The 243,793-nt window shown below is 40.3% G+C and overlaps 12 protein-coding genes and 1 long non-coding RNA gene across 16 annotated transcripts; 7 read left to right on the top strand and 6 right to left on the bottom strand.

Moving 5' to 3' along the window:
• Positions 1-2,551: 2,551 nt before the first annotated feature.
• On the bottom strand, positions 2,552-15,720 carry rhcgb (Rh family, C glycoprotein b). Its single transcript, XM_067589363.1, has 11 exons — positions 14,983-15,720; positions 12,539-12,731; positions 11,795-11,945; positions 10,908-11,055; positions 10,601-10,767; positions 10,157-10,294; positions 9,377-9,513; positions 9,060-9,184; positions 7,529-7,602; positions 4,618-4,685; positions 2,552-3,919 (listed from the first exon to the last, which is right to left on the bottom strand). The coding sequence occupies exons 1-11, from the start codon at positions 15,203-15,205 to the stop codon at positions 3,886-3,888; spliced, it is 1,458 nt and encodes a 485-aa protein (XP_067445464.1). The 5' UTR covers positions 15,206-15,720; the 3' UTR covers positions 2,552-3,885.
• A 2,676-nt stretch (positions 15,721-18,396) lies between these two features.
• Positions 18,397-20,376, bottom strand: gdpgp1 (GDP-D-glucose phosphorylase 1). The gene is made up of 2 exons (XM_067589362.1): positions 20,170-20,376; positions 18,397-19,726 (listed from the first exon to the last, which is right to left on the bottom strand). Coding segments are annotated over exons 1-2 (1,116 nt in total). The 5' UTR covers positions 20,171-20,376; the 3' UTR covers positions 18,397-18,611.
• A 628-nt stretch (positions 20,377-21,004) lies between these two features.
• On the top strand, positions 21,005-29,727 carry LOC137182834 (titin-like). The gene is made up of 4 exons (XM_067589357.1): positions 21,005-21,188; positions 21,679-21,793; positions 22,145-28,411; positions 28,627-29,727. The coding sequence occupies exons 1-4, from the start codon at positions 21,168-21,170 to the stop codon at positions 28,659-28,661; spliced, it is 6,438 nt and encodes a 2,145-aa protein (XP_067445458.1). The 5' UTR covers positions 21,005-21,167; the 3' UTR covers positions 28,662-29,727.
• Positions 29,728-30,210: 483 nt separating this feature from the next.
• LOC137182837 (calcium and integrin-binding protein 1-like) lies at positions 30,211-32,106 on the top strand. Its single transcript, XM_067589360.1, has 7 exons — positions 30,211-30,369; positions 30,789-30,823; positions 30,944-31,046; positions 31,182-31,335; positions 31,419-31,537; positions 31,698-31,786; positions 31,891-32,106. Exons 1-7 carry the CDS (start codon positions 30,319-30,321, stop codon positions 31,910-31,912), a joined length of 573 nt encoding a protein of 190 aa, XP_067445461.1. The 5' UTR covers positions 30,211-30,318; the 3' UTR covers positions 31,913-32,106.
• On the bottom strand, positions 31,888-34,917 carry LOC137182836 (RCC1 domain-containing protein 1-like). The gene is made up of 8 exons (XM_067589359.1): positions 34,632-34,917; positions 34,272-34,481; positions 34,017-34,182; positions 33,793-33,914; positions 33,616-33,717; positions 32,694-32,849; positions 32,567-32,596; positions 31,888-32,434 (listed from the first exon to the last, which is right to left on the bottom strand). The coding sequence occupies exons 1-8, from the start codon at positions 34,822-34,824 to the stop codon at positions 32,280-32,282; spliced, it is 1,134 nt and encodes a 377-aa protein (XP_067445460.1). The 5' UTR covers positions 34,825-34,917; the 3' UTR covers positions 31,888-32,279.
• Positions 34,918-34,998: 81 nt separating this feature from the next.
• On the bottom strand, positions 34,999-42,280 carry unc45a (unc-45 myosin chaperone A). Its single transcript, XM_067589358.1, has 19 exons — positions 42,102-42,280; positions 41,798-41,990; positions 40,905-41,080; positions 40,669-40,758; positions 40,376-40,543; positions 39,927-40,095; positions 39,612-39,782; positions 39,299-39,470; positions 38,848-39,148; positions 38,649-38,743; positions 38,350-38,491; positions 37,991-38,131; positions 37,722-37,849; positions 37,569-37,635; positions 37,356-37,469; positions 37,146-37,261; positions 36,275-36,392; positions 36,031-36,186; positions 34,999-35,910 (listed from the first exon to the last, which is right to left on the bottom strand). The coding sequence occupies exons 1-19, from the start codon at positions 42,123-42,125 to the stop codon at positions 35,623-35,625; spliced, it is 2,829 nt and encodes a 942-aa protein (XP_067445459.1). The 5' UTR covers positions 42,126-42,280; the 3' UTR covers positions 34,999-35,622.
• A 5,995-nt stretch (positions 42,281-48,275) lies between these two features.
• On the top strand, positions 48,276-69,710 carry man2a2 (mannosidase, alpha, class 2A, member 2). 2 transcript variants are annotated; one of them, XM_067589352.1, is made up of 24 exons: positions 48,276-48,380; positions 49,451-49,503; positions 49,585-50,540; positions 51,037-51,294; positions 51,456-51,600; positions 52,739-52,910; positions 53,148-53,275; positions 53,586-53,759; positions 55,004-55,190; positions 55,979-56,156; positions 56,496-56,698; positions 57,908-58,090; positions 58,310-58,424; positions 58,557-58,627; positions 58,742-58,907; positions 60,009-60,245; positions 60,506-60,628; positions 60,893-61,007; positions 62,020-62,153; positions 62,297-62,438; positions 62,789-62,922; positions 64,092-64,286; positions 64,390-64,503; positions 64,645-69,710. In XM_067589352.1, exons 3-24 carry the CDS (start codon positions 50,409-50,411, stop codon positions 64,795-64,797), a joined length of 3,459 nt encoding a protein of 1,152 aa, XP_067445453.1. In that variant the 5' UTR covers positions 48,276-48,380; positions 49,451-49,503; positions 49,585-50,408; the 3' UTR covers positions 64,798-69,710. The 2 variants fall into 2 exon arrangements, with proteins under 2 accessions (XP_067445453.1, XP_067445452.1); XM_067589351.1 differs by lacking the exon at positions 49,451-49,503.
• Positions 69,711-70,298: 588 nt separating this feature from the next.
• On the bottom strand, positions 70,299-151,761 carry furinb (furin (paired basic amino acid cleaving enzyme) b). 2 transcript variants are annotated; one of them, XM_067589355.1, is made up of 16 exons: positions 151,297-151,761; positions 145,045-145,324; positions 112,272-112,370; positions 102,589-102,684; positions 100,615-100,743; positions 100,347-100,423; positions 85,836-85,924; positions 81,960-82,132; positions 78,007-78,219; positions 76,147-76,247; positions 74,337-74,440; positions 73,613-73,730; positions 73,232-73,411; positions 72,868-72,995; positions 72,078-72,206; positions 70,299-71,113 (listed from the first exon to the last, which is right to left on the bottom strand). In XM_067589355.1, exons 2-16 carry the CDS (start codon positions 145,219-145,221, stop codon positions 70,407-70,409), a joined length of 2,520 nt encoding a protein of 839 aa, XP_067445456.1. In that variant the 5' UTR covers positions 145,222-145,324; positions 151,297-151,761; the 3' UTR covers positions 70,299-70,406. The 2 variants fall into 2 exon arrangements, with proteins under 2 accessions (XP_067445456.1, XP_067445457.1); XM_067589356.1 differs by lacking the exon at positions 151,297-151,761 and adding an exon at positions 150,971-151,273.
• On the top strand, positions 102,721-110,447 carry LOC137182833 (uncharacterized). The gene is made up of 3 exons (XR_010928381.1): positions 102,721-107,811; positions 108,659-108,742; positions 108,843-110,447. It is a non-coding gene; the product is annotated as an uncharacterized lncRNA (long non-coding RNA).
• Positions 151,762-152,285: 524 nt separating the features above from the next.
• On the top strand, positions 152,286-160,607 carry accs (1-aminocyclopropane-1-carboxylate synthase homolog (Arabidopsis)(non-functional)). Its single transcript, XM_067589354.1, has 16 exons — positions 152,286-152,721; positions 152,903-153,564; positions 153,665-154,410; positions 154,516-154,575; positions 154,708-154,778; positions 154,908-154,977; positions 155,984-156,050; positions 156,497-156,594; positions 156,810-156,887; positions 157,074-157,174; positions 157,646-157,735; positions 157,843-157,888; positions 158,026-158,167; positions 158,933-159,075; positions 159,187-159,340; positions 159,621-160,607. The coding sequence occupies exons 2-16, from the start codon at positions 152,925-152,927 to the stop codon at positions 160,037-160,039; spliced, it is 2,925 nt and encodes a 974-aa protein (XP_067445455.1). The 5' UTR covers positions 152,286-152,721; positions 152,903-152,924; the 3' UTR covers positions 160,040-160,607.
• A 327-nt stretch (positions 160,608-160,934) lies between these two features.
• On the top strand, positions 160,935-164,692 carry si:ch211-256a21.4 (uncharacterized). 2 transcript variants are annotated; one of them, XM_067589349.1, is made up of 4 exons: positions 160,936-161,436; positions 161,601-161,805; positions 162,932-163,123; positions 163,538-164,691. In XM_067589349.1, exons 2-4 carry the CDS (start codon positions 161,613-161,615, stop codon positions 163,849-163,851), a joined length of 699 nt encoding a protein of 232 aa, XP_067445450.1. In that variant the 5' UTR covers positions 160,936-161,436; positions 161,601-161,612; the 3' UTR covers positions 163,852-164,691. The 2 variants fall into 2 exon arrangements, with proteins under 2 accessions (XP_067445451.1, XP_067445450.1); XM_067589350.1 differs by having other exon boundaries at positions 160,935-161,805; positions 163,538-164,692.
• A 13,340-nt stretch (positions 164,693-178,032) lies between these two features.
• On the top strand, positions 178,033-182,804 carry rag1 (recombination activating 1). Its single transcript, XM_067591106.1, has 4 exons — positions 178,033-178,153; positions 178,184-178,331; positions 178,453-179,582; positions 180,434-182,804. Exons 1-4 carry the CDS (start codon positions 178,039-178,041, stop codon positions 182,179-182,181), a joined length of 3,141 nt encoding a protein of 1,046 aa, XP_067447207.1. The 5' UTR covers positions 178,033-178,038; the 3' UTR covers positions 182,182-182,804.
• Positions 182,805-184,649: 1,845 nt separating this feature from the next.
• rag2 (recombination activating gene 2) lies at positions 184,650-186,689 on the bottom strand. Its single transcript, XM_067591105.1, has one exon. It carries the CDS (start codon positions 186,687-186,689, stop codon positions 185,088-185,090), a length of 1,602 nt encoding a protein of 533 aa, XP_067447206.1. The 3' UTR covers positions 184,650-185,087.
• Between the last annotated feature and the right edge of the window lie 57,104 nt (positions 186,690-243,793).

Here is a 243,793-nt window from a genome sequence, read left to right as displayed (position 1 = left end):
GTACTTTTACTTAAGTAGGATTTTCAATGCAGGACTTTTACTTATAAGAGAGGTTTGTTTTTTTTACACTGTTGAACTGGTACTTTTTGGTAAAGGTTTGGAGTACTTCTTCCTCCACTATCAGCCAGGCTCACGGGTAAAGACCACAGTAGATTATTTCAGGGTGGTTGGACATCTAATTGAAGCAGAAGCAGCTCCCTCTACAGGTAATAAACGGTGCCTCCTTCATATTTCCAGAAACCTACTATATGCCCATACCCTCTGTTCACCCTGCCAACCAACATAACCTGCCATAGTACACACACTTCTCCACACACACACACACGGTCACAGATATAAGGCCCCCCAGACCTCCCGGGTGATCCGCAGTGGAGCGTGTAGCCACCTGTCAATCACCACATCTCGCCCGCCTTAAGAGAGACATTTCGTCTGGGACAACGGCAGCCCGTCCCTCCCCATACATTCTGCCTCCCCTAGCAACCATCGCTGGATGACTGAGAGGCTTTGTCCCCTCACAACGGGAGTCCACCATTGAACCCCAGAAGCCCGTAGCAACCAGAATTAGAGGGTGCCAGAAAGGGGTCTTTTCTGTGAAACGGGGGTGAAAGCTCTGTTCTTGTCCGTACGTCTGGGATTCATATCATGGGCCTGAATGGCATCCCCTCCTCCTTTTAAATGCTGGCGTAACGGAGCGTATGAAGGGGCTAGCGGAGAGCGGATAGGATCATGGTTAATCTGCTGTTCCTCTCCGCTGTGGTCCGATAGGGACACTTAAGCAGCCTCTGTGGACAGTTAGTGGCGTGGGGAGGCCTGAGGATACCTGGGGCGGGCAGAGCTGGGAGGTTCATCAGCAGGTTGCAAACAGAAGGGCGGAAAAAAGGTGGAGGGAGGGGAGGGGGGCAGGGTGGATGGTGGGAAATATGTGTAACAGTCCATATCTAGAAAAAGGTTTTGGAAGTCAGATGCACCTGCTGAGAAATAACCTTTAGGAGACACTGAAGCTGCACAAAACGTGAGCAGATTAGAGAGAAAAGAGTAAGGGCTTGAATAGTTTATGAACACTTTTATGGACTTGTGGATGCTTTAAATAGGGGCTTTTACTGCTCTCTTTATATGGGAGTGAACACGGATCCCTGAATACGTCTCTAGCTGCTGTAAATCCTCATAACTGTAAAGTGGATTCAGTGAACTTCTACTACAGACGCTTATCTGTATCTGTACAATGCAAGATGAAAACGATCAGATGAACAGGCACATCATCAGCAGCAGACACATGACGTTGTTTTCTCTGAATGGTGGTGAAAAATAAAAGAACAAAAAAGCCAAATAGCCACAACCAGGTGCTCCAACACGACCTCCCACGTTGTATTTAGGCCTTCTGGTACATTTTACAATGCCATGTGTAGAAGATTACAAACTAATCTCAACCTACAAACAACATCGCTGGCATGCAGAGAAATCATGCTTTTCCTGGCATGTTCTTTATCATTAATGAGCGTCTCCGTGGCCCCCCTGTATGGGAGTATGTTTTGTGCAGCCTCCATTCTGAGCCCTCGTCCTGCACCCTCTTTCCCACCCTCGCCTTCCCTCCAACCTGTCAATCAAAGATCATGATTGAGCCCGAATGGCAGGCAGTCAGTCATCAGCAATGAAAGTGAGGCCTCGCTCTCGCTCCGTGCCTCCCCCTTTTCATGCCCCCTTGCCTCCTCAAGTTTTCCATCTCACCTTCTCTGTGGCCTCTCGGTTCCCCCTCTTCCCCCCCTGCTATCCTTGTAGAGTTTGTGTTTTCCCCTGTGGAAGTCACATCTGTGGTCAGCTTCAGTCCGAAGGACTAAACTGCTAAATTTCTTCAGACATGGGTGTCATAATGCCACAAGGTCTAGCTTGCTCAACCTGAGAGGAGAAGACCTGGTATCATGTAAAAATACTTCTGATTTAGTTTTAACAGGCTTCTGCATTTGCCCTTTAAGTGGCTGATGAATAAACATGAGAAGAGTTGGTTCGGGAACTGGGGGAAGGATGAGAAGGGGCCCGGTGTGTGTGTATGTATTGGGGTGGGGGTGGTGGAGGGGTATTGAGGGCATTGGGGGAGCCTTTCTTCCCAGCAGGGCTGCATCTCGTTTAATTGGAGCACTTGTGGCACCATTACCTCCTTTACTCAAACACGTTACTGATGACAAAAGAAAACAGCACTAAGCCTGCCTTTGTTAGCAAGAGGACTGGACGTGGAGATGGATTCCTCGCTGCTACTCATGTGTGGGAATCATCCGTGCTCCCACCGTGAGCTGCTGCCTTCGACTAATGAAACGCAGCGGTCAGGTGGACAGTAGACAGAACACATGGAAATTATCATCAGAAAATGATGGACAGAAGACCTATTTATCAGGCACAGAAATAAACTGCACTGCGCAATGAGATTGGGTGTATTTATAGACAAACGGGGTATCATGTTCCGTCTACTGGAAGGTTGTTTGACTCAGAGTAAAAACTACAAAACAGCAGTGTATGAATGCGCAGGAATCCTCTTTATTAGTAAAGTGATTGACTCCAGCATATGTGTGCAGCTCTGTCAGTGACCTTGCTCTCTTCCTACCCTTTGACCTGAGGTCATGACAATGAGACTGGTTTGATTTTGGTCACCACAGTGTCCCTGGAGAGCAATAAGGGTGTGACCTTTACCCAGAGTCTGACCCCTCCGGAGAGAGGATGCTGAAGGACTCTTAACTGAAGGAAATATGATGCCTCTAGGCTATTTTTAAGATAAATCTAGTATTCTTGACACATTATTCTCTGAAAAATATTTTGTTTGAGAAAATACTAGATTTGTCACATCCAAATAAATTCAACACAGCATATATCATGCAATTACAGTACCATATATTTTTTTAAATTAATTTTCACAATTTTCTGTAGCATTAATACACTTTTCCCTCTTCAGAACAGTGACATACATATTCTACTGTGTACAGTGTCAGAATGTACAAATATATGTTTATTTTGACAAAATTATTCATTGTCAGATCGATAACATGAATAAAAACATCCTTTACAGGAGTATAACTTAGTTCAAAACAAATATCACAGCTCTTACTTTCAAAATTTACAATCAGTAACATGACTCTCATTACATCTCAGTGTAAAAGTTCTCCATGAAGACACACAAAATTATGTAAGTTCTGTTTTTAATGTATCTAATGGCAAAATAAAGAAAAGATGCAACTATGCATAATAATATAACAAAGAAAGCTGACAGCTTCAGCTCACCTAAAAGTCTATTTACTTCAGATTTCACCTGAGGTCTGTTGTGTCACACAAACATAAACACAATTTAAATCAGGAAAAACAAAGACATGAAAGCTCCAGCTGAAAATCCTTAAAGTGCTTTTCATCTCAAATGAAAACAAGCGGTTCTGAATTAAATATGTATATAGCAGTCTCAGTATTTCTATCGCTCATGTTATGACATTCACTCTTACTTTGAGTCCAGCACTGAGCAACAAAATCTTGTTTTCTGTGCGAAAAACTCTGTTTGGGTGAGACAATGTCACCAAATAAATTCACCTGTTTGTCAATGCAAGAATAAGGCATGATAATGTCACTTTATATGTCATTTAAAAAATATATTTAATTTAACTATTTGATTGAATTTGAGCTGATTTCAAATGTTAAATCTTGGAAAACAGAAATGATCTAATTTCAGTTTAAATTTAAATTCTAGGCTAAATAACCTTTTAACAGATATTTACTCACTGCATGGATAATTACTGGTTTTCATTGGTGTGGAATGATTGTATTAAATGAACATTTCTGTCCAGCAGGAGGATAAAAGGAACCAACAGGATGTTCAGGATGAAGACAGAGATCCTTCAGGATTGAGGCCTAGTGTCAGTTCTGCTCTATGTTGAAATTCGACTCCACCCTGTAAAAAAGTGTTTGAAAATGACACTTCATGAATATTTTAGAACAAACATATTTAAAATATTTTTTAAAAAGTGTTCCTAAATACACAGAGTCATGTCAAAGTTCTGATAAATTATGGGCAGCATTAAAAAAACCTTTTCATTCACTGAGATTTGGCTTGTGGATGTCTGTGCTTTCATTCACTAAAATATAAAATCCCATGGACTCCACCATTCAGTTTTTTTTGATAGTATCATTTTCATCTCCACAGTAAACATGACTTGAACAACTCCAAGGTCACCTTGAAGAGCAGCACATGCGGAGCAGTTCTGGGGAAAACCCATATCAACAAACAGCACAGGTGAGCTCCACTTGGAAGCACAGAGCACCGGGTCTGCGTCAGCGTTTCATAATCTAGCCCACACTGAGCGACAGGGTTAGCGCCTCTGTGGCAGTGGTGCCATGCTGTCTACAGCCACATCTTCACTGAGTATTCATACCATATTCAACACTGTGAATAGATATTCCCAACAAAGGGTAGGAATTACAGTGAGCCATATGGAGCCACCGCAACTTGGGACTTGCTGCCACCAAGAGGATATTGAATGCAACACATCTCACAACAACAAAGACACTACCTGCATTGCTTGTCGGTATGAGAAAAGCATATCTCCATGACCGGAGCGCTGTCGCCAGATAAACTAAACAGACACTTACACATCTTTGTTCTGCATGTGGTTGTTGTACTGCAGGATTGGTGGGATTTGTTCCTCATCCTCAGGTACCTGTGGACAATCAGAGTTTAAACATAATGATTCAGGGGGAGAGCTACGGAAGCCGAGAACGGCTGTGCTTGCAATAATTTTCTTTAATGCTGTTATCTCAAAATCACAAATTAATTATTTCGTTATCTCAAGAAAAAAATTAGCTTTGTTATCTCAAGATAATGAGATAATCTACCTGTTATCACGAGAAATCAAAAGGTTGTTTCCTCTTATGACTTATAATGTCTATCAGAGATCAGTAGTGCTATGTCAGCATGCATAGATGCCGTCTTGACAATTGTAGCAACTCATTTAAGCTGTAAATGTCAGATCAAGGAGTACTCATTATTATTAACTGCACCTTTATTAATGACATCTGCATCACGACCAAATGGCAGGTTGATTAACTGCTGGTCCTAATATGATGGGATGTTTCATGTAGAAGAAGTACAAAACTATACCTTTCAAGCATTTTCATTTTATTAGACTCAGTGAGAAAAAGGAAAGTGGGGTGGAGAGAGGGAATAACATATGCCAAATTTGAACCCATGTCCTTAAGAGCCACCTGAAGGCTTCTTTTGCTTGATCTAAATAGTTGAGCTATCCATGTGAGGGAGACATGGACAGAAGACAGAAATGAACAAATGAGAATAAGCTCCACTTGTAATAAATCTTGTAATAATTCTCGTTATCTCGAGAAATTGGTCTTTTGTTTTCTCAAGATCACAAGTTAAATTAACTTGTTAATAATGGCATAAAAAAAAAATTGCAATAATTCTCGGCTTGTGTAGGAGAACAATTACCACACAATCAACCAGAAACAAAATATGTACTGCTATGCACACTTGCTTGTATCTGAAAAAGGGGAAATATAAACTGTTTCTTTGTAAATAGAAGGGGCAGAGTGATGGTAGGCCGTTAAGTAACACACGCAATGGATGGAAAAACAGCCTCAGGGCAAGAAACACAACACAGCAAAATGTTGTTGACCTAGGACAGCATGAAGCTAAAAGTATGCTGAGCATATAAATCGAAATCTGTTTTCAAATGTATATTCACATGGAATCAAAGGTGTGTTAGAAACTGCTAAAATGTCACTTAGTTTGAGTGGATACATTGTTATTATGCCTGGAGGGGATCGTGTGTCCCCGTGTGTATCTGTCCACAGCTAATCTCACATACTACTGGACCCATCAGTCTAATAATTTTAGTACTCATTTAGGACTGTATGCTCAAGGACCTCTCATGGTTTGGGTCATTCACAAGTTTTGAAAAACCTGTTCCTTGTGAGCAAACGGGTAGCTCCAGGTCCAAAAAGTGAAGCCAGTGCGGAAATGACTTAAACCTGCATTCTCTATAATGGCCACCAGGAGGCGACACCACTGTCTCCAAAACGAAGTCTGATTGTATGGAAGTCTAGAAAATGAGAAAATCGAGAAAATGACCCTACTTCTCACTTGATTTATTACCTCAGTAAGTATTTTCCTAGTGAGTTTAAGGTCTCGATCTCTAGTTTCAAGTCTTCTTCAAGACAGTATGATGTTCATTTTGTAAATTATGGTCCCATTTAGAGTAAAATAAATGATAAGCAGGGTATGCCTTAGGGTGTGGCTATGTTGTGAATGACCGTGATAAACAAGTCACTATCACAGCGACAACGTTGGTTAGGTAATGTAAACATGGTGTAACGCCAGATTCACAGAGTATAGGCTTAGTCGTAGCCGTCACAATTTCAGTGTGTTTTCAGTTCATGAAAGTTAATTGCAACATTTTTGTCACCTAAAAAGTCTTCTTCAACATTTGGTTGTACTAAAAGACTCTCTAAGGAGTCATGTCTAGCTTTTCCGGTAAGTACATTTTGTTTTAATGGTTTTAAGCCTGTTTTATGCTAGCGACAATTAGCATTAGCATTAGCATTATCACAGTTAACCATAAACTGTAAATGCACTGTGCTAACCAAGCTAGCAGCTAGCGTAAGGGTTAGCTCCACCTCCTTGTCCAAAAATGGTCACTTCTGGCTTCAAAAGTCCAAGATGGTGATGGTCAAAATGCCAAACTCAAGGCTTCAAAGCGAGTCCACAAACCAATGGGTGACGTCACAGTGGCTATGTCCATTATTTTTTTTACAGTCTATGACTATGAGCCTATTGTAAAGCTTAGACTTTAGTCTTTTCAGCAGTCCTCACCATTTTACAATATGTGTTATGACAAAGGCTTTTCTGGCAACCAGCTTGGCTAAAAATTAGGCTTACTTAGTCCATTGTACGCAGCATTTTGGCCTCTGTCATGGCTCAAACACTGACATCCATAGAAAAGTTACCCAATATGTTATGATCCATTAAAGTTAGGTACGATACAAGGTGAATAAATCCCCATTTTTGTTAGCTTCGCCACCATCATGACTGTATACACCTAGTGGTGATGTGCACTAATACTGAGTGCACTCTTCTAGTTTCATGTTACACTTTTGAGTATCTCCTGCAGTGCCTCACAGCTGGAGGTGGGCCTGATTGGCTCCTTGCATTAAAGAATTACTAGAATTCCTCCGGTCAGATCAAATTGGATCAGAGATATTAAAAAGCCTCCAATCAGCAGTCGATCAATCAGTATCTGTTCTGCCTAATAGTACGTGTTTACCAACTCCTTCAGGAAATACCTTTATAATTAAACTGCATTTGTTTAACATCATGAGAAATGGTACACTAAAAGCAAGCAAAACAATTAAAGCTGAAAAATATGGAATATTTAACATATCTGGTGTTCATTCTGTGCAACTTCAAAAGTTCTGCAGGAAGAAACACTAAATGAATGGTGACTTGATATTGATATTCCTGTTACAAATGAACAAAAGATTTGTCTCTCACCTCCCAGTAGACCTCATCATCAAAGCAGTTTTCATCAGAAGGATCCCCCCAAATAGGTAATCTTAAGATACAACCTGCAAAGAATACAAACAGATTGTTATCCCAGTACATACTAACACACCCATCTTATTCAAACACAGCAACGTCACAGCTATTTGCATACATGTATTGCGTAACACACTTTGGCGGCACATGGGAAAGAGAAATCCGTTTTGTCAAGTCTGCACTCTACAAAGTCATCGGCACACAAACAGTCACAGAGGAGGTGCTCAGGACTGTGCTTATCAAAATGGAAGGCATTCTTAATGCGAAACCATTGGGGTATGTGTTCTCCAACCTAGTTGACCCTGATCTAGTAACCCCAAACCACCTGCTGATGGGGCAGTGGGACAGGGCACTTCCTCAGGTGATTTGCCCCAAATCGGAGCAGCTAAGCAAGCACCACCGGAGATACAGCCAGATCCTTGCTGACCATTTCCGGTCACGGTCTGTGAGGGACTACCTACCAAATTTACAACCCTGTCAAAAGTGGCATTGTGCCACGGTACCTCTTATGGTTGGCCTAATGGTGATGATGATTGATCCACAGAGATGCTATCTCACTGTCTTAAATGCTGCCTTTCACATTTAAATTTTTTCGGTGTTTTTGTGTGATTGTGTGATAATGGCCGCCTTTGTAAATGTATAAGCCTTTGATATTAGGTTAAATTGAGTAATGTACTTAAACCTGCAGTGCGGAACTTTACATGTAAATGAACATCCGTTACATTCAAGCCATTGCCAAACAAGTTCACACAATGCTGATTAAGCCTATCGCAGCCAGATAAATCTCTCTGTATTTCACAGTATACCAGAGTTTTTAATCTGGTGTCAGGTTTAACATTCCCATGCTGGCCAGATGAATACATGAATGCAGACTTCCGCTGGCCAAGCTGGCTAAGTTCCGGTTAGCTCTCTGCTAACTTGAAGAGGGATAAAATAATTGAACTGACTTTCCAGATGTTACTAGTCTGATTGGTCAATCAAATTCTGATAGTGAAATGAGTCATTTTGTAGGGGTTGTGTGACACTCAAAACAATTTATCCACCATTTTACAGCCGCAACAGTAGCAATGGTGTAAACTATGGCGGCACCTATAACGTAAGAATGTGTCAGCAGTGTTTTTGTAATTACTCTCACAACCAGAAGGGTTGACAAAAGTCCTGCACTCCAGCCTTAACTTGTTCAATAATGAATACGTATAATTTTAACTTGGGTGAATCCAAGTGAGGCCTACTTGCTTATTGTAAATATATGCCCTAAACTCTGTGCTTTCAATTTCTGTGTACACAACAACAGGTTCACAAATCTAGTCTAATGAAGTTTCCTATGGGGGATAAGTGCCCTGTGCATTGCTGTGCCTTCAGCTTAAGTTAATAAAGTGCAGTGAACGAATACTGGGATCTTGTCAATAGCATTCTGACAATAGCACCGATGTCCAACCTAAGAATCAGCTATTACAGTCCAACAACTTTCCTAAGTTTCACTTACCAACAATGATGCCTCCACCTACACCAAAGCAGATAGCCACACAGATGCCCGCAGCCTGGTGACCACCCTGCCGTGTGGGTACCATGTCTTTGAAAGACCCCTCAAAGTCAAAGGTGTTAATCAGCCTTTAATACAAAAAAAGAGGTATGTTAAATATTGCTCTAACACATGATAAGGCCACAAGAAAACAAATATTACTACTCCCTTTCTCTCTTCTTTAAATGCTTGATAATCTTATATTCATTTAATTCAAAATGTCAAAGCTACCCCATGATCTCTGGCCACTTCTGCCTCTTTAGTAAGCAAGGAAAACTCACCCTTCGGCACCATAAACTGTCTCTGTTGCAGCTGCGGCAGTAATGGCTCCCACAATGCCACCTATGACTCCTGGCAAGGCATGGAGGTTGTGGATCCCGCATGTGTCCTGGATCTTCAGGTACTTCTCCATGAACGGCTGAGACAGACATGTCAGTTTTATAAGCTGTTCTTCCTTAAAAAAATCTTTCAAGCTTAGCATAGTTTAGCTGGCTTGAGTATTGCATTACAAGATACAGATGATCAACGGACAGAACAAAGCAATAAAACACCTTCCCAGCTTAAGAAGGTAACATTTTAACTCTAATTCATAAGAGAAAAATAGTAGGCTATATATTACCAAATTTTAAAAAATTAAAAATTTTGGGTAAGCACATTTTAGACAGCTAAGTTTTATATTTTCATTTATGTGTAGTATGCTTTTTTTGTAACTGACTGCCTTAGACACAAGAGCTGAATGCAAAAATTAATAAAGAAGCTTATTCATGAGTCAGACAAAGCCAGATTGAGCTGAATGCTTAAAATCAATGACATATTCCTACACTTTGTTATGCTACCCATTTATGTTGTATTTATTGATACATGGTGCCCCCTTATTTTTTATTTTTGTCCTTGTTATGTATTGTTTTTTCTTACTTTGTTTGTAGCTAATTCTGTTTGCCCCCCAAAAAAGTCTTGGGTTTCATTATGTTTTTGTATATACAGAAAAAGTTTTAAAAAAATGCAATTACTGAAGAAGAGAAGCTTATTCATAATAGATTACAATGAAACCAGAGAAATACCGTGATGTAGATATATCCCAGTGTGGAGATGACACCACAGCAGAATCCTACGATCAGAGACCCGTAGGGCATCAGCATGAACTCTGCCGCAGTTCCCACTGCAACACCTCCAGCAAGAGTGGAGTTCTGGATGTGAACCTAAGAGACATGAACAGGAAAATGTATTGTGCTAATCACAGAAGCAATCGTGTGTATCAGTTTAGTACACATTTACAAAATGAGGTGTTAAATATATCAGGTTAAACAGATAATGCACAAGTTTGAGTTAGTTCAGGTGGGGCGCAAATCATGCATATCATGTTTAACAATTCAAAAAGGGGATTTATTTCAGCATAACCTGTACTGTTATCTATACAAATACACACACCTCATTTTTGAACCAAGTCAAATATATGTAACAGTTTAACTTTACTGACACGCAAAACAATCACTGCTGGTCGTTACCATGTCTAGTTTTCCATGTTTCTGGAAGAGGCTTGAGATGGCCACAGTGGTGAGTACCGTGGAGGCCAAAGCCAGGTAGGTGTTAATGGCCGCTCTGTGCTGCCCGTCCCCATGGTCTGTGATGGCTGAGTTGAAACTCGGCCAGAACATCCACAGGAAGAGAGTGCCTATGCAGAAAGCAGAGTGGAGATAGATGTGAAAGGTCCACCAAAACAATGAGAAATATTGGAATTGGTTGTAAAAGTCAAAAAAATCAAAACAATTAAAAGCTTTTAGTGTGACTGTATGCAGTTATGTAGTAAATCACCAATCATTGCAAAGACATCCGAGTGGTAGACGGAGCCCTGCAGGCGACTGCTCTGGTCCAGGTTTGGTCGATAGAGCATCCACGAGATGGCAAGACCATAATAACCTCCAAATGTATGGATCACCATGGAGCCTCCAGCATCTCTGGCCTTCAGGAAGAAAAATGTCAGCATTAGTAGTGGAGGAAGCAGTCACACTAGTTATGGCTACTAGATTATTATGAGGTGTTTGCTAGGAGGTTGCTGGTAGTTGAATTATGATTATTCCTAGAGAAGAGTAATTATTTTCTGACTTGATCTTTAAAATCTAGGAATATGCCAGTTTTGATATGAATACTGAAAAACGTGAAAATTCAGAAGAAAAACAAATGCTATCTATATTTAGCACACACATGTCAATTCTCAAATGATTGTTTTTGTTTAAAGGGATTTTTTTTCGCTGTTAATCAGTTGAATAAACAGCTATTTTGTGTATTTGTCTCCACTTTTCTTTTCACTTTCCAATATAGGAAGCATATTCTGAGTTGATTCCTCCAAGAGCGAGAAAACTAGTTAGTCAGTGTCATAGTATGTGGTTGTTACTAAGTTGTTACTTAGAAGTTTCAACATAGCATAAATTATAAAACCTAAAAAAGCAACACAATACACCTCTGACTTTCATATATGTCACAGGATTATACTCTAATTTCAAGAATTTCAGGGCCACAAAACCATAAATACACAAAACACTGTAAGATGAACCTCATTCACTTCACAGTGGGTGTGTTTGATAAACTGTAATAACATCTTCAGCTACATCATGAGATCCTCTCTCCCGTTTTAATAATGCAGCTGAATATATATTCAGAAAATGACATCAAAACAAAAACTACTGATGGCTCCAACTTACATGTATGAGATCCAGGATAATAAATTCCTCCACAGCGAACAATGTGATCCCAAACAGAGTCAGGACCATCAGCTGGACTGGGCTGACTTTACCCAGCACTGCCCCGTAAGCAATCAAGCAGCCCGCCACGCAGAAATCAGCATTGATCAGGCTGAGGAGGAGGAGAAGTTAAATGAGGAAATATGTGATTGTTTGTGATTTGTATTGGACAAATATATGACAAGATTTAATCTGGGTAAGTGTGCACCTATTCAAATAATCCAAATCATCCAAATATGGCTGCAATTATATATTAGTTTGAGCACTGAACCAATGGTAAATTTAACCTCATATCCTACTCTCTCTTTCTAGTTCCCAGGTGCACACAGAAGTACACGTGTCATATCTGTTGACACACAGTGACTTGGTGGCACTTCAACAGTACCTTCGTTTCTCATTAGCCTGAGTTTCTGTTTACCTTCCAACCTCTGAATCCACAAACACTAAATCTAACGAGCCTGGAAATATGGGAAGTGGGAAGTGTCAGACTGGTTTCTCCACTTCCACGTTTTTTTCTATGGAAACCATACAGGTGGAAAAGTATTCCCATCAGACATGTTTCCCAGTAATTAAACAAAAAATCAGAGGTGAATCATATCAACTACTTTAGCTTCTCATACATGTGACCTTATTTACAATGTCACTGAGCCATGAGTTTCTGTTTCAGTTGTACACTGTGCTTTGAGAATACAACTGGGTGCTTACTTTTCAACTCCGATTTTGATCTTCCCATCAGTGTAGTCCAGGGAGTGGAACCAGCCCTGCATTAGCAGCGCCCATTGGAGGCCGAAGGCTGCGATGAGGAAGTTGAAACCCACACCCCCAAAGCTGTACCGCTTCAGAAAGGTCATCAGGAAGCCAAATCCAACAAAGATCATCACGTGGACATCCTGGAAACCTTGAGCAAAGATGATGAAGGGTGGTAGGTTTTGGGACAGTGAGTAAAAAAAAAAGGAAAAGATAATAAGGAGCAGCATCAAGAATGATTTATTCACTTCAAAGAAGGATTAAAGATGAACCCTTTCTGTCAAGAGTTTGCATGTAGTTCGTGTGGATTTCCTCCCACATTCTACAGACATGCAGGTCAGTCAGTAAATGTCTGTCTGTAGTAGTACTGTCCATCACAGGGCTACATACTTCATACTTCATACTGTAGGGTCAGCTCAAAGTAGAGGCAATGAATTAACAGCATAAAATTTTAACATAACATTTTAATGGGCTCAGTCTTTACTAGATGCAGTAAAATAATGCAGTCATTACTTGTTTTGTTTCTACTCTTTTCTCAATCATCTTCTACATATTGTATTTGGGAATTTTCCATGATCTGATTAGGTTGCGTGTTTATAATGACATTATATGGCTTACAAGAGCAGATGTAAGAGCCAAACCAATATACAGTATCCAAGGGTCAACATTATTGTTCATTCTTGACTCAGAAATCTTTTTGCCTGTCAATATAAAAGAAAAAAAAACAAAGTACATGATCAAGAAAATCATTATAATGTCATAATTATATGCAATGTCAGTTCAGTGTAACTTTAATATTGTTAACGAACAATCAGGGTTGTTAACAACAATAACCTTTGAAATTAAATAAAAGTACAGGAGTTATGAGTGAACTGATATACCAGTGGAGAAACTGTATATAGAAAGTTTCACAGACATGAGGGCAAAAGGGGAAATTACATGAACATGACTCAAGGACGTTACAGTGTGTATTTACTGTTACATGCCGATGAGATGTTTTGTTATGATGACACAGCGCAATGTCAAGGTGATTACACAGGTACAATATTCTGTGGCTTACAGGAACTAAAAATATCTCAGAAAAATATACATTATACACCCATACAGACATAGAGGTGTGTATATAATAATGCTAATAATAATATAATAATAATAGATATGCTTCCATGACAACTAAGCAACTTCACCTACGGAAATGGCCCCAAAATGTGGCTGAAAGCTTCCAAAACAACAAGTAAGTCGACTTTGTGTTGAGAATTATTTAGTCAAGCTGCTGGTTACAAGGTCAAGAGTTCACACTGAAGCTAAAATATAATACTAATTGCTAAAACAATAACCATAATAAACACAAACACAAAAGACAGAGAAGCAACAAAGAAATGGATCTTGTGGGGAATTAAAATTTACAACTATATTTTGGAGCAGGTGGGTCATTTTTAGGGTAATTGATATCTGTTGTAGCCATCAAACAACACTATTCTGATACCAGCATCAACCAGCCAGTATCATATACACCATAACTCTGTAACCGGCTCACACATCTCAAGGCACAATAGGTTCTCACTGCAGCGTGAAACATTATAGTTCGTATAAAAGAATTTTACCACAAACAGCCCATTGTATAAAACACTGTATCAGACCCAGACTGGACAAATGTTTCACAGCCTCACAAACAACAAAGACATCAGACATTTCCTCCAATCAACACCGACAGTGGGCGTTAAAGTAATGTCTTGTGACTTTAGGATGAGGTCTTATTGGTCTTGGACAACAAACAGTTTGAGAACATACATTTATCATCTGACATCCAACACCATACCTTAGATGGCTTCATGATAGCCTGACATTGACACCGTGGGTTGGTTGGGAAGTGTACAGTACAGTACAACCACACCCATACAAACACTCATACACACACAATTACATATATATATATATTTAAACAAAATAACCTATTTTTTATTGATACAAACAGTGTTGAATTGGTAGCTATAGTTAGACTGGAGGAAAAGCCGGAGGGGAATCAAACCTCTGGGGAAATATACACCTGTGGGTGTCTGATCCTTGTCAGCAATGTAGGAATAATCTGATAGGTCAACACAATCTGAGAACAATCATCAACTCAGTAACTCAAGTAGAAACAGATTTTACTCTGATAAAAACAAACAATTTACTGCCATATTTACATAGAATAATGAGGAAAACATACATAGAGATGCATAAAGATACATATATATATTTAAAGGACATAAGAGATATACTGTAAAAGCTGTAAAGATATAAAAGTGGCTGGATTGACAAATAAGATATAAGAATGATGACTAAGGTACAGTAATTTGACATTTTGAAAAAAATACATCTATGTTTTTTTTTAAAAAAAGGATCAAGATGAATTCACTTACTTGGATATCTGAAGTAGAAGTCGTTTTCAATGTCACTCGATATGTTTTTAGCTGCTCTGTGCTCTATCCAGTGTGGATCGGATTCCTCATTATAACGAATAAAAACCCCAAATAAGATGATCATGGCTGTTTGCCACACAATGCAAACTGCCGGAAGACTCAAACGAACATTAGTATTTTTTGGACGGTCACATAATTCCCTGAAGCTTTGAACACAGCCCATTATTTTTGCTTGGTTTTCTAATTTTTTTGTTCCTTTAAAAGAAATGTTTTTAGGTATAATAGTCGTCAAAGAGCCAAATTATTTAACTAAGCTGTCTGCTGCAAAAGTGAGAGACACTTTAAAGACCCTGAGCATCTTAAGCACAACTGAAGATGAGTAAAGATGGGCCTCTGCTCTAATATCAGGACACTCCCACCGTCACTCCCTCTACTATAGCAGTAGGAACGTAGCAGACTCTTTTCAGGTGGTGACACGTGCTCAGTTAGCAAGAAGCTCCAATTATTTGATTCTTGATGTTTAAGATTTTTTGTAACATAAAAATGGCACTGTGACATCAAATTCTGCTACTACAAAGTTTTGTGGTTAAGGACAGAAGGAACATGCTTCATTTCCTAGACTAAACTAGAAACTAGAGGGATTATGTACATTTGAATATTCTTGAAAACTCTTCCCTCGACATAGACTGTCTTTGCATGTCAGAGAAAGACAAACAGTCATTTCTGTACAGTGTAGTAGTACTACTAGTCACGGGGCGGGGTGGGGCGGGAGGGATGTTCTCGTCTCCTCTGTACAAGGGGCTGCTCCTGTGAAGCATTAACTGTAAATAATGTGTATCCCTGTTGGGCCCCACAAGGCGAAGCATGACAGGTTTGACTCAGTCAACCATCACTGCCGCAGGGCTCAAGGTTGATAGAAGGATCCGGTTTTTTTTAGTTAAGCTCAGCAAATAATAACAATTTTACTTGTACATTATTTTTGCCTTTTCTTGAGTTTAAGTATGACATTTGTGTATAATTAAGTATTGTATTGTGATCAAAACGGGAACAATTAAACTGGAGTCTGTGTTACGTGGGAGATCATCTTTAACTAAATGTTACATCCATGTAAATGATCTTCATATACATACTGTATACTGTCTGCTGTAAGTGTTCTCAGCAGTCTAATCCATCATGATGTTTCTGTCACTTTCTTAGTTTTCACTACGATTATGTAAATGTTCTCAGTTCAGTTTACACTAAGTAACATTGACAATGGAAAAAGGGTGAATATACACACACATAGACTGTAAACTGTAAATAGTTCAGACCAACCTGTCCTGTACTTGTATGTTGTTTCAGAAGGGTCAAATACACAGGACTTGAACAAATACATCAGCTCTTATATGTCACTTCTCTTCTATCCTCTGAATGAACTGTGATGACAAGCGAACACAAGTTCTGTAAACAAATAAAAGAAAAAGAAAAAGTAATGTGGATTTGATATTCCACAATTAAAAGCATTATAAATAGGGCCTGTTCTAATGTTGTCAACAATTCAAATCAAAACACATAGTTTTAATAATTTTACACACATATTATATATATGAGAATAAAGCAGCATGTTTGAGTGATGACTGTAGAGGTCACATTATTTACTTAACAGAGGCAGCATGAATCATATTTGTAGCCTTTAAACAATCTACACAGGGGCATCCTGGAAGCGACCAGACATCTGAGCCATGAGGGTGACTCTCTTTGGACATAAGAGCGCAGATAACCTCAATTTGACTCCATCAAGCCAGTTCATGTTTGTTTTTGTTTTTCCAAACTACAAACCTGTGTTCCAAGACACGTGACTTCCAACCACATTAATAGACATGTTTTAAAGTAAATTGCACAGACAAGTGTAACCTTTACCTAAAAATGAAACAAAGATGTCATTCTTGTGCATTTTTTTGTCACCAAGTACTACGAAGATTTTATGCCAAGTGTTTCAAAAAGTCAAATATCCTGGACAGGGCAATGTATCAAAGCTTAATGACATCAAACCATACAAATTTGTTTGTCAAGGCAACATGACAAAAAGAAAATGTTTTGTCTAATCAGAATCTCACTGGGAAAAATGAGCCTGTCAGCAGTTGAACATATAGATCACTGCACTGACTGTGAGCTCAACAATAAGGAACCTCATTAAAATGAGCGAGCAGGTATCTGTGCTTATTGCTTGGGTTAGCATCGCTACCTTGGTGATGTAATTCTGGCAGATGATGAGCTCTTCAGGGATGATATATTTCAAGATGATGTGTAACTTTAATCCCACTTAAACTAAGAACTGCTGTCTGGCTTTTGTATTTTCTGATTCAACAGAAACAGGAACTTAATCATCCCCAGGATATGTTTTAAATATTATTTTATTTTTACAAAGACATAGAATGAACACTGAATCGTTTTTTGTCTCTGATTCAACATCAAACTGTGTGTTTCATTTGTGCAATGTGTGTATATGTACAAGAACAGTAAAATAACGGACACTGCTTGATTAACGTTATTTATTAGACATGAATGCTTTATTTTTTTATTTTGTGTTTGAAGCAGTATGTGTGTATGACACAAGACACTTGAAATGACAAGTGTAAATGTTACACATCCAAACAAGAACTACCAATTAATTTCCATACTGAGCTTATAAGACAGTGATTGAGGTGGTGTGTTATGGTTCATTATGGCTACTGTAGCTCTGCCTAACTTCAACCTGAACAAAGCTCTAATCAGCCAGAATAATTGGAAACACTTGTGAACGAGAGGCCTTTAACAAATAAATAAAAATCACAATGATTTAAATGAATAGTGCATATTAATAAATATAAATGATTATCATTATAGGATTTATAGTGCAAACTTGTTACTGTCATACTAACACATAATATGTGATTTGATATATAAACTTTCAACAGCTTTCTGGAGAAAATAACTTGCGTTTTTTCTTTTTCAGCTCCAAGGAGTCTTAATCTTGCACGCACTGTTCTTGTGTTTCTGTTTTGTGTTTTTGAGTTTATACAACTTTAGGCAGGTCTGGTTCCTGTTCACTTCCATTAAATGAAAACCACCTCTTGCTGACTGTTTCCCTTTGCTACAAGAGAATATTATGATATCTACATAATAGGCCTTCATCATTGTGTACATTTCAACCAGCCTTAACAGGAAAAGCACACATGGCTGTGTTTCAGTGAAGCATCCCGGTAAGCAACACCAGTGAGTCAGCATGAACGATACCAGAGCCCTTTAGGTGGAACACAAAGTTGGAATACAGCCATTCACCATTAAATACACATATGTTTCACCTGCAGTGCTTTGACAAAACAAAATGTATACAGTAAAAAATGTCTATAATGGTGACAACTTACATCACAGGCACAACTGAGAACTGGAAAATAATTTTAGCTTTTTATTTAAGACCAGTTTAACTACAACACATCCATTGGAGCACATGCTAAATAATAAATATATTGACAATAAACCTACATATTTATAAGTGTCTCTTTTATTGGCAGTTATGAAATGTAGTTTGAGGTATTGGCGCAGAGAGGTATTTGTGTGCACATGCAATCCTACATTAAGGTACTCTCTAACATGGTTTTGTTCATATATTATAAATCCTTTAAATGACAAGTAAGTTGCTGTTCCAATCTGAGAAAATCTCCATCAGGCAGGAGATACCTCTGAATGATATCTACCACATCTTTCTCAGCAATGCACTCATAGTCCTTCTTGTTCTTAAATGGTAAATGTCCAGCTAGCTCACAAAGAGCAACATTGAAAGCAGACTCTTCTTTGGCACCGAAGCAGGATATTCTGGGCCATACAGCAATACGCACGCCTTTTCTTGAGTTGCGATCCTTTTCTCTCGGTACGCGATCACAGGGCGGACATCCTCTGGTCAAGAACAGGTTGTGAGCGATATTGCCATCCACAAGAAAGTCAGTGACTTGGCAGATGGCTCTGGCAACTTCCTCCACCCCGTCCGATTCTGTGTAAAACAAAAAACCTGTAGGAAAGTCCATGAGACGATAAAATCCCTTCTTAGGAAGAAGCGGCTTGACTGGCATAGATTCTAGCTTGAGCTCGTGGTCCAGGTAATATCCATGAAGGTGTAAATGATTGACAGATGCAAAAGCTCCAAGACTGTTGAACCCCACACGAAAGCCTGGGTCGGAGCTCAGGAGCACAGATTCGATGCCGACTTGGATGGCAAACCTCGTCAGGACCTGCGGAAAACAGCGCGTTGGATCTGGAACAAAGAGATAATGTCCAAACTCCAAAGGGCTGACATTAACCAGCACCACCATCCTACCGGACTGATGCAACTGCTTTCCATTTTCATGCGAAGTTGACCCTCCCACAGCATCCTTTAACATCTCAAATATGATTTCATCTGGATTGATTTTGTTAAAATTAAACTGCTTGGCGTTGAACTCCTGCTGAATGCTCAGTATCTCCTGAGGCTTTCTTCTCTCTATTCCTCTCTGTATATTCAGCTGGGCCACATAACCATGTGGGCCTGGCAGGATGCGTGTTTGTAAATCACCCAAATGGTAGCGGAAGAGTCCCCTCTTTAACCTTTCTGTCCAGCCAGCTTGGATAGTTGTGTCAAAACTTGTTGGAGGCGATGCCATCCCAGGACTGTTCCCAGTGGTCCGATGGACATCTGTGACAAAGTTCTGGTTGCTATATACAAACTGGAGCGCCATGGTTGGATCTGTCACTGAACAGTGAAACAGAGAGACATGACATTGACAACAGAGCTCATGCGAAACACAGAGACATGACATTGACAACAGAGCTCATCTCATGATACATCAGCCTGGTGTCACCCTGCTGACTCATCACATTTAGAGCCAGCAGACAGCAGCTTTTATGATTTGAAACATGACTTAAATTTAAAACATGACATAAATAATCGATTAACAAAGTGATTGCTGATTAAGTTTATGACATCGACTAATCACTTCAGCTGTAATGGGCAGAAAGTGGCAGAAACTAGTCACCTGCTCTACGTTACACAAAGCAAGCAGTCTGAAGATATTCATGGATGAACACACGTTTTCCTAAAAGATTTAATTGTGCTTATTCCATGAATTGTTTGCCCATCAAACAAGTAAGTTAAGCTATTCGTTTACTTGAATAAGCAGCGTGACAGTTACTTACTTTGTAATTTTGACACTGTATAACTGTGTCAAAGTCAGTGTCTTGAACCAAACCACGCAGTAAAACTCCCTCTAAGAAAAAATCTCCATTATCAGTTTCAGTCACACGTCTGTATTTAAATTCCTGCTGATTATTTTTTCTAGGCACCGGTTTGCTAGGCGAGCTAACTTCCTGGTTTACACGTGCTCTCCTTCGTCGGTGATTATCAGTGTATTTCCGGTTCAATATTTCAGAATAAAGGTTTATGTTAAAAATAGTAATTTATATAATCTTGAGTTACCACATTAAAGCAATGTAAACATTTAGATCAACACTGATGTGATTACATTTTTAACATGGTTTTATTAGAATTTTTGATTTGGTAAGTAAATACAGTAGTAGTATATATAGCAGACAACTGCTATTCCTCATAGATCAGCAAATGAAAACAGGAGACATACAAGGTTACAACATATTGACAAACAAGATAATGTTACATCCTGTACATATTGTTGTACATGTTAAGTATTTTGTAACCTTTTTCTCCCACTCTTATTATTTTAGTGGCATACTATTTGTTCAGGGAGGCTCTTGTTCACTTCACTATGTCTGCATATATAACCCACCTAACCCAACCCCCAACAAAAACACACACACACACACTCACAAAGGTATTTAAAAGATGTTTTTAGATATCTAAATAGCCATACGGTAATTCCCCTTTAACAGCAATGATATGTGTACAATATTTAACTGTTGAGCAACTTTCCAGTTTTTCAAAGCTGACCCATGTTGGCTCAACTAACTTTGAAAGAGGGAGCAGCTGGCCAATGATGCATCACGGTTATTTTAGTCACTGCATGCTTTTGGAGATAAAGCAGGCAGTGATTGGCAGAGCTGTGTATGTCTGGGGCTGTTTTGGGGCTCATAGCAGTAGCTGCATCTTGTATTAGCTGAATCTTAAATTTACATTTTGTCTCTCATACATACATAAATAAGGACAAGTAAGACAAGAAAGGATGGAAGCGAGCAACAATGAAGTAAGTACAGTTTTGTTTGAAATTTTAATACTTGACAGCCATAAAATGTTAAGTTCTTAAGTTACCGAAACTGTTCAAACATTTTTTGTCTAGTGAATTTTCATATGTGAAATGGTTTCACCACATGAGATTTTTAAGTTGAGTTTGATAATAATGGGGTTTTATCTGTTCGGTAGAACAGTTGGCAGTCTGGTCTGCCGTGTAATGTTATTTTTAACACCATCAAGAGTTTCTATTTCCAGTACACTACACTCTCTAGAATACATGTTAGCATGTTTAAAACACTAAAGTCAGTCTTAAAACAGAGGACATTTTGTCAAAATCCTTAATTTCTGATGACATATGTATAGCAAAAGTATTAATTTGGCAATTCCAAACAGCCACACTAAAACATCAGTCATAGAACAAAAGTGGAAAAATGATTGCCCTGATAAAGTGTTTGCTTAAGTTTGATTTCATTGACATTGGCAGTTTTGTTTCTGTTTTGTAGACAAGAAAGAAAGCAGAAGATAAGGCTGACACCCTAAATATAAATATGACACCGGACACTGATGCAGCGCTCACAGAAAAGGATTGCCAACCATCCTCCACTCTCATTGTCCAAGGTATGCCAAACATTCATCCTATCACCATGTAGTCTAAATGGCAAACATTAAAACTTGGCTTTAAATTGAAAATAATATTTATATTTGTAACATTTATAGTTGTAAAAATGAAAACTTAATGCAATATAACACAGTGTAAAGTAATATTAAAACTGATTTGTTTATAAAGTTTCCAGCAAATGAAAAGCAAAATACAATAATCTATCAATAATTTCACTCAACAGAATGTTGTGTTATCACAAAAGCATTAACAAACATGCATTTCACTTTTCATGTGAATCTCAGATAATCAGTCTGCACAGTGCTTTTATCCAATGTTACATTTATTTAATTTTTTTGTTTCTTTACCAGGTCAGCCTGCCAGTTCCAATGAGAACAGAGGGCACCGCCGTACAGACCAACCCGGTCCTGTCACAGATAAGGAAAAAGCTATTAAACCAAAACTCCAGATAACGTTTAGCACATTCACTGTCAAGAATGGTGAAGAGCTGAAAGTAGAGATCCCAGTGGTTGGGCACCCAGTGCCAAAGATTGAATGGAAAAAAGATGGCCAGGCAGTCAAAGAGACATCCAGGTTAGAGGTTTCAACTACGTCCTCATTAACATTTCTTCATATCAGACATGCTACCAGGGAGCACTCTGGTCAATACTCTATCACGGCAAGCAACAGTGCTGGAAAATATACAGGAGAAATCACTTTGGTTGTTCTTGAAAAGCCTGACCCACCAACAGGGCCTGTGAGGATTGATGAGGTCAGTTCTGACTATGTTACCATCTCCTGGGAGCCACCAGAATACACAGGAGGCTGCCAGCTAGACAACTACATTGTGGAGAAACGTGACACTGCAAGTACAGACTGGCAGACTGTGTCAGCAACAACAGTAAGAACCACAATCAAAGTCACCAGGCTGAAGACAGGTAGTGAATACCAATTCAGAGTGTTTGCAGAAAATAGGTATGGAAAGAGTACCTCAATCACATCTCCCATTGTAACTGCACAGTATCCTTTTAGTGTGCCCACGGCTCCTGGCACCCCCTTTGTGTCCACAGTGACTAAGTACAGCATGTTGGTTGAATGGGAACCTCCAGCCAAAGATGGAGGCAGCCCCATCATCGGCTATCATCTTGAACGCAAAGAGAAAAACAGTATTTTATGGACCAAGCTGAACAGACTCGTTGTATCTGAAGCCCGCTTCAAAACAACTGGACTGGAGGAAGGTATTGAGTATGAATTCAGGGTTTTTGCTGAGAATATTGCTGGACTCAGCCCATCTAGCAAGATATCTGAAGGCTATGTGGCAAGAGATCCCTGTGATCCACCTGGTAAACCTGAAGCTGTTGTCATCACTAGAGAGAATATTACACTTCAGTGGGCAAAACCCAGGTATGACGGTGGAAGCACCATTACAGGCTATGTTGTTGAAAAGAAAGAGCTCCCAGATGGCAGATGGATGAAGGCAAACTTCACAAACTTTATTGAAACTGAGTTCACAGTCACAGGTCTGACAGGAGGCCAGAGTTATGAGTTTAGAGTAACTGCCAAGAATGGTGCAGGTGTTTGGAGCACACCTTCAGAAAGTATAACTGTCATTGCTCAGGATGTCATTGAAGGACCATCAGCATTCATGGATCCTAAATTCAAGACTACTACTGTTGTTCAAGCTGGTGAGACATTCAATATTGATGCTGATTACTTTGGGAAGCCCCTCCCTGAAGTAAGGTGGCTGAAGGATGGTAGGGAAATCAACAAATCTACACCAAGAATGGATGTAAAGAACACGCTCACTCATACATCTCTGATTGTCAGGGAGTGTACACGTGTGGATGGAGGGCACTTTGTCTTGAGCCTCAGTAACATTGGTGGAACAACATCTATCTCAGTTAATGTGAAGGTCCTGGATAGACCTGGTCCACCAGATGGACCTCTGAAGGTGAAAGTTGTCAGTGCAGAGAAGTGTAATCTTCATTGGAACCCCCCTTTAAATGATGGTGGTGCCGGTATTTCCCACTACATCATTGAAAAAAGGGAGACCAGCCGTGTCACATGGACAGCGGTTGAACCTCATGTTGAAGCTGTCAGTTACAAAGTGACAAAACTGGTGCCTGGCAAAGAATATATATTCAGAATTGCTGCTGTGAATAAATTTGGTGTTGGTGAATTTCTGGAATCAGACCCCTTCATTGCACAAAACCCTTTTACAACACCTAGTGCACCTTCTACCCCTACAGCCAGTGCGGTGACTGGAGACTCCGTAGTGTTGACATGGGAGAGGCCTGAGACTGATGGGGGCTCAGAGATTGATGGCTACATCCTGGAGAAACGTGACAAAGAGGGTGTCAGGTGGACTAAGTGCAACAAGAGAAGACTAAATGACTTACGTTTCCGATGCACAGGGCTCACTGAGGGACATCACTATCAGTTCAGAGTACTGGCAGAGAATGCTGCTGGTGTTGGTGCACCCAGTGAGCCAAGTGAGTATATTAAAGTCTGTGAGGCTACTTACCCACCTGGTCCCCCTACCAACCCCAGAGTGACAGACCATTCCAGCAGTACTGTGTCTCTGGCCTGGTCAAGGCCCATTTATGATGGTGGAGCTGCTATCAGCGGATTTATAGTTGAGATGAAAGAAGCAGCAGAGGATGAGTGGATCACATGCACACCCAGCACAGGTGTAGAGGACACAAACTACACCGTGAAGAGACTAAGAGAAAATGCAGAGTACAATTTTCGTATATGTGCAATGAATGTTGCTGGAGTTGGAGAGCATGTGGATCTACCTGGGTCTGTAGTAGTGGCTGAGAAACTGGAGGCACCTGAGATTGAGTTGGAGACTGCTTTGAGAAAGATTGTCAATGTTCGAGCCTGTTCCACATTACGTCTCTTTGTCACCATCAGAGGAAGGCCAGAACCTGAGGTCAAATGGTCAAAGGAAGGCGGCATTCTCAGTGAGCGTGCTCAAATTGAGGTAACAAGCTCCCACACAGAGTTACTAATTGAGAATGTCAATAGAAACCACACAGGGAAGTATGTGTTGACTGCTAAAAACTGCAATGGCTCCAAATCGGCATTTATCAATGTCAGAATACTGGACTCTCCCAGTGCACCAACAAACCTAGAGGTGAAGGATGTAAAGAGAGACTCTGTGTCCATCTCCTGGGAGCCACCTCTCATTGATGGAGGATCAAAGATTTCTCACTATATCGTAGAAAAACGAGAAGAGGCAAGGAAGGCATTCTCAAGCGTCTGTAGCAACTGTGTGAGAAACTCATACAAGATTGACAATCTCCACGAAGGATGCTTTTATTATTTCCGTGTCCTGGCTGTGAATGAGTTTGGCACTGGACTGCCAGCAGAGACCAATGAGGCTGTAAAAGTGTCTGAGGCTCCTGTGCCTCCTGGGAAAATCACAGTGAGTGATGTTAGCTGCAGTAGTGCAAGACTCTCTTGGGAGAAGCCTGATCATGATGGAGGAAGTAAAATTACATGTTATATTGTAGAAATGCAGGCTAAGGGAGATGACACATGGACAATATGTTCAGAGGGTAGAGCATTGGATGTGACTATTAATGGACTGATAAAAGGAAAGGAGTATTTCTTTAGAGTGAGTGCTATGAATGAAAAGGGAAAGAGTGAATCAAAGTCCCTGTTGGCACCTGTTGTCGTAAAGGACATAAGTGCTGAGCCCATTATTAATTTGCTGTCCAATACATTCAGTGTGAAGGCAGGGAGTGATTTAAAGATAGATGTTCCATTCAAGGGTGTGCCAAAGCCAACAGTAGCCTGGAAAAAAGATGGCAACATCCTGAAAGAGACAAGCAGAGTAAATGTGCACACATCTGACACATCATCTCAGATCATTATCAGAGATGCATCAAGGATAGATGTTGGTGTGTATGAGGTGACCCTCACCAACTCGGTTGGAACCACATCCACTGAAATCTTTGTTAACGTTTTTGAAAGACCTGGACCACCAAGTGACCTCAGTGTGGTTGAGGTGAGTGCTGACTTTGTGTCTTTGTTATGGCAGCCCCCACTTTATACTGGAGGATGTCAAATCAGCAATTATGTTGTTGAGAAGAGAGATACAAGCAGTACAATATGGCAGACAGTGTCAGCTACAGTTGCCAGAACATCAATCAAAATTTCCCGTCTGACACAGGGCACAGAATATCAGTTCCGTATTGCTGCAGAGAATCGCTATGGCAAGAGTCACTTTGTTGAGTCTGAAGCAGTTGTTGCTCAGTATCCTTTCAAGCCACCTGGTCCACCAACCAAACTCCATGTTGTGAGTGCCTCAAAATCCATCATGGTGGTTGCATGGAGCAAGCCAGACAGTGATGGCGGAAGCCCTATCAGTGGTTACCATATTGAATGCAAAGATCATAGCAGTATTCTGTGGACAAAGTTAAACAGAAGTCCAGTGACCGAGAACCAATTCAAGATAACGACAGTTGAAGAGGGGCTGATTTATGAGTTCCGGGTTTGTGCCGAGAACATGGCTGGTGTTGGACAGTGCAGTAAAGCAACTGAGCCTGTAGCAGCAAGAGATCAGTGTGATCCCCCACGCAACCTCACAGTCACCAATGTAACTAACACCTCAGTTTCACTCTCATGGGACAAACCAGAATATGATGGTGGCGCTAAAATAACTGGTTACATCGTCGAGCGCAAAGAGCTCCCAGATAGTTGCTGGCTTAAGTGCAACTTCACCAACTTACTGGACACCTTCTTGGAAGTGACTGGCCTTGAAGAGGGTGCACAGTACAATTTTCGTGTTATTGCAAAGAATGCAGCTGATCTCTTCAGTGCATCCTCTGAAACCACTGGACCTGTTACAGTGCAGCATGATGTGGAGCCACCCAAAATTATCCTGGAAGACAAATTTAGACAGGTGGTGGTTGTCAAAGCAGGAGACCTCCTAAGAATAGATGCTGACATCTCTGGTCGACCGAACCCTACAGTGTTGTGGTCAAAAAATGGTAGAAGTATTGGCACCAAGGGAAGGGTTGAGATTACTGCAACAAAGACGCAAACCTCTCTAATCATCAAAGAAAGTGTTAGGAAAGATTCTGGACAGTATATTCTCACCCTACAGAGTACAGGTGGTATCACATCTAAGGCTATTACCTGCAAGGTACTGGACAGGCCTGGCCCACCTGCTGGACCTCTGGAAGTGTCTGGACTCTCAGCAGAGAAATGCACCCTGTCATGGGGACCCCCCCAAGAGACTGGTGGTGCTGAGATCATGCACTACATTGTTGAGAAGTGTGAAACCAGTCGGGTAGCCTGGACCCTTGTGTATGGTGACATGATGGCAACTACTTGCAAAATAACCAAGCTGCTCAAAGGAAATGAATACCTGTTTAGGGTGAGGGCAGTGAACAAATATGGGGAGGGAGAGACTTTGGAAAGTGAGCCCATCAAAGCCACGGATCCCTTTACTATCCCATCTGCTCCGATTGATGTCGAGGTCACAAGTGTAACCAGTGAAGTTATGACTATCTGCTGGAAGAGACCCGCCTCTGATGGCGGTAGCCGCATCAGCGGTTACATCATCGAGAAGAGGGAGAAGCATGGCGTTCGCTGGGTACGTGTCAATAAGAAGCCAGTCTATGACCTACGAGTCAAAGCCTCCGGCCTGCATGAAGGATGTGAGTATGAATTCAGAGTCTTTGCTGAGAATGCTGCTGGGCTGAGTGAACCAAGTATGCCATGCCAACTCACCTTGGCAGAGGATCCAAAGTTTTTGCCCTCCCCTCCTGCAAAGCCCACCATAATTGATTCATCCAGGTCCTCAATCACTCTGTCATGGAACAAGCCACTGTTTGACGGTGGAGCAACAGTCACTGGGTACAAAATTGAATTCAGAAAATCAACAGAAGAAGTCTGGGATGTTGGTGTGCACAACACCGATAAAACAGAGTTTACAGTAACTGGACTTACATCGGGTACAGAATATGTTTTTGTTGTGAGATCTATAAATAAGATTGGCATCAGTGAGCCCAGTCCTGAAACAGATCCTGAAGTGGCCATGGAGAGAGAGGAGGAGCCCAGGTTTGACGTTAGCGCCGAGATGAGGAAGACCCTTCCTGTTCAAGATGGCAGCTCCTTCACTCTGACTGTGCCTTTCACAGGCAAACCTGTTCCCAGTGTGACATGGGAAAAAGTAGATGTTGATCTGAGAATCAGAGGAATGATAAACACCACCAGCTCCGTCACTTCCATCACAGTGGAACGGGCAACACGTGATGACTCCGGCAAATACACAGTCAAGCTGCAAAATGCTGCTGGGAGTGCCTCTTTGACCCTGAGTGTGAGGGTTTTGGATTCACCTGGTCCTCCAACTCATATAGCAGTTAAAGATGTGACCAAGAACTCTGCCACTGTTACCTGGGACATCCCTGAGAACGAGGGAGGCGCCCCTGTTAAGAATTACCTTGTAGACATACGGGACATCAGCAGAAAAGGGTGGACGAGACTCACGGGAAAATGCCGCCGCCTGTCCTATAGGGTGTCTGACCTGGAGGAGGGAGGGATCTACTTCTTCAGAGTCACCGGTGAAAACGAGTATGGCATCGGTGTTCCAGCTGAGACAAAGGAGGGAACGAAAATGACAGGTACAATCTGAGAAGAACAACACACTCATAAGAGTTATTGTATTTAGTAGGAATCAAAAAAACCTTATTAGTGTGATGTGATTAGTGTCTAAATACAGTAGAATTTAAAAGATTTGAGAGAACAATTAGATATATTAAGCACTTAAACTTCTTTAATTGCACATTATTCTGCTTGCTGTATTAAGAGTAATTCTGTTTTTATCTTTTCATTTCAGATACAACAGACTGGGAGACAAATCCAGGAGCTTAGCTTGTCTCCTTCCCAGGGTTGAGTTAATCATTCCCTGATCATCATCCTCATCATCAAGATCCTCATCTATTTCTCATCTACATCCAGTTTTGTTGAGCAGTTAGCCAACTTATAAATATTTGTGATGAATTAATGCATTACTAATAGCTGCTGTTTTGTAATAAATGATTATGTTTCTTTTTAAATGTTTGTATACTAGTAAGCCTAATAAATGTCAGATTTTATTTATAGAGGAAAAATACCAGGATGCCGTGATTTTGTTTGTATCTGTTTCTAAATAGAAAAAACATGATTTTGTGTGTGGTAAAACTACAATAAAATCAAGATAATGAGAAAAATGTTAGTGCTTAACTTTGGATTTGTTATATAAAAGGACATACTGTTAACACTGGATGGCATACAGTCATCCCAAAGAAAAACAAGCAAGACAAGATTATACTGGTAATTAAAAAACAAACAAACAAACAAATTCTCCAGGGCAAGTAAAATGCCATGTTGAGCTAGTAAATCTGCAACTCACTGGCCCGATTGGGCAAGTGGTATGTTTTTTTTTTAAGTAATAAAATAAAAAATGTGTCAATCATTTTTTTGATCATCGTCATATTAGAAATTATGTTCTCTTTCTCTGCCACACAGCATAACCTCCTCCCCTTGCACATGTCAGAGAATATTGGCACAGCTGCTGGCCAATCAAGAATTGAGTAGGCTAGTAGTATTATGTGTGAAACAAACAGCCTACAGGATTATATGAGCACTGTCAAATAGAGGAATCAGTGGAGCATGTAATTTTTCACTGCCATAAACACTCTTGAGAACAAGAAACATTAAAAATGGAAATCAGGAAGCTCGGAGTGGAAGAAATGAGTCTAAAAATGTATTTGTTAAGGAGTCTATTCCATTATTTGAAAGAAATTGGGGTGATCACAAGAATTTAGTGTTCAGTGAAATATAGGGGATTGGTCATACAATTTTCAATATGCATGAATGTTTGTTGCTTTGTATCTATGACACTCTGTGTCCTTGTTCTGTTTCATTTACTTAAATAAAGATTAAACATGACAATTAACTTTAGTCTTTATTGTTATTTGATAACCCCTAATAAATAAAACAATTTGTATAGAGGCAAGTAAAAATTGACTTTGGGCAAGTAGATTTCTGACCCACTTGCCAGACCAGGCAAGTGAAAGAACACTATGAAAGATACATTTTACAAAATGAAACAATGTCACGACAAAGTTTTGCTTTTTGTTACGTTTTTGAATGCAATATTTACTTTTGATTGAACTTTTTTGTGGTTTACTGAGAGTAGCTTCCTGAACTTCCACACACATAAAGGGAAATTGCCCCTCAAAATTTCAAGAGTGGCACCAGGAGACAACTGGCAAAGGGAAGCCAAGTTTCACTGGTAAACTGTGTCAAAATAAAGATACAGGAGGATGAAAAGTTACAACTACACCAGTTAGCCCCAAGTGTCACCTGTTACTCAAAGGTAACAGCTGTTCGTAAGTACGTCACTATGGAAACCGTTACGTAGCTAACTACAGGAAAGGGAGTGCGCTAGTCAAAACACCGGAAGTAAGCGATGCCAACCAACTAGTTAGTTCAGGGGTAACTATTTACAACACCAAAAGTACATTTTCGAGTTGAAAATAACAAGATGGGAACAACAGCAAGTCAACTCGGGAAGGATTTGCTCTCAGAATACCAAGTAAGTGTCCAAAAGCTAAAACTACCAAAACAAATAAGACATCGTTTTGGACGCTCACCGTGTGGCTAAAGTTGAGAACAATTGTTTTTACGCCCCGTTTTAACCGAGGATAACGCTGTAGCTAAGTTAGCATAACGTTTTAAAGCAAAAGAGAACTACCAAAGCCTTGGTGTTTGAAGTACAGTATGATTTACTAGGTGCCTGTAGTCGTAATAAATCCTATAAAGTAAACATAACGTCGATGGCTGCTTTATCGAAGTGACAAGTTGTCATCAAGCTCAACAGGATAATCAAAGCTAATGTTGTTGCTAATGTCTGATAGTCAGAGTCAAAAAAAGTATTCCAGGGGTTAAAAAAAGTAGCTTTTGGGGTTACTATGTGACTGTCATCATTCAAATAATGCTTACTTTTACTTTAAGGAGCTGACATTCTTGACAAAACAAGAAATTCTCCTGTAAGTGACCAGCTGCATGCCACATGACATTCATATTACCAAGTTAAAAAAAAATTCAATTAATATAGCAGTGCTTCTTGCAACAATTGATGTTTAAATTGTGTCTTCTTGTTTTTTTAGTGCTCACAAGAGATTCACCGAACTGCTTACAAAAGATGAGAAAGACATTGGGACTAATACCAGAGTATCAATGGATAGGATTCTTACTCTGCCGGAGCTCAAGGTGAACAGTAAAACGGGAAAATGAGGCTGCTTAGTGGTTGTTTTAACTAGGATTGTCCTGTGCATTATGTGTTCTCAAGGAAGTGCTTCAAGTACTGATAAGCTGTACTGACCCTTGTACTTATTCCTGTCACAGTCCAATCCTTTCAGGGAAAGAATCTGCCATGTATTCTCAACATCTGAACACAAAGATGGAAGCCTCACATTTGAGGACTTTCTGGATCTTTTGAGTGCCTTCAGCGACTCTGCCACTCTGGAAATCAAATCCCACTATGCATTCCGTATATTTGGTAAATAAGTTAATAAAAACCGAGCTTTTACTAATACATTTGATGCAAATCAATCTGAGTATTAAGTATTTTGATATTTCCAGACTTTGACGATGATGGAACCCTTGACTTCGGTGATCTGGAGAAGCTGGTTAACTGCCTGACTGGTGACACAAATGACACAAGACTAACCCCCGACGAAATGAGACAGCTCATCAACAATGTGAGTTTGTGGCACTTCCCCTTTTTAAAGATGCAACAGCACTGTGGCCGCCAGAGACACATTGGCTGGCTAAAATTGTCCTCTGTGGTTGCAGCTTAGCACACAGTATGTTGTGATATGTCACTGGGCTTAATCGTTGTTTCTGCTGAATGTTGTTCAGATTCTTGAGGAGTCGGACATTGACAAGGACGGAACCGTTAACCTGTCTGAGTTTCAGCATGTTATTTCAAGGTCGCCAGATTTTGTCAGGTGAGTAGAAATCTGATTACTGTTCAAAAAAGTGTATTTTGCTTAACACAGTTTTATTAACTACATAATATATATATATAATATATATTTTCATTTCTCCACAGTTCTTTCAAGATTGTGCTGTGAAGACCTACTCTGGACTATGGAATTGATCGCCCATTAATTATTCTATTATGATGTGTGATTTTTTTTAGTTAGAACAGTTTTAGAGATTTGCCTTAAATTATATTTACCTGTGGATTTTACTGCCTTAACCCTTTTATGTGAAAGAAAAATTCTGATGTTTTTTAATTTCTATAAAGAAAGCTTCCAAAACTAAATTGTACCAAGATTCTTTCTTTTATACAGACATGAAAAGCTTTTATACATATATGTATGTGTGTATTCCAAAATACATTTAATTAAGAGTTCTGTATTTGTTATGACAACACACAGTTCCTGATATGATGTCCAAAGTCCATTGTTCATGTGTGTCAATGGGATTCCTTTATATTTAAGCATTGGCTACTTCCTCCTTGACCACAGCAGCAAAAGTGTTCCACGCCCCACATACTACATCGACCACACACATCTGCTGCTCCCTGAAGAACTCCACACGTTGGGGCTCATCTGAGCTCAAAATCTGGTGTCCAAGCTGGCCGTATTCACCTGAAAAGATAATCGAAAGATGGACAGGGAAGTCTTTTATTACTGGTACTGGGAATATGTTGCAAAGATCTAACATTTACAACACATTTACGATCTGTTAAAGTGTCAGGTTAGATTCAGATTTAGACTTACCCCAGCCCCAAGTGTAGAGGTCACCTGCGGCTAAAATTAGAGAATACGAGATGATAAAGATGACTGACATTAACTCACTGAGAAAACATGCATCAATACACACCCATAGTTGAGAGAGATATCTTACTTGTTACTGCAGCTGTGTGCCGGGAGCCGCAGCTGACTGTCTTGATTTCACATGGTGGAGTGATATCCACAAGAGCTGGGAATGCCTGGATGGATATGAACACTTCTTTGTCATCCTCTCCCTCCTGTGGATCTTCACGTGGAGATGTGCTGGCATCTTGGCAGAAAGCAACAGTTCAATTTAAGAAAAGTCAATGTTGCTAAACTTTCCACTTAAATCATAATTTTGAAGTGGTTACTGCTGGTAGCGTAAGAGTAGTATGTGTATTTCAATTAAACGGATGGGTTCATTAAAAACACAGTTTCATAATCTTTGTTTTGGCTGCTCATTTGCAGAGGGCAACATTAGACAGGCATCCTTTAATAGATGGTAGATGTCATTGAAAATGTTCATGTTGAGGTCTTGATTTACTGTAACTGTATCGTGCTTTAAAACAAAACGCGACTGAGTGCATTAAATTGGGGTTAACTACAGCTGAAAACTCAGCAAATCACTCCAAAGCTATTTGGATTTATAGACAGCAAAAGGAAAGATAGTTTCAGTTTTATGAGTTCAGGTTTTGAGATTTCTATCCCTGAGATTTCTGTTGCCACCTGAAAAATAACAGAAGCAAATTCTATTTCATTCAATTGTGCTTGCAGGATTGAAAAATGACATTTCGACAGCAACATCTTTTTTCCAGAAATAATAATATCCCTGTCACTCTGGATAGAGTAATCTGTTTGTGTTTCTGCTGCTACTGAATGTTAAAATTATGCAAGCACCACAAACGAAATGCAATTCATTAATTGTGTTTGTGTGGCAACAGAAATCTCAAGAGACAAAAATCTCAAAACTTGGCCAAATAAAACCAAAATCACTGTATCCACATGGCTAGATACCCCTGTTAGAAAACCCTCAAAAAAACCCAAAACAGACCTACCTGCTTGTTGCCCACTTTGCTGCTGTGCTTTCCTCAGAGCTTGTGATGGAAGTCCAAGCTGGCCGCTCTCATTCCAGCCCCACACATATAGGTCACCCCCATCTGTGAAGAAAAAGGTAATTTGAATTCATTCTTTCACCAGCTGTGAGCATACCCACATTTCTGTATGACACTTACCACTAATGCAGACAGAGTGCCAGCCTCCTGTGGCTACACAGCTCATGGGCATCCCCCATAGTGCCTCCACTGCCCTGGGCTCCTTCTCAGAGATGAGGCCTCCGTGCCCCAACTGACCGTGGCTGTCAGTTAAACACAAGAGCTCATTGAAGTTATATGTGTATTAAAATATATATACATGTATTATTTTTCAGATTATGTGTGAAGGTGTGTTCGGGCGCTACCTGCCCAGTCCCCAGGTGTACACAGCTCCAGTGGCACTGAGAAGGATGGCATGCTCTGCACCCAGTGCCAGACTCTTGGCTTTCAGGTGTGGTGATAGGGACTGGTAGAAGGGAGGTTTTGTGGCTATGTAGCCCCCAGGGACTAATGGGAGATTCAGATGCGTACCTGGAAAGCAGAGGGGAAAAAAGTACTTTTGAGCCTCTTTTCACAACATACTTCAAGTAGCTGTCAGAGAAGTTTATGATAGACATTACCAGAACACTCTGGCTGGGTTTTTATTTCCATGCTCCATGCTGGAGTCTTCTTTTTGGTATCCAGGTCCCAGGACTCAACTCTGTCAGGGAAAACCAGGGTCAAATATGATTCACTGATGAAAGCGTCCTTGCAGCCACGGCTCTCTGCCACAGATATGCATTCTTCAGAGGTGACAGCCCCGAAACCTGCCAGGCACACACAGCCGTCACCTAACAGAGAGCAGAATTAACACTGTTTAATGACAGCTGTGTACACAGTGTAATATTACAGACGCTTTCTATTTCTGGTACAGATTAAAACAGTGTCTAAACATGGGCTCACAGAGCTTTTAAAAGTTGATTCATCTCTGATAAACTTACCATCCAAATGCAAAGATGCTCTTCGACTCCAACTAGCTCTGATATCCTGTCTGCAGCCACTTCTGTCCACATGACTACTGAGCTCTGTTGGATTAATCACTTTAACTTCATTCACGGTGTCGCTACCTTCAACTAACTTCTCATGGACACATATCTGCCCAAATGCGTTGAAGCCAAACCCGAACCAACGCATTGGGAGCGCTTTGAAATCCGCTGGTTTCTCATCTCACGGATGCTGCGCTGTGCAACGCAGTTGTCCGCATAGTTTGAACGCTCGTGAACACAGTAGATCTGCGCATGCGCTGCTGTGTTGCTGCAATGGCTTTGACAGCAATGAAGTGACCTCGACATATATGTGACAATATAGTTCAGGTATGGAGAAGTTTTATTTACCTGCTCATGTGTACTGAACACACAATTATAAAAACAACCAACCATACAGTTAAGACAGTGGGAATGTAGTGGAGTGATAACTTAAAAGAAAAAAAACAATAAGCACACAAATATGTTAATGAAATGTGTGTTATGGGCAGAAATCATTATAAAATAATGAATAAAGTAGTGTGTAAAATGTAAAATAAGAGAAATGCATTTTTTTAATCAAATGTCAAGGAATAGGAATGTATAAAGTCACCTTATTGGACTTCAAGTGGAACAGACACTTTGCATGATGTGCATGAACATACAGTATAATGAAGACAAATAAAATCAGTGGAAAAGCAATGTGAGGCAGCAGCCAAAGATATTCAGTGACAAAACACTTGTGAAAGTATCTTCTGGTTTTCATATAACACATTTCCTCTATAAATTCTGTATTGCTTTCACAGTTTTTTGTTAAGGTGTAAGACACACGAGAATCTCCGGATCACCTTTTTCCCATCCAGACCAAAACTGACTTCCAGCTAAGGTGAAATGACTTCATTGACCCCTCATACTGCTTACAGCACTTAAACAATGCCATGGGGCATGTCTGCAAACTGCAGCAGTGTTTTCAGGGTTCAGTTCCCTCTGCCTTTTCTTTCCCTTCCCTGTTCCTGATGATGCCATACTCCACAGCCTTATCCAGGCAGTTCTGAGCTATCTTCGAGACCGGCTCCGGCGTGCTCGCTCCTCCCTTTGCCAGGACAGAAAGAATCTCCAGAGCTTCACTCTCCATGAGCTTGTCAGCGAGACTCTTCTCTGCCTGCATCATGTTGTGAATGATGACCACTCCGCGATGACGAAGGTCGGATATTTCACTGAGCAGCAGCGCCTGAAAGATCTCCAGCCACTGGGTTGTCTGAGAAAAAAGCACAATACAGAATCCTGTCAGCAAAAACAGAATTAAAAAAAAAAAAATAGTATTGTTGAGTTGGTGGAGGTGTGGTGGAGCAGGTGTCTGCTGCAGTGGTCTGCTTACTGTGTCAGGGATGCGAGCGCACAGCTCAGGCTGCTCAGCAGTCAGCATGGCCAGTGTTCCTGCAGCAGCTTTCCTCAGCCTTTCATCCTCCTCTCCGCTAAAGAGCACCAGCAGCTTCAGACGATCATTCCCAGTGGCCAGGTACAGCTTCTGCACCTGAAGACACACAAACACCCACTGCTGTTAGTTCAACTTTTCTACAAATTTGTGCCATTGAATTGATGACTAACACTGTATGTCTAACCTCTGTGCTCAGGACCAAATTACACATGCACTCTGTGGCAGATGCTCGGACCAGGTCATGCTCCTCAAACATGTAGCCTTCAATTTTTGGTACAGCCTTCTCCTTTATGATCTTTTGTCTGAGAAACAAAAACAACACACGTCAATACAAGCAGATTCTCTAAATGCTGATATTAAACTGTGTCAGAATAAGGCAAACATTATGGGAGGGCAAAACTTGAGACTTGAAAGGAAAAAACGTGCAAGTGAAACGTTTTGACCTGGTAAAAACTGAATAAAAAAAACAAAAAAAACCCAGCACCATACATGTGCTTGTATAATTGCACATGTTAAATATTAATTATACAGTACTGTGCAAAAGTTTTAGGCACTTTAGAGGTGTAGATCCCAAATTTATTCTGCAGCATGACAATGATCCCAAACATACAGCCAGAGTCATAAAGAACTAAAACTTTTGCACTGTAATATATATAAATTACATACATTGAAAACACTATGTAATGGTCATCATTCAGAAACCTGAAAGACTTTCATCTGGACTTGCAAGGTGATTGTGAATTCATGTAATTTCAATGGGTCTTGCTTTGAGCGACTTGAGACATGACTTGAACTTGCCCCAGAAGACAACAATATTTTCACAGGATTATCATTTTTAAAATAGGATCCAGTGTTTGTCAGTGAAAATGACACATAACTTTATAGCTATATATAATATATCTTTCTTTGAGAATATTAATTTAGAAAATGTAAAACATGAGAATAAAACTGAGGGTCTGGATTTGTAAACAAGTTCAAATATTTGTTTTTATGTTCACATTATAATTCGCTGTGTACATGTACTCTTTAGGAGAGACTTCCCCCTAGTGGCCAACCTGAGTCTATCACTGATGCCAGCCAGGTTGGTGAGGGCCATGAGAGCCTCGAAGTTCTGCAGCAGGGAGCATTCAAGACTTAGAAGACTGACAAGCGGGCGCACCACCTCATATATCTGATTAAAAAAAAAAAACATGAAAGAAAGTTAAACAAGAAAAGCTGTTTAGATATTTTTAACCAAAGTGATTGATTACTGCATGTCTTCTTACCCTTTCTCCTGGGAAGGCAATCTCAGGATTGGATGTGATAGTTATTTTGGCGAGGGCTTGTGCGGCTTTGATTTTCCCTACATCTGTGTTGTCGGATGCCAGTGGGATCAGAGCCTGTGGAGGAAAAACAGTAAACATAAAATCATGTAAGACTCCTAGGCAAGGCGTTCAGATCAATGTGCAGGCTAAATAAAGCATATCACAATGCTCTACCTTTCCTCCACCCTGTGCCACCACTGTGCCTCTGTCTTCCTGCCGTTCCACCAAAGCCAAAAATACCCTGCCGTGAGAGATGAATTAACAAATACTCTGAGTAAACCCACAGAAAGAACAGTGAGTTAAAAAGACTTCCAGTCATTTTCCTACCTGGCAATACACTCCCTACAAGCCTCAGTGAGGGCTGGACTTTCCTGTTTGACCATACACACCAACGCAGACACCACACCAGCCTCAAGGAGCTTCACCAGCCTCTTCTCCACGTAGGAAGGTGCATCCTGACACACAAAAGACAAAACACACTTTTTAAAAGAAAAAAATACATGTAACATATTTTCAGAACAAAAGAAAGAACAGGTGATGTTACAGTAGGTGATCTACAGTTCGATATTTAAGGAAAAGTAGCATTGGAAAGGTACCTTGGGGTGCTCCTCAGGCACATGTTGCTTTGCATACTTGGCCAGCTCTACCATCTGAGGGTCTGGCTTCTCCACTTCGTAGCTGTTGGTGCAGTTCACTAATGTGGAGCCCACAGCAAAGAGCACTGTCTTATCCTCAGACTGCAGGGAACAGAGAAAAACAAACAAGGATGTCGTTATCCCAGTCAGTACCAGTATGAAACATTTGTGTGAATTCTTATGGTTTTGTGAATTCTCATATTACATAAAAATAATTATCACCACTAAGACCCTTCTCTGAGAGAAATCATTATTTCAGTGTACTGTCCATGTGTCTCAAGTATTAAAACAAATCCCACAACTACACTGAGAAATCAAACCTTTGCTAGTTCAAACATGGCCTGGAGAGCGTTCTTGTCTTCCACAAAGTCCTCCTTCACATCAGCATCAAAGGTGAGATAGGCGAGGCCTTCCACAGACCACCGGCGGGACGTTGGAGGCAAAGACTCATTACACAGCCACCTAGCAGAGAAGGAGATACAGCTTGCGTCTTATTTCAGATCCAAGAAACCACTCATTATCTGTTGTGTTTTAATCAGGTTGTGCAACTGTGGGATCATTCACAACACCTTTCTCCTAATCTACACTCAATTTTAAGATTCAGCACAAACATACATACTTCCTGCACTGCTTGGCAAGCTTTAGTGTAGATCCTTCTGCAAACTGCTTCATGCTGAAATCTGTCCCTCCTGCTGACCCAAGCTTGCACAAACCCTGTGAAATCATCAGAAACCATAGTTAGTTTTATCTATATTTAGAGATGTTCTTTTCTCCAACTTTCTGAAAAAAAAATACAGTTGCTTCGCCGCAGTATTTACCACCAGAGCTCTCACGCGTATCCTGTCATTCTCACTCTTCTTGTAGAGGTCCTTTAGAAGTGCCACGCCGTTGGCTGTGATGAAGGAGGCTCTCTTGGCCTTGCCTGCAGCATGGATAAGAGCCTCCACTGCTACCTGCTGGTGAGTCACATCTTCAGAAGCGCACAGAGAGATCACTGCATCCATCATTCCTGACATCTCCAGAGTTCTGTTGCCCACATCGCTCGGTCCTTGGAGAAGCACTGATACTGTCTGGATGGCTCGCAGCTTGGCGTCAAGACCCTGTCGGCTAAAGTGTTGCCTGCACAGAAAATCATAACCAATAAGATTTTAAGTTTGTCATAAAATAAATAAGTTTTCTTTTTTGGTTTATGGAGTATAGTAATGTTTTTTTTTCCCATGTTAACTAACAGAGGCTACAAAATTGGCTGTATCTTAGTGGGCAACTCACTGAACATATTCTTCACATAGTTTGTTGAAGTTCTCCCTCTCTTTGTCGCTCTTAAGGTCATCGTAGAGTTTGCTGAGCAAGACAGAGCAGCTCATGTGAGAGTTGTCTGTAAGAGGTGGTCCTTGTGAGAGCTCAGGTACTGTGCCTGCCACCTCCAGGATCTTCTTCAGCCCTGCAGGAGGACACAGAGTTCATTGATCTGGGTAAACCCATGCCAGTTCAAACTGATGACTAAATGTCTGAAATGGGCTTGAAATGGTCGAAGCCACGTGCAAATTTCATTTTATGCATTATGTACAGATGTGTTACCTACCCTGGTCTATCACCCATAATGTGAGAGAGTTGTCTGGGTTTTTTAAAGACTTGCGGGGCACTTGTTTGACCAGGAGGTTGATGGCGTTATCTCTGCCAGGCCCTGATACATTAGCTGCTGGCATCATCTCCAAGAGGTGGCGCAACATTGAGCGTAGCTCCTTGGACGGTTCTGTGTTAAATCCATACAATCAATCAAAATACAGTCAATCAACACTGAAAGCACAGAACAGAAAGCTGATGCACACAGAAATTTGTTTGTTAGAGGTCAACTTTCCAAACCCCAAATATAAACATGATTAGATTCCAAACTCACCAGGAAGTATGGCTTCATCTTTCCCTCTGATCTCTCTTTTCATGCCCTCCGTCAGAGCCTCAAACATCACCTGCAGCAGGTGGCAGGCAGCCAGGGACACAGTGGAAGCCCCTGATCCCATTACTGCACACAGCTGCTCCATTCCCAGCTCATTCACTATAGCCATAGTCTGGGAATAAAACAATAAATGTCAGCAATAAAAAGCAGCAGAGCAATTCATAAATGTTATTACCGTTGTGGATATTTTCTCCTATAAGACATGGATGTATTTACATATTGACATCTGTTGGTGATGGTGCTAAATCAGAAATAAGAAACAAAAATTAAGGAACAAACGACAACTAAGAGGGGAATCCATATGTTCCAAAAAAGAAAACAGTTAATCCTTGTCAAAAAGGGGCTTTAAAGATGATGCGATGAATAAGTTTAAAGGAAATTGTAGCACTTACTCTAGACTGATGTCCTGTGCACAAGCCAACCAGGGTCCTCAGAGCAGAAAGGACAATCTCCTCCAGCTTTGACTGCAAAAGTTTGTGAATCAGCTTCACTCCATCGTTACGGAAGATCTGCTCAGCTCCTGCCTCTTCTCGAGATAACACCACCAGATTCTGAGCAGCCTGAAATTGATTGATGGACCACATTATTTTTTTTAGAGGTGCAATACCAAATGAAACATATTATAAAAAGCAGTGAATTACAGCAGTTTGTATGGTTATGTTCTTGTCTTATGAGCCATCCTTACCTTCTGTCGGTCCACGTCTTTGGCAGATGCATCTAAGAGGAGGGAGAACATTTGTTGCACACGGGCATCTGTGGAGTTTTGTTGCGCCGACTACTGGGTTTAAGAGAGAAGATTCTGATTAGTTTATGTTAAGTTATAGTTTATGATTACTTAAAGTTTTCTCAAGGTACAGTTTTAACGAGACAATCCTCAACGACCCTTCTTCCACTGAAACAATTAAAAAAGCATCACATCACCTTCTGCTGGATCTGTGCTCCCAGCTGTCTGAGCAGATCCTGAAAGGCTTTGTTTTTGGGCTCCATCTGGGCACACCTCTGAGCATCCAGAAAGGCCTGGTCAAGACGACCGAGTTTCTGAAAAGCCTGAGCCCTCCTGAACCTGGCTTTCACATCTCCCGGGTCAGTATCGAGAGCTGAAAGGTGAAACTGACATTCAGGGTAACTGTGTACATGCATAAAACTTAATCCAGTTACAGACACAGTTCATGCAACAATACAGTAATTGATTATTTTGCCCAGCATGTGAGCTATTCATCATAGAGCTGCAATGATTACTTGATTAAATCGTTAAGTCAATTTACAGAGAATTTATCACCAACAATTTTGATAACAGATTAATCATTTTGGGTCATTTTTAAAAAAAAACAAAAAACAAACCCTAAAATTATCTTGTTAAAGCTCCTTAAATGTGAATATTTTCTGGTTTAGACTGTTGGTCAGGATAAAACAAGACATTTGAGGCTGCACCTTGGGCTCTGGGAAACAGTAATAAACATTTTATTGACCAACAACAACAACTAATCGATAATAAAAAATAATTGTTAGTTGAAGACCTAATTCATTACCTCATGATAATCTATATGCTTACAATAGATAAACTACAATGTTGGTTGTATTTAAGTAGAGAGTGGTTCTCAATCTCAAGTAACCACCCCAAGGTCTGTTATTTTCATTGTATCTGATCTTATTTTTGGAAAGAGATGCTTGTTTTGAGCTTTTCGAATGTATTGTGATACAGTCCATATGACACAACTCAGCATTTAACAGTGAAAGTGTCTGAATGGATAGATTCAGCTCTGATTCAGTGTGCGGGTACTTCTCGTATCTAGCTGAGTTTGTAGTTATCCCACCTTTGGAGGAATCAGCCTCTGCCTTGCTGTAGTCCTCCAGTTTGAGGTAGCAGGCAGAGCGGTTGCGGTGCAGAACAGCCCTTTCTGTTTGGCTGTCACTTAGCTTCAGTGCTTTGGTGTAACAGCAAACAGCGCCCTGCATGTCTCCTGCCTTGAAAAGGGTGTTTCCCTCCTCCTTCAGGGCTGCAGGGTCCTAGGTTAAGGCGATAAGAGCAGAAGTATGCAACAAGTGCCAGGTATGACTGAAGTGTGGCTACTAAGCTAAAAAAAAAAGGGGCTGTGTATTCACATGCTGTTACCTTACCTTTTCTTTTTCACTCACACTCATCTTCAAGGTGCTATACACAAGTCGGCGTTAGTAAGTAGGGTGAATACGTCGTTTAATTGAACTCTCCTTGCTCAAAAACACTGCTAACTTCAGCCAAACATGTTAGTTATGCTATATCTCACTATGCTTCCGGGTGTCGGGAGCACGATGATGACGTTTTCGGCCTCAGCCCCGCCCCTCAGGCCACGCTGCATTACCATAAAAGGAAGAGAGAAGTCAGAGCATCTCTGCCTCTATCTCTGCTTTATTTGGTTACATTTTCATACTGTGGTGCTCTCCGCTGCTCTCAGACACAGAGGATTTAACAAGCTGCTTATGTAATAATAGAAGAGGAGTTCTGAAAGCCAGTAATTCAAGTTTAAATGCTCACCTCAGCAGTGTACATTTGTAAGCAAATGTTTGGCCACCCCTTGACAAATAACATATTTTGGTGTTTTTTTTAATTAAAAAGATGTAAAGACAGCCTCTCTTGGATATGGAAAAAAACACAATATTTTCAGCAAATAATAGTGCATAGTTACTTTTTATGTCATAAGCTGAACAAAAATAAAAACATCATTGTGGCATTTGCAAAAGTTTAGGCTTCCTACATAGTCAGTGCTTAGTAACACCCCCTCTGACAGATATCACAGCTTGCAAATGCTTTTTGTAGCCAGATAAAAGTCTTTCAGTTCTTGTATTTGGGATTTTCTCCATTCTTCCTTGCAGAAGGCTTCTAGTTCTGCAATATTCTTGGGCATGCACAGCTCTTTCAAGATCTACCCACAGATATTCAGTTATGTTTAAGTCAGGGGATTGCGAGGGCCATTCCAAAACCTTCAGCTTGCATCTCTTGAGGTAGTCCATGGTGGATTTTGAGATATGTATAGGATCCTCTTTTCAGCTCCAGCTTTTTTACAGACGGTGGGATGTTTGCCTCCAGAATTTGCTGCTATTTAGTGGAATCCATTCTTCCCTCCACCCGTGCAATGTTTCCTGTGCCTCTGGCTGCAATACAACCCCAAAGCATGATGAATCCACCCCCATGCTTAACAGTTGGCAAGATGTTCTTTTCATGAAATGCTGCTCCTTTTTTCTCCAAACATACCTTTGCTGATTGTGGCCAAAGAGTTCTATTTTAGCTTCATCAGTCCACAACACTTGTTTCCAAAAGGCATCAGGCCTCTGTAGATGTTCCGTTACATACTTCTGACATTTATGATGAGGATGCAGGTAAGGTTTTCTTCTACTGACTCTTCCATGAAGGTCTTGTTTGTGCAAACATCACTTAACAGTGGAACAGTGCACCACCACTCCAGAGTCTGCTAAATCTTCCTGCAGGCTTTTTGCAGTCAAATAGTGGTTTTGCTTTGCCTTTCTGACCAGCATACAAGCAGTTCTCTCTGAGAGTTTTTTTGATCTTCCAGATCTCATCTTGGCCTCCACAGTTGTCCTAAACTACCATCTCTTGATTACATCACACTATGGAAACTGCATGCTGACAATAGTTTGCCATCCTCTCATAGTCTTCCCCTGCATTGTGGGCATAAATAACTTTCATAGCTTTCAGAGTCTTACACAGCTGCTCAGAGGAATCCATGGTTCCTGAGTGTTTCCACAAGGTTTGAAGAGCCAGAGTATTTGTAAAGCTTTGAAATTGGCACCAGCTGACATTTCCTAATGACAATTGTTGACATGCCTCAGGCCTAACGGGCTGATTAAAGTCTGAGACCTTGTAGAGACTTCAGAACTTTCAGGGTGCCCAAACCTTTGCACATGCCACAATGATGTTTGTATTTTATTTTATTTTCAATTTATGACATAAAAAGTAACTATGCATTCATGTTTGCAGAAAATATTGTGTTGTTTCTATATCTAAGAGAGGCTGTGTTTACATCTTTTCAATTAAAAAATCACCAAAATCTATTAATTGTCAAGGGGTGGCCAAACTTTTATGAGCATAGGCATATCTGATGTATGTTTTTTTTTTTTATCAAGAGTTTAAGGAGCCAAAAAGAACACCAATTACAACCAGGGCAATTAACAAGATTTTAGAAACGGTGAAGTCAAGAACTCAAATTCCTCCACCTGCCCGAAGAAATGTTTGATGAGACTCTACCAGATTCTGAGCAGCCTGAAATTGATTGATGGACCACATTATTTATTTAGAGGTGCAATGCCAAATGAAATGTATTATAAAACAGTAGTGAATTACAGCATAGTTATGTTCCTGCCTTATGAGCCATCCTTACCTTCTGTCAGTCCAAGTCTTTTGCAGATGCATCTAAGAGGAGGGACAACATTTGTTGCACATGAGTATCTAGTTGTGCTGACTACTGGGTTTAAGAGAGAAGACCCTGATTAGTTTATGTTGAGTTATAATTTATGATTAGTTATGTTTTTTTCAAGGTTTGGTTTTAATGAGACAAACCTCAATAACCTTTCTTCCACTTAAACAATTAAAAGAGCATCACATCACCTTCTGCTGGATCTGTACAAAACCTGTACGTTCTTGTTTTATTCATTTAACTAGTTAGTTTTATTGTTCTGCAAAGCAAGGTTCTTATGTGCAGCAGTGTTTTCTGTGATAAAGGAGATATGTTGACATGTCACAGTAGGAAAGGCACAGGTCTAAATAATAATTTGAATGATGTCTGGATTCCATTTAGCTGTTTCAGTTTCAAGGTCCTGGTATTGTGCACACTAGCTCACTCTCACACTGCCATGGTTTCCTGAGACACTTGAATAGAGCAGAGAACTTAACTATTATTAACACCTCCGTTTTTCCCACTATAAGTCAAAAATATTTGCAGTGAAAAAGGCTTATTTCCTTGGGGAAACCTTGCATAGTGTCTAAACGCAGCTTTAAAAAAGACAATTCTCCACATTGCCAGGAATATAATTTAGAGGGAGAAATAACAGGCAATAAATACATAAATAAATAATTTCAGTAATTGTTTTGGCTCTACAGTCATGATTAAAAAGATGAACTAATATTAACTATCAGCTGTAAAAAGCTCACCATGTCTAAACTCCTCTTCAGGTAATTTCCTCTATGGTAGCTACATTCCTAATAACAACACTCTCACTGCAAAAAAAAAAAGGGCATTCAGTACAAATATACAACGCCAACATATATATAACAGTGAATGTCAGAATATTATGAGTCAATTGAACAAAACCAAAACAAGGATCCATGTTTAATGCAAACATGTGTATGTTAAACACTATGCAGTGAAGTAGCCATAGTAACTGTAGTAAGCTGTCAGTCAATATTTAAGTGGAGTAAAAACTACAGCATATTTTCTTCTGATATGCAGTAAAATATAAGATCTCACAAAATAGAGACACAATAAAGACCCTGAGCCTCGATACTGTACTTCCTTTTGTTAATTTATATGTGGTGGATTAATTTGAATATGAATGGTGACAGTTTCACTCAGTCCTGTCACTTTGGAGCAAAAGTAAAAATGGGTCATTGTATTTTGAGTCCAGGCATATTCGTTTGAAAATGGATTAAACTGTAAATATATACGCATATATACATGTAAGGTACTGTTCTGCCACTAGCATTACAATGTCTCCCTTTAGGTCAAAACCACACCATGAAGTTTCCTGGTTTGGTATTTCCTGGATCAGTCCCCTGGAGACTCTCATGTAGCAGGACAGCCCAGCACCATTGTTGTGTGTCCTCTGTTGCCTTAGAGACAAGGTGGTTCCCTTTGAGTTTTGTACTCAAGTACACCTGTGAAGACTCTCACATTACTATGGTAGCTTTGTGTCTTTGAAGAATATCCAGCATGGACAGTTGGTATATATATCTCCTAAGGGCCGGTCTGACCGCGAGACCTCATACATAACAGATCCACAGGAGATCCATGAGGCTCAGTGACAGCACCAGGGACCCATATGAGCCCCAGTCTGAAATCAAAAGCAGCTGTGTAAACATTTGTTCCTCATCACAACTTTGTTTTGTGAGAGTTTACGCTTTCAGAATAATTTATATTATTTATTTACATTTATAATATTTTTAAATCTGGAAAAAAACAGTCTCAGTTGTACACAGCATTTTGAATGATTTTGTAGATCCCTTTAAAAGCCTCTTGTGACTGGAGCAGAACCAAAACAATACCATCTGTTCCCGTCGTGTCCCACACAGTCTGCTAATTAATTATTGAAGTGTTGGCAAAGCTCCAGTTTCCATAAAAATATAAAGAGTTCCTGAATGATCCATCAAAAGAACACAACATGCAACTCACCTGCAAAGCACTGTTACATTTTCCATACTGGGCTTCTCAGGTGTCGTAAATGCGAAGTGGTTCTCACTTCTCTGCAGAAGTCAGGCTGCTATTTATGCTTTAATGATTTCAATGATACTGCTTGAGTCCATCTTTCTATAAGCGAGTGGCTTATACATGAGGTAGCCAATCCAGGGGTCGCAGTAGTCCCCATAGGGTAGCATTATAAAAGTTGCATCGTGACATAACTTAACATTCACATCAAGAAACACCCCCTCCTCCCATTTTCATGTTTCTGTCACATCAAGCACTTTGACAACTGGACATCTCAAGTATGCCATCCATGGGGGTCCATCTTTGGGTAGTAATACTGACAAATTACTTCATTTAAAATCAATTAACAGATCTTTTTCACGGAAGACATTTTCATATGTCACAGTAAGAAAAGCACAGATGTACAAAATAAAAATAATGATGGGTCAATTTCTTTTAGCTGCTTTGGTTGCAGGGACATGGTATTGTGTGTGCTGATTCGCTGCCACTCTGTCAAGGCTTACTGGGATACTTTCATAGAAAGGAACCATCATTCATGTTAGTAGTAACACCTGTGCTTTGACACTATGACAAGTCAAAATGACTGCTGTGAAAAACGGTCTCTACACTTTGTTGCTTTCCTTGCTTTCGTCTACTAACAATAAGCTAAATGTGGCTAGCACATATGTTCTTCTGTTTCCCAAGCTACAGTATCTCATTTTTGGACTTCTGTGTTTTGTATCAGAGCAGATGATCAAACCAGATGCAGCTTTGGCTCGGTTTAATGTAACTGGATATGACCTTCTATCACTGGTACAACCCTTATACTGATAGGATATGTGATTCTTCTTGCTCATAGACTAAACTAAAAATGTTTAAAGTCACATTGTCTAGCTGCAGTGACAGATTTAAAGGGTCAGTCAATTACAAAAAACAAAAACAAAACGAAACATATTTTCTTAACCACTAGTGATGTCTGGCCGAGCAGATACTTTCAGTTTTGTGAGCTGAGGTTTGGAGATATCCCTAGATAACCCCTTCAGCAGTGTGCCTTAAACAATGTACCCAGTTATTCAGGGCAGAATTATAAATGGTGCTTTGGGACTATTTCCTCAATAGACAGTAGATCCAGTTTAAATAGTCCTGTTTGTGTGGCATAAAAAATGGTCAAATGATTCTATAAAATTGTCAGTAAGCTACTGATAATGTCCCAATGGCGTTTATCTCTTTGTTGAATCATGTGGAATTTGACGTCATTTATAAACAAGAACAAGACAACACCACAACATCTCATTGCTTAAATGCAAAAAATACATTTTCCATAAAAACAAGCTGATGCATGTGTATTTATGTATGATGGCATACATATAGTAAGTTACTGCAAGAGGGATAAAATCCCAACATTTGCATTATTGTTAATCATTTTTCATTACAGTTGACACTATTCTGTCTCTAAACTGCTGAGTGGATCGTTCTAAATATTACAATAATTAACTAGCAATAACTATTACAGGTAAATAGGTAATGGTAAACATTAGTAGGTTACAGAGTGCTGTAAATGAGTTGAACACTGAGCTTTACAAAGCTTGTGTTGTGTGTACTCCTGGTACACCTTTTCTGTAACCAGAAGTGCTTATATCTGGGTATTAACGGTGTTATTAAATCATATTTTTCTCATAGGTAATGCTGTGTGTCATAGTTAAACACACGGCTGATTCAAGCCATCCTTTGGTTTAAGTCATTATATTCATACAATAATCATTCAAACATCTGTCATCTCATATTGCGTTTTAGTCTCTCATATACAGAAATTAAGATTTAGTGCATTTATTTTAAAATTTGCTGAAGCTGTGGACCAATCATGGACTGATGCGCAGCTCCTCTCTTCCCATAAGGCTTTGCAGCAGCTCGGTTGTAGCTGCTAGGCTAGCAGCTTCAGTTGGTAATCTGTCAGCCTGCAGCTGAAAGCGCACACACCGCCGGACTCTGCACTCTCCTTTGACAGGTAACGTCAGATTTGTTCCATTTTGTTCACAAAGACACAGCGTCCCAAGGTCGTACACGAATGCTAGCCGAGGTTTAGAGCAAAAGTGGAGGGTTAGCCAGGTAATATCCGCCACGTAACGTTATTAATGTTATCAAGCCAGCGTTTACACTGTCGCGTAACGTTAGACATAAATCTGCCTTGGTGCACACGCTTTTCACGGCTGCAGAGAGACAGATGTGCCTGCTGTTCACCTAGATTTAATCTTTATATTTAGTGACCCATGAAGCTAGCTCGAGAACCAGTCGAGTTGATGTGATAACCGGCACATAACGTTAGCTAACGTTAGCGCTAGCTTGTTTGGCTGCATATTCGTGATCGCTAGTAAAGGATAAAGTAATCGGGACGGTTAAAGTTTGACAGAGTACTACTTGGTTAAGGAGCTAGATGCGTTAACCAGCTTCAGTGTGTCAAGCTCAGTGACCAAATGCAGGTGTTTTAGTGCTCTGAAGTTTGAAGAAACGCAGTGTTGCCTGGCTAGCTGCCCAGCGACAGCTGACTAAAAGTCATCTAAGTTAAACCGAAAGAGGTGCAACCCCTCAGTCAATAAACTGGAAAATATTGTTCATAGAGATTTGATAATTTACATAAGAGGTTAGGAATATTGCAGAAATATCGTATTGATGTTAACGTCATAGCGTCATCATGTGAACGGTTGTATATTCACATTTGTCACGTTAACGCAGTGTTGTAGTCTTTAATAAGCTCAACCAGTGAACCCAACTAACAGAGCCTTTCATGTTGTGTATATATTGATCATCTGGCCCAGGTGGTCTAACAAATAATAATCGTCCCTTCTGCTGACATTGATACTGTTTTTCAGTATGAGCAAATGTAAATACCAGGTTATAATCCTAACTCCCTGTGGTAATGCTAAAATAGTCTCAGGCTGAGAAGTGAGCGGATTATAATCGTGTTGGATTTGCACACAGAGGGAAGCAGGGACATCCATTAGGGCTGAGAGGAAACACAGGCCACTCTGCTCAGCTTGATGATGTTTTTTTCCTTTCACTGTTGACTCTACTCATCAGATCAAGAAAGTATCTCTTCTTCTCCCACGCAGTCCCTATTACTTGTGCATCTTGTGAGTGACGCTCTCTCTCTTAAAATGCTAGGCTGAATACGTATTTTTGCATGCTCCATTAATCCTAAATGTCCCCAACAGCTGAAGAAGACCCTCTGATGTGATTTCAACTTGGCGCTTTTGATCAAGGACAGACCGTGCTGCCACAGTAGATATGCCGTCACAGTGCTCCTGAGAGAAGAATGACATTTGTCTCATTCTAATTCCTGGAGCTGCTTCGGGCAGAGTTGAGGCTTGATTAAAAAAGCTGCTGCTCTCAGCCAAGTTGGTCTTTTGTCAGCCCCTTTCTTTGCTCTGCCGCAACCTAGTCTGTAAACTGTTATGGCACCAGAGGCCAACTGAGCTAAAGGGGACGTCGTGGCTGTACTGGAGGATTAGACGCTGCTGTGGGAGTGGGGACTGGTCCATAAGAGCAGGCCCACAGTGACACACATCATGCTGCAGGGACACTAGGCTTCCTGTATGAGCCCTCTCTGTGTGGCGCTTGTTTTTTTTCTTTTCCTGCAATCTCATCGGTTTGGATGGTTGAGCACAAGGGCTACTTTGAAGGAGCCCACCGGTGGCTGTGGTTTGGCCAAAGCTGACAGACTGCCTGCCAGCTATTGCTGATTTAGTAGCCTTGTCCACTGCTACCACTGCTGCCCCCCTGTGCTGTGGTCTCCAGTATGGTGAGAGGAGGCTGTAGGCATCACAGATGTGGAACTGAACCATTGATACCGGCATAGCTGCTTACCTTCCATTATTTTATTTTTTTTTTGCTCTGTGAAGGATTGCCTCCCATTTTTCAAGGACTTTTTTGTGTGTGTTGGGAAAAAAAGAGACCACTGCCAAGGTCTTTCTTTTTTTTTTTTTTTTTTTTTTTTTTATAAATTTAAACTCCGGAAAGAAGATTGCTCCAGGGGAGGATGAAGCTGAGGAAACAGGTGACAGTGTGTGGAGGGGCCATATTCTGTGTGGCTGTATTCTCACTGTATCTGATGTTGGATCGAGTCCAACATGACCCTGCAAGGCGACAGAATGGCGGGAACTTTCCACGGGTAAGAATAATTGCTATAGTACTGCTATCTTGCATGAGAACCCATTTCTGCTGTCTGTTTTGTAGCACTTCTTTTTGCACGTTCTGTTATACACCAGGAGTTGCATGAAATCAGAGATGAACATAAACAATTTTTCTAAGGCCCAATAGCTGATTACATTAGCCTTAATAAATTGCATACTTTTTATTATTATTTTCTTATCCTGTAACATAAGACTAAATATTTATTCCTTTTTTTGAATATTTAAATTTGAATAGACATGCCTAATCATGTATTGTAGATATCTTTATGGTGACTGAAATATTTTAAATCTCATGCTGCTATTGTTACGTTGGCTAAAGCAGAATATTTTTTATGACAGATGTCTAATTTCTAGGCTTAAAACTAATGTTTGTTTACTATAATGATAGAACAATCTGGATTCGGTTGACAGATGTTTTATGATGCTATACAGCTGTGTGATTTATCATTTTTGTGTGTGTGTGTGTGTTTTTAGAGCCAAATCTCAGTCCTGCAAAACCGGATAGAGCAGCTGGAGCAGCTCCTGGAGGAGAACCACCAAATCATCAGCCACATAAAGGACTCTGTGATGGAGCTCACAGACACAGGAGCTGTGTCTCCCAGCGGCCACCTGCCCTTCAGGAGTGCCAATGGTTCCTGGGTCCTACCCTTCGATGGCCGCCCCACTTTCCTTGCTGTGAAGCCCCAGGACTGCCAATTTGCTGTGGGCAGCCACGGTCAAGCAGACGTTCAGGTGAGCTTGCTACACTAAAAGTTTGCCTCCACTTAGATGAAAAGCTAAGCGGCTAATTGGCCAGAACTTTTATGTTATCATTGCGACTTTGTAGATCTTACTCTATGCTTAGATTTGGGCTCTGTCACATGTGCAAATGACGAGTTTGTGTATCATTTTAGATGGTGGATGTGTACTCTCTGCTGAAGTTTGACAACCCTGATGGCGGCGTATGGAAACAGGGCTTTGATATAACTTATGACCCTGATGAGTGGGACAATGAACCGCTGCAAGTATTTGTGGTCCCCCACTCCCACAACGATCCAGGTGAGCAGTGAATAACAAACACCCACAGTGAACCTTTGTTGAATGTTGTGCACGTCTCAGTGCTAATTTAAAAGTCTATTTCATGGAACGGTTTTTCAAGACGCAGCAAAAAGCATGTCTGACCACTTTTTTCAGGAGGTTAAAAATAGTGTCCTGTCTGTATATATAAAGAGACAACCTAACTACTATGAAGCTTAACCTGAGTGGGAGTCTAGTGAAAAATTTAATTCATTCATTCTCATTATTATTAGCATAATGCTGACATGATTGACAGCTCAGCCACAAACAATGGAAATTAGAACGATATTGGCCTCTGAAAACTCTATTTATAGGTTGTATTGGCTGAGATTTTATTTTAGACTGACATTTCCATTAAACTTGTTTACCAGCCTGCCACATGCTTGCTAACTTGACAGTTTTGATATGTTGACAGGCTGCAGAGACCTGCAAATTTTGTCCATCAACAATGGGAAATAGACTTCATTTGGAGCTGCATTTGATTAAACTCTGCCGCAAAGTTTTCTTCAATAATTTGTTTATGCTGCATTCTGTGTCCAGGGTTTATAGCTTGTAGTAAAGTTTTGCAACCAGAAATCATATTGTCAGCTCACACCGAAGGCGCATGGAGGCTGGTTTACTAGAAATAGGCTTATTTCACTAAATGCAAAGAAGGGGAAAGGCTGGAATGAATAGTCAGGACTATTTCTAACTACTGATTCCCCGCTCACTAAACTACAGACATTTGAAAGGCAATTTATTAATAAGATATATTTTATCTACTAAATATGTTATCCCAGAATATGTGAGATAAATATTTGACATATTTTATAGGCTGTGGTACTCTATGCTGTGGTACGCTTGAAGTGTATAGAAAGTGTTTTTTTAGTCACTTTCTTTGAAACCACTCTTCTAAATAGCTTTCTGAGGGGAACAGCTCCACTTGAATAAAATATGAGTTTTATTTTTTGATCTGTTGCAGCACTTTTTCCACAGCGTCGAGTCTCTTACCTGGCCTGTCTTCTTGGCATCAACCGGGTGGATAAAAGGGGGCAGATAGAGGTGTATTGTTGTAGAGATAGTGGACAGTCTGTCTGCAATCTGCTGTACAAATTGCTTAGATTTATCTTCTTCTTGTTAGGTTGGATCAAGACCTTTGACAAGTACTTCACAGACCAGACACAACACATTTTAAACAACATGGTGGTGAAGCTGGCTGAGGATCCGCGCAGGAAGTTCATCTGGTCTGAGATTTCATTCTTCTCCAAGTGGTGGGAGACTGCAGACATACACAAGCAGGAGGCCATGCGCAAGTGAGTCACAGCTTAGTGAAGCGCACATTTAAAAAAAAAAACCCCACCTTAATCTGAGAATTAGTTGAGATTTCTGTGATGTCTCCTGGCCTGAAGTGTAGTACTTAACACAATGGATAGTACCCCCTGGCAGGTTGTGGATGCTCTAAAAATAGCTTGTTATCTGGTTAATGTGGCTCTCCCTCTTCAGGGCTGGATTATCCTCACCTTGCTTTCTTAATCCTCTCTGTTCAACAGACTGATCCTTGGAGGGCAGCTAGAGATTGTGACAGGAGGCTGGGTGATGACAGATGAAGCCAACGTTCACTATTTTGCTATGATAGACCAGCTCATTGAAGGACATCAGTGGCTAGAGAAAAATCTAGGTATGCAACTGATCAGAAAGTATTTTCTTACTCTGGCCTCTTCATTTACATTTAGACTTAATGATGCTTCAATGTTTCACAAGCTTTCTTCTCTCTGTGAAATTTTACCCGTAAGTCTAAAGGTAAATCTTTAATCTTTCTGAGCTCCCACATGCAGCAGGTGTAGCTTCGCGCTCAGTGGATGATAAAATACTTTGTGCTATTTTCAGTGCTTTCTGCTGAGGAGACTGATTTCCGAAAAGATGCGTTTCTTGCTTTTTTTTAATCTGAGCATAATCCTGAAAACTTGGCTTCCTCCTCGCTGTCGTAGGTATAACTCCTCGCAGTGGGTGGGCGGTAGACCCTTTTGGTCACAGTGCCACGATGCCCTATCTGCTGAAGAAGGCCAATCTGACCAGCATGCTCATCCAGAGGGTCCACTACTCCATCAAAAAGCACTTTGCTTCCACCCGCAGCCTGGAGTTTATGTGGAGGCAGGCCTGGGGTGAGTGGACCACAGCCAGCGATGTCATCTGATTCATGTGCTTATCTTTGTTAAGTTCATTTCTGAATGAGTCATGCCACTTGCCATGGCCTTTGAAAGTGAGGGGAAATTTTGGAAGGACAACCAGTGCGTAGTAGCTTCAGAAGAGCTATCTGCATCATCATTAGAGGTTCAAGCCTGAAGGGCTGAAACCCTACTGTTTATGTGCTGGGTAATTATTTTTCTTCAGAAGTGTTCGAGCAAATTCCTGCGAGTTGGTAAATAGTAGAGACATGAGATTTTGCCCATTGATTTGAAGTTGTGTGCAAGTGCTGCCTAAGAAATATGACCCCAATTGGCCAGATGATGACGCTATAACAATGAACTTCATGTTTTGGCTCATAACTTTTGAACGGTTAGTCTCACATCCATATAAGCCACACCCGTTTGTGCCTAGATGGATTTTCCACCATTTTTAACTTTTTGAAAAACACATTTTTGACATCTCCTTCTAAACCATGGGTCCGATTGCTACCAAAATTTCTGTGGATCATTATTGGACCAAGCTTATCAAAATTTGAATAAAGCTTGTTGATATCTTACTTAGGGTTCAAGATATTGAACAATGAACTTCAAAAGGGTGTGGCTCAGGGCATAAATAGACCGAAGTCAACAACTGTTTGGCCAATCATCACAAAACTTGCAGGATAACAATGTTGAACCACGTGTGTAAAACTATTTTGAAATTGCTCAATAGGGGATGCCATCAGTTCCAAACACGTGCATGTGCTTGGCCCAAATTTGGCCATAAATCAGTGACAGTTTTTCTAAAACATCACCAGACCTCGTGGATATTTTTAATTAAGCTGATGAAGCTTTCAACTTCTAACTGTCTGTGTTGGCTTGAACCCCAGAATCACTGCTTCCAGCTATATCTTCTTAATGAATTGCACGTCTGGCGAAGAATTACTGTCCATTTGTTCTTAATGGAAAAATCTTAAGATATTACACTGTTAAATATTATCAATTTGTCAAAGTCAGACCTCTTTGGTGATTCATTTTTACTATTTGCTGTTTCTACAAAGTGACTTCCTGTTTTATCCAGAATGACCTTTTGAACATTTCCAGTGTAGGTGTGAACTTCAATTGCTAACAAACTGATCGATCATCACAAATAGCACCCTTACTCAGAGCATGTATCTATTGCATTCTGGTCTTTAGAGGCTACTGTCAAGCTAATATTTTTATCTTTACTGCTTTGACAGATACCGGATCAAGCTCAGACATATTTTGCCACATGATGCCATTCTACAGCTACGATGTGCCTCACACCTGCGGGCCCGACCCAAAGATCTGCTGCCAATTTGACTTCAAGAGGTTACCAGGTGGTCGGATAAACTGCCCGTGGAAAGTGCCACCGAAAACTGTGGTGGAAGCTAATGTAGCAGAGAGGTGAGGCACGGAGGGGGTTAGGTATCCTTTTCTATGGGAAAGTGCAGGGTGGAAGGGGCAGCTGTGCATCTATCCAGTTGTCTTGGAGAACACATTTTTAGGATGTTCAGTAGAGCTAGAATAATAGATAAATCAGTGGAATGACATATTTTCCCAAATTTGCTAATTGCAGATGTATTTGTATTGTGTATATGTTGGCTGATTTAAATAACAGGAAATGTCAGTACAGAAATACCAAAGATATGTTTGAGATCTTATTAGAAACAGCATGTGCGTTGCATAGTTTGTCCACCAGAGAGCACTGACAAGTTTATTTTTTAACTGCAAAATGTCTCACTCAGTACATATCTCAGTCATAATTTATCAAAAAGATTTGTCAATGTTATTTGTTTGTGTAAGAAGAAGAAAAAAAAAAAGAATGAATATAATATATTGGTCACTGCTGTTGCAACTCTGTTATCTGTACTGGTCACTTGCAAATAAACTCAACTTGAACTTGTGCCAATAACAATAACCACAGAGAGCGCATGGAGGGAGGAAGACAGACATAGACTGCAGATAGTCTTGCAGTCACATCAACCAGATTTTAGGGGACTTTAAGAACTTTCCAGAGAACATCTCTCTGAGGCTAATGGAAAATACTTGCTGGACTATCATGATCCTTCTCTTTCCAAGTTTTATAGTAATTTCCTAGAAAACCTGCATATGGAAAGCAGGACAGTTTGGATGCCAAGAAATGTGTTCCCTCATTTTTCTTTTTTTTTCCTCTCCTCTTGTTTCTCAATCAGGGCACACCTCCTCCTGGACCAGTACCGTAAAAAGTCCAAACTCTACCGCAGCAAGGTGCTTCTTGTCCCCCTGGGGGACGACTTCCGCTACGACAAGGCCCTGGAGTGGGATCAGCAGTACATCAACTACCAGAAGCTCTTTGACTACATGAATTCTCACCCGGAGATGCATGTACAGGTGAGAGAATAATTTGTCAACTGTCACAAATAGTGTTACTAAATATATTTATATATTTTGCAGCCTTTTCATTGTTTTTGTGCTTCTGAGAGCAGTGCACCCAGTATCTCAGTGTACAACCTGTCTTGTCGTAATGAATCATGCAGTGGCGTTGCTGATAGAACAAAGAATCTGTCACAACTCAATGTTTGGTTCTGAAGATGCCATGTAAGATGAAAGCCGCATGCATAATAATGAGAGATTTTCTTTTCTTTTGTTCTGTTCAGCTGTATTTGAGTAAGGTCTTTTTTTTTTTTTTTCTCTTTTTTTTTTAACATCTGTCTCCGGCTGCTCCTCCAGGCTCAGTTCGGGACTCTCTCAGACTACTTCAATGCTGTATACAAAGCGCATGGAGTGGCCCAGGGATCCAGACCTGCAGACTTCCCAGTGCTGAGTGGAGATTTCTTTGCCTATGCAGACCGTGAAGACCACTACTGGACCGGCTATTTCACCTCGCGGCCCTTTTACAAGAGTCTGGATCGTGTGATTGAGTCGCACCTCAGGTAGGACAGACACAACACACACAACCTGGGGTGTGTTAATAGTGCTCCACTTTTAATAATACATATGGAGTTATACAACATCTTCACAACATCTACATCTTGTTTGCAATGCAAATTGTGGCTTACTAGGTTAAAGCAACAGCAACAGCCTGTACACAAATTAAAGGCAGACAGTCCAAATCCAAGCACGACTGGAACTTGGTATGACTCCAAAACTAATACACCAGACAACAACTACATCTAAGTTATTAATGTTTTCTGTTGCTGTTTAAAACATTGTTTACATCTGTATTTTTTTGTGAACGCAGCAGGCAGCAAAACAAGCCTGTATTTTCAATTATTAGTTGTTTTATGTCAGTTGTTTTTTTCTATGTAATATTCATGTGGTCAGAAAAGAAATACTGAATGGGCTTTTAATGCTCATCACTGTCTTTGTTGCATTTCTCCAGTATCTCCCTACTTTGGACTAAGGCTACAACTAACGATTATTTTCGTTATCGATTAATTTGTCGATTATTTTCTCAGTTAATTGATTAGTTCTTTATGGTGTGTTAAGTCAGAAAAAGATAAAAAAATGTTGATCGTTTCCTTAAGCCCAAGATGCAAACTAAAATGTCTTGTTTTGTCCCGTCCAACAGTCCACAACCCAAAGATATTCAGTTTACTGTCATGGAGGAAACAAGAAAATATTCACATTTGAGAAGCTGGAACCAGAGAATTAGGGTATTTTTTTTCTTAAAAAGTGACTCAAAATGATGAACTGATTATCAAAATAGTTAATTAATTCTCTGACAATCTACTTATCGATTAATCGACTAATTGTTTCAGCTCTGCTTTGAACAATAAAGCAAAACAAACAACCGAAACATAACATGCACATTGTTAACATTAACAGAAGGGTGTGTCCATGTATGCTTGTTGCATGAAAGCCCGGTTTGGATTTCAATGCATTTTGTTGGAACATGCAAAATAAGAAAAGCTTACGCTGGCTTGATTTACATTATATATAAACTTCAACTTCAGTCTCAACTTAAAAAGTGAAATAAAAACTTTCACAGGAACCATTGCAATTTTCTAAAATGACAGTTGAATACGAGACCCTGTTTGAAAAAAGTATAATAATGTGAACACTTTTAACCGACTCAATAAAGCCATCAAAATCTTACTGGAACAGCTTCTCATTGATAGCTGTTTGTCGTTGTGTTTCAGGGGGGCAGAGATCCTCTACAGCCTGGCGGTTGCCAACGCTCGACATGCAGGCATGGAAGGACGCTACCCGGTTTCAGATTATGCCCTGCTAGTCGATGCAAGGCGCTCTGTTGCCCTCTTCCAGCATCATGACGCCATCACCGGCACCGCGAAGGAGAATGTTGTTGTTGACTATGGCACCAAGTAAGAATCTGGGCTTTAGGAAGAAATGACAGTATAGATTGGATAGATTAAGTTCTAAAAAAAAAAAAAAGATATTAAATAGAAGAACTGTGCCTCCCCTTTGTTAATCCTCTGTCTTTGTGGCAATTTTATACTTGCTTGTTCAATACCTTGAAGCAAAAAAACAAGCTGTCTGCTGTGACTGCTGCTGAGCCATTGATTCTTCCTCCTTCTCCCTAGATTACTGCGTTCACTCATCGGTCTGAAGAGAGTAATCATCAATGCTGCTCATTTCCTGGTGATGAAGAACAAAGAGTTTTATCGCTTCTACCAGACAGAGCCTTTCCTGGAGACGGTAAGAGGAAACATGGGGTGGGCGGGAGGGGGTGACCCTCTGACACTGCATAATAAACTGTTTGGAAAAACATGCATATTTCTGACTTGTTATTATTCAGTGTGTCTCTGTGTTATATCTCCTCTCCTGTAGGACGACAGGCGAGCTACTCAAGACTCTCTGCCTCAGCGCACTTTAATCGAGCTGGACCCAGCAGGACCCAGGTATTATCTGCATCCCCTCGCATCTTTCATCCCCTCCCCCGCTTCCTCCCTTGGCTACTCCTCCACCATCCTTTGCCTTTGATTACTTTTTTTTTTTTTTCTCCTTGCTACCAGGTATCTGGTCTTGTTCAACCCCATTGAGCAGGAGCGGCTGTGTGTGGTTACTGTGTTGGTCAACACAGTCAGGGTGAGGGTGCTCACTGAGGATGGACAGACCCTCCCTGTGCAGCTGAGTGCTCAGTGGAGCTCTGCAAGTCAAATGAGCGCGGAAGTATTTGAGGTAAGAGATTACGTTTATTAGGCCTTGTTTTTTATTCTAGAGATCCCCCTCCAGACATGAAAACAGACTTCTAGTGTCAAACTCTGCACATACATCATTCTGCACAGAGAAACTCAAACATCCAAATGAAAGAACAAGAAGAAAAACACATTTTTGACTTAATATTCCACGTTTGGCACATCTTGATACAACATTATTATGCATAGAATCTGAGCTAAGTTGATTTGGACAAAAACGCTTACCAAATGAATGTATGTAATGGAGAAAAATAAAATAAAAAGTACTCCACATGGAACAGAATTTGCAATAAAAAGATTTCTGCACAGTTATGTGCCTGAAGTCTTCTCCACCTTCCTTTTTGATGTCTACCTGCAAGCCAGCACTAGAACAGACTCTTTGAGTAAAAAAATGCATCCCATTTGCTTCTCTGAGACTCTGTAGATTCATTTATTTCAGCCCAGATAAAGTTCGCTCCACCCACAGAAAGCAATGAATTTAAATCCAACTGAGAAATACAATCTCATTATTTCCGTCTCTCATCACATTTTAATTACAGCGCAATGTTGCTAATATGCAAATGCTTATAACTTTTAATGTGAATGCCCCGTGGCCAATATTTGATTTTCTGATTAAAGGGCCAGTGTGTAGGATTTAGTGGCATCTAGCGGTGAGGTTGCAGATTAACTAAATGAATACACCTCCTCTCACCCTCCCCTTCCAAGCATGTAGGAGAATCTACAGTGGCCACGAAATTCATGAAAAACGCTAAAGGCCCTCTCTAGAGCTGATATTTGGTTTGTCCATTCTGGGCTACTGTAGAAACATGGTGGAGCAAACATTGGCGGCCTCCATAGCCTCCACTCCCTATGTAGATTTAAAGGGCTCATTCTAAGGTGACGAACTTACAACAATTCTTATTTTCAGGTGATTTATACACTAATTAAAACATACTTATGAATATTATATTTCATTTCTGCCTAGTCTATTCTGCCAGATGCCACTAAATCTTACACACTGTCCCTTTAAAAAAACAAAAAACAATGACAATGAAGCCAGTGCTGTAAAAGTTCATTATTTTTTACTCTTCAATCCTCTGTCCAGGCAACATTCATGGTTCGTCTACCACCTCTGGGTCTAGCTGTGTTCCATCTTTACGACTCCCCTGACTCGCCCATGACGCTCCGCTCCGACACCCTCCTCAGGCTGTCTGGACGGACTGCCAGCGCCCGCGCCATGGACCCGCTTCCTGTCCGCTCTCAGCAGGCGGACTCTCAGACCTTCTACATCAGCAGCCAGTCTCTCACACTGGGCTTCTCCGGCACCACCGGTCTGCTGGAGGTTGGCGTTTTATCTGCTCTGACTTCTATTGATTTTGTATCTGCATTAGAGATCTGCTCATCTGTTTTTAACTTTGATCTTCAGGAGAAAAAAAAAGAACTTGATTTCCCAATAAACCCTGGCTGTTTGATCAAAGTGAACATGACATGTCTTGTTGCTACTCAAACATCCTTTCATCTCTTTTCTAATTCTTTTTTTTTTTTTTTTTTTTTCCCCTCCGCGATCGTCTTTCTTCCACTTTTTGGCTTTTTCATCTGCAGAGTATCAAGCGCAAGGATGATCCTCAGGAAGTGAAAGTTCAGATGCAGTTTATGGTTTACGGCACTCGTCCCTCAAAAGACAAAAGTGGGGCTTACCTCTTCCTACCTGACGGGAAAGCAAAGGTATTCACTCTAGTTGTTGAATCTCAAATGTTTACTTGCCTCTCATAAGCTTTTGATATATCTTCCCATGTGTATTGCCACATCGTATGATGCTAGGGAGCTGCGTGCCTCCTCATCTTGTCTTGAGATGAATCCTGAGTTAAAGACAACAGAACGCACTGGAGTGTCAGCGTGTCGTTGCCATATTGTATCTTGTTACTGCTGCTGCTCCCATTTTTAGCACTTCCTCTGCTCACAGTGCCATCTCTCTCTTCCTGCTTTCAGCCCTACAACCAGAAAGAGCCGCCTGTGGTGCGTGTTGTTGAGGGCCCTCTCTTTTCTGAGGTGGTGGCACACTACCAGCATTTTCAGCAGACCATTCGCATAAACAATGTGCCAGGTAATAACAGCGCAAAACTGCACAATGGAATCAGTTCCAAAAAGCTTTTTGTGTTTAGTTTAAGGCACCAGATGGTACAATACACCAAGGGCTCATGTGTTTGACAATATGACAATTTATAATTCATAATGAAATTTATGTACTTTTTATCCTGTCAGCTGAAAGTGTTAGATTTTGTACATTCAGCAGGCTCACACTATTTGTAAGCAATATTTGGTAACACTTTGTTTTACAGGTCGTTTAATTTTATGCAAATTTCTGAAAACAAAATTCTGAAACTTTTCTGTATAATTTCCAGGTATTTAACTGTTTTACAGAGAGGGTGGTGCAATTTGGTACAAATTATAAGGAAAAAAACTGTGCCAATTCATTATATTTGGGTTCATACATAGTTGTTAGTCTGCAAAAATTCTTAAATAATTGTTAAGAATCTAATTTATTATCTGACAGAAAATACTTAAAATAGTTTTCAGTGTAGTTTTGTGTAGTGTGTCAAACTACATATTAGCACATTAGCTTGTTTCTTAAATACTTAAAAACATTTCCCGTATACTACCAAATGACATAACCCTTTGAAAGAAATGTGCTAAGAATTAACAGTTATACAAGAGCAGCAGAAAAAAATCTAATATGCAAATATATAATTTGACACACAAGCACTGAGCACTGAAAACTAATTATTTTCTGTCAGTTAAAGAATTGTCAAGAGTCGATTTCTTGCAAATTAACAGCTATAAACCCAAACATTAAGAGTGGGTGCTTACAAATTAAACCAACTTTTTTCTTTTATTTTTTCTTATCATTTCTACTAAATTACACGAACGTCTCTGTAAAATGTTCTAACAATGAACCATTAAATTCCTGCAAATGACTTAGAAAAGTCAATTAGAAAAAATGAGTATAAAATTAAGGAACCTGTAAAACAAAGCAGTATATGTCCCAGTTCTGCAGATCACATCTTTCCATTCGCTTCCCTCCATGGATGACTTTTTGTATGGTTTTGTATTTTTAGGTGTGGATGGCTTGTCTGTGGACATCACCACCATGGTGGACATCAGAGATCAGACCAATAAGGAGCTGGCCATGCGACTGACCACTGATATCCAGAGTGGAGACGTCTTCTACACAGACCTCAACGGCTTCCAGGTCAGTCCCACTCTGGACAGCTTTGTGCGTGTGTGTGTGTGTGTGTGTGTATGTCTGATTATGTGCACGGTAAGAAGCTGCTAACCTCTTAACCTCAAGTTTGACATATTGTGTTGGTCTGTGTCTGATCCTTCATCTTGTAGATTCAGCCTCGTCACCACTACCTAAAGCTCCCCTTGCAGGCCAACTTCTATCCCATGCCCAGCCAGGCGTACATCCAGGACAGCAATCACCGCCTCACGCTGCACACAGCTCAGTCTCTGGGCGTCAGCAGCCTGGAGAGCGGTCTGTATCTTATTACGTTTTATTCAGTTTTCTATCATTTATCATCATTTTTTTTTTTTAATGAAAGTTATGTTTGAAATGGATGCTCTTTTTCTTTGTTTACTGTCTCTCTGCTTTTTATTGAGCAGTATTGAAGCACTTCTCTCTCTCCCTCGAGAGGTTTTCAGAGAGCAGATCAGTTCATACCCTCACATTTTTCTACTGGGCTAATCCTTTTATCATCGTTAGGTGCATAATGGAGGCATTTGTACATGACAAGTAGCTCAAAGTGTTTGTCTTCATTGACTGATGTCGGAAAGTTCAATACACGGGGGTTTGTATTAAAGTCCCTGCTCCTCCTTTTCCCTCAGGCCAACTCGAAGTGATTATGGACCGGCGACTGATGCAGGATGATAATCGTGGGCTGGGTCAGGGCCTGAAGGACAACAAGAAGACAGCCAACCGCTTCAGACTGCTGCTGGAGCGAAGATCCACGGGGAACAAGGTCAGTCAGATGAAAGCAAAGGCGGTTATTGAAGCGGTGCAGCTGCTCTTGAAATTCAGGCACACCACACCTGACTCTGAGGTGCCGAATGTGTTTCTATAAGCTCTGTGCAGTGTCGCTGCATTGAACAATGTTTCATCCTTCATTAACACCTGTCTTCATATCTTTCTTTTTTTTCAATACTCATTACCTCCCCATCTGTCTTTTTGGTTTCCTCTCCTCTAATTTTGTTCTCCTTCTCTTTTTCTTCCACTCGATTACCTTCAGCATGATGGCGTCTTTGCCAAACTCTCCTCCTTGTTTCATTCTTTCCTCTCCAAAATCTTGACTGACGGAGTTCAAAAGGTAACGTTGCCTTGGCAACAGTGAGGATGCTTGTTAGCCAGCATCATAGTCTGTACTGTAGCTCCAGTTCCTATGCTCTTATTTTATTTAAATTTTTTTTGCCTCCCTCCACCTTGTAGCTGTAGCCAAACTGGTCCATCTTTAGGACAGTAGTATCGAAAGTAACAAATGATATCATTTATCAAGTAAATGAATACACATGAGCAGAGGATGGGAAGGCATTGGTTGCAGTTTTATCATCCAGCTCTATTTGGTAAAACTGCTGATGGTACTGTGGATGAAGTTCTGGCCTGCTACGATCCTCCAGTCAACAAAACATTGCACATCATGTTTGAAACACTCTTGCTCTTCATTTAAAATTTGACTTCAACGCTGTAACAAACTCAATATGGTAAATGGGCTGCATTTTTATATAGCCCCTTTCTAGTCTTCCAGCCACTCAAAGTGCTTTATGCTACATGCCAACATTCACCCGTTGACACACATTCATATGCTGATGGCAGAGGCTGCCGCGCAAGGTGCCAACCTGCTCATCAGGAAATTCACACAATGATGGCATAGCCTTCGGGAGCAATTTGGGGTTCAGTATCTTGCCCAAGGACACTTTGACATGCGGGCTGGAGCAGCCGGGGATCAAACTGCCAATCTTCCAACTGGTGGATGACCTGCTCTACCTCCTGAGCCACAGCCGCCCGCCCCCTGCTCTATAAAAAGTCTGTGTGGACTAGAAATATACCTCATACTCTTACAATCTAGCAAAAAGACTAAATCTAGAGGTGTGACCTGAATGTCGTAATAGATGCACTGTCTCTTCCCTCCTCCAGATGATGGACAGTGCAACAACTAGCTTCCCGTCGATACTTAGTCACATGACCAATGCCGTCCTGAACCACGAGGTCTTGGCGCTGCCCGTCCTGCCAAAAAGGCGCGGCATCCCTCCTCTACAAACCTTCGCCCCCCTCAAGTCCATCCTTCCCTGCGACTTCCACCTGCTGAACCTGCGCAGCATCCAAAGCCAGGTAAAGATTCAGGAATCTAGCTGATTCTTGATTTTTGGAGTTACATATTCTGTTTTTACTTTTGGAACCGACTTGTCTTCTGTGTGTGTGTGCTTGTGAGCAGCAGGACCCCCACTCTCCGTCTGCACACACAGCCTTAATTCTTCACCGCCTCGGCTTGGACTGTGGTCTGGAGGCTCAGAACCTGGGCTTCAACTGCACTACCACACAAGGACAGGTGAGGGTAGAAACACACACACAAACATAAAACAAATGGACTCAGTGGTCAGATGTATTTTCCACCAAACTCCCAATCGTTTCTTCCTCATATCTTCATTCTCACTCGCTAACTAACACTTCTGTCCCTCTCTTGCTGCAGCTGAGTGTATCAGGACTCTTCAAGAACCTGGACCTACAGCTGCTCCAGCCCATTTCTCTGACTCTGATGCACCCCGGCACGCCCCTGGCCAACGACTCCTCCATCAACCTGGATCCCATGGAGATCTCCGCCTTCAAGCTCAAACTGCGCTAAGAGCCGTCCTGACTAAACAAAGGCAATAAAAACCCACCAGGACCAAGAACCAGACCTACGCCGGCCACAGACCGGCACAGAGGTGTACGGGAGAATCTCTCCGTTTTGTCAAGCGCACATGCAGAACCACACCACACTACACACAACAGCGTCAGAGAGGAAGGGTGCACTGTAACAGGACGGACTGCACAGCAGGGGGCAGGCGATAGCTGTTACCGTGAACATCTCCGACAGAGCAGCAAACCCGGGTGAACTCGCAGCTGTTCCAAAACAACAAAGACTGCCACAGTCTCGGGTGTCTGTTATTCTGCAATCGAAAAATTAAATCTCATTTAGTTCTGCTTTAAAAGAACTTTTTCTATCTTTGCTCCATCCTGGACTTGAACTACTGAATGTAAATATCCTGATGACGCGGGGAGGGGGGCGGGGGGGCGGCCTGGGACTCATGCCACATCAGAGTGCAATTTAAAAAGCTTTATTTGGTGTATGGGGTTTTTAATTTTTTTTTATGTACGCAGTGAAGAAGACACATCACAGCGATTTTTTTGTTTGTTTTGTTTTTGTACCTCTTAATGTAAAGTTGACTGCATTTCAATTTTTTTTTTTTTTCCTGACAGACTCGAATGCAGCGAAGAGAATGTGCGGTCTCTTCATCTCAACTCGCTAGGAGACCCGAGCTGCGGCTTTATAAGCTATCGTATGTCTGAGTCCAAGAGTCCCGCGTGGGTCACAACACGATAACAATGTGATCATTAATCATATCAGATGACTGTTTATCCTCTGTCCAGTGTTTTTTGCTTGTAGATAGTCTGAAGACTTTCTATCCTTCCCGTCTTTTTCTCCCCTCCTCCCGACCCCCCCCCCCCCCAAGAGCTTCCTATTCGCTGATGAGAAAACTGTGGAAGGTCTGCATTTCAAAGCCCTTGTCCATCATTCCTGTGCTTGAACTTCACTGCTGAGAGGGTGGTTTTGTGTACCATACTGTACGCAGTAGAAGGTTAGATGAAGACTATACCTCATATATACCATGTGGCAGATATATCGGTATGTGTGTGACTGTAAAGTATGTTGATGTGAATATGGGAGGGTTTTTTTTGTTTCGTTTTGGGTGTATCAAGGTTTCAGTGTACACTATCAGGGACCATTAATAGTACTGTTCGGTGTCATCGATCAGTCCGGGTGTTGGTGTCAGGCTGTGGGTCTTGTATCATTGCGAAAAATGGGACTTTCCATCAAAGATCAGAGGTAAAGGGTCATTTCACACAAATTGCAAAAATCTAGTGTTATGTGGACATGAAGGATGACATTAAGGATAATTATTAATATTGATCTACTGTTGAGTCCATAAATATTGAAAAATGTTAGAACCCACGATAATGTCTTCAAATTGTCTGTTTGCCATAAATTTAAAATTCAGAACCCAAAGAGATTTGATTTACAAAGAGATAGAAAAGTAGCACATGCTCACGAAAAATGATCAACCAACAAATCAAATGATTGATCATCAAAATCGTTTATAATTTTCTGTTGGCTGACTTAATTAGGGCTGCAACTAACAATTATTTTCATCATCGATTAATCTGTTGATTAATCATTTTTTCTATAAAATTAAAAAAAGAAATGTCAGACCAGTGGCTAATTCATTTTCTGTTGATTGACTTGATTGCATTTTTGCCACCATCACAACATAATGGAGGTGAATGGACTTTTGTTTGCAGTGTTCACAGCATTGAAATTTCTGCATCAAATTTAAGAACTCTTGACAACAGCTGGTCTTTGCAGCAAAGTGGATAAAACTGAATTTCATTGGAACTACTTTCTACTAAGAACTGGTTTTATGAACACTGTTTCTGGACAGAGATGTTGCTGTTTCAAACATCAGTTTTCAAAGCTGTGAGCACAACAAATGCATTTCCATTCACCTCAATCGCTGATGGAAATCTCTGAGATGGATTTCTAAAAACCTCGACACACAAAAAAAACCTCCAAACCGTCTGCACAGCTAGATGATTAAAGGAAAATTATATTTTTGTAATTTGGGTGAACTGACCCTTTTTAAAAACGAGCTGGCTCAAACTGTACACAGAGAAGACAGAAGAAAGAGTTCCTTCAAATGAGCTGCAGTTCTTTTTCCTCCACAGTGCTTCTCATCCCGAGGCACTCAGCCTTCTCTGGTGCATATCTGCTTTCACAGAGCTGTGGAGGATGTTGTCATCTGTGTCCGACACCGAGGCCGGACATCTCACAGTCCACCTGTGACACACTGTGTACTGCCCCCACTGTGCACTGCCCCCACTGTGTCCGTCACTTATCCGGTTATTATTCATTTTCCACAGGAGGTCTGCTGCCCTGTTGCTCTCCTCCTCTGGCCTAATGTCTGGTCTGCCATAGCTCAATACTTTCTGTTCTCTCTCTCTCTCTCTCTCTCTCTCTCTCTCACCTCCAGCTGTTCTCAAAGACCAGACTTCACTGCATCTTGAATTGCACTTTTCTCCAGTTGTCTTATTATAACCGTCATATCTTCTTTTTCCTGCTGTCTTGTTGTGTGTCTAAATGTCCCCCCCCCCCCCTTTTTTTTTTTTTTTTTTAAAAAAATGTGATTTGTTGTAGCGCTGTTTTTCATTTGTTCAGAGGTAATATATGAAGGCAAGCGAGGTCTCTTCTGTGTTTAATTCATGAAAGATGCAGAAGAAGAACCACAGAAGAGATGGGAGGTGAATAAAAATCAAGATACAAAAGTTTGTGTTTTAAAAAAGTTTCTCCAATCAACCAATTGAATCAGTCTTTTTTAGTGTATTTTCATGCCTTTCCACAGTCTCGCTCAGCACCAGTGGAGAGCTCGATGAATCATGTGTCTGTAGGGGGAAACATTGAGTCAGCGAGAGCAGTACAGTCCTTAGATGCTGTCAGTCTCTGATAAGTGCAAGTGATATCAGCCCTTTTAGACTGTCCAATGCTTCACTTGTCAGTGCTTGTTCTCCCACTCAGACGGCCTGTCGAGGAGACAACCTGACATTAAACTGAGCAGGGTGTTGGCGTAGGAGCTCACATTAGCAGTTTTTACTCACCCCGCTGTGAGGCTGAGGTGTTAACTGTGACAGTGCGGAGCAGGAGTTGAACATGGAAAGAAAACGGTTCATTGTTCATGCTACATTAAAAAAAAAAAAAAAAAAAAGATCTACAAAGAGAAAGACAGCAAGTGTGGAGGCAGGGACACTTTAGGCCTGCCAGTGATCACTGGAGAGAGGATGTTTAGTCACTTTTTGGGACCTTTTCTGGTATAAACACCGACTTTGTCAGGGCCAGTAGTCCTCATGAGGACCAAAGCCTGGTCTAATGAAGCAAAATGTCATTTCTGAGGTCCTGGTTAATGTTATTGGTAAGGTGTGAACTGAGGTTAGATTAAGGTTAGTGTTAGGCATGGATTGGTTAGGGTTTGGTCTAGGCTGTCTACAATGAATGGAAGTCAATGTAATGTCCTAACAAAGATAGTTGTGCACACTTGTGTGTGTGAGAGGGGAGTGATGCCTGTGGAGGCACCCTGGGGATACTCAGCCTCTGCATTTTACTCCTGACTCTGCTGCATTTTTCAAGCTTTCTATGCTCCCCTGGAAGCAGAACTGACAGTTGAGTTTATCCCTGAGCATCAGACTCCGTACATAAACACGGATAATGTGTGACCTGCTGGAATAATGAGAACGGAAACTCAAGTGTCCGATTGATCCAAATGTGAAATCGGCTAAAGGGGAACTGATTTGTTGGTGTTCTTTTAATTAATCTAGTATTTCTTGTTGCCGAAACCTACTTAGTAAGCAGTATTGTACAGTACATGACAGCTAATTAGATAAAACTGAAGGGCAGATAGAGAGAGACAATCACATGGTGGTGTCGTGGTATGTAGTGAAGGTATGAGCAGATAAAAGACTTTGAAACTCATCTGCTTTTTTCATCTCCACGAGAACACACAGGCATTACTTTCACACTTACAGTATTTATAATGCAAAGCACGAAGCATCCAAGGGGGCACTGAATTGTACAGCGACTTCTCCCGGCAGATCTAATTATGGCCCACTGAATGAATGTACCTTCACCCATGAACCCAGATACCTGACTCTGTAGATGGTGTTGGGTTGGAAAGCCGCTAATGAACAGAACTGCTACCGGCAGGCATATTGTTTTCCCGCACGCATACAAACCTTTTCCATTTATATTAATTTAAACTTTAAGCGGCCACCACATTGAAGCTTGAGAAAACTGTCTTCGAGGCTTTTTGGCAGCCGGATAGCAGCAAGAAGACAGAATGCTGGCACCCTGTTAAAGCTCAACGCCCCGGAGTGAAGTATACTTACAACAATGATATATGGCCATGAAGAAGTGATGAACCATCTGTGCTCTCGGGGTGTTTGTGTGTCAGAGGCTGAATTCAAGATGTGTGAAACCCTTTAGAAGTTTTAGAATCTGCCAGTAAAGACACAAACAGCCTATCTATGCAACAGCCAAAGTCATTTTTATTCCAGCATGAAACAGATCTCACACAATATTAACATCCATTGTCAATTAAATAAAAAAGGATATAAAACAAACATAGAAAAATGCAATACAAGATCTCTTCATTTTTTTTATTTTATTTTCTTAAATCATCCTGGCCTTTAGCTCCAAAGATTCAACTTGGGTTGTGAAAAGCCTACACTGCTAGAGATGGGAAATAAAGCGTGTATTTGTAATGTATGGCGCTCACAATAGAAGGGGAAAGAGCTTTACACCCTGATGGAGATGTTCTGGGAGAGAAGCCCCAAAATCAATATGCGCTCTGTGGGGAAAATGAAGAGAAAATGATCTTATTTCTTAGCAGCAGTAACGACGTTAGAAAAATGTTGTAAAGGTCAGCCAAGCAGCTTTGGGCTAAGTGTTTTTTTATTCATTCAAAAACAGCATTACTCCACTACAAGTCAGTAAGATTTTGTGATTGATACATCCTTTGTGTCTTATGCTGCAGTGGCAATTCCCACTGTGCTGCGTTTGAAGAAAGAACATCCTCCGTAGTTTTCTTATCAAACAGCCAGCAGGATGTTTTATTAGGCCATCCCAGTATGCTGCAGACAAAAGGTTTCTTACTATTAATGAAAAGCTTGTCAGCTTTACTCTGACTGTAATCTGCCAGGAATCTTATGAAATATTACAATGTTAAAATGCTGCAAATAGTCTGTTTTAGGAACAAATCAGATGTACAGTATATTTGGTCAAGTAATGTGCTCTACTTGTTTGACAGATTGGAGGAAAAATGATCAAACAGGTCATAAAATTAAAAGTGAAATAGTTGCATAACACCTTAAATTGGTGATAGTGTTGAATGCATGATAAATACATCTGGAAATATCAAACAAGATAAATTCACAAATGTAAATAAATATGTGACAGAACAAAACACTGAGTGTATTTAATGTAGTTGGATGGGGTGTTGATGGGACGGTAAGGCCTGTGTTTTGTTTTTTTTCCGGAACCTGCGTGATTCTTCTTCATGTGTCGGCTCCGTACAGTCAGGTCTAAAAATCTGACGAGACCCAGGATGTCGTGGTATCAGACACCACCGCAGCAGACGCAGGCTTCAGCTAGATCGAGCTCTGCGTCTTGATAAAAGCTGTCCTCTCGCAGTGACCGTCCACTTCCTCGCTGTCTGATTCAGACTCGTAGGCGATCATGTCCTCGTCCCCCCACACAGTGGGGATCCCCTTGTAGGAAATCCGTGCCTTCCTCTCCCGTCCTTGGCCGAAGCCAAAACCAAAGCCCACCCGCACCCCCCTCGTCTCTGAATACACAGAGGGCAGTTTGGTCCTCCAGCCCAGAGAGGTGCGACCTGAGCGCATCTGCAGCAAGAGGAAGACCCCGATGAAGGCGGCCAGGATAAAGGCACAGCAGAGCACGGCCACGACGGCAGGCAGCTGAGTGGACGGAGCTACGCTGATCCCTGGAGGTTCCTCATCTTCTCCGCTGTTGTCTGCTGCGGCTGGGATCTCCCCCTCTGGCTCAGCTCTGTCACCCTGGAGTCCCCCAGCTAGAGGGGATTTGCGCTGGACCTGGTTCTGGTGCAGGCAGGAGGTGAGGACCAGGTGGCTGTGAGGCGGGCAGGACAGGCAGTCTGTAGGTCCGGTGCCAGAGCAGGTGAGGCAGGCAGGGTTGCAGGGCAGGCAGGCTTGGACGGAGGACAAGTCCACCCAGTTCTCCAAGGAAAGGTTGAGGAGCTGCTGCCCTGAGGTGAAGCCAGGTGGACACAACTTGACACAACCCTGCAGGAAGAGGGAGAAGCCGGGGCTGCACTCTGGATGGGGAATGGGAGATGAAAACACGAGGGAGCTTAAGTCTCTTCCAATCCAACAAACATAATTAAAATCTACAGATACCCACATCCACACATAAAAATTATTTTATGGGTCCCATAATTTCCTAGGAAGTTTACAGGCAAAAATTACAGTGCATGTCGTTTAGGGCTCGATTTGTCCACAGATTATTTTCTCGATTAACTGACTAATTGTTTGATCTATAAAAGGTCTGCCTGCCTGTAATTTGCACACAGAAAGACAAACTTCGACATTTCTGCAGATTCATCTTACCTGCTCTGCACTGACTAAAAGATAATTACTTTGGTAAAAGAACGCTTTGTTACCAATTAGTGGAGATTGTCAGCAAATGAACACTGTCCGTTTTCCTAGAATGAATATATAATTTTAAATAATTATACTTATTACCAAATAACAAAGCCCTTTCCAGGAACCTTCTTGTTCCTTCACAGGAACTGAGGACCTGTAAACGAAAGCATTACTAATAATTCATGAAATGTAGATTTTGATTTTGTTTTCGAGGAGTCTGAAATAATCAAGAGGAAAGCATCTGAAAGCTCGGAAGCAGAATGCAACCTGCATCCTCATCTGCCTTTCAATGAGGGAGTCATCTTCCTCAACAGTTGTTGACAGTGCAGCAGCTCTTTGCACTGACGCAGTCTCAATCTCCCCTGCTGGTCCTCCAGACGTCCCACACTCTGATTCAAACTAATATGACATATGGTGATGTGTTTATTTATAGCGTATATAAACAGATGCACGAGTGGTTTGTAAATGGGCAATGTGAATTCACGACGTCCACCTCTCGCAAGTTGAAATAGCCGACACAGTCTGACCTAAAGCCTGCGTTGTAACAATGACTGAGCACCAATACAAATAAGCCCATTCAGCTTAAGTGGCTCCTGTTCAAAGTTTATGTGTCAGCGGAAGCTCAGATGATCTCACCGATACAGATCTGCTGGGCATCGAAGGTCTTGCAGCTGTTGTTGGACGGCCGGGGGAAGTCAGATGATGAGGGGTTGACAACGCTGGGTCCGGTACCCCACAGGATAAGGGTGAACTGACTCAACACACCTGACAGAGACAGAAGCAGACGGTGGGAGGGCGTGCATAAGATGTAGAATAGAATATCAGTTTAACACTTCTCAGAGAGGGAATTGGCAGGGAAACTTGAGAAGAAGGATATGTGGGTGGGAGGAAAGGAAACAAGTGATGTGAGTGGACCAAACACAACACTGGAAGAGGATCAACACCAGCGGAGTAAGAGACGCGTTCATATCTCATATCCCCGGCTGGTCAGAGTAAACAAAGCACAAAGGAAAGCTGCAGGACTTTACGAGTTGGCTCTTAGAGAATATGCTGCCTTTTGGCTTTTGGAAGAAAATGCAAACCATAGTTGGAGGAAAAAAAAAAAAAAAAACATTCTCAAGATGCTGAAGATTTGATAATCAAAAGGCTGCCAACAACTTTCTTGCAGAGGAATCTTTCTCTACCCAGCAGCTGTAATGTTTTAATCTGGTTTTGGTTCTGAGAGCCTCTCCCCCTCGGTACCAACAAAGGCAAGTGTTACAAAGGGAACAGGATGGAGAAGAGGGAATTGAGGAGAGGCTATTTAGAGAAGCATGAAAATGAAAAAGACTTGAGGAGCAGATGAGGGGACAGTGATCACTGGCATGAATGTGGGTCTGATGTGATGTGACCAGACCGAACAATGAATAAAGACGAGTACGGTTACCATAGTCACGTCCATTAGCTGCTACGTTTTCTATTTCCAGGGTCCATTCCCCTTGAGGATCCTCATCCCATGAGTGGGTGGTCATAAAGGCCCAGTCGTTGAATCCCTCCGAGGAAAAGTCATTTGGTCTGGATGAAAAGGGGAGAGACAGTGTTTTTGTATGATTTTTTTTTTTCTGCTTTAGAATGCAGAACATGTATTTCAGACAGAGAGCAGAGAGTATACTTGTGGGAGTATCCGCGCACAATTAAAACTGAGGCGCACACATGCATAGTGTGTGTTTGTTTCTCTGGCAAAGAGAAAGAGAGAAATATATATGAGGGGCTCGGTTGCTGGTGTGAATAGTCTTGCTGTTTTACTGTACCTGGGGAACAGCAGGGTGGAGCGTGTGCCCAGCGGACTGATGAGATGAACGGCCAATTTTCCTCTCTGGTTGTGGGAGAGAGTGAGACGAGCCTGAACGTGTTCCAGAGAGCTGACATACTCTGGTCGTCCCCAGCAGGCATCCACGCTCTTGCTGAACACTAGCTTGTTCCCGATGTCTCTGCAGGTTTGACAAGCGGAGAGGAGAGAGTGCTTAATGTTGTGTGGCTCAAGAGATGGACACAGACTACAGCGCTGTGCTACCAATCTACACAACCGTCCCAGCTCGGGCGAGAATATGACATCTATCAGACCGAGCCGGATGATAGAACAGCGAGCGCTTGTAAAACACACACGGAGAGCTCAAGATAACCCCTCTAACCTCGGTTCTGTGAGCATAGCGTGAACACACTGGTGCTGCGGCCTCACTGTGGTCCAATTCTGGGCTAAAGCCACCATAGCACCTGCATCCAGGAGCCCATAACCGTACGAATGACTCACTGTGGGGGGAAAAAAAGATGCAGGTATAAAGAGAGGATGGCAGGTTGGTGGGTGGTGAGGATGAGATAAAATCACAGAGAGACAATCCACTCTTTACAGGAATAACCATGGTGTTATATTTGTGCCTCAATCCTGAACATGCAGTCATATAGGTAATTTATTAAAAACAAAAAGGACTGCCCCTGTTTAAGTTTAGGTTAATAACTATAGCAGTATAGCAGGAGACAAATCAATCAGAAACGACCTACTCCATTTTTTTTTTTTGATTGGCTGAAATTCTGGCACTGTTTTGTCAGGTTAAATGAGATTGCAGGGAGAAATGTTAGGAGAGAGCAAATGAGAGGTTATGAAAGGGTCCTTTTGTGCATTTAATAGCGAAGAAGCAAATACATTTACTGAGTACAGAATATATTTTTCGCTTGCTGAAATTAAATTACTCTTTGCATGACAATATTTTGCTCTAAAAATATAAATCATGTGCTTGCTAAAAATTTTTTTTCTGTGCTCAAAATGTCCCGTCATTCGCTCAGGATTGAAGTGCAAATGTAACGCTGTGCAATACCATCTGTGCTTGATATGCGACTACTGATGGCAGTCGTCTCTACCTCTGCGTCCCACTCCATTAGTCTTCCAGTCTCCGGCGCTGAGGCGTCCCGGCTGTGATGTTCTCACCACCAAGTGCTGCATGTCCCTCCAGGTCAGGTTCATACTGCAGAGATACAAGGGAGGAGAACAAGTGGGACCATATTGACTTCCTGCCGCCGTACTGTAATAGCAGAAGGTGTTACTTCTTCTACATTATGAGAGCAGTTGGGTTTCGCTGACCTCGACTGTATGACAATAGAGCAGAGGAAATGTGAGGAGCTATGGGATATGGAAAAGGTCAGGAGTTTGTAGACACACCTGGAAATATGACACCGCTGAGCATTTACAGCCATACATGTATAAAATATTATACTGAGGCATAGAGGGAGTCCTGAGGGACATGTCAGTCAACCATAACAAAAGTATGGGTTCACATTATGGTTTTAATGCCGGTGTAAACTACCAGTATTAAAGGTACATCATAAGCTTTTGTGCTGAAAGGTCAGGGAACACAGTAAAACAGTGGATATAATACCGTGGAGGACTGTGTCTAGACCTTCCAGTAATGATGGTTTCTAATGAGGTCTGGGATTTTGGGATGATTCACCTTCCACAAAGTAGAAGCCTAATAAAAGTTTGTTGTTTTTTTTTTTTAAATATAGATTTATTAAGAGGCACGGTAGTTAAGCATTCGCAGAAGCCTTTTGAGTCACCAACTTCTGCGCAGGTTAAGATAATAAAACCATGAATCACACAGCTCGCCGAGAGCAACACCACAGCAGTCAGAAATAGAAACAGAATTGCACTGTAGCGCGTCACCTCCGCCGCTCTCCGCATCAGCATTCACATCTCGCGTCCTCTCATGTGTTATTAATGGACAAGATCCCCCATCCACTCAATGTCACCTCAGCGAAGAGCGAAGGGGGGGTGGGAGATAATAAAATAATAAAACACCAGAAAGCCATAGCACTCTGCCTATTAAATGATTCCATCTCTGTGAATTCCAGTGTGGTCCCAGTCAGATAAACTGGCTACCCTGTTATTACTGCTGCCTGTCGGGAGGGTGTGGAGGGAGGTGTGTGTGTGTGTGTAGGGGTGTAGTCACTGAGAAATACTGCCTCTAGTTTGGTGTTGAAAGAGAGAAAGAGAGAGTCTACATGGTGTAAAGCTTAGTCCTGTCTGTCGCTGCCCTTCCTCTCTTCATATCAGAGGTGACGGTGCTGAGATAAACGATGTATACCTGCACTGAAACTGGCCTGTGAGGTAATACTGGATATGATTTGACACCTGTCAGCTAATCGCTACCGCGGAAACGAGGAGAATTATGCAAAATAGGGGACTGCCGACAGATAAGAGGACTTAACATGCACGAGATATGACTAAAGATACGATCGTAATGGAACACATTAGAGCTACTGACAGAAACTTGGATTCTTTTACTTGGAGTCCTGAGTGAACGATAATAATGAGACATTCTCTAGTTTTAAATCTTCTCCACCGGCCCTACAGGTATTCAGATGTGTGTGTGTGGGCAGGATCTGCTGTTTTGTCTTGCTAATTAACTGATTATCAAAAGCTTAATTTGCTGAGGAAAGAATTTCTGGGCTGGGATTTAGGCCAACTCTGATTACCAGACGCAGGTGCGCAATTCCAGATACAAGTGCACGCACATACACACACACTCACTTCTCCTGCAAGCCTGCAGTGCTACATATCAAATTAAGTTTACAGTAAAATAAAAATTTTAAATTGTTTATGATGTTTTTTCTACTGTACTGACTACAAAATAGCTCTATGGTTACAGGAGGAGGCTGCGTCGATTGCACTCACTTGGCCTCCAGAGCCAGAGCGATGATCCCAGCAGCCAGTGGGGCCGAAGCGGACGTCCCCGTGTGAGAGTCTGTACACTTTTGCCTCAGGTCTGTGGTCACCTTGGAGACAGGATAAAAGAGAGGAAGTAGAGACAGTTAACATGACACATTGAGTTTCCCACTTCAGGATAAGTGAATGTCACAGCGAGAGAAGTTGAGTGTTAGACAGGGGAGGGCCTCGGACAATGGGAGCACTGCCTGCAACAGTTGGAGATGGGGGGGTGGGAGGGGAGGAGGAGGAGGAGGAGGAGGAGGAGGAGGAGGAGGAAAGACAGAATCAGCAGGTAGGTTCAGTCACAGGTCTGTGGATTTCTGCCAAAGGGTCACAAACGGGACAGCGAATGTCAGCCAAATCAGACCAGCCAGCTCTGGCGGTGGTAAGATGAAGTATGTTAGCACTCCAGGTATACCTCTGCTCTCGGTCTCTGCCGGTGCCAGAAAGCTAATGAGGCCTGTCTGGGTCACCATGGGGACACGTCAGGAATGACAAGAAGCCAGAGGGCAAGGAGAGCTGTGAAGGTTAAGGACATATTCTTGGTTTGCAACTGTGCCTGACAGATTGTAGAGCTAATGACCGTTATCTGTGGAAAGATGTCTTCGCGTCATAGGAGTAAACAAAGGGAGGGCACGAGCCAACTGTTAGATCACAAGTGGAAACAAGAATATCAAACACTAAAATTGTATTGTTTTCACCTATTATGTTTTTACTTTTGTAAACATATTTGACTAAGCAGCTAGTTAAAATATAGAGAAGCTCTGAACCATTTGAACATGTCAACAAAACACTTGAACACCATGTATCTACTAAAAACTGCATACTGACTTTTGCAATTTTAAGAAAATACAGAGGTTTGATTTTCAATTGTACTGTCATTATGATATTGTGTTGAGCACAATGCCTCAAGGGCCAATCAGTGAACAATGCATTTTTTTTTGCCACATTGTAATAATCTGTTTATTTTGTTCATCCTAGGTGTGAAAACCAGAGAAGGTGAATAACAACAAAGGGTGCAGAAAAGGCCGTCATGCTTAGTTACCAGTGCTGGAAACAAAATGTGTTTTTCTCTGGCTCTAGCTGCAAAAATCTATACTCTCAAGAGAGGACGGGAGACCAAATATGTCCACTGAATGAGCTACTTGTGAGTCTACATTGCATTTATTTGAAAGCCTGGTTTGCTTGGCATTTGAAAGTCTAAACACAAATCTACCGAACGCAAAAATACCAATTTTTGAAGGGAAGAAAATAGAATGGAAAGAATCCAGTGATACGACAAATGACAGTTTCTGACTGCTAAAGCAACAATACAAAGCGACTGCTGCGGTACATTTTAAATTGACTTCAATTTCACCCATTTGATGAGTTGTGTTTGCTTGCCTGCAGCGTGCCTCTGGTGTATTTTAGAGGGAATAGCAGATTTATGGTTGTTTCATGTTATTCTTTGTCCCTGAGGCGAATCTTTCTTCAGCTGACAAGCAGCTTGAAGGAAGCATGTGGCATTTCTCAGTGTTTGTCAGTTTTGCTCACTGTATGTTACACGTCGAGCACTCTGATTCTGACAGTTAGATGCATATTTTGGATTTTGAAAGAGGCAAGATTCATGTGTGTGTACACTTGAAAAGGGTTCATTTTGGATGTAGCGGCATCGACTTTCGGCTGACTGATTGCTGATGCAACGTATGAGATGTACAGTTATTTTTGCAATCTTGACATTTACAGTGTGTGTATTGTTTGAGGTATGAAAACAATCCTACACACAGTCTGAAGTATTCAAAGTATGTGAAAAAGAAAGAGAGTGTGTGTGTGTGTGTGTACACCCACTATCTGTTTCTCCCCCGGGTTTCCGGAGCTGAAGGTGGTAGCGAGGGTGGAGGAGCAGGGCTCGCTGTACCAGGGTACGTTGCCGGACTGCGTGGTGCTGCTGATGGACAGGGTGTAAATGCTGTTGGTGTAGCCATCACAGTTACAGCTGTCCTGCTCCCTGCCACCATTTCCTGAGGCCCACACGAAAATGGAGCCTAGTCCGCTGCGTCCCTGTAGTGAAAGGACACACATACGATGGCACACTTGTAATCCACAGACATTTACAGGATAGGTTAAGAGAGACAGACAGAGAAAGAGAGAGAGACTAATAAGAGCTGGTTGAAGTGTGAAAAACTGCTTTTGACAAAGATGTGCCTCTCACTGCTTAAATGCCTTGTCACTTTCATACTTTCCTTCAAAAAAATTGAACTGCTGCACAATTCTTATTAATACAGAAGACAGAAGAAATGTAATTATAAAATCTACTCAAGCATAAAACAATTTAAGAGCCTGATAAATGACAACGTGATATTTGGCAGTGAGATTGTATTGCTCCAATCTCCTAAAACACATACAGTATGTGACACATACATTTAATCCCATTGGGTTGGCACCGCCAATATGAGGCTAACAATTTTGGGGGCTGGTGGGAGGGGGTGGGGGGTGGGGGGGGGAGTTATGACTCAGATTAAAATTTGACTTAACATTTAAGTAAAGTAATAAACTGTGTCATTTGTTGGCTCAGGAGAATTTCTAAGATTAGATCATTCCTTTCGTTCCAAGGCACACAAACCCTTTTTCTTTATTGGCTGGTTTGCCCCAGAAATCGATGGACCGCCTTAAGCTTGTACGAACAGAACTCATAAGTTGTAGAAAATGTGTGCAAATTTTCTCAATTTGCCCTCCTTGCACTACTTATCTATGACCTTTACAATAGATTTTTGAGTTCCACTGTTTATTTTTAGGGCACTGTTTGGTCTGGCCACTTCCTATAATATTTACCTTCTTTCTCTCAATATGTAGCTGATATTACCCTGAGCTCTGCTGAACAGTTGCTGCTGACAGTCCCCGGAGTCCTGGCTAGAGATGGAGACAGAGGGCAGCAGGGCATCTGCTGTCAGGGCTCCACAGCTCTGGACTAGCCTCTAGGCAGAGAGCAACCTCACTGTCCTTTTGTTAAAGTTTTACTTTTAATTATGGCCCGAGCACAAAGTGCCAGCAATCTACTGTTTTTTTTAGAGACTGTTATTATTCTCCGATGTTCAACATCTCTGGATATTCATGAAATTCAGTGAGTTCACTGCTCTCATCATTCTGGACACAATACATATTTTTATATACTGACAGGAAATCAGCCATTTTGGATTTTGTGCGTCAATTCTCATTTTTACGAACACGTGTTTGAGGCCATGTTGTTTTTGTGCTAGTTTATTATTATTTTTCCTCAGAAATGTTTGAGCAAATTCCTGCCAGTTGGTAAATGGTAGAGACATGAGATTTTGCCCATTGATTGGAAGTTGTCTGCAAGTGCTGCCCAAGAGATATGACCCCAATCGGCCAGATGATGGCGCTGTAACAATGAACTTTACGTTTTGGCCTGTAACCTTTGAACCGTTAGTCTGACAAGCAAAATTCTCTATTTTTCTGGATTCTGTGGGTCCAGACAAATCTATCCATGTAAGCCACACCCATTTGTAGATTTAGACAGATTTTCTGCCATTTTGAATTTTTTTGTAAAATTTTTGACATCTCCTTCTAAACCGTAGATCTGACTGCTACCTAATTTTCTGTGGATCATTATTGGACCAAACTTATCAAAATTTGCATAAAGTTTGTTGACATCTTTTCTTTTTTTCAAGATATTGACCAATGATCTTAAAAAGGGCGTGGCTCAGCACATAAATAGACCAAAGTCAACACCTGTTTGGCCAATCATCACAAAAAGTGCAGGATATGTCCACATAAGTACCTGAAACATCACACCCTGAAAGTTTCATTCAAATCGACTACTAGAGGATGCTACAGATGCAAAAAAATGGGCGTGGCATCACACAAATCAGACTTATATATCAGAAATTGTTTGTCCAATCATTACAAAACTTGAAGGATATGTTTCATAACAATGTTGAACCACATGTGTAAAACTATTTTGAAATCTCTCAATAGGGGGCGTCACCAGTTTCAAACACATGCATGTGCCTGCTGCCAATTGACAGTTTTTCCAAACATCACCAGACTTGGTGGATATTTTTTAATGACGCTGTTGAAGCTTTCAACTTCTAACTGTCTGTGTTGGCTTGAACCCCGGAATCTCCGCTTGCGGCTATATTTTTCTATTTGTCTTTGGTCTGTTTTTCAGTGTTTTTCTCACAACTCAAAAGTCACTCAAAAGTTGATTAAAGAAAGCCAAATTTTCCATCAATGCGTGAAAGCAGAAACACAGACAGACACTGTGTCTTCAGAATAAAACTTTTTACTTGCTTCTTCTACCTACAGTTTGAGCCGAGTGGGTGGATAACATATTCATTTTTGGAGAACAAAACTAAGCAAAACAAGAAATACAGAACATATGGAGAAGAAAACAGATAAAAGAAAGTGGAGGGACCTCTCTTACATTCCACATACAGATAACAGCAATGAAACAGTTGATGGCAAGCAAGAAATTAATAAGGTGCGAGGAAACACATGTTTAACATTCCTTCCTTCCTCTCAGTCACCCACAGATACATACAACCACATGAAAAGCGGAAAAAAAAAACTTGCTGTTTTCAGTCAGTGTTTGATGAGGAGAGACTGAAGGAATGTCTTGCTACTTCTTTTGTTAAAGATTGTGATTGCCTGTCTTGTTCTGTTCTCTGCCGGGCCTGGCTGTTTTTTTTTTTAAAAACAACAACAACCCCAAAAAAACCTGTCACATCACCAGTTGTCAGGACTGTGACGCCAAATGTGAAGATATTGGAATCTTTGCTTCCTTATCACTGTTGTTGCAATGCTGTTTTCTCTGGCATGGTTAATCAGAGACATTATAAGCTCCTAAGAGTACAAAGGGACCTCAATTTGACCCAAACACAGACTTCAAGTGGGCTTGTTCAGAGCGCTATTAAAATGATTATCCAGTGAATTACCTTAATAGATTCCTACTTCTCCATCTCACAAATTTGCTTTCTTTAGAATCTAGGAAAAAAAAAAAGTGCCTCTACTGTAGTGTTTGTATGATGCTGTCTGAATTGTACTGTATCCAAACATGAGTCTTGCAGCTGTAATAAATACTCCTAAACCTTCCAGCCCAATTTATGACCTGACGCTGCCTTTGCTGCAGGTTACAGAGGCCAGATGATAACACTTCAGTGCCAGGGGTTATCTCGCTGCCAGGAGAACACACGCTGTACCAGAAAGGTCCTGTTGTGCTGCTGTCAGGCAATTTTCCTTCCCTAACACACCGTGATGTGTGGAGCATTTCACATTTAGGACGTGATATATGAATCACTCTTTTCCACCAGGAATTTGTAGTGTCATTCATTTATACGCCAATTACTGCGGCCTTTGAATCTAACTATTGTTCTACATCAGTGACTGCTGCTCTATTTCTACTTTCTTCCATCTTACATTTATCATTTCGCTGTGCTTTTGATGTAGCATGCTAACACGTGAGAAATGATGACATTAGCTTTAGATAATATGTCTTACTCTTTATTCTATCCGACACTTAAGGGCTAATCATAAGGCAGTTAACAAACTCAACTTGACTTCGTACATTTTGGACAGATATCCTCCATCAAAAATTGATACAGTATGATTGTATTTGTGGAAAACTTAATGTAATAATTGATATAACAGGAAGGCTTATATGTTACTGAACAACAAACATTCAAACATGAGGCTTATAGAACAGCTGTGAGTTTGACAGTGATGTTTTAAGAAACAGGGAAGATATTATTAGACTTAAAGTCCAAGCTGATGCTCTGACTGACCTTGGTGATTCCCTGGAGGAAAGCCTCCTTGGCCAGCTTGGCAGGGCCGTCCAGCGACTTGCCGTCGTCTTCTGGGCCCCAGCTGGCGCTATAAATGTGGATGTGCTGAGGGTTGAGGCTGAGAGAGTGGGCCTCCACCACGTCTGTCACCTCCCCATCCAACATACGAACTCCTGTAAAATGCAGTACAGATTAGGTTAAAGAACTAGAGATGTGAGAAGTGGTGGAGAGAATGACAGATGGTAAAGAGATAGCAAGCGTGTGAATTTTAGCTTCAGATAGGAGGAGAGACGTCAAAACCTGGGGGGGAGAAACACTCAGCACGAGATGACAAGTAGAAAAAACTTGTCATAAAAAGACAGAGAAATCAATCGGACCACAAATTCCCATTTTATCTTCTGCCACGAAAACAAAAAAACACAACAAAAACATGAGAAACAAAAGACTTCACAGGAAAAACCAAAGACTTCACAGAGTTTCATTTTTTAATGAGTAACCATACAAAGCTTCACCCACAGATACTGCTCCAACGGATACTACACTATTTCACCCTAACATAAACATAAAATCCAGCTGGTTCTTAAATTAAGCAACCCTGTCGCCTGACTCCAACAACCACACAGAACGGACAGTAGACAAATCTAACAGACTGCGGAAAAGAGGAAAGGCACACACACACACACACACACACACATAAACACACACGTACATATAAATGAGCTGAGAGTTTACAGAGCCTTCGACAGACTGCTGTGTCCACAGGGTAGCACCAAATGTCACCTTTCATCATACCTGAACGCAACCCTGTCTGTGCCTTTGAAGTGAGCAGCCTCAGATCAGTCCTCTGAACATTAATGGCTGTAGAGAGGCATGAAATGAACCACTCTCAAATAAGGTCCATTACTGGGAGAGGACCCCGGGACCTCGGAGGCAACACTATGACTGACGACGTCCACATTAAGACTTCAATAATCCATTCTAGATAACCCGCCTGGCCCTGCAGGCGCAAACACATGCCAGTAGGGATGTAGCCAAAGCAGTAATTACTCTGTTGGCGTGGGGATTCAGCGTAACACAAGTCTGAATACTGAGTAGCCTGAAAAAAAAAACTCGGCTAAATATACAACACAAAGCAGAACTCATGCAAAAAGCACTCGTACGGACAGATTCGTTCTTAAAATGCACGTACGACTGATTTAAAAACATTTATGGCATTCATCAGTTTTCTTGTACTTACAATTTTCTCTTAGGTACGAACGAAATTTAGTTTTCCAGACTCGTCGTGCATGTCATGAATAGATCATCTCTGCCTTTCTTCACTGGGGAGAAACTCTTGCTTGACTTACAATTTTAATGTCCTAATCTGAATTAATTTCGAATTTAAATATGATAACGAAATTAATAAAAAATTTAATACATGAGTGAAACAAACTTAATGCAAAATTCTGTTTACCATATTTTCATCATGATGGTTGCCAACTTTTATGATTTTTATGCTCATATTTTTGATGCAGCAACCTCTCTATTTCAGTTTCTAAGGATTTTCTCTCGCTCCAACAGCTTCCTCTGTGTCTCTCTGCAGGTCTCTGTCCAGTGTTATGTTGTGTTGCAGCTGACAGTGTAGCATCACCTGTAGACTACAATATTCTCTGATATCTCTGTGACTGTCACATCCCACCGCCTCCCCTCATGGAGAGCTTTTCTTTAGAAAGATGTTTTTTAGCCTCTAACTTAATGTCAAAGCATTCCCTCTTCATTTCTGTCACAGTGCAGAGCTGCTCTGATGTCAAGTTAGCTGGATTTATATTTGATAATTGTTTCGGGTCTCCTCCTGTCACTCCTAAATATCCTATGTGTTTATCTTCTGATTTCTAAAAGCAGGACTTGAAGCTGCGCAGATTTTTTTTTACTCTTTGGGAACTTTTTGTGAATGAAACCCACCCACAAACGGAGCGCAACATGCAGCCTTGTATAGCAATTTTAGGGGTGTGCACCTCCTCGTGAACAGGTGGCGTTCATCAGGCTGAAACAAGTGGTTTACAAGTTTGTTGACTCCCATGTAGGATTTCTTATTTTCCTCTTATTGCTTTTGTGCAAGAACAAATATAAGAGAAAAATAAGAAAACATTCATGCTTGAGGCCCATTGTTTGCTTGGTGATCATTATGTGCAGGCTGTTGTATTAAAGCAGTAATCATAATCACTGTTGTAACAATTCTCATCAACTTCCTGCGGCTCGACGATTCCTTATTAAGACGCTGCTGTGTGAGTTCCCTGCAGCTTCAGTAAGTCGGAGGTAGCAGGTAGAAATGCAACGATGTGTGTGTGTGTGTGTGTGTGTGGGTGAGTGTGCTTGCAGAGGGAGAGCAGGTACAGTAGGTGGAAGGAAACACAGAGGGAGCCAAGTAGGGTTAATTACAGGTTTCAAATACTAATCACTGATCATTGCTCGGTATGGATACACGCATTTAGGTGTCCTCATAAATATGGCTGCTTGTGCTCACACGTGTGTGCGCACGCACCATCGGTATTCGGGAGTGAATCACAGCTGTTTATAAACAATCCACTGACCCCATGACGTGAACAGATTCACAGAGGAGTAATTTATGAGAACAGGGCCAATGCGCTGCTCCGTCGGGAGATGAATGGTAATGAAGACAAAGAAGGAGAGTTACGAGTAACATCTGTGAATGGGACTGCTTCGGGCTCCACAGGCTCCGGTGAGTCTTGTTGGCTGGCATCATGTCATTGACAGATTGTTTGGTGACAAAAATTACTAAGAGCCTCCTTGGAATACTCTATCAAGTGCAAAAATGTTCAGGAGACCAAAATCTTTCAGACTTAATTCGTGATCACAGGTGTAAATTAAACAAACTTCTCTGAGTATCTTCTTTTTTAATGCATATCTGCACACGCTGACAGCTTTATTACTGTTTAAACAAGAGCCTGTCTTCAGAGTCTATTTTGACCGGCTTTTAAGGCAGGTAATTTACACGGTGGTTTGAAAAGAAGACAGTTTCCTTGGCATGAACATAACACTAAATTTAGCTTGTTGCCTCCTCACAAAGGACTCAACGAAAAACTTTAAAAACTGAACTTGCTTTTTATCTGATTGGTTAAAGAAAGACTAAAGTTTCAGGCAGAGTGCCAGATATATGTGAGGTGACTTATTATCTGCTCTGGTTTGAATAAAAAACATCAGATTCACCCTGTTACAAAGTTAAATCTGAAATCTACAGTATATGTTTCTATGCATTGTCACTGTCCCCAGTGATGAGACATAATCTCAGTATTGTCCGTGTCTTGGGGATGTTTTTCTACTCATCTAAAAGGCATTTAATACTTATTCGACTGTGTCGCTCTTTATGTCAGACAAGAGTAAAAGTGACACCTGGGTTTTAACAAGCGCACAGCAGGCTTAATGAAGTCATGATACACTTATTTCCAGAGGGAAACCTGGAGAAAATGATCAAAAGCTATTCTTCTCAGTGGCGATGTATCAAGGACAGTTCGCTGTGCGTCTACAGAAAAACCTGATCTTTTTCTACACGTGCATCTGAACAATAGGAAGTCAGTCAGTAAGTGAAAGGTGTTCAATGCTCAGTGGATCCAGAGAAAAGGAGCATATGGATATCAAGATTTAAATCTATTATTGGCTGTATAATGTGGAGACACAGCTACATTTGTGATTCTGATTCAGGTCCCATACTAAAGGGAGCCGAGCTGAAAGAAATTCACTTCTACGTTAATTAGTTTGAATGTGGATATTATTGTGCATATTATTTCTAATCAAAATAAGATTCAACTGATTTAAATAAAAATGATTGCTAATTAAATATTGCTCCTAATTAAAATCCCAGTAGTAGGCTTCGCTCACCTCCAATTTTAGCGTTATAGGCCACCCCAACACCACACACACCGTTGTTGGCTGCAGCTGCAACTTCTCCTGCACATCGGGTTCCGTGTCTGGGAAGAGTCAAAGGAAAAAAAAAAAAAAGAGTCAATGAAAAGGAGACTAATGAGAAAATTTACACATCAAACAGGAGCATTACAGTTACTCAACTAAATACTGATAGTAAAAACAAGCAGTTAACTTTTGCAACCCCCCTGAATGGAGCAAGGCTTTTAAACGATACTGTAGCTGAAGTGATGCTAAAAATACACCACAATCAAAAGAAGAGCACAAACCCAGTGGCCCTCTTGTAACAGTAGCAGACTCGAGTTGTAACAATGACTGCCAGAAGGTCTGATATGCCTTTCCCATTTCAGGGCTATTAATTTGAAAAGTGTTAGGATTCAATGCTTTGGCATAACAACACTGAGAACAACAACTTTCATGGTGAACAGGAGGTGCAATTAGAAGTATGCAGGACACACTCGACAGGGTTTCCTGTTCACACAGCACAGTAATCAAATTGAGGTATAAAACCTTCCCCACTCTATGTCTGTGCTCTATCAAGCTTTAATGGGTTTTAGAGGACGAGCGAACACTACTCGTGCAACAATCATACATCCAAAGAAAAAAGTGCGTGAAGCATTAGAGCGTGTAGAGCGAGAGAAATTGTCACTTGACTGGATGATAAAAATGTTTGGCTTTTGTATGTTTTCCAAGTCGAGTCCCATTCCCACATCATGTTTGAAGGCCCTGAAAACATATTTTCTCAGTCAGCTTCTTACTATGAGCAATGTCTTCCAACAATAACACACTGTTATCTGCCAAAGTTTGAACAGCTTTGGTTGTTTCACATGAGAGATTTTCCATATTTGTGTTTGTCTTATGCTGTAGTTGTAGGTACAGTGTAGTATAGTTATAGTATATAGTTTTAGTCTTACAGTTGTAAAGAAGTGAGCTTCTGTGAACCAATCAGAGTTTAGTAACATCTGTATGAAAATGTAATAACACTTTGGGGTTGTTTGCTTATATTGCCCAGCCACTGTAGTAAACTGTTAATAAAATAACTAAGGATGTCATTTTCCAAACTGAAACTGTGATTGTTGCTTAATTTGTCATAAATATTCAATATTAAAGAAATACTTTTAATAAATACTACTACCACTACTTTGAAATATTAAATATTTCAGGGGCTTCAAGTAAAGTTGAACAGCGTTTTTGCGACGTGTTTTCATACATTCCTATCAGTGTCGGGGTGTTCTACACAATATCACAGCATGTACAAGTTTTGATGCATCTGTGAGAATCAAGGACTACAGTGAATATACAGTACTTCCAGTACATTCTTTTGTTCAAACACAGCTACTTCAGAGAGCTCCTTCTTTCACTTCTACCCAATTTCTGAGAATGAAATATTAGAAATCTTTTCTCCTGCTGCACAGGCTACAGGGTTACAGGATACAGGTTCTTCCAATCAAACATATTTGAAATGAAACCTGGAGACAAATACAAAGACCTGTCTAAAACTAACTTTACCTTGACAGTCACTGGCCACAGGCCATCCAAATGAGATATGAGATTTTATCGATGTACATGAATTATTCAGAGTCCCTCATTAATACCTTCAGTCTTGAGTTTTAAAGAACAGACAGGTTCCCTATAGAGCCTTGTCTGAAATGAATACCACTCCAACTGTCAAAAACATGCTTTATCAACTACAGATCAAGTCTTGGAGGAAACAATGGGGCAGCCCCAGTAGCAAACTGGTTAAGACACATATCACATAACCACAAGGTCCACTGTTAGATTCCAACCTGAGACCTTCGTTGCACGTCACACCACTCTCTCTACTCATGTTTCCTGTCTCTCTATACTTTGGACAATCAAATAAAGACCAAAAAAACCCTTCAATCAAATATTGAAACAATGAAAAGTTTAAATTGATACCTTTACTGCTTTGCATCATTCCTGGCAAAGAATTAATCATTTGTGAAATGGATTTAATTTGTTTAATTGACTTCTGGGGTTGCAGTGGTGTGATCAGACTGCCAATGTGTGAAACAGAACGGGCATTTGGCATTTAGCACAGGTCATTAAGATTGTCTCCTGATTACAGTGCAGATATCTGATTAGGAGGTGCAGTTTCACACCAGCCTCTGAGACGTGCTGTGTGAATGTTATCAGAACGAAGCTAATTACATCCAGTATTGTTTCAGAAGAGCCAAAAATTCCTTCCTTTTTGATCTCCCGACCTCCCTGATGATGAGGCAGAGGACAAAGTCGTTTCACAGGGTCATAGCACGGCTACGCCTCCAGCTGGGATCCTGATTAGACTCTGTGTAGCTCTGTGATATATTACCCACCCGCTAATTCGCAGTTTTGTTCCCTCTAACATATTTTACAAGAGGATGACCGTAGTTTTATTCTTAATTCTCCTTCCTTTCTTTTTTTTTTATAAGTTCAGGGTTTCTAATGTCAAAAAAAGAGAGGAAAGTATGAAAAAGAAAAAAAAGACAATGTTACGGTTACATGTTGCTTCCTAACAAATCATTTACTACATGACCCTGCTGTCACCAACTATAAGCACTTAAGGGATTTTTAAACAAGCAATCATTTGGCCTGACAGGGCTTATTTTTCACTGACAGACATGCCCTTAGTCAAGGACCTCAGCACAACATATGGCGGGGTGTAATACATCACAAATGCAATTAAAATGTTATCATTGCTAGCAAGAGGTTAAACTACATTGTTTTACAGCTAACTAGCTCACTTCATATTGTATTAATTGCGGCAGTTGATGGTGACTTGACGGCTCCCTCGAGAACAATCTATGTACTCAGGGGTTAAATTGGGACTTGTTATGTGGGGAGTCCATTTTTTCAACAGACAGTTATGTAGCAGCAGCAGTTTTTTGTGAAAAATGCAGCTTCAAACATTGCCATGACCCAATTCGCATTAGAGAATTATTAAACCAATCAGTTTATTTATGCGATTAATAAAGAAACATTCAGCGTATGAAAAACCTTGAGGCACAGACCACAGTCACAGTTAATCAGATTCCAGATATGTTGTTGTCTGTATAGCAGGATGTCTGTCTGCATGTGAAGTGGTGAGCATACCTTCTGGTAAGTATCTATTGTTTAATCAAAGCACTAAATGACACAAACCTGCCCACTCATTACATTTTAGCTCATCACTGTGCGACTGACAACGTCTGACTGGCTGGCCATACAAACTCATCCACACAAATCAGTTATGTTATTATGTGCTGAAACACTGCAGAGTGGGTGCTGAATGGTGACTGTCAGTCATTTCAAACTAGAAAAATTGTAACTATAATACCAGTAGCTTTCCTAATGACTTGCATGTACGTGATACTTTGATCTCACGCAACATAAATATGAGTGAGTAGATGCTGCTGGCAGATACACAAACCTGGCTCAATTTAATTTACTCTGTTTTTATATTTTAATGTACCTGCCTAACATCAAACATAAAACTAATGTAGATCAGATCAGTATTTGAATGCATACAAGATACTAAGTGCTTCCTCTGTAATTTAATGCAGCAGTGGGTCACTGCTGCACCTCCTCACTGCACACCAGTCTCTGTTTTAAAGGAAAATTCCGGTTCATTTGAACCTGATGTATTTCCCATAAATGTGGCAGTTGTGACTCTATGTGTCCTGCTAACTTTGCTCTCTGCAGCTCTGTTATTGAGATTATGGAGATTCAGATTGAGATTCAGGCGAATGAGGCCTCGCGTATAATGATGATTATTGGGGCGACCTCCGTCAGCCTCCTACTGCTGTAGAAATAAACATGATTTTTACATGAATTGCTTCAAAAATTTGTGATTCTGAACGAAAGTAAACACAGGAACTAGCTGCCTGTAGCAGCATTATGGCAAACTGTATAGGGAACTATACCTGGGGCAGTTTGCAAGTCAGTTTGTTTATGTGTGAGGTTGTGGATAGCTCAGCGTCTGTTCCTGATAGAAAAGTAGTAATTTAGAAGATGAAATGAAATGGTTGATGTCGGGAAGTTTCCACATTGCAAGGATAAAATGACAAGATCCTCACTGAGCAGTTTTCATGGAATCCTGCTGGATGATAGAGACTTAAATACTGTAATTCCTCCTCACACAGTTACGTGTTGTAATCCCATTTTTCTTACTGTGTGGAGCTGAACGTTGGTCCAGATGGCCTTGTTCTTTTCTTTCGGTTGACGTTGTGGAGGTGAAACAATCTGCAGGATGGCAGTGTTGATGAACGTTGTAAATCCATTTGTAGTAGTTACACAGCTGTGATTACTCATCCGTGGACACTTGGCTGGCAGCAACAAGTCCGACTCTGCAGAAAAAGTTTTTCTCTTCACTCGTCAGAAGAGGGGATCAGTGACAGCAGGGACACCAGCAGTTTCTCTGAGGTAACTGTTTCTGTACGTTGTCTCTCCTGACTGTCCTGTTTCCTGTCTGCCTCCATTCTTCATTTTTCTTCCATTCTCTGTGTTCTCCAGCTCAAATAAATACGCTTGGCCATTCGAAGTGAAATGACTCACAATCATCCTCATAATAGTCCACAGGATAATCCGTCATTGCACTTAGTTTTTTTAGTTTCCTTACAGTCAGCCTTATACAGGTAAACTAACTGGCGTGCACGGATGAATATGTGGGTGGTTCAGTTAGCTGACAAACTGTCCCAGACATAGATCTCTGTGTAGTTAGCCATAATGCTGCTACAGGCGGCTAGTTCCTGTGTTTACTTCCATTCAGACTCAGAAACAGTCTTGAAGCGATTCACATAAAAATCATGTTTATTTACAAAACAGTAGGAGGCTGATAGAGGTTGCCCCGATAATTGTCATTACATGTGAGGCCTCATTTGCCTGAATCTCAATCTGAATTTCTGGAATCTCAATAACGGAGCTGCAGAGAACAAAGTTAGCAGGACACATAGAGTCACAACTGCCACATTTATGGGAAACACATCAGGTTCAAATAAACCAGAATTTTCCTTTAATAGGTAGGGACCCAGTGCAGTTCCAATTTATGAGCTATTTTTCTTAGAAATTACACTTAAAAATGACAAATACAACTTTAGGTTTGCACTTGTTTGTTTTACTTTGAAGTTTAGTTAGATTTTAAAGCAATTTATTTCACACTTTTGCAGTGTTGCTCATTTTCTCTTTGTGGTACACTTCTGAGTAAACACAGAGGAAACACTCATTTCAAATAGTAACACATTCTTTAAAGATCCTTTAATACTGAGGCCAGAGAGCCTGCAACCATCCGCACTGGGCAAAAATACACAGTCAGCTCCTTGTCCAGCCAGAAGGCTTGGCCCAAAATACTACATGCCAGCACTGTACAGACATTTGCAGTTGAAATGCACTGCAAATAGCAACTTATGTGTCAACTGTCAGTGACTTATGCTTAAAATTAAACAAAAAATAAAAAATCCTGGCATGTAGTTTTATGTTAAGAAATGAAGATGCTTTAAGTTGCATCTCTTTATTTCTGAGCAGTGCAACTGTGATTCGACTAGCCAATCAAAGCCCAGCTTTAAACTAACAGTGTGTTATTTACAAATTCAAATGAGTAATTAGTGCTTTGACATGAGGTCTCTAATGCGTTTATCTTCAAATATGTGCATGTATGGTTATTGTTCCATCCACAGCATTGTAAAAAGGTCTTTGGGCTCCACACAGCAAATATCCTGAAACCAAGGAGCTGTGGCCACAGATGTGATGCCAGGCAGGGGATTCAGCCTGGACGGGCAGAGTGAGCCTAGAGCCAGAGGCCTGGGTAGACATTTATAAAGAGGCCGTACACACCAAGATGCAGCTGTTTTGAATACTATCTGCATGTGCACATGCATGTGTGTGTTTTTGTGCAAATGAGTGACTGGCCTGGATTGAATTCAGCTGAAACAGCCACACAGCTTGATATATCCAGGGAGGCTCAGACGTGCCAGAGCAGACAAAAGAGTTTATGACAAAGCCACAATTTTATCTGTCAAATATCCATGAAATTAAATGATTTCCAAGACACTTAACTGAATGCCTCGATTCTATATCCATTTAAAATAGATTGGAAGAGGTGTCAGAGACACAACGGCTACTGAGGTCAGACACAAGTATAGATTGAGAAGATTGAAAAAGTTATTGTTTGAGTAAGAGTTGTGGGAAAATAACAAAAACCCATTAAATACTGATACTCATCTCAGAGAAAGACAATCACAGTAAATTAATCATTAGTATGTGAGCCAGGGGACGGCAAAAGCTACATACTTTGTTCAGAAGACAAACTGTAGAGAAAAGACCCAACAAAGCTTACGCAAATCTTAGATAAAAGTCTACTGAACTACAGTTTCTGTAGCCACAAAACCAATGTGACCTCCCTTATCTTATCAGAAGGAGCAATGGGAACAGAGTGAGGTAATGCTTTTATCTCTCTTCCTTGGGACAAGGCACCATTTTGGTCAAGTCATTGCCCCCATTTACTGGTGAATGCGGGCGTGTCATCTAACACAGTCAATCTGAGCATGATGACCATGAAGGGAATTAGATCTAAAGCTGGATTTTTAAACTGGAGTTCCACTGTAGATATTTACGGTGTAGGTTTTGGTCTGTGTTGGATTTCGCTTGTTGACAGCACCACTGCAACACTAGATGGATGTATCGTACGTGATCAGGCAGCATCAGGCTTTAATTATATTCCTCACAGTAATTGTGTTTACATTCTTTCATTTACTTTGTGACACGAGTGATGGTGGGAAAGTTCAACTACTGAATATGAGTCTGCTCCGAGCAGTAGCAGCTTTGCAGTGGAAATGGCTGTGTTAGACACAACTGAGCTTTTCAAATTTCTCATTTTGTCTTTACTCGCAACAGTCTACCAGCCTAGACAGAGGAGAAAACACAAGGGGAACCAAGGTGAACAATCCCAGTTCTTGTGGTCCCCACATGGCAGAGCCTCTCTACATGTATAACACCTTCAAGCAAAACAATAAATCCAGTTTAAAAGGGGACTTTAGTCATTTAGTATTGCTCTTCCATAAAGTTGAAAAGAAAAGCTAAAATCAAACAGAAGAGGCTGACATATCCTCACTTGTAGTCCCTATGGCTTAATCTCTAAAAACAGCATTTACATACTATGTAAATTTTCTGTGAGTCGGTGTTTACAGATGGTTGACGAGCCCAACCACACGCATACACTTGTTTGTGTTGTGTTATATAGAGCATGTGTGTTGAAATATGCATCACCAAGTGTGACTGATGTCTAACCCATGCTTGGCTTAACTGTAGGATCTGTCTGTTGACGTTGCTGTGTTGGTTTATATCTGTTTTTAGAGGGACTGAATAGGGCCTGTTCATTGGAGCTGCCCAAAAGGATTAGGCTATTTTCTGCTCAGCTCAGCTCAGCTGTGGCCTGAGGCAGTTTCTGTTCAAATGGTTACACTGGAGTGTGAAGTGGAGATCTTTTCATTGTGTGGCCAACCACGGAATTGCTGTCTCCATCTTTGTAAAGAAGATGATCAGATTTGTTTCAAATTAAAGGTTTTATTGTCTTGGGTTTGAGAAGACCACACATACAAATTAATTTTCATTTCTGTCTGCTCACAGTAGTCATATTCCAGCCTAATGCAGTATTACAGTGGGGAGGGAAACACTTGTCAGTCCATTATCAGGCATTTATACATAGAAACACTAACTGTCATGAGCATTCATACCTATGGACAATTTAGACTCTCTAATCCATCTGACTCTCATGCCCTAATGTGGGAGGACACTTATGCAGACATGGTAGAAAAAAGAAAACTCTAAAAAAAAAAAGATGTCGTTTTTCCTGTGAGACACAGTAAAAGCTATGTCCCTTTCTGAATAAAATGGTTTATTATTCTTGCCCATGCAGCACTATGGTAGGGGAGGAAATGAAGTATTTTAATGGTGCTATTGTGGTTAAAATGACCATTGCCCAATGATAAGATATCTGAAAAGGACATAAATAAAAGCAGCGCATGGTGGTTCAGTTATTAGATAGATTAAATCTGCAAAACAATAAAGCATGTTTAAATCATTTCAAATGACTTAAAAGCAACCAAAATAACACTGCAAAGCATGTCTTAACTGGACTATCTTCACACACTGACACGCCTGCTTTAACATCCCATTTATCACTATCTACTCAACTGAGCAGGGTAATATTGACTGACTCCAAGTGATCAGTAATACCTTGTAGAATGGGGTTTGGCATAGGATTGCCACCTTCAATCACCATGGGCTATGTCTGGTTAAAATGTTTAGAAAGCAGCAGCTTTTAACCACAATGTCCCTTCTACTGGCAAAAATAATAGTAGGAAAGCAGACAGAAAGCCAGAGGAATCGGGTTAAAGAGTGAGGTCCCTGCCAACATCACCTACCCAAGTCTGCCTGGCTGCCTAGAAAATAAACAAGCTGTCTCCAGCAGAATAAACAAGATGGGGAGAAGCAGCATTACATTATTCAGGCTTGACAAAGGGTGGCAGCTTTGTAAACAATAATTGATAAACTCAATGTAAACAGTGGAGGGAATTTATCTGCAGCATGTGATGGCCAGAATAAATAGAGAAAAGAGTTTTTGTGTGCAGGTTCCCTACTCTCTTTTTGTTTTCTTATTGTCCTCTCTCCATTCACACTGCCGACAATCCACCAAGAGTCTGAGAAAACTTTTGTGAAACTGTCAGGCACTGGGCTCAGAATGACAAATGAGGTCTCATAATAGAGCTTGCACAATTTTCTTTTTATTAAAGTACATTCACTAGAAAGCGGATTTTACTTCTTTATCTATTGGTATGGCATGTTGTTTAAGTAATTCTTCATGGCTTGAGAAACAATATCTCTATTCAGACACAGAAGTACTGCACTGAATAAAGTATATTTAAAAATGTCTTCTCCTTACACGACTGAGGAAAAACTACTTCTCTTATGTCAGAGACATACTTGACATAAGAGAATGCAGATGCTTGAGGAATGCCAATCCACACTATGATATGTTCTAAAATGTGTGAGCAGTAAAATCAACACAGCACAGGTGCGACCTGCTGTGTCAAACACTGTAACAGAGGCGCGAAAGCAGACAACACAAGAGGAAGCTGTCTTCTTTGATTTGTACTCTCCATCAGTCTGATTTGTCCTGTATCATCCCCTTGATGATTCAGGGTTCTTACATCCACACAGATTTAGGCATGCATGAATGCAGCGTATGTACAACGGGGCTGTGGATGTGCACAGCACAGACCAGGGGCCAGATGCATAAACGATGCATATGCACAAAAACCATGCATATGCCATTCCCTGCACACAAACTGGTATATTATAAATGCAGAATTTACAGTGAGAATGTGTTCACCTCAGGCATTCTTTAGAAAACCATGTGTACGTATGGTTTCCTAAGGGTGGTGTGATGAGGTGGAGATGAAATATAAGGGGAAAGATGGAAACTTTTAGTAAAACATTGTTTAGGTTGATAACCATCTGCAGTCATTGTGTGATTTTTATTTGTTTTTACACAGAGATTTGTAAAATGCGAATCAAAGGCACATTTATAAACGTAACATTGATGAGTCAACATTTTATTTTGCTCTTAATATTCTTTTTATTTTATCCTTAGATGTGTCACACCTTGTAAAGTCTGTATAGATATGAGTGCTCAACTAATCATTGATTACATTTCTGAGATATCACTGCCGACAATAGTTTACAGGTCCATGTGATGAATTAATGATATGATCCGTAAAAAGAGTTGAACATCATGTGTAATGGTTGCACGTAATGACAGCTGTTCTTGTGTTGGAGAACCTCGCCGGTGCAACACAATCGGTGAAATGGCAGTACTTCTTTCAACTCTGTTTCATTGACAGGTGTACAGACTGTTGGAGCAGGCAGCGAATTGATATGAACACAGCTGGTTCAGGGTGTGTCTTCATCCATTCATGGCTAATTGTGGGGGGTTAAAATGAGGCTTGTGCATGTGCACCCAGTTCCTCTATGACTGAGATTTAAAAAACATACGCATGGCTTTATAAATCTGACGAGAAGAATGCGTATGCATATTTCTGGCTTTGTGCGTACACAGTTTTAGTCATGAATCTACAGACTTTTATGCATCTGGCCCCAGGCATTTTCATTTGCATTCACATACATAAATAGGCTACTTTTCAGGCCTTAGAAGCCACTTCTCTGTGTCTAGCCAAGGACACAGTGCCTGCAGAAAGTCTTTAACCCCACTGCCATTTTCCATTTTTTTCTGATGTTGCAGTTAGAATTCAAATTAGATTTCTTTTTAGTCAGTAAAGTACACATAAGACACCTTGGTTACAAAATATGGGAAAGCCCCTGGAAAGGCAAATCCATGATTGGCTATTAATTATGTTATTTGTGATATAATGTGCATATAGTAAACACTTAAAAAGTATGAGAACATAGCCTTTGAAATAGCTTATGTAATTCTTTAGAAAGTTTCTCTCCCTTCCTTTGTTACTGGGTTGCAGTTGGGCGGGGCTAAGCAAGGGAATTTATTACGTAATAAATAGTCCTGAGAAATGGTTTGAGCAGCCAAATGAGCTGTTTCTGAGCTAAGTTTTCTAACTAGTTATGAATGTTTATTTTCTTTCAGATTTTTGTAGATGCTTAATAAGACACTCAATTTTGATATCATATATGCATTTTTATAATTTCAAGCCACGTTTCCAGAGGCTAATTACTACTTACTACTTATAACTACTAATCATGCTACTAATGTTTTTTAATGTCTTTGACAATTACACACAGAAACATTTAACCTCCAGTCTGTCCCCTGGCACATCTCTACTTTTACAATTAACTAAGAGGTAAAAACACAAATTAATGTCTATTCAACAGGACACCACTGATGATGGATGAAAATCTTTTCAAGACGATTGCACTGAATAAATCACTGTATTTTCAAAGTGTAAAGTAGCCTACTAAAAGTAACCTAATATTTTACCTCTTAATAATTGCAAAGTTTCTCGCTTTTATCTGCTTCAGAGGATGCCTGTGCGACCTTGACTAAGGTCATAAGAAATTAAAGTTAACTTAAGATGTGTCTTCTACAGTGACTGGTGCAGGTGCATTAACCATTTTTCCTATCCAGTCAATTTCTGCGGAAGAGGCGCTTTCATGGTCAGAGAAACAAAAAGCTATATGCTACCAAGGACAGAGCAATCTGGCAGGGTGAGAGAAGCATACAAACACTTGTCTTAGTCGTTCTCAATGCCAACATCCACACTAACTACCACACCTCTTCCTTCATCTTCTTAGCCTTGAGCTTAGCTGCTGATGGGTTAGTTTAGACTGAAGGACACATGTGGCTGTGTAGCATGCCAATCACTTTCTAATAAAGCTTGTCACTACATAATCTCACAGTGCAGGCATGCGGATCTTAATTAATGGACCCCTGTGAAAAGTTCCATACAGGAGCTAATAGGTCTCCACAGGGAAGTTAGATGGAAAGAAACACAGTGTGTCTAAGCCTGAAGACGAGGGAGCAGTAAGCATGTCAGTCGATATGTTTAGTTATACATATTTGTTTTAACAAATTAAAACCATTTTTCTGTCTGTCTGTATTCATTTCGGAATTTAATAAAGGGTACTAGAGACAATCTGAAAGACAACCTTCAAGTCTATTATCAGAAAATGACAATGACTCACTGCCAAGTGATCTCTGGTGAGTACAAAGCCTAGACACAGCGATGACCATTATCACACATCTCAGCAAATGACAAATCTGCACAGCAGTGTGCAGTTTTGATGTGTAATGAATATGGTCTGATGTATGTACCTATGGTAGCAGTTACAGACACAGCACAGCAAGATAATGTTCCTTCATTCCTCCAGGGCTCACAGGAAAGTAAATATAACAGAGTATTACTTCATCTGAATTTGTATTGCTATTAACTTATTGACTCAAGACATTTACATTTTGAATTGACTGATTCAAAAAGATCTGCAAGTTAAACATGTTTTGGCATTATAGATGAAAATGTGGAGATCAGTGACAGGGTATTTTTTTATACAATCTGAAGGCATTATAAACTGTAGTATGTTTATCACCACGGGTTATGTGACAATTCAACATTATTGTTTTAGAGTTTCAAATTACAGAAAAACTAGACTGTGGTACAATCTTATAACTCTATTGCTCCACAAATTTCTTTTGTCCAAATGAAAGATTCTGAGCAAGCTGTAAAATGATCACAGTTTGTTTTAAAATGCTTGTTTTTTGACACATTTAAAGAGTTTGATCTCATATCATCCATAACAGTGGAACACAGCTCATTGCTTTGAACAGAAGTTTATTTATTTTTTATATGATTTTGCAAAGATTTGCCATATCATCATATAATGTATATTGGTATAGGAATATATCCGTGTTAATATGAGGATGATATGTGATGATGAATCTGATGGCAGCCCTGCTGTCACTCACTGAGGTGTTTGGGGAAAGAAAAAAAAAAAAAAGAAAGAGCGTGCAGCTATAGTGACGGAGGTAATCCTAGGACAGAAGGTGAAATCAATCCTGCTATCTTCTGCTGCTCTGGGCCCACTCTCTGCATCCATATCACACTGACATAATGGAGGAGAAGTGGAAGAAAGCAGAGAAAAAAAAAGACAAACATTGTCACGATGAAGAACAAAATGGATTACCTGCTTGGCCTGCCTTTAACCAGCCTTCAACTAAGCCTGTACCCACTTCAACAATACCTGCCAGAGCTGTCAACTTAAGAGTACACAGCCTGAGAAAGTGAATTCAAAAATCCTCCTTGCGTGTCATCAGCACAAATGAACTGGCCTTCATGGCTATGGAAAATACCCGCCTCCGGCTCTCCTCTGCTTTTTGTTGTCCTATGAATATATTCATATAATCTCATTGTGAGGGGGGTTGTGAGCATTACTCACTGTCGGCCAGTATAACTCTGTGGTGATTTACATAACTCGTTGGATATAATTTGTCCATAGGTCATTCCAAACACCGCAGCTCCACGCTGTAGACACAGACACATCCTTGCTTTTCATTCACCCATAAATTGATCCGGTCCAAGATAATTGCTCTGGAAAATTCGACTGACATGAGTAGTAGGGTGTGTGTGAGTGTAAATTTAAATTATTTTTATTATTTTTATGATGTGTATGTGTCTTTCTGAAGTAATAGTTTGGTGCAGTTGGAGAGCTGAAGTGAACCAGAAGCAAGGAGTAATCCCCTCCAGTAGTGCTTTGTTCCATCAGCAGGACAGAGTGGGATCTACTTTACAATGACAGAAAGGGCTGGGGTCGCTCTGCATGGCTGCTCATGCTTTCGGCAAGGACAAGAAACAAGGCCTCAGCTCAAAAACTTGCTGATGCTAACCTCTTTCAAAATAAATAAATACAGTATGAAAAGATCATTCAGTATAGGACAGAAAGACAAATAATGCTACCTGTAAAAAGGAAACGGTTTAGAAAGATAAACAGCCTAAAAGTTCACATCAGAACAACAACGCAGAAGAAATTCTATTTCCATACAATAGTTTCTACAATCTCATGAAAACTTGTTAAGCTTATTAAGATTCTCCCCTGACCGACTGCAAGTGGATGGTGTGCTCTGAAACCAAAATAAAGAAGAAAAACAAACAACAAACAACGACCAAAAGACTCTGTGGCAATCATCCCAGAAATAGAGAGATTTGAGACAAATCCTGCTGTGCATTTCAGAAGCGGGATGTAGCTTCTCATCTGCTCCAGGGGGATTGGAATAAGGCAGACAGACGACCATAGCGTTTGGAGAAACAGAGAGAGGGAGGGGCTGAAGGTTTAGGATTCACCCTCGCTAGAGCTTTAGTGTTCCATCATTAAACTGGGGCGAACATGTTTTAATGCGATCACCAAAGACTGGAAGGGAAGAGCAAGAATCACTGAGGGCAAGTAAACAAGTATTGTATAAACAACAAATAAGTGCCAAAGTGGCTCTAAGGCTGTATGGGCTGGACCTTGAAATGCAGCTACAGCAGCTTGGCTCGTGTATGGAGGCAAGAAAAAAAAAAAAAAAAAAAAAAAAGAAACATTCTTTTGGGACTTTGCCGTATGACTGCACCAATGCTTTCAAACTTTATATAATTGGTTTCTAAATGTAAAGGTTCAGCCAACAGCACTGGACCAAAAGCCGTATTGACATGGTGCTTTCTCAACAGTGTCATTCCTTGTCATCTAATATATAAAAAGAAGCTAGTGCAACGTCAAAAACAACAAGGGTTGGACGAGCATTGTTTGATAAAAACAGAAAATCCCAGTCTAATTTATTTGTCAGTTTATGAATGTGCTTGCTCAGGCTGACGATAAAATTAATCATGTCTGAGCCTGTTTGCCAAATTTTACGTGTTTGAAAGCTCATTGTGAAGCTGTTAAGATCAGTTCCTAGCCACTGGTGCTGCCAGATTGTTGTGTTCGCTGCCAAAATACCTGTTCTCATTACGCTGCGTGTATCTTGGTTGAGGGTCGGCGTCTCCGTCATTAACATCATAGCTGGCCTCAGGGTCCTAAAGGAGACGTGAAAAAGGTTAAGACACCAATTATATGATTTCATCTTTCTGTTATGCACTCATTAGTCCTAAATTGTCATCAGCCAGCTTATTCTCTGAAAATATTCAGTAACTAAATACTGTTTACAAATGGGGAGGGTCCTTAATAATGTGACTTTACTCCCTGATTTGTATTTTTTTGGACTTACATAATTGATGATGAGGTCAGGATGGTCTTTCTCAATGCCGTCATCCAGGATAGTCACCACTATACCTCTTCCTGTGTAGCCCTGAGCCCAGGCTAATTTGGTGTTTAGGTCCTGATGGGTTGGAGTTGACTGGAGGAGACATAAGGCTTTTATTCAGCTGCCAATCTGCTGTGACTGACACGTCCGACAGAACAGGTGTATCAGTGTGAGAACAGCTGAAATGAAAAACCTTTTACTCCCAGCAAAATGTAATGTTACAAATGAAAACAGAAATGCCCAATATAAAAATAAACACCGAAGCATGAAAAGCAATGTCATAGGTGGGTTATGAACACTTAAAATCCAATTTTAATGCATCATTCTGACATGTCAGCCTCCTCAGGCTGAGCTGCCCGCTGTGAGCGTCCTACTCTAGTTACGCTGTCAGAAAAACAACCTGTTGCAGGTCAAAAATCTCGGTGAGAGCATCTTCCTCTCTTGCAGAAGAAATAACAGCCTGTAAGCACTGAGAAGAGCGGAAGGGAGAGAAATATGGGATACAGAGTGGTAAAAAGCACGATTTCGATGAAAATGCATACTGTGAGAAGTATGGAGTGAGTGGTGGAGGAGATGGTTACAGACAAGAACGCATAGATGGAAGATTGGGAAAGCACAGTCAACCTTTCCTGCCCCCGGTTTCCAGCAGATTTTTCACCACAGGGCATAAATCACACATGTTCACTCCTGTGTGGTGCCAGAATGCAGGTAGCTTCGAACTGGCATAGACACCATTCAATACACACTATAAGTAACTGTTTGCTACAGACTAATGGGGTCCATCTCTACAACCACATATTCAAATAAAGCAACATAAACAGAGTCTGAATAAAATAAATTGGTTATACTACGAAGACAAAACATCTACATTGATGGCATATGCCTTAAGCTCAACCATCTTTCTTTGGTTTTCGAGTCAGAGCTGTGTAAAATACTTTAAATAGGAGAAAAGGGGTTTAAGCCCTCAGATGATTAGAGGTCTAATGCTGAATGGCAGAGGTGGTTGCACAACTGCTATTCACTGGTGATTTATGTCGGGGATAGTCAATGTTGTCATTAATCCTTTGCAGTGACAGGTTTTGTGCATACAAAAAAGGAAAAAAAGGGGGAGATTAGGGCAAATTGAAGCATCTCTGAGAAAAGCTGTGAAGAAGGAAGAAGACACAGCGCCAGGACCATTTGCTATGCAATGTTTCACAGGTGATACAGTTTAGTAGTGGATCTGTCCTGACATTTAATTTAAATTCACCCCAGCATCCTTGGATGCATTGCATTATACATATGAGTCACAAAACTTTGTGTTGGTGCTGAGGCTGATTTAACCTACGGGGTTAGTCCAAAAGACAACAGTTCAATTTATGCTTATCTGACTGACCACAAGGAAAATTAATTATTAACTCCTGCCACTGTGATAATTACTACATCTTTAAATCAGGCAATCTCACAAGCTTCTGCAGAGCTGAAAGTATTGAGTGCTGTACTGCTTGGACAGGGCTGAATAAGGATTAATCAGAAATAATTGCAGTGCAGAAACTGAAAAACATCCAAGACATCAATTTGCTATTGACAAATCTGAATGTAGGGAAGGTCATTATTCATAGCTTCAAAAGCTGAAGTGGCATACTAAATGGAATACAAACAGATGAAAAAATCATTATATCTTCTACTGACATTGTACCTGCCTTATTTGTTTGTTAGTAGTACTACAAAGACGTGGCTTTAATACAGCAATAAACATGTTGCCGCAAATTGGACAATCAATCCCAGTTTAGAATAATTACAGATATACTGTATATCTGACATTTTGAATTTTGAGCTGGTCATTCCAGATATTTAAGTTACAAACAAACAAAACCCTAGTGTTATAATTTTTCAACATATAGCCTTTATAACAGCCTAATAAGACCTAGGATATAAAGATAAGAGACTATTACGCACCAGGTACCACTGCTTGGGGAAATCTGGGTCTGTCGGGTCTTCATAGACGTCCCTCTTCTTCCTTTTTTTCACCACTTGCTGCTCTGCCCATAGAACCTGGTTTCCCCCCCCCCCCCCCCCACACACACACACACACACACACACACACACAAACAGAGAAAATTCAGAGTTTACACAGTTATCCTCACATGCAATTATGTCATTATTAATATTCTAATTTTTCAACAATTGCAATGTCCCACAGACTGTAGATGTGGAAAAATATGGCCCCAGCTGTGTTCAAAAAGTAATAACTAGAAAGAGAGGCAGAGTTGAGAGGCAAATCTAATTTATTTCATTCCTGAGTTGAAGAGTGAAAGTGGTGACTGTAGGGGCCTTTGAAGTCCTGGAGGCTGCTGGGATATGCTCAGGCCTGGTAGGACAGGGTGACAGTAAATGCAAATATCACACATAGTTAATGTCATTTTATACATATATTGTTTCTGAAGTTGCAAAAACAATTCCAAACATCCTTGTGGAAAAAACGACACAATAGCAAATAATTCTTCTGGTAGTTTCAGCACATGCTGTTGTGTATTATCACTCTCAGTAATTAATGCATTATTTGATTTTTTGTTGAAGGTAATGAAGCTTAAACTGGTTCCACTTGTGTATCAGGAACACTCAAATGAAGTGTGTCTAAATATGTGAATTTTTCTTGACAATGCCTGGTAAATTCTGAAAGTACAACTTTTCTATTGCTGTTTAAGTACTTCAGTATGTCTTTTGGAAGGGTTTTCCTTTTTGGCAATTTCCTTGCTGCTGTCAGAGCTGTTTTTGGTGGTGAGGCTTCTCTACTTGCTTGATTTTATGATTATGTGGTTGTACAAACTGCGTGGTCTGAATGAAAATGTGTTCAGCACAGCTACAGAGGGTTGTGTAACTGCTAACCTCGTTGAAAACTTTGCCTTAGAGAATGAAGCCATTAACCTTATTCAAGTGACCCTAGACTAATTAACATTTATCTCATCTCATTACATTTATAACTGACCTCATTGCACCTCTGCCCACTGCACACCATAATATTATCAAGGCAACAACTGAGACATGAATCAGACGTTCTGGATACAGCCATCTAACTTCGGATATATACTGTAAAACTCATTAGCTTTTCAGTGTTTCATTTTATATTTTATATTTGCATTAATTGACTTTATAATGTTACTTTATAAAGTCAATTAATGCAAATTAAACATTAGCACATTCAGCTCACAACCTATAACATCATCTTAAGAAAACCGACATTAAATCATAATGAATGTAATGTAATGCAGTCTTTTTAATTATGGCAAACTGTGTAATATTTTCCGCAACAGCCAGATTACCCACTCTGAAGCACTGAGAAAAAAAAAAAATGTATAGGCCTAATCCATATCTTCCCGGAGACCAAGTGACTGATGGAGGACTAATTACAACACAGAGAAATAAGTATCACCCTGAGGTCTGGGACAAGGACAGAACAGAACAGTGGGCATATACAACCGCACAGAGAAACAATCATGACACAAGGAGGAGGTCTCCACATGGGCTAAGCCAGTAATCCTCTTGAGCAATATACTATTTGTTCCATCTCTTGCACTGTGTCCTGAGGGCTTTCACATATGATGACTAAGGAGAAGCAGTGCTGGTCTTGTTGTGTAATGCAGAGAAACCGGTAGAAAAACAGCCTCTGCTTTGATCTAGGCCTACGTGTTTCCACAGTTGGAGAAATAAGACATGTTAAAGGATAATCCTGGTGATGTTCCTTATTTGTCTTATCATCAACCAGTCCAATGACAAAAACAAAACCAGTGATTGATTAATCCTACTAACAAAGCCTGATATAGCTTATAACTTGCTATAGACCTCTTTTATTGTCCAGACTATTAAAAGCGCCACACATATGCACTGGCTGACATGTTCCTTCATTATAATGAATATGGGCACTGCAGTTTATTTTGAGTCTGTCCCACATACACCGTTCTAGTGTCATAAATACTTGCTAGTGCACCAAATCCACCAGTGAAAACAGTCCCCAACAAATGCACTATTTCCTCCTGCCCTGTTCATTGACCATTGACGTCTTCAGTAGGAACAACTGGGCTTGAGCCTGATAGGCACAGATAGGCTTGATTAAGTTGAAAGGTTTAGGTCTTTTTATGGGATTTGTTAACAATAATAAAAATATAGTATATCAACAGCCTGGTCCTTGAACAGCACCTGAAGATACAGTGCACTCTTACAACCAGAGACTAAAGGATGATTAATGGCAGGTCGCTGGTCACTTTTGATAATTGTTGCTCAACAGAAATGACGTATTTTTGCCAGAAAAAAGTGTCACTCGACACTTTCCTTTCATGTTGCACACCTGAAGAATTTTGTTATGTCACGGACACCATCATATCATTTGTCACGCAATGTGATTTGGTAGTGTTACTAATGTCGCCATGGAGACTGTAGTTTTCATTGAACTGATTGATATTTTGGTCTGTAACTTTAGATAACTTGAAACGTCCTTATGTAATTAATCCTGATGAGGATGATATAATGTAAATAAACAAGCTAGCTGGATACATGCAGACACCTGAAACCTTTTGCTGAAGCATAAATTGAGAATGTTGCGCAACTCTTTAATCTTTGTTGAGCGACACTTATCAAAAGTGTTGAGCGACCTACCATAAATCAGCCTTAACCCTGTAGCAAGACTGTGAGAGAAAGGGAGAGGAAGAGGGGTGTAGTATAAAGTCCCTCCAAAACACAGCATGCATTAAGCTGCCTTACACTGCAGTTTGTTCAAAACCAACAGCAACCACCCCAAAACAAATCGATTACTTTCCCTCATAGAGAAGGTGTGGGGTGTGGAGAGGAGATGACAAACAACCCTTGCAAGCGTAATGGTAAAAGCTTATGCAGCTGCCAATGTCATCTTGCCACTGTGTGATTATTCAAAGGGGATGGTGATAAGCAGCATGTTAGCACCAGAGAGCTGAGGAAAAGAGACAATGGAGGTAATGTGAGAGACAGCGACCGGATTACAAAAAAGGAAACACTGTAACAAGCTCAAAGCTTTGCACTGACTAATCCAAATCCAACCATTATGTTTTCATTGCCTTTTAAATCTGTTTTTTTTAACCAGGTGAAGCAGAGCCTTTTCTTTCTCATTTTTTTCAGGGATCACGATGGTCTCACACAAACATATGAATATACAAATGCACATAAATAAATACATGTCAACACAAACCCACTCGCTTATGCTGTGTTGTTTTTTGGCAGTGGTCATGCTTTGCCTGAGGTTTGATCTGTTGCTTTGGTGTGTGGGTGGGTAGGTAACTTGGGGGCAAACTGTTGTTCTTTAGCCAGAAACCCAATGCCCTGAATAGCTGGAGGTTCAAGTGTGGTGTTAACTTGAACTACTGACATTCTGACTGAGATGATGCGATATGGACGATGGAATGAGATGGAATCTATTCTGTCAAAAATGTCTTCATATTAGATAAGGCTTTATCTCTCTGGTCCTGTTGTTGGGGCTCCAGCTTTCTCATTTGGCATTGCCATATGACATATACAGAATAAAGGAAATAGATAACCTAGGAATACAGTAAACCCCACGTTCCATCTTCCAGATTAACTCCGGTCCTTGCCAGCCACTTATTAGAAAAACATCAAGTTTCGATTGACTGTTTCTTAACTGTTTTGCTTAGAGTTCCTTCTGCACTCTGTCCCTCACCATTGCATATAACTCTAAAATTAAGTACTGCCCGTCATTACATCTTCCTCAGTAACAACGACAAAATCCCAGCCTCTGTCACTGCCTACATTGAATCTCATTTGTTGTTGATTTTGGAGATCTCAAAGCAAATCTTATAGCCATCTGAGTGCTATAGTACACTCCCAGCTCCCAGGCAGACACCTCTGAACCCATATGTTCTCAGAGCCTTGTTAACGTCCATTTAACCTGACCCCTGACACCACTGGCCTCAGCGAATGTCACCATATCTCACTAATGATGTCTTGGGGACTCTGCACTTGTCAGACCACATCAGTCCTCTCCTCAGCCATTTGGACTTGGACTCAGGAAGAGCTAGAGAGTAGTCCTTGAGCTCTACTTGGCAGGGCCACCTTGATACAGATGGCCCAAGTCTGTTCTCACTTCATAATTGCCCCCTTTTTAGCACTTGTCAGTTAATTCTTAAGATGCTTTTAAATAGCAACAACTACCACTGCTGCCTCCAGTGCTTGCAATGCAAACATGGCAGCAGCCTGTTAATGAGTCAGGAGGCAGAAGCGTTGAAAGAGCGGGTGGCTACATTGCTCGTGTATGCACATAGCCTTTTACTGCTGCTGTCTGAGTTGACTGTAAAAAAAAAAAAAAGTAGTAATTCAACTTTTCTAGCTCGCTGATCAGTTTGGCTTTGACAACAATGGGGAAAATCTTAAGGTGAAGAAGAGGCTTGATTGTGTGATGATTTTAACTGAAAAAAATAACAAACAAAAAAAACCCAAGACCAAACTAATGATGTTCCATGATTGTCATTGTGGTCAAACACAGTACCAAAATCAAATGGCAGATTCAAAACTTTCTGGTTGAATTTTTTTTTTTTACTGGATTTACAGTTTATGAATGAAAATTATCCTGTGAAAGATTAATGTATGATTCTATTAGTTTAACTAGACATTAAACAGAAAACAGAAAAGTTTGCATTTTGAGCAGCGCCCTTAAGGCAAGCTTTTTTTTTTCAACAATGCATCTGTAGTACACTGTGCGGTAATAGGTACTAATGAGTCTGAGTGGTTGTCATTTAGTGAATTTGTATTTTTTTCCCTAGTTTTGTTTTGCTTTTTTACCATTTTTCATCGTGAATAATTGTATTCGTGCAGGCTACACAAATTCCAGCCTGTAAGGGCTTGAAGTTCACTTTCCTTGCAGGAAAAGCAACAGCTAATTTTCGTGCAGGTGAAGAGACAGACTTCACCTCTGCCTGTGTGATGGAAGAGCACGGTTGTGTGCGAGTGCATTTTAGACAGGAGGGTTATGTTATTTGTGATATGATGAAGTTCAGGATGGGATGTGAAAGCCAGGACTCTGTGAGGTTGATAGCTGGTGCGGTTCTTACGGTGAGCTGCTTCATCAACTCCGCCTTCAGCAGCAGCTCCGCGCCAACCAGAGATTAGAGATTCAGCTCCACGAAGACATGAACTGTTCTGGTAAATCCTTGTTTCTAATGTTTTCAACTTCCAAATCAGCATGCTGGCTTGAATTGAGAAGTAACACCTGATGAGTGTTTATTGTTGTTAGGTAACTAACCTGTACAACCACTAGCTGACGAGGGATAACGCTAATGTTAGTTAGCTAACATTGTTAGCATCCTATTTTGTAGATACGGTTACCATTTGACACGGCATGACGTTAGTTATTAACTTATCTGACACAGGATCCTGGTGTACTGTTACATAGCTTGGTGACTTTCTGTTTGCTCAGCTAAAACATTTGTAATTTTTATTCTCAAGTGGTGTTATGTAGCTATGATATGAGGTTTTGGGAGACTCTGCAGTAATGAGAGGTGGTGTCTCTGGGGTCCTCTCATATCTAATGTTAGCTCCATTTGTTCTATATCACACAGTTATTAATGATCGACCGTCACCATTTTCTCCAGCATAATAGTGTATATATGATGTTGCACTGTTATGTAAAATAAGAGTTACTCTCAAGAGGGACAGATGCATATTGCATTTCAAGCTTTCTGTGTAAATTTGAAACCATCCTCAGGAGCAGGAAGAGATGTCAGGAAACGGCTAATAAATACCAGGTGTGCCAGCTGATTGCTCAGCAGCATCTGATGATTTCTAAGCATCATGTAAATACCTTCAATTCCTTTGATATCCCACATCTTTAGAAAGTGTTGTGTCCAGAAGGAAAAAAACATTTCTTTCATGTCTGGCATGTTGGTAAAAAGTGTATCCTGATGTTTGTAGTTTAGTTTAAATTGGCTGTTTTTTTTTATGTCTAACATTTTCTTTTCAACATGTTGTTTCTGTTCTGAAACTGGTCCAGGGAGGCTTTGGATGCAGGCATGAAGAGGGAGTGGAGGACCTGAAGCTGCGGAGGCCAGCCATCATCAACCAGTTAGCAATTTCAGTCAGTTATTTAATCGAATTTATTATTTGGGTCAGTGCATGTATTAAATATTATATCACTGAATCACTGAATGTGATCTAAATATTTTTATCTCCCCCAGCATATGCATCAGCCCTGATGGAGTCTCTGAGGAAGGACTACTCAACGTCACCAAAGAGTCTACGAGGCAGCAGCGCTGCGCTGTCCTCCACTGGTCCAGGGTCCCTTTCCAGCAGATCATCAAACACGACGGCCTTGATGGTTTAACACAGGACTTTGGTGTGAAAACCAGCACAGATGTTGTGGTTCTTGGTTTGAGTTTGACATTTTTACAAGTCAGATTAATTCTATAATTTATACTCATATTTACTAGGAGGTTACACTTTCAGTTTCAGATTGACTCATTTGCTTTGTTGTTTATTTATTTATATTTGAAACTTGGTAAGAGATTTATATGAAATTTGGGGGAAAATTTAGATCATGAATAATTGAGTGATGGGGTATTTTTTAACATTTTCACTATTTACTCATGGTAATTAAATAAAAAAAAACTGTCTCATGATTGTGTATCTCTGTGTGTATTTCGATGTAGAGCCAGATGCAGAGTGAAACATTTTGAAATAGCTAATTAAGCATTGTGCAGCTGTGATGTATCCACTCTATGCTTTCTAATTGTTTTAAAAGGGTAAATTGGTATTTTTCCGTTTGACCATATATGTTTGAGACACATCCAGATATATAATTTAAAAACTTACATTCAGTATGTTTGGATGTCTTACCTGATTCTAGTCAAAAATAGATAAACTATATTTCATACCAGTATTTATAGGTCAGTGGTTGTCTACTGTTACTCTATGTGTTAAAACGCTTATTGATCAGTTTGATGGTGACAGTAACTTCCAAGTTAGTGTTTTGAATTTTGGTGGTGGGATTAAACATTGGTTTGCATTTGTTTTATATAACATACTTTAATTGACTCTTAATGCAGTTGGAGACTAATAAGTTTTCTTTATATAGATTTGTTAGTTATTAGTTATTAGTATTAGCTGCTGATGCTTGCAGGCCTAGCCATTGATGCACCGTCTGTTTGATAATTATGAAGCTGCTCTTAACAGCATAAAGCTTTTTAATACATCCAAACACTTGGTTATTATTGTTATAACTTATATGTTATAACATATTAATTGTCACCTAAATGAGGTCATTGAAACCCTTTGTAACTTCCTCTGTTATCCTATGAAAAACCTTGATCAGAAATGTATCTCTCTCTCGATCTGCCTCTCTCTCTCGCTCTTGATGTAATGGCAGCGCACTGTAAAACATAGTGATGCTTGTGCATTAGTTTCTGTTATGGGTAAGTAACAATACTCCTGCCGGTATTAAAAGTAACCAATACTAGTTTTGTTATGGTCTGATACATGATAGCAAAATTTGCAATGTTGTGATGTGAACACAGTATTAGATATCATTAGCTAACACACATAAATATATACGTGTATAAATCTATAAGCTAACGCCACTCATTCACCAAGACACCTGCTCAGTTCTCCACTAGTTCTCCTCACAACACAACTTCATTTCTCTCCTCTGACCGTTATTCCTTCTAATCCTGGTCTGTTCCCGGTCTCTTGGATGCCTTGCATATTCATAATTATAAGGCTGTGGTCTGTCATATGCATATGAATAAACATTTACAACCTCATCAGTGTCAGAACTAGCCTTGAGATGCATTAATTTCTTATCATTCAACTTGGCAGTACTCCCTTTTGTTACGTCACTTCCGGTTCGATTTATTTAGATGTAGAAGTAAAATTCTCTCTCAGAAATGACTCCAGATGTCACTGTAGTGTATATATAAGTATATTTTTAAGAAAATCTTGTTCCTACACAATCATTTTTCTACACATTGATTCAATAGATTTTCCAACCTGCAAGTTGCTCTTTAAAGGGTCAGTTCATCCAAATCACAAAGAAACATATTGTCTCCTTTACAAGTAGTGCGGTATATAGCCACGTGAATAGATTTTATTTTATTTTTTTTGAAACGGTTTTGAAATCTTTGCCCCAGAAAATTCTGTCAACATCCCCTTACTGTACAATGAGGTGCAGTGCATTCTGTTTGTGACACTCAAAGCATCAAATCATAACACTTGAAAACGACAGCCATGCATCTTCTCAGAAATCGTGTCCTTCTGGTACTCAAGAGTGATCCACTGTTGTCGCTGTTTTTTATTGAAAACCATTTTCTACACTGATTTTTAGTAAACAATAAAAAACATTCACAGTGAGGTCTGTGTAGAATCCCGTTTTGTTACTCAGACCAGAGTGGCATTGTGCTCACTCAGCTCAGGTGTGAATAAAAGCGGCAAAGACCATGAACACAGCTTGCAAAAGGTTATGACATTCTCAGACTTCATTTTTTTCGTATTAGGCTTTACATTTGTCACACTTCTTGCCTCCCACACATAAACTCAAGCAGTATAAAGATCATTTGAAAAGTGTGTTTTCTTAGTTTCGTACAAGGTCTCCTCTGTGTATTACTGATTAGATAATACAACCTAAATAAAGGGAGCTCATGATAGTGGGTAAAATTAAGTTTTTCACACAGGCCTGTTGTATTTTTATATTTTTTTTATTATCTTTTGCTGCCTTCATAAGACAGCATTGTAATAATCTATAAATTTCACATCTAATTACCATTTTATGCACAACGAAACATATGAAACAAGATCTCTCAATGGCTGACTGATGCATTTTGCCGTCCTCTTGTCTTTCTTCAGGCTTTCGCTGCCATTTCAAAGTCACTGTCTGTGAGAAAATAACTTGATACCTGATACCAAACTGGACAAGAGTTTAATTTAGTTTGGTTTTTGTTGTTTTTTCACCTACAACAGAACGGTGGTAGATACGGCCAGACCATTCTCCTGTGTAGGAACAGCATAAACATTGTATGGATATATGTCTAGTGATGTGAGACTGCTTATCTCTTAATCGCTAGTAGGAAAAAATTTTATTTTGCTATGTTGGAATTTACATACCGAATAAACTACATCTGGTATACACAGTAGCTGAGATTATGCAGAGTTACAGTATGCCAGATATAAATTGGTGTTTGGGCTGTGTGCAAATTCAGAACCAGATGTCCAAATGAAGATGACATTCAGGGATGGAAAATGTCCTTGTTTTTGGATGTTAGACAGATGAATGCAAATTATCTTCTTAAAATGTATGTGCAAATAATGATTTTACAAGGCGAGAGAAAAAACAAGACTAAACCGAGAGCTTCCCAGCTGTGCTGTTGTTTGGGAGGGTTTATTTTGTGTATTTAGGCTTACAGCTATGTAGCACCTCTGAACGGGTCAGGGGGACAGACGAAAGGATCAGTGTGGACTGCAAAGAATACAGAGTTTGACAAGCTGTCATTGATGTTGGCATCCTTTTCTCTTGTGATATACACACTCTTCTGTGTGTAATCCAATCTGTCTTTTGGCCTTTTGTTGCCAACATGGAGTGCTGCAATGAGCTGTGTGAGAGCTGACAACGGTCTTACCTGTGGTTCTTTTTGCAGTCTGATGTGTATCCCCCTGTGGCCAGACAAAGCCCTCTTCTCCACGGCATGATGCCTGAAGTGATAATAATCTCCAAAAACCTGCACAAACACAAAGGGAGAAGCAATGGGTTCACCTGCTGTAGCAGGATGGCCAGATAACATCCATGCTCACCAAGGCATTCATGTGCACATGAGGAAAATGTTCAGATAGTGTTCATTTTGTAAAGAGCTGAAAGGAGACACATCTATTTGCACATCAGAGCCTGGCATTTTCTGCCCATATTCAAAGCTTAATCAGTATCAATTACTGTGCGGGCTAGTACAAATGTAAGCAACTCTTCACTTAATGAGGGATAAAACAACCATAATTTCATTAGCACCCATAACATATCCCATGAGTCCTTGCCACAGAAGTGCTGTAAAAGCCTCATGAAAGTGGTAACTGTTGAATAACAAACAAAATTTGTCTTTTATCATTGTTAAAATGATAATAAGTAAGTGTTGAAAAGATAAGTGAATGTAAGTGTTGAAATCTCACAAGCCACTACAGTATTAAATATCTACTATATATGAACAGAACCCAAGAAACATGGTTCAGCTTTTCATAGAGTATGATGAAAGAAACTGTCTCTTCCACAGAGCAACAAAAGCTTATGGAACAGCAGCTAACCTGGAAGTGGGGTTGAGAGACTTTGGCTTTCTACAGATAGAAGAAAATGTCAGACACACACACACACACACACACATATGCACACGTGCTGTGTGTCGCTTCAAAGCTATACTGAGGCATTCCTCGTACCATTCATTATTCCTTCGCATGCCCTGCTCAAAAAAAAAAGAGCTTTTAAAGACAAGCGGTTGGATGACAGCTGTCACCAAACTGGCCTCAAACCTCAGGGAGTGCTTTCTTTTTGTCAGCCTTGCTCTTAACTGACAGACGGAGCAGCATGCGCCTCCTTTAGTAACGGTCAAGAACATCCGACCTGAGAGCAGGACAGAGACTAAATAATAAAGACATCCAAAGATAAGTTTGTGGTAATAGATGGAAATAACCAAACAAAAAGGTATAGGAAAAGGAAGACAAGGAGCAGCCCAAACACTCTTTATATGGTTATTCACAAGAGAGCAGCCTCCATTTGAAGAGGAAGCATTGCAATCTGTACAGTAGTGCCACTGGGGACTGGCTCACCTTCACAAGCCCAGTGGAGCGGAGGAAGAGAGGGGGATAGAGGAGGGGGGAGGGAATGACGGAGGAAAGGAAGGGGGGGAGGGAGACGCGGGGTTTGACAGGCCGACCAGGCAGGATGGATGCGTGTGTGGAGGGAGAAGAGCAGACGCAGCAGGATGGAAGACTCTCCTGGGGCTGCAGGCTGAATCTGCAGGCTGGCTGTCTGCAAGCCGACCAGACTGGAGGCTGGAGCTCAGAGGCCTCGTCTGGCAGCTCGGATATAAAGCTGCCAGCCTAGCGCTGTCCAATTTGACTTCATTTGTCAAATATTTGTAATTAAGCCTTGATTTTAAATCACTCGCAGTGATGATTTCCACATTAACTGCATGTACATCACTCTTTCATTGCTCAGTAATTTTCTTCTTCTCCCTTGGAGTTCAGGTTGCACACAATTATGGGTGGAAAAGATAAATAGGGCTGCTTTTGTGAGGAGACGGATTTGCGAAAGGACAATCAAATGATGAAAAATGTGGGAAGCGCGAGATAAAATTTCAACGTAAAATACGATTTCTGGGTGACAGGGTGACAGAGGTAATAGCTTATGTGTTCAAGTCAATCAGTGTCTGATAATTATCATTAAGCTCTCAGATATGAATAGCTATTGGCTAAATATGCAAAATAGGTAATATACAGTACTATGAGTGAGATAGTTAACACTGGACAGAGAGATGACTTTATATTACTATCACAGCACACTCTCCATGGAGACACGGTTGTGCTTGGTGCTAGGTGATGCTGACTCTGTGACATCTTCAGTAAATTAGACAATCAGCGACTGACCTTACAGCCACCCCGAGTAAGGTAAAAGCCATGCAAAAGGAAATAGCCTATGAATGATGCAAGATTGAGGTGTGATGAAGGATGTGACCCAAGAAATTAATGAGACCTATTTTCACATTGAATGCGGCAGGGCAGAAAGCTAATTTGTGCTGCACTGAGGTGGCTTTTCAGTGGGACAAACCTATTTCCTAGAGTGCTGATGTCCTCATTTAGACCAGGAGTCCACAGGTCTTGGGAAATTGAGATGGAGATGGAAATATTGGTGTAGCTGCCTTTGAGTGCGGCTGAGTCATGCCTCTCCACAGTCGGAACCTGAATGAATCATATGGTGTGTGCGTGTGTATGTGTGCCAGTGATAATAATTGAGAGCACTGTGGGTCATTAGTCACCCTGCCACTATGCTCTGATAATGCTCTGCATTAGAGGCATACTGCCCTTTACACTCCCCACTGGGCAGTGCCAGAAGTTGCTATCTAATGTGTTTTTTTCTGTAGTTGTTTTGCTCTGATCTCCATCTTGTCTATGCCTTTGTGTAGCCTTAAGGGGGGTTTTTAACAGAACTGCTAACTAAGGTCATTCATATGGATTGATTTGTACATGTTTACATTTATATATGACATTTATATGGATAAAGACAGATAGTCTTACATAGTCAGCATTAGTCAATCCTTTTACACTAAAAACACAAGTCCAAATTACTTTAAAGCTAAGATAAGAAAATTAATAAAAGATTATCCCACTTGCATAGATGTATAACACAGTACTTGCAGTAATCTCTTAAAGTATCTACACAGAAAAAATGTTACATTTGTGAAGATGAGACCATGTAAGCTCTCTAAAAGAACAGACAAGAGAAGAGAGGAGCATGTCTTAAAATTTGTGTTTTTAAGATGTGCCCTGAGGTTTCCCCCTGGCCAAATCCAAATTTGCACAGCGTGGACTTGACAAACCACCGCAATTCTTCATAAATGAATTTCCAAGTGCATGTTTGTAAGTGGAGGGACTATAAAAAGAAGAAAAAAGACAGCACTGTTGACATCAGCAAGAATATTCTATTCAACCAAACATGTTTAATAACATATATGTGAATCGAGAACAGGATAAAAAGAGCTGATAACAGATCTCAATGGAATCTCAGCGGGATGGATTCATACTCTGAAAGCATATTGTTGAATAAAAGTTGCACATATGAATAGCTTTGGATTCCAAATATAGGCCTAGAGGTTTTAAAGAATCACATATTATCTCTTGTTTAGTTCATCCCCACTCCAAATAAAGATTATGTTCTCAGATAGTGAAAGACCACAGTAAAAATGTTCTTATAACCTCCAGTGAAAGTCCCCCTTCTGATGTATTTTCAGATATAGCAAATGTAACATGATAATTACCGTTTTTCGTTGCTTGTTTTTTTTCCCTCCTTTCTTACACTTTTTTATCCTACATTCTAAAATCCACTGAGATTCAACTGTGGTCTCGCTCTGCTGACTGAAAATAAGAATTTCACTGAGAACAAGCATAATTTTCAGTAGTCTGAAAATACTTTTGAAAATAGTTTAATTGGTTTTCAAAACCTGTAGCTACATTGAAAAACCAGATATCCGCAGCAGAGATGATGAAATGAAATATTAAGTTCTGGTGAAAGATTTCTCTCTGATTTAAAGAAATGTTGATAACACAAGATGTACAAACTTACACAATCTTTATTTTCTTTTACTTATTTACTTATTAACATAATTAAATGTGATATTGCTTTGACATGATAGAAAACACTGTATGTATCTAGTAGAAACTTGAAAATTACTTAAAATAAATCACTGTGGTTACAAGTAATATTCTAGTTTTGTCACTACACTGCATTACGAGGAAACTGTTGCCTAGGCAACAAACTGAATATTTGTACACTGATTACATACAATTATCTTTTTTGGCCATGATGATTACATCATTTTTTAACCTTGAAAGCTTAGAGTTTTGGTTTATATCCGTAAATTCTGTAAGAGAGAAAGAGGCTTGTCTGGGCTGGTCATCAATGAAACATGTCACTGTAATTTGATTTGAATTTTGGGTTAATTCACTCAGCCAATGTCCACTGAGATGCAGACTTGTGATTCGGGTGACAAACAGACTGCACAAAAGCTCTAATGCAACTGTAGTTTATTCAATGGGACAGCCCTCTGGTGCAGTGGACTTGGCAGAAGTACATCTGTGAGTCTGCAAGGCTGGGCTGAACCCTCTTAGATCTGTGTGATCATGATAATTAACATTTAGCTGGGAAAAATACTCCTCTATGACTGCTCTTGATTTCAATTCCCTGTGCAGCGGCAAGAAAAATATGTAATACTGTGACTTAAAAAAAAGACATTATTTATGAACTGAGATTTGTCCAAATTGAGTTCATCTGATGTGAATGTCAAGTATTTCAAGCTTGTAATTTGAGCAACTTTGAACTTATAAGAGTATGCGCTTGTGTGAGACAGACAGATGTGGGAGTCTACACGATGGCTGAGTCTGAGTGCAACTGACGTTAAGATCGCATATCAAAAGCTTTATATCTGTCCGAGAGCTATATGAGGCATCAAAGATGCATCAACCAGTGGCACCATTTCTTCAGCTCACCCACCACATCAATGTTTTACTCTTGATTTTTATTTCTCTAATAATCCTACTTCTGACTACTGAAAGCCAAATGATGTTATTACCACAGCATTCCCCATATCAGAGGTCATACTAACAGTATTCTGCTACACTCTGCAGAGGAATTCAAGATATCTGCTGATGTTATCAGTCAGAGAGGTTGTTCGACTTCAAGGTGACTGAAAGTAATGTCATGGTGTGTCTCCTACATCCCATATTCTTCTGTGTCCTGTCCTCTTCTCGTCTATGGTGGCTGCCTTGGTCTCTAGCCACCTCCAGCCACAGTTGTTAAGTCAATATTGGCCAGAGGGGATTGGCTTCAGATCACTGGTGCTGAAAAGAAAAATGTAGCAAGCTTTCACTAGGCTGTAACCTAATGTTATTTCACATTGCAGTGCATGTGCATATAAGTAGCGTTTAGGCAAACTCTCCAATGTTACAAACTGATTTGAAACGAAGGAACGTTTTCTTTTCAGTCTCATTAAACTAGTAAAATAAAATTATGCACTGCACTTGTTGAGTACCTTAAATTTGTTTTGCGCCAGACATGCTGTGGTTGTCTCACGTGATAGGTGACGGAAAAAAAGGTACACAATAAAATGTAATTTTTCTTATCACGGAACCGAAATTCTGCTGGGAGACTCAAAAGAATTCCAATATTCAGAGAAATGGAAATGGTGGTGTAGAGGCTGTAGAGAGTGAGAGTATCTGTGTGGATTCCTGCCTACTAATGCAATGATACACTGTGTGTGTGTGCGTGTGTGTGTGTGTGTGTAGGTTTGTATGAATTCAGCATTGGGACTGAATACAAATATCCAGTGTTCGGTACTCGGCATGGGAGCTTAAAAGGTTCACTATGCTGATATTGACTGTTACTGAGTTCCACATTAAGTGTACTTCCTTAAGCTTAGGAAAACTGCATAAGAGGTAAATCCATTGGGCATGATGTCAATCAGACCCATCTTGCATGGAAATCACAGTAATTCACTCTAAACACTGAGCACCTCAATTCACAGCTTGTGATATATCGTTCTTCTAACCTTGATGGAAAATGCTTCAGTCGGCAAATAAATGTGTGAGACCCACAAATGTGCATAATACTGCTCTGCTCCTCTATACAGAAGGAAGGCACTCAGAGGCAGCTTCTGTTACACATGTGAGATAGAAATATCAGCGGCACAGCAGAGCTCATTAATTGCTACACAGCCCACCAATCCTCTCTTCTCCCTTCTCGCTTTTCCTTTTATTTGTGTTACTTATTCACACAAAACACACATCAATGTAAAACCCCTACAGAAATGGGTGCTATCTTTGTTGCTTATAGTTTATATACACAGCAAATGTGTTGTTGTGTTTTGGTATGGTACGATATTTGCTATTGGGCTACTAAAATAGTCATGTTGTTGGCGTCCACTGAGCCACTGGGCTGCCGTCTTTTGGACTAATTGCAGCTGAAACTCTGGGGTTCCGCTCATGCCATGGACACAATACATGACTTTCAAAGTCGTTAGATCGCTGTACTGTTCACACTACACAACTTTCTGTCTTGTAATTGGGGAATCTTGAAGTGGTTGTGGTTTGCACGCTACATGACTGATCGGCATCAGGGGGTCACACACTACAAGATCTTGATCTCTACGACATACATGCGAGATGTGACACAGGAAATGACATGATACCATGTGCACAAATAAAGGTAAATAAATATTTCTGCAATGAAAATGTAGCTGCCTGCTTGTATTGTGGTTCGGCAAGGACGACAAGGTAACAAATACTGAAAAGCTTGTGTGTATGCAAATGTATTCTGATAGAAACTATAATATTGTGCATTGGCGGTAACTCGTTGCCACCCTCATTGCCAGTCACAACACTTCGCACTACAGGATTTAGATTCCCCGACAGGTCTAGATATTTAGCCTGCTTGATATCTTTCGGGCTCCTGCGAGGCATCGGCAAGCTCTCGGACTGCGTCTTTGAACAAGCGCCTATTTGCCTCTAATCTGGGGCTTTTGTCGGCGATCTCCAGTTGGCGAATGAAAATCAGGATTCAAATTGTATAGCCTGAACTCAGCATTAGTGGGAGATGCTCATTATTTTACTCTGAAATAGAGGCTAATTGGGTGTTTTCAAATGAAGGATAATTATTTGTTTGCATCTTTGCTCTAATTCTGCATGTTACCCGCCTTGACTGCATTCATCAGCTCAGGGGACTTGTTGTCTTGGGGAAAGCTGAGCCACAGAAAACTGTTCTGGCTAATTATGTGGCTGAATAGCAAAGATTTAACAAAATGCCTATGAAGACCATCCTTTGAGTAGCGGTGGTGAGGTAGCAAAACAGAGCCAGCATGAAAGGTGTGTAAACCGATTTGGACCACTGAATAAACTGTCTTTAATAAAAGAAAAGGAGGGTTATACAAGCAGTCGTGTCAAAAGAGAGCACTTAAGAGTATAGAGAATCTAAATCATGACTGGTGTGTCTGGCCAGACCTATTTCAATTCCAGGCGAATAGGACACAGTGGAATATGAAAGAAAGGAGGAAAAATGAAAGAGGGGCAGGAGAAAGAAATATATCCCAGGAGGATAGATGAGTGAAGAAGGTGAAACACTGAGTGGGGAATGTCTACAAAAGGCAAGCGTCACAGTTGACAATAAGAAAGTAGAGATATAGAGCTCCCACTGATGCCTGACCTTTGGCTAAAATTACCATTAAACATAATTTATACAGTTCTGTCACTGTTAGTGACTACTGCCTTGTAATCCTAATCAGTGATGATTATCACCCTTTGTGATTCTAAGCCTGAATAAAACATGGTGAATCTACAAGACGTTTCTTATGCCTCGATGCAAATGTTTTAAATTTAGAACATTAAATAGCCTGAGTGCATGAATCTTATGCGTTTGCTGCAGACATAAAAAATGTAGAAAAACTAGGATTCCTAATGTAGCTTATCAGTGAGGTGTGATTTTTCAGAAAACAGATAAGGGACAGAGCAGGGAGAGGGGTGCTTATCAGAAACCACAAACACAAACACACACACACACACACACACCACACACACACACATGCACACGCAGAGTAAAACTACACCATCACTCAACCAAACCTTGCTTGGAGTGGCACTGATACATCCAGCCAGCACCTTGAACTCACAAACACGTTGGTGTTCAAAGTTATTCACACAAGCACACACACACACGCACACACACGCACGCACGAACACTCTAAAGATTCTGAGCTGTGGCCTTGAGAAAGGGAGACTGAGAAAGATAAAAAAGACTTTGCATGTGAAGGTGAATGTGTGTGTGTGAGAGAGAGAGAGAGAGAGAGAAACATTAAATTGTTAAGATCACTCCTTGCCTGTTTAATTTGAGATTTATCCCACTGGGCTGATTCCCAAGTCCCTGTCTTGGTTTGGAGAAATGTGCTAACCGAATTAGTAAACAGTAAACACTCAACTTTAACTATGCTTCACCGGAGCATTGAATATTCATGTAGTCAAAGAAAGGTTGGATCCGTTGCTTCTTGCAATGCTTCAGCACAGCACTAAGCCTGATTTCTCCTTGAAATTGGTATTTGGTCATATCAGTGTTAACACTGTTAACCTGCTCTGATATGACAGAGGTCTATCAAGGTCTGTCAAGCCAAGGGATGGAGGAAGCTAGACATCTCTCCATGTAAATGTCCCTGTTACCATTCATCGAGCAAGATGTAGAGACCGAGAGCAAGAGAGAGTGACAGACAGGGCGAGGGAGAGGATGAGAGATATACTAATAAACATTCAAACGCATCGGTAAACAGAATCTTTACTGAAACAGGGGCCACAAGGGGCCTCTTCCTCTTGCCATGAGGAAAAGCAGGAGACTTGATTTGATGATATATGAAAACGACTTCGGCGGAAGCAAAGGATTGAGATCAAACTGGGTTAATTTTCGAGCCGTTGGGGGAGAGCAGAGTAAGCAGACATTCTGAGCAGACCTTGGATCTAAAGAAGCGATGGAAACAAATGTGCCACCACGGTAAGTGCATCTGACAATGAGCTTAAGCAATGAAGCATAACATTATGTAGATGAGGAGAAAGACAAAAAGAAAAAAAATACCAAAGGAGAGTGAATTAAAAAAAGCCCTCGGAACTGTGAGTCATCTCAAATATTGAGTGTGTTATGGTGTTTAGTATTCCAAGGTGTTGTGCTGTACGAGTACAACCTGAATGCTGTTGGCCTTTAGTTTATGTCTGGAGGCAGCAGGTCATCTTGATTGCCATGTCATAAAAATTGAAAAGCAATTTTGATCTGAAGTGAATGGCACACACATGCTGCACTTGACTCTGTCATGCCAAAAAAAAATAAAAATAAATCTCTATCATCCTCCTCTTCCTCCCCTCGTCTATGTTAATAGCACTCTTGTGCTCTTACATGACTTTGTTTCAACCTGTTGTCTGTTAAGAGTCGTGAAAGAGCATGCTTTCCCAAGGAACGAAAAAAGCCTGATACTTGTTAGTACAGTAACTACAGTCCATGAAAAATCAATGTGTAGAGCACTCAAAGGGTTGTCCTATTGATTTTTCATAGAGTCAGATCAGTCAATCTATCAATGGATGTAAAAGGGGAGGCAGGAGCACTGTGAGAGGCGCCGTGGGTGTACAGCAGCAGTGATGGACTACTGAAAAGGAAATGTGCAAAACGTCCTCTGCCTTGTATGTGACCTTCACTTCAAGGGCTCAGCTCAGGAAAATGGAATCTGTCAGCACTTTCAGACATAAAGCAAGAAGCTGCAACCCCATTGCATGAAAAAACAACCCCCCCCCCCCCCATGAGAATAACCTCACACTCTCACTTAAGCATCACAGTAAGATGAAGAAACACCTGTGTGCACAAGCACTCTCCAACACATGCCGGCACACTCACGCCTCTGTATCTCTGTCTTCCATTCTCTGTGTGTGATAAGGTCAATAAAAAAAGACAACCGCAGCCTCCAGCTGTCCCCTTCGGCTCCATCCTCAGACGGTGGCCTGTTTAAGAGCGCTGGGATTCTGTGAGGCTGCTGGATTATTCATTTGCAGAGTGTAACTCAGCCCACTGCTCTTTTCCACATCATCTATGCTGAATTCCCTGGTGCCAAAACAGCCTCTGTCAGGCTCTGTCACCCTAGTTTTCGAGAGCTGAAGTAAATAGGTTCCACTTCCATTTCCATTCAGCACTCGTCAGTTTAATTCCTTTACTCTCTGTGTCTTTCACTCACTCCCCTGCGATTCTTCCTCTGGTTCACACATTCGATGCTTACATTTTATCCCTTTCCTCATGTTAAAACCCTTATTAAAATCATTCATGTCCTCCCATCTGCTCAATATAAACCAGATTTAGGTATGTGAACATATTACAAATGATCACATTTATATACATACAGTGTACTGTGCTGCATGTTTCAGAACATTGTGGACTCTCTATTTGTGACATTTTCCTGAGGTGCAGTGATATTTTTAAGCTCAGCTGCACTAGTTTGGTTCTTTGGTGACTCGCAATTTGCTGCAGTGGGTGGAGATGTGTAGTAGGAGGAGTGTCAATGGCTCCAATTTTGGTGTCAAGACTGTGCTGTCCATTGCCTGTCTGCTCAGTAGAGTCAACAGCACTCTAGTCTTTGGTCTTCTTGTCATTTTAATAGGTGGAGAGGCACCCACATAAATCTAAAATCACAAAAACCCTTTTATTGGTGGCCTGTTTCACTTTTCTATTTAACCACATGTGATGTGATGGCAATGAACATTTTGCAGAGATGTTCAATATCAATGAATGCAAATGCCTTGCCGATGCCTCCTTATTGTTGTTAGTACACACAAGAAAATAATACCAATATTCACTCTGGGGCAAGTGGGCCAAATGAAACCAGTAACCACGTGTGTTTAACCAACAATGGTCTCTAATTGGAGTGATGCACATGCCAGATCCACTGGTCTCTTACCAATCAAACTGGCCGTTTTTTTATCTTGGCGTTATACACAGCCTGTTAGTTTATGCAGCGTTAGTCAACAGGAGAGATGGCATCATACTCTGGAAGTGGTAGACCAGAATAATAACTGCTCATATTGGAACTGTGCAGATTAAATTAAATGATAATCGTCAAACTTTCAATACGTCCAGAAACATGAATTCATCTTAAAAAGAGACATCATCTCCTGTACCCTCTGCAGTATATTTGGTCAGCAGTTTATTAACACCCATGACTTCCCACCTCCCATATGGCAATATTAGTTTCCTCTGAGGTGTGCCGTTGCCTCATGGTGGAAAAGCACTGCTTTTACTTGTAATAAGAAAAGTCGATATCGACCCCTGACACACCCATTGAAGATGTATGATAATGGATTCTTTCCTAATCCCACCCTGTTGCCATGGGCGTCCCCGGGTGTGGCACATTTGGCTTTGCACCTTGATTCAGAAAATTAGTGCCTGTTAACTCAAATCTCTGGGCGCTGCCTGTGTAGAGAATATAGTATGAAGATGAGCACGTTTTCTCTGGAGGTGAGAAGATCAGACATGATGTATAGTCGGTTTTACCACTAGGAGATTAGAAGACCCCTTTTAATCACTGATTTTTGTTATCAATAACAAGACAATTGATATTTTAATACCTTATTTGATTAGCAGAAATACACATAAAAACATCAGTGTCTAATACTATGTTTATGCAAACAGAACATTCAAGAACTTTGATTTCAAAAACATAGCACATGACTGAAAATGTCTAATTTAAATCAGGTAATACTGTAAGTGATCAAAGAAAGCCACACAAGACTGCTAATCTGACCAAGCACTCAGCACCAACTTTCAGCATTGCACATTGTCTTAATACTAAGTGCTTCGAATATAATATAGTTGACATTCATAAAGCATAGAGATCTGATATCCAACTCTAGTGAAAAAGGGTAATAATGTGAAATGAAAACTCATTTCTCTCCTTTCAACATGTGCTACCATAGACTAACACATACACGCACAAATGAGCACATTAGAGGTATAATAATAAAAAAACATGCACAGTTTAATTATGTTCAAATGGGGTCACACAAAATTTCCTTAAAGCGAAATAAAAAAAAATCTGCCTCCAATTCCATTTTCATTTTAGTCTAATGTTTATACTTTTGATCTTTAACTTGTTAATATTTGGACAGAAACAAGTAAATTTGGCCTGAACCATTTCAAATGCTTTTGTCATATTTACCACTTACACACAAGAGATTTACCATAAGAGATGGACTTATCAGCTCAGCTAAGCAGTCACAGCAGTGAAACGGAGTTCCACAGATCTTGGTCGAAATACATGAAGTACTATACCAAGTACTATATGGTTTAAATCAAAAGAATTATATTAAATCAAACAGTATTACAAAACTTTGCTTGTGCCCACTAGGGAGTGTTCTTGAAAGAAGCAGTGCATGCTTAACAGTGGCGTCATACACATTAAGTAAAAGACTGTAAAAATAAAGAGTCAGTGGCTGCCTCTGTTCGTTTTGTGAGGGGGGCCCACGACACACGGCGCAGAACCCATGGAACCAGAAGAGCAAGCTGACTACAAGATTAGAGGGGTGTGTGCGTCTTTGAACCAGGGCTCTTTCAAATTCGTGGAACATCACGCCCCTTCCATGAACCTCAAAAGCACAAGCAGTTGAGGACATTACAACACAGTGTCTTCAGAGTTATAGAGCTGGGGTCTCTGTGTGTTGAGAATAAGAACTTGAGCTTTGCATCGCTTCATGACTGCCTGAAATAACCTCGGTAAGAGAGCTGGCTGTGTGCCTAAATCTGATGGAATGGTGAGCAGTTTTAAGCTCTGGACTACATGAGTCATTGCACCAAAGCATCAGAAACAAAAGGAAAGACAAGAGCCGAATCATATCCTTGTAAGAACATGTACATATACCGTACTGTGATTTATAATTAATATCAAAATAAACATTGAATTCTAATTAGTTACTTAACATTCAACACGTTTGGCTAAAAGAGTGTCACAGAGTGCAACTGTCACTGTGGGGTGTGTGGTGAGGTTGAAAACAGACATAAATAGTACATTTTATTTCTATCTATAGTTATGCGTATCCATGAGTGACACCCTTGCCTTGTTTGATGACTCCATTTAATAATTCCTCGGTGTCTCTATTTGCTGTCAGCGAGGTAGAAACACGGGGTGTGACAGAACTGTTGAAAGACAACGGTCAACGCAACAGGCATTGTTAAGTGACGGAGCATAAATTAAGCTTTAAAAGGGGGCTTACTCACATGGCATTCAGCCTTGCCAGATATGCTTTGTTATGGTGCTATTTAAGGCAAAACATCCCTTTGCTGCAAAGGGCATGACATTTAAAACCCTTTCATCTCAACACAACACTTTGTGTTCAGTAGAAGCAAGGATTTACAGGCTACATTGCTATAATCATTTTTACAACAAAACCCAAACGAGGCCTGAAGAAGAAAAGAACTCTGTAATGTGATTTTGAAAAAATAAATATTTGTGAGATTTCAGCCGTAGTACATTTTTCCTCAAGATTTAAGAGTTGAAAAATATCATGTTGCAGCAGGGTTTATGAATCTAATGCAGCAGAAAGAGAAGGACTCCACTCTTATTTGCTGTGTGGGGTGTATGCATTTGTGTGGCAGCACTGAAAATATGAGAGAACAGAGCACTTATTATAAAGGACTCTTGTGCAAGGTCCCATGATAGCCTTCATAACAATGATAAATGGCTGAAGCATTCTGTAAAGCTACATCATATGACTAGCACCTTTAGGACTTTTTCTATTAGCCTTACAATGGAAGCATACTGGGAAACCTTTCCTGCAAAACAGAGCAGGGGATTAACTTCCTGGATCCATTATATCTTTTTTAATCTTGTTTTGTTTTTCAATTTCCTCTCTTACACGCATAGCAGAGCCACAGACATTTCTGAAGGCTGGATAGAAGCAGCCTAGTGTGTGCTATTTGTCCTCCTATACCACAAAACAACAATTATGGAGCTATAGTAGGAGAATGTCATTGGATTTATTATAAAAACCTGAGGAAAATAAAAGTTTGTGTTTTAATCGAGTCTTCTATGATGCAAGCTTAAGAGCATCTTCTCAGCTATAACAAAATGTACCATGACATGGTCGGCTATGGTGATAGTCACTGTTTGTCTGATAGAGAATCAAAACAGTTTTTTTTCTGCGATATCCAAGCTCATGTATGAGTTCAGCAGCCATGTAATTAATTATGTTGGTACAACAGAAATAAAGTAGACAATGGTCCGGCTAAGTGAAACTACTCCACCACCGAAAGGTGACTGGAAAATTAAGAGTTATGTTTTACAACATCCCCAATTGGTCTTACTATACAACATCTGACAGAATAGCCTGCAGCGTCCATTGCAGTAGTAATGCAGCACAGATGGAGGACAGATGCATGCTGGGGGAGCTTTACAATAGCTACCAGTGTACATGAAAAGTTGACATAAATAATGCAGTCATCTTTCCCATTACACTATAATGTAGACTACAGATTTACAGGGCTCGCTATTCTATCCAACATTTTAATGAGGAGGCATTTAAGTAGTGGGCGCATTACTCCTCAGCGTGACCCAGTGGTATACATTAATGAACTTGCTTGTCCACTCCCTGGGATAAAAGCATAAATCAAAACGTGTGGAAACTGTCTTTCTTCTATTGGAGGAAAGCAGTCGGAAGTAAAGGTACGTTTCAGGTAGTATGGGGCTTGTGCGTGCAGAAGTGAAAGTAGGTTTATAGTCACAAGGGATGAGCATGATGGGCTTCTCAAGTACTTCACGTGAATACAGGCGGAAGGTTCTGCATTCGGTAAACTAGCTCTAAAGAGCCTGTTTCCCACAGTTCTAGCTTCAATTACTGTATATCTGAGACAAACTCTTTATCAAGGGCTAAGAGCCAGAAGGTTATAAGTACCATCTGAACGAAAAGCCCCCGGTATGTTCTGGGTCAACTGCTCCATTCTTTCATGTCAGTTTTATTTTAGAGAATACACTTTTGAAGAACCCCTGCATCGTTTAAATTTTAGAGAGAACTGCTCATGCGGCACGGTGCTCAATCTTTGCCCACAAAGGATTCTGGAGGAGAATGAAAATGGAGCGAACACTGCAAAAATATTCTGCATTCATCCTCTACTGTGAACTGTATTTTTTTCCCCCCACATAGCAGGCACTCTTTGTACATTATTCAGGCTGAGAATGATATGGCTGTATTATAAGAACTACACGCAATACCCATCTGTGGGTGTGGTGCTGCATGATAGCACCCACACACCCATCACATGCACTCTCTAAAGGCTCCACATGGGTCATCAGCCACTACTTACACAAATGTTTAAACTAGATTTTGTAACTTTAATCCTTCTTCACTTTATATCACTATGTGCATATATCTAAATGCTATAAATTAAATACAAAGGTCTTTTCTTTGGATGACCCTTTGTCTATTCAAGCCATAAACGGTTGCTCAGACTTGTTAGATGTATTTCAGTAATGTATGATGGGACACTTGGAGCAGCAACTGTCAACTGTAAACAGTTATTGATAGTCGCGTCATGAAGAAACCGATCCACCAACTTTCTGTGAACTCCAGGAAGAAGCTACCGGATCACCAACAGTGCCTGAGTCAGGGAGGTCCAGTTGCCTTGTTATTTCACCATCACTCTCTGTCTTGTCTCTGCTAAATCGCATCAGTCTGCAATTGACCAAGTGTCACGCTTCAGAGGGGAGCCTGATATCTCCAGCCCTGCAGACCTTTTACTTCTCCATTCTGCTTTCATCAAAAGGTCATATTTTTACTTTTACAGCAGCACAAAGCACAACTTTTTTTTTTTTTTTTTAATCATATCCCTTCATCAGACTTTTCTTTAGGATAAGGGAAAAAGAGAGAAGAAAAAGCTCACTGACCACTGTCTGGAGCCTGGCTGTGTATCACAATGAGTCCTTGAAGATGCTTTTGATGCTATTTGATAAAAGTTTCACTTGATTTGCCTTTTACTTATTAATGGAAAATGAATACATTATTTTTCCTTCCCACACAATCCCTGAAACACAGCAGAGCACAGCAGGGATCTTAAGAAACATGGTCATCTGTATGCTCCCGGAGAAAAGTAATGCTCCTGGACTTTCAATGAGTTTTTTGCTTCTCATACATTAAAGACCCCCTGAAGTAAAATAGAAACGCTAGCATGCTGGTTGTTGACTGATACACAAATCTCTTGTGGAAGATCACAGGCGTCAAAATTTAGAAATAGCACACGGGGTGGAAATCCATAGATGAAATACTGTATATGACATGGTAACCCACTTTTCTTCTAAAGTAATTGTGGAGTTAGATCATTTATTTGGCACTTTGATGTATAACAGTGTAACTGACATTTTGTGTTGTCTATTGAGCTTGATGGGCATATACCATAAGAGGCGTTCCAATGCAATATGTATGCAAATTCTTTATAAATATATACGATTAGCCTAGCAGCAATTTCAATCCACAGCCACTGCTCTCAGTAAACTTCAGAATTTACGAGCATAATACATTTCTTTAACTACAATTTTTCATCACTCCTGGTGTGGTTTTAATCAATACCTCCTAAAATTACAGACACCTCTAACCGATACAAATGCAGTGCAGACTTTCAACCACGAACCCCTGCCGAACTTCTGTTCATAATTCCCTTTTATCAAAATTAATTCTATGTACTGAGCTGTGATTTACATTTCACTGGGTCTTAAAATATTCATGCCAAATTGATTGGTTGCACATCAAAAATCCAGGAGACTCCAAATCAAAAGCATTATACTGGAATCATAACAGGATATGAAATTTCAAAAATGAAAAATCAAATGCTAAAACATCAAATGAAAGATAACATTGTGAGCTGTCCAGATATATGAGACATTTCACGAGAGACAACAGAATCTGGGCACACAGCAGAAAAAACTAATAATCTCTTAATAACTCGTCTCATGTTCTCAGTCACAGTCAAATTACTTATTGTTTGTACACTTACAGGCTTCAGATTGCATTGTCTTTGCTGTTTTGTGTTCGTGGAGTACGGACAAAAGAGGGTGTTTCTGGGTTCTACCAGGAGAATGTAATGCTGGCTCAGCACTAATCTGATCTCTCACTTGCACCTCTGGGTAACTATTCCCCCCTTCACCTAAAACTGTTATGCTTTATTTGTAATTCTTATTTTCATTCATACCCCTCTTGATACCCACACATATTACATTTCTAATAATATTTTATCAAAGCCAAGACTGGAATGCTCACATGATGAAAAGCAGAGCGAAAGAAAATATCATGTGACTGTACAATATCAACAGTGAATACAAAGTATGGCTGAGCTGTGAATATGTGAAACAGAAAGAACAGCATAGAAAATGATTGTGCTGCAATGGATAAGCTAGCCCTATGCTCGCATTGCTTGAGCAGTGTTGTTCAGCATGCAAAATGCTCGGAGGTTATTCTACATGCAGAGAGCCCATTGCTGACTCAAGGTATACTCGTATTATTTTTTATTAGGCGTCCAAGCAGTAAAGCTGTTGGAACCCTATTGTATCTGTTAGGATTAGTGTTTTGTTCCTCCTTCTGCCTTAAACTGTAACAGCAGTTCCCAAACTTGGCAGATAGGTTGGAAATCTCACCCACTACTCAGACAAAACTATTATAGGCCTATCGATTTGCCAGATGGTGGCACTATAACAATGTACCATAAGTCTTCTTGGATTCTGTGGGTCCAGATGAATCTATCCATATAAGCCATGCCCATTTCCACTTTTGTTCAAATCTGTTTTTTTGCTACACCAACTACAAATTTTGAGCAATTGGCATCAAATTTGGCACACAGCATATCTGGAACAAGCTGGAAAAAAGTACTTTTTCGGATTGTTGATATTCTATGCTGTTTTGAAATTATACATTTTTAAACCTGTGTTTTTAAGTTCAATTTTACATAAATGCTCATAAATCAAAATTGGCTTAAGCTATTGTAACCAAACTTGGTGCACATGTTCAGATGCTGGGTCAGAGCTTTGCTGTGCAGTCCTGGGATATTCTGCCACTAAGGGGTGCAACAAATGCAAAAAGTTTATATTTCATAATTGGCTAAATGGATTCATACAAAATTCATTTATTATAATAAATCTAAATTCCTAGACATTTCACATTCCAAACTTTAAAGTATCAAAATGAATCACCTGTATGTCCTACAGAGGTGAAATATTGGCAGCACATCCACTGAATTGTGACAAAAGTTTGTCTCACTGCAACCTATGGTCAATTCAGAAGTCTATATTTATATGTCACTCTATATTTTTCAAAATATGCAAAAAGTTTAGATAGACACGTGATATCATTGCCTCAACTTGTGAGAGGGTGTGTGGAAACGGCCTCTCCTCAGTGATGCAGTCGGTAAGTCACCTTCTCCGGGTATACAAAGGTCCAGGGTTCAAATCCCCCAGGTGGCCATGTCCTACTTGCCAAAAAGAGAGCAATTCCTGCATGTGGTGTGTTTTCAAGTGCCTTTTGAGGTCATATTAAGTCCAAGGTTGCCTTTTGTGACCGTGTGAAAATTTCTTCTCATTAGACTATTATTTTTCTCTGCTTAAATTGTTTATGCAGTAGAAACCATCAGACCTAGAAACACCAAAATTGGTAGGTGAGTTGCAAATTCCACCCACTACTCAGGCAAATATAATGACACTCATTGACCTCAAGGTGATGCTGTAATAATCCAGTATACATTTTCACAATTATCTCGGGAACGGCTCGGTCCAGAGTCAAAATTCTTTCATCATTTTAATTTCTCAAGTCATCTGCATTCAGTCTTTTGCTCTAAAAATGTCAAATTATGCGATTTTTTACTCAATTTTCTCTAAATCCTATTTTTGACATCTCGTCAGAAACCACCAGGGCCTTTGGTCCAAAAACTTAGTCAAGATCATCTACAGACTTCACTGATCTAAAGTTGTTCAAAACATTTTGATATGGCAATCTGTTTCAATTATACAAGCCAATCAATATTTATCAAAATAGCAGCAAATGTAGTCATGTGAAACACGTCTTCACTGAAGCTACATCAAATGTTTCTGAAAGTAGATTTACATACCTCAACAGAGCATCAGCATACAGTGATGACCACAATGAATTATTTAAAAGAAAATCAAGAGTTTTGCTTCTTGTCAATTAAATAAGAAACAGGCCTCCAAATACTTGCAATCTGCTTGCATCCCAATCATTGCTGCCTGCAGCTATATATATGTATATATATATATTTTTTTTAGCTGTGGGCAGGATCAGGGATGAGCTTCAGAGCTTTACACTAGAACCACAAGGAAGAAAGGGCTTTTTCCTACATTTAAATATGCTTAGTAGGTGTTTGGATTGCTGGCTTAACAGTGATTTCATTTAATTGTTCAAGATGGTGATTCACTTCAAGAGGGATTATTGTTACTTTTCTTTCTTGACATGATTGAATTCAATTTTGGAAAACACAATTTGATTCAGTAATGATCGTCCAAAAGTGCATAACAATGAGCGAGATAACTGTGTAGACCACCATGTGGTAACTGATCCCTGATTAATCACATCATACATTCCATTAGTTGTAATTAATCAGAGCAGCATGTCACAGTATTTGAGAAAAAAAAAGAAACCCTTGTGGGTTTTCAGGGCAAAAGGCAAACCGATCCATCAGACACAAACAGGTGGGGATGTGTGAGGAATAACTCATTGAACAGGCAGAGGAGCTCTGCAGGTCTAATACCACACTTATGATAGCTGGATCAGCTGGATACATGTTTTATCAAGCAGAGTGCACATTGAGTTGAAGCTATTTTAAATGTGGATATTTGACCAGGGGGGCAGCTTGCCACCTCTCACTAACCAATTTTCCTGGGGGGAAACCACCATACATTGAAGGCTTCAATCTAACTCAACAGTGTTGTCAAGCTTTTATTAAAGAGACATCTAAAGACTGAGAGTATCTTCTATACTGATTTAATAAAAGCAGTTGTCCAGATTGGAAGAAATGTGTTTACTGTTAGAACAGCACTGAGCAGACATTTCACTCTCAGCAATAATATTACTTCTGGTTTTGACAGTGACAGCAGTAGTCATAACATTTATATTACTGACAGTGGCAGCAATAGTTTCAGTAATGTAATGGCAGTGATAGTGCCAGTTTTAGCTTTTAAATCTCGGCAGAGGAGCATGTAGTTTCATTTCAATTTCATTATTGCAATTCAGAGTGTTTAATATTGATTGTTTCTGAAGTCAGAGCATTTTGATTTAATCATTTTAGCAGATCAATGCATTGAATTGGCATCATTTATAATTGATGCATCTAAGCAATGAATGAATCTTTACACGTCCATTTGAGAGCAATTAAGAGGTAGATGTTGTTATGAGTGTTGCACAGTGATATTTGAAATGTTTGTAGACAGCCTGACACGATGAGGTTCACAAGCCTGAGCCACTGCAGCAAAACATGTCTGACTGCATGTCATAAGGCTTACTTTTACACCGCTGGTTTTGTCATTGACAAATTCATCTGTAATGTACAGCTAAGTGCTGCACATACACAGCACCCTGACAGTTACATTCACTCTGAGTATAAATGTGCAACAGACGAGGACTTGTGTGAAAAATGTCACACACAAGAACTGCACACAAATGTATTTCATCTGATCTACACCTCTGATAGTCTGCTCACATACTTTTAGTCTTTTTCCACTGCAAAGGACTCTTCCAAAACATTCAGAGGAGAAAATCAACAAGGACAAACAAAGTGTCTCGCCGACATTCAGGCAACTAGCTTGCATTCAAAAATCCCCAGACTTTTGTAGGCGGAGATCTCAGATTGTCAGCATTTTTACAACAACTTCTATCTTTCTGAGGATGTGCCAGAAAAGTGTTAATTCAACTGTGGAATGAGTTTCAAGCACTTCTGTTTAAGTCTAACCCCGTCTAACCCTACATCTTCAAATCAACAGCACACACACAAAAACCTCCGGAATTACCATACAGGTGAATCAACACCGCTCTGATACAGGCTCAACAAACCCCCAGATTATAAGCATCATAAGTGCTATTTATAAGGCAGTTTTATTGAACTGCCATACATTTGTATTATTTTCACTGATGTGAGTAAGACTGATGCAAACAGACAAAAAGAGATATTGTGCAATCATTGCAAACGTGCAATGTAAATTGGTGGCACCTCTTGCTGTTGCGAGTATTGGTGTGCGTATGACTGCATTTTGGATTGGGTCAAATTATCCTCAAGTCTATTTGGATTGGGTCTGACTGTTTTTGGGTCCCTTTCAGATTGGGATTTATGCACTTCAAGTTCAGGTAGGTTCTCCTTCGGTCCTCTTGGGATCAGGTCCAAAATTTTGAATCCAAGAAGACCTCTATGATGCAGGTCTAGTGAGTAAGTATACTGATTTGATAAAAAAAATAGTATGACAAAACAATATGACATGATTTAAGTCCCCCTCCACTTAGGGATGGGCCTACAAACATGATTTGTGACATCACAACTAGTTTGGAGCCAATCCTGGTCCAATATGGAACTTACACAAGTGTGATGTGGAAACCTGAAGCCTCCAGTGCACAAACAAGGGACAAGGGACTTTTCACTAAAGTAGGAGACATCTTGTGTCCAGCAGTCAAACTTTTGAAATGAACAATATTTGCATATTTATAGATTTTGGATTTTTTAATGAGGGAGAAGAAGTAGATGTAGTTTTAAGGATTTTAACATGGTAATTGTACTTTTTTGTGGAAAAACCATATTATTATTCCAAGTAGAGTATTTTTATGTCTTAATACATGTCTGGAGGGGATCTTTAACAATTAACAATTAAGAAAGAGAGAAACACACATCATAAAAACAGCTTACTGCAAGTGCAAACATGTTGATAAACAACAACGTCAAGTAGCTCTACTAGCTCAGGTCCTTGTTTCCAGAGCTCATTTTTACCTGGGATGATACTGGCTTATGAGCTGGAATTAAATTTACTTCCTGGAACTGTAGAACCGTAAAAGCAGTCTTACTTACAGTGTTCAGTTGTCTTTACTCTCTTAATTTCCCCAGGGGGTGACAATAAAAATATCATTGTTGACACTGGCATAAATGTGTAAATACATTCACCGTACATACATGCATGAGGGAATAAACAGATATACAAACAAACAGCAGGTAATGTATACAAACAAACATACAAAAATCTCTGACTGGTCTTGCACATCATGAGTCATGACGGTAGTTACAGAGATGAGTTATTCGAGTGAGATATTGCAGCTGAAAGAGAACACAAGCTAACAAAAACGTTGGGTATTGTGACTGAGGCTGTGGCTGAATTATATTGTAGCTACATTCTTCTCTGTGAACAAAAGTCAATGCCTTACAAAAAGGAATGTTCCATCTTCAATTTACCCAAAGCCATCCTACGTCAATAACGACCAGATTATGAATGTGAGTAGTCCTAAGAAAGCCCTCCCTGAAGAAAAGAGACTTGAATGAAGGCAGACAATGCACATGCATGGCTGGCTCTATACCTCAGAGGAACAGAGAATAGTCTGATAGACTTAATCCTTTTCTACACACCTGATCTATACAGCCTGGTCATCCAGTAACCCTTTCCACTGGAACAAACAACCCTCTTTCTCACCTTCCTCCTCTTCCTGTCCGCCACCTGACTGCAAAGCTGTTGTGTGGTCTTAGTAACAGGTTTAACTAGAGCCAGACTTTTATAGGTCAGAATTCCTCATTTATAAAACATAGTTTTGAGTACCTTTTGAGCAATGATTTCTGTGAAGCTCTGGCACAGCACCAACACATTTCTAGGAGACATTTTTGGAAACAGCTAAAAGGTCTGTGGCTTCAGGCTCCATATAATGAAGTGGTGCATTTAAATGAGAGACAGCTCTGGGATGAGGAAGCACACTTCACTCAGACTGGTAAACACTGAAATAAAGTGGAACCTAGAGGATGAAGAAAGGGAGGAGAGGACAGGATAGAGAGAACAGGAGAAAGAAGAGGTAGAAGAAGAAGAAAGACTGATGGGAGACTAGATCTGCAAACAAACTGCATATTGGAAATTTTAAGAGAAGAAGACACTAAAGAGGATAGAAGGAAAAAAAATGGCAGGGAAAAAGGGAAATGAGATACAGTAGATTGCAAAGCAGCAATTCCCAATGGATTTTATAGGATATTGTGGTAGCGAGAGGCTGATGAAAGTATAAAATACCTCTAAAACAAGTTACAAAATAAAACAATAAGATTAAAGCTGTGTTAGTAGATTTTATGTACTTCTAGTGGTTACTGAATACTTCACCTCAGTGAGAAAGATGAAATGTAAACCCAAGAAGCATATAATGAGAAACCCACAATGACTTAAGAATGTTATTTAAATATCATAATTAATAGCAGTAGGTCGTGAACTACTTTTTTTAAATGCCTTTTTTAAAAACTTTTTGTGACCATGAGATCTAGGAAAATACATAGTATTACAATGCTGACAAAAAAATGACCCCCCTCTCTCAACATTGGGCTCAATCTGCTGGAAATAATATACTGGCAATTTTCTCCATGGCAACCTAATGCCAGTACAGACTGCAGATTGGTGTGCCAACAGACAGACAGTCACAAGGGCTTTACAGCTGTGAGGCAGTGAGCAGGAGCAGAAGGTTGCACCAAACCCTATGATACCTAAATATTGCAAAAACAAATTTACACACACACACACACACACACACACACACACACACACACACACACAGAAAAGGACGTGCATCTACCCAATACAGAAACAGCAAGCAAGGAAGGACGCAAGGTTAAATAAATTAATGGAGATGTTTGATGCCAGCAGGCACGCTTAAAGTTATCCACTTACTTAGTTAGAAATTTAAAAGATGAATAATGTCAATAAAGTTTTATTTCCATGTTAAGGTCTGCGAGTTAAAATGGATACAAAAAACACATCTCTTAGGGGTCATACAGAGCCACAATGAATGGCAAAGCTTGGCTTTTGACTGGTTCATGTTAGTCTGACATTCTCTAGAAATAAAATTAAGAGATATTTATGAGCTCCAAAGCATTGTAAAATGTCTACTAACAGGTAATTAGAAAGAAAATGTTTTAAATATTTCAATAAATGATTTATTTTTGAATGGTAAATGTATTTAACTTTAACTTCAAGACAAATGAGTTTGACTAATGTGTTATACATTTTGTGCCATGAGGAAACTGAAACTATTAAATACACTGCAATACTTTTTTTGGACAAAAAACAAAAAATCTTTCAGTCTTGAATCAGTTGATGTACCAAAAACAACCCTGCAGCCAAACAGTTTTTAAATGAACTGAAATTTGAAAACACAACCTCTTATTAAAATTACCATTCAAGTTCACTGCCAATTCCAAGTATCGTGTGATTCAAATTCAACTATCTGATAACAGCTATTATGCTAGTAATGCTGTTGTATAGGATCAGTATGTAGTGCAAATACTGACTTTATTAAACCGATTGAGTATGAGAAATTACTGAACCACATTAAATTCTGTCTCTTATTATTGTGTTTCTAAAATCAATTTGTTACTACTATACAGTTAATAAACTACAGTAAATTAAGTATATTGACTTGACTGGTGTATACATGTCTTTACTTCTGTAAGAAGTGTTGTGTCGTTACAACCTTACACACACATTTCAATCAGCTTCACTCTGTGAGATGTACAAATTTTACATGGGAAAAGAAAAGAGGATGCAGGGAGAAGGGATGGAGAAAAAAAAGGAGGAAAGACTGTTCTGTCTTCCTTCCTTTTTTTAAATTTATGACTGAAAATAGGTCCTCCTCCTAACATTTTTTGGATTATGGAAACATTTCATGCAGCTTTATGATGTTGGGAAGGAAGCGGTGCTGCGAAAACAGAAGAAAATTAGGGCAATGTTTGTCAATCATCCTGTATTAATATTAATAGTTTGGATTAATTATGTTGAACACACTAACGTTATATGATGAAATCGTAAACACACTAAGAGCAATGCTGCACACTGTATATTTTTGCAAGCCGCTTAAGCTGAGAGCAAACACTACGTTTAAGACAACATTCATAAACACATATGAGTTAAATGTTTTATTTCACACATTTATGTGCTTTACAGCTGGGTTACTATCTTGACATTATAAAACATTTTTCCCATACTATACATCAGTTCATTATGGCAGATGGCATCGAACCAAATTACTAATTACCACACATGTTTCATCTACTTGACCAAGACTACCTTCATGTTTTTCACAATGCTGTTGATTTCGTCAATTGATGTCAAGATCACATCCTTTTTGGTGACTAAAATAATATTAACTAATTATTGGATACATATATTACATAGATAAGTAAAAGGATGCCAAAGATATATTTTAACGCAGTTTTTGCTGAGCCACTAAATTAAAATTAGAATAAGAAAGCTTATTTATATCAAGTGTTGGACAATTTGAAATTTGTAATTTTCACTCCTCCACAATAGATAGTTATCACAGTGTTTACCTAAAATTACTACATTCTCAAAATTACTTGGGACAAAAGTGTTTCAGAACAAGAAAGCTCTAGTTTCTGCTGAGAGAGAATCTCTTTCGTACATTAATCTCTTGGTACCGTTATAATACATTAGCACCTCCACAGACTATTTCTATTGAGATTCGTTAGTGCCAACAGTAAGACTTCACAGCTTTTATTCAGAGACGGTCCTTATTTTCCCTTTAAAGTCCTGTGGGAAATAGAGGACAGCAAATACTGCAGGTGTAGGTATTGGCTGTCTGTATGCTGCAGAACAATGTTGTGTCGGTTTATTACTGAAACTAAAGCAGAAAACAACAGGCAGAGACAGACATGCAGAACCAGAGAGAGAGAGAGAGAGAGAGAGAGAGAGAGAGAGAGAGAGAGAGAGAGAGAGAGAGAGAGAGAGAGAGAGAGAGAGAGAGAGAGAGAGAGAGAGAGAATTTTGATGTTCCTTTTAATAAACTATTACCTTAAAATGAGGGCAAAAACAGCACCTAGCCGAACAAATGGACTACCACACACACATGCACAAGGGCACACATGCCTCCCGATTGCACTCAGGGCAAATGAAAGCAAGATAAAAGCAATGACACTGTCTGATACAATCAGCAATCTGACAGAGCTTGCTTAACAAATCGTGTTCAAATATAAAATAATCAAACCCTCTCCTGACACACAGTGCAAACTGCCCTACATAGCCTTGTAGTTTCTTAAAAGCATCAATGTTATTTCTTAAGCAATAATATATGAACTCAACCCTGACACTGCTGTGACTGTCTCACACAGCCACTAGATCAGCAGACCAGAAAGAGAAAGTTGTATTGTATTTGTTATGTTACATTTCATGCCAATACAGCTCATTTGAATTGAATTGAATCGAGAAAGAGGGAGACAGAGAGAGAGAGAGAGAGAGAGAGATCGGACACTGGGCTTGTGCATCACACAGTTGGCAGAGTATCATGGACAATGGCCTTGGAGCGCATTACATTCCACCTAGCACAAAGCGGGTATGCTTGTGTGTTTGGGGCTGTGATGGTATGAAATTGGAAAACAGTGGTCTGTAAAACCGAGAAATTGAGGCTGGAATATTGGATTTTTGGAGAAATATTACAGCACAGCTGTAATATTATCAGCTGACACTAGCTGACTACAATCAAACATTTGCCCACTACCTGTAAATAACCTGTTCCCTCTGCAACACAAGAGCCAGTGGAGTGTTTTCCTGCAGTATCTGAATAGGGTCACGACTTAAAACAAGTTGGACAAGAAAACCTATGTGTTGTTTATTTCAGATTACACTATAGCCACATGTTTTGGGTAAGTTAGCTATAAATAGAAAGCGACCAAGACACCCAAATGGAGAGATATCAAGAGAAATAGAAAGACATGAGAGACACAAGAAAGAGGCTCTGGTATTAGATGTCTACTCTACAGAGCAGGGTGATTCAGTCTGGCAACGCCCACAGAGCCTGCCCATCCTCATAAAAACAATGATTCTGACTCGGCTCACCAAGAACACAACATGACATTTAGCTCTAAACCCTGGTCTGGAACTCCTACGCAGACACAAAAGCGTTATTGAAAAAAAAAAAAGAAAAAAGAAAAAGAGCTTTTGAACACATTACAGAAAAACAGATACAACAATGCTCTGTGTCAACTAAAATGCAGATGCACACAAGGAAGCCTAAATGACATTTACACTTGAACCCTGGTGTTGAACACATGCACACACTCACAGACTCAAACGCACTCTCACTCTCACTCAAACACACTCAAAAAAAAAACTGAGCGGAAACATAATAAGTGAATCTGCAAATACATAAAGACGTGCCACACAGACAATAAGGCATTTTCTGAGCACTGCAGTGAACAAACATTCAGTTCCGTGATGATCCCATAATCACATTAGTGATAAAAATCCCATTAACTCCTGATTATACATCAGCTTCTCTGCTGTCTTCAAGTGCCCTGTAGAACAACCATCAAGGATGATGGAAAAATGACTAAGCTGTTTCCCCTCTAAGCCCCCAGCCCCACAAAGCCTTGCCTAACCCATACCCTCACATAACCCACAATGCACTGTCAGAGCACAGACACTGCATAAAGCTTGTAGATCATCCTTCTCGCATAGCACCCACTCAGGGACCAGAGACTAAAATAAAACTTATTTGGGTGCCTCTGTGAAACAATGACTGAAGATGTACTCCCACAAAATCTAATTCCAGACAGTGGATAATACTAAATTTCACCCTTCCAGCCATCCAACACGCATGCTTTTCCGTCCGTAATACCATACTCCATTAGCTATCTTCCCTTTTTTTTTTTTTTTTTTTTACCAGTGTCTCCCACAGGCCCTCACAGTCATCGAGATATCACCACAGGTCTCACTTGTACTCTTTTCTAATTTATCCAATGGGAAATTGTCAATTATCTCAATTCTTTCTGCACTCTTCCTGACTCCCCTTTTATTATCCACCTCACCCTCTCGAAACTCGCAGACATCTATATCCACTGTTGAAATATCAGCCTCTCACAGCAAAACTGCAAATAGAAGCTCCAACGCAGTGTTTCATTAGGTTGTAGAGACAGACATCTTGTGGTGTCATGCAACTCAGAATCAGAGACAGATAGTCCTGGTTGGCTGGGGTGAGGTGAGGTGAGCGAGTTGTTTTTGGGCCCCACTTTGGGAAACGGGGCTACACTCCTCTTTCATGCTCTGGGACCCAGGCGGCTTAATGTCACATTCACTACAAATGACAAGCTGCCATATGGCATCAGACATTCAGTAACAGACAGCTGTCTGAGAGAACCCGTTCCTGTGCCTACTTCCAGCTCTACTCCTCTGATGCAATCACTAATCAACAGAAAGGAAAAATAAAGATATATCTCCCAATTTATCTAGCAGTTTATTGGACAGAATATAGGCTGGAGATGTCTTTGCGGCTGGGTAGAATGGGGGAAGGAGAGGTAAACAGGACAAAGAAAGCGCTAAAAGTTTTTTTAGGGAAAGTGATCACATAAGGGAATATGAGAGAAAGAAGAATAGCCTAGTTCAGTGGCAGAGGGAGTTTTTTTTTTCTTCTTCATTGTGTCTCTGGGTGATTGTCTAGAATATGTATGTGTGTTCTGTAAGCAGAATATTGAATATTTCATTTTACTCAATTCACTAAGACCAGAAATTGATTCTCTATCTAGAATTCACAGAAGCAATTAAGAGTAAAAGTCCATTAGAGGCAATTATACCTAATGTAAGCTTTCTTTCACTCAGCAGTACAATAGTTTCAGACTGCTGGAACAACTGCAGCTATCCAGATCAATACTAAATCAGGGTTTTTGCTGCCTAGAGAATTTTGAGGCAGCCGCCTCCATCAATTTCCAGGCCGCCTCCGTCAAAATCAGGGTCCCCACAGATCCTTAAAATGTCTTAAAACGTCTTAAAATATTTTTTTTTTGTAATTCAAGGTCCAAAGAGTTCTTAAAATATCTTCTTTTTAAGAGGGGAGGCATTGGATTTTGTTATGTACAAAAACAATGAGGATAAATATTGTAACATTCCTGATAACAGAAAAAGATCACAAAAAATAAAAACAAAGAAGTCCAGCCCTCTGGCAGAGCAACCACAGTTTACATTAACACATAAATGCAGGTTCAAAGAAGCCTGATGTGAACTTTGTAAAGCTTCCCTATTCCGCAAAATGTATTTTTTTATTTTGGCTGTCATGCTTTCAGATATTTCTGGTCAGTTTTGGGGGGGGGTTTGGTGCTGAGCAAAACCATAGACTGTAAAAAATATGGATGTAGCCACTATGATGTAACGCATTTATTTGTTCAAAGTGGGCGCTCTGGCTGTCACCATCTTGGCAGTGCCCGACTCTGCCTAACTCCCGGCTAATCCAAAATGGGCAAAGAGGTGGAAGTGAGGCGGGCCGAAAGAAGCCTGGTTGCTTAATCAAGCCACCTAGAGGCTAGCGACCTGTCACTCAAAGCTACCACCTCCTTAATTATGCATAATGTCACGGCTTAATAAAATTTGAACAGGTGAGTTATAAGAAAATTCAACACTTGTACAGATGTCATGAAAGGGGATATTTGCTATAGAGATCAAAACCGTTTTTTGTACCAGGCTGTAAACATGTTTATTTCTGCTGTAAAGTTGGGCATTTTAACATGAGGGTCTATGGGGATTGACTTGCTTTTGGAGCCAGCCTCAAGTGGCCATTCAAGGAACTGCAGTATTTGGCACTTCTACATTGGCTTTATTTTTCAGCCCCAGTTGATGCTGCTTGAGCAAAACGTGATGCTGTGCGTAAAGGTGTTACTGGTGTTACATGGTGTTTGGCCATACACCCATTACATTACTTGCCCACCGTCCCCATCATTGTTTTGCTTTTTAAACCGAAATAAAACCTGTTTAGTTCATTTTCATGTATTGGTGCCCGTGTTTATCAAACTAAAAAAATTCTAATTTGTAAAATACTAAGCGTGTTATCAATACTTAGTCGATGGACATTATAATTATAAACTGAAAATGTCTGTTCCGTGACCGTCAGCAGCAGCGGAGTCACAGCACAGAGTAGCGGAGTGAGACGTCTGTCCTCCCTCCTGCTCTCTGCTGTAAACAAATGTAATGCTAGCTGTTAGCAAGCAGCTGCTCTCATGTTTCCCTGGGTCTTCGTGCTTGTTTTCGTCAGAAACACTCCCGCTCTCTGCCTGCTCAGCCTGCTCTCGGATGGTAGGCGGGTTGCTCCAGTAGCTGCAGCTTTACTGTCACACACATGTGCTCTCTCTCTCTCTCAACCACATACTCGCTACGCACTGAGCTATTCCTTACGTTACTTGGATAACATTTTAGTTTAGAAAACACATTTTTAGAAAAAAATCCCCAATGGTTAGGGCCGGCAGGGGGGCAACTCAGGCCCGGCAACAATACACTGGCAGAAACCCTGCTATAGTGCCACTATATTGCCAACGATGTAGACTGAAAGGGATGTGTTTGCACCTTTCCACTGTTTCAGCAGTTATGTTCATTTTCAGCCGTATCTGTCTTATGTTATTCATCGTACCATTTAATGTAATCTCAAACATATAGTGAGAACAACAGTTGTATTACCCTCAGATTCAACAGATGTTATTTTGGCTATGGTTAGGCTTTTATAGTTTCAAGGGCAAGGCCTGCATTGGCATCATCTTTTCAAATTAGCTGAACATCTTTTGGTGATCATTTCAAATTCACCATCACCCCTATTTACTGTTTAAATCAAAAGTTTGATTGTGAAGGTGTAAACAATGTTAACCATTAAGTCAAAATGCAGCACTAATGGCAGGCTAGATCACTTGGAGGTTATGTAGCCTAATTGAAATTGTGCTCCTTGTAATGTTTAGGCAGAGAGAAATTGACAAACACAGGTATCAAAGGCCAACTATCGGTATTGGAAGATATTTTTCATATATATATATATATATGAATATGTACACAACTGGGTTGTGCAAGGGCCAGAGGAAGGCATGCACACATGCAAACAAATGCTTGTAAAACTATCAGGTACCACCCCCGCCTGATTTTGGGCCAGGAAAAACCCTGTAATTTAACTCAAGATTCAAGAAGAATACAAGTCCCTCAGACAAGCACAATGTTAAGTCACATGGATACAATTTAATATGAAGGGGTGGACAATAAATATCATTTAATAATAACACACACCTAATCTCTTCCAGATTGTTGTAAACCCATGTGACAAGTGTTCAATATCATAACAGGGAGACTAAAAACATCTGGCCTTGCACTCCAGACAAAGCTCTATCTTTGGCAAAATAAAGAAAGCAAAGATAAGCCTGAATTAATTTTGCAAGCCTCTCTTTCAGAAAATCCTCTTTATTGATGGGGAGAAGTGGGGCGGGAATATGCAGAACCTCCTACGCATGATATTCCTAAGAAGTAATCCAGAAGGCTGTTCACTGGCGTGTGTAGCACTCAGGCAGCTCCACAAAGATGCATGCAAATGGAGTTAAGTCTCAAGTGGAGCAACAGGGGAAGAGGGGACCAAATTGTGACTCACTGTCAACTGCTGAGCACAAATATGGAAAAGCTTAGCCTTGGAAGCATTTTGCTATTCAAGGGGAGCTAACACACCACTGAAAGAACAATAAGTCACTTCTACTTCTCTCTCTATCTCTCTCTCTCTCTCCTGTTCTGACAACTGTTTTTCTTTCCCCTATCTGTAAACTTTGTGACAGTTCAATTATTAAAATGAGCTGGCAATCCTAAATATAGAAGCACAAATGGTGGCAATATAATTAAACTACCTACATTATAGTTAAAAATAACAACCTTCCTTTAAACCCTAAAATAACAGCCTTATTATTTCTGTCTATTTCTAACCCTTCTCTGTAAACACAAACGGGATTTCCGCCAGTGTTTTGCAATCCTGGCGGTCCGCCAGGCCGAAGCATCTGGAATTTTTTTTTTTTACATGTATTTTTAAGATGTTTTTTTAAACTATAAAATGTGTTCAACAAGTGGCGCAGCTCCCTTAGGGAAAGGCTCAGTGCGTAGGTTGTGTGTGCAGCGAGTGTGCGGTCAAGAGGGAGAAAAAAAGAGAGAGAGAGAGAGAGAGCGTGCGTGTGTGTGACGGTGAGTCTGGTGACCGGAGCAGAGAGTATGAAGTTGACGGTATAGCTGTGAATGTAGCAGTGCTATGTGTGTACAGTTTAGGCTATTTGTCGGTGAATAAATGCTACAGCTCCTCAAAATCCAAGCCAAGTTCCCGTGTCTTGCTTCCCACCCAGCTAAAGTGAAGGGGATTAGCCCCAAGTTAGCGACAACTTTGGCCCAGGCTCACTTAAAGCTGGGGTAGTTATCTGGAAAAGACAAAAGAACAGACAAAAAAAAAAAAAAAAAAGAAGCCAGAATTTGAATATACAACCCACCTCCTGGGGTCTCCACTCTCCCCTCTCTGTCCTAAGTCTCTCCCACTAGACGAGCATATGCGTACGCTTCATACACGCATGCAACACATCAGTTATTGCACTCCCACACAACTCCCTCTCAAGGCACAACAACCTTGACTAAACAGCAAACAGGTCCGCCTCTCACCTGTTTGAAATCCGCCACAAAAGTAATGAGTGTCCCATCTCCCTGCTTGTATTTGAGTGCTACTCTGTTTCACTTCTTGGAGCCGAGTTCACTTCCATTCCATTGTCTGTCGCTCCGGCGTTGATAAGATTATGTATAACAGCTTTTCTGAGGGAAACCCTAACAACTGTCTGCCAGTGTGTTAGAAGTCATGCATGCCCCACTTAAGCTACAAGAACTGGAGGAGGCCACGCGTTTGCAATCCGTTGCACAAACAAAAGGGCCTGGAGGTGTCACATCAGACTCTCTGATGCTCAGCTTTGATGTATAACACTGATGTTCACCTATGAACCATAGCTGTATATGAATACAGGGACTGATACAGAGTTATTAACTATGACAGAGACCCCCTTCAGTGTGTATAAACTAATGCGCTCACACATATACTGTAAGCACAACTTACATTGCCGTGGTTGATGAAACCATGTTGCCTGGCGATGCGGTCAGCCTCCTCGGGCCCTCCATTGATCTGGACAGCCCAAGCGTTGGTGTAGACCTCTGCAGCATCAATCCACTTCAGCTGTGCTGTCAGGAGGACAAGGACTGTCCATAAGTGCAGCAGGGCCACCCTGGCATCCATGAAAAGGAGAACACTTCACGGGGCTGTTTATCCGTCCGTCTGTCACTGCTTCCCAGGCAGAATGGAGCTGCTCTACCTTACAGCAGCAAAGTAGAACAGTGGCCTAGAGATGAGAGGACAGAGCAAGCTATAAAGACAACCATGGCCTTCTTAAGTGGGTCACTCTAAGGGCCTAAATTACCTACTGCAGATACCATTCAGAAAACAAACCCGAAACTGCTGCACAAAATAAACAGCACACCCACAGACCTTATCATGCATCGTACTTAGCTCACTGTACACTGTGAAACTCAGAGAGGAAAAAAAAACATCTTAACAAATGTGTAATGCATAAATATTAGGTCAAAACAGACAAGGGCTCTGCCAAAAACAATTATTTTTCAATCCTTCCTCATTTTTTTCCAGGCCTGAAATGGTAATGTATGATAATGATATACAGTAGGCATGTTGCTGCAATACAGGAGGAGCTCCAAGCAAACCAGTCCACAGCTAGTTGTGGCAACTAGAAAGACAAAGTGGATTTTTAAACCCTCTTTACTAATCTTAATATTAGGATATTCAAATTCAACCAAGTACGTGGTAGGCATGAAAAGGTACAATGTATTTTAATTGAATAGTAAAATAACAAGCATAATAAAAAGAACCATTATTTGAACAGATGTTCAAGCAAAAAAGATTTTCAGGCTGTGATATTCGTCGGTCCTTTGATTTGCAGCTCTTTGAGTTGTAGGAAAGGAGCCCATGAGTCACACATAAAAAGGAAAGCTTTGTGGTAAGTTAACCGGCACTGAGTGAGAAGAAAAATGATAAGGTGTGGGATTTCGCTAAGTATATCAGTTCATCCTAAGAAAGATGAAGAGGAGGGAGGTGATGCAGGTTTAAATGCCTGTCCGGTCCCACTGCTGATCCCACCAACGTAGCATCACCGCATTTAGTGAGTCAATCCCTGCTACACCATGAAATGATGTGAAAAGAAACAGGAGCAAAGTGTATAATCTAAGTCATTTAGAACTGAACAAATTTAAGTATTTTGTGTTGGGTTGTGACTGCTGGTTTCTCTGGGAGGTATAAAAGTTCAAAGATAAATAATTTCCTCTATGGCCACCCTCAGGACAAATAAAGATTTTTATCCGCATTACCTTAAGGCTTTAAGGATGGAAAAATCATCAGTGTGTTCATTCGGTCAAACACTTTCAAACTGTGGAGTGTAATGAACATTGGAGGCTTTAGGGGCAGCTATGGGGCTTTTGACTTTCAGTCTTGTTAATGAATTTTGGAAAAAAACAATGGGAGCCTTTGTCTTCTGCAAGGTAACGCATACATGCGGTAGAGCAGACTGTTCTACTGATTGGTTGAGAGTGTTTAGACTCTTCGTAGGCAACAGAGGTAAAAAAAAAAAAGGTATTTTCACAGCAGAGCATTCCAATTAAGTGGTGGTTATATTTGGTTTTGACAGGTTCAAAATTTAGTGACCCGTTAATATTGATTTTCCATGGTATGAGGATATAGGTCTTGCCAAATAACTAGCTATTTCTCAAGGACCTGGAAAATAAAACTAATTGGAAGACGGCCTATTGGCAGTGGGTAATTTGAAATGTAACACCGTAATTGGTTTGCGGACAAGTGCTTGTTTTTGCCTCAAGTTCTCCCTGAAATCTATTGTCCAAAACGGGCAAAACAATTCACAACTTTTTTACCAACATAGAGGATGCCCTTGCCCTTCATTCACCCTAACAATTATCCTCTGCTTCAGGGGAATTCTGCGTACCCAAACGATTCAAAGAAAATGAAGCTCGCTGAATACATCTGTGGCTTCACAGATACATTTAGGAGTGGGTGTGATTTGAGCACAGCAGGAGAGGTGGTGGAAACATGACCATGGGCTGTCACTCTTCCTGTGGAGCAATTCTGAGCTCATTAGATGCTATGCTGGAGTCGCAAAAACAGGAGCGGGGGGCCTGCTGTCACTGAGAGGGCTGAGAGAGGGAGGAATAGATGGAGAGAGTGAAAGAGACATAGGGGGAGGTGGGGTATAACTCTTGCATACAGCATTGCGGATAATGAGTACATAATAACACAACGCCCAAAACACCTTCTCTCAAAACACAGCCTGGAGAGGAGTTAACAAGAGGCTGCTTACTCTTACAATATACATCAAAGGCCTAAAACTGAGATGAAACTTCAACCCTTCAAAGCACGGGAGAACTTAAGACTTTAGAATCTAAACTAGAATGAAAAGAGAAAATCTGTTGCATAACCTCTTTGGAGATTATTACTGCACTCGAGTGAGTGAGCCAGTGGAAATGCAGGGGTGGATAGGTGACCTGTGGTATGCTAAAATAACATGACAGCTTTGCATTATTAATTCGGCACCTCTTGTTTCAAGCTATTGACAGACCTCCAAATGTGGTTCAGTATGTCACAGTGATAAGGATTGCGAGAATATCTAATCAAACATTCATGATTTTCAAAGACCACTTTCTCACTCAAGGAACGGAACATCAGCGGTGACAACAGGTTGTTCCTGTGATAACACTTCTCTTAAGACGTTGTGTCCAGAAAATTTGTAATGAGCAAGTCTCGCCTCTCCCTCGGCAACAACAGCTGAGGTGCCCTTGAGAAGTGTACTTCACCCCCTCCCCAACCGCTCCAGTGGAGCCATTCAGTGGCCAACAGAACAGGACTGTGTTGCGCAAACCAAACATAGTGATTCCTGTCCCTGCGACACCCTCTCGCTCTTCACCACCACTTATTCTAGGAGGAGCTGGATCAGCAACGCATCAACACCGTGCATTCATTATAGTTCTGATATCATCATTAAGCCCTTGGGCAACAGCTACTGCACTGCTGGATATTCTCCGGAGTTGCGGCTTTAAGGAACAGTAGCTTTTAAGATCTATTAAGAGCCAGACAGCTGAAAATGGATCTTTATGCAGAGAAGGTCTAGCAAGATCTGGGGGGAATATTAATGTTCAGTAATATCAATATGGTGAACCAATATTTTATCAATATGTAGTCAATATAATGTTGTCTTTTCCTAATCTTACTGTGAATCTGATTAAAATGCTATAGCAAAAGCCCAACATTAAATTAACTGGATGTGCAAAAATAAATTGCAGTAGATACAATTTTACAGGCTGCAAATAGATGTGACCGTTATTTTTTTATTCCACGTTCATTTTATAACGGCTGCATTTGTGTTTTCATTTATAGCTATTTATCTCATATTTTCTGCTACTGTCATTGTCAGAGGTCCCCACCAGAAGGTCACCTGACCACACCTCAGGTAGAAGAGGAACGACACAAGCAAACACCCCCCTCAGGTGTAATCACTACCTTAACAAGAGGCTATATATGCTGTCTTCCTTCCTTTTTTCTTTCTTTGACCCCGGTTGTGTGTGTCCTGTAAGTAAGATTTATACATTATTTGATTTAAGTTTCTGATAAGATATTTAATTTGCATGTTAATAACTTTCTTCTCTTTTTGCAGAGCTCAAACCACGCATACAAATACCAAAACATCAACCAAAAAAATCGAAGAAAACAAACATCTGTCGTCTGTCTATGGGTCTCTCACACACACACTTCAGCCTGCCCACTAGGTTTAGAACAGTCATCTTTGTTAATAAAGCTCAATACTACTCATTATACTTTTTTGGCACAACAACTCTTTACTACCCAAATATGATGGATCCTTGCCAAAGAGTTTGCATAAATATCAGCCAATATATCATCATTTCTTTTAAAACTCTCAGATATCCATATTGGTATTGGATTCAAAAATCCAGCATTGTAGCTCAGTGAAATGATTAACAAAAGACTCTAATAATATAAACAGCTACACTCATAATGTCACTGCATTATTAAAATCAAGGCACTGAGTCAAACGCATTATGATATTCCATTATCAGTAGAGCCCACATCTAGATCTACCTCTTATAAAGCAATGGTAGTGAAGACGTAGAATTAGAAGACAAAGCTTGAGACCAGAAAGATATCAATCTGACTCTCCTACCCATCTGGAAAATGCATATGACCTGGAAAACACTTGATCCTCAGCTGCTCCGGTGCAACCGCTTGAATGCGCTACTGCTGCCTGAAAGCGAATTAGTGAACAGCAGTAGAAGCCTACGTTTACATAAACATGTCCAATTGTGCAAATGAGATGTATGTGATAAACAACATTCACATTCTGTTAACTTTCTCACTCTTCTCACTTTGCAAAGACCCTACAAACATTATGTGACAGAATAACAGATCTCCTCTTGATGGGGATAAACAAGCTATTTCCATTGGTAATGACAAGCACAGTAAGCTGTGAAAGACCATATGCAGCACTCAGCTCTATTTCAGGCTGCCCAACAGCCAAATCAACACCCACCATGTGCTCTAGTCTGGGCTGCCTTCACATAGAGAACCAAGGCACAAGAGAGAACTGAAGCATTTGTGAAGTACCACTGACAGCCAAGCATCCTCTCCTGAGAGGGAAAATTGCTCAGAGTGAAAGTGTGATTGCAAAACCAAAGGTATTGCACGGGCATGTTGTGCTCAGTTAGGACAGTGGTACACAGCTGGAAGTGAGCTGTATGGCGATCATCTGAGACACGCCGTGAAGTGAGCAAGAACGCTGTGACAGAGTACCACTAAAGCCTGATCCATCTTAGCTTCCAGTGTCCACGAGAGATGGAAAACCCAGATAAAATGTTGTCTAGGGCAGCAGTAATGTGTCCAGGAGAAAGGATCAATGATGTAAGTAATGTCCCCCTGAGAGATCCAACCCGATTTTTAACAGCCATCTGAATCTTGGCATTGTTCCCTGTGTCAAACTTCCCCTCATTCACAACACGCTTTGCCCTAGTTTATAGATGAGTTATATTGTTGACAAGTTTGTCTTCCGACTTCTTTCCCCTCCACTGCCTTTCTGTTTTATGCTTCTTATAAAATGTGGGCTTCTAAGAGAACGCAGCTGAAGAATTATCAGTATTGTTAAACTGTACTACCGGTGACAAATCAACAGAGCTGGAAAGGTGGTGTCTAGGGCAGAGTGTGCATGTAAACAACTCAGTCCACCTTCCTCTGGCGATGATACAGAACCATCTCCTATAATAGCTTTGATCTCTTAACTGGCCCTGGTAAGATTTAGGCCACACAAAAAGAGGCACAAAAGGTTAGTTTTATATGGCAATCTTTGATGTGGTAAGTAATGTAATCCAATTGAGAAGGAAGCAAGCCTTGCTGTTTGCCTCAGTAGATGGTGACCTTGACTTCCTCCCTTGATGAAATCCCTGAGGGTGTTAAAACAGAGGTATAAAATAACAATGACAACCCAGAGGATAAGATATGCTAAGTTTGATCACTTAAAGTTCAGTTTTTCAGCAGAATCTGGTTCGCTGGTATAACCAGAGCTCACTTTGTTCATCTTAAAATAGGCACATATATTTAGCTAATGCCAGTATGAAGCTGGTTTGCTGGTAGCTTGGTTTAAACAGTTTCTGCCTTGCCTGTGAAGCAGAACTAACTTAAATTTATTACACCAATTCCCACGTTACACAGATAAAAGTACTTGATGAGGACTTTAGCCTATTATGGCTTCAGGGTGAATAAGTAAAAGAAAAAGAAAATGTAAAGAGAGAGACAGAAGGAGGGAGGAAAGCGGAACATGAATCTGGATTGACAGAGTCAAATGAGACATGCTGCAGAAAACAATACTGTAAATACAACAACAACAACAAACATGCCGGTATCTTACCAACAATAAACTTCAGAGAGAAAGCACTGCGGATCAAAGGTGGTCAATTGTAAGGCTAAGTCATGTCTCCTTCAAAGAAAAAGGTCCACCTATACTGGGTTAAGACAGCCTGTTATCCAGACTAGGGTAGGATGCACCTGACTGGGAAGACTGGTGAGGGCTGTCGGCAGCGCTGGCAGAGACTTTATGCTAAAATAGCCGTCATGCTTTCCGCAAATACTCCCGTTGTTCCCACCCACTCTGCCACAGCTCCCCTCCCCGTTTTAAACACGTCTGACTCGTGGCTTGAACTACAACTACAAGAATCAACCAGTTGTCACTCGTACCGTTTCCAGTCAGATGCCAACAGGGATCGAGACGACAAGCCTCCTCATCCTCCTCTTCTCCCTCCGGGCGGAGACTCCCCTTTCTCCTGCGGCTTGCCTTTCAACTTTACATCTAGCTTTAGTGGTTAACCTGACGCTGTACACGTCTCCTACTCAGTCCAGGAGATAAATAACAGTGTTATCCGCTTACACCCATCCTCCTCAAAAAGTGCTTAATTAAATTTTCCCGTGTAACGTTAGCTTATCATCCGCCACCAACTTGCCAGTTAACTTCAACCGTCGTACCCAGTGATTTCTCTCATGGCTTCTTCTAACGGTTTCAGTTGTTTCACATGGCTTGTTTGATGACAAGAGTATGCTGGTATTAATTCACACCTACAGAGTAAATACACGGATACAAAAAAGGGGAGAAAGAGGGGGCTACATGCCAGTGCAAGATGTAACGGTTCAGAACTGGATGGAAATGACAACAAACTGCCACAAACGCTTTTCTCCAGGAAATACGTCACGTTTAGAGCCGACTGGACTATCGTGTGTGCTTCATTTGGTTACCGCAATTGTTAAGAGGGGCGGGGAATTGTTTCCAGATGTGTGTTGTCCAGTCTGAAACAGGGACAAACTCCTTTAAAGTCACGTTTACCCTCTTTTAATTCGACATCAATATTTTACCCTCTTTAGCAGAAGAGATTAATTGATTTGTGACATAATATAAAATGATAAATTCATACTGTATAGTGGCAAAAAGCACAAATTTGTACAAGGATTTGATCTTCAATGACAAAATATAGATTATTGTTATTCTGAAGATAAGACAACCTGTTTTTGGTTATACTTGAAGCTGTTAGCGTTGTTTTCAACCGCTTTTATAGTTATTTTATCATCGCACACAGGTACCGGGTCACGCCTGTGTTAAAAACACGCATCCTTGTTGTCTGGATAACTGATTTCCACCGCTGTATGAGACCGCCATCTTCTGGGCCTCTGTTGACCTTACACACACGGACAAAACCACACCGTATCGGTAGAGGGGGCCATAACACAGAGCTCTCAGTCTGACTCTGACTCGCATGGTTGTGTCTACCCCGTTTACAGCCTGGCATAAGTGAAATCCAGCCCGCTTTCAGCAGTTTCCCCGTTAACACGGACCAAAGTTATCCCGGAATAAGGACAGCACGCATGTGCCGTCAACCCGGATGTAGATATTTTCACGCGTCCAACGTTATTCCCCATTTCACCAAGTTGTGATAGATTTGCTGTTACGAATGAAAATGATCTTTTAGCACCGGCTGGACAAAGCTTTTGCCATTCCAAACCGGTCCAAAACGGGTTAACCAAGCCGTGAAATGAGTCGACCTGTGTGGATGTCACATCTGAGTGACACATCCACAACAATCTGTTTCCGAAGAGCTGCCCTTAAGATTTACGGTGAGAGGAGAACATGAGTGGGTAAAACAGCGTACATATAATTTCTGTTGTCATGAACTATGGACATTAAGAATACATGTGATCACTTTAACCCGAAATCAGTGTTTCTCGTTGTGTCTGAAGTTGTGATGACAAAGGTAGGCTGCGCATGTTTCAATGATCCCCTCATCCTGTGTTGCAGAATACATCCTGTAACTTAGAGGATGGACTTTCGCGGCAGGAGGCATGAGCGAGGCAGCAACTGGACCGACCCGGAGATAGTGGAGCTGCTCCAGCTGTGGTCCGATGAGTCGGTCCAGATCGAACTAGAGAGCTCATTGCGCAACCAGCGTGTGTTTGACCGCATAGCCCAGATCCTGCGGGAAAAGGGCATCTACCGTACAGGTGACCAATGCAGGGAGAAGATCAAGAAGATGAAGCTGGAGTACCGCCGCATAAAAGACAACCACAAAATGAGGTCTTGGAAGTTTTATGATGTGATGGACAGGGTGTTGGCGAACCGACCGGCTATCACCTACTCTTCCCTGGGCGGAGCTGTCATAGCTCAACAGGTCTTTCAGAGCCCGGGTGGGACTGATGCATATCTGCAAGGGGTTTCAGCAGGTTCCTTTGGTCCAGCTTCTACAGGGGGGTTTCTGTTTGGTCAGCCTCCTAAAACTGGAGATCCACTGGATATAAAATGTGAAGATGTTGAGGAGAGCATGCTGAACTCAGGTGTTGCACCTCCGGAGATGTACTATGGATCTGGGGATGACCAGGAAACTGATGGGCAGTCTCTACTGGGACCAGAGGACACGCTGGGTCAAGGAGAGAGCTCAACAAATGCAAGGATCTCCCCCTCAGGTTGTTTATCCAAATTATAAGTGCATTTATCATTATTATTGTGACTAGTTGATGTTAGATCGTTGCAAAGGCTTGTGTCATATCTTTCTCATGTCCCCAGGTTTCACTGACCTGAACATTGCTGGCTCTGCCACCCAGTCTGGTGGTGGTCCTGTGCCACATGACACCTCTGAGCTACCCACTAAGGAAGGTTCTCACCCCCCAGCCGCTGTAAGACAGAGGAAGCGTCGCCGGGCTGCCAAAACAGCATGGAGCCACATAGGCAGTCAGGGGCGCCTGGATAAAGCTCTGACCAGCTTCCTCACCTGGCAGCAGTCTGCTGAAGAGCGCCTCCTCTCCCTGGAGGAGGCGCGGCTGGACAGGGAGCTGCAGGCCGAGGAGCGGAGGGAGCAGCGGGAGGAGAGGAGGGCGGAACTGGAGCGCCAGCATGAGCTACGTCTGTTCAGCATGCTCACAGGGGCATTGGTCAGACAGAGTAGTCCGACCACTGCAACAACAACACCGACTGACCCCACCGTCTCACCCCCAGCTCATCTGTCAGCTTCACTGATGGCCACAGCTGCCCCCTCTGTCTCTGCCTCGTCATCTTTATCTCAGCCACCTTCAGAGGCACCCACCACACAGGCTGTTTCCACTGAGGACACAACAGAGTCAGCACTGCCCACATCTGTCAAGGCCTCCAAAATGTCTGAGAGCATTTTGACAAATCTGAGAGGCGCAGAAGCCCCTGGCCGTAGCGTGTACCTGTCCAACCGTGGTAACACTATCCGACAGCATCAAGGCATTCTCCAGGAGGGCTATGCCCAGTATGGAGCGGACAGATATCACGACACAGACAACCCTAATGTGAGTGTGTCATTTAAATACCAGTCACAACAGTTTGGCAGCTCTAATGTGTTAAAAAAATGACACTAAGATTTGTTTATAAGATCCTTTTTTTCTCACCTCTAGGGTGTAATAAACATGGGCACCAGTGAGAACAAATTATGCTATGATCTTCTTCATAAACGGGTAAGATTAACTGTGTAGTCACATATGGATAATAATGATGTAATGCTGTATAATATGTGTTTACTCCTGTACATTATTTTAAATAACTTAACCTGCATTCGCAAACGAATCCATTTCCCCTTTCTGTCACAGTTGACCCAGCCTGACATGCTACATATTGACCCATCCCTGCTGCAGTATTCAGACTGGAGGGGACACGCATTGTAAGAGATAAAAATCGACATTTGTCTTCATTTTTCATGTGAAGCACATTTGTCATGTGGCTCATATTAAAAATTTAACAAAGTAAACATTAACCCTCTTTACAACCTTTCCATCTTGCTCTCTTACAGCCTGAGAGAAGAGGTTGCAAAGTTCCTGACTCATTACTGTTGTTCTCCAAACCCTCTTAAAGCTGACAATGTGAGTGAAGATTGTTGCTTTTAATGCCTGAGTGCAACATCAGTAGTATGATCAGCTTGTGTAAGGAAAAAAGCTACAGTCACTTGAATATATTACAATAAAAAGAGAGTTTGCAGGAAGCATACAAGTAGCAGATATGGAAAATGTAACACTATATAGTTACTCTCTCTGTATACATAGTAAACATAATTCAGCTGTAATCGTGCTTTAATGGAGTTTAATGGATTTACATTTTGTGAGACTACAGTATTTATTTTTCCTCAGTACAATATGTCAGAGGGATTAGATTTCAGATCATTATTTTTTGTTTATGATTAAGATTTTATATGCACAGCATACAAAGGTAAAAAGATGAATTTCTAAGAGAATAAAGTGATGAATAGTATTACAACAGTATTATCTGCAACATCCCAATGACTGCATTAATAATTTAGTTCTTCAGAATAACAACGTCTGCTTTTGACATCAAATTAAACATCACTTCTAATTTTTTGCTTTGAAGTAAAACTTGACTGAAGGACTTAAATTAATTAACTTTAATAAGGTTTTGTTACACTGTGGTCTTGCTACTTTTTTAGGGAAACTATTTATATACCTTTTCCACCACAGACAAATATAAAAGTGATGATTTTTTTTTGTGTTTGTGTAACTAGACGACCTGGATCTCTGAGATTTGTGTGAAGAAGGTCCCATGTTTGTGTGATTGATAGCGATGTCCAGTAAATTGTGTAATTACTGACTGTATCATACCCATTCATTCTCAAAAAAATGAAGGCAGTGTATTAAGCTAATTTACTTGATTAACTCAATTATGATTACAGAGATACCAAATTCTACAATTTAACTATCATTGCGTTTTTAATGTAACCGACTTAATTTGCAAATGTAATGAAAGGCTGTTTTAGCAGGTGGATGAATTCGTGCATACAGTATTTATCAGGCCTCCCTCTGTGCCTTAATTGGCTCTTTCATAACTCAGTGGATGTGTATTTGTGTGTTTGTTCAGGTTGTGGTGATGAATGGCTGCGGTTCCCTTTTCTCATGTATCGCTGCAGTAATTTGTGACCCTAAAGGTAGGTTCACAAATGCACTGATATACACAATCAATACTTTCATATATTTACTGTATGAATACAAATGTGTACAATGATATGAAAAAGCTGGCCATGTTGTTTTTGTTTTGCCTGTTTTATATTAAAGAAAGATTATCATTATATAAAATACAACAGAGAATAGAAGCGATGTAGCATAATAATTTAAACAAAACACTCCATACCTTCCTTAATTAATTTAGTGGTATGTCATTAATTTGTGTTAAGATGCTTTACAAGATTAGATTTGCAAGTTTTACTCGGGGGTGAATTTGCTTCAAAATTAGCAATGAAAATTACCACTAACACCCTAAATAATGGATTATATGCTCTCAACAAGAAATCATTCATAATTGACGATTTGCAAGGAGAATATGTTCACACTTACATTGTGTATTTAAATGTTTCATATGTTTTTCATTTTGTAGATGCCATTCTCATTCCTACTCCTTTCTATGGTGTTATCACTGAGGACCTGCATTTGTATAGTGATGTCAAATTGTTTCATGTTCCTCTTGACTGTGAGGTAGGAATACAGAGCCTGATTTACTTGCAGTAAATGCCCACATGTGCTTGTGTATGTGTCTGTTCAGTATGTACATACTATTGCGCCTTACTGATTGTTTACATTCAGTATAACTCATATTTTTATGGACATCATTTTAATCTTATGTAGTAGGTTGTATGTTTCAGCTGTTTGGTGTTGAAGTAGTTTTCCTTTTTCCTCTTTTTTATTTATAGGCCAGTGACAAAGACAGTCGACCCTTCCATCTCACTGTGGCCAAACTAGAGGAAGGTCTGAAAAGAGCAAAGCAGGAGGTAATTCATGAATGCATTTTTAACACTTGCCCTCAATGAATCCTAAAAGAAACACTGAAGTTTTATGTTTAGATAAAGGCCTCGGATGCTGTTTTCCTGAGATTTGTTTCGCAGCTTTCTCTTTAAAGACTGTGAACATACAGTATATCACTTCCTACTTATTTAGAAACTGTTTGTCTCTTTTAGGGGTCGATCATTCGAGCTGTTATCCTGATGAACCCCCACAATCCCCTTGCTGAGATCTACACCCCAAAGGAAATGATTGCCTTCTTGGAGTTTGCCAAAAGGTAGGTTTGCCCCACTACTATCTCATGCTGTGGCCTAAAACTGTAATCCTCCCAGTCTGCAGTCCTTTGGCTCCTTAAAGCACATTGCCAAGCCGTTGCATACAGTTCCTGGTGTGAGCTCTCTTATTTTACGGCCGAGAGCTCTGTTCTGTGTGTGGAATATCAAACGCTCTTGAAGGAGTTTTATCACCTCTCTCAACCATCAGCATATTGTCAAGTGCAGCCATGTGCCAAGGAGTCTCCTGCATTATCTATTGTTTTCTAAATGATCTTGCCAGAGCAATTCCCTCCATAGACCCTCGCAGGCACTGAGCTGCTGTAACCATAAACCACAGTGCTTTTACACTGACATAGGACGTTGAAGGAACCATTTTACATTCATGTCGCGTTTTCTTTGTTATAAGCAATCATTAACAGTATAAAACATTATTAATGCTGTACTGTAAATGTTTCTATTGTTTCCTGCTTTAGAAATGAGCTCCACGCCATTGTAGATGAAGTCTACATGCTGACAGTATTTGATGAAGCTGTCACATTTCACAGTGTCCTCAGTATAGACAGGTACTGCGTGAACCCGACCTCTGCATGATTACTCTATCAGACCCTTAATCATAACAATTGCAGCTGAAGACAGCCTCTTAACTGCTAATGATGTGCCCTTATTTCAGTTTGCCCGACCCACAGAGGACACATGTAATGTGGGGGATGAGCAAGGTACGTACTGTACTGTACTGTGTGAGAGTGTGAGACTTTTTATATCAGTGCTGATAGTACAGTAAAATCTCAGCTTTTCTTCAGTAGGTGTTTGCTTTCACTGTCCTCTCTTGTTTACTTCATCTTGTCCTCTCTAGGACTTTGCAATGGCAGGAATCAGAATAGGCACTTTGTATACTGAGAACAGAGACCTTGTGGAGGCTTTGGCCCAGCTGGGCTCATTCCATGGTATCTCTGGAACCACACAGCACCAGGTAGCACAGCTCCTTCAGGACAGAGGTATGGATCCAGGCTTCATATGTGCTTTTGCAAACACACTAATGTAGTCGTGTCAGATTTACCCTCAACACAACTTGCCAAATGGGAAAATAATCCTTACAACAGCTGTCTTTTGGTAAAGAAGCGCCAATATTCGCTCAAAAACAACCAGCTGTATTTGCACAAAGTGAGCAGTTTCTGCATGTTTGACTTTATATTCATGAATGCAGATTATTTTGGAATGCAGGCTTTCCCTAATTCACACATGCGCTTCCTAGTGCTTTGCTACAGAGATATATCACCCCCCTTTTTTGAGCTTGCACTAATTTGACAGGAGCACGGCATGGGGTTCTGCTGCATGGCACACTGCACAAAGACTAGACTCACTCAAGTCAGTGTCTAAACGCTTTGCTCACCCAGAGAATAAAGACAATCTCCCAGCTTTCGTTGTTAAAACTGGGTGAAAACAATTAGAGAGTTTAAATAAATAAATTGCAGAACCAATGAAGTCTTTTGGGCGACCCTTCATATTGGGACGGCGACATGCAGTTCACTATGGAGGAGAATGAGGAGAGAGCATCATTTCCGAGAAGGCATGTCCTTGACAAAATGTAAGGGGCGTAGGTTTGTTAGCAGCCGTTTGAACAACTACTTTGCATTTAGAAATTCCCAGATGATCGGTAAAGGTGTGGAGATCTCCGATTGTCTGGTATTGTGAGACTTCATAAAGAATTGTAACATTTCGTTTACACTTACCTATTGTCACTTCACACTCTCATGTTCCAGAGTGGATCAGCGAGGAATTTTTGCCTGAGAACCGACGCAGACTGAAAGCCGCTCACAGCTACATGACAGGAGAGCTACAGAATATGGGAATCCAGTACCTGGACAGGCCTGCTGCATTGTATGTCTGGGCTGACCTCAGGAAGGTAACAAGACTAAAATCAGGTTGAGATTGTTAGCACTGATCATTTCTTGAAAACAACGTGGGTGCATTCATGTAGCCTTTATGTGTCACTTCTGTCTCTCTGTTTTGGTAGTACCTCAGAGAGTCATCATTTGAGGAGGAGTTGTCTATGTGGAGGTGCTTTCTCAGACACAAGGTGGTGTTGAGCTGTGGTCAGGCCTTCTCCTGCTCCACACCCGGCTGGTTTCGCATCGTCTTCGCAGACAAACAGAACCACCTTCAACTTGGTGAGTCTTAAAGCATAATAAACAGTACATACTGTTTCTTTCACCGTATGAACTTTCTGTGTTCACTTGATTGTTTAGGTATTTTTCACATTTTTAATGTTTTTCTCGCCCATTCCCATTTTCTTCCTTAAACAAGACATTGATAAGATTGTATCTGTTATTTTGTTGACCATTCAGTGTTTTGTGTTATTCTAACTTGTTTCCTGCTTTGTATCTTAATCTAGGTATTGATTGGATAATAGTTACTGACTTCTTCTGTTAATATTTTGTGTTATTCCAGGCCTGAAACGAATTAGAGAGGCTTTGAAAGAAACTGAAGAAAAAAGTGCCAGCCGTGATTCACCCTCTATCAAAGAAGCCAGTGATGAGAGGAAAAAGTCAGTGAAAGAGGACAGTGCAGATTCAGACAATGCTGCGATTGTAAATTCAACATCATCACCCCAGAGCAAGTCATCAGACCAGCTGAAGGAGAAGGATAGCCCTGTTCCTGACACAGGCTCGCTGGCCGCTGACGAGTTTGTATTGCTGGACTGCCAAGCATCTAAGCCTGCAGAGAGCCTGGACTCTCTGATTGGTACTCTTAGACATCAAATCCGCTCCTCTGATTGGCTGGAGAAAAACACTCCAGAGCTGTCTGCCGGGGACGACCCAGAGATTCTTGATGTATTCAAGGCCCTGCTGCAAAGAGCCAGAAAGTAAGCTTAGGATAAACAGGCATGAATGTAGCTGCCAAATTTTCGGAAGGCAGAGCTTAAGCATCCTTCTTGCTCCCTTTGTTCACGGTGAAAAGCTCGACACAAACACCTGACACAAGGTCAAATCTGACGCCTATTTTTGAAAGAGTGAAGAAGAAAACATAAGCCGAGAGCAGGCTAAAGATGAAAGAAAAGTAACGCAAGCAACAACAGGATGGTAGAACAGACCGCTGTGAGAGTACTTTCCATCTGCTTCTCGAGGCCTTACTTTTAAGCTGCTAAGAGAGACGGCCTTGCTTTTTTTTTTTTTTTTTTTTATAATCCAGAGTCAAAAGATGTTTATTTACTGAAGTAAATGCCAAATGTAAATCAACCAAAATCAGTCACATTCTCTTCTCAAACATTTGAAGTCTGTTGATCTGAATCTTATTTTAGTCATATGCACTTTATTTTATCAGAATGTATGTTACTTTCTGTGAAATTAATGATCTGTGAATAAAAGAATGAAATGTTATCTCTATATTTGACCATAATCCGTCATTTTAAATAAACTTTAATGCGTCAGTGATGAATATGTTGATCTTTCTCTTCCTTCTTTTACATGTAGGTTAATTTTACGCATTTACGTGTTTGACACCTACTGTATCTAATTTTGTACAAAATGTGTTGTCTTGTACTTAAAGGTCGTGAGGGCATTTCAGTAGGACTGTTTTTTTGAAATATGCTTTTGGGTGGGCTGTGGGCGCATTTCCGTTGCAACAAAGGAAAGCGAAGGGGGTGGTAGTTATGTGACGAAGAGGAGAGATCGTCAGCCACATCACACTGTACCCCACTGTGAGAAAGAGAGAGTGGGATTTCCTTAGCTATTATGTCATGCATAATGACCCGCTGACACCCACCACACAGTTTCTGTACTTGGTAATAAACAAATGTCTGAGTGGTATATTGATGACACAAAGAATCTCTCAATTCTCAAGAGGTTTAAAACTTTTTTAACTTCCTTTAAATGTAAATTTATTCTTTATTCCTCGTTGCTCCATATCAGCCACACAAACTTCTGCTTCCTCAAACATTGCACGGCTGTTGTTGGAACTTTCACTTTCTTTACAGTGCGACTTGGTGGGCCACAAATAGAGAGTTCACGGGGAAATCTAAGGGCTTTCTGGGGGAGTTTCCATTGCAGTGGAGGTGGAGTAAGTTACAGGCTTGATCTGTGAGAGAGCTGTGAGCAAGTCATTATGTGTCAGGGTGTTGAATGTTATAGTACAGTAGTGTTTGTACAGTAGTAAACACTTAGAGTTCTTGTAACTTAAACTTGGCTTTACCTCAACACAGACTTTAATCACAGTATAACTTAACAGCTTTGTTCCTGACAGCTTTTTTCTTTCATCGACAACAAAGGTAAGACGACACTTTCATCATGATTTCACATTATTACAGCTGATTTATATAAAACAAACAAGGTTAGTTTTGAGACACATTTACCTGCTGTTACCCTACTTCACTGCACTCTAATTACACACCGTTTGACTCCTCTACTCTGTTTTTTTTCCTGCATCTCTCAGGGTTGTACAAACATGAAATTGCTGGAGTTAGGGGACTCCATCAGTCGCTTCAGATTTGCTCAGTCCTGTGTGGGGCTGGCTGGTTGCCTCTGTGTGTGCTATGCAGTCTGGACACCATTCTGGCTGAAGGACAAGGGACTCTGGACAGAGTGGAATAACACTAAAAGTGACCAGACAAATCGCAAAGACAGCAATGTCTTCAATGGTAAGCAACAAGCCGCGTTCACCTCTTAACACATCTTTCACACATCAGTCAGCATATCAAATTTTTCATCTATCTAAAAGCTGTCTCTTTGGTTTATGTTAAAAGTTTGAATGAAATATTATTATTATATTAAACAGGAAGGGTTGACACAACATGTATTTGTTGTGTTGATAAGACACTGGTTCTGCCATAAGGAGGCTTTTTTTAAACACATTTGAATCTCTAGAGGGATTCAGCATTATGAGGAAGTTTTAAAAAACACTGGGTTCCAGAAGAGCCTTTTAGAAGTAGTAAACAAGTATGAGCTTGCTCGTGTACCAGAGGTGCATTCTTTGTATCTGTTGAAGCTCCCACAGACGACTGAAGGCAGATGTGCTGAAATCTTGGTCAGCTTATTCTAACACATTATTTTTCTGTTCTACAAACACGTATTTCAAAATGAGTTTAAAGTAGTGTGTCATTAGCTACAGTAAATGGAAACCACTGAAAAACTACATGAACTCTTGATTTTACTTGTCTGGTTTCAGTTGTTGGCAGACTAATATCGCATGGGTTTTCATGGCATTTGGAATGTGTTATTCCTCCCCTTGGGACATGTTTTAAGACATCTAAGAATAATATTCTTGAAATAATAATATTGTATGTATATTTCCTCCCCAAAACAAGCTCAATTTAAAGTAAAATAAGAATTTAAAATGTAAATATTATTTTAAAAAATACCTATTTTAAATACGTTCATCCTCTCAATTTTTTGTTTTAAAGTTCAATTGCTAGACACAAGATGTCTGCCATTTCACTGAGAAGTCCGTTCTCAGTGAATATGCCCTGGAGATTTCAACTTTCACCATCACACTTGTGTGAGTTGCTTACTGGAACATGATTAGCTCCAAACTAGTTGTTATGTCACAAAATCCCACTCGTACCAACATGTCTTAAACTGAGATTCAAGATGAGTGCAGAGAAACTTTCCCCTCTCAGCAGATGAATGTGAAAACAGCTTTCTGGTGTCAAACTCTTACACGCATCATTGTGCACAGTGAAGCTCAAACATCCAAGAGAACACATTTTTCAGTGGCAGTTTACAGAAAATCTAATTTATGTCTGTATATGTGTCTTTCTCATCCAGCTCTGGAAGCAGAGAGAGTATTTGGGGTTCTGTCTTTCCTGATGGCTATGAGCACTGGCACTCTGTCTCTGGTGTTTGCCCTCTGCTGGACATCTGAGACAGTGCGCTCCTACTCCAACACTCGCTCTCTGCTCATGGCAGGACAGGCTCTTTACCCCACCACCCTGCTGCTCCTCACCATGGTCTCTACAGGTAACAGCCCCACACTTCTCAAAATATGTGTGACACTTGTTTGCCTGGGCCACACACCCTTTCTTGTTTTTCACTTTATTAATACTGTTGTTGTTTTTGTAAGTTTTGAAATAATGCATACATTTAAAGTAAAGTAGTAAAAATAGACTCATTTCCCATTAACCTCCAAATAGCCTTCTTGTTGGTGTAGTTCATGTCAAATCTGCACCTACAGAAATTCTTTTATGTACTACTCATTTACATACCCTGCAGGGTATCAGTTTTTTAGTCTTTTTAGTTTCCTTGGAATTACAGTTCATTATCATACAAAATCTTTTCTAAAGCTCCAGGCATGTAATAATTGACCTTAATGACTTTATTCTTTTCCTGGCAATGGCACTTGATTTGACTTGTTTTTTTCTCCCCTATCTACAGGTTTCTTCTTCCTCCTCAGCTGGTCTCTTTTCACCTATCAGCACAAGGAAGAAATCCACCAGGACTTCTCCAGCCTGGGCTCCTCGTATTGGCTGGGGGCTTTAGGCTGGGTCCTGCTGTTGGTTGTGGAGATGATAGTCTTTATAGCAGAACAACTAGTCGTGCCAGACATCCTACCAGACTTAGAGAAGGCTGTGGAGAAGTGGCGGGATGAATCACAACTAAAGTCCGCTAATCGCTCCTTCAGCGACAGTTATCACCCTGGTTACAGCACAAGCAACATAGCTCCAAAGAGGTATATGTCATCACCTTGAATGGAGTGCAGAAATGAGGATGTGACAGAGAAAATGAGTGTGAATGTGTTAAGTTACACATTAACAAACTCAAAGGAAGCAGCAATTCCTCGCTGCTTTATAGATCTATAAACCAGACTGTTATTGATTGACTTTCTTTTGAGTTAAGTGTTGCCTGGAGGAATTAAGATTCTCTGAATCCTGTAAATCTGTGGGACTGAGAGGGAGTCATTCTCCAGTTTGTTTTCAGTGTGACCTGAAATAAAATAAAAAAAACACTAAGGACCAAAAATACTGGCTGGGAAAATGGGCAACAAATGTAAGTTGTATGTTGGTATATTTGGGTTTGTAAAGTTTGCAAAGTTGTGTTCAGGAGTCCAGGTTCGCTTCTGGGCCAGGAACACATCCAGGTGTGGAGTGCTTTCAGTCAAGTCAACTAGAACCTATAGCTGATTGTTTCAATAGGTGCTGTGATGTACTTTATGAATGTTAAAATACTGCCATGTGTGATTTTAAGCAGTAATTCTCAGGTAAAAATATGTGTCAGTGAATGTTTTATTCTAAATGTGCGGGAAAGTAAGCTATAATGGCTCTAATATATGATATACTGTATAGTGACATCATAAATCATGTGAAATGGCAAATACACATCAGTATCCAGTGTCACTCTGTTAAAGGTTAGGTATTAGAGTATTCCTGTATATGCTGATGATGAATAAAGAGAAACATATTGCACAAATACCTGTGACCATTCCCCTTATTTACTTTTCAAGAATCCCTTATTTGATTATCAATTAGCATTTACATTGTTATCAGAATGTATTCCATGTATGTTCAACAAACCATAGTCAGGCTGTGGCATGTCAGCTCTCCAGACTCCTGTGTAAGATCCAGACTGAAACAACCTTCCATGGCTAAATAAATAAAAGTTTAAAAAGTTTTCACCCTTGACAATTTGTCTGTCTGAAAGGCAAACAAGTAAGAACAAGAGCAGGTGTATTGAGGGCTGAGCATGACGGTTCACTGCTTGGACAGTTGTCCTACATCAGCCCACCAGGAGTTGAATGTACATTGAAGCAGAGTTTTTGCCAGTCACTCCTACATCTGTCTCTTTTATGAAAACACTTACCTCATGCATTTCCAGCGTACACCACCCAGCTCTGCAGAGCATTTGGACCAGACAACAGACTGCCTCCAAAGTTATTTACTTTTCTCACACACATTCCCAGGAGGAGAGCAAGCGCTCTCATACTGGACTGCTTATGTTTATGTTCTCAACCTGCCAAAGTGGGGGAGAATTAAGTGGCTCTGGCTCTGTTAATTGGGCGTTAATCAGGTGTTGCTCTAATTAAAAGGCAGTTCCGCCCTGTTGGGCCCTGGTAATGAGTTTGTTATTAAATCCACAGAGGATTTTTGTCTCTTTTTCAATTTACCAACAGGGTAGTGCTTAATTGCTGTGTAAATGAGGGGAATGTCCTTGAAGGTCGTCTTGCATCAGCACGCAATCCATGGACAGAATTGTTCTGAAGAGCTTCCCTGCTTAAACCTCAAATCCATTCAATTCATTGTTTGTTGACCTCTTGTGTGTCTCTTTTCAGTTTGTGTTATTTGAGTTCTGCGCTGCTCATTTCTAAAAGAGACCTCTTCAAACCTCATTTACTAAATTGAGAGAGCAGGTAACCCGCGTTCTCTTGTAGATAAAGGTACTTTTAAAATGGATTCCTTTTCATCTAAAGTTGCTTTTATTCCCCCTGGTAGGTGCTGTCCGGGCCCTTGAACACATGCAGCCTTTTATAGCTGCCAGTGTCTCATAAACAAACCCTCACAAGCTGCTCTTTCACCTTCCTGAGAGAAACATACCAGAGGCTGAGAATGCCTTCAGAAAAAGTCAGGTCGAATCAATGTGGAGATAGAGAGAAAGAGATAGTGAGACGTTTAGGCACAAAGGGAGAAATGACAGATGAATGGTAGAAGATGTTACACAGAGATAGACAGGTGCCCTGATAGACACAGAGAGATTGTGGATGCTGATTGTTGAAGGGCATTTGCTACAGAGACATCAATCAGAAGATGGTACCAAGATTGAGCAGGCCGCCGGCACTTCCTGCCCGCAGCCGGCAGCATGTGTAGAACACAACCTGGGCTAAACCGCTGCTCTTCATATCAATTAGAGACTAATTATACAGCCATGTCCTACTAATGCTGCACCACTGCTAAGCCATCCCCGAGTATAAAATCGGAGTATGAGTATGTTTTTCTGTGCTCCTATGTGTCTGTGGTTGTGTTCATTGAGATAAATAAATAAACTCGGCGGCTGCCAAGGCGAAGCATTCTTAATCTGATTTTCAGAGCTGTAAATTTGTATTTTGGAGGGAAAGAGAGAGAAAGAGAGCAAGTGCAAAGGAGAGAGAAGAGAAAAAAACCTGTTGTTTTCTGCTTTACCTTTTGGTGGTGCTAGTGTAACATCTATTCTGTTTGTCTCTTGCAATCAAATCTGGTGAAATGAGGGAGACACTGCTCTCATTTGATGAGTGATAAAATCACACACACACACAAAAAATGTATGCATGTGTCTGTGTTCGTGTGTTAGATTTGTATTTGTGAGGTAGACACTGTATGATTAATATTCTCAAGCATATTTCAGACGATTTTGAGCCAGAATGTGCCGGACTACTTAATAAGTCAAGTTTTATTTGGCTCGATGTGGGAGCATGATGAATTATGAAATAAAGTGAGAACTCCATGCTTTTTGCAGTTTTATTTCTCTGTGGTTTACATAATTCAGTCTGAACATTTGTAACTTTCCTGACAGGTTAATGCTGTCGCGTTCAAAGTGAAGACACTGAGGAAATGCGCAGAAAGACAAGACAGCAGGGGAGTAACAGACATAAAGATGAGAGGAGGAGAGAACAGAGAACAAAGAGAGGATTTGAGATGTCACAAAATAGCTTCATGCTGTCCCTGAATTCCTTACTGCATTGTGTGGTGTCATGTTTTGATGAACTTTGTACCTCTCTCTCTCTTCCTCGCCACCTCTCATGACTGGCTCTCTGTAGCCCTGAAAGTTCTGATGTAGTCAAAATCAGTGCTTGACCACTGGGGTTTTTGTGCTCTCCACTGCATTGTCATCAGTATAAGTGGACACTCTCTGAAAATGGAAAAGTCAGGAAATTTGATGTCTGCAGTCCTACAATCTTAGAAAAAGCAAGCAAAGGGAGGGAGAAAGAGAGAGTGAGTGCATGATGATGTGGGGAGAGTACACCTTGTGTCCTTCAGTCGTTTTTCTAGCAGGGACCCAGTTCATCTTGCCTGTAGAATCTTCAATGAGCCATTGCTCTTTGTGACTGACATCCCACACAGACCACCCTGCTGATTACATTTGTTCAGCAGAGCTGAGTGCAAAGGAGGCAGACAGAAAGGGGAGAGACAGAGCTTGCATCAGGGAAAAGACCTTCTTGATTACCCTGCACTTACATTTATCCATTCGATTTGAGAGTGCAGGTGTCTTTGCATTGTCAAGCTCTCTCTGCTGTCTCGGGTACTAATATTGTTTTTGTGTCTTTAAGTTTAGACTTGTGAATCCCTGTGTGCATACCATATCTGCCCGCTGCTACCCTTGCTCATAAGTGGTGTCGTCTCGGACATCTCAGTCCAGACAATGAAGCTGTAGTTCCATTCTCGTCACTCTATTCATCCCTGGCCAACTGTAGCCGCTCCCTTCTCTTATCTCTGTGTGACCAAGGAAATTAAATTACAAATATAATCACTTGGCGCCAGTTTCTTTAACAGTGTGCCTCTGCTTTGCATATAGAGTGTGCTTGCTTTGGAGACACGTTGTGTGAAGTTACTTATTGGCCTATTTATGATAATGGGCTCTGCTCCAGTAGTGGAGTCACACACACCTTTTCACAATGACAGTGAATGTTACGAGGGAGTGAAGTGAGAGGAGGCTGAGGAAAGAGGTTGAAAAAGACAGACATGGGTGCAGCCATCTTGGGAGAAGAATTTTGTTGTTTATCTTACGGGTCCATAAATTCCAAATAAATTTCTAATAATGTCTCAAGAAGTTTCCTGGAAAGAACTGTGTACTGATTATAGGTGAAACCAAGGCAGTGTTCAAATGGTACACTTCCAATTTAAAAAATCCAATTAATTGCTAAGGTAGCTTAACCTGGAGTCTCTAAGTCAATGGACCACAGGTCAGCAGCTGAACATGAAAAAATATGCAATTTGTCTTAAGGCAGCTGTACAATTCAACATGTATGAAAAATAAAGTTTCCAATGATAAACGGAGGACAAATAAATATTTATTTGGCTTTGGGTGAAACTGTCCTTTCAATGAAATTCCTCTGAAAACCAATAACAGCTTTTAAACTCAACTCAACTAAACTGTTTTGGAACATTGTTGCTATTTTCCCTATGATTAGTGCCAAATGACATAGCACTTTACATGAAATTTTTAAGGAATTGAAAGGAAATTATCATATTAGAACAACAGACCTATAAATGAGAGCATTATCAAAGATTGCATAGGTCAATAATTTAGAAAGCTATGAGGAGATCTGTAAATATGAATAGATAAGTAAGCAAACACACTGCTACCTGGTGTACTATAGTGTAAAATGTATAGTGTCCTCACATGGAGCAAAAAAATCTGTTTTTATAGTATGTACACTCCTTTTTGTTAAATACAGTATACCTCTAAGCACCATTTTATTCACCTTAAATGATGAGGAGATGACCATTTTTTAACAATAAACACGTCAGTGATGGTGCAACTTTATGATAATTCATAAGTGTCTGACATCTCAATTTACAACTATGACTTCATTTATTACTCTTTATAATATGGAAATGGTAAATGAGTGAATGAAGGGGTGATTTCAGTAACAGCATCACTCACTCACTCTCTAATGCCAACTGCCATTGTGTGGACGGCTTCCTCTTCAGCTCAAATATATTCCACACACGTTAGACCATCTGACTGAATAAACGGTCCCCATCTCTCTCCGTCTCCCTCTCCAAACCTCTGTCTCTCCTGCAGGTCTTTCACGAAAAAGGGACAGGATGAAAACCTATGTATATTAGAATGATGTGCTTCCCGGGAGAGGCAAAAGGGAAAAATGGTAAAGTGAGTGTGAGGAGAGTATGAATGGAAGAATAGCATTTTTATCATCGTTATTATGAGACGGCCATCACAGGCCTCCCTTACCTCTTTCCCTTATTCCCTATTCAGTTAGGAATTTATTTACTTATGCAGAGGCTGTTATGCTTGCCTGTCCAGACAGGCCAGCAAATGCAAAACTGTATCAATACCTTCGGATCTACCCAGTCCCAAAGCAGAGCAGGTGGATGGTGTGTTTATTTGTGATCTTTATGTATTCAGTGCTAGTTACTTCCCCCTCCAACTACAGGGACCACATGTTTGTCCCTTCCTGAGGCATCTCTGTGTTCTGCTGCAGTTAACAAATGCCATATGCCCCTGAGTTAGGCTCAACTGCTGGCTTCTTTCTCAGTGTAGTCCAATCCACAGACTACATATGACTGTGTGACAAGAGATGGGGATTTCCAAAGTGTTGTTCTCAAACAATTACTGTACATGTCTGTTCCTGTGCTCATAAAGCCCATAGCTATCATCATCTTCACCACCAGCAGGTTGCCGTGAGAGGCCAGGGTGGTAAAATAATGGCTCCCCACTGGATCATGTGAATCATTGCGATGACTGGTTGATAAATGCTCCACCACCCAGGCTCTGGCTCCAATAGTCATTTCTCTCTCCAACTGGATTGGCTGCCAAATGACAACAACTTCCCTCCCCTAGCCCCCCACCTATCCACAGCATCTTTCACAGCGCCTCCTTTCACCTTCTATAATTACTGTACTCTATAAGTCGGGTTTAAGACCAGTCACTCTAAATCAGCCCTGAATCGGCGTGTGTTACTGTGTCCATTGTTCCCTTGTCTGAGCTCTGGCAGAGCTAGTGCAGAAAAGGGCACAGCTGTCCTGGCATTTCCTATAATGGACTTTTTAGTTAAGCAGATCTACGTGTGGGAAAAGAGCTCTTTGTGTTTGGTGGAAAGTTAAGATCGGGGGCAGTTGGGGGTTAGAGTTGACAGACAACAGCGCTGCTCTTTTCACACTCCTTGACACATAATGGGACCAATTTTTCTTTCTACATCTCTCCCTAGTGGCCATAATTTGCTCATTGCATTGATGAAGGGGGGTTGAGGGAGGGAGATAGGGAGAGTGACCAGTCAAGAGACAAATACTCTTTCAGTATTACTCTGATTTCATTTAAGAGCTGTATGAATGTAACCCACTTATTGAGGTGTTAAACAACTCGCCAAGAAATCCTCCTTTAAAGGATGCTGAACGTTTGAAATCTCAAGGAGTTGTTTGCAAGCTACTATCCCTCAGCTGACAGACCTTCTGTGTAAACCAGCACCAGACAGTTTGAGAAAAGAGGTCTAATACATAGTTAAACACGAGACAAATCCATTGAGTGGATGTTTACGTGACTGGAGGTCCCCTAGCATCAAGGGGACTGCTCCTCAATCAGGGAAATCTACATTTAATTAACACAGAATTAAAGAGCATTGTTATTTTGATTAAAGACACTGGTCTTGATTCCCCACTCTACTCTAGTGCTCCTGAATCCGGCTTAAGGTTTAATTTCATTTGGTTTTCTGTGAGTGGATCAACATCCATCTGGATTGTCTGCTCAGATGCAGGTCTCGCTTTTTAGAGGGTTATACTGTAAACCTCCAGCACAATCCCACCATGTATATTGCAATCACTGCATGTTATTGACCTCTATGTGGCCTATCTTGCTGTGGTAATAGGATTTGTTTTCTTTTCAAAAAAGGTTTTTTAAAATGGACTCTCACAGTTGCTGTAGCTTAAGTTGTTCTCTATATATATCGTCTAACTCACCAGAACAGAAGAGATGAATGGAGCCAGTCCAAAACCAAAATAACTCTGCAGGGCCTTAGGGAAAGTTATAATGCAAGACTTGGAACGAATTAATGCAGTCCCAAGACTAGACTATCCAATAAAATGAATATTTGGATAGCTGGACATGGACGATATTGTGGTGTCAGGCTGTCAGCAGCTTGTAGGGGATGTTATTTGTAGAAGCTGTGATGTTGTGGTGTGTCTCCACTCTCTGTTAAAGCTCCATCAGTCAGGATGAGCTGACAACAAATGCAGCCGAGTCATACAGGGTCACGCGAGGCCTCAAGACGGCATCACTCAACTCAGCTGTCCCTTGGATGTCACTGTAAGAACGCTAACCTGTGGTACAGAGGGAGGGAGAGCCAGTAATTAATCACCTCATTGGAATAATCACATAATTGATTATTAACCAAACCTAAGTTGAGGGTGAGAAGAGAGGGGAGGGAGATGAAGGAAGCAAGACTTTGAGAGGGAGAGACAGGGGGAGATGAATGAAGTTGATTTGAGTAGTGGGGCAAAGGGTTTGTTCTGGCAGGTAGCTCTGACAAATAGCTCTGCATTGAAGTCTAACTCTTTGAGTATTAATCTACCAAATCATGTCTCAGGATGAGAGATGGAAGAGGTGGACATTGGGAGGCAACTCACCAAGAACTGGCTGGGCGAGACTGAAGTTGTCGAACGTGCTATGAAAATGCAATTAAAAATTTGCATACCGAATGCTCAATATATTGCATAAAACTCAGTGGGAATATGAGAGCGAAATGCCCTCTTTACCCTGAATATAATCACAAAGATGTCTACATTCTTCATGACATTTAGAAAGATCATACTGTAATTTTGGTTGGTCTACTCAAATGTAGACAACACTGACATTTTATTCCCTGTGAGGAAGATACTGATGCACCCGTGGAATTCAGCCATTGTCCATTTCTGCTGTTGACACTTTTACTTAAGCTGGTGTGTGACTTGAGCTGTCGGGGGTCTTTTTTTGGACCCCTGGCTTACATAGTGCTGCCTGGAAGGCTTGATCTCTTCCCCCCTTTCCTTGTCACAGCCTGCAATCAACCCTAAGCCCTTTTGTGTTCTCCACTCTGAGCTAAGCCTGTTATCCTGTGCAACTCCTTTACACAAGATCACTACTATATCCCACTTCCCTGTCTTTCACCTCTTGCACCTTCCCTCTCTTTCCCCCTCCTCTATCTGTCTGTCTGTCTGTTTGTCTGTCTCTTTGTTTTATACACAGAAGCCCAAAAGTAATGATTCTTAAGTTTTTCAATGATGGATTAGTGGGACTACTTTATATGTATTTAGTCTTGTTCTTGGACATCACCTACATACCAAAACAGACTCACAAATGCATACACAGCCTTGCAATTCTCTCCCCCTTCCCCCTCCCCCAACACACTGCCCTTGCCATATTCCCACTCATCCCTCCCACTATACACACACCTGCTACATGCTCACACACACACACACACACACACACACACACATTGCTCACTGACGTTGTTTGGATTCATCATATTAGAAAAAACACCCCCTCCTAGCGCAAGGTGTCAGCTCAGTGGTGCATTGCAAACTCCTGTATGTCCTCCTAAACTGCAGCCTCTAGTCCCCCAGGGTCTGCTCCTCACATTCGTAACACTCTGCTCCATGCCAGGTGGCTGTCTCCATGAGTCCTCCTCCCCATAAATCAGACTGTCTTTGAGTTGATCAATAACAAGTCAATTAGCAGGCGCAGAGAGATGAGGGTCTCAGAGGGTCACCGCTTGTTTGTCAGGTTGGCATCTGCAGCTTCGTCCCTGTCTGCCATGGAACTAGGTGTGTCGTTTACCTTGGAAACGTGTGGCTACCTGGCTATCATAAATCTAAATATCAACTATAAATAGAGTTGGAACATCTTGCTACAATCCATCATTTGCTTGTTCTTGGATGTGTAATATATCAAGCACTGCGTACTTCAAATCTCCCAGCTGTTTGAATGGACTTGAATAGGCCTCGAAAACATCACTTTTTGCCACTAACTTTTTGGTGTATTTGCTCTTCATCATATCTTGTGAAAAGGTATGCTTGTCACACACGCATACAAAAAATAAAAAAAAAAACAACCCCAAAAATAATTTTGCTGTCTGAGGTCACATATGACCATATGCACCAAATATAAGCTGCAAAGCCTGCCAGTATTCATCCTGCTCCCCTGTTAAGCTGACAAGAGTGGGAGAGACCCAACTGTTGTTTGGTGCCCACTGACTGTGTATCTAATGAGTTGGCTGGCAAATCCAAAGCAACAGCAACAGGCTCCTGTGGCGAATACACCAGATTAATCCCCTGGATAATTACAAACAAGAAAGATCTTGGGCAAATACTCCCCATACCTACTGAGACATCACATCAAATGATGCTATCTAATTAAACTCATTCTGAATGGTGACAGAGAGAAGAAATGAATGAAATGTGCTGCTTATGTGCTGACATCACATAAACAGAAAAACTGCTGATAAAAAGTGCAAAATGACAGCATCACAATACATACAGTACAATGCAACTGAATCTCAAAACAAATTATTAAAAACATTTGGAATATATGTTTGGAAAAGTCTCAGTAATTAGAATTAAATTAATAATAATATTGCTTTTATTTTTAATTTTGTTCATTTATTTACAGTGTGACATAGCCCTTTCACACCCTTATACTGTATATATAAATACTGATGCATCATACACATCTTTCGTTTTTTCAACATAATTATCACATTTTCATGGGATAGCAATGTTGTTATCCTGAGATAATGACAGAATTAGCTTTATATCATGAGAATATTATTGCAACAATTGTCTTTTGAAACAACACACCATTATAAGAAAAAAATAACTGAAAAGATAAGATATCTGTGTAACTCCACCGCTGAGATCATCATGAGTTTAAACAATTTACTTTTGCACTGACTTGTTAAGTGTTTCAGTTATTTTGTCTATCCTATCCTGTTCTCATCAGTGGTTTAATCACATAAGAGTTAGGTTTTAAGGCAAATTCTAAATTTGTAATATTCATATTAGAAAAAATATTTCAAGAACAATATTTTGCTTAATTTTTATTCGTGTGAGGGACATGACGGTACATTTATCCTGTGATCTTTTGTGTCTCTGCTTAAGTAGCCTTTACATATGTTTAACAGTATATCTTTCTGTTAGAGTGCGGCCACCTGGATGAGGTAAACCTGCAGATGGATAAGAGAAAGGAGAGATAAAGGTGACACAGAAGTGTCTCCAGCTGAGGATCGCTGTGGTGTGGTAGAGAGTTGTTTGTTTGGGGTATACTGTTGGATTCTGTACATGCACATGCTTGCAACTGTGCTTTGGGTTTGACCTTGTTTTTTCCAAATCAGCTGCCTGCATCAGGTGGTGAGAGTTGACTGTTGGGATCCCGTCAAAGCAAGGGTATAAATACCAGACACAAGGAGAGAGACAGGAGCAATCCCTCTATATGGAGCCTCAGCTCCTGGTAACAGATGCTCCAAGTTGTGACAGACTCAAACATATACAGTGTATGTATGTAATGTGTATAGGCCTGGCTCCAGGGCTTCCCTTGTGCTCCCATGCGGAGAGGACCCCCAGGGGAGCTGATGCCAGCTGAGACTGAAAAACAAGGTAAGAGCCCAGCTGACACACATGCACACAGACTCAGCTGTTTGTCTCAACGGAGAGTTCATATGTGAAGTACACACAGAGCCAGGAAATGAAGGAGACTGCCAGATTCAAGCTTCCCAGGGAGAAAACGTAGTGAGAACACTGAAAAATGGATAGATGGAAGATGCTGCAATATGTGCGTGATAGGTGTGCAATGGTAAGACTCAACAATGGATATAATGGCTTCTAAGACTGTTTGACTGCTTTATTGTCTGACCTGGTAATGGAGCAATATTGATGTTGACCCAGACCTAAACGTTGTTCATCATTTGATGCCTCTAACCTCTGTGGTTTCTATAATGAAATCCAGTTTAATGACTCATGTGTTTCTATGCCTCCGAATATATTCTCTACTTTTCTTTTGAATATAATAAGTCTTTAGCAACTATGACAAATTCATTCATTATTTATCTTCACTCAAACATGATTTTTCTGTTATTGCTTTATCAGAAACTTGGCTTACAGAGGACTCTAGAGAAATCTTTAAATTACCTAAATACAATTCAGTTCATTATGTAAGAGAGAATAGATCTAGAGGTGGAGTATCTCTGTTCATTCATGGTGACTATGAATTTAAAATTAGGGATGATCTCTCTCTGAAGTCAGATAGAGCTGAGGTGGAATCTGCTTTTTTTAGAGCTCTCTGGTGTCTCTGGTGGAAAGAATGTTATTGTTGGTGTTATTTATCGCCCACTTGACTCTGTTGACAAAGATTTTAATGAAAGTTTATCCAGTTCAACTGATAAACAACAAGGATAAACTCTGTTACATTTTTGGTGATTTCAATATAAACCTCTTTAAAAATTAATTAAATTCCCTTACTGGGGATTTTCTTATTCTGGGGATATTCTTTATTCTAGTTACTTTTTCCCTCTTATTCATAAATCTACATAAGTTAAAGAAAATTCAGCAACTTTGACTGATAGCTAACTCTTTGAGCAAAGGAATGAAATCTGGGGTCGTGTATCAAGAATTGTCAGATGATTTCCCCATATTCCAGTACTCTTTATTAAAGGTTAACAGAACTCAATATCCTAAAAAAATCATGCACAAAAGAATTATGAGCAAGTCAAATATTTCTAAATTCTAAGACATGCTTGCCAGTATTTCATGGAGTGATGTATATGAGGAAAATAATGCTGATTTTGCATATCAAAATTTTACGGAAGTTATTAGCTTTAGTTTTAATGAATGTTTTCCAATAGGCAGTCCTACCAAGAAATGCAGTCAAGACTTCAATAAACCTTCAGCTGATTTGCTGAAGCTTTCGAGGAAAAAGAATGAGCTGTAAAAAAATATGTCTCTCATCCTACTCCTCTTACCCATGGTGTTTATAAATCCTATAGAAATAGTATATTCATCCCATTAGATCTGCAAAAAAGAAAGATTTCAGTGAACAATTTAAGAGGTGTTCAAAAGATATTAAAAAGTAGTAGAAAATAATAAAAGACTACCCCAGAGCTACCTTCAGTCTTTTGGATGGTGAAAATTCTCTCTTTTTGATATAGCTCAAAAATGTAATAAATTTATTGGTTATTAATTGGCTAACAAAATTTCTGCCACTCCAAATCACTCCACTTATATGGCTCTGCTTCACCTGATTGACAAAGTTACCTCTGCACCTGATAATAATGAATTTACTTGTAGTATTTTCATAGACCTTTCAGAAGCTTTTGATACAGTTAACTGTCATATTTTATTGGAAAAAGTTGAATAAATATGTTTTTCATGATACTAGGTACAACAGAGGACAGTTTGTTTCTGTTAAGGGTTGCTATTCCAACAAAGCCAGACTAGTCTGTGGGGTTCAGCAGGGGTCCATTCTTGGACCATTATTATTCCTTATCTATATTAATGATTTGTCTGATGTCTCAAGTATCCTTTCTCCAATAATGTTTTCAGATGACGCGACCCTAGTTCTCTGTCTCTGTCTATCTGATTAAGAATGCTAATGTTGGTTTAACTGCTTACCTTACATGGTTCAGATTAAATAAACTATCTTTGAATGTAAAACCAAAAAATCTAACTCTTTATCATTTTGATAAGAGTTTGACTTGGAGACATCAAACTGACTGGGTTAGCAGAAAAATAAATACATCTATTGGTATAATAAGGAGGGTCAGTTATCTTGTCACCACAAACTGTCTCTTAACTATCTAATTTATCCCGACCTTTCATATTGTAATATAGTTTGGGCCAGTACTTTTCCTAATACTCTCTACAAAACGTTGGTCCTCCAGAAATGTTTTGTTAGGATTGCAACCCGATCATCTGTTCCTCTATTTCAGAAAATCCAGATTCTTACTATTTATGACATCAATATCTCAAATATGTGTTTTTATTTATGAGATATATTCAAGTGAAGAGAATATTCCTTAGCAGTTCAAAACTTACTTTAAAGCACATTCACAGGTCCATTCTTACTCAACTCATCAATCTTCAGATCTTGATCCTCGTAAATTTCTCACTTGCAGAGGTGAATTTTTGATAAGATTTAGGGATTTATGTTAATTTTGTGCTTTCTGTAACATTGTGAAATTGAACATAATTTAGGCCTCAAATAAGCCCACTGGGTTTTGTGCCTCTCCCTACACTGTTGTTATCTTTGTCATTTTTCTGTATTTTTTAAACTGTGCAAAAGTAAAACTAACCCCCCCCCCCCCCCCCCCCCCCCCCCCCCCAAAAAAAAAGAACCTTGATAGTATGGGAGGAGATGAAATAAGGTCTGTCAGTGCAGCAGTATCATTGATCTTACCTGTGCTATATCATAAGAGTGCTTTGCTGTTGAAATATGACTCCTCAATTGAACAGTGTTGTGTCTGGAATAATTCTTTATGATCTTTACTCAGTATGATGGTTTCTTGTTTTCTTTTCGCTCCTGTTTGGTCAATATCTATGTATTATGAAATAAGTTTTCTGTGTCTCCAATTTTTTCCCCGCATTTAAAATGCCAGTCAGAGGCTCCCGGGGCTCCAACTCTCTCTCCAGCCAAGAAAATGACTAATATAAATGATTGACAGCCTTACAGGGATAAGGTTGCCCATTTAGCAAATTCAGTGTGTCAAAGGAAAAGAGTCACAATGGCTCCCTGAGCGATGGGATTGGAGATGAGAGAAATGAAGATTTTTGTGCTGTATCGATCCCCCAATGCTTGTCTCATGCATTTTACACAAGATCTAAATGCCACTTACGGTATAATACAGCACTAGGTCAGGGCTCACTACTCTCTGTTCGGTGGGATTTCAGGGTACTCTGGTGTATAAATTCAACAGGAATCAAGTAAAGCTGTTTGATCGTGTCATGGGCTCAACGCTAAGAAGGCACTGGGGATATCTGAGTATTTGAACCCTTGAATCTTTTCTCTGTATCCATTAATGGGCCTCTCATGGACATCTGAAATTACTTTCATACTTTTTCAATGCATCAAACTAAGCTCTCCTCTTCTCTCCTCTCTTATTTCCTCTCCTCTCCTCTCCTCTCCTCTCCTCTCCTCTCCTCTCCAGGGTCTAAGTTCTGAGTTGCATCATGGCAGAAGAGAGCCCGGAGACAGATGGCCCCAGATTCTCAATGCCGGCTGAGCTCCAGCATCCTCACTCTAAGTACTCTCAGTGGAAGTTTAAACTGTTTAGGGTGAGGTCCATGGAGAAGGCCCCCTTGCCCAGTGAGACACACCTTGAGAATGGTGCCTTGTCAGGGTTCTTGCCTCCTGTAGCTCCAAATATAGAGTTGGATAATAGTGTGGGTCCAGGTAGTGTTATGAAATTATGCCTAGGTGGAAAAAGCAAGGAAAATGTGGAGGGCCCGGGCCGGAGGGTGGATATGAAGCTACAGGAAATGGACACCCATATGAACCACCTCAGGTGATCAAATGTTACTATCCTATACTATATGCTGATACTCTATACTATATATTATATAGTATAGAGTATATATATAAGTTTCTGTCAAAGAATTTGACAACATTGTTTTTCCTCTATGAAGGTGCCTGTGCCGCCTCTGTGGAAATGTCCTAAGGAAAGTCAAAGGCCCAGTGCATGATGTCCATGCGGATCTGGATGAGGCAAGCAAGGGTGCCCTGCGTAAAATGGGCTGCAAGTTTACAAGCTGGCCGGAGGTCATCCTCAAAGTCTTCAAAGTGGATGTGACAGAGGACACAGAAGCTGTCCACCCTCTTTCGTTCTGCCATCGCTGCTGGATGGCTGCCATACGAGGAGGGGGCGTCTGTAGCTTTTCCAGAACAAGAGTCCCTGAGTGGAAACCTCACTCCTCCCCCTGCCATCTTTGCTCTCCCAAGAAACCGTCATTCCAGCGGACTAAGAGAAAGAGGAGGACCATTCCTAGAGCCCAGAGCTTGGCAAAAAGGATCAGGTGGGACCACGGCAACAGCATTGTCATTGGTGAGAGGAGAGCTTTGAGACCATTTGGAGACCGTCATCATGGTCCTGTGGTTAGGGCCTGGAAGAAAACCAGCACCCAGAGAGAGCACTGGATGAGGAACATCACCCACTGCCAGAAAGACCACCTGAGTACCAAGCTGATCTCTGAGAAGCTCCCTGTGGACTTCCTTTTTTCTTTCACCTGCCTGGTGTGTGACCACCTGCTCTTTGACCCAGTTCAATCTCCCTGTGGGCACCTCTTCTGCCGCAGCTGTATCATAAAATATAACCACATTCTGGGACCTCACTGCCCGGCCTGCAACTTGCCCTGTGGCCCTGATGACCTCATTCCCCCTCCCAAAGCCTTTTTATCAGCCCTGCACTCTCTACCTTTGCTCTGCCCCAGAGGCAGCTGTGGGCAGAAGGTAAGGCTAGACTCATTTAAAGCTCACTGTGTGGGCCATGATCTGGATGAACAGGATACAAACCAGCAGTCATCAGAACTTGACATCTACCTGCTAACCAATAAAGGGGGAAGACCCCGTCAGCACTTGCTATCGCTAACTCGCCGTGCCCAGAAACACCGGCTTAGGGATCTGAAGAACCAGGTGAAGATGTTTGCAGACAAAGAGGAAGGTGGCGACCTGAAGTCTGTGTGTCTGACGCTGTTTTTGCTTGCACTGAGATCTGGGAATGAACACCGGCAGGCAGATGAGCTAGAGGCTATGATGCAAGGTAAAAAGCGATTATGAGGCTTTTGTTCAATCAACATAACCCCCCATAGTTAAGAAAGATGAACACAAACAAATGAAAATTATGATAGTGTTTGCTCATTAATATTTCTGCCTACCTCTGAGGAATACACATATCTCATAAATAACAATGAGTTGAAAGGTTCACACTTAAGGAGAGAGGAGAAAGTTTCCTGTGATTTTGATTGAAAAGCTTTTCATTATTGTCCATCTCTGTCTATTGAACCACTACTGTTACACGCCCAGCCCCTCCCTGACTCTGTCCAACTCTCATTCTCTGTCTGCTTGTCTGCCAGTCTCTCATTCTCACACTCCCTTTAATGCACAATAACAACTCTTGTGAAGGGGCTGTTAGAATCAAAACAACATCAGCAGCTCTTGTATCTGCAAATTACACAGACAGCACCATCCTCCTCTCTGGGGAACAGAAGCCAGCTGGTGTCTGTTTTCATCTGCAGCCAATACATCACTTTCGCCAGCTTCACTGATTCACCCTCTGTCCCCTTATAACATTTGGAAATTAGGAAATATTGGATTTTTTAATCATGGGCTTGTGGGCTTTTGACAATGATACATTCACATTTGGATGTTAAATTTGTGATTCTCTATGTCTCATAGTATAAATGACTCCAAATGCGGGATATCAAATGAGGAAATATTAGATACTGCAGTTCTTTTCAAAGCACTAGAAATGGGCTTCCACAGTTTGGTGTTGAATAATTCTCTTCATGTCTCAATCCTTTCCTCTTGCTTTCCTGTTTTATTTCTGTGTTATTTTGCCTCTTTCTGTCTCTCTAAAACTTTCTCCCCTTTTGATTTTCTCTCTCTCTGCAGGCAGAGGCTTTGGGTTGCATCCTGCTGTGTGTTTGGCCATTCGGGTCAACACTTTCCTCAGCTGCAGCCAGTATCACAAGATGTACCGGACTGTCAAAGCTACCAGCGGCCGCCAGATCTTTCAGCCCCTGCACACTCTTCGAGCCACAGAGAAGGAGCTTCTCCCTGGTTTTCACCAGTTTGAATGGCAGCCAGCTCTCAAGAATGTGTCTGCATCTTGCAATGTTGGCATTATTAATGGGCTCTCTGGATGGGCTTCCTCAGTGGATGACTCCCTACCTGACACCATCTCTCGGCGGTTTCGCTATGATGTGGCACTAGTGTCAGCATTAAAGGATCTGGAGGAGGACATCATGGAGGGGCTGAGAGAAAGTGGGATGGAAGACAGTGCTTGCACCTCAGGCTTCAGTGTTACGATCAAGGAATCCTGTGATGGCATGGGCGATGTCAGTGAAAAGCATGGTGGAGGACCAGTTGTTCCCGAGAAGGCTGTACGTTTCTCTATTACTATTATGACTGTGTCTGTCCTGGCAGATGATGAGGAGGAGGAGGTTACTATCTTCACGGAGCCAAAGCCAAACTCAGAACTGTCCTGTAAGCCCCTCTGCCTGATGTTTGTGGATGAATCAGACCATGAGACAGTCACAGCTCTCCTGGGGCCGATAGTTGCAGAGCGTAATGCAATGAAAGAGAGCAGGCTCATCCTTTCCATCGGCGGCCTGCCTCGCTCCTTCCGCTTCTACTTCAGAGGCACGGGATACGATGAAAAGATGGTACGAGAGATGGAGGGCCTGGAGGCCTCAGGGTCCAGCTATGTCTGCACTCTGTGTGATTCCAGTCGAGCAGAGGCATCTCAAAACATGGTGCTACACTCCATCACCCGCAGTCATCACGAGAACCTTGAACGTTACGAAATATGGAGAACCAACCCCTTTTCTGAGTCTGGAGAAGAGCTGCGGGACAGAGTCAAAGGGGTCTCTGCCAAGCCCTTCATGGAGACCCAGCCCACGATGGATGCATTACATTGTGACATTGGCAATGCCACAGAGTTCTACAAAATCTTCCAGGATGAAATTGGGGAGGTGTATCGAAAGGTCAATCCCAGCCGGGAAGAACGGCGCAGCTGGAGGGCAGCCCTAGATAAACAGCTGAGGAAGAAGTTGAAGCTTAAACCAGTAATGAGGATGAATGGGAACTATGCTCGCAGGCTAATGACCCAGGAGGCTGTGGAGGTGGTGTGTGAGCTGGTGCCCTCAGAGGAGAGGAGGGAGAACCTGAGGGAGCTCATGAGGCTATACCTACAGATGAAGCCTGTGTGGCGCGCCACCTACCCAGCCAAGGAGTGCCCTGACCAGCTGTGCCGCTATAGCTTTAACTCCCAGAGCTTTGCTGACCTCCTCTCCTCTGCCTTCAAATATAGGTACAATGGAAAGATACCTAATTACATGCACAAGACCCTGGCCCATGTCCCTGAAATCATAGAGAGAGATGGATCCATCGGAGCGTGGGCTAGTGAGGGGAATGAGTCGGCAAACAAACTGTTCAGGCGTTTCCGGAAGATGAATGCACGTCAGTCAAAGGCCTTTGAGCTTGAGGACGTGTTGAAACACCACTGGCTCTACACATCCAAGTACTTGCAGAAGTTTATGGAGGCTCACAAGGACTCTGCTAAAGCTCTGCAAGCTACCATTGACCCAGATGAGATCCTGGAGGATGAAGATATGTCTCTGGAAGTTAATAATTTTTGATTCTTTTTCACATGAAAGCCAGATAATTTGATTGATTTTACACTCAAGATTGTTGTATAATCTGTTTATTGCCTAGATTGTCTAGTTAACAATTTCTTTTGCAGATTGCATGGAGCCGATCTCTATCTGCATTTATTGGGAGGACTTGAAGCAGGGATGGCTTTTTTTCTAAAATGTTTTATATTTTGTTGTGATACAATACGCAGATACAAGTATAAAGCAAATTCAAACATGCATAATCATTAATTGTTAGACTTTACAATATACTGTTTAATTAAATATCTACATTCTTGGACTTGCAATTTCCAGTGTGCTACAGTATGTTTTGTTAAATGTGTATTTTACTTGTGGCAATTAGTACAGTGTGAAGATGGGACAGCAGAGGAATATAGAAGTAACACACAGATGTTCCCTTGCTCTTAGCAGGAAAGTTCTTTTTTTTTTTATCTTCACCGTCTGTGAAATATGATGCAGTTTATAGTATTGCAAGGATATGACACATTTATGAATTTATATAGAGAGGATATTTATGGAAACAGATGAAAGCACTGTAAGTCATGGAGGGAAATTGTGTTAAAAAGACACATTTGTGGCCACTGTATTAATATATCATTTGAGCTGGAGCAAAATGCAATCACAGAGACCCAAATGTTCTTTGTTTCATGAGTGCCCTCTGAAAAAGATTACTTTAGTGCTTTATCGTGGGATCCCTCAGGGGCAGAATAGATGCCAGGTCACTTTGAACCAATTTTTATCTCTTTCAGTTTTTGCACAGTGAAGGATAAATGATACTTATTCGAATTTTTCACATAGAATAAAGCATATACTGACCTTTTTGTTGATATCATAAAAATACAGTATGGTCCATTACGGAACCTAATACCCCATGGACTCTTCAGCACGCAGGGATTTTTCTTAAGCTCTGTATATTACCTGGCCCCATCTCTCTGCTGATATTTCTTCATTGCCATGGTTGACAGTCAAGAGGGATAGGAGGGAGCTAGAAAGACCTGATGTAAACTGATTTGTTGGCAACTTTATTTGTTTGATTGATTGATTATTTTGTCTTTTTCTGCCCTCAACATTTTGAATTGTGACAGGCAATTTTGTTTTCTTATTTGATTGAATGTTTGATCCTATTTTGCTGTCATAAGTTTAAACATGACAGCTGTGAAATATTCACATTTCACTGGATGGTTGTGTCACAGTCCTACAATAACATCATGTTTTAGAGCATTATATTGCAACTTGTCCCATATTTGTTTTTTTTTGCAATAATGAATTGCATTTCTAATGTAATGGATGATGGATGCTTCACCAATTCCCACTTGTTCACTTTTCACCATGTATTTCCTCATTTTGTCTTTCCACATTACACTAAATATCAAGTTAACTGTTTACTGGGGTTGCAGAGGGCTTTCAGTGATGATTTATTCTGCATGATAGTACAGTATTTCACAGAATTACCACTACTTATTACAATTTTCATCTGTTATTTTTATTAGATTTTGATTTAAAATGCAGTTGTGTGCTGTTTATGGATGTTTCTGTTGTATTTTAACTGAAAAAGTGAATTGAAGAAGGAGTTTTTTTGTACTTGTTTTGTCCTTGTTTCCACCAAAGATTAAATAAATCTGACATGATATTCTGGTTTGTTTTTTGGTTTTGTTTTATTATTAAAAGCAATTTACAATTTCAAAAACTTATATCATAGCACAAAATTTTGATTCATTTGGTTCTGGAGGACAGCACTAGTGAGGGCTTACTTTCACAGTGATTCATGTAATAGAAAATAATAAAATGATAAACAGCTGATAAAAATACAAATCTGAAACACTGTACACATATATGCTAAAAACTCAATCAGAAGGAACTATATATAGTACTGTTATATACATAATGTAGTATCGTCATATGACAACATTACATTTTCATTTCAGGATGCATTTTTATTACATATCTGCATATTAGGTATTTTGGAATTTAATACAAAATACCAAATACCTGGAATACAATGAAATCAAAATGACTATGAACTGATTACACTGACATTTTCATCATATTGTCTATATTTTATTTATTCATAATTTCTGATTTTATTATATATGTATATTAGGTATTCTTTTTTATTTTTTCATAGATGTCATTTAAATACAATTTACAATTGTAAAAAAAAGATTATGGTGTATTTTGCTCTCTAGGAGGCCAGTGTTAGGACGTGTTAAATAGCTCTTTTTTTATTTCCACTCTGGTGGAATTCCACTGATGAAATACAAAATTATTAAGATTAATTGTCACATATAATCATTGTGAGTGTCCATTAGAAAAATACAGATATAGAGACAGAAAAGTTTCATTTCGTCATATGTTTTATTTATTTAATCTAATCACAAATTTAATTAAGTACACAACTGCTTATTTTTATATTCAAAATTTAAAAGAAAGAAAGAAACATTTGGCCTGGAAGACAGTGTTACAAAGTGTTATTTAAACCAGTTATACTCACTCTTGTACACGATGGAATACAAAATAAAAATAAGCCATTATACAGCTGATAAAAAATAAACTAACAACAGATAAACTTGCAAGAAAATATATTTTGTCACACCTTAATGAAAATATACACCATGAGAAAAATGAAAATTGTAAAATGAGAAATCAGATTTCAGGTTGTGTTTTTATTTAAGCTTGACTTCATTCTTGACCTTGGTGTATCTCAACAACAATCTCACCTTGAGGCCCACTTACTCACTTGCATTTTTATTGAATATCCTCATTACAAATTTAATGACAGGATAATATTTTTCATCAATCATTTATTCCCTGAATATAAACAAGAAAACATCCTATATATACTGAGCACCCTTAACAGTGATGATCTACATGCATTACAATTAACACTGGAGTCAGTCAAAAAGCCTTCTGAAAAAGCTTTTTTTGGCAGGAGACATCTTCATTATTGTAGGAGTTTGCCTGTCCTTTACTTTCATGGGGGTGCGCTTCAAAGGCATGACCTGTCGAGGTGGGGTCATCTCCTGGTAAGGCAGGCCTCCGTGGTCTAGGCAGAAGTACTTTTTGCTGCCCTGAGAGAACTTGACCAGCAAGGTTTCAGACAGCTCCATGCACTGGGCATGGACCCAATGTCCTCCTTCTCCCCTGGAACAGAAGATCATGGCTGGCCGGTGGAGCTCAGTGGAGTAATAAGGCTCCCATGTGTTGGGGTCCACCTGACAACCAAGGCAGCATTTGATCCAATAGCCTGTTTGCGATTCATCCTCCTCATCTTCCTCATTGTAAGTCTCCTCTTCTCCATCACTACTGTCCTCCAGCTCATGAGGCTCACGACCAAAGTAGAGCTCCTCAGAATCCTCAAGAGGAGTAGAGTCGTCATAATCAGTCGACTCTTGGCTGCAGCCCTGGGTTCCTTCTTCCTCTTTGCCTTCTCCCTTTGTTTCAAAGTTCACTTGATAAAAGTAGTGCACATCTGGTTGGGATGGCCTTCCCTCAGTCGGTACAGCTAGCAGGATGCTTACCTCCCCGGCACTACCGCCAAACCAAGTTCGACTATGAATGATATCTGGGGTCCACTTAGGTGGTTCCAGGGATTCAATGTGGATCCCTTTCTCATCCAGAGTCACGGTGCTGCATTCCAACCTCTTCTGAGAGTTTGACTGATACCCCCCTAAGATAATATATTTGTGAGTGGGACCTGTACGGGTGATGATGGCACTAGAGATGGATATACCAGTTTCTAAGGCTTCGCAGGAAAGCAAAGGACTGCCCTGCAGAAGCTCAACACGCAGGCGGAACAGTCGAGGTGGGCGGGAGTCAGAGGTTAGTGAGTGACCACCAAGGACGTAGACACAGTCCTCTCTGGCAAGGGCCAAATGGAAAGACTGTCCATCACTAAGCTCAGGTAAAGTGTGAACAGAGGAGCAACCGAACTCCAGGTCAAACAGGTACACCTGAGGAGGACAGTCGACAACGCTATTCCAGCTCTCTGTGGTCCGCTCTCCTGCCGGCATGTAGGACCTACCACCAAATAATACACATGCTGTCTTCCCATGGCTCTGAACCATACTGACTGTGTGGCCATATCGGGCCCCTGGCACTTCACCTACCAGTTCTTTCTCTTTGCAGCGTAGGGTCAGTTTGCGATTGCAGCCGCGACTATCCATGGTAAGCATATACAGGCTTGAGGAGATCTCGTTATTTGGGGTGCGACCACCGTGGATGAGATAACTCTCTGGAAGCCCATCATAGGGGTCGAGGCGGCAAACAGCAGGGCAACGTAATGGGGGTAGGTAGCAGGAGTCATTGGAGAAGGAGATGGCCCTTAACTTAAGTTCACCACGTTTAAACCGCACCCCAAATACTCCAGTTGGACAAGAGCGCTTGGGCCAGCCTTTCTGGCCAAACAGGAGAACTTCACCATCCAGCTGCAGCAGAGAGCAGCCGGGCTGTAGAAGGCCTGCACAGTTCACTGGAGTTAATGGTTGCAGGGTCATTTTCCGGCAGGTGCCTGTGTCAAAACAGCACACAAACACACAAACACAGTCAGCTGTTGCTTGTTTTCATGCATGGGCTTTAAAATTTTACTTCCTGTTTATTACAGTAACATGTGGAAGACTGTGTATCCTGTATGCACTGTAGACTCCAAAAATGCATTAGTAGATACTCAGCTTCTCCACAAGTCCTTTCCTTCCCTTCCTTTTGAAATTTGTAAAAGAGACATTCATACTAGAATAACATACTGTATATTAATATTATTATCACATTATATTATACATATATTAATAACATACCAGTTGTTAGCTTATGTGGAACAGTTTAGAAAGTTGCTAACAGACAAAATCTAAATCACAATGTAAATGATTTAATAATTAAAATTAAAAAAAGGTAAAAAGAGCTTTTTATGAAAAAAATTAGAATGCAAACTGGATTTTTTCTAAGATTCATTTTGCCAAGATATGACATATTGGTGATGGAAATGCTTTTGTCAGTGAAGCTACATCACTGTCACACCTACCAACAGTAACATTTTTATTAACCACAACCACAACTGTTAACCACAACTATACCTTTTATCATAGATTTTGTACTATATGCATGCTGCTGGTGCTCCTTTTATTTGGCAATACAAAGTAGCACTTGAGTTCTTTCCTTAAGTAAAATAACACCAACAATATTTAATTAAGGACACAAAAACACGAAAATAAGGCGGCAGCATATTACAGCAACAAATGACACTTCTAGGAGCTACTTCTGAGGCAATAACTTTCCAGATATTTTTACAAAAAGACAGCGCTCAGCATGATTTTCCTGGAAAATGGTTATATTTTCTGGTACAGCAGTATCCACAGCATTATGAAATTACTGGACAATCGCACAGTGTGGGCACTGTGTATTAGGGATGGGTGTACCTTTAAAAGTCTAAACAAAGTCACTGAATGAATTTCCCAAGCTCATGAGTGACATCATTTATTTTTTAGAATTATTCTTAAATTTTAATGCCATCATTACAGTGCCACAACTAACTTGTAATGTGCCACTTTATTAGCTGAGTCTGAGTATGAGTCAGTACATCGCAGACAGTATTTGACTACATTTTCCAGTTATGGTGACACAGACCTTACAAGTCAACTTAGAGTAAGCACAATATTGATTAAAAAACCCTGAGAAATGTTAATTCTACCTTTGATTTAGAAAATAATTTTCTGTTTGCTTACCTTCTGGTCAGGGCCAGGATACAGTGCAAGATAAACCTCAAGGGCTCTTTACGTAGCGTAACTTTGACAAAGGCAGGGAGTGACAGTGAGTTTGTGAAGCTTCGTTGACTCACAAACACTTCCAGATCTTGAGGTTAACTGTCTGTGACTGCTGCTCACTGGCAGGTGTACTGCCTGCATTCATTTAGTGAGTCACTTCAATGATATCACTAGATATCAGTTATACCTAAGAAGGTACAACAGGATTATTGAGGGAGTCTGTATAACAAACAACTGTATAATACCTTGAGATATTAAAAACTGTCTAGATATGTTGTGCTTTTTTCAGCATGTACAAAGAATTAATGTCACATCTAAAAAAAGGCTTTAATTAAATGATAGCTGAATATTTAATTAAAACTGATGATAATAACAGAAGTCCAAATAACAACAAGCTTGAAAACATAAAACATCATGACCTACATTATGAAGGGAATGCATGATGACAAAGTTATTTGAATAAGTCCAATCTCCACCAACAGCACAACAGACATATTCAGGACTGCTTGTTTTCAATGTCATAACAAGACACACCTCTGATGTGAGTTTCTTGTCAGGGAGGCTAGAAGAAGACAATACAAATAGAAAGCCAGTGTTGTGTGCTCTTTGTGCCATCAGGCAAACTTAATTGTAGTAATTTTACAACTACGTTTTACTCCTGAATCCAGCACATTCAACAACTTTACTAGACACAGCTAAAAATAGCAACAGTTTGAAAAATACCACTATGCAACCATTATATCTTAATTATAATATTGACTAAAGCAGATGCAGACAGCCATTTAATAACATTCAGTCAATAAAGTCTATTAATATGCTTCCAACATGAACATTCCTCAAAACCTTATAATGAATGAAGTGTGATTTCTAAATAATTTCTTCCTCATGCCAAACTATTTTCTAGTGGCTAAAATTCTGAGATAATTAACTTCATGTAGATGATTGAAAGTATTTAGTTTATTCACCAAGGCCTGGGCTTCTTAATTCAACTGTTTCAAAAGCTGATTAGAGGACCTAATCAAATTCTTTTTTGTTAATTATCAGGCATTATATACCAGACACACTGATTCTCCATTAGTATTGAGGGCAAACACTTCTAATGAGAACAGAAATATTTATTCAAGCACTATTTCACAAGAAAGAATGGATCTTTTCGTTGAGCCATAAGTGTTGTATAGGTATACAGTATATATTGTTCAACAGCCCAGACTCACATATTCAGCTTTTCTATGGTTAGCCCTAATGAAGTACCTTTTTTTTGTATCTCCCTTCCCTTTATTTTTTCTCATGTTCTGTCTTCACATTAGGCCTTTTCCTTTTTCTCTACCTTCTCCCTCATGGTTGTTATTTTTGGCATCAGAAATGACCAGATCCTTTAAACAATGTCAGATTTGTCCTGTAGCTTGCTGAGAAAAATACCCTTACACATCTTAACAAATGTGGCTATTAGTTGTCGCCTGCCTCACACACACACACACATACACATAGATCCAGAGCCTCACTGGACATGTCACAGTAATACCTCCTAAACTGTGAGCTTAGTCAACACTATCCATTTCAGTCAACCCTCTGACACTCTCCTTCAAAGCTGAATGACACGCTGTACCAGGAATGTGAGTCATTTATTCACACAGAACTTAATTCATTATCATACTATGATGCTGTTTCATGAGGGGAGGGTAAAAGAAAGGAGAAACAAAACATCACTCTTCAACAATGATGAATACATTCTAGCAGCTGTTAAGTGTGAAACTCCTTTGTACGTGCCTTGGTTTTAAAAATTTGACCCACTGTAGGTAAAAGCAGGTACCCTATATAAGTGATACACACAATATGTCTGAACACCTAGAGAAAAAAAACAGAGCTCGGAGCAGATGTCTACTCACTCATTAGCATAATGTGTTTGTGCACTGAGAGGCTGAGAGAAAACTTGAGGAGTGTGCAAAACAAAGGCAGAAACCACAAGTGCCTGGAAGACCGTTACAGCGTGAAAACACAAAACAGCAGAGCACCTGTGAGTCTAAACTGATGCTTACAGGGCTGAGTGGAAGAGAGAAAAATTTACTCCTGTTACTAGAGAGGATATAATGCATGAATTCAGATGTCAGTGGGATATGCAGAGTGTTTTTTTTTATTATCTCTTTTTTTTTTATGAGAATTTCTATCTGTATGAATTCTGCTTTGGAAAAATAAACCTTTCTAGTCACCTCAAGGCATCCACACAAAACACTGTTGAAAAGTATTGCTTTCTATGTAGCTGCAGCTGGGAGGGTGCAGAGAGTGAGTAGGAGGCACAGCAGTGTGTGGCAGACCCCAGGCAATGCATGGATTTGTACATAATTGATAGAACAAAGTAATTAGAATCTACGCTAGCACCTGTTTCTGTCCCTTGTAATGTATCACTACCTGACTGCTGCTACCCTGAAGCGTGGTTTTGACGGATGACATGGTGACAGCTCTGATGTTCTGACGATCACTGCGCAGTGCTGTTTATCACTATTTGATGTTACGGTAATTGCTCCCTTTGTGGTGATTGGTACTGAGTGCCAGTGGGATTCGTCCACCTCTCTCTGGTTAATATTGCTGCAATACTGTGGTTATCATCTTGTGACAAGTGACCTGTAATACCCCATTCTGCTTTTACATTCAGAATCATTACTTTCATGCTGCTCACTCCCTTATTTGAATCCCATTCCAGTCTCCTAAAAAGTATGCCCACATACTACTAATTTGCATTTGCACATATGTTTTGAAGGGAACTCAATGCCTCCAAGTTTGATTTTTTCATCTGTTCAGATAACGAGGAAATAAATGTCAAATGAACTTACATTACAGCGAGACATTCACTGAATTTGGTTAAAGTTAGGGAAAGTTGTGGTCTTGGTTAAAGCTGCAAGTATTACTATGAACAAGTAAGAAAAGTACTGTGTTTCCCGTGAAAGGTGTAGTGACAAACCAAAAGATAATTATCATTGTATAATCTGCAGTTCCTCTCAGCTTTACTGACCATTTTAGTGTCTTTCGGCTGTTCTTTGTTTTAGTTTTACTCTCCACAACTTTATCTCAACCTCTTTTCACACCAGAACAAAAACAGTTCTGATGAACCCACACTTCATCACCTGCCCAGCTCCAAATACCAGATAGGACAAAGTTAGCATGTAGCTGGTGAACAAAGTGGAGCATTTAGCAGCTAAAAGATCAGATATTTCCCTTCAGCAGTAGGTGGAAACAAAACCGCAGCTAATTGAATGGTGAATATAGGACTTACATTCATCAAGTGGATACAAATATGACTCCAAATGAATGCTAATGTTGCTGCATGTCTGCTGGATGTATAAATAGGCAACTGTTTGCTAACATGTAAAAGTATATCAACTTTACATGGTGATAACATATAAATCTTGTGTTTTCAGCTTGTGCTGTTGCAAAGTGGCTAAAATGTGAATACTGAAAAAATCAAAGCTGACTTGAAGCATGAGGAAGGTTGCATTGACTTATAAGCCTGACCCATCTCTGGTGTCAAAGTCCTGTGCCTTGCACTTGTGCATTGTACCCCAAACCATCAACCCTCCACTTATGACTTCTGTCTGACTTCTTGGATGTGAAAAATCGCTGCAGCTTAAAGTAATTCAGGAAGCAGGTGTTTCCTCAGAAATATATTTGGCAAAGGAAAATTCTATAATATAAAGGAATGTTGCAAGAGATAGGGTTGTTGAATTGCCTGAAAAGTCTCTTCTGTTTGCAAATACTCCTTAGCTCCAAATCCCTCTTCTTCTTTCATCCTCCTCCTATTGTTGTTACACTCCCTGCTCCAATAAATGTGTTTCTCCTCTACTGTCCTTTCTCTGTGTAGGTTAGCAAGAAGGCTTGGTTGCCTTGGTACGTGGCAGGATGCCAGGGGTGCAGATTGCCTCAGATACTCTGGCACCAGACCAGATGCTGGTGGAAACCCCGGAGTCTTTCTGCGGTCCTCTGAGCTCTTCTAGGTCTGCCTCATTCAGTTGTCTTCAGGACAATGTCACAGTTCATGGGTTGGGACTGTTATGTGTTGAACAGACAACCTAAAGCAAGCTTTTAAGCTTATAAGCTCAGATCTGCCCTCACCCTGCCTCTCCCTTCTCCAAAGGGGGAGTACTATGAGTAGACACATGACTGTGACTCAACCTATTCCTGGGGGGAGATAGAGGGATCAAGAGACAGAAGAGAAATAGAGCAGTCAGAGCGGAGAGGGGGTGAGATGTAACAACAGTTTGGTGGCTGGATCTCGCCTGTGGATCAGGTTGAGGTCAGTGGCTTGTTGATCTTGCACCCTGGAAGCTTGATGGATTGAAGCTTTGAGTAAAAAAACCTGCATAACACTTTTCAATCACACTGAGGCCCCTTCCTCTTCTTCACCTGTCTCAGTGCTTTCCTCCGCTCTCTCTGTCAGTCTTCTCTAGTATATCTCGGCAGTGAGTCTCGATTTTCTTTAAGCAAATGGCCAGACTGTTTCAGTGCAGGGGAGTTTACTTCAGATGTGTACACTGAAGCATGAACAGGACCTCAGGCAATGCCAGCTATTGATTTTACCATGATTCTGATTAGAGGGCTCCCTGTTGCAATCGATACCATACATCAGTGAACTGCACAATGAAACTGATGGTCCCAGATAGGATCCCATATTTGGTTTCCAATTAATCACGCTGTTCTGAAGATTATATAGTAGGACAGCTAGTATGGGGGCCCAGCCACTTGGGGTGCTGCCGTGGACTTGGCCAAGCAGAGTCTTATCAGTTTATGGGAGTGAAGGCGGTGTGGAATGGTCAAGCACCCAGGAACAGTGCCGGGTTTTGAAACCAATTTGACATAGTGACCAAACCGTGTCATTACAACTTCCGGGTGATGCTAATGGGCCCAAAAACACTTTCCCATAGACTTACATTGTGAAAGAGACTTCTGTAAATCAGCAGATACATTTTTTTGAGCATCGCAACCCCCGTAAAATGACTTGTTTCGCTATCAAAATTTGATCCATTCTCTCTGATCACATTTAGAAAGTCTAGAAGAGCCTCACGATTGAATCATTTTATCACCATTCAAGTTAGCTGGAGGGTTAAACTGGAAGTTAGCCATCTTGGCCGGCAGAAGTCTCTAGTGACCATGCTCTATGGATGCATTGGGCCCACAGAGCATGCGCAGTATGTTCATCCATGTAGTTTCTTTACAGTGGGAAGTGACTTTTTTTGGCACCATGCGCCACTGAGCAACTCTCATAGGAATGAACAGGGCCCCGCCACCAACACTGTATCCAGTTCTCTTTATACATCCATGGGCATGATACAGTTTTTCTTTGTCTGTTCAAGTTTAAGTCACTACACAGATGATCCACTGCTTGCTTTCCTGTCCAGAGAAATATAAGATGTGCTGTTTACTTACCAGATACATTGTCATTGCTCTGTTATGATCACAGTGTAAATGAGTAGTAGATAAATGCATCATTTATCACTGCAAATAGGACTGAGCAGTCCCTTTATGTTTATGCTTACACTTCTGACAGTTTCTTACCATTTGTAATTAATGTATATAATGTTGCCAATGATGCATACAATTTTTCTGAATGATTATTTACATTTCTAGTGAACTCCTAGGTTATATTAGCCCACTGTGACTAGGATACTGTAGTCTAATGTTAGTTTGTTAGCTTGTATATTGTAGCCAAGCTGTAGGCTATTGCATATTTGAATGCTATTGCATTTATTATGAGTGAGCTGTTATTAATGGCTACCTTGTATTGTTTAATCTTTCAGAACCACACACATACCATGTTCATATTGCATTAAAGTGCAGTAAATTGACCAGCTTTCTCTGGAATCATTATTTGTATCAAGTCTTTGGGGAACATAGGGAGTGCATTCTGACAGGTTCACACTACGTGATTATAACCGAGAGAAGCCAGCGTGCAATTATTGAGCCTCCACAACACACACTCGTGATTATTTCAATACTATTTTTGAGACTAAAAGGCACAAGATCCCTTAGCATAGAAAACAGTTCAGCATGAGAGGCTCTGGACTGTCCAAACACATCGGACACTAGATGTAACAACTACAGTCAATAACACCACTTGATCATCATGATTTAATTTTATGGGCTGCTACACACTGTACACTGTACGACAAGAGTATGATGAAAGATATTCCTCTAATACAGCTCTCTTTTACTGAGTGTCTTATCTTATTGTAATGAATGATGGCGCTGCTGGTTTGACAGGTAGCAGCTGGGGGAATGAATACTCAGCGCTGGAGGCAGAGCTGGAGGTCCTGATTTTGCACCTGGTATTATTTACAAGGTATACTATAGCTGCTATTTATTCAGAAAATAATTACAATGTAATTAAGATAATATTCTGCATTTGTTTAAGATGTGAAAATAGACAGTTGATACAGTATACACTGTACATATTTAATTTGATTATGTCTTCCAGTCTATAACTGCTGATAGTTGTGTCAGATTAGAGAACACTTGTAGGCTATGTGTACCTCTGGAGTGCATGGACCAGTGGTATGAGCGTTATCATTTTGTCAATCAAATACTCGCACCAACAGCTATTGAAGTAAGTTTTTTTAACCTGTATAATACCTTTGAGGATTTTACTGTTTCCTCTTTAAACTTTTTCCTCTGTCTTGTCAGAATCCAGATTGGCATATTAAGGGGTGGTGTTCTTTGAGAAGAGCAGGGTAATGACACTCTTGTTATTTGAAAATAAGGTTGTTTAATTGTGCGTATGGATCTTCATTAATATCAATTTATCCTCATTTTTTCTGATTATGCTGGAATTAGAGAGGTAGAAGTTTGCCATGCTGTATTGATATGAGGCTTTGAGACGGCCACAATGCTATTTCACGGAGAATGGTTCCTTTAATCGAGGCTCTGACAGTAAATTACATTCACTGACTTTTAACAATTTGTACAAAAAAGAAGGGAAACTCAATAAAAGTCAAATGTTTCTTAATCCCACTAAGTATACGCAACAGTCCCTTTGTAAGCCTGTGAAAGGCATTTATTTTCTCCAGCTTTAATTTAGTGGGATATAGATAATATTAAATGCATTTTATGTGTGTGATTAAGGAAGTAATTTCCTTTTAAATAGTCTGTATTACCATTTTTATGCATAATCAACATGCAGATTGCATAGCTGTCCCAATCTTAGTGTTGAAGGGCTGCTTTACTTCTTTTTCATTCTCAGTAGATCTTCTTTAACAAGGTCTAACCTTGATCACTGACTCAAAAGCCCAGCAATATTCATTAATTGTGTAGGTGAGAGTGTTTGGCTCATATATGTTCTGTGTAATGTAGAGCCACTCAATCAACAGTATGTGTGTGATTTGATGTTGGCTGTTAGACACAATGGAATGGTAGGCAGAGGATTGTGAAGTGGTGAAGTGGTGGGGGTCGCCTCTGTAATCTCTGCCAAATGGTACAGAAGTGATTTGGCTGTTGACTCTCTGTTGCCACTCAGAGATGCTGACATAACAGAATGGCTTAATGTGAACTCCCACCTTGATTAGCATGTGTAATTATGAATATGCTGCTGTAAGCGTAAAATCAGAGTGAAAGGAGGTGTTCTGGAAAGTGGCTGTGTCTCTTTGACACTGAGCAGCCCTTAATTGTGTCTACCACACAATCAATGACTGCTCAGCATTTGGCATCTGGATGAATCAGCCCATCTGGATTATTTGTGGAGATTAAGGCCAAGTTTGAAAATTTCTGTTTTATTTTAGCAACTTACAACAAGTAATTTGGCTGAACAGTTCCTAAACCACTACAGACATTTTTAAAGCTAAAACTTTTTTTCTGACAAAGCAACAACAAATGAGAACAAATAAATTATTTGTTACAGTAGATGTGTGAGCCTGCCATCATCCCAAAAATGGCCCCAGCTGACAGTTGTTGGTGTGTGAGTATGTGGTGATGTGTTGAGACTGAAAAATAGTTGCAGTAACTCTGATATTCCATTTAGTGTGACATGACAACCAGTACTGTATGGGGGACACCACATGAATCCTCTCAGACTAGCACTTTGGAGTTTTTCTTTTTTTCAGCTGTTCACTTAGTATGACACTTCCCTCCACCCTGATATGGTTAATTCCTCCCAATTTCCCCCCGCTGTCAATTACCATCCTCCCACTGTTGTGGGTGTCAAACATGCAGTTTGTCCTAACTGTGGACTAAAACATCAAGCTGATTGTCTAGTCTGGCTCATGATGATCCTGTCTAAACTAATATCACCTGCTTGATGAAGATGTTCTGAGAAAGCAGCAGAGACTGATTTGTCATTCAGGACTTTTTGGGGTGTTATGCTGTGGGTGTGATTAGCACAGAGCATTATTAAATAGCTTTTAAGTGCAGATTAGTCATAGAAATAGTGTGAAGCTGTAACAAATTTAAGAACAGCACAGCTAAATAACCATCAGGATTGGTTATTATCTTGCAGAGTGTCTGCATGCACATATGCTTCAGTCTGTGGTGGCCATAGACTGTAAAAAAATAATGGATGTGGCCGCTGTGACATCAACCATGGATGTATTATAAGAGCAGGATAGGGCTCTGCTGCTCAGCCTGGCAGCCAATTTTTCTCAGTGGTCACTCACTACACTTTTGCAGTGAAAAATACCCCTGCAGCCCAAAAAGCATTTTCTCCATAGACCACCAGTAAGAGACGTCTGTAAAACTGTTGACATGATACCTTGAACTGCAAACAAGGTCAATTATGACTTTCTCTATTATGAATTTTTGATCATTCATCCATGCACAGCAGCCCAAATGTCTTTTCCCTCAGTAATTCCTAGATCTCCAGGTGTTGCAGCTGAGAGATGTACTGCTGTTTTTCTGTGGTCTCCTCCCAGCAAGCAGTTCCTGGTGCACCTCCTCGGGTAACTCTGGAGTATGTCACAATGAGTAACAAAAACCACCTTTCATAGAAACCATATTTCAGGTACTTGTATCTGCAATTTCATTCTTTCACTCTGAATTTTTATCCTGAACCTTAGTGGTGCAGCATTACTGCAGCTGCTACATCTAGCTGGCGGTCAATGTATTGATCCCCCCTCACCCTTTTGTTAAAAAACTCACAGAAAAAAGGCTGGTGAAGTGTTTCAGGACAATATCCGTTAAAATTACCAGGCTACATCTCCTTGAAGAGCACAAGTTGAACACTGCTCTCTATGAGCTGAAAATATCCAGAAATATTGCAGCTCTGCCCACATCTCACTTAAGAATGTCAAAGTTGGTGTTTTGCACATGTTGTCAAATATTTATGATGTCTGTACTGTCTGTGTTTTTACCATATACTTGCTAATTAGATTAATTAATGACCTCATTAGTATAACTGATTATGTTTAATATGTCATGCTGATTATAGTAAGACATTATGCAGCTCAAGTGTCCCATAAAAAGGGACCACCACCCCTCACTGCCGATAAAAAGGAAATGTTCTCACATGATGAGACAAGAGGGGCCCTTTTTGTTCTGTAGGTGCCCTTTTCAGATGGAAACAACAAGAGTTTTTAAACAGGGTATCACTAACAATGGCTCTACTAATTAAACTATTGAATCACTTCCAACTACTAGTGATGTTATAATCATTTAGAGTTGTAGTGTTACCTTGTAAATGAGTGGACGTCTTCCATCAGCAGCAGCATTTAGCTTGTGGAGAGAAAAATCTTACCAACCCAGTGACACAAATGAGTCAAAAAAGAAAGAGGGGCTGGCTGTTTAATTATGATCACCATCATGTCTGTGATTGCCAAACCAAGTGGAGGAACAATTAGCAGGCGAGCAGGAGGTGGAGAGTGTCAATATTTAATAGTGTTGGCTCCTTCAAATTGATTGAAATTCCCTTTTATGAACGCAGGGGAGAACATAATCGTATACCCTAGCTCTGTCTTTGACAGTTGCCTTCTGCACTCTTTTCAGCCTGCTCTGTCTGGGCCTTTGCAATTGCTGTGATGTTTTTGTCTGCCGGCTATTATCGGGAGTTTTTTTTTTTTGTGTGTGCGCGTGTGTCTTTTTTGCCTTTTTGTGTGTGTTACGCTGTTTTTGATCCTCCTTGCTCTCTTGTGCTGGTTATCTGCCTTTGGATTCCATTAGCACAGTGACAGAGAGGTGATTACAGCCAGCCCAGGTCTTTTAATACAGATTAGACGTCATCTGTGATGCCTTTCATATGCCTGCCATCACACCATCCCTCAAGTTAGTGTCTGGGGCCCTTTTCCTAAAGTTGTTGATATGGTTTCTGTATGCTCCTGTAACGCTATCTGTATTCTGTGCACTTTGCCATGGTGAATATCAGTATTTGACACAACTAATAAGGCCTATCATTTTGATGGAATTCTTTTTCAGTTTAGCCATGCTGGCTGAAGCTTGTGTTTTCTCTTAGTGAGACAGAGCTGTTTGCTTGGGCTGTGGGTGGAGCTGAGAGACAGATTGTGTCAAACAAAAGTGCTGTGTTTGGCAAGCCGGGCTAGCACTTTCTGTCACTTTCCACTCCTAAAGGTTATAAAACACACTGCTTGCAATGTCCACCGGTTGAGAATTTGGGAAGGTAAAAATAATTACTTTGCAAAATTATAATTTCCATGCATGGTTTCCTAGTGATACGATTCAATTACATTGACAAGCAACCCTTTCAGAAACAAGTGGAGCCTGATTTTAATAGAACTGTGAGTCAGCACTCATTTCGACTAATTTGATTGTCACACTCCTGAATTGCATTTGATGATCACATAAAACAAAGCCAATGAGATAATCATTCACAGTGTAATGATGTACTTATTTTAATCTTAAAGAATACAACAGATTTGCCATGCAGGTAAGAGAAGCTGTCATTCCAAATCAGGCCGAGCCAGTAGAGCATCCAACGCCAGACAGGAAAAGCTGGAAAAGGACTTAATGGTTTTGTCTCTCCACATCTCAGCATGTGCTTGTCTGAATGCAATTAGGTGTCCTCTGGTGGCAGCATTCATTACTATGCTGATATACCTAGACTGACTTGAGGTGAAAGCATTTACATTCCTGTGCACCCATTATGATCCCATAATGCTTTCATGTGTCCTGTCAGTTAAAAGTTAAAGCAAGAGAACAGGATGACTTGTCCTCTGTTTGTCATTCTATTATGTCCTAGTTGGACGTGTCTTGCTGGGAAGTTGGAGGGTGATGCACTGACTCACCTGCTTCTGTCATCTGACACAGCTGTAACTGACCCTCTCTGCCAGAGGCATGAGGACGGAGACAAAATGTCACAGCACAGGTGATTGCAATAATGAAACCTGGCAGCCCAATAGCTTATGATGAAACTATGAAATTATGATGATGCAAAATACATTTTATCTTTTTTATTTAATTTTGTTGTCTACATACTGCACTGTTGTTGAGAAAAAGCATATTTTAAAAATAACTTTAATATCTTCTTTTTTCAAACCCTGTATTGTTAATCCTGACTTTTTATGTGCATACACCACAAAATATATTTTAAATTTTAAGGAAGTCCATGACTGAGCCAACAATTTGCATCAGAACATTCTTGCACTTCATATTTTGAAAGAAGATCTATTTTTATTTTAATGTGCAGATTAATGGAAGACAACTTTTAAGGACAAAGTTTTCTCTGAAAAACAAGTAATAATAAAAATAACAATAATTTATTTATATAGCACCTTTCAAAAATAAAGTTACAAAGTGCTTTACAATAAAATTAGATAATGCGAGTAAGTAAGATCCAAAACAAAGATATAGACAAGATACAATAAATTAAATAGTACAACAATTACCATCAGTTGAGAAAAAACCATATGATAAAAGTGAGTTTAAAGAGGAGATTTAAAAGATGGCACTGACTCTGCCTGCCTGAGATCTCCAGGGAGGGAGTTCCACAGCTGAGGGGTCCAAACAGCAAAGGCCTGGTCCCCTCTAGAGATAAGACCATTAGCAGGGCTGCTGGAGGATCTCCAGCAGCGATCAGGCTCAGATCACAAATATAGGCAGGAGCCTGACCATTCAAGCAGTAAAATCTTAAAATCAATTCTAAAACTCACAGGTAACTAGTGAAGGGCAGCAAGGATTGGTGTTATGTGGTTGCTTCTCTTAGTACGTGTTAAAAGCCTGGCAGCAGTGTTTTGTATGATCTGCAGTCTTGGGATGTTACACCTGCTGATACCAGAATAAAGTGCATTGCAGTAATCAAGTCTGGAGGAGATAAAAGCATGGATGACCTTTTCTAAGTCTACAGATGAAAGGGATGACCTGATTTTGGTTAGCTGTCTCAATTGGGCAAAGAAGGATTGCAGCACTTTGGTCACCTGAGCATCAAAAGACGAGTCAGAGTCAAAAAGAAGCCCTGAGTTGCAGGCGTCTTTTCAAACATTATTAAATAAGGCAGCCAGACTAGAGGAGAGATCATTAATGCTGCTAGTGCTGGGACCAGGGGGCATAATTATAATGACTTCTGTTTTGGAGTCATTCAACTGCAGGAAGTTTTAGAACATCCAATTTTTAATTTCATTGAGGCAGGACATGAGTAAGTAAGTAAGATCAATATATATATATATGTATATAAGTTATGTACACTGAAGTGAAACAATATTTAAGAATTAAGGCAATGAGAAAAAAGTCAAATAATGTTGAAACCATCTTAAAGGGAAACTTTGCAGATTTTCAACCAACATACAAACTGAGTTTTCTCATTTTCAGTAATGGTGCCTTCAAGGACGGTAAAATGTGGGTCTCCCAAAACACTCCCGTCCCATGCTACACTATCGATAGGGAGAAGCTGACACAAAATATCACACTACTAAATAATTCAAAATATCAGTATACTTGGAAGAAAACTAGTTTCATGAAACAAGGCCGAATATTGTGCTGTTGAATCAGACACAACAGAATTTGGAAGAGGAAGCGACCACCAGACTGGAGTGACAGCTAAGCTAAGCTAAGTTCATCCAGAAGAGCTGAATCTAACACAAAAAACAACTAGCTTTACAATATAATGTAGGAGCAAAGATGTGGTGCCACTAATACAACTTATGAGGCTGAATTACTGCTGTGTAATCAGACAAAACAGAGTGTGGAGGAGAGGGTGACCATGGGAGCTGCAACCAGGGAGAGAAGCGCCTGCTGCCGGGAGAGGCTGATGCAACATGACCGCCCAGGTGCTCGGAATCATCAGGGAGACAGAGGGAAAATGCCACACTGCAACAAACTTTGCGGTGCTTTGGTGAACCTGACTTTGTTTTCTGAGAGAATATTATATCAGACTTTGACAACTCTGAATACAGAACAACAACGAACAGTGACTGTGTTACCTGTAACTTGTGGCTACATCCAGCAGCACCTGTGCAGCACTCAGTAAGTTGATCCACATAACGTAACTGACTCCAGCACGCTGGTTTGTTTTACGATCCTTTGAAAACAGGTGCGATTTATCCAGACTTAATGAAGAAGAAGTAACTTGGTTTAAAGAAATCATCATATTCACAGTGGTGAATTTTTCCTTCATCATGCACACTTTACTTGGTTTTTACAAGCACCACTATGGACGACATAAAAAATGTCAGTACCCTTCCATTAGAGATATGCAGCCACCTTCTTCTCACTAAATTTTGCAGATATTTAATGGATTAATAGATTAGAGGTCAATCATTTTAGGTGTGGATTAAAGGCATTAGGTATTTGGGTAAAATAGCCCTTTAATAACAAAGTGTGCAAGAGGGAAAGGGAGTGTGTGTGTGTTTGTTGTGTGTGTGGTTTGGAGGGAAAGGTGCTAGCTGGGTACAATTGTCAGCTTTTCAGTGTTTGTAGCCCGCTGGGTGAACATGCAGCACTGTAATTAATTTCATGTCACTACAGTCTGTGTTTCTGTGCTTTTCTGTAGAAATAAATGTCCTACAAAGGCTGGAAACCTGGGAGGTGAAGGCAAATAATATGTGTAAGCTAATTTAAGGTAGGTTAGATTTGTGTGTTAGTGCCTCTTAATGATGACTTTTTTTTTAACAGTGTAATTATTTAGAACATTCCTGTTTTGTTCCTTTGGCTTGCCATTTGTTCTGAGGTTTCTCTGCTGTGTGCCATGAGTTTAATATGTCACTCTTAATGATGTTCTCTTATGTATGTCGGGAAGTGTGTTTGCCTTTAGAGTATGTATTTGTATTGTTGCACAGAGAAGAATGGAAAATGAATGGGATGTTTGTGCTAGAAAGAGAAACAAAGTGTGCGTGACAGGATTTGGCAAGAGTTCATACTGCAGAAAATCGGAAGACATTTTCCAGCACGCATCATGGTTTACTTTACTTTAAAACATTAAGAAGAATGTGTTCACATTTGCGTACTCAGTCTGAAGCAATGCATATTTAATGTCTGCTGCTGTCACCTCACATTTAATTGGTGGATAGCAAAAGGACAAGACCTTTTCAGGGTTATGTTAAACTTTCAGAAGAGATACTCACAGTAGAGAAACCTCACTACAATGGCACACAGAATTTGGGATTACGATTGAGTATACTGTCCATTTATGACTCATATCTGACATCATATTAGACACTCAAGATCTGACATTATAAATTCATACTCAATATAAACTCTTGATGTGAAACAGAAAGATTCCACTAATTTTCTATTTAATTTACAAAATATTCTGATTTGATTAAGCCCAGTGTGACTCTGACGTGCGTTTGGTTTGCTCCTGTTTTTGTCTGTATGGGTGAGAAAGTGATTCTACACGGTTAATAAGCTTTAGTGCTACGGGGGTCTTGCAGCACTAAAGCACAGACTCATTCTCCCCCCCAGGTGATGCCACTGCCTGTGGTGGCAGAGAAGTAAGGGCCATGACCACAGCCTTTCAGTTGGTTCTACCCCAACAGGAGAGATGGGGATTGAGATAAAAGGGCACCCCCAGCCCCAGCCTGCCTGCACTACTGTTTGCAGGTGCACTGTTAGTGGGGCACCAACAGTAACACCCAGGTGATAAGGCTGAGAGAGAACAAATCAAACAGAAGAAAGACATAGGGCCTTTATATGGCCCAGCTGTTCAAAGTTTAGCACTCTTTGTTGCTTCGTTCAGAATCCGATTCCGTCAATATTTCCTTGTGGGTCACTGTCAGATAAAGTGGGCCCAGACTCACACAAAAACTTTTGAAAGACAACTTAAGGCCCAATGATAAAAAGAACATGATATAACCAAAATTCTGAAAAATATTCTCAGTTCTCTTTCAATACAGCAGATTTTGGATATAATTAGCACCATTTCCATGATGGGCTCAAACTGCTGGAATGTTTTTTTCTAAAAAGCACAGCATCTAAATTTCCTACCACCGAGAAACACTGGGCCTTGGCTTTTTTGTAATACTATATTTTCCAACCTGACCCATCAAGCAGCACGGCCATTTAGCCAGTTAAGCTCGATGTAGTGCCAAGCAGACAGCAGCTGGAGTACACACAGTCGAAATTGTACAGGCGACATTTGGCATTAACAGGACATTCACAACAAAATAACTTTTAGCTCAGCCAGATGGGTAATTGATGATGATCATGGTAATGGGGAAGAAAGTGATGTTTTTCATGACGAACAGAACCTAAATGTGTACACTGAGGACAGAAGAGGTGACTGTAAGTTACCTGACTGGTGTTATTTCAGGCCTGGATGGAGGGCAGAGTAATTTGTCCATTTCATGGGCAGATGATTCACTTTACTTTATCTTCCCTTTGCTGTTATGTGTCTAATCCTATCCCAGATCTTTTGTTGATTTCTAACACAAACAAACAAGTACAAAGGCTGTACTTTGCCACTGTGCAATCATGATGATGAAAAATAGTATTCAGATCCTTTACCGCAATGAAAAGTTCTTCATTACAAGTAAATGTCTTGCACTCAAAATGATTTTTTATTAGCAGAAGAACATATCAGAAGAATGACCTCTGTCAATGTTATATTATTATACTATTGGATTAGTTATATACTAACACATAAAAAGCATTTTAATGTTGTAGCTGGTTGAGATAGAGATACATTTTAGCTATTTTATATGGTCAGTTTCAAAATCTTAATCTGCAAAGTAAGTAGAAAGTATCATTTGTCAAATGAATGTAAAGGACTACAAAGCACTTTATTTATGAAATGTAATGGAGCACCAGTGTAGAGTAGCAGTAAGAACCTCAGAATTGTATTTAAGTATTTGAATAATAAGAATAAATCATCTGGCTCAAGAACTGATCTTCACTCTTTTAAGGAGTTTTAAGTAACATCAGAAACACCTAAACCTTGGAAAAAAAGACAAATCATAAAGAAATTGTGTCATGGAATCATCTTTTTGTGTACGGTATTTTGTCTTTATTGAAGCACTTTGTAACATTGTTAAGAAAAGTGCTATATAAATAAAGTTTATTATTATTATTATGATGAATGTTTTGATTAAACATCTTAGTTAATCAGGTCCGATGTGTTCACTAAAATAATCAAATGACTAATTTCTACTAAGTATAGCACACTTGGCAACTACAGTTTTAGGGGAATAGTTCTTTTCTTCTTTTGACCAATCAGAGAGCCTCCTGCTTTTCAGGATCTGACTCACCATATTTACATCATTGAGCTCCAGCTTACATCGGTAAACACTCCTCTCATATACTGCAGTCTGACTTGTCCCCTGTGAGCCAAAAATATTTTATAGCTCATGATCACTTTAATAACTCCCAAGATAATGTGTCAGATGTAAAACGATGACAGAGATCACAAGCGTTGTCCTCTGAGGGTTCTCTCTTCAAGAGATACCCTGATGCCAAATGAAAGAACAGCTTTGCTTTGTGCAGAGGGAGACAGACTACTGTGAGGTACAAACAGTACTGAGCAGTACGCAGCCACCGGCCAAAGCATATCATGTCATTTGTTATTCTCTTGCTGAGAAAGTTTTTTCCTGGCCTATTTAAGATATGGGTGCCATTAATATTTTATTATTTTGCCCTTGCCCAATATGTCTCCATGAACTGCTTGCACTCAGGGTATAATCAGTGAAGGTGGTTGGAATTTGTTTCCCTCTGGCAGGAAGGATGGTATATTTCTCTTCCTGTGGGTGTCACTGTTACCACGTCTGAGGCACTGAGCCTCATCCAGCGGTCCCAGTGCACTAATGACTTATGGTGGCGGCTGCACGCAGACCACCAAATTTCTGCAACACTGAACATATGCACACATCCAGACACATGGCCTGGACACACACACACACACACACACACACACAAGCTCTATATATGTGTGAGCATACACGCACTCCCAGCAGTGAGGACTGAGGCAGAGAGGAGGGAGCTCTGCGCTCGTTGCGTGAGAGACTGTTAAGGCGGAACTTCGGCTTTGCTTTCACTTGTTAGACAAACAGAGGAAGACAACCAAGCAATTGGTCTAAAATAGCTGCAATAGTAAGTGCATTTCATAGCTTTGAAGATAGAGGAGAAGCCCCGCTGGTGTAAGTGAGCTTTGCATTATTGTCATAATAGACCATTCTGGCCTGTCATGTTAGTCAGAGCTTTAGATAAATGGACTGTGGTGGCTGTGATTCACCGATACATCTTTTTACTCCTGCTGATATGTATGTGAACATGGAAGTTTTATGTTATTTGATTTCCTCTCTACTAGCTCTTCCTCAAAACACATTTACATCTTTGGAGCAGGCAGCTCTGATACATGTAATGATGTTGTAATAAAAAACATATTATAACAAGGCATCATGTCATGCATCATGAGAGAAAGAGAAATGCAGTGTAAGAAACTTAGTTCAGTGTGCAGGCAGTGGATCTCTAGAGCAATATTTTTAGGAGTTACCAGTGTCCCTCGGTGCAGACAGTCACCTTGCCAATACTCAGGATGGCACCACCTGTCAGGGCTTGCCTTGGGCCCCAGACAGAGCCCTCTGTGGTCGAGACTGGATTTTGTGGCGGATCAGTGGGATTTACAGGGACAAACAGACTGCCACTGTTTACTTCCATGTACACTGCCGAAAACTCAATTTGGTTGTGCTGCTCCTCATCTCTACTTTACCCGCTTGAATCCTGACGAGGTCAAGACAGGAAGGAGACAGTGAAGAAGCAACAGTGAGAGAGTATTTCTAGTTCAAGTCAAGTCTGTAATGACTTTATTCAGCCCTTTTCTAAGTGCTAAAAAATAACCAGCCCTTGCTCTGCCAGATGATTTATAATAGGATTTTAATGACATATGAACTTTGTGATTTTTTATTGCAGCTTGTATTATGTCTAATGAACTTGACCTTTACATACAGAGCATAAGGTTTGGTCATTATCGTGGATCAAAGGAGATTCGACAGCAGTTGTTGCAATGACATATGACACAACCTTTTCTTGACCTTGTGCAACCATGCATGGCTGTATTTTTCAGAATCAGTATGCTGGGGCATGAAGCAAAGCTAAGATAAGTAGATATCTGCATGTGTTAACTTAAAAAAATGTCTGGGGGTGTGCATAAGCGTGAAACAGATGGATTTTTCTTCCTTTTCCATATTTTACCCCAACAGTAACCAATGAATTCTCAGCTGGTTAAAACAACATTAAGAGTCCACAGCCTTGTTAGCAGCTGTGTGAGACTGTAGGCTGCCTAGGTGCAGCGGTGCATAGAGCTAAATGCTAACGTCAGCATGCTAACATGCTAACAATGACAAAGTGGACATGCTGATGTTTAACAGATTGTCCTGTTCATCATCTTAGTTTAGCATGCTAAAATTTGCTGATTAGTTTTGCAGGTATTTGGTTATAGCCTTAAGCAGTGGACTAATTTACCTGGTGATGGTGCTGGATGAAAAGTCAGTGAGTCACCAAAGTTATTATAATTAATCCCAAAGGGAACATGAATGTCTGTACCAAGTTTTGCAGCAGTCCATTAAATAGTTGTCTAGACATTTCACCCAAAACCATGAATGTCAATCTCATGGTAGTGCTTGAGGGAAAGTCAGAGTATCACCAAAGTGATTTGGATTCACTGTCTCAAAACCCTTCTGGCATGTCTGTGGCACTGTTTAATGTCTGTCTTTAATTATGTCCTTTGTTGATGTTTCGATTGTCTGACAATCACCATTGACACACAAGGAATTTCCAAAAGGATAATACATTAAAACTAAAAACTAAACCATTAATCGCTGTACCAAATTTTGTGCCAATCCATCAAATAAATGTTGAGATATTTCATGCTGAGATACCATGGATATATATCTGTACAAAATTTCAAGGTAATCCATCCAACTGTTGTTGAAATATTTCAGTTTGGACCAAACTGGTGGACAGAACGACCAACAGACTACCATTGCCATTGCTAACATGGTTAAAAAGCACACAAATAATCATACAAAATACAAAATCATACATTAAATGCAACTGATGACTCATTGCAAGTCACCATTGCAGAACATGATTCAGTAAGAAAGGATTTATTATTGTTATTATTAATTTTTGCGCTTGACACTGATTTATCGAGCTAACTGACAGCACAGAAAGGAAGTGACACTGGAGCCCTCATAATCATGTTGGGACCAAAGGCTCTAACACATACACACTGTGCTTTCTCATTGTTAAGGTAATAGTGGCACTATGGGAGGGTTAGGGAATAGATAAGGCTACATTGGACTGTTTGTCTGCTTGCAGTCAACTGAAAACATTGTCCACACAGTGAAACAAACCAACAAAAAAAGAATATTGCTTCTTTAATTTGGATGCCATTGCATCTGCTTGGAGTACATAATCTGTTCATATTGTTACTTCCACACAGTATCCAGTAACTATCCCCTGGTCTATTGTGCCACTGTGAGATAACACCTATAGAAACCTAGATTGAATGTTGGAGGAAAAGGGTGAGAGCAGGTAATTCACTGAGGTAATAAAGTAGACAGCTCCCATCACAGAATTGAATTAGGCTCACAACACAACTTCTGGCTCGCCGTAACCACCTCCCTACTCACTTTAAAGCATAAACAGAGTCATCTGTGATACCCTGTACATGTACCAGTACAAACTTAGAGCTAATTCACATTAACCAGACATTTCTAACAATAATACTGATCTAAACAACAATAGGCTAATGGGATGGCTGCCTCTGCTGGCTGATCATATCGTTCGAGAAAATAGCTTCACATAACAACACAATCATTGTCTTTTTGTAAAGAAAAACATTTTTAGGTCTATGTGCTTCTCTGCAGTTTCGTACATATTTTAAATCCCCTACATTTATATGCCCATGGTAGTCTTATTTTATTTGCCCCAATTGATTTTCAATTATTCTCCAGGGCTCTCAGTTATTTATACACCTGTTATTCAGAGGAAAATTGAATGAATGACTGCAGGTGGAACATGATACATCCAACCTGACACATTAAAAAAAAGCATAGCTGCCTTAAAATTCATCAATTCAGCATTGTCTCCTCACACCTGGGGAGGTGGTCTAATGTGACACTGCTGTATGTTTGTAACATGTTTTTTCTCACAAGTGGGGGCTGACTTGTTTGCCTTTATCTCTGGTCTTTCTCCCCAGTGGCCCTCTGCAGGCTCAGGACAATCAGCACATGTTTGGGCAAAATGAGGAGCGAGGGATCTTTGACATGGTGCTGAGGCTCCTCTAAGTTCACTCATCCTTCTCTTCCCTGTGAGACCCCATGCAGACACAGTGCAAGGCACAACAGGAGAAAATGTATGCTGTGTTTGGAGGTCAACCATTCCTTTAATTTTTAATAACCGTCTGGCGTCTGGGTATCTCGAACTTACAGTATTTATGAAGCCTGTATCTGTTGCAGACAGGATATAAAATGCAATAAATGCTACTATATTTCCTCTGGACTAATTAGGCCTGGAGTCATGGCTATCAGTGTGACCCCTGTGAACGAGGCTTCCAGGCTTGGCCAGTGTGCGGACAAAAGGAAATTGTGAAATGCATGGCTCCTTGCATAATGGGCCCCTTATAAGACCTCCTCTGCACTGGCCTTCAATGGTGGCCTACGGAGAAAGTGAAAAAAGTAATTTTGTGTTTGGTTTACGGTTTGAGTCTAAGGGCTGAGTGATATGTATCACCAGAGGAACATTTTGTGCTTTGAAACCTCATAGCGGCTGTAGCAGACAGGAAATGAGACAGGGTTTTTCATTTCCCTGTTGCTATCTTCACTCACAAACTAAATAAGGACCCCTTTGCCACAGGGCCCGATTACATCTACCTTCCATTCACATTGCAAAGGGAAGACGGCAGTTCTGTAATCAGGAATGTAATCTACATCATGAATTTCATATTCATGGTAAATGCTAAAAAGCAACAGGGTCAAGAGCTCAGGGGATAAAAAAGTACTGGTGAGATAATTGATTTCACTTTCTGGACAGTGTTGGTACTGGTGGGATGTGAGAAGGATGGAGTGATTGACATGCCAGTAAGCTGTGAAGATGCATGCTGAATGATGGATAGATGTCATCACTAAAGTAACAAGCTGTCTGATTTTATCACCTTATTATGTTGTTGCAGCTAGTAGAGGGGTAAATTGCACATCTCTCGTCTTAAAGTAATTTCCTGCTTTATCTGCTTGCACCTGTTTTCTACTTTGTTTGTCTTTTTTTTTTCCAAATCTGTGCAATGCATGTATTTTCTCAGTTCTCTCTATCCATCACTCTGTTTTTTTCTCAGCATACAAACAGTGCAGCCAGCTTTTTATGTAGGGATGGTGGTGGTGGTGGTGGTGGGGTTGTCCTTTACATTAAAACCTAAGCCTGTCATCCATGCAGTTATTTAATATTTACTCCCCCTCTTTGTTCCTTATTTTTCGGCGGCTTTTCCTTCCACTCGCTCTTTATAACTGCAGAATTTCTCTCCCAAGACGGCTCCCACATGCCCTCTCCCATTTGTCTCTCTGATTAATATAAAACCTGCTCCCACTTGGCCCACTATTTCACTGAAAAACCAAAACAATTGGTGGCTATTTGATTGGCCTTGGCCTTCATGGATGCAGGGGGAATTGAGGGGAAAAAGCAAAAGCATTTGATCTATTCATCCATCCGCATGGAAATCAATGGGCTCTGTCTCTCAGACACACCCCCACTGTCCATGCTGACTTTTTTTTTACCACAGGAATTCTGCCCACCATCTGAGTCAGCTGCACAAGTGTAAAGTGGAGACTGGCAGGAGCGTAGAGTCCCACTGTTACAATAAACACTATCATCTGCATAAATTCAAATGATATGATAACACATTTAAAGATAAAAGGCTATTATTCCTCTGAAAATTCCCACTCTCGGAAATACTGCTGTGAAACAAGATTAGCACAATCTGTATATGAAGAGGAGGGACTGAGAGATAGATTGGCAACTGTTAAGTTTTATAGGGCTTATTCTGGTCGACACTATAGCCGCTGTGTGTAGCTACAACACACTGTATGCTTTTGTTGCTCTCCAAATGAGACTGGTAGGTTTGCCCCAGACTTTATTGGCTACTTGTTAACTCTTTAGATGGCAATGAAAAGGTAACACTGCTCATTGTTTATTTCCCTTTAATTTATAATTTTACTCTCCTGTATGTATATTTGTGGAGGCGAAGCAGGTGTGCAACAATAAATGCAATCTGCTGGTGCTAAAAGCTATCAAAAGCTATATTTTTACATTTTTTTCTTTTACATTTTTTCAAGATTTTACATTTACTTTTATAATAATAAAGTTGTAGTCTGTTATGATTTAATTACCCTCTAAATGTATTTATTTAAGCATGCTTCTTGTGTACATATTATGTTAATATTCAAATTATATGTATATTTTGAAAGAAAACAGACATTGTTCTTGAGGGAGGTGTCTTACCCCGGTTTACTCTATACGGTACACAAAACAAGTAGGGACCAAATCAGCAACTACCTGATAACAAATGAATCGCTAATAGGTAGTTCCTGATTAACTCTGAATTGGTTGTTGGGTAGCACAATACTGCTATTTTCTGGACCACCAAATTAACAGTTTTTCCTAAACGGTATATTGATTATAGCAGATTTCCTTGAATCAATGACTACATGTATGTAAAATGGGTCATTCATAGTGACAAACACACTAGTTGTTATCACCTGTCTATACAGTTTTCCTCAGTACTACATTTTAGAGCATTTGCATCTTTCAACATCTCTTTTTGGTTTTATGGCTGCGACTTTTTATTCATTCTCACCACTCTCATCAATGTCAGTTCCAGATGCAGCGGGCACCTGTTTTCAGCAAAGAGGAGTTGGTGAAGACTGAGAGTGCATATTGGACTTACATTCATCAGGTGTCCAGAGATGTGACTCCAAATGAATGCTAATGTTGCTGAGTGTCTTCTGGATGTGCAAATAGTCAACAGTTTGCTAACGTTCACTTTAACAACTTCATAAGGTGAGAGTGTTGAGTTTACAGCTGGTTGTACAGCCAACCAAGTCCCCCCCCCCACCCCAAAAAATCCATATTTTATATTACATGGCACACATCATATCTAAGTATATTTGTCAGAAATGTTCCTGCTGGTGTGTGGCTGCAGTATTTTTTGAATGTCCCTGTACAGAGTATTTCCCAGCTGCATGTAACCTACAGCATATAAGACATATACATTTAAATGTCAACAGATTCATTGAGCAGAGGTGATACAAAAACAGCAACAAAAAAAAAAACCCAACAAAAACCAAAAACCAAAAACAAAACCAAAAAACCACAGCATTTTTAATTTGTAACCTAATTTCTGCTGCCATTTCAGAGCTACAGGCATGACAGTCACTGTTTGGTCCTGGTGTGTAGCATAAAGGACGTAAAAAAAGCAGAATGTTGGCATCAGGGCACATTGAAGGAAGAGAGGGACGCAAAGTGAAATGCTGATTGAAAAGAGGAGAAAATCAATCAAGCAAGCCTGTCTGATTGACAGCTTGCCAAGGTGTTTTCTGTGGAGGTGTCAAGAACAGCACAATTGCTCTCCCCCGTCCTCCCTCTCTCTTTCTGTTTCCCTCTCTCTCTCTCTCTCTCTGTCTCATCCATCACTTGCCTCTTCACCCATCATCACACTGTCGTCTTCTCCTAAATGTCTCACCAAACTCCCCCAGTATCTCTCTCACTTTTCACTCCATTGTTCCTCCTCTTACACTATCCCTCGCATACCCTCCCATTTTCTCTCCTGGTCGCTCTCTCATTTTCTTAGCAGAGATGCATTCATTGCCAGCCATTTAAGTCTGCAGACTGACACTCCTTTAATCTTGTTCTGTAACCTTCAGAGGGAAAGAAAGAGCTGCTCCACTTGTGTTACCTTTATACAACTACACAAATCCATTCCTTATATCCATGCTTTTGCATTACTCAACTCCAGTGAAGTGGCTGTTTTGTGTTATTTGTTTTCATTATACTCTGATATATTACAGTGGCAGGAAAAAAGTGGAAGAGAAAGGCAGTGGGCCACCACCACAGCTACATGTGGAGTCCCTACAGGATCAAGAATGCATGAGTGTGCAGGGTAGCAGGAATATGCAGGGTGGGGCCACATTAATGACAAACATATATTTTATTATATTTCAATGCATGGCCATTCATAGTACTGTACAGGCAGTAGCTGTATTGACAAAAGAAAAAGCATTACAGTGATATACAAAAGATGATGTCCTCCACATATACTGCATGTGGTTACTATGGTTACAGTTTTAATTTTTTTAACCACCTGGTCTCCTGAAAATCATTTAACTGTATCTGCAAAATGTAACAAGACAAAACAAGATGAGAGCCATGCTAGCAGCTCTTCGAATTGGTACAAAGTGGTGCTTTGAGCTAAATTTTAGTGTCAGCATCATGCAAACATTAACATGTAACATTGTCTTTTTGAGCATGTTAGCCATGCTCATAAAGACAATGTTACATACAAACATTTGCTAATTCACACTAAAAGTTAGGGAATCACCAAAGTCGTAAGGATTCTGGTGCCCATGAAAGTTTGTACAAAATTCCATGTTCACATATGAAACTAGTAATAATGAACTAGCCAGTTACTTGGAGAAAGCCTGGGAACAGAGAAAAAAAACCTTTATCGGGATAAGCTGTAGATATCATTTTTTTTCTGTGAGCAGTTCATGTGGGATTCTTTTTTTTTCTTCTTCCAGAAGATGCATGTTTTGTAAAATAGCCGTGTCTTGTAATCCCATGTGGGATGGGCCAGATGATGTTTGGCATGACACAGAAATAACACTAAAACTAAACGAAACTATACTGGCTTGAAAAAAATGTTGAGACTGTCATTTCAACTGAGTTGGTCATTTCTGAACTGTCAAAGCTGCACAAAGACATTTTTTTTTACTGATGGAATTATTTGTCTAAAACTGCCATCCATAACTCTAATTCTAAACCATTTTACCTGACTGTAAAGTCTGCACTTGTATTAAAAGTGCAGAGAAGACATATTGACTCAACCATCCCTGAGTGCCCTTGCTGGCTGGCTTCTAGACAGAAGGAGCCTTGATGCTAATTATAATGGGAAGACAAAGTCTCCCCAGCAGGCAAGTAAAGAGAAATATAGTAGGATCACCGAAATGATGAATCATGTCTTTTAGTTCCGCAGCTATAAGGAGTTCATTATTTTATCACTCACTGCTCTCAGCATGCAGTCATTTGGCACTAAAATGATGAATTGTGTTTGTTTAACAATACCAACTGGAAGAAACTTTTCTTTAGGATATGGGACAAAGTGTGTTTTGTTTAATGATGACACTGGACCTTGTGGAGCACTAGAGCAGACACACTTGAACATATTTGTAATGGGAGCATGTTGAATCACAGTCAAGACAGTGAATTAAACAGTGAAATTAGAATTGCCGAGATGTTTTCAGAGTTATTAATTAAAAAGTAGCATTTTTGTCATCTAGCAAACTTGTTTCCCTGAATGTTCAATGCTCAAATGTTCAAAAGGGAAAAGAGAAAGCAGATAACTGTGGAATGTTATTTCACTCCACAGTTATTCCTTCATTCCACATGAGTCATTTTCTGTTTTCAGTTTCATTTGAAATCATCACATGATATTTGATATTTGCCCTCACTGAAAATTAAGACCAGAAGTCTACAGCCATGGGGTGACATGGTAGCCTACTGGTTAAGACGCATACCACATAATCGCAACCTCTATGGTTTGATTCCAGCTGCAGATATTTGTTGCATGTCGTACCCCTTTCTCTCTCTCTCTCTGCAGTTTCCACTATTGAATAAAACCAAAAAAGCAAAGCTAACATCAGTATGCTAACATGCTCAAAATGAGAACGCTAACACATGATGTCAACCGTGTTCACCATATTAGATTAATTTGCTTATTAGCAGTAAACATTAGTTTTGCAGGTACTTCAACCAAACTATTGGACAAATTGAAATTTTGACCAGATGCTATAGTTAAGGGATCAACAACGTTATTACATTTCATCTTACATTACCGAAATAGTGCACATAAAACATAATACCATACCTCCTTACAGAGGATTTACATGTGTCTATTTATAAAATACACTAAAACTGTTGTTCGTCAATAAAAATTTTCCCTAACACCCCCTAAAATTACCGATTGTTTCTCTGTATGGATCAAACAAAGGAGATACAGTGTGTTAATTTACAATGTAAATTTAATGTGGTTGGTGTATTTTTGAACTTTGGACAGAGCCAGGCTGTTTTTTTTTTTAATTTCCTGTGCTTCTAGTCTTTATTCTATGCTAAGCTAACTGACTACTTGCTCCAGCTCCACACTTATCGCACAGACACAGCAAGAAAGCATATAAGTGTATTTCCCCAAATGTCAAGCATCATATTTATGATATGAACTTTTTGAAATTAGTATAGCATTAGTCCATCTTGATGACTTTATCAAAAAACATTAAGTGTAAAGTATATCCTCAGAGATCTTGCATTCCACCTAAATAGGCTGACTTTTGCAAATCGTGGAGAAAGAGAAACAAATGTCACAAGTGTCTAGAGCTAATTCTGGGCATGGTAGCTCTTGTCATACCCAGGGATGCTTTAATCAATCAGTTCCTGGAATCTGCAGATATTTCCAAAGATATGACTGGTGATCATTTTATCTTATTTGGTAGAACAGAGAATGTGAGCAAGATGCCTAATTTGTAAGCTGCCAAACTATGCGTCACCTTGCTCTCCATTTACTATAGGGAAGAAAATCTCACATCAGTGCAAAATCTTTCTCACTGACATATGAAACCTTGAATACAAGTGATGAGTGTCTTTAAATTCCACATCTCATACTATTGGATCTCTAACAAGGCAAATTTACCACTAATTATCTATTTCTAGATTTCGACATGTACAGTACAGACATGTACTTATTATATCACAGTAATGAATGAAGAATCGCAAATTAGTCATTAACTCAATTCACACAGTACTAATGCTATGAAATCTTAGATTAAATAAAAACTAGTCAGAAAATTGCCACATAGGAATGAAGGGCAAAAGAAATGAGGAAAAACTTGAGGATGGTTGGGTTGTCGGATTGGATAAGAAGTAAGTGGAATGAAAGAAAAAAAGAATAATCAATGAAAAAGCAAGGGAATAGAAGAGGCAGAGACTTGTGATGTGAAAGTAAGGAGAAGGAAATCAATAAGACTGGTCTTCTGATTAGAGACTCCAAACTTCAATGTGATAGTGTAGTTGTAGTGTTTTAGTGATAGTCTGTCTCTTTGACAGATGAATTGAATCATCAGATCTTCTCTAGTCTGTCCATATTGGACTCTTCAGAGTCCAATATGGACTGACTATTGGAAGTATATTGGACTCTTCAGAGTGCAATATGCTTCCATTTAGACAGATGTTTCCTGGCCAAATCCTGGCTGGATCCAAGTAAAGTAAGTAATTCTTTGGTGAGAGTGGCAGTCATTCAGTGCTGTACAATGTAGTGGTGAGTTGGGGAGGGGGGAAGTATGATTACTGAGACAGAAGATTAGAAGGAAAGTGTTGACGGTGAGTAGAGGTGAATGAGCCAGGGGCGAGATGAGAGCACAGGCAAAGCAGAAGAAAGGTGCAGTAAGAAGAAAGGAAGAAAGATGTAATAGGAATGAAAGGGCTCTCTTGCTGTTGATAATTGGAGCAGTGATGTGCCAACACAGTCTGAGAGGTTTTCCACCTGAGGGTACTATACCACGGGGGCCCAAACATTGAAACCACATTACAGCCCCCCTGTGTGCACTAGCCAGTTTCCTCATCTGGCTGGAGCTCGAAAGGAGGAGAATCCTGCGAGACAAATCCACCTGTGATCCAGTGTGGGATAGTGCGGCAAGATTTTCTGGTGAGTTTGAGATAACATCAGTGTGGCCAATTCCAGAAAGTACTTCACAAAAACATAACAATACATCCTGTCAGTTTGCTGTACTCTATTTGTCTTTTTCTTAAACTTAATGCCTCTTTATTTGATCATTCCTTTTCTTCCTTCTTCTACAAATGAATGACAGCATGTGGGGTTAGTACAATGCAAATGGCTTCCAGATACTTAACTTTGTTGATTTCTGCTTTAACACGAACCCTTCCTGTACATTCACAATATTAAAATCAGCTAAATCAGCTAAATAAATTTTTGTATTTTTCCATTTATTAATCACTGTTAGTTTTCTGTGGCCCACATTAATCAAGCAACATTGCATCAAAACACTATCACACAATACAGTAGTAGATGTGCTTCTGAAAAGGCACTAAGCAGTGTCATTCAGCTCTGTGTTACACTCAGCAGGTTGTGGTCAGACCTCCTTGTGATTTTGCAAATGTGACTCTGTCTTATCAGGGTTATGTCAATTCTGGTCCATTAATTTTCTGAGCTTATTGTCAGCAATTATGTTATATGTGATGACAGCACATGTTCAAAACAGCATGTACGTGGGTAACAAGTGACATCTATATAATTAACTTATTGTCGTACATCTGTGGGAGACACAAATGGTGTCAGCATTACATAACTCCACAATGCTCTATGGACATCCCAAATTAATTGATGATTGGCTATTCAGACACTTGATGTTGAAAATGTGATGTTGTGTAACATAATTATCTGGCATGTGCCGATTCTTTCTGCCCCTGATCCTGATCTGACTCATGCAGACACCGGTCCCGGTCCGATAGTTTCATATTTTTAAATAACAGTGTTGCATACTTGATGCCCTAAAACAGGCCTTCAGTAAAAGTTGTAAAACTAATCAAATTTAAAAGAAATATATTTGACAGATGAATCAGTGTGTATTTTAAGTACACGATACTACATTGTAAATTAGTACAAACTCAAGAGGTTGTGATATGTAGCACAAAAAGCTAGTGAAGCTCTGTAAACGGAACCACGTTCTCACACATGTGCAGTGGAGTCTGCCTTACACGTAACTACTCTCCAGAAACTGAAAACATGATCACATTTATTTGTCTTTGGAACTGTTTCTAAACAAACTACTGTGATCGTAATCTTTCTGGTGAGGGAACATGTCACCCAGTGCAGCGATGTGGCTCATTGACATGTTTTCAATTGTTTTAGGACAACAGCAAAGGTCTACAGTACAGAGGAATACAAAATATCCCATCACACAGGGTTTGGATACACACACAATAGATGTAAGTACAACAATAGACTTTGATGTTGGTTTGACTCTGTACATTAGATTTGTTGACAATTAAAAAAAAAAAAAATGAAAATCACCACTCATATCCTTCCATATACTTTAAGGAAAAGTATGATTAATCACAATGTGAGCTTTCATTTTCATAGCCCAGGCTATTGCTTGTATCAGTAATGATAACATTGCACTCACCCAATTAATTGCTGAGATCACAGAACGCCAAAGAGGAAATGAAGTCAAACAGTAAATTTCCAACCAAAATTGTCCTTTGTAAACAACCATCACATCTCACAGCCCATCTTCCTGGTTTATCTTTGAATCACTTGACAAATTGGTGCACACTCATAGTTTTCCTGTACAATGTGGGATTACTAGTGACATTTAAAATAATCTACCAAAACTGTTGGCTTGTATAAAACTGCTACCATTGTCTGACTGCTTGTGTTTATTGCCCCATTGGACTTATTATTAGCTACGTGCTGATTTTGGAGGTCTGTGCAATTAATTTAGTATGTGCAATGCTAGAACTGATGGACCAAGCTGTGAAAACACATCACAGTAGTTTCCTACATAGTTTTCTTGCTTGCAGTTATTTGGAATATATTTAGACAAATCTCTCTTCACCTCAGTCATAACAAAAAGCAAAATGTGTTTTTTCAACCGACAGCAGCCCTTTACAGGTTTGGTCCACCTACTAAGAAATGTCACTGTAATTTAGATAATATTTTTAAAACCCAAACCAGCTAACAGTGTGCAAAATTGGTTGCCTCTATCTGTTTGTTCCTGTCACAGCAGCTCACCTGCTGGTAACACTGCAAGAGGAATATGTTCCACAGCTGGTGTACAGTATGCAGAGCGATGGGTTACAATAAACAAAGGATCAGAAACACATCAGGGTTTATACAGAGGGTAGCGATGTATTGAAAAAATGATCTGCTGGTCTTACAGATGGACTTGGATCAGCCCTTGTACAGCACTCAGCAAGGTTATTCTACAGTAAAGCTGTGAGATACACGTTCACAGCTGTAGTCTATATCTCTTTCAGCATGAGAGTATTTTACTATCACATAACACAAAGCTTGCATCAGTACTGACATTGTGTCTGTACATGTTTCATGGAGAACTAGTGACATCTTAATGTCTACTTTCATTTCTGGTGTGTATTTTCTTCATAGAGTTGTTTACACAAGTTCTCCCAGCAAATAACAACACTTTATGCTTCCTTTCCAGTGTTCAAAAAAATTGTTAAAGGACCCAAGGCTACATGTCCCATTTTCTTTTGGAATTACCTTTTTTCCCAAACAGCTGGTTTCATTGGTTTGTTCCCAACTGATATATTTTTGCTCAGAAAACCTGTGGCTGAAAGCTTTGGGACCAATAGAGATCCCTTGCAGGTCTTAGTGAAGCTCTTACAGCTAATAGCTTCACATAGTTCTACAATATTTGACTTGTTTTTAAGAGTAGATGAGATTTCTGAACTTGATCAATAGAAAGAAATCATTCCCTGACATGAGCAGGGTAGACCAGGTTGAAAACTGGTTCAAGCTTTCTGTGTTGGCTTTTATGTTTCTCATGCTTCTAATATGACTTTACTTCTGAAAAAGAAACAAAAGAGACATAAAAAATAAAACCTGTGGTTTCTGACATTATGATCTTAGGTCTCGGCTAAGTGCTGAATCAATTTTTTAGTGGTGGCCTAGTTTTTCCTGCTCATCCCCACATCTTTTTCCTTGGCAGTAACAGAAACCAACAAGATGTAAATCAAAGAGAACAGTAGAGGATGCCAAACACATTATCTTTAGCAAGGAGGACACAAAACTTTGTAAAATCTCCTCTTAATATTTGTGAGAATCACACAGCAATATTATTGTTTTCTGGGCAAACTTTCAATAGCCAAAAGCCAGGAGAGAAGAAGAGAGCAGACTTTTTGAACTGATGAACACCTGTGATGGAAACTTACTAGTACTGAACTACAATTTGTAGGAATTTGTACTGCAGTTTACTTGAGTATTTATGTTTCTTTGTACTTTTACTCCACTACAGTTTAGAGGGAAATATTACTTTTTACTCCACTACATTTAATTGACAGCAATAGTTACTTTTAAGAGTTAAATATTTAAAAATTTAACAAACACTAATGTACACTGAAGTGTGAAAATTCAAGTGTAGACCATTTCTTAAAATTCTCTGTATGTATGTGATGGAGCGTGGTTTAAAAAGCTCTGTGGAATATTAAAAGTCTTGTACTTTGAGTCCAGTCAAAGTTTTATTTCAAAAGTTTCTTGGTTAAGACCTGATGTGCTGAGCTAGTTCTGTTTTGATAGATCAAAAAGATTGTGGCATTTCAATCCTGGTAAGTAAGCAGCACACAGTAGAGAATCTATAGTCTCTAGCATTAACATCTAAAACCAAACTAAACAAAGCAGAGACAACGATTCTCATAAAAATTGTATGGCATCCAAGAAAAGCAAACATTTTGACCCCCCTGGTCATCATCTATGGGCACTGATGAATTTTGGGTGTTTCGATTCTGTTAGATGTAAAGCGTGGGAGATTTTCCACTGTGTGTTTCTACTAAATATGTTTGATTCCTTGAACTGACTGCTTCACTTCAGGGGAGCAGTAGGTGGGGCATCGGTTCATTTTTAGGTGTTTGTATTTATGTTGTGTCTGAAAGGTGACATGCAACCACACAGTTAGTAAATCATTTCTTATAAAAGTTGTAGGTCATCTACCTCTGGTCATAAATGGACAGGAAATTCAACAGGAGGAGCATTACAAATTCTTGAGCATAAAAATCTCCTCTTCTTTAAAGTGGGAAGTCAACACAACGGCAGTACTGAAGAAGGCACAGCAAAGACTTTTCTTTAAAGATGAAGCTGAAAATTTTTTCCATATCACAGGAATGTATGATGCAATTCTATCGAGCTGGGGTCGAGAGCTTCCTTACCTTTGGAATAACTGTGTGGAGTGGAAACACCTCAGCACAAGACAGGAAACATCTGGACAAAATAGTATGAACGGCACCAAAAATCACAGGCCAGGAGCCTTCATCCTTTACTGAGATCTACACCATTAGATTAAAGAAAAAGGGACACAATATTCTCCAAGACTCCTCTCACCTTGCTAACTATATTTTTTAACCTCTTCTCTTCTTTTAAAAGACTGAGAAGTATCAAAATCAGGTAAACCAGGTTCTGAAACAGCACCTAACCCGAGGCTGTTCGTGGTCTTACCTCTTAAATCATTAATGTGCTGCCTGCTTGTTCCTGTCTGTGAAAACACTGTAAGGGTATGTATACAATGGTATACACCATAGCTGGTTGTGGTACTGATAGCCTCCCCATGGGAGTGTTGTTTTAATTATTTATTATTGTTATTATTAGTTAAATTGCTTTTATGTCCTAAGGTGATCATTGTATGTGAGTGGGGTTCTTGTTCTGTGTGAGCTCACCAAACCAATTTCCTATCTACTATGTTGAAATGGCAATAGAGTATTGAAACCTTGATTTTTTGGAAGCAGGGACACATTACGATATTTAAATTAACATTCTGCCCGCTACTTCAGAAAATATTATACTACTCATTATTTACTTCCTTTCACACATTCATCACACAATTGCACTCCACTGCACTCAGTCTTATACTTGGACCAAATACTGGAACCAGGTTCACTTCTTCTTACAATGAGTTTGTTTTAAATGTCTGGGTTTATTGCTTGTTGATGTACGTTTTATAGTGTTAGTTCTACCTGAATAAAGTGTGCAGTATTATGTATATCCTCTACACTGAGTAGGTAGTATACTTGTCATGTATGCAATGGATTTTTGCAAACACTGTGTAGTATATTGGCAAACACAGAAGTAAGGGTTACAATTAACAAATGTACACACACATACACACATATTATACAACACAGTTATACTACAGACACACACACACACTGACTCACACACTCTTGTATCATTTTTAAATGTCTGCATTAATGCTCAACCCCAAATTACCCCTAACACCCGGCGCTGACAGATGGAGCAGCGATCAGTGTCTTGATAAATGTCAGGCCAAATAATAACGACCATTAGCTTCTGCTGTTAGTCTGTTTGCTAAACATTAGCAGATACTTTCCCCCACTTGTTGAGATGGCTTTCTCCAGAACCTCTGGAATCTCTGTCACAATCAATTTGGAAACCTTCATATCATCTAACATACAAAAACGCAGCATTTCAAGACAGCAGACTATGACTGGAGACATGACCTTTGTGGTGTATGGATTCCTGTAGAAATGTTGAACTTTTATTAAAAACACTTCTCATAGGCCAGCAAAAAGTCCAAAAAGCAAAATGATATTAGTTCCATATGAGAAGTACGCAGAAAAGCAAACCTTAATCTATTTTCACAGAGCAGTAGTGAGAGGACACAGTAAGGTTTCATACAGGAGCAGATTGATGAAACTGCTGAATCTTTTTCATTCTATTCCAAAAAGACTTCTCCCCCTTTTGTACCACTCATTCAGACCTGTGCTTTACCGAGTAATTGACTGACTGTCATTTCTTTCTTTGCCCTTGTACTAACTCATCAATAGTCCTGTTTGGCTCCAAATGAAGTCAGAATTGAAAAGGAATTGCTGAGGGACTCTTTGAGGGTCTTTAAATCTAGGATCTTGAGGATAAGCAGCCTAACTCCTGTCTCTTTACTTTGTGTTATTGCAGAAAAAGAGACAGTGCTGAGTGGTGAAACGGCATACACTAACAAGTCTGAGACTGTCCACAAGGCTGATCCATCCCAGGATCACTGACATTAAGATCACATTGGGGGACATAATGTAATTTACTTGCCTCATCAGCTAATGCAGCACAAATCCATTTTCCCCCAAACAGGAAGGGCCACATACATTACCTTGATGACCATGCAGAGTCAAGGGGGAACGACTAATGAGACTAAATGTAATTACCATCCACCTCCGATTTGAAAACAAAATAAACCCTCCTGCACTCCCATTTGGGGCTCTGAACACTGGGAACGTCACCACTCAACGCCACAATGGGCTTTCCTGTCACTATTTAGATCGGTCTTCACACTCTTCATTAGGATTCCCATTAGCTGATGGCTCAGCTACCACAGTCTTCCTGACTTCCATGAACTGATTAAAAAAACAGGAGGTGTTGAGTTATTGACATTCTAACAGTATCTCACAGAAAATTTCCACTCAGTTTGCAGAACTGCTTAGTCAGAAGAGATCTGAATCAAATAACCAAATCCCTCCCAACCTCCTTCAATCCTCGTCAGCCTGATTCACTGGGTTGTTTTTTGTTTCCTGGTGTTTCTGAGGTGCATTGAGAAAAGCAAAAAATACCTGTGTTGTCTCTATCTCTTCTCTCACACACTCAATCTGCCTGTCTCTCTTTTACATTCACCTCATACAAGGTGACTTCCACACTTCTCTAGGATTATAATGCGGCATGGAGGTTAAAGTAGTGAGGTGTAAGATGAGTGCGCTCCACTTTTTCTCTTCCCTTCCCCCTCTCTGCCTCTCTTATTTTCTCTTCATAGCCTCGAAATCTTTGGTCAGATGGGTACCTAATGCAAACGTGTTGTCAGGTGAGCAGTTTAGAGCCAGACTATGCTGTGGCAGTATGCCTCATGAAATGTGCGCACGGGGAGACTGAAAATGCAAACCCACTGATATGAAGGTTGTTATGTATAGGAGTTTAAGATCCTGAAGGAACTGACATGCGAAACCTTCTCTCATGCATTCTCAGACCCACAAGACAAGAGTTTAATTTCCAGGGAGACAAGTTTACCCTCTAGCTTTTCAGTGAGAATGTTTATCCCGAGTATAATTTATTTATTTTATTATTTTTATTTATTTATGTTATCCCCCATTTAACGTATTGAGGAGGAGAACGTGGAGTCGATGATTGTGTGGGGGTATGAATAATTAACAGGAAATAAACAAATAAAATAAAAAAATGGTAAATAATCTTATCGTATCCAACAGCTGCGTTGATACCCTGACACCCCCACACCCTCGTCTGGTAAAGAAAAACCCCTGTCCATGGAGTTAAGCTGCTTATAAATATTTGTAATTAAAATCGGAGGGGGAAAGCAGGGAGAGTGGCATCTTTATCACTGGAGACACTGCTGCTGCAGGTGTCTTTGATGCCCAGAAAGGCGTTTTGATCTGACAGTGCAGGAGCGCAGAGACTCCAATCGGCTTGTACCACTCAGCAGCTCCCTCCCCGCTCTCCCCTCCCCTCCCCGCGCACTCTCACATGTTCAAGAGTTCATTACCCATTTGTTTTGCATTTTCATCTATTTCTACCAGACCTTTGAAATCTCGTCAGCCCAAACCCTTAAATTATTCATCAGCACTTAAAAAAAGCACTACTCTATTTTAGGCCTCAACAAAACTTAGATTTTGCATAGATGTGCACAATACTATGTCCAGCTTTACGTAATTGCACTCATTTTAAAAAAAATAAACATAATTGAACTTTTAAAGCTGCACTAATCAATATTTTTATATTAGCAATGGATTAAATGATTATATGAAATGTCATAGGAGTTGTTCTCTATGACAAACCCATTAATTAGAATTTAAAATCCTTTTCCTCACTTACAAAGCCCTTAATCGTCAGGCACCATCATATCTTAAAGCTTATATCTTAGAGCTCATAGTACCTCATAGCTCCTCCTCCCCCTCTCCATCTGTAAGCAATAATATCCCATTAGTGCATGTTCCTAACTTGGCATCTTCCCCATAGTTTTGAGCTTTCTCGTCTCACAGGTGACCTTTGGTTGTGGACCGACGGATGACCGCCCACCGCTACCACTATTATTATTAGTCATATTTCTATCATTATTGTTGTTGTTATTGTTATTATTTTGTTGCTGTGCTTCTCTGTGTCTCTCTCTCCCCTCTCTCCCTTCCTCTTTCTCTCTCAACTCAACCGGTCAAGGCAGATGGCTGCCCATGTAGAGCCCTGTTCTGCTTGAGGTTTCTTCCTGTTAAAGGGGGATTTTCCCTTGCCGCTCTCACCAAGTGCTTGCTCGTGGGGGAATGTTGGGTCTCTGTAAATTAAAGAATATGGTCTAGACCTGCTCCTATGTGAAAAGAGCCCTGAGATAACTTCTGTTGTGATTTGGCGCTACATGAATAAATTTGACTTCATTTAACTTGACATTAAGAATTATCACTCGACTTTGCACTTCCCGTCAGCTCTATGCTCATTGTTTTGGTTTTACAGCATGCAACTTTACTGTTTTGGTTCACTGTCACTGCTCTCATCAGGATCATTTCCAGATGCAGCAGGCAAAAAAGCTCTTAAAACCACCTGTATGCTATCTGCCAGGCACAGACAAAATTAGTACTGAGGCGTTTCATAGCGAAACAGCCAGATATTTCCCTCAGGAGTTGGTGGAAACCAAAACAATGGCTAAATGAGAGTGAATATTGGACTTAAAGTCATCAGGTGGGCAGAAACACAACCACAAATGAAGGCTAATGTTGCTGGATGTGTAAATTGGCAATTGTCAGCCAATGTTCACCATAACAACTTTATAAAGTGATAAAAAGTCAATGTTATGTTTACAGCTTGTGCTCCAGTGGCCAGAAAGGTCAATTGATGCTGCTTAAATCATGATACTTTAATTTTGATGTACAAAGAAGATTATTTCAGTGTGTATTTCTTTTAAAACAAAATGCAACTGTCAACACCATGGTACATAAATGTGTGATCTACACATCAGTTATACTGACGGAATCCTAAATCCAAAAAATCAATACTGAGCAAAGAGCCTTTCATTCCTAACAGGTGATTGCTGGTGATCACAAAATACTTTCTTCTTTAGTTTTGAGCCCTTATACCATTTATGACCTTCTTCTTTGTGCCACTGTTGACAATTTTCGCTACAGTATGTCTGTCTGATTCAGAATGTTCTGTTCCTGACACTGAATACAATATTTTACTCTTTGATACTTACTTACTCTTTGTTTATCCAAAGCTTGGCTTTTTATTCAAAAATTTAAAAAATCTTTCCAAAAGTTAAAGTAGCACTACACAAACCTCCTACAAACCATTACAGAGCAATAACGTAAATTCTATGGCTGATATGTACATAGTCACATCCAGTGTGGTCTTTGTTCTACATCGATCATTGCTAAGACATAGGGCTGTTGCAATAACCGTAATATAGCAATACCGTGCTATAGACAAGCCAACCACGGTGGATGGCAAGCAGCCGCCACAACTGTGTGCTATGTTCACGTTTTTTGCCTGCCAAACTCGCTCGTGGGGCTCCACAGAGCCTTGCACGAGCCTCCCGCAGCTAGCATCCAGGCTAAAACAAGTGGTGCTGATGGTCGGTAGTTAAAAACACACGTGTATGAATATTTTGCCTCAGTTATATGTTTTAACTCTCAGGGGTCACCACGTGCCGGAGCAGGCTGCCATTTAACCTGCAAGGTAGAGTACTTTTTCACCAATCATACAATCTAAAGGCGTGTCCAGCCAGACTCCATTCATAGATCCCAGGTTTAAGGGGACTTGGCTGTAGGCCAACATTGTTTCCTGCCACAACATGATTTAAAGTATTTTACGTTTTTGTCAAATAATACTGCAGCTCTACTTAGCCGACACATAATCAGACTAATATACCTTTATTTTCACATAAAAAAAGAAGGTGCTTATACCGCTTATGACTGCACACCGCACTGTTGAGCCACCCTAAATCACTGCAGGGGAAATTCCTTCACCGTGACAGCCCCACTAAAATATAACTTAATTGAAGAAAACTTATATTCTTAAACAAGTATAATTGAATATAAACATCTTTCGCATTTCAGGCAAAATGACTCAGTAAGGAGGAATGAAAAGCACTGGGCTCTCCAAACCCTGATTTTACAAAGAGTAATTATGATGAATAATTTCAAGACACTGCAATGACAGCCAAAGGCACGGCTGGGGATTTCAGCAAAGTTATAGTGTTACAGGTTTGTGTGTGTTATGCTTTGCAGCCAAAACAGAAAGAGAAAGAGGGGGCGAGAGAGGGAGAGAGAAAGAAAAGGCATAAATATCACTGCCCCAGAGGCTTGTCCCTGGCTCTGTTCCAGTGTTTCACCTGCTACAAGCAGTTTTTGAAATCAGCGAATCATGCCCCAGCCAGGCCAACCATTCCCATGTTTGGACATAATAGCGGAGTCAAGCTCCTGTTTATGTCTTTCGCTTGGCTGGATATTTTCTCCTCCTACTGCAGAATAAGCCCAATTTATTCAGGTTTGAATGTATGCCCTGGCTTGCAGTGTGAGCTACAGGAAACATCACAAAATGTTGTTTTTTCACTTCAGATAGATATCAAGCAAATACTACAAAGACATGTTGTGCATTTGAACATATGTTCATCAGTGATAAGTCAAGAAAAATCAAGAGAGCTCCACTGTGGATGAGATGACTGGATACATGTATTATTGTATACTGTATATACAGCACAATACATTATGCCTGAAGGCACATTCTAGATTTGAAACACTGCTGTCAACAGAAAAGCCTTGATGCTTGTCAACCATGGTTAATGTGAAGTCCCTCACAAATACATCAGAGAAACTTTCAAGAGAAAGGTGACTGAAAACACAATTACACTTAATGACGGCATTCCTGAATTTCACACAGGGTTTCCCATCTGTCCCCAATCATCCGAGATGCTTTGTCTCACAAGAATTATGAGACCTTTCTATCATGAGGAAATTGCTTTTACAGCAACCTCATCCCACTCTTCAGCCTCCTTAGCAGCCATCCAATGTGTGTGTGTGAGTGTGTGTGTGTGCTATACTGTAGGAGTGCTGACACAACTGAATACAGTGCCACTCCTCCTGGACCTAACACAAGGTGATGGCACATCCCGTCACACATTCCTTCTCCTCTAATTTGGTTGTGTCAAGCCTGCGCACCTGTCCATGTCATTTCATGTTGGAGATTGAAGTGAAAGGGACAGTTGGCTTGTTTTTTGTTCTTTTTCTTCTTATCTGATAAGGTTGTTAATAACACTGGTGTTGCCTGCATTGTTTGCTTGTGACACTGGTATGATTGATATTGTGTCAAGGCGAGGGAAACTTTCCCAGTGCCAAATGGATGGGTGACTTCCAAAATAAAGGATATGGAAGATGAAAATCAGGACCTATTATGATGGGGAACATTAGCAGAGCAGCACAGGGCTGCCATCTGTCTGTGAAGTGACCTTTCAGAAGAAATGTGGTTAGTATGTATCGTTAACCCCCATCTCTTTCTCTCTCCCCCTCTCCCCTTCCTGCTGTCTTATTTCTTCTTTTTTTTCTTGATTAGACTTTTTTTTTTCTTTTTTTACTGAAGAGTAAATTTGGTGGTGCAGTGTTCTTTATGTGAACAACTCAGGGGTATGACCCTAAGGGGAATGATTGAAAGACACTTTTCTGAGAGAGACATAAAATCAAATAAAGACCTAAGCTGACTACGAGTCCGGGGACTGAGCCAGAGAGTTTGTGAGACCTGTATGAACTGAAGAGAAGCAGCGCAATGAGCCGAGGGATGCAACAAGAAATATCTCTGCATGGAAGGTGAGAGAGGATGCTGTCAGCTATTAGTTGCTGGCTCATTTTATCTATGTTTTTCTTGTTTTCACCATGAGCTTATACTGAACCCCATATTTGATATTATATATTGTCATTTAATGTGTTTTTATTTTGTATATTGTAGTTTTCATTGTTAGAAAGTGTGTACTCATGCACAAAGAATTCAGAGCAAGTGATGTATACATATCCTTGGCATGGTGAGGCAGACAAAAAAGGCTGTCTTCATCAAAAACCATGATTTATTGAAACATTTCAGCCCTTGGTTTATTTGGCTACATTGTAAACAGATGCAACTGTATCGTCCATTGCTCTTCTTTTGATGCATTGCATTTTTGTCAAAGTGTTGTGTTTACTGGTCATTTCATGTCTCATTTTAAACAGAACTCTGCAGCCTCTATAATAATCAGTAGCTGAAATAGACTGCAATCTCAGGATTATAAATATAAAACGGCATTAATTTTTATATTAACAATATAAAAAATGACTGTGTCGATTGTAGTGATGAACCCACTGAGAATCATCATCCTCTGCAGTTCTCATTAACACAGAGCATTATAGTGTCTTTCAGTTAGTAGTGGTCACGATTGAACTGGATGCCAAGTGTCTTTCAGGTAAATCTCTGATTTACACTGTACACTACCTGCCCAGCACCAGAGCCAGATATCTCTGCTACGTTAGTTGGTGGAGACCAAAACAGAACAAAAATGAGAGCGAATACATTTGTGGTCAAAAACACGACTCCAAATGAACGCTTACTGTATGTTGCTCCATGTCTGCTGGATATGTAAATGCCCGACTGTTTGATAACGTTTGTTAACTTCATAAGGTGATAATATGTCAACAATGTTTACAACTTGTTGTGCTGCCCCCAAGTGGCCAAAAATCAATTAATGCAGCTTTAAAGGAAGCAAGTAACTCTTCATATAGTCTTTTCTATTGTTACACCTATACAAAAGTAAAGAGGGTTCTATCTTTTTCATTCTAACTCCCTCCTATGGGTTGTCATTGTTTGTGTGAATGTGTGTGTACACATGGCCACTTGTAAGGGAACATCAGGCTCTGCTGCAGTGAGTGAGAGAGAGCGAGCACACAGGGTGGGCCACAGGCACAGCCATCGATCGGTCTCGTCAAGGTTCGGGGATATAGATGAGTTACAAAACCACCATTAATTACAAATCACTTCTGCCATGAAAGTCGATTAGAGCAAAAAGCAGAAAAACTCTGTATCAAACAAAGAAAAGTGATAGGGTGTGCACATTTCTCATCCAGAGATGTTTTAGCATGGCAGGCCTGCTTACTTTGCCCTTCATCTACTGAGTTGGTAGGTTTTTGGGAGTCTTTTGTGATTATTTGTTGCTTTGTTCACCGGTAATTACAAGTGTGGACAAATTAATGCAGATGCATGTTTTATCCATATTCAATAAGCATGTTCCACTGCCTTATCACTGAGCACATAATCAATTCCCCAAGACACATGATAAATGACGGTCTATAAGGGTGCATATATTCAGCATGTGTTGAGCCGTATGCTGATGCTCATATAAAGCGGTGGGACATCGTGATACAGTCATGAGCAGGTGCAGGGTTTACACTGATCCACAGGCAGGTTCACAGACGGTCCCTGTCAGCACCACTTGAGAGAGTCCCTGCTGTCTCAGACAGGTTGCAGTGTAGCCGTGCTTTGCATTAAAATTGCAAGCAACACTCTCCTCAACTGCACACAATCCTTCCACTGCACTCTTTCTTTCCACAAGGCAAAATAAAGTGTGCTTACACCTTAAACTACGCATTAGAGCTGGGAGGTTTGACTCTTTTTACTGACTCGAGTTTATATGAATCACTCACCAAAGAGTCGGGTTTTTGGGTCACTTGAGTCACCAAGTCGCCAAGTCAGTCACCCTGTGCCTGTTGAATGCTCCCATAGAGCATGTGCACCAGAGACTTCCACAGGCTGAGCCGGCTAACTTCCAGTTTAGCCCTGCTAACTTGAATGGGATAAAATAATTGAATTGTGCAGCTCTTCTAGACTTTCCAAATGTCATCGGACCGAATGGATCAAATTCTGACAGTAAAACAAGTCACTAAAAAGGAACAAATTAAAATTCAGAGACGGTTATTGACTGTGGCATGGAACTTGTGCTTGAGTAAGTGATTCGCGCAACCTGTGTCAGACCTTCAACTCCAGGCTGGGAGACCGATTGTTGAGTTGGAACAAGCACCAAAGTGGTTGCTTTTCTCACAGGGCTAGGTTAATACAGTAATGAACTTGATACATTTCCACAAATACAGTTAATTAGAGTTGCACAACTGTGACACATTGTCTTGCCTCGTCTTTGCAGTTCATACTAGCTAGCTAATAGCATGTAGGAGGGGCGAGTCAGTGAATGAGTTAGTAGAGACGAGGACTTGTCACTCCAGTCAGTAAAAAGAGACGTTAGTTTCGAACAACTTGTTCATGACTAACACATCACTACTACGCATATCTTTTTTTCCTTCAGGTCTCACCCACTCTTGCTTCTGTTCTCACTTTGTCCCACCCCCTGTCTTTCAGTACAGTTCTGTGTCTGTCTTTGAACCTCTGCTTTTTTTGGTATTTTTGTAAAGAGACCACTGTCTGTGATTAATGTTTGATGTGTAGCTATGTATGTAAGCAATCACAATTCATCTGTGAAGTCTACTCTTCCTGGGTCTGACAGGCTTGCCTGGGCACACAGAGCTCTGCAGTGTCTTCTACTCTATAAAGCTGATTTCAAATACAGCCATTTCAGAGGAGATGCACCGCAGTGGCATGAAGCAAACAGGCTAAACAGATCAACAGCCCTCTCTCACTCTCTCCCTCTCTTTGCCTCGCATTCTCTGAGCCACCGCTTGCATTCTGTTTTATTGTGACAAGACACAGCAAGTCATGGCTTGAATACCAACGTGATAATTTCTTGACAGTCTCCCTTTATTTGTTTGTTATCACCCTGATAAGATGATTTTCACTCCCTGGGTTTGTTTTGTCTTGGCAGAGGTGGCCTGGATGAGTAAGCTCATCCTCTCTCCCTCATTTTGTCTTTCCATCAGTAGAGGTTCTCCTATCTTCCAGACCTCTCTGCACACACATTGCTATATGTACAAGCAGAAAGTAGGGGTGCCGCACCTCTCCTACCGACAATTTCCCTTTACTGCAAATAACCTTTTGGTTTTTTTAAAATAAAAAATTAATGTTTAAATTTGTCTTACTTTCATTTCTGCCTCTCATATTTCCTTACAACACAAAGAATATATGCTTCCATAGCCTAGTGATGTGATCCTGCCTCCTGCTCAAAGCACTTCATGCATCTTTAACTATGTAAACGAACAGCCAGGCCAGTACGGTTCACATCATCTTAAGCCAAAAAAGACTCCTTTGCAACCTAGCAGGAAAAACTGTTGACCCATGTTATTAAAGTTTAATGTGACATATGCTGTGGCCTATATATGCATTCATAAAATACAAACTAGTGAATGAAAATATCTGCAGCCAGTAAATGGCACATACTAACATGATGTGCATACATGCAGTATGAGGTAGTCACGGAGACGTATACAAACAGAGCAATTTTTGCATGCTAGAAATTTGGATGCATGTGCATGTTGACCTGATTAGCTAGCAAGTGGGGTCAAATTAGGCTAGCGGTTAAAGGCAATGTCACAAAAGCAGATATTCAATTTAAAGTACAGTACAGTAAGTACAGTTCTGAAAAGTGACCAAATGTGTAAGGTTCCACGCACCTTCTGAGCTAACTGCAGGTACATATTTTTCTATTTTGAGCTATTTTTGTTTGGCCTCATGTTCTCTTTCATGCAATTTATTTTTGAGATATATGACTAAATGGAATAGCCTGCCTTCATTCAGAAGTGGTCTCTCGTTCAAGTAGGCTACAAATATTTGTTCGGTCAAGGGCCTCTGATTTGCCTAATGACTTTTGATTTTGCACTTTTTATTGAAGGATTATATTAAGGTTTCATGATTGATATGAACATGTATAACAGGCAATGCCTCTTTGAGATGAACCATTTTTTTTGTCATAATAATAAAGATGCTTTGTGAACATCTAAATCTTACGTTACAGTTTTCTTAATAGCTATATACTTCTCAAATTGTTTGAAATTAAAGCCGTGGGTCGGGCTCAGTCTAATCAGCACTGCTGTCCAAGGAGGGGCACCACGAAAGAAATGATAACGGTGCAACGGATGAAGTAGACCATGCCCCATGCCCCCCACCGCCACACCACCCCCATATTTACAACACCGTCTCCCAGAAAATAGTTCCAATGTCCTTGTGTACAAAAGAGAGTTGGAGAGCATAAGATGATTATGGGAAGATGCCACGCAGAGGAGAAATGTGTCCAGCCAAGCTCACACAGAACAGATTAGGAAATAATGGTGTGTGAATGCTTGGAGACATTTGTGGAGATGTGATACTTCATCACATAATAAAAGAGAGTAACAGTCTGATGTCCGTTATTCTGTAATTTTCCTTTGTTTTCCTTCCTATTAACACACCCCCGAGGGACATCTGGAGCCTTATTTTGTTGCTGTCTAGCGTCAACACTTGTGTATAATATGAAATAATAATTAGTGTACCACAGACAATTGGCTGTGGTCCGAATGTGCATGCAAAATTAACATGCTAGAGAGCATTTGGGTAGAAACAGAAAGATGACTCATAGTGAGATTAAACTGGGTCAGTAAATGACTCTGTATAAGCTTATATCAAAATTATGGCCATGTTATGTTGCCAAAGTCCTCTCTGGTCTTTGCAATGTGTGGTGAGCTGAATAAAACACTATAACAGGTTAGTAGTAGCCTGAAAACAGGATAAATTTTACTCGATAAGCCCACACAATAGTCCATTAAATTATTGTGGGTCACAAAACAAAAGGGCTCCCAGAGAAGTTTGAAAGCCACTCTAGAGGGATGGATAGAAATCTGGAGCCCACTTGATAACAGTGCCAGACACACAGAGCTGCAGAATAGAACTGAGACTGGATATTTTGGCACACAATCCAGCACTTAGGACAAAGCCTATCTGCCCACAGAACTAGTTTTCCCCTCATGTCTCCTTCCAGGGCTGGAACAGGAGTTAATTGTTCTCATGATGGTGTCAGGTGGCAGAATTGATCAACGTTAAAAGATCGTTCCCTGTGACATTACCTCTTGAGAAGGAAAGGCAAACCGTATGAGAAAAGGTACTCTGTTTTCGTGACATCTGACAAGGTAAAAGGACAACCTTCGATTGTTTGTGCTCTGTTGGAATCACAAAATCAATAGTCCAGCATTGCGCATATACTCATCAGCCTTCCTATTAAAGCATAGAGACTAAACAGATCAACCACTGCCACTTCAGGACACACTTGACTCCCCTTGGCTTTATTTCATGAGATTATATTCTAACAAGGCTCCCAGTCTGAATGTTAATGTTTATCTTCAGCGCAGAGGGTTGTTTTTCATGTTTGACATATAGTGCAGCGTCAGAATCGGCACAGCTGACACTGACAGTCTGAAAGGTTGGGGTCTGCATGACATGTAATTAAATTTTGCCTTGATGATTATATGTGAACCACTTGTCTGATAAAATCAATTTAATAAAAAGGTTTGCATGAATATGATAGAAATATTTTTAATGGTGAGATTTTCCAATAATATATAAATACATTGTTTCAATTTTGAAACTGTTTTAAATTTTAAGAGCTGAGAGTGTAGGAGATTTTAACAGGATGACTATGATATTTTAAAAATATCATCATATCATAGCCATTCACTAAAATCATAAGAATTTTAGTGAATGGCAACAGCTGCTCCTTTCTCCTCTCTTCCCTCTTCTGCCTGCAGTTGATCTGATTATTCTTTGTCTTGCGCTAACTATCCTGCAGAATTGTCATTCTGCACCTGTCCACCAGTTTTGTGCTTAATTTCATAACCTGAGCAAGTCATCTGCCTACTGAACCACTTTCTGTAACATTCTATTACACCGTGTCCTAACTGAATGCGACGCGGGCGAGTGTCAGAGACAAAAGAGGAGTTACCTCTACGATACCTCCTCATTTCACTACAAAAAAGCTAAATAAGGTAGCAGCTGGCTGGAGGGAGATTGCCAGAGAGCTGGAAGTTTCTGGTTAAGTTGCTGTTGGCTATATTACATGTCCACTAAAGAAACATATCACAATATAAAATGTGTGTTTTCCGTTTAAAAAGTACAAAAGTAGGATAGCAAGGACTGACCCATCTATTACTAGAGTGGTTATGTCTTGATTGCACAGCAGATAGGTACATGATTTGTTTACATGATGCAACAGTGCATATTTAATGGATTGAGTGTGGACAGAGAGCATCCGATGTTATGCGATGTGACACTGTTAGGACACAGTGTTTGTGAAGTGAAAGCAAAAATGATCACCTTGCCTCTCACCTCCAAAATATTTTAGATAGTTTTGTTTACGTTCGCTTGTTTGCTAGTGTTTGTGATGCCCTGTGGATTCTGTTGTAAAGCTGTGCTTGATGATTTTGCTGCAGCCAACAGTGAAGATTATAAAAATCAGAATAAATATCAAATTGTTCAGGCTGTTAAAAAAAGGAGGATTTTTGTTACATTTTCCTTTAAAGTGTTGGCACAACCTGCAGGCCAGTGAAGATGTAACAATGACAAAGAGATAAATACTGTGTTTATGTATTAAAAGAAATGCATGGGGCCCATATAATGAGATCCTCAAGAGGTGTGAGAACTGAGGCAAAGTTTACAGATGTTACCATCTGCTGTGGTTTACTCTGTTGTTTAGAGAGTGCAAGGACTGTGATGTAAAAAGATGCATTACGTATTCAATTTAGGCATGTTGCTAGAAAACAAACCTCATACTGTGTTTGACCTGTTTTGATATGAACACTGTGAATTTCTCAGAACAGGTGGCGAGAATAATTCAGTGATATAGCAATTATGTATGTGATGTCCTGGATGCACTGCACTATGTATGCTATCTGCAGGTAAAGAGAACTTACTGTAGCTGTGGGATTTGTTTAGAGAAGTAGGGCTTAAAAGCATGCTCGAAGTTCTGTTTCAAATCTGAATCTGTATCATTTTGAAATGTTGTCATCACTCTTTAACTGGATGGGTTATCATGCCTCCCAGGGTTTGCAGCTTTTAAATAAAGCAACTGCAATCACAATGCACATGCCTGCCTGTCCCTCTCACTGCATTTATGGTTGATAAAAAATTAATGGAAAGATACACTGAAATGCAAGACTGCCGACTACCCACATTCAGTTATGTGTGACGAAAATGTTTTAAGTCACTAGGATTAAATTCCTCTTTCTGTTTTTTACAGGATAAATCCAGTGGGAGACTTGAGCAACATATATGCAAATACCTCCATGTAAATACTGTCTTGACCTGTGTAATAACAACATAGCCTCACTTAATGACTAAAAGCGTATCGACTAAGAAACCCTGATCCTCTCCCAAAACACAAGGGAATGAACAATACTGCAGAGCGAGACCTGGCATTGCAGAAAAAACGCCTGGCGTTCCTCATTCATCATGTTGATTGGAGAGATCAATTCACATTTGTGCTTTCCTTGGCTTCCTCTCAGGCATATTTCAGGGCTGTGTTGTGTGGCAAACCTTTCAAGTTCGCCATTTCACAACATATATGCAGACGGAGAAATCTACTGGTTACACTCTTATACAACGGTGATTTTGTTGCGCCAGAATTTTTATAATACATAAAAGGGGACTTTATCAGAGCCTGAGTGTAACCAAACCCATGCTGTAGTACCCCTCAGACCTTTTGGAGGGCAGTGTAGCTCTATGAAAGAACCTGCTGCCACCAATGGAGAAAAAAAAAAGATTGGTTTCTCTGAATTCTATCCCTCATTAGGTTCCATGCAGTGCCTGAATTACTTGCTGCATCTATCCATTAATGTCCCTCTTTCTGTATACTGCCCACATTAAACACAGGTATGGTGCCTTGCTGGATGAATGCAGGGTGAAATCTGACCTCATTCCCAGTCCCATTTTGCCGAGGCTCATTGCTGTGGAGGTATTCATCAGTTGTTTTCGTGTGATTGAAATGTTATATTCATATAGTCGCAAAAGTTCTTGTAGAAAAAGACAGACTTTCAGCCTGGACACTGCATTTTTGTATGTTTTCACAAATTCCATTTGTGTTCAGATCACATTGTTGGGACTGCTGGCACATTCAGCACAACACTGGCAAATTGGAGCGATGCATTTTGAATCCAAATCTCCAGATATTCACTTGGTAATGTTATGACAGCTTCTTAGCTTATTCATTCTGCAGGAGGCTATGGAAGTTGACAGAGTGAGCTGAAGTTCATGTCTCCAGGCTCTACCCTTGTCCACTTGGCTCCCTGCTTTGTCAAGGAGACTTAATTCATTGTGATGAGCAATCAGCTGTGGGGTTAAAGTGCAACAAGTGCACTGACCTTTTTGTTGGCCTTTGCCACCTAGCTGTCTTTAACCTATAACCCTGAACTTAACCTCTGTATGATGGTTCTACCTTGTGAGATGAACAATTCCTCCTGATGTTGATCACTTTTATTCCTGAATATAATTTCTTTTTTGTAACAAAGTCTTAAATTCCTTATATAGTGTTGAGTAGAGACAAACCATTGTACACACAAATAACAAATACAGAAAAGACTGAAGAAGCACTAAAAAATTCAGCAGGTATCCATATTTGGCATTACAAGCAAATCAATGCATTTGGACCTCTTCTGTCTTCTTTTCATTGAGTGTTTTAGATAACAGCTGGGTTCCACCATAAAGTAAACTCCAACTGATGCATTGAGATTTTAATTGTGGCGAGTTATTTTGCTGGCAGTCCTCCTTCAGGAGAAGGAACAAAAGGCCTGCCTGTCGTCCCTCTTTGCCTCCCTCACAGTTGATAATCAATGGAAGGACAGAGCTGCCAGCTATTGACTGAGGAGAGATGAATGACACTGCTCCCAAAGGGTCCATTTGAATTTTGACAGGCAGGATTCAGAAGTCCTAGCCTTCCTTTGATGATGCTAGGAAGAAGGCTTTTCACTGACACACTGAAGGTAATACCTAGTGCTGATACAGTGCTATAAGCTGCAGACTGTTAGAGATCATGTGTAAGCAGCTGAAATCACTGCACACTATATTCACTGAATACAACTTTTGCAGTTGTATTATATCCATTCTTGAAGAGAGCTGAATCAATGGAATTGAACTAGCAGCACACTTCATAGAACAAATGTCAACACAGAGAAAAAGGACTCTCACTTGGCAAAATCAAGACGAAAGCTTTGAAAACCTTTGTTTTTACACGTCGTACATCATTGCCTTAGCAATGACATGGCCAGAATTATCTGGAAGTACTACTTATCAGCTTAAATCGACAGCCCACACTCCTCTGTGTTGGATGTTCTATGTTTGGCTCCCAAGTGAGGATCTTGTTAATGCTGTAGCAAGCTGTAGACTGGCAGATACACCTGGTTGTCATGGATGATCACCCTATTCTGGGCAAACAAACTAAGCTGCCTGTAGACCCAGTAATCCAGCAATATTACATATTAATAAGACTCTACAGCATGGCACCCCCGTTAGGATTAAAATGATTTTTCCTTTACTGCATATTTTCTTACTAAGTACACAGCAAGCAGAATGGCTGTCAACTTCAGAACACAGACTTAAAAAAATGTTGGTATGGAAAAATCACTGGAACCTGGTGGCTTTCTCTTTCAACATATTGCATATTAAACAGCAATTTGAGCTCTTATTCTGTTAGGCAGTAACATATAATTCTTGACACCAACATCTGACAACATTTCTACAACTCTCAGTTTCCACAGTATATGTGCATGGCAACTATGGTATGATTAAACCCGCACTAACTGATTTTTTGGCTCTTTGAGGTAATGGAAACAAGCCTTATGTATGTATGAGACATCCAGCAGACATGGAGCAACACTTATGTCCATTTGGAAATGTGTTTCTGTCCCCCTGATGAATGTATGTATGAGTGAAAGTCATCTCTACTTTTAGCTCTGTTTTTGGTCTGCAGCTTCGCTACGTTCATGAGCTAGTTACTTACTTTGTCTGTCTGCCATTTGGTGCTGGGTAGGTAATGTATTGTGGGTTTTGACAGCTTTTTTTACCCAAACAGTTGCCTGCTGTGTCTGGTAAAGACGCTGATAATGGTGAAAGTTTAACTAAAGGAGTAAAGTTAAGTGCCATAAAACCAAAACAATAAGCTAAAAGATGCTAAAAAGCTCCCTTGGGCTGAGGGGACCTGCACTGTCAGGTTCACATTACTTGTAGTCAGTTGATCTGTTGAGAATATAAAAATATTGATTTTTGGATATAAGGTTAGGGAATGATTGTGGTTATAAACTTGTTAAGGTATGGTTAGAGTTAGTCAACTAAAACACCTGGTTAACATTAGGGAAAGCTCATGTTTACGGTTGATAAAAAGGCAAATGTTAATGGCAGGTGTGTGGTGGGACCGTAGAACGTATATAAAGATAGATGTAGTGATGTCGGTCTGCATTGGAGCTGGTTTGAAGCCTGGAGTTGCTGCTTATAGTTGGCACCATCTTTTCTGTTGGTAACCAGGAACTTCCACATAAGTAGTGTGGGGTGTTCGCTTTCATGCTCTGGAAATACGCCTGCTACCTCATGCTGAAGTGAATGCTAACTGGGAACACTGAGCGCTGCACACTTGGGTTAACATTAGCTACTTTAGCGAGCAGGTATCGTAAACTTGTAAATGTACTGAAATATTGCGGCAATATTCAGACTCAGTGCGAGTCCAGGAGCTGGGTAGAACAGAGGGTGAGTGAACACAGCTGTCGATCAACGCCCATCAGCAGACATCAAAGCTACCGTACTATACCATACCATACTATACCATACTATACCACACCATACCATACCAAATCTTATTAACAGAGCCATAATTTCCAAAATGACTACCAGCACACTTAATCAGGGCCCGAATTTAGTGATTAAGACTGTAATTACTCATTAAAAATGATTGACTTAGTATTTCTAGAGAGAAGTTGACGTTTTTTGAATGGGAGTCATTTGGAACCAGCATTTATCGGCCATTGGTGGCATTGCACTTTAAGGTACTTCCACGTTGGCTTCAGCCTCAAGCTGTAATAGTAAACCTCAGTCCCCAACACAAAAATCAGATGGCATTGAACTTAAATCATGAGTGAGATGTAACTCAAGATGTAAAAGTTTATCTAAGTTTCTAAATTTAATTAACTACACGTGTAGACATGGAAAAGTGGAAATAGTAAAAAAGTGAGATAAAAGTTTGAGGTCAAAGATATCTGGGTTACCTTTCTAGAGATGTCAAGGTGTCAAGCTGAAAGCAACATAGTCTTACATTGGTGATCCTGCTGATCCTACTGGGATGTCTGCACCCAAGAGATGATCAGACTTTAATTACTGAGGGAGTTGATAAGAAAATTTAATTAAGCATAAACAACAAGCAGCCACACTGTTGTGGCCCCTTCTTGCTCCACAACTAATGTGGACTTAGCTAAAGGAACGCTATATTCAATGTTTGTTTAAATCACTCACTATTTCCCAGATGGTTGCTACCATCTGAAAGAAGTAATTAGTTTAAAGCTGGAATGCAGGACTTTTGTCTCCCCCTTCAGGCAGGGAGAGTAACTACAAAACACTGTTGACGTGCTTACGTCATAGGCTCTGCTGTTGCCTACTCCATTGCCACTGTTGTGGCTATAAAACGGTGGATAAATTGTTTTGAGCATCACACAACCCCCATAAAATGACTGGTTTCACTCTCAGAATTTGATCCATTCAGTCTGATAACATTTGGAAAGACTAGAAGAGCCGCACAATTAAATTATTTTATCCACATTCAAATTAGCAGAGAGCTCACCAGAAGTTAGCCGTTCAGCCGGCAGAAGTCTCTGTTCCTCATGTTCTGCCCATACAGCATGTGCAGTATGCATTCATCCAGCCAGCATGGGAAGGTCACCACTGACACCAGATTTAAAAACTCCATATACTGTATCACAGAGAGATTTACCTGGCTTAATCAGCATTGTGTGAACTTGTCTGGCAAGGGCTTTAATCTAACAGACGTTCATTTATATGTAAAAGTTCCGCACTGCAGGTCTAAATACTCCTCTTAGTTACAGTGGATTCCTGTAGTTTCAGTAGGCTCCTTACCTGTTTTCAAGCGTCCTTGAGAGAAACATTGTTAATACCCTGAATTTATAGTGAGGAAATCCAATACTTCATTGAATCCACATCTTTCAGCAGTTTCACTCAAATGCTTCATGCTGTGTGTTTGTGTTACTCTGTGAAAGAAAGAGAGGTGTGGAAAGAAATCCAACTTATGACAATACATAAGTGATATCAAAGACATTTTTTAAGGAAAAACATCACATGCAGTAGATACCTTTTGGTCACCCAAACTACTGAACTTGAACTGGTGTTTGATTTAGGTGCAGGGAGAAATGTTTTTACAATCAAGAGGTGATTACGGCTACAGCTATGGCATGCCACACCTCTGTGCCTTGTTGAAAATGAATTAGAGATAGAGCATTTATATTCAGCTTCCCAGCTTCACCATGGGAATCACAAACACACACAACACTTGGGGTAGTAATGCTTATCACGTATATGTAATTGCAAGCCTAAACCAAATTTCTTTAGGTGATCCTAATTGGTTTTGTCACTTGTGTGCGATAGCTGACTAATGTTCTTCTGTCAGTACTGACTGTGTCACTCTAACCTACTCATGACATGTTGCTGTGCTTAGTGTTGCAAAAACACTTGGAAGGCAAGATACCAAAGCAAAAGGTCTCCGATGTATTTTCAAAGGAAACAATATCTTAGTATGCATATTTTTCCCTGAAGCAATGTGTGTCCTCTGCTTGTTGTTTTTGTGACAGTTTGTGAAAATGTGAGAGGCGTAATCATGCTGCAGTGTGCTATATTTTCAAGCTTGGGTGAGTAAGAATTCAGAGCTGTTGCCAGAAACTTAGTCCCAAATCCCAAAAACTCAGTAAAACAAAACCATTTTGGATAGATGAGGTCTCCACTCCTTTTACAACAAATGCACTGTCCTCTCTTTTATCTCTAATGCAAGAGGCAAATAGCCATTAATCATAGTCCACACTGTCTCCCTGCATTGCATCATACTGAATGGGCTGGAGAGAGCATGCATGCATGAAATATCTTTTAATCTTACGGTATATTATGTGTAAGGGTATACAGGTGAACATGTTTCAAATATGGCAGACTTAGACATGCAAACAGATTGCCACACAAAGAGAAACACAGTTTGTACTATATATATATATAGAAACAAAAATGACAAATAGAAATCAAAATATAAGGGTTTTTGGAGCTCAGGAATTTTTGCGGGAGTCCATCACTGCACACTGCCCAAGACGCTAATTTTTGTCATGATCCATTTCAAGGGAAATAATTATGCAGCTAATGCAATTTAATCCTTGCCCTTGCATCCTCCTCTGAGAAAGAGGCACATGCCAGCCAACATGAAGTTGGGGCTTTTGCCTCATTACATGCAAAGTGCATTGCATTAATTGGGTTAGAGAAACAGAGAGCTATACCTAGAAGCAAAGACGGAACAAAATTTGGGGCATATTTGATCCAAAGCAACTGGGATTACTGGTGGAAAAACTTGAAAAATACAGATTAATTCTGAGTGCTCGTACACTGAAGTTTTGTGTCTTCTGTAGATCTGTATAACCATTTTCCTTAAATTATGTCTGCATGGCTCAGTGGTAGTTGTGTGGTAACTCCATATCATCATTTATATCTTAACTTTCTATCACAGGTATTTTGTGGATCCTGTTGTGACCACTTTCAACTCAAAACAAGAAGGTGCTTTTTTTCTCAGCCAGGGTCTTTTTTTTTGGCAGTCTGCAGTTTATTTTTCCAGTGGTGGTGGTTTCCTTGAGGTGCTCTGGTTTCTCCTTATGTTACAAAAAAGTGAGGTAAATTGAGGACTCTGACTTGCCCACTTGGTATGAATGTGAATGTGAGTAATTTATGTGTTTGGTATGTAATAGAGTAGCGGAGTTGTCCAAGATGTTTCCCTAGTTCTTGCTTAATGTTTGCAACACTCAGAAACAAATTAGGCTTGAAGAAATACGTGGATGAATGACTATTTGCTCTGTGCATTTTTAGCCAAGCTGGCAGCATGTCCCTTAGGATAGCAATGTTGGTATGTCACTACAGCACAGACTGAAATATATAAACAGCTAAGATGAATTACCATAAAATTTGTACAGATGTTCATGGTCCTCAGAGGATAAATCCTCCTGACTTTGGTGATAGTGGCTTCATGAGGTTGACATTTATAGTTTTGAATTAAATATCTTGGCCACAGACATCCATAGTGCAGAGAGGATGAATCCTAATAACTGTGGTGATCCCCTGAGATTTCACCTAGTGCCAGTAGCAGGTCACAGTTTTCACTTATTTTAGATTTTGAGACATTTATCAACCATGAGGTTGACATTTGTGGTTTTGAATGAAATGTCTTGACAACTATTGCATGGATTGCCATGAAATTTGCTGCACACCTTTATATCCCCCTTGGAATGACTTGTAGTAACTTTGGTTGTCACCTGACTTTGCATCATCCAGTCAAAATTTTAATGTGTCCAATCTACCAAATACTTGCAAAACTACTGACACTCCCATCATCCTCAGCTGTACTTTGTGTTCAGTGCTGATTAGCAAAAGTTAGCATGCTAACACAATAAATGAAGATGTTGAACTTGGTAAACATTACACCTGCTAGACATCAGCATATTAGCATTGCCATTGTGCACATTGTTTTAGCATGCTGACAGCCTCACGTAGCAGCTATAGCATGGCTGTGGACTCAGTCTTGGTTAACTCAGGAGATTTTACATTTTGATACATACTGTGTTATCCCTTTTAAACAGTGTTTCCTACTGATGAAAAATCTCACCTTTCAAAATTTAAACTCCCATAACTGAAGCACTATATGCTGATCTTCACTTCCCGACTCTAATGTCGGGGTATGATTCACTCGTTTCTTTGAAACGTATTTACTTCAAGGCTTGGGCTGTTTATCCGTCCCTTCATACTCACTTCATTTCATTCATTTCAGCCTGTGATCAAAATTGCTCCTTTTTTTGGCTCTAATATCACCCTCTAACCCCCCCATGAAAAATGAATACCATTATGCAACTTTGGAATATCTTGGGTAATTGCTTTTTGAAAGCCCTCCCTATTTCCTTTCTGTTGTTGATAAACATGTAATGGGCTTATTTTTTTTAAACCATGTGACCTAAGCCGTGTGACCTTCAGTTGTAGCTTTGCATAGCTGACTGCAGAGGGCAGAGAGATCCCTGCGGACTCCCTTTGGGTCTCAAGAGTGCCAGCTGCACACTGGCAAAGAGCTACCTGAATCAGGCCTACCAGGAAACTGAGCTGTGCTGATAGAGCAGATGTATTAGTTTGTGGTCGTGTTTGCTCTGCATTTGTGTGTGTGTGTTTGTTTGTGTGGGTACTTGCATGCATGTGCCGAGAGATAGTGGTAAGGTTAGAAGGAGCAGTGAGCGTTGCTGGGTTG

The sequence above is a fragment of the Thunnus thynnus genome, chromosome 5, assembly GCF_963924715.1.
Source record: "Thunnus thynnus chromosome 5, fThuThy2.1, whole genome shotgun sequence".
In the NCBI taxonomy this organism is placed as follows: Eukaryota; Metazoa; Chordata; class Actinopteri; order Scombriformes; family Scombridae; genus Thunnus; species Thunnus thynnus.
This window is presented reverse-complemented; position numbering and strand designations above follow the sequence as displayed.

Coding starts and splice junctions, on each gene's coding strand:
- unc45a (XM_067589358.1), bottom strand. CDS start 42,125: ATGAGTGTGAGTGAAAAAGAAAAG. Junction 39,471..39,611: donor ATTATGGGTGATAGACCAGG/GTAGGTAACACA, acceptor GTCCTCCTGCAG/GGCTGAAGAAGATCCTGGAG. Junction 38,744..38,847: donor TACGCGTGAGAGCTCTGGTG/GTAAATACTGCG, acceptor ATGATTTCACAG/GGTTTGTGCAAGCTTGGGTC.
- furinb (XM_067589355.1), bottom strand. CDS start 145,221: ATGGATGCCAGGGTGGCCCTGCTGCACTTATGGACAGTCCTTGTCCTC. Junction 73,412..73,612: donor GCTATGCTCACAGAACCGAG/GTTAGAGGGGTT, acceptor TCAAACCTGCAG/AGACATCGGGAACAAGCTAG. Junction 72,207..72,867: donor AGCTAATGGACGTGACTATG/GTAACCGTACTC, acceptor TGTCTCTGTCAG/GTGTGTTGAGTCAGTTCACC.
- si:ch211-256a21.4 (XM_067589350.1), top strand. CDS start 161,613: ATGAAATTGCTGGAGTTAGGGGACTCCATCAGTCGCTTCAGATTTGCT. Junction 161,806..162,931: donor AGACAGCAATGTCTTCAATG/GTAAGCAACAAG, acceptor TTTCTCATCCAG/CTCTGGAAGCAGAGAGAGTA. Junction 163,124..163,537: donor CCTCACCATGGTCTCTACAG/GTAACAGCCCCA, acceptor CCCTATCTACAG/GTTTCTTCTTCCTCCTCAGC.
- LOC137182836 (XM_067589359.1), bottom strand. CDS start 34,824: ATGCGTTGGTTCGGGTTTGGCTTCAACGCATTTGGGCAGATATGTGTC. Junction 34,482..34,631: donor AGCATCTTTGCATTTGGATG/GTAAGTTTATCA, acceptor GCTCTCTGTTAG/GTGACGGCTGTGTGTGCCTG. Junction 33,718..33,792: donor GCACTCTGTCTGCATTAGTG/GTAAGTGTCATA, acceptor TTTTCTTCACAG/ATGGGGGTGACCTATATGTG.
- LOC137182837 (XM_067589360.1), top strand. CDS start 30,319: ATGGGAACAACAGCAAGTCAACTCGGGAAGGATTTGCTCTCAGAATAC. Junction 30,370..30,788: donor ATTTGCTCTCAGAATACCAA/GTAAGTGTCCAA, acceptor TTTTACTTTAAG/GAGCTGACATTCTTGACAAA. Junction 31,336..31,418: donor CTATGCATTCCGTATATTTG/GTAAATAAGTTA, acceptor TGATATTTCCAG/ACTTTGACGATGATGGAACC.
- LOC137182834 (XM_067589357.1), top strand. CDS start 21,168: ATGGAAGCGAGCAACAATGAA. Junction 21,189..21,678: donor TGGAAGCGAGCAACAATGAA/GTAAGTACAGTT, acceptor TCTGTTTTGTAG/ACAAGAAAGAAAGCAGAAGA. Junction 28,412..28,626: donor GGAGGGAACGAAAATGACAG/GTACAATCTGAG, acceptor TTTTCATTTCAG/ATACAACAGACTGGGAGACA.
- rag2 (XM_067591105.1), bottom strand. CDS start 186,689: ATGACCCTGCAACCATTAACTCCAGTGAACTGTGCAGGCCTTCTACAG.
- rhcgb (XM_067589363.1), bottom strand. CDS start 15,205: ATGGGCTGTGTTCAAAGCTTCAGGGAATTATGTGACCGTCCAAAAAAT. Junction 12,732..14,982: donor CTTCTACTTCAGATATCCAA/GTAAGTGAATTC, acceptor TCTTTGCTCAAG/GTTTCCAGGATGTCCACGTG. Junction 7,603..9,059: donor AGGTGGAGGCATCATTGTTG/GTAAGTGAAACT, acceptor TATTCTTTGCAG/GTTGTATCTTAAGATTACCT.
- accs (XM_067589354.1), top strand. CDS start 152,925: ATGGACTTTCGCGGCAGGAGGCATGAGCGAGGCAGCAACTGGACCGAC. Junction 156,051..156,496: donor AGTAATTTGTGACCCTAAAG/GTAGGTTCACAA, acceptor TTCATTTTGTAG/ATGCCATTCTCATTCCTACT. Junction 159,076..159,186: donor TCTGGGCTGACCTCAGGAAG/GTAACAAGACTA, acceptor CTGTTTTGGTAG/TACCTCAGAGAGTCATCATT.
- man2a2 (XM_067589351.1), top strand. CDS start 50,409: ATGAAGCTGAGGAAACAGGTGACAGTGTGTGGAGGGGCCATATTCTGT. Junction 56,157..56,495: donor ACCCGGAGATGCATGTACAG/GTGAGAGAATAA, acceptor CTGCTCCTCCAG/GCTCAGTTCGGGACTCTCTC. Junction 60,629..60,892: donor TACCTGACGGGAAAGCAAAG/GTATTCACTCTA, acceptor TCCTGCTTTCAG/CCCTACAACCAGAAAGAGCC.
- rag1 (XM_067591106.1), top strand. CDS start 178,039: ATGCCGGCTGAGCTCCAGCATCCTCACTCTAAGTACTCTCAGTGGAAG. Junction 178,332..178,452: donor ACCCATATGAACCACCTCAG/GTGATCAAATGT, acceptor TCCTCTATGAAG/GTGCCTGTGCCGCCTCTGTG. Junction 179,583..180,433: donor GCTAGAGGCTATGATGCAAG/GTAAAAAGCGAT, acceptor CTCTCTCTGCAG/GCAGAGGCTTTGGGTTGCAT.